Genomic DNA, 243,793 nt, shown 5'->3' with positions numbered 1-243,793 from the left:
ACGCTTCTTTGCTCAGCACACTCAATCCCCCAGTACCACTTCTCTCAGTACAGTGCCCTCTCCCCTCCCACTCTCTTCTATTTGTCCAACAACACATCATGTGCTGTACAATAACAATACTCTGCACTGCTAAAGCATGATACATCACCCCACCTTTGAACCATCAATTAGTAAATCATGCAGTCAAGCAGATGAGAACGACTCTTCAACTCCACTCAGATTTTCATACAGGTAATTTACCATAACATTATTCACAAATCTAACTGATGATCACTTTCACAGTGAAGGAACATTTCCATTTGGTTTATGAGTTGTATTCTCAGTCAAGTTCTTTTAATCACTTCAGACAACAGACAGCAGAGCAGACAGAAATGTCCTTTGCAAAATGTTGCTTATTCAAGTCCACAACAGAGGGATTCATACAAAAAACTAAAACAACAAAACTATGTACAACATTATGTGATCACCTCGGTTTAGTTAGTAGTTTGGATGGTCAAGACTATGGAATTAGTTGTGTGGGCCCTCAGAATAAGGCAGATTGGTAGAAAGTAACAACATTTTCAGCTATATTAACAAACTAGAAAAACAAACAGAAACGAATGTAACATGAACAGTTTTAATGTTTTGTGAGCCATAATTCCATTCATTATCTAAAACTAGAATCTAAGAACAAAGATGTAATGGAAAACTAAATGAAGTGTCAGACAGTATCTTATTGTCTTTACATGATTGTGCATGTTTGCGGCATGTCCATGGCCGTGTCCGAAATGGCACCCTAACCCCTATATTGTGCACTACTTTTGACCAGAGCCCTATGGGCCCTGTTGAAACGTACTGCACTGCACTCTATGGGGAATAGTGTGCCATTCCATGAGTAGGTTATTCCCACTACAAATGGTCATTGTCATCATCTGTTGAGGCTTCAGTATAGTGATTATGCAGCGGAAGCTCATCCAGGTGGACCTCCCGTACTGCCAGGATGCGTGTGAGCATGCTTTCCAGCGCAGGGCCTTCTAGTTGCTGGGCAGAATACCACAGCAGGCTATTTGAGTGACAGGAGAGCTCTGGCTGCAAGTAGAACAGGTGTGGTCTATTCTTCACCGACTCTGAGCTGCAGGTAGAGACAAAGGAAGAGGATTATAGAATTATCGAAAGGCAGCAATTCCAGAAATATTCTCAATTTTTGTTTTTCAGACTGCAAAACATTGAGGCATTAAAACATTGTCAATATCACAAACAAGTCATATAGCTCCAGTAAAATTAGAGTGGAATATAACAGAAATAAAGATGTACTATGTAATCTCACCATTTGGAGAGGTAGAACTCGTAGAGTCTGACAGGGCAGCGTAGTGGGTTCTCAGTATTCTCAGGCATCTCCATGTCACCTTCCTCTTCATCCAGCCTTCTCTTGGCAGGCAAAGCTAGCAGATCTGGATATGCACACAAAAGAGAAAACAACTCACAACCCACAACGCATTATGGAACTCGTGGAGGATGTTATTGCTTGTGATATGGCAATGCCTTTCTTAATTGCGCCTAATGGGATAAAGAAAGTAGAATAAAATAAAATAGAATGTGATAGCCTTGAACACCATTGAGGTTGGAACTCAACTCACCGGGGGTGTCTGACATATCCTGACCAGGCCTAAACCTCAGGAAGGAGCTCTTGCCGTTCTTGGTGACCCTGGTACAGCGGGTGAAGTTGGTGAAGGACAGACGTCTGTGTTGGCCCATGGTCTTGAACTGGAACAGCTTGGTGCCAAAGAAGAGCAAGGTGTTGAGCAGCACGATGGGGGAGTAGGATCCCAGCTGTTTACAGTCCCACAGGTACTCCTCCTCCACACGGGAATGCAGGTAGCCTAAAGAGAAACAGTGGAAGGACAGAGGGATGTGTCATCATTGTGTATGCGTTTCAAATGGTCCAACGATATTAAAGGGATAGGACAGGCGTAGAAGAGAAGAAGGCTAGAAACATTCTTACCGCTGGGCAGCAGGGTAGGACTCCAGTAATGTAGCATCATAGTAATCTCCATGCTGAACTTATGATAGAGCATATCAGTGAAGATATTCTCTAGCCTTCCATTCTCAAATAGATACTGTTGAGACAAATGAGAGATGGTGAGGGAGAGAGGCATTAGGTACTGTATATTATAGTTGGCAGAGGGGCAAATACAATAGATGTCCCTGGGGCAGTAGTTACTATAGCAAAAGTGCAGATAATACTGATGTTACTAGTAGGGGTGTGAACATTTAAAACTTGGATCCTTAACGTTAAGAAAAATTCATAACCGAAAAATGGTGTTTGTTATGTAGACGCAGAAAGTAAACTGCATAGTGGGTCAATTTCCTCAACAACCAAAAGCTTTGAAGCGCAAGGCTCAACTTCTCCGCTGTTTTGGTGCCCTGGCTACCAAGCTGCGAACAACCTGTGCAACACTGGGCAAAGTGTTGCATCTCGCTCATCTCAATATCCTAGCCTATTCATTGATGATAGGTCCTGCTTTACTGAAGTTGAGACATTGCAACGCAAGAAATTGCGATATACAGCTTTTGATTGCCGATATATTTTTATTTACTTATTTAACTAGGCAAGTCAGTTAAGAACAAATTCTTATTTACAATGATGGCCTACTCCGGCCAAATCCGGACGACGGTGGGCCAATTGTGCGCCGCCCTATGGGACTCCCAATCACAGCCGGATGTGATACAGCCTGGATTCGAACCAGGTACTTTAGTGACGCCTCTTGCACTGAGATGCAGTGCCTTAGACCGCTGCGCCACTCAGGAGCCCCATTTATAGGCCTAGTGCACGGTTCTGCCTGCCTGCCTGGAGGCCGAACTGCCTATACTGTGCCCCTGCCCCCCCTCCGTCCGTTGATAGATCGCTATGGAAGATGCAAGTGTTTGTGTTGTCGGAAGTATAGCAACTAATCAGTCTCCTCCGTTCCAATAATATTGAATCTTGACACTCAGAAATTGGAGTCGAGAAATCAATTATTTTGGAGTCGACTCTCCACCACCTTCATTAACAGTTGGAAAAATGGGAGAGAAAGGCAAGCGACAGCAGCAAATACCTGTATGGCAATACTTTGAGAAGTTAAATGAGAAGGAAATGCAAATGTTTGCGAAGTGGAATTGAGCCCCAGTAAGGGCAGTGCAGGTAAGAGGTTTGCGTGGGACTGATTTCTTCATCCCACCCCCGCAGCTTTTCATACCGCATCTGCTGGTTCTGTCCCGACTACAACGCTCTACATCAAGAACTGGTCTGACTTAACAGCTATTTTAGGAGTATGTGACACAGCTCACCTACCAGCCATGGTTCCAGACAATTTTGCGCCCTATAGGCAATATTAAAATGCACAAAAAATAACCTAAGAAATAGATTCTATTAAGCTATCGTATTACTGGGCTAAATCAGCCAATAAGCTAGCTTGAAGAGAGCCAAGTTAGAGACATGCACTTTCTATTTAGACATTTTTTTTCTGCCTACCTATTAGGAGTGGGATGATTTTGGTTGGGAGATCAATATTTATTTCTAGGCAATGAAGTAAACAATAGCCTAATTATATTTAGCAAGTACATTTCATTGGAAAGATAACTGGCAATGATTGGCCACCCATGAATACTATTTCAGAGAAACCACACATACAGTGCATTCCGAAATTCAGACCCTTCCCCTTTTCCACATTTTGTTACTTTACAGCCTTATTCTAAAATGGATTAAATAGAAACATTTCCTCATCAATCTACGCACAATACCCCATAATGACAAAGCATAAAACAGGTCTTTCAAAATGTTTGCAGATTCATAGAAAAACAAAAATACCTTATTTACATAAGTATTCAGAACCTTTGATACGAGTCGAAATTGCGCTCAGGTGCACCCTATTTCCATTGATCATCCTTGAGATGTTTCTACAACTTGATTGGAGTCCACTTGGAAAGGCACACACCTGTCTATATAAGGTCCTACAGTTGACAGTGCATGTCAGAGCAAAAACCAAACCATGAGGTCAAAGGAATTGTCCGTAAAGCTCCAAGACAGGATTGTGCCGAGGCACAGAACTGGGGAAAGGTATCAAAACATTTCTGCAGCATTGAAGGTCCACAAGAACACAGTGGCCTCCATCATTCTTAATTGGAAGACATTTGGAACCATCATGAATCTACCTAGAGCTGGACACCTAGCCAAACAAGCAATCAGGGCAATCAGGGGAGAAGGGCCTTGGTCAGGGAGGTGATGGTCACTCTGACAGAGCTCCAGAGTTCGTCTGTGGAGATGGGAGAAGCTTCCTCAACCATCTCTGCAGCACTCCACCAAATCGGGTCTTTATGGTAGAGTGGCCAGACGGAAACCTCTCCTCAGTAAAAAGGCACAACAGCCCGCTTGGAGTTTGCCAAAGGGCACCTAAAGGACTCTCAAACCATGAGAAACAAGATTCTCTGGCCTGATGAAACCAATAACTGCCAAGCATCATGTCTGGAGGAAACCTGGCACCATCCCTACTGTGAAGCATGGTGGCAGCATCATGCTGTGGGGATGTTTTTCAGCGGCAGGGGCTGGGGGACTAGTTAGGATTGAGGGAAAGATGAACGGAGCAAAGTACAGAGAGATCCGTGATGAAAACCTGCTCCAGAGTGCTCAGGACCTCAGACTGGGGCGAAGGTTCACCTTCTTAGGGTCAATTTCCTGTTGGGACACAGCCAAGACAACGTAGGAGTGGCTTTGCGACAAGTCTATGAATGTTCTTGAGGGGCCCAGCCAGAGCCCCGACTTGAACCCGATCTAACATCTCCGGAGAGACATGAAAAAAGCTGTGCAGCAACGCTTCCGATCCAACCTGACTGAGTTGGAGAGGATTTGCAAAGAAGAACGGGAGAAACTCCCCAAATCCAGGTGTGCCAAGCTTGTAGCGTCATACCAAAGAAGACTCGAGGCTGTAATTGTGCCAAATTTGCTTCAAAAAAGTACTGAGTAAAGGGTCTGACATTTTTTCTAAAAACAGTTTTTTTTGCAATATGGGGTATTGTGTGTAGATTGATGATGAAAAAAATTAACTATTCAATCAATTTTAGAATGAGGTTGTAACGTAACAAAATGTGGGAAAAGTCAAGGGGCCTGAATACTTTCCGAATGCACTGTACAATAGGCACACTTGATCTGACACGCCCAAGTAGAAGAGGAGAGGTAGGCTACTGAAGATGAAGCAGCAAATTCTGAGTGTTTGAATAATGCGACAAAGATGTGCTTTCAATACAATAGGTAGGCTAGTATATACGACCGTTTCCAAATAATCGGCGGGACAAAAAAATATTTTTATCCTAAAGTCGTCTGTCTGACCGACCGCGCCACAATGATCTGTCGGGACCCACAGAGTACAGGTGCAATGCTTAACCCTCTGAAAAGGTGAAACAAAAAAACATAGCTGGCAGCAGTGCAGCTACATTGTGAATTCACATGGAATTCTATACATTTTTCTTATTGTTTTCAAGCAAAATCAAAGAGAACAAAAATTGCTGTTTAAACATTAAGAAAAATTGTCAATTTGTCACATCACACATACAGTATTAGCAAACAGTATTAGCTGCCATCACGTCACTATAACCAGTATGGCCACTGACAGACAGAAAAGGTGGTACCTTAGCAGATAACATAGTACGGAATAAGGTATAAGGATTAACTGGAAGTATCTTGGATAAAGTATTGAATAAAAATAAAATACTAGGGAGTAACGTGGAGGCTCAATACCTGCTGTATGCCCAGACAAAGGTAGAAGATGCTGTCAGCAGGGTAGGCCTGGCCGTTGGGGCGACGGACCTCACTGATGAAATGACAGAGGCCGTAACTAAGCTCAGAGGAGTTACACTGCAACACGTTCTCCTTCACAACCATAGATTTAGCTGCTGTAAGAGTGACACATGGACACAGAAAACCAGATCAGGGAACCATGGATTTAGCTGCCATAGGGAGAAAGATGGACACAATTTACATGATAAGCAAACATCTAAAAATGGTCTGTGCAGTTAGGTTGGACTCACAGGCATCTTTGGAAAATTCACAGTCAATCTGTTTGTTCCTCTGCAGGACCCAATTCTTCCAGGCTTTCACCCCGTACTTGTGATGAAGTTTTGATCTGGCAGGAGGGAGTGAAACAGTGTGCTCCACCATGTCAATAGTCCCACTTCGCTTACAACTCTGCAATACAGAAAGCGCCCACAGAAAGGGAAAGGGAAAAACAGTTGGACCAAAAACGTAGTAGGAGTAGAAACCACTTACTTTTACTGTATAACATCTTTGGTTTAATTATCTAATAATACAACCCTATTGCAGTCAAAAGTAATAATGACGCTGATGTGACAGGGGCCATACTACCTAACTAACTAGTTCTGTTACCATTACATTACTATACTGTATGACTACTTTATTACAAGTGTTATATTACTATATTACTTTTGCCAGCAGCATACCACCCTGCATACCACTGCTGGCTTGCTTCTGAAGCTAAGCAGGGTTGGTCCTGATCAGTTCCTGGATGGGAGACCAGATGCTGCTGGAATTGGTGTTGAAGGGCCAGTAGGAGGCACTCTTCCCTCTGGTCTAAAAAAATATCCCAATGCCCCAGGGCAGTGATTGGGGACACTGCCCTGTGTAGGGTGCCGTCTTTCGGATGGGACGTTAAATGGGTGTCCTGACTCTCTGAGGTCATTAAAGATCCTATGGCACTTATCGTAAGAGTAGGGGTGTTAACCCCGGTGTCCTGGCTAAATTATGCTAGGTAAAGCTCCGCCTTATCTCAGTTCACTGGTCACGATGGCAGCACGTGCTCCAGAAGGTGTATCTCACTGATCATCCCTAAAGCCAACACCTCATTTGGCTGCCTTTCCTTCCAGTTCTCTGCTGCCTGTGACTGGAACGAATTGCAAAAATCGCTGAAGTTGGAGACTTTTATCTCCCTCACCAACTTTAAACATCTGCTATCTGAGCAGCTAACCGATCGCTGCAGCTGTACATAGTCCATCGGTAAATAGCCCACCCAATTTACCTACCTCATCCCCATACTGTTTTTATTTATGTACTTTTCAGCTCTTTTGCACACCAGTATCTCTACCTGCACATAACCATCTGATCATTTCACTCCAGTGTTAATCTGCTAAATTGTAATTATTCGCCTACCTCCTCATGCCTTTTGCACACAATGTATATATACTCTTTTTTTTCTACTGTGTTATTGACTTGTTAATTGTTTACTCCATGTGTAACTCTGTGTTGTTGTCTGTTCACACTGCTATGCTTTATCTTGGCCAGGTCACAGTTGTAAATGAGAACTTGTTCTCAACTAGCCTAATCTGGCCCTCAAACCATCACGGTCACCTAATAATCCCCAGTTTACAATTGGCTGATCCATCCCCCTCCTCTCCCCTGTAACTATTCCCCAGGTCGTTGCTGCAAATGAGAATGTGTTCTCAGTCAACTTACCTGGTAAAATAACAGATAAATAAAACTATCACCTAGCCCATGTGACCAGTAGACTATGTTGCACTCAAATGACACCCTATTCCCTTTATAGAACACTACTGTTAGTCAAAAACTAGTGCACTATAAAAAGGAAATAGGGTTCCATTTGGGACGTACCCTATATCATTGACATACCCGTTTACTGGGAGGGAAGATGTCTCTGGGTCTCTTTCGTCTTCTAATCTTTACAGTCAGTCTCTGCCCCTTCACTGCAGCAGGATCAAATGAATCTGAAATAGCATGGAATACACATTTAAGTGATAATGCCCGAGAAGCCGATGTTTGGAGGATATATAGGTACGGGTGTTGTTAGGCCCGAAACGAAGTCGAGGGCCAGCAAACCGTGCAAATATATCCTCCAAACACTGGCTTTGAGTGCATTATCACTTTCATGCAGGTTACCAACATGCTCAAATAATAACTGACATATTTGAATTTAAAACGTTATATTTAGATTAATTTAGTCACACTAGTTCATCCTTCCCCGAGATATAGCACAGACACACATCTAGGGTTGCTACCCAACCTGGCTGGTTGTTCGTTCTATCGGTCCGGTTATCCCTTGCTTGCTAGCTAGCCAACTACGGCTAACTTACAGTCACGTCGAACAGTGCAGCCAGAATAACAGTAAAGTAAGCGCATTTGTATTTGTTTGGAAACTTCCATAACAATGAGCTAATGATGCGCGATTTCTCTTGGCATAGAAAATGTGCTCTCTCATCAGGACACTGTTGTTCTGAGGAGCTAGCCAACAACACAGCTAACACAATCACTTCAATCTGATGCTGGAAAGACAGCAAACTAGCTGCATTTAGTTTCATTTGACCTGTTTTCTATTGACATGGCTTTGTATATTATATCCATAAAAATTACTCCGATTCATGATTTCGACTGGCTGAGAAAAGCTGCCTGCCTGTCTCGTCCTAACCACTACACGTTCATTACAATTGGACAGTTGGAGAACGAATTTCAATATTGAAACAATGTTGCCATGGTCAGAGACAGCAAGGTTTATACAAATCCCCTCTATTGAAAACCAAATGCTAGTCTAAAAGAAAATATCTAGATGCCTTTTACAGTTGAGATCAAGCTTTAGCCGTGGTAACTTGTGGAATAGACCGTCTGGAAAGCGGTTTTAACCAATCAGCATCCAGAATTAGACCTACCCGTTGTATAATTATGCAATATACCACGGCTAAAGCCTGGTCTTGGATACAGATATCCCAAACCCCCATTTATCACAACCCCCCGAGGAGCCTTATTGCTATTATAAACTGCTTAACAATGTAATTAGAACATTAAAAGAGAAATGTTCTGTCAAACCCTTGGTATACGGTCTGATATACCACGGCTGTCAGCCAATCAGTATTCAGGGCTCAAACCACCCAGTTTATAAGGACACTTATACAGATGACACAGATGTGATATGTGGGATATGTGTATGTCATCATTGCAAATAAGAATTTGTTCTTAACTGACTTAACTGTATAAATAATGTCTGGGAACATAAATGCATGATGACTTTCTCAGAGCCTTTCTCACCAGGGGGATAGTCAGCCTCCAGGTCCAAAAGTTGAGGGGAGGAGGGAGCTGTGCTGGGGTGCTCGGAAGGCTTCTCTGCCCCTCTCTGGGGGTTGGATGTGGAGGTGGACTCGTCCTCTCCACCCCAGCTGTGGGGGGTGGACACGGCCTCCGACTCCAGGTCCCCACTGTAGGCGCTGCCTTGATCTGTGGAAAAACACCACAGACAGACAGACAACATGCTATGTAAGCAATCAGTAAGAGCCGCCACCACAGAGAGATTTTCATTTAAAAAGTTGCTTTTCAAACACAATGCCTATCTATTAATACAGGTTAATCTCATTATGGAGGTAACATGTATTTTGCAAGAGAGACCTGTTCAAGCTGGTGTGCCAAGCAACAATAAAGATACAGTAACGTTCTCATACACGATACATAGCTCAGAGTAAAAACTATTCTCTTCACCTCCATGGGAGACAGGTTTGTCTTTCTCCTCCTCCTCGGCCATGGTCTGAGATGGAACATTGTCTTTTCTGTCCTTGAGCTCTGAACGGCTTAACGAGGGAGGTATTACCATGGGCACTGGCACCTGGACAGAGGGCACAAAGAACAGAACAATATGGTTTAACCAGCCAAGTTAACAGACCATTAAAAGAATGCACCATGAAACATGGGGGGTTCTCAGAAGTATATCAATCCAAGACATGAGGGTGTCTGTGGGGGGCTGTGATTGTTAAGGACATCAGGGATGGGTACTTCCCGGTAATTCCCGTTGAAAAATAGAAAATAAAGTATCTACTCTGAGGCATATAAAGAGAAAGTGGATGTGGGCATGAGGAGAGGACACAGAGCAGACGTACAGGCACAGGGATACCCATGGGCACAGGAGTGTACTGGCTGTACAAGCTCATAGGCACTGGGATGAAGACTGGCACAGGAACAGGCATCACAATCACCCGCACTTTCTCCCCGTTCTCTGTGTACGTGAACCCAGTCTCTGCGAACCCTAAAACAACAATAACATCAACAACAACGAGAGAGAGGATGATGAACAGATGTCAATACTAAACCTTTAAACCCACTATGTACATGTAGTGCAAGGTATGATTTACAAATTCAGCGGCAGGGCGAGGCCAAAGAAATATAATGAATACATTATTAGAACTTCATGGACGGGGCTGGTTTGTTGTGAAAAATAAAAGTATATATATATACACACACACACACACACACACACACACACACACACACACACGACTACCTGGTTTTGTATATATATATATATATATGTATGTTTTTAAAAAGTTGCAAATGATTAGAATTGCATGGTGTTTTTTGTACCCGTTAATGTCATGGATTTCTCTGTGGTCTGCGTCTGAATCTGGCAGCTGGTCTGCTGGTCCAGCATGAGGGGTTTACAGATGATGGCCTTGTTCTTCATGATCCTCCGGCGGGCTGAGATCCTCATGGCTTCCGTCTGGGTGCTCGCATCGCCCAGGCTCTTGCCATGAGAGTTAGACGTCGGAAGAGCTCCTGCAAGCAAAACAAAAAACAGTCTTATCTCCAAAGCGTATATTACTAGACCTCATCTTAACCATGCTTGGTGTTCCACAGTGTTCTAGATGAGTTTGCTAGCTACCAGTCAAGGCAGTGGCAGCCGTAGTATGGGGCTGGTCAGCAGGAGAGGTGGCCAACGATACAACATCAGCAATGACAGGAGCTGGCTTGGAGAAGGGGAATGGAGTTTGGGATGGACCTTTAGCGGGAGAAAGAGAAAGAAGGGCAGGGATGAGAGACATGTTGAGTAGTATGCCTAAATCCGTCATTAAAAAGGAAATGTAGCAATACGTCAGACAACAAGGTAGTCGTTTTCAAGAGGAATTTAATTGAGTAAATAATTTAGTAGTACCCTGTGTAGCAGTGGTGCCATTGCTAGTCCAAGGGTGCTGTTGGAAGGTCTGATAGCAGTACTGAATGACACACTCCAAGGTACAGAACAGCTTCACAGCCCCAAAACACTTCAGTTGCTCTTTCATCTTCCCTTGACGTCTGCAGCACTCACACTTAGCCATCTGGGAGGGAATGACAACAAACAGGTCAGCAATTCAAAGGACTTCAACCATTTGTGGACTAAATAGACAGCTCCCAGTTATCAAACCAGGAAGTGGTTGTGAGGTAATCAAATCAAGAGAGTGAGAGACCAGGGCCTGAATTTAGAAAACATCTCAGAGTAGGAGTGCTAATCTAGGATCAGGTCCCTGCTGTCCATGTAAAACTGATCCTAAATCAGCACTCCTACTCTAAGATGATTGCTACATACAACCCAGAGGTCAACATGCATAAAGATGATTTTAGCTCTGACCTCATAGAAAAGAACAGTGTAATTTGACATGCACGCCTCACTGCAGAACTCCTGCATCTTGCCCCCAAAGTGGTTGTGGATCATATTGGGGCTGATGTTGGCACAGTAGGCACACATCCGCCATGGCCCCTTCATGTCGTGCTTGAAGAGCAGATTACAGCCTGTTACAGTCACACAGACACACACAAAGAGATACATATGATGAGGTTAGTTGGTGTACGTGATGAGAGAAAAGGACTACGTGAAAGACGGGTTGAAAATAAATAAATCCAATGACTGAAACTTAAGTCGATATCAGAATGGATGGTCTGGGGCCACGTTAACCTCCCCTTTCATGTAAGAAAGTCATGATCATCATGATTTTAGGGAAAGAGGACTATTTTGTCCATGCATTAAACTGTGAATTTGACCAACTCCAGTCCCCTTGCTTAGGGGGTGTGGGGTCCTGGATACATCTCATTGTTGTAATCATTTTTGAATATTCAATGTGGATTGTTGATGTCAATCGCCTGTATTCCATGGAGAGATGCTACGCTACTTTTACAAACAGAAAACCACATTTTCGTACCCTAGAAAAAGAAGTTGAACTGTATTTTAAGACGGTTAAATGCTCTACTAACAAAAAAGCTGTTAGAATTGTAAGTATATGTATATGTCCCTTAAGGTCCCTGTGTAATTGTAATGTGATATTGTACCCCCTAGCTCGATTGTCCATTGTTTGTAATCTATGTATGCTTGTGTTCCCCCTCATGTGCTTTATGTATTGATTTGTTGTTAATAAAAAATAAATATGCTACGCTACTAGCCTCACACCATGAATATGCATAGCCAACTCCGCAAAAGTGTTTTTCTCAAAGTTGCCGGGATATCACATGTCCTACGTATATTAGTAGACTCGTAACAACTTACGCATTACGAAACTTGCATTTGATCAAATAAAACTCACGTAGCATATAAACCATACATTTTTTGATGTTGACCAAATTTGACACTCCATTAAAAAACTCCTTGCTTGGTGACGGAACGTCGCCACCTGCTGGAGAGAGATATTTTCAACAGAGTTGGGACTCTTCCTCTTCTTCTCTGCCCATGAAAAACCGTAAATCTCAAATATAAAGCATAAAACATTGTCTACCATTGTCAGATTGTGAAATGTGAGTTAAAATATATTTTTATCTGACCAAATTATTATATGGCCTGCAACAAAAAAAGTATGCAAAATTTTATCTGAACCAGAATGAGCCTCTCTCCTAACTATATTGCTCATGTTACGAGGAACTACCATCTTCAGAGAATATTTTTATAATTTATCTGCAGATAATTGATGTCTGCAGCTCAAAAAGCTATAGTAGCTAACAGTATGAAAACCAGGGAGACAAATCGACGGCTTTCACGATTCGGTTCCAGAAGGTTCCAAAAATAACAATTTAAAAAGATGGTTGTTGCGAACGACCAATCATTATCGTTGCGCAGCTGCTCCTAAACCATGCTTGAAACTCCGGTGGTAAAACTGCATTCGTAAAACGATGCCACTCGCGCAATTGAAGGTGTAAAGAAATAAAGTTAGCAATGGAAAACTGGGACCCAACTCTTTTAACAAAGGCCAACACTGCTTTAAAAATAAATTTGCCAAAACTACTTTCAAAAGTGTTTTCCTGTGATTGCATTAAGAATTGTTGTGCACAGACTGCTTGTCAGAATACGTTTCCCTCCCCTACATCATTACATTGCAAAAATAGAAGCACTGGACAGTTGCATCCTAACCTGAGAAATAAAGTAGAGGCTTTGAAGTACTTCGTGAGCAGCTACAGTAGGCTACACACCGCTCTACCGCGGTGTTGTGCATTATAGATGATTTCATTCCCGTCATCTGAACATCGGAGTGTTAGCAACAATCATGCATGTCAGTTCAGTGCACACAGCTTAATATACAATGCATTCGGAAAGTATTCAGACCCCTTGACTTTTTCCAGTTTGTTACGTTACAGCCTTATTCTAAATTTGAAAAAATATTTAATTCTAATATCATTCTACACAAAATACCCCATAATGACAAAGAAAAAACTAGTTTTTAGACATTTTTGCAAATGCATTAAAAATAAATACATTTTAGAATAAGACCGTAATGTGATAAAATGTGGAAAAAGTCAAGGGGTCTGAATACTTTCCAAATGCACCGTATGTATGTATGTATGTATGTATGTATGTATGTATGTATGTATGTATGTGTGTGTGTGTGTGTGTGTGTGTGTGTGTGTGTGTGTGTGTGTGTGTATGTATGTATGTATGTATGTATGTATGTATGTATATTTTGAGAATACATTTATCATCTGTATTATTGCCTGGCTATGTCATGTCCAAACCCCCCCCCAATTAAAAAAAAGCAACATCTGCTCCAGAATCAATATGATGGAAATCTGTCACAGAGATGGAGAACTTTAAACCCTGAAGAGAGAAAAGGACAGGGTGAACGAGGGAAAGGACAGGGTGAACGAGGGAAAGGACAGGGTGAACGAGGGAAAGGACAGGGTGAACGAGGGAAAGGACAGGGTGAACGAGGGAAAGGACAGGGTGAAAGAGGGAAAGGACAGGGTGAACGAGGGAAAGGACAGGGTGAAAGAGGGAAAGGACTGGCTGAACGAGGGAAAGGACTAGCTGAACGAGGGAAAGGACAGGGTGAACGAGGGAAAGGACAGGGTGAAAGAAAGGACTAGCTGAAAAAGGACTAGCTGACTAGCTTAACGAGGGAAAGGACTAGCTTAACGGGGAAAGGACTAGCTGAACGAGGGAAAGGACAGGGTGAATGAGGGAAAGGACTAGCTGAACGGGAAAGGCTGAAAAAGGACTAGCTGAATGAGGGAAAGGACTAGCTGAACGAGGGAAAGGACTAGCTGAACGAGGGAAAGGACTAGCTGAACGAGGGAAAGGACTAGCTGAACGAGGGAAAGGACTAGCTGAACGAGGGAAAGGACTAGCTGAACGAGGGAAAGGACAAGGTGAAAGCGAGGGAGAGAAAGGGGATTCGGTACTCACTCTCGCTGCAGAAGGGCCGATCGATGAAGTCATATTTTATGACTTCTTTGACCAACTTCTCCAGTTTGCAGTATTCACACCTCACTATGACATTACGCTGTTTCTTAAACTCAACACAGCAAGGTTTGGAACAGAACTGCATGGTGCGACCCTGAAGGAACACAACACAAGAGCCCAGGAGGACACAGAGCATTAGACAGATACAACTACAACCACCATCACAAGAGCATTAGACAAAACTACAACCCCCATCACAAGGGCATTAAAAAAAAATCCCCATCACAAAACTAAAGTTAAATTAAGGTTAAACTAAAAATGTATAAAAAAACCCCACAAATTTGACAATCGCCATGACACATCGAAATGAACAACGAGGTTCAGGAACGAGAGGGGGGTACCTACATTGTACTCGTAGAGCTCAGGTTTCCAGCGGAACTGCTGAGGGCACTGATGGCAGGAGAGTTTCACATGCCCCTTGGGGGTGGAGGTAGAGGAGGAGGGGGGGGGCATGGGCAGCCCTGGTTGATGCTGCCCTGCTCCATAGGCCCTAGCCATGTCTGGGGCGGCTCCATAGGGTAGAGGTGGAGCAGAGGTCTGGGCTGGAGCGTATGGGTGGCCAGTAGTGGGGACCCAGGACGGGGGATAAGGACGGAAGTAGCCCTGGGGTGGTGCTGGAGGGGGAGGACCAGTGGACGAGGAGCCGTTCATCTGGCCCTGCTGGGGGGGAGGCTGGCTGCCTTCGGCCTCCTATCAGATTACATCGTAGGAGAGCACATTAAAAGAGCCATATTATGTATTCTGTAAAATCCGTATTCTAAAGGCTGATTGGCATCTTATTTTTATGTATGGTTCTGCATAATGTATATTTATGTAAAATATACCTAAATGAATGCTAGAAAATACATTAAATCCCTCTAAATTCTACCTAACAGAGACCGAACAGTCTTTAATATACACACACAGAAAGCACAGATCATATGTATCAATCCATTTAACCAATAAATCAATGAGCAGCACCCGGTAGGTCTTGACACAGGTGTAGGAGCAGAAGTTGCGGATGGTGCCGTCCACCATGGCCAGGTGGTACTGAGAGACAGCCTTCACTTTGCAGTAGGTACATGGGAATGCCGTTCCTGTGTGTGACAACAGGGGGACGGTTATTATAGAATGGAAACTTTTTACATACTAGTCAGCAAGGTCACAGATGATCAAGCCTACCGTAAGCCATCTTTAAAACAGTCCAGTAATAAACTGTAGATATCTTTAAATAATCAGACTCCATAATAATAAAATTCTCAGTACAATCATGTATACTGAACAAAAATCTAAAGCAACATGCAACAATTTAAATGATTTTGCGGAGTTACAGTTTATATAAGGAAATCAGTCAATTGAAATAAATTCATTCGGCCCTAATCTATGAATTTCACATGACTGGGCAGGGGCGCAGGCACAGCCAATCAGAATGAGTTTTTCCCCACAAAAGGGCTTTATTACAAACAGAAATACTCCTCCGCACCAGATCCCACAGGTGAAGAAGGTCCTGGGCTGGAGTGGTTACACGTGGTCTGCGCTTGTGAGGCAGGTTGCACGTATTGCCTAATTCTCTAAAACAAGGTTGAGGCGGCTTATGGTAGAGAAATTACTTGTTAATACCACTGCAAATACATTTCAATACCAATTTCATGGTGAAATATTGGTTGAAAAGCTAAATTGTTTCCTGGCTTGCGGGGAAATCTGCTGACCGAGCCTAGTCCAGAAGCCATTGCAGGGTTTTTCCACTCTCTGACTAATAATTATTGGACTAAATGGAAATGCCGACTCATCCCAGAAAAAATTCTAGCAGTCAGAAACAGATTTCAGACCTTTCAGACAACATAAGGCCTAAAATATCAATAAATAAAATACATTTGTAGACTTCCGCTTATACCATGGTAAAGTCAATGCTACCTGACAGTTCGTTCTGAGGCCAGCTTTTATTGACACAGATGGAGTTGCAGAAGAGTTCCACCTTGCCCTCCGAGTCGGTGCTCTCCAACATGTCAGACATGAGCCTCAGGTCACGGCAGCGTCCACACGGCATCACCTTGGTGGTTGTCTGTCATACAGAAACAATTGGAAAGAGTGGATAAAACTAGGAGAGATTTGATGATGGCCAAGATGAGACAGGGACTCAGTGAGATAAATGCGCATAATAGCAATCATTTATTCACAGAGAAACATTGAGAGGAACGAGCCTCAGAGGGGAGGCCCATCCTCCGACTACCTGATAGAACAGCGGTTCCCAAACTTTTTCACTCTGGGCCCCCCTTCCAACATTAGGGAACACCCCCTCCCCCCGAGCGCACCCATGCCATGTCTATTTCTATGGGCACAAGCACTGTTCATGACAAACTGTTCAACCCCTCTTGTTGGTGGAGAGAATTTGGGGTTAAAGCTTATTTCCTGCAATTCTACACATTTTGTCATGGGTTGCAAAGCAAATTTAGCAGTTTTAAATCATTTCTTGCAATTGTAAACATTTTGCCACGTCTAATGTGTATTCATGTGCTATTTGAGTGACAAAAAAAGTTACAATAATATATATGGGCTAAAAAAATACTAAATAAAAAAACATTAGCTGACATGGGCTAGTTGTAAACAGCACTCTAAGGTATTCAATAACTAACATGACAAGAGGAACTGATAATGCAGTACCTAATGTGTGTTCCACTATTACAACTTTCAACAGTAAGTTTAAAGCCGAACTGAGTTCCTTTTTTTGGGAACTCAGCCGACCCCGGTGCTCCACAGTTTAGGAACCACTGTGATAGACCATATGACCAAGGCTAGACAGTTTCCAAAGTGGAGTACGGTTTCTATGGAGGACCGTCTGTGTGTACTACTTGACTGTACGTGCTTACCTGCTTATAAGTGCTAATGCAGGTAGGACTACAGAACTTTATGGTGACGCCCTCTACTCGAAGTCTCCGGCAGTTCCTGTCAGCACTGGCGCAGTACTCGCCACAGCTCTCACAGACGTTTATGACCAGGTTGTGGGAGGAGCGGAAGCGCATGAAGCACTCATCACTGCACAGTTTGTGCAAGGAGCCCTGGTGAGTCACCTCGTGCTGAATCTGAGAAAGAGAGGTGGATGGAGAATGATCAAATCAGGCAAAATTATCAAATCAAATAAAACATTTCCTCATGTAACCTCACCTGCGATTGAGTTAGAACTAGAAGTGAACTAGTCAACCAGTGGTTGTCTGTCATGTCCCTTACCGTGTCGCTTTTCTTGCACATACTGCACCTCAGGGTGGCAGGCTCTTGGACAGAAGGCTTGGAGAGAGGCCCTGGTTTCCTCCTGCGGTTGAACACGGAGAGGCAGAACTGGCTACAGAAATCCTTCAGGTTATTGTCTGTAATGACACTGATCACATCTTTGGGGTCCTCGATCTCCCTGAAGATGAGTTATACAGAAGAAATAAATAGTTAGAAACAGCAATAAAGTTAAGAGAATTTTACAGTAATGGGGAAGACAAAAAAATAAAATGTTATTTGGAGCACCACCACAGTTCAGCTGGGACTTGGATGACAGTGGCTGAGTGACTCACTTGAGGCACTGGTAACAGGTTCTCAGTTTGATGGCAGGCAGGGTGAACCCAGTGAGGCAGACGGTGGAGCAGAAGAGCTGGGTGGATCCTTTCCGTTGGAAGGCAGTCTGACCGCGCAGCAGGATCTTAGAGCAGCCTGAGCAGGACACACGCACTGCGTTGGCTGGGTTGGAGCTGCTGGGGGCCTGGGGTTGGGGCTGGGGTGGCTGGGGCACTGGAGCCAGGCTCCTGAGGGTCATTGTTGGCCCCTGTGGAACTACACTTCTTCCTGGTCCAAATATGGAGGTGGTGTTCTGGGAGGCTGCCATAGAGCATGAAGGAGACAGGGCAGAATCAAGCACCTATTTATTTTATTGTGAATATATACAGTACCAGTCAAATGTTTGGACACACCTACTCATTCCAGGGTTTTTCTTTATTTTACTATTTTCTACATTAAAAGTGTAAGTGTTAAACAAATCAAAATGTATTTTATATTTCAGATTCTTCAAAGTAGCCACACTGCTAATGGAAAATTACGGGGATCTTTTATTTTAGCTCATGAAACATGGGACCAACATGTTACGTTTATATTTTTGTTTAGTATAGCTTGTTGAATCAATTTGATCACGAGACATACCTTCCCCTCTTCGACATAGCTCCATTGTCAGCATATAGGGAAGCCCCGATGCTCCAACCACATTCGTAAACACATTGTTAATCATAATGTTGAACAGAATAGGACTGACAGAAATGCCTTGAGGAATACAATTATCAACTCCATAATCAGATAAATTGGATCCTATTTTAACTTGAAAAGAACGGATAAATAAGAAGACCAGAACCCATTCATATAACCCCCCCCCCACCAATACCCTGTCTTTCCATGTTAATCAGTAGGCCTTTTCTCCACATAGTGTTGTATGCCTTTTCAATGTCAAAAAGACAGTAGCCATTACTTCTTTGATGACCAGAGTTTGTTCCCACTTCATTGATCACCTTTATTAATGCCTCCAAGGTAGATCTACCTTTATGAAATCCACTTTGACATTTGTGTTCAAAGAAATAAGACAGTCAGTTGAAAATCTTTTTCATCAGTTTACATAGGTTAAAGGTCAGTGCTATTGGTCTCTAATAAGGTAAACGGCGCGTTTCCATCCAGGAGGTATAACCCCTTCACTCCAGATCTTATTAAATAATCCCAGGAGAATCTTTATGACCCCATCAGGAAGATGCTTAAACACTGCATAACACAATTTATTATGACCGGGGCGGTCCATCCACAGGCTATTAGGGCTAATCGCATCCCATGCAATGTAATCAGCAATCAAAGAGTCAACAACATCCCTCTTCTTATAGACATTAATATGAGCGTCATAATCTCACGACTGTGTTCAAAGTAACTCCACTATGTAGTCGTGGGCAAAAATTTTGAGAATGAAACAAATATGAATTTCCACAAAGTGTGCTGCTTCAGTGTGTTTAGATATTTTTGACAGATGTTACTATGGAATACTGAAGTATAATTACAAGCATTTCATAAGCATCAAAGGCTTTTATTGACAATTACATGAAGTTGATGCAAAGAGTCAATATTTGCAGTGTTGACCCTCCTTTTTCAAGACCTCTGCAATCCGCCCTGGCATGCTATCAATTAACTTCTGGGCCACATCCTGACTGAAGAATGCAGCCCATTCTTGCATCATCAATGCTTTGAGTTTGTCAGCATTTGTGGGTTTTTGTTTGTCCCACCCGCATCTTGAGGATTGACCACAAGTTCTCAATGGGATTAAGGTCTGGGGAGTTTCCTGGCCATGGACCCAAAATATCAACGTTTTGTTCCCCGAGCCACTTAGTTAGGTGCTCCATCATGCTGGAACAGGCATTGTTCGTCACCAAAATGTTCCTGGATGGTTGGGAGAAGTTGCTCCGGGAGGATGTGTTGGTACCATTCTTTATTCATGGCTGTGTTCTTAGGCAAAACTGTAAGTGAGCCCAGTCCCTTGGCTGAGAAGCAACCCCACACATGAATGGTCTCAGGATACTTTACTGTTGGCATGACACAGGACTGATGGTAGCGCTCACCTTGTCTTGACACCAGGCCATCCTCCAAGTCTTTGCCTCACTGTGCGTGCAGATGCAATCACACCTGCCTGCTGCCATTCCTGAGCAAGCTCTGTACTGGTGGTGCCCTGATCCCGCAGCTGAATCAACTTTAGGAGACGGTCCTGGTGCTTGCTGGACTTTCTTGGGTGCCCTGAAGCCTTCTTCACAACAATTGAACCGCTCTCCTTGAAGTTCTTGATGATCCGATAAATGGTCGATTTAGGTGCAATCTTACTGGCAGCAATATCCTTGCCTGTGAAGCCCTTTTTATGCAAAGCAATGATGATGGCACGTGTTTCCTTGCAGGTAACCATGGTTGACAGAGGAAGAACAATGATTCCAAGCACCACCCTCCCTTTGAAGCTTTCAGTCTGTTATTCAATCAGCATGACAGAGTGATCTCCAGCCTTGTCCTCGTCAACACTCTCATCCGTGTCAACGAGAGAATCACTGACATGATGTCAGCTGGTCCTTTTGTGGCAGGGCTGAAATGCAGTGGAAATATTTTGGGGGGGATTCATTTCATTTGCATGGCAAAGATGGACTTTGCAATTAATTGCAATTCATCTGATCACTCTTCATAACATTCTGGAGTATATGTAAATTGCCATCATACAACCTGAGGCAGCAGACCTTGTGAAAATTAATATTTGTGTCATTCTCAAAACTTTTGGCCACAACTGTACATTAGCAAATGTCTTCCCCAACAGGTTAGCCTTTTCTTAATCTGATACAGAGATTATCACCATCAACCAATACTGGAATTCGAGTACTTTTGCTTCTTCCAGTCATCTTCTTCAACATGGACCAAACATCTTCCAGCTCCGTACCCCTGCCTATTGTAGAACTTACCCGTCTCCATGCATTTCTCTTGGAAGACTTAACGACCCTATACACCAAAGCTCTCTTCTTTGGAAATTAACCAGATTTTCAGGAGTCAAAATCTTACGTAATACTCTGTAGGCCCTATTTCGTTCCTCAAATAGCCACAGAGCACTCTTCAGTCCACAAAGGAACCACCCTTCTTTCCTTACCCACTTCACTCACTGGTATATATACAGTGCCTTGCGAAAGTATTCGGCCCCCTTGAACTTTGCGACCTTTTGCCACATTTCAGGCTTCAAACATAAAGATATAAAACTGTATTTTTTTGTGAAGAATCAACAACAAGTGGGACACAATCATGAAGTGGAACGACATTTATTGGATATTTCAAACTTTTTTAACAAATCAAAAACTGAAAAATTGGGCGTGCAAAATTATTCAGCCCCCTTAAGTTAATACTTTGTGGTGCCACCTTTTGCTGCGATTACAGCTGTAAGTCGCTTGGGGTATGTCTCTATCAGTTTTGCACATCGAGAGACTGAAATTTTTCCCATTCCTCCTTGCAAAACAGCTCGTGCTCAGTGAGGTTGGATGGAGAGCATTTGTGAACAGCAGTTTTCAGTTCTTTCCACAGATTCTCGATTGGATTCAGGTCTGGACTTTGACTTGGCCATTCTAACACCTGGATATGTTTATTTTTGAACCATTCCATTGTAGATTTTGCTTTATGTTTTGGATCATTGTCTTGTTGGAAGACAAATCTCCGTCCCAGTCTCAGGTCTTTTGCAGACTCCATCAGGTTTTCTTCCAGAATGGTCCTGTATTTGGCTCCATCCATCTTCCCATCAATTTTAACCATCTTCCCTGTCCCTGCTGAAGAAAAGCAGGCCCAAACCATGATGCTGCCACCACCATGTTTGACAGTGGGGATGGTGTGTTCAGGGTGATGAGCTGTGTTGCTTTTACGCCAAACATAACGTTTTGCATTGTTGCCAAAAAGTTCAATTTTGGTTTCATCTGACCAGAGCACCTTCTTCCACATGTTTGGTGTGTCTCCCAGGTGGCTTGTGGCAAACTTTCAACGACACTTTTTATGGATATCTTTAAGAAATGGCTTTCTTCTTGCCACTCTTCCATAAAGGCCAGATTTGTGCAATATATGACTGATTGTTGTCCTATGGACAGAGTCTCCCACCTCAGCTGTAGATCTCTGCAGTTCATCCAGAGTGATCATGGGCCTCTTGGCTGCATCTCTGATCAGTCTTCTCCTTGTATGAGCTGAAAGTTTAGAGGGAAGGCCAGGTCTTGGTATATTTGCAGTGGTCTGATACTCCTTCCATTTCAATATTATCGCTTGCACAGTGCTCCTTGGGATGTTTAAAGCTTGGGAAATCTTTTTGTATCCAAATCCGGCTTTAAACTTCTTCACAACAGTATCTCGGACCTGCCTGGTGTGTTCTTTGTTCTTCATGATGCTCTCTGCGCTTTTAACGGACCTCTGAGACTATCACAGTGCAGGTGCATTTATACGGAGACTTGATTACACACAGGTGGATTGTATTTATCATAATTAGTCATTTAGGTCAACATTGGATCATTCAGAGATCCTCACTGAACTTCTGGAGAGAGTTTGCTGCACTGAAAGGGGCTGAATAATTTTGCACGCCCAATTTTTCAGTTTTTGATTTGTTAAAAAAGTTTGAAATATCCAATAAATGTCGTTCCACTTCATGATTGTGCCCCACTTGTTGTTGATTCTTCACAAAAAAATACAGTTTTATATCTTTATGTTTGAAGCCTGAAATGTGGCAATAGGTCGCAAAGTTCAAGGGGGCCGAATACTTTCGCAAGGCACTGTAAGTTCGCTGCATTCAAAATAAGAGATTGCCTCTAGGCAGCATCAACAGGTCTCTCTAGAGACAACTCTGCAACAGAGTTTAAACAATGTTCTCCAAACGTTTCCCAGTCCGCTTTAGGAAAGCCCCATATTCTGAATGGTGCCTTATCTGGAATAGTGACATCACAATTCATGGTACATCAAACTGGGAAATGGCCACTCCCAACAGTAGAATCATCCATTACACTCACACATTGCTGCAATAGAGTTAGAATCCAGTGTGAGGTCCAGGCAGGATGTAACCCCTCTGACAACATCTATTCTTGTACCACATCCATCGATAAGACATACTAATGCTCTTACTATCCTCATATCTTCGACAATCACACAATTAACATCTGTATGTGTGCTTCCACAAATTAATGTGTATTAAAGTCACCACATCATATCTCTCTAGAACCCAAGCATCCTGATAATTCATCAAGCATCGCTACTGATAGTTGTCAACAAGGACTGTAGAAATTGAAAAGCTTAATATGACTACCTGTACTGTAGACTTCCACCATCACGCATTCATATTCAGGTGGAACAGATACTGTATATTACAATACGCAAGACTAGTTGTTCTATCAAGATCTGATTGAACAATAACCAGGAATAATAAAATAAAGATGTGGTCTAAGCCACGTCTCTTGAAGACATATCACATCAGGTTTAATCTCTAAATCAATTAGCAATAAAGCTTCTAGCATTCCATTGAAGGAAGATGATAAAACACATAATACAACAATTTATTCTGTTCCTGATCATCTGATGTATCAAGGGTACTGAAACTTCAGTAATGTTCAGTATTTCTTGGAATGCCTTCACTACTTTCATTATTTATGCAGTCCTGCTCTTTTTCATATGGCCGATGTTGATTGCTCTACACAAGTAAGCTATGAAGTCTATACGATTTACAACCATGGATTTCTCTGTTACCATGTATTTATGCTCGCGTGTCACATTGACACTAGTCCGAGGTGCCATGGACCCCTTCGGTGCTATAGGCATCCTAGAAGCAGCCACCACTGACTGCTAATGTACTGGAAGCAGAGCTTTTAGATCAAAAGGCTTGTTCATTTTCCAAACAGCCTCCACAAGGGATACATTATTCGTTACCTCTGCGCTTCCATGGCTTGTATTGTACTTCACATCACCAGTATGCTGCACTACGCGCTCACAGTTGCATCATTTAATTTAGTATCAGATCTAAATTTCCGTACACTTCATCCCCACCACACATTGCACATCTAATATAACCTTTGTACACATTAGCAATATGCTCTGTCCTTTGGCATAAAAGCACTGAAGTGGAGCTGGCACATATTCTCTGACACGGTAACTTAGCATTCCTAGCACCGGCTCCGACGCTCGTCGTGGCAAGGCTTGCAAACTATTACGGACTACAAAGGGAAGCACAGCCACGAGCAGCCCAGTGACACGAACCTACCAGACATAAATAACTTCTATGCTTGCATCGAGGGAAGCAAAACTGAAGCATGCATGAGAGCATCAGCTGTTCCGGACGACTGTGTGATCACGCTCTCTGTAGCCGATGTTATTAAGACCTTTAAACAGGTCAACATTCACAAGGCCGCAGGGCCAGATGGATTTAATTAAAAATATATATATTTAACCTTTATTTAACCAGAAAGGGCTCAGTACATCACTTGGGCCAAGCTTCCTGCCCTCCAGGACCTCTATACCAGGCAGTGTCAGAGGAAGGCCCAAAAAACTGTGAAAGCCTCCAGCCATCCTTGTCATAGACTGTTATCTCTGCTACCGCACGGCAAGCAGTAGCAGCTCCTACCCCCAAGCCATAAGACTCCTGAACAGCTAATCAAATGGCTACCCAGACCCCATTTTTACACTACTCTCAGTTTATTATCCATGCATAGTCACTTTACCTCTACCTATGTGTACATATTACCTCGACTAACCGGTGCCACTGCACATTGACGCTGTACCGGTACCCCCTGTATATAGCCTCGCTACTTAATTGTTATTTTTACTTCAGTTTATTTGAGTAAATACTTTAACACTTTTTTCTTAAAACTGCATTAAGGGCTTGTAAGTAAGCATTTCACTGTAAGGTCTCTATACCTGTTGTATTCGGCGCATGTGACAAATAACATTTTATTAGATTTTTTAAATTGAATTTGTACTTCGATTGGCAATATCCCTTCAAAGTTTAACAGTACCGTTGTGGGATACACTCGACTGCCACTTTTTGCTCAACATCCTTTTTGCTTCAGTTACTTTCCCACCTTTCAAGAAAGTCATAACTTCTTCTATGGTTACTGTTAGTGGTATCCCAGCAGTTACCCCCATTTGGCCTTAGCACCGGGATATAGCATTTCACCCGATCCTCGTTAAGGGTCAGAATTTTCTCCTGTATCATTTTACCGTTTGCATAAATCAATAATTTGCCAAATACCAAAACTTTGGTGTCCTTAAACACCCATATCATTCTCTGAATGTTTTAGTTTGATGATTCAGGGAAAAAACATTTTGTAGCGCTCTTCTACAGTATAGTGTCCTGTTCTAGAGCCTAATTTCAACACCACTCAATTCCCCAGCAGTATTCAGACCTCCATCATGATCCCTTCTGTTTCTCTTTTGCTACTTACAACAGCTGTAAAAGGTTGATCCCATCATTATCACAATCAAAATCAATTTCACTACTGCTAACTACATGAAGCACCTGCAATGCTGACCACAGTCACAGCACAGTCATGCTAGACCACAAAAATAAAGAAAACGTCTTCTGTTTGTACCGTCTTATTACACAAAATCAAACGCAAGTAGACCTTGTTCAAGGAAGTCATAACTTCTTCTATGGTTACTGTTAGTGGTATCCCAGCAGTTACCCCCCAGCAGGTTCTCCCATGTCAGCCAAGGAATTATGTAGCTCTGTCAGAGTGTTCATTCAATTATTGGTCACCTCCCTCACCAAGGTCTTTCTTGCCCAGTTTGGTCAGACAGCCAGCTCTTAGCAGAGTCTGGGGGGTTCCACATGATTTCAATTTCCAAATTATGGAGACCACTGTGCACTTGGAAACTTTCAACACTCAAAATTGTTTTAAACCCTTCCCCAGACATATACCTCACCACAATTCTCTCTCTGAGATCAACGGACAGTTCCTTGGACTTCATGGTATAGTTTCTGCTCTGACATGCACTGTCAACTTATATGAACAGGTGTGTTTCTTTCTAAATCATGTCCAAACAATTGAATTGGCCACAGGTGGACGTCAAGTCGTAGTGACATCTCAAGGATGGTCGAAGGAAATTGGATGCACATGAGCTCAATTTAGAGAGTAATAGCAAAAATTCTACAAAAATATATAGTTTTTAATTTGTCATTATGGGGTATTATGTGTAGATAAGTGAGAGAAAAATCTATTTAATCAATTTTGAATTCAGGCTGTATCAACAAAATGTGGAATAAGTCAAGGGGTATGAATACTTTCTAAAGGCACTGTAATATGCTGATTCTCTCACCAGTGGGAGAGCCATAGGAGTTTCCTCCTCCAACAGAAAAGACAGAACTGATTCTCAGCTCCTCCTGTAACATACAACACAGAGCAGTCTGTATAATAATAATAAAAACACAGTATCACAGAACCATCAAATCAAGTGTGTGAAAGCTGGGGCGAAGATTGATTGAAGACAGGGCATGGGAGCATTGGCTGACCTCAGGAGTTGTGTTGTCCAGTTCCTCCTTGATATTCCGTGTTGAGGGTAGAAGGGCACAGTCATATCCTTCATCTATGGGCTCATCCTTGATGTTCATGAGGGGAGAGATGGGGGGGTCTTCTCTGTTCCCCATCGCTGGGTTCTGGAAAACATTCTCTGACCTCTGGAGGTCAGGTAAAAGGGACGAAATGGATAAATGAAGGAGACAAAAAAAATGTAATGTTCATAAAAGCATTTACACTACCTGTATACTTAAGTCATACAGTAACAGACCTCTTGACGGCTGGATCCCCCAGCCGTAGACCGATTCAGACTTCCTTCATCTGACAGAAATGGAGAAAAAGCAATTTAATGGAATCATCATCACAGCTCTAATAGTGTGCATAGCATGTGCATGAAGCGGAAAAACTATCAAATTAATGTTTTTTATTAAAATGAGTTATAACTAGCAGGACAAGGTTGCTTGCAGTCTTACCCAAGCTGTTCTCTGGTAAAGGGGACAGAGAGTGGTTAGTTGAAAGATGACTTTCTCCTTGTATGGTTAGTCTGTACTCAGCAGTTTGACTAGCCTCCTCAGAAGCTGTCAAAAGAATGACTGTTGTTAATCATTGCACAAGAAGTAGGCCTAAGTAGTAAGAAATTTAAAAGTTATGTTGAGAAGTAAGAAATGCTTGAGGAGGTACATCACAGGACAACTCAGGTTAGACATCATGGTTTCATTCTCACTTGTTCTAACTTTGGAAAGTGAAACTGCATCAAGGAATCTGTCAGTCGCATTTTGATCATCATCCTGAGTCTCTACATGTTGTGTGTCAGGTCGTCCGGCTGACTCTCTGTCAGACTCCACATCACCCAGTGCCATCTTGGGCAGGGCTATGTTCCACTCCTCCTCCTCCTCATCTACCCCAAACACAGGAACCCCATCCAGCTCGTCTTCTTGCTCGACCACCCCCAGACCAGCCAGGGAGAAGGTGGCACTGGTAGGGTGAGAGATGTGAGGGAATACATGCCCCTCATCATCACTGCTAAAATCATGGTCGATGTCAGGCCGTCCGACTGGTTCTGGTGCATCAAAGACTGGTCCGGTTGTGATGCTGCTCCAGAGAGATCTGGTTGAGAGGGGAGTGTGCTGCCTCTGGGACTCACCAGCCATGGGGGCTGAGAGCTTCACCGCCTCATCAAAAGCCTTGGACAGCCGGAGTTCATGCTGTGGGGAGGGAGACAACCAGTTTAAGTTACCACTTTGTTCCTATAGTATTAATAGTGCAGCATATTGAGGGGGAATGTTCTGACTGGGGTTTGAACCAGAAACCATATTGCATACATAAGCACACTACTGCCTGTGCCATGAGGGACCATACCTCTGAACAGTTACTGTAGTAGGTACACAGCCGTAGTGGCCCTTGCTTGCAACAGCGACCCTGATCTGCGGTTATGGACTGTCTGTCATAAAGTTTCGGACCTCTTGACATAGACCGTTGTACACTTACACAGTAATACAATCTCATAACGTACTTTTGACAGAACTGTGGGCCCATCTTTGATACGAGGGTTGATTGTTCTACGAGCACTGCTACGTTAGCTAGCTAAATAGTTAGCTAGCTAACGTTAGCTCGACTGTAACGTTTAGCTAGCTACTAATGCAGTTGAAGAGGGACATATATGATGCTGGCTGTAACACGGCTGAACAGAAACAGATGGCTAACTAGTTAATAAGATAATGTCTTAATTATTTGTTTACATATTTTCACCTGAGATTTTTGTTTAGCCTCCTCTGACTCCGCCATGTTTTTGTTGCGCGCTGTTCTTCTCGGGGGAGTTTCCTTTGGCTTTGCCGCTAACGCTAGCTAGCTAGGATGCACTGTTTCACAATGTTATTGTTAGAGACAGTGCAAAAGAGACTTCACACTGTGCACGAGGTAGATGATTATTTGCAGGATGTGTCTGAAATCATTTTCATGGAGGGGGCATTCTAATATGTGTTATTGACTGCTAGCTAGCTTTTCAATGGGAAGTTGCATGCACATCGAACTCTCCCTTTCTGCTGGTATGGCTGTACCGTAAAGCGCCATAGCTTTGCGCATACTCTGTTTATGGTCTGGTAATTTGATTCAATAACGCAATACGTTAAAATGTAACCAATCAGTAGATAAACATGGTACATATTATCTGAATTCGTACTCCATTCTATGGCTAGATAGCCAATCTGGACACCTTATTTCGTTTTCCAAGCTAAAATCCCGCATATTTGGATTAGTCCAGTACCCTACTAGGTAGTTTAGCATTGACGTTGCAGGTCGAAATTAAGTCTAGATTGATGGGTAATATTACAGATAAAACAAGAAGACAGATTTTCACACCGGATATACAAACCTGAAGCATCCGGTTGGAATGTCCACTCCCCAAATATGGTGAAGAGGGGAAGCCAAGTGGCTGGCAGTAATATAGTGATATGGATCTGGGCCGACATTTTCTAATCGAAGAAAACCCCGATCTCAATACAATTTTCTGTTCACACAACTAAAATGTGTTACGAAAAGAGTGCATTAAGCTTTGTAGACGTGACGTTGTTCACAAAGAGTACAAGGGTGAATTTAGTTATTACACACGCGCACTTCACAGAGAAGGCGTTCCCTAACGAAAATATGCAAATAATGCTAGAACTCACCAATAGGATCTAGATAGTTCGTGCCCACCTCCTTGCTTGTTCTGCCCACTATGCTTCATTTTATACCATTGAAAACGACACAGATGAACGATCTTGGGTTAGTTATTGTTCTAGCTAAATCGTTTATTCCCGGCTGCAACGCTCAACGTTTCTCATAGGTCAAATAGTCAACTAAACGTCAACAGGAAGCAGGAAAGGAGACTCGACATTGTTGTTGATTTGTTCTAGCTATCGTCAGCGAACTGGAGATCAATCGCTTGTACAGAGAGGGGGGTATAGATAATTTAGCAAGCAAAAGTCATTCACAAGTTACAACATGGCCATGACGGCGGTGCGGTCAGGGGGAGCGGGAGGACCAGCCTCTTTGTCTCGGTTCCGCGGTGCACTGGTTGCTGCGGTGCTGGGAGACTGCGTTGGTGGAGAATTTGAAGGTGCAGAGGAGGTGCCCATGGACCGTGTATTGCAGCATTTGAACGGATTGGAGGATGAGAGTCGCGGCGATGGTGAGACAAGATCGATCACTATTAATATTGAAAAACAAGAGACTAATGTGTCTTCAGTACAAATACTCACATGTATCACCATGCATCTACCTCAGCCCCCCTCCTCGCTTAATCCTAATCCCTATAAAATATGTGGATTGCTCAATGCAACATTAACCTATATTTAATGGGAAATGGCTACACATTTATAGCAGTCTTCTGTGAATGTGCCTCTAAGCCTAATATCAGACACCCACCACCACACTATCATATCGTCATCATCATCATCTGTGTGTGTCCAGGTATTCTGCAGTACAGTGATGACACTGCCATGACGCGCTGTGTTGTCCAGTCTCTGCTGACCAGGGCAGGGTTCGATGAGCAAGACATGGCACGCAGGTAAAGTAGACAGTTAGGGGTCTGTCTGTGTATTACAGTTTCAGCAGTATTAAGTATCTATAAAATGTAAATATTATGTTGGGGTGCTTTTTCTCTGCAGGTTTGCAAAGGAATACAGCCATTCTCCAGGGCGGGGGTACGGGGCAGGTGTGATCCAGGTGTTGAGGAAGCTTGCATCTCCACACCTTAATGATGTCTTTCAGCCGGCTCGGGCTCAGTTCAGTGGCCACGGCTCCTTTGGGAATGGTGGTGCGATGAGGGCTGCACCTTTTGCGCTGGCTTTCAGTAACCAAGTTGACATTAGGAGGGTTAGTGATAGAATGTGTGGTGGAGGCGAGTGGCTACAATGGCTACCATTACTGGCCGTCCTAGAAAACCAGCTAGAAACTCAACAGATTTGCTGTTTGAGGAGGATATAAGGCTACTGTCACCCTAACAACCATTCCAATTTGACTGTCTTCATTTAGCTGGGCACTGCCATACTTAAATCCTCTCTCTCTTTCTCTGCTCTCGCTCTCTCTGTATCTCCTATTTCTCTCCCTCTCTGCTCCCAGTACTCCAGGCTTGGTGCGATGCTGACCCACTCCTGTTCTCTGGGTTACAATGGAGCAGTGCTCCAGGCCCTCGCGGTCCACCTTTCTTTACAGGGGGGTTTGGAACTGCCACATAGGCCTACGTTTATCAACAAACTCATCTCAGAGATGGAGGCGGTGGAAGCAGAAGATGCTGCTCGCAGTGACTCAAGAGTGTAAGTATTTAAACAGATAGTAAAAAAGATTTTACGTTAATTTACCAAGTGCAAAGGATACAACCAGTGAAAACAGGACAGTGAAATTCTTGCCTTGAGAGCTCTTTCCTAACAATGCAGTGATCGTAGTAGTAATAATAATATACAGTGAGCTCTAAAAGTATTGGGACAGTGACAATTTTTTGTTGTTGTTTTGGCTCTGTACTCCAGCACTTTGGATTTGAAATTATATGATGACTGAGGTTAAAGTGCAGACTGTCAGCTTCAGGGTATTTTCATCCTTATCGGGTAGAACGTTTTAGAAATTACAGCTCTTTTTGTACGAAGTCCCCCCTTTTTTAGGGGTCCAACAGTATTGGGACAAATACACTTACACTAACGTTCAAAAGTTTGAGGTCACTTAGAAATGGCCTTGTTTTTTGAAGGAAGCACATTTTTTTGTCCATTTAAAATAACATCAAATTGATCAGAAATACAGGACATTGTTAATGTTGTAAATGACTATTGTAGCTGGAAACGGCTGATTTTTAATTAGGATCACCACATTATTTTAAGAATGTGAAATGTCAAAATAATAGTAGAGTGATTTATTTCAGCTTTTATTTATTTCGTCACATTCCCAGTGGGTCAGAAGTTTACACACACTCAATTAGTATTTAGTAGCATTGCCTTTAAATTGTTTATCTTAGGTCAAATAAGGCATTGTGTCATTTATGAGTCTCTTATTGTAAATAAGAATACAATATGTTTCAAAACACTTCTACGTTAATGAGGATGCTACCATGATTACGGATAGTTCTGAATTAATTGTGAATAATGATGAGTGATAAAGTTGTAGATGCACAAATATCATACCCCCAAGACGTGTTAACCTCTCACCATTACAATAACGGGAGGTTAGCATTTTTTGGGGGGGTATGATATTTATGCCTTATGCAATGTGTGGTTGAGGTAGGTTTATACATAAAACATGACTGGTAGTAGGATATAAATGTAAACAGGGCTGAAAAGTGACTGGTAGTGGGAATATACACTAGCGGTCAGAAGTTTTAGAACACCTACTCATTTAAGGGTTATTCTTTATTTGTACTATTTTCTACATTGTAGAATAATAGTGAAGACATCAAAACTATTAAATAACACATGGAATCATGTAGTAACCTTTTTTTTTTTTTTTTTTTTACAAATCAAAATATATTCAAATAGCCACCCTTTGCCTTGATGACAGCTTTGCACACTCTTGGCATTCTCTCAACCATAATATGGACTCTGTCTTTTACCAAATAGGGCTATCATATGTATACCAACCCTACCTTGTCACGGCACAACTGATTGGCTCAAACGCATTAAGAAGGAAAGAAATTCCACAAATTTAACTTTTTAAGAAGGCACATGTGTTAATTGACTACCTCATGAAGCTGGTTGAGAGAATTCAAAGAGTGTGCAAAGCTTTCATCAAGGCAAAGGGAGGTTACTTTGAAGAATCTGAAATATAAAACACTTTTTTTGGTTACACATGATTCCATATTTGTTATTTCATAGTTTTGATTTCTTCACTATTATTCTACAATGTAGATAATAGTAAAAAATAAAGAAAAACCCTGGAATGAGTATGTGTGTCCAAACTTTTGACTGGTACTGTACTTGTAAACATGAGTAATAGAGTTATTAGAGAATGATGTTGTGATGTGTGTTTTGTCCTATATTTTTAATCCCAGCCCCCATCCCCGCAGGAGGCCTTTTGGTAGGCCATCATTGTAAATAAGAATTTGTTCTGAACTGATTTGCCTAGTTAAATTAAGGTAAAAAATAAATCCAAATAAATGGTCTTTTTCCATGCCAGGCATGGAAAAAAAATAATTTTGGTATCTCAGAATGTTGGCAAATCTCACATAGAAACTTATTTGGGAGAAAATATGTTTGACATGCTTTTTACATTTGTATCACAGACTATTTTTGAGAATGTCATGATGAAAGTTGCAATTTTAGGCACTTGGTAGACCTATACGTGCCTCCTGTAAGACCCTATGATCTGTGAACTGCACATGCTACATCTTGGTGTCATTATACTGCTTTTTGTGTGCTATAAAAATGGAGTGTCTAAATTATTTATATATATTATACTTTTTTTTTTTACATTCATTTATTCAACAATTAAAAATATTATTAATTCCCCATTTTTTGATTTGGCTTATTTTTAGACATTGTTTGAAACAATAAACAAACACGTCAAATTTCCTGAGTGGACTCTGGGCTATCCTGTCGTGGAATCGCCCAATGATGAATTCAAACATAAGGGTACGCCTTTTCTAGGGTGCTTGAAGAAATAACCGTTGCACGGAGGAGAGTTTTTGGTTCTCAACTTTTCTTTCGTCTTGTTATGTTTTGTATCTCCAGCTTCAGCGAGTCAGAGTTTCCATTCTGTGATCGACTGCACAGAGTCAAGGACCTGATGGAAAGGAACAACAGTGTCAGCATTGAAGAGGTCATATCTGAGTTAGGTCAGTATTGACTTATGGGGTAAATACAATCTACATTCAATGGTGGCATTATCCCTCTAGGATTTTGTTATTCCCTACTGGTCTTGGAATATAATTTATTAGTTTATCACTTATCACTAGCTAGTATGATAGACTAGCAATTTTAGTTCACTCTAAATATGTACTTCTTTCTGTGTTTGTACTCAGGTAATGGCATTGCAGCCCTGCATTCTGTCCCTACTGCCATCTTCTGTGTGCTGCACTGCCTGGAACCCCGGGAGGGTCTGCCTGAGCGCTATGGTGGCCTGGAGAGGACAATGGCGTACAGTCTGGCCTTGGGGGGAGACACAGACACCATTGCCTGCATGGCGGGGGCCATTGCAGGGGCACACTATGGAATCGATGCTATCCCCCAAATCTGGCAGCGGTGTTGTGAAGGGGCAGAGGATGCTGATATAAATGCTGAGCGCCTACACACTCTGTACCACCAGGCACCAGCTGAGGGAGACTCTGGGACCGACAGTCAGCCACACACAGCAGCACATGACCCCCCCAACCAATAAATGACTTTGACAGAGATAAACATACATTGATAGCTATTTCATACATCATCTTATTCTGTGGTCCTCCTGTCATCTGTTGAACAAATTAGTCTGTCATGAAAACCCCCATTATGGATTCAACATGAGTTACTGTATGTCATCTTTTTGATGGAGAAAAGTATTTAATAAACAGTTTTTAATGTCAGAAGCTTTATGATGTATTTGTGTGTGTGTTACTGAGAATGTACTGGGAGGTGCAAGACACTGAAATCCCTTGTAATTCAATACTCTGAGGTAGGTGGCGATATTTTCACTGGCGCTGACAGTCTGTCACAGACCCAGAAGAAGAAATATGCGGAAGTTGACTTTGGAAGAAATTTCAGAAAGCACAAGAGTACTTCAATAAACTAACTTAACTTGAATAGTATAAACCATGGATATACAATAACAATGGAAGGTAAGGCAATAACACCAGTCTTGTGTTAGCGAATGAGGTGGATGGTGTTAACAAATTCAATGTTGATTGATTGGACCACTGCTGAGCGAGCTTCGAACGATGCCCTGGACCGGAGGTAGCAAGCTACTAGGTCTGGGTGATATGGAGAAAATATATCACGGTATTTTTGAATAATACATGTAAAATCAAATTGTATTTGTCACATACACATGGTTAGCAGATGTTAATGCGAGTGAAGCGAAATGCTTGTGCTTCTGGTTCCCGACAGTGCAGTAAAATCTAACAAGTAATCTAACAGTTCCCCAACAACTACCTAATACACACATCTAAAGGGTGAATGAGAATATGTACATATAAATATATGGATGAGCGATGGCCGAGCGGCATAGGCAAGGTGCAATATATGCTATAAAATACAGTATATACATATGAGTAATGTTAGATATGTAAACATTATTAAAGGGGCATTGTTTAAAGGGACTCATGATCCATTTGTTCAAGTGGCCAGTGATTGGGTCTCCATGTAGGCAGCAGCCTCTCTAAGTTAGTGATTGCTGTTAAGCAGTCTGATGGCCTTGAGATAGACTGAAGAAAAGCTTCTCTCGGTCCCAGCTTTGATGCACCTGTACTGACCTCGCCTTCTGGATGGTAGCGGTGTGAACAGGCAGCGGCTCAGGTGGTTGTTGTCCTTGATGATCTTTGTGGCCTTCCTGTGACATCAGGGTGCTGTTGGTGTCTTGGAGGGAAGGTAGTTTGCCCCCGGTGATGCATTGTGCAGACTGCACCACCCTCTGGAGAGCCTTGCGGTTGAGGGCAGAGCAGTTGCCGTACCAGGCTGTGATACAGCCCGACAGGATGCTTTCGATTGTGGATCTATAAAAGTTAGTCAGGATTTTGGATGACAAGCCAAATTTCATCAGCCTCCTGTTGCACCTTCTTCACCACACTGTCTGTGTTGGTGGACCATTTCAGTTTGTCATTGATGTGTACGCTGAAGGACCTTAAAACCCTCCACTTTCTCCACTGCTGTCACTTCGATGTGCATATGGGGGTGCTCCCTCTGCTGTTTCCTGAAGTCCACAGTCATCTCCTTTGTTTTGTTTACGTTGAGTGAGAAGTTGTTTTCCTGACACCACACACCCTCACCTCCTCCCTGTAGGCTGTCTCGTCGTTGTTGGTAATCAAGCCCACTACTGTTGTATCGTCTGCAAACTCTATGATTGAGATGGAGGCGTGCATGGCCATGCAGTTGTGAGTACAGGAGGGGGCTGAGCACGCACCCTTGTGGGGCCCCAGTGTTGAGGGTCAGCGAGGTGGAGATGTTGTTTCCTACTTTCACCACCTGGGGGCGGCCCGTCAGGAAGTCCAGGACCCAATTGCACAGGGCGGGGTTGAGACCCAGGGTCTCCAGCTTGATGATGAGCTTGGAAGGTACTATGGTGTTGAATGCTGAGCTGTAATCAATGAACAGCATTCTTATATAGGTATTCCTCTTGTCCAGATGGGATAGGGCAGTGGAGATTGCATCGTCTGTGGACCTGGTAGTGCGGTATTCAAACTGAAGTGTGTCTAGGGTGGCCAGTAAGGTGGAGGTGATATGATCCTTGACTAGTCTCTCAATGTACTTCATGATGACAGAAGTGGGTGCTACGGGGCGGTAGTCATTTAGTTCAGTTATCTTTGCCTTCTTGGGTACAGGAACAATGGTGGCCATCTTGAAGCATGTGGGGACAGCAGACTGGGATAGGGAGTGATTGAATATGTCCGTAAATACACCAGCCAGCTGGTCTGCACATGCTCTGAAGACACGGCTAGCGATGACGTCTGGGCCAGCAGCCTAGCGAGGGTGAACACTTTTAAATGTTTTACTCATGTCGGCCATAGAGAAGTTCCTGTTTGTGGGCCGCGACGGTGGCACTGTATTATCCTCAAAGCGGGCAAAGAAGGTGTTATGTTTGTCTGGAAGCGTGACGTCAGTGTCTGTGACATGGCTGGTTTTCTTTTTGTAGTCCGGGATTTCCTGTAGACCCTGCCACATACGTCTCGTGTCTGAGCCGTTGAATTGCGACTCCACTTTGTCCCTGTACCGGCATTTCACTTGTTTGATTGTCTTGCGGAGGGAATAACTGCACTGTTTAAATTCAGCCGTATTCCCAGACCTCTTTCGGGGCGGCAGCGTAGCCTAGTGGTTAGAGCGTTGGACTAGTAACCGGAAGGTTGCGCGTTCAAAACCCCCAAGCTGACAAGGTACAAATCTGTCGTTCTGCCCCTGAACAGGCAGTTAACCCACTGTTCCCAGGCTGTCATTGAAAATAAGAATGTGTTCTTAACTGACTTGCCTGGTTAAATAAAGGTAAAATAAAAAATAAAAATAAATTTCCATGGTTAAATGCGGTGGTTCGCGCTTTCAGTTTTGCGCGAATGACGCCATCCATACACGGTTTCTGGTTAGGGTCAGTTTTAATTGTCTCAGTGGGTACAACATCTCCAATGCACTTCCTTATAAATTCACTCACCGGGTCCGTGTATAGGTCAATGTTATTCTCTGAGGCTGGCCTGGAACATATCCCAGTCCGCGTGATCAAAACAATCTTGAGGCATGGATTCTGATTGGTCAGACCAGCATTGAATGGTTCTAGTCAAGGGTACATCCTGTTTGAGTTTCTGCCTATAAGACGGTAGGAGCAAGATGGCATCGTGGTCGGATTTGCCGAAGGGAGGGCGGGGGAGGGCTTTGTATGCATCGCGGAAGTTTGAGTAGCAGTGGTCAAGTGTTTTACACCCACCCGTAGTGCAATCAATATGCTGATAGAATTTAGGTAGCCTTGTTCTCAAATTTGCTTTGTTCAAATCCCCAGCTACAATAAATGCATCCTCAGGATATATGGTTTCCACTTTATATAGAGTCAGTGAAGTTTCTTTAGGGCTGTCTTAGTGTCTGCTTGAGGTGGTATGTACCCAGCTGCGACGATAACTGACGAGAATTCTCTTGGAAGGTAATATGACCGGCATTTGATTGTGAGGAATTCTAGGTCGGGTGAGCAGAAGGACTTGAGTTCCTGTATGTTGTTATGATTACACCGTGAGTCGTTAATCATGAAGCATACACCCCCTCTTCCCAGAGAGGTGTTTATCTCTGTCGGCGCGATGCATGGGGAAGCCCAGTGGCTGAACCGATTCCGACAATGTATCCCGAGAGAGCCATGTTTCTGTGAAACAGAGAATGTTGCAATCTCTGATGTCTCTCTGGAAGGCACCCTTGCTCTAATTTTGTCTGCCTTGTTGTCAAGAGACTGTACATTGGCGAGTAGTATACTTGGAAGCGGTGGGCGATGTGCACGTCTATGGAGCCTGACCAGGCCGCTCCGTCTGCCCCTTCTGCGCCAGCCGTTGTTTTGGGTCGGCTCTGGGATTAGATCCATTGTCCTGGGTGGTGGTCCAAACAGAGGATCCGCTTCGGGAAAGTTGTATTCCTGGTCGTAATGTTGGTAAGTTGACATCCGTCTCATATCCAATAGTTCTTCCTGGTTGTATGTAATAAGACATAAGTTTTTCTGGGATAACAATGTTTGAAATAATACATAAAAAAATGAAATACTACAAAGTACTTGAAGGACTTGCAAGGACTTGAAGCGAGATGACCATCTCTGTCGGTGCCATCTTGTTAAATTTGCTCAGTAGTACGTAACCCTAGGGTGGCAACACCTATATTCTAAGGGATTTCAATGGGTCGTTCTCCATTCTGATACTTTTATACTGTTCAATTGAACTTAAATTAAAAATACTTTAAAGCATTTATCAATTTTTGCATTTCCTGCACTCATTTGAGAGAATTTCCATACTGCCACATAGGGCTGCACGATATGGGCAAATCATCGAGGCCTTATTTTTAACCAAATGTTACAATTGCGATTTGGCTAGTGATTGAGATTAAAACACTTGTGTAAACTGTTGGAATCATGGAAATATAAAAATTATTCTAATTCTATGGTTTGAATATAATAGTTGACACTTTGAATACAGTATTGTTTGACATGACAAGGACTTATAATGCCAGGCAGGAGTTATTGTGACAGGGTAAGAACCAAAGAGTTGTGTTTCCTTGGGGACCCTATAATCGTTGGCTACATTGAAGATTTTCTCTTTGCTACTTCATGCTTTGTATTCCTCTTTGATTTAGAAGATGCTGTTGTACAAACATCATGCTGATTTAGGTCTACACCATCTCTGGTATTATCAGGCTGTAAAGTTAATTATGTGTCCTCTGATTCAGTACATTTATTAGCTAGTTAGCCAGCTAACTAGTGATTAGCATTAGCGGCTAACAAGATTTAGGCCCAACTTGCGAAGAAAAGACAAACAAGCTGTTTGCAGATGTAAGAAACACAAACTAATATTAATTATATAACGCTAGTGGATTTATATTAAGAAGCAAATCGTTGTCATCAACATAGTTGACCACAGTTGACCATGCAGACTGAATGCAAGTGTCTCGTGGTCGAGGAACAACAAATGCTCTCATTGGGTGGCTGGGAGAGAGCGAGTGGAGAGAGATGACTCAAGTAGCGAAGTAAACTATACAAATTGACGTTACACCCGACACGTGTGGCATATCAAGAAGCTGATTAAACAGCAGGATCATTACACAGGTGCACCTTGTGCTGGGGACAATGAAAGGCCACTCTAAAATAAAATCAAACATTATTTGTCACATGCGCCGAATACAAAAGTGTAGACCTTTTCGTGAAATGCTTACTTACAAGCCCAACAGTGCAGTTCAAGAAGAACGAAATAAACTAAAGTAAAAAATCATACAAAGGAACACAGTAAAATAACAATTTTTATTTTATTTTATTTATTTTATTTCACCTTTATTTAACCAGGTAGGCTAGTTGAGAACAAGTTCTCATTTACAACTGCGACCTGGCCAAATAAAGCATAGCAGTGTGAACAGACAACAACACAGAGTTACACATGGAGTAAACAATTAACAAGTCAATAACACAGTATAAAAAAATAAAAAAAGAGTCTCTATATACATTGTGTGCAAAAGGCATGAGGAGGTAGGTGAATAATTACATTTTTGCAGATTAACACTGGAGTGATAAATGATCAGATGGTCATGTGCAGGTAGAGATACTGGTGTGCAAAAGAGCAGAAAAGTAAATAAATAAAAACAGTATGGGGATGAGGTAGGTAAATTGGGTGGGCTATTTACCGATGGACTATGTACAGCTGCAGCGATCGGTTAGCTGCTCAGATAGCAAATGTTTGAAGTTGGTGAGGGAGATAAAAGTCTTGAACTTCAGCGATTTTTGCAATTTGTTCCAGTCACAGGCAGCAGAGAATTGGAATGAAAGGCAGCCAAATGAGGTGTTGGCTTTAGGGATGATCAGTGAGATACACCTGCTGGAGCGCGTGCTACGGGTGGGTGTTGCCATCGTGACTAGTGAACTGAGATAAGGCGGAGCTTTACCTAGCATGGACTTGTAGATGACCTGGAGCCAGTGGGTCTGGCGACGAATATGTAGCGAGGGCCAGCCGACTAGAGCATACAGGTCACAGTGGTGGGTGGTATAAGGTGCTTTAGTAACAAAACGGATGGCACTGTGATAAACTGCATCCAGTTTGCTGAGTAGAGTATTGGAAGCTATTTTGTAGATGACATCGCCAAAGTCAAGGATCGGTAGGATAGTCAGTTCTACTAGGGTAAGTTTGGCGGCGTGAGTGAAGGAGGCTTTGTTGCAGAATAGAAAGCCGACTCTAGATTTGATTTTAGATTGGAGATGTTTGATATGAGTCTGGAAGGAGAGTTTACAGTCTAGCCAGACACCTAGGTACTTATAGATGTCCACATATTCTAGGTCGGAACCATCCAGGGTGGTGATGCTAGTCGGGCGTGCGGGTGCAGGCAGCGAACGGTTGAAAAGCATGCATTTGGTTTTACTAGCGTTTAAGAGCAGTTGGAGGCCACGGAAGGAGTGTTGTATGGCATTGAAGCTCGTTTGGAGGTTAGATAGCACAGTGTCCAAGGAAGGGCCAGAAGTATACAGAATGGTGTTGTCTGCGTAGAGGTGGATCAGTGAATCGCCCGCAGCAAGAGCAACATCATTGAAATATACAGAGAAAAGAGTCGGCCTGAGAATTGAACCATGTGGCTCCCCCATATAGACTGCCAGAGGACCGGACAACATGCCCCCCCGATTTGACACACTGAACTCTGTCTGCAAAGTAGTTGGTGAACCAGGCAAGGCAGTCATTAGAAAAATGCCGATAAAAATATGGTGATTGACAGTGTCGAAAGCCTTGGCCAGGTCGATGAAGACGACTGTACTGTCTTTTATCGATGGCGGTTATGATATCGTTTAGTACCTTGAGTGTGGCTGAGGTGCACCGTGACCGGCTCGGAAACCAAATTGCACAGCGGAGAAGGTACGGTGGGATTCGAGATGGTCAGTGATCTGTTGAGGCTATATACAGGGTGTACCGGTACTGAGTCAATGTACAGGTTAGTCGAGGTAATTTGTTAATGTAGGTAGGGGTAAAGTGAATATGCATAGATAATAAACAGCGAGTAGCAGCAGTGTACAAAACAAATGGAGGGGGGAGGTCAATGTAAATAGTCTGGTGGCCATGATTAATTGATTAATTGTTCAGCAGTCTTATGGCTTGGGGGTAGAAGCTGTTAAGGAGCCTTTTGGGCCTGGACTTGGCGCTCTGGTACCGCTTGCCGTGCAGTGGCAGAGACAACAGTCTATGACTTGGGTGACTGGAGTCTCTGACAATTTTTTTGTGTGTAGTTTTGTCACACAACACCACAGATATCTCAAGTTTTGAGGGATCGTGCTATTGGCATGCAGACTGCAGGAATGTCCACCAGAGCTGTTGCCAGAGAATTGAATATTAATTTCTCTACTCTAAGCTGCCTCCAACGTCATTTTAGAGTATTTGGCAGTATGTCCAACCGGCATCACAACTGCATCCTTAGAATCATAATGGTAGTTAGTAAGAAGCTTTCTTGTGTCAGCTGGTGAATGACTTGCTATGTTTTATTTCATCTTCTATCTATGCAATAAAAATGTATCTAATATACTTATCTACCTATTACCTGGTTGTCAGTAAATTACCTCTTCCCATATCTTTGGCCACACCAAAGACACTAGCAGGCAGGCACACTCTCTTAGGCCACACACAGAAGTGTTTCTGTCTTTTCCCCAGTAGGCCTACAAGGATCAGAGACGACCACTCCTGGCAGAAAGTCCCAGTCTGCAGTGACTGGCAGTGCAAGGAAAGTGAAGGACAACGCAGCAGACTGGCACAATCTGATTCTGAAATGGGACCGACTGAATGATGAAGGATCCACCATGGCAAATAAGATAGTCAATTTAGGATTCAATAAAAGGTAAATCAATCCATGTTCTGCAATGTGTGGTTTCTACCAATGAGGCTGTTGTTGTAAGATTTGTAGTAGGATAATAATACATGTCTAATAATCCATGGATTTATACAGAATTGGTAGGAAAGTCATGCCAATGTGAGAGAGCTCTTAAAGTGCACCCCTCCTTATCCCTGTATTAAAATCAGTTCACAGAAAGAGATGCAAGTCATGATGGCGGGTCAGGACACCTCTGCCAGCTCTAATTCAGAGAATGCATTTGAAAACAGTAGAGAACTAGAAGAGGAGTGTGACAAGTTGCTAAGTGTCGTGGACAAAATGGTGAGTAGATCATTTGTGCCATTACTGAACAGAACCAAAGATTGTGGAAGAATCTGCCAAATCTTGATTGAGGATTGTTCCACCTTCTCTTTTTCTCTCTGGAAACACCAACAATTGTAGCCTGTTTCCAGATCTTTTTGTACTGTCTTGCAAACTCAATGGTCATTGTCACAACACAAGAATATCTGGGACCAGGCTACAATTGTGCTGTCGGTGTCATTACTGACTTTTTTTTTTTTTTCATCAGACTCATATTGTATCAAAAATGGAGAAGTTAGTTTCCTTTGAGAAGGGGATCATCGATCTAGAGACATTCCAGTATGGAACAGGAGGAAGACAAACTCCTTTGTTTCAGACCTGGCCTACGTCACAGTTCGGTGAGACTATTAATCAGTTTTAGATGCCCTGCGCTTTGAAAATACACATTGAACTGGTTTCCCAGGCTACACCAAGTTCTAGACTAGAAAACACTTTGAATGGAGATTCTCAATTGCCTTTTAGTTCTATGGTAGGCTTAATTTGTATCTGGGAAACTAGCCCTCAAGGTGTTTTTAGTATGGCCCATTTGTTTTATGAAATATGTCTCTTTTCATTGCAGCAGACGTCTCCAACAAGCTCTATGAAGCCTACAAGCAAGAACTGACTCTGAAACGGGCTATTCTTCAGGAGCTAGCTCACACAACTAACCCAGACCTTTCAATGGTGTACCTGTCCTGCTGGCTGTATCAGCCGTACACAGATGACAGGGCAAAGTTACTGTTAGAGGGTCTTCTTTTAGAGACAGGGCATAGGCCAATTTAACCACCTTCAGTTGGAACATTCTATTTTGTTTATGGACTTATGGCTACTGTACTAACAAGTCCATAAATAAATGACAACTACTGTATGGCCATTACAAAGGAACTCATGCACAGCAATGCTGCTGGTTTCAACTCCATGAAATAATAGAATGATTTGGTTCTCGCATCCTTTATTAGGAAAATGAGTTCAACTGTACAGCATATGAAATGGTTGTACTGCAACAATGAGTCACAAATGAAACATGGAAATGAATAACCACAATTTCTTAACTTTTGATTTTATTTCCCCTCATTTGCATTCATTTTCAATGGTATTAGAAACCTATTTTTGGAAAATGTTACACCCAAATATATAAAAAGTAATAAAATAGTGCAACATTTTTTGTACTGCTTTGATATTTATCTACATATAAACATATCACAAACTAAGCACTTGTTAAAGGATGAAAACACCAACAAAAAGAACGTTTACAAATTTACAAAGAATACCAGGAATACACTTAAAATCCACCAGATGGAAAAGAGAGATGTGTGCTTGGTGTTGAGGTGGCTGGGTGTGGAGGAACAAAAATCATCACTGCTGTGTTTTCCCCTCAGCCTCAATACCAAGCAGAGCGTGGACTGCTTCCAGAGGGACTCCTTCAGGGGCGCGGATGTGCATAGTGGTGCCATCAGGCCCGTTGACGATGACAATGCGCTCCGAGGCCAATTCGCCCTCCTGGCCCTCTGCTAGGTGCATGGTCAGCCCCTCCGTCTGGATGTAGATCTCCTGGACCTCCTGGCAGCCCTGGGCCTCCTGAACCACCACCTGGCCTAGTCCACTGGAGGTGGAGGCAGCCTGGGTTAGGCCACTCTGCTGGACTGGGGTAGGGTTGGACTGCTGCGTCTGAGTACTCATGGGCTGCTGATCAACTGCGACTGGGTCTGTGGCCAAGGCCTTCTCTAGCTCCTTCATTTGATCTGCTATGTCACTGGTGCTCAGGACCTCAGTAGGTTCTGTACCAGACACACCCTGATCTGTCTCCATGACCTCCTCTCCTACTGAGTCAACGGTCTCTGTCATGCTGTTGGATAAGTGATCCTGGATCAGTTCCATGGGTGTTATGTTCGTCTCAGGGTTAGATGAGACGACCTGTGGTGTGATGGTAGCAGTCTGAGTGACTTGAGGGCCCACGGGACTCTTGGTGACCACCTCAGTATGTGGCGAAATGTACTTCATGCTTGTTGTTGCGGTGTTCTCGACTTTGGCCTCACTAGATTCTGAGAGGATACAGGGAAAAGAAAGCAGAAGATAATGAAAAGTGATCTTCTTTGGACATATAGCAAATATCTATCCACAAATTGTTAGTAGCATCAGGTAAAAAAATACAACATACCTTTTGTGGAAGTCTCAATGCCGTTCTGATGGATCTGAACACCAGCCTGGTTTTCCATTTTAAACCTCTTTGTTGGAGGTAACATTTTAGAATTCTAGGTAGAGAAAGACTTACATCAATCTAACAATTACTCAAATCTGAGCGTCTCATAATTAATTATTATGAAAACAATCCATAATAATACCATAATTCCCTAAGCGTAGAGAAGTGTGCGGTCTAAATTAAATAGTGCTCTCCCTACCTCCATATAGTGGACATTCTTGGTTGCCATGTTGGTGACATTCTGCTGAGTTGGAGGGTTCAGAACTTTGAACTTGTTCACCTCATCGAAGATGCCAAGAGATTTGGCAACCTAAGTGACAGGATGTACAGTATGAAAATTTTACTCCCTACATTTTGATTCCAAGATGGAATAAAAATTTAGTGATTTAGCAGATGACAATTAGTGCATTCATCTTAAGATAGCTGGGTGAGACAACCACATATCACAGTCGTAGGCAAGTACATATTCCCTCAAAATAGTTATTAGCAAAGTCAGTGCTAGCAGGAAAATATTCTGTATTAATTTTTACCTCTACATTGTGGACCTCCAAGGCCATGTGGACACCCTGAGGGTTACTGATGTAGTCTTGGGCCATCTTCTTCACCTGACTGTGGAGCTTCTCAAACTCCCGGTACACATCCGAAAACTGGGTTTTGGGTTGCCGCCCCTTCTCCACCTTAGGTTAAATGGGATACACTTATTCAGTAAACTAAAAACTGAACGTCTTATTCTTTATTTGACTGTTGCTAAAAATATGATAAAAAGATCCACCATTTGTCCAGAGGTAATTAGCTTCCATATCAAGCCTAAAATGTGATCATCCAATTTTCCCACTATATCACCATGCATTCAAACAATGTGCAGCAAAAACCATGTATTAGGTAACTTCTTTTTTATTGCACTGTTTTTCAGGTGGTGACCGTACCTTCATCAGGAGGAACTCCCAGACAGTCATGACCTTAGCCAGACGAGGGAGCACAGTCTCCATTAGTTCTTCATTGTCACATTCGTGTGTCACCTAAACAGGGGACAAGTGACGTAGTAAAGTACTAGTATATACACATTCCTATCCTTTGTCATTAGCACCATTGGTAGGTATGATTTTCAGATGTGATACTCACAGCATCGCTATGTGTTGCATTCTTAGAACAAAATGCTTTTGAGCACATTTTTTATGGTAGTAACGTTTTCTAATCCTGACGCTTAATTTGATGTACCTCTTTGAGCCATGCTTTCCTACTCTGGGTCTGCTGCTCCACGCTGGCTGCTCCCCCTCCTAGCTTTGGAGGTCGCCCCAGTCTCACCGCTGGGTGTGCTTTGGTAGGTGGTCTGCCTCGTCCTCTGGGCCTCCCTGGTCCCCGAGCCTGGACCACAGCCTGCCTGGTAGAAGCTGCTACTCCTTGGGTTGCTGATGTATCCACCTGTGGAGGTACAACAGAATCAGTAAAACACTATGGATCAGTTTCCCAGACACAGATTAAGCCTAGTCCTGAACTAAAGCTATTTCAAGAGATTTTCCATTGTGCATGATTTGTATTTTTAGAACAGGACTAGGCAAAGTCTGTGTCCAAGAAAGGGACACTATAACAGACAGACATAACCATATTAGCTTTAGGCTAAATTAGCTATGGGTTGTAAACATACCAATGGTCATTTTTTGTCAACATTGGTTGAGACGGTAACTTTCTAGGGTCTTACTTTTTGTTGAGTGGTTGACATTGCAGCAGCTGTTTTCTCTGTGGCCTCACTTTTCTCAGGACCTGATGTATTTTTAACACTGCTTGCATTACTTTCTTCAGTCGGCTTCTTATGTTCGGCCCCAGCGTCTGCGCTTTTATCAGGGCTGTCTGTTTTAGAGGTCCCTTCAGGAAGTGACTTCAGTTCACCGTGGGAGGGGTTCAGCCTGTAGTGTCTGGACAGACCTCCATGGCCTATGTAAGCTTTATCGCATGTTTCACATTGAAAGGCCTTCCGCTTGTGACTGTAAATCATAGATGCTGCTCCCTTTTTACCATCCTCACCATCTTCATCTTCCTCCACACTGATTTCAGAGTAGTCGTCAGAATCTGACTGATGGCTCTCGGCCAAGTCCTCTGTCTTGATGAACTTATAGTCCTTCACCTTGTACTTGGGCGGTCTGGACACCCTCCCGGAACGTGTTTTGATTTTCGGTGCCTTTTTCATTCTGGTTTTGACCCTTTTGACTTTTTCCACTGTGGGGACAGAGACAGACGTGGCAGGTTTAATTGCTGTGACTGTTGTGCCATTGACCGGGGCCTTACCTGAAGGCTGCTGGACAGGGGTCTGAACAGGTATGGGCAGTTTGTGCACAACGGGAACCAGGCTCCCAACCACAGGTGTTGAGCTCTGCAGTAGCAGCTGAATAGGAGGGTCTCCAGGGTTCTGCTGTAGGAAGTACTGTTGCTGTCCAACTATGGGTGTGATGTGGATGATCTGGGGGCTGTTGCTCACACTGCCGTTCGTAGACACTTTGACTTGCTGGCCTTGACTGGCCACAGCCAAGTTCTTCTGTTGAGGGATTGATATGGTAGTCTGTGTAGGTCCTTTCCCCTCCTGCTTTCCAGATGGTATCTGGACTTGGATTCTGATGGTTTCCTGCTGGTAAAATATAAACAATATTAATGTCAGTGGCGGTCATAATTGCCAGACAGTAGATTTCATGCAGCTGATTAAAGTGCAATGATCGAATATTAGCTTTTTTCTCAAACAGAATTTGACAATTAAGCATACATATCAGTGAAAGTCACAAGCAATAACTTGGATTACTAACTAAATTATAACATAGAATACATGAACAAATCCCAAACATTGTTACCTTTTTCTGAACCAGGCGTGTACCATTGTGGGACTGAAGTGCCACTTGTTTCGCAACATTCTTCAGCTTCTGTGATGCATTCTGCATAGTGACTAGTGGCTGTGGGCTTGCTACTGCAATCTCTGAAGCTGCTACAGTCGTGAACAAGCCAGTTGTGGGATCCAGTGTGGTCACAACCTGCTCCGATCCCTTGGGTGTCTGGGCCATGAATTGCTGAGATTTGGTAACTTGCTCTATCACTTGTTGCAGTTCGTTGGGAGCCAGTGCTGTACTGGGAATAGTATACGGTATCTGTGACGAAGCAGTAGGGACTGTTTTGATGCCTTGATTTTGTTCAAACAGATGAGCAGCCTCATTCTCAGTCACTGTGATAAGCTGTTGTTTGGCCAACTGCTCCACTAGCTGTTGCTGCTCCTCTTCAGTCAGACCTGATCCCTCAACAAAACTACCATCTGGTTGCACATAAATGATGGTGGTCCCAGGTGCAAGAGCATTTACAAAGTCAGCACTGACTGTAGAATACTCTGCTCCCGTTACAATACCTGGGGTCTCAACAATAGAAGTTATTATGTTCTGTTCAGGTTGTTGTTCATGGTCTTCAGTTTGGCTGACAACCTCCTGGGAGTCCTTTGCAACGAATGTCTCCTCTTTTGTGCAGCTTTGCAGGAAATCTGTCAAGCCCTGCTCTTCGGTGATCTCTGGTGCATTTGCTTCAATGCATTTCTCGCCGACTTGCTTCTGGTTAACTTGCAATCCAGAAACACATGGAACTTGAGATACTGTAACATGATCTGCCCCTGTTGTTGTACTTGACATATTGCTCTCGTTGTCGGCCATTTTGATTGTTGTAGCTAGCTAGCTAGATGTTCATGTGAAATTCTGAACCAATCGATAGGTTAGGTAACTTGAATTTCGATAAATTTTTACAGACCAATACGTTGGTAAAAATATATTTCTACAAAGGTTACTGCAATGGTCCCAATTTTTTGTTGTTGCAATATTGTGAAACGGTGCAATCATTAAACGCTACAGAAGGAAACAGTTCGCGTCGTGAGCTAAGAGACTGCTAGCTGTAGCTATCATATTTTTCTCCAGCGTTGATATGCCGTTTCCGTATCCGTTCTTCGTATTCTATATTATTATAGCGGTCCGCAAACAAATGTTCGAGGTGCATGCCACCGCCTACTGTCCTGGAGTGTGTAGTCAATCACAGTTCACACACTGAATAAAGAAACCAGTAATTAAGATACATTAAACCCTTTTACATAATACGGTAGTACTAAGAAAATAAAAAACGACCCTACTAACTTCTAACAACCTATTCCCAAAATCCCTTTCAACACCCTGATCCCCATCCAACCTCAATAACCATACACGTCAATATTTCTCTCTCTTCCACATACAGTACTTACAACAATACATCAACAAATGCTTCACTGTTTCATAAATTATACACTCTGTACAAAAACCATTTGCATGCTTGCCAACCAGATATAATGCAGATTTCAATGTACAAAGTCCTAGAGGCAACTGAGCAAACACCACCTCTTCCTTCTTAATCTAACCCTTGAATCTTGGTCCACCAACTGTTCTTTGGAGGGCATATAAATGCCGGCCCTTGGGCTTTGAGTCCCACCTCTTCTGCCACACATCTCTACCCAGTGGAGGACAAATATCAATTATATCTAGTTTTAAAGACATTTTGGCTACCTGGTCTACTATTTCACTCCCAGGTGGGCTGGGACCCAGCAGAATCGCACTACTACTCCCAGTCTCTTGATTCTCCATAATAACATTAATGCCTCCAATAGTAGGTCACTCCTATTAGATTTTCCGGATGATAAACTGTTCAATACAGACAGGGAATCTGACCATAGTACATTTCTGACTGGTGGAGCGTCCTCCACCCACTGGAGCACCTACTATTGCCAAAGGTTCAACTAAATATACTGACAGTTAATCTGTTAGTTTCTAAATATCTCTACAACAAATTCAGGGATGTAACCGCCTGCTCCTGTATGACCCAATGATGTACAGTACCAGTCAAAAGTTTGGACACACCTACTCATCCCATGGTTTTTCTTTATTTTTACTATTTTCTACATTGTAGAATAATAGTGAAGACATCAAAATTATGACATAACACTTATGGAATCATTTAGTAACCAAAAAAGTGTTAAACCTGTCAAAATATATATTATATTTGAGATTCTTCAGTTGCCACCCTTTGCCTTGATGACAGTATTGCACACTCTTGGAATTCTCTCAACCAGCTTCATGAGGTAGTCACCTGGAATGCATTTCAGTTAGCAGGTGTGCCTTGTTAAAAGTTAATTTGTGGTAAAAGACCAAGCCAGTATTATGGCACGAACAGCTCAAATAAGCAAAGAGAAATTACAGTCCATCATTACTTTAAGACGTGAAGCTCAGTCAATCTGGAAAATGTCATGAACTTTGAAAGTTTCTTCAAGTGCAGTCGCAAAAACCATCAAGCGCAATGATGAAACTAGCTCCCATGAGGACCGCCAAAGGAAAGGAAGACCCAGAGTTACCTCTGCTGCAGAGGATAAGTTCATTAGAGTTACCAGCCTCAAGCTCTGGATCCAACAAATATTTGCTTTGTCTATCATATTGAAATTTTAATACACATAGCTGGATGCTGCAGGTCACTCACTAGGATTACTGTATGTGTCCATGAATACACAAATGTTGGCCGTAATAACAAGGTGACTGTTTAGTTTGACACACAACAGAGAAAAATAAACAATATTGATAACCTGTAAAAAAATGTTTATGAGAATAAACTTCTCATCTGGCACAGTAGGTGGCAGCCATGCATCATTGTATTCCCGCGAGACTAGGAAGTCGTAGGGTTGTTGACAACCATAGCGCTTGACGTTCTCGAATAATAAATCAGAGAAGGATGCGATAGCAATGTCGCCAGCGCTATCTTTTATACACGAGTTTAGCGTAACGTATGTGTCATCTATATGATAACAGGATATAGGGACATAATATAATGTAAGTCTGTGTAAACACTTGTGTTTTGTATTTGTAGTTAACGATAGCTAGGCTAGTCAACATTATCTAGTTAACGTTAGCTCATGTCAAAATTGCTGATAAACAGCTCTTGGCCTGGCTGTGCTCATTCTAAGCTCGTTAGTTATCCAATATTTTCGGTTGCAGGCAAATTCAATTTTGACCTGCCCAAGTAATGTCACTAGCTGGTAGTTTCAGTTGATGTGGATTGTTGCTAGCTAGGCTAATCGAGCTAGCGCTAACTGAAGGTGTGAAAACCCTGAGGATAACCACTGCAGCAACTAGCAAGCTAGGTACCAAGGCTGGTCCCACACTATGTACTCTAGCCAAGTATTATATTATTCTATGCTATACATGTCATGTCTATCACCATGCGTTCCACACATGTTTGATAGCCGTGCCTAATTTTCTTGTCAACAGAGCAGAGCATTGCCTGTGCACTATGGCAGCCCAAACTCCTCCACAGAGCGCCCTGAGGGAGTTCTGTCCCCTATACTACTTGCTTAATGCAATACCTGCCAAGGTCCAGAAAGGCTTCCGCTCTGTAGTGGTCTACCTGACTGCTCTGGACACCAACAGCGATTACATTGCTGTGGGGAGCAGTATCGGAATGCTCTACCTGTACTGCAGGCGGGTCAGCCAGATGAAGAAATACAGCATAGAGGTGAGTATGCCACTGTTTTAGGCACTGCTTAGTTGATTTAATTATGTTGCATGCACCTTCACCCCAAAGCAAATTTGGTAACAAACATCCAAATATTAGCGATTTACAAAAATTGTAAAATGTAAGTAAATGTTTTTGCCCCAAGTAAGTAGGTATGTCATTCTAAACATGTTATATTTCCAGGGGAAATCCGAAGCTATCACAGCAGTGAAGTTGCTCAGTTGTTTTGATGACTTGGTGGCAGTGGGCACAGTGTTTGGTCGGGTTGCTGTCTTTCAACTGGTGTCTCAACTTCCAGGCAGGAACAAACAGGTATGCCAACAAACCAATCAATCAACTGAACTGTTGATATGACTAAAGATAGTGTTTTTGAGCTGGGTTTTTTTCTATTTTATTCTAGGCTTGGGTAATATACCGTATACCGAGGTGTTTAGAAATACCTACAGTATGATTTTAAAAAATCATACATAGTGGTGGCTAGATGGCAAGATCATGCTTATTGGGTAGAGCAAAGACAATCAATCTTCTTCTGGATCAAGATCCCTGCTGTTTATTTTTTATTTTTTTTGCGTGCAGCAAACTGAGTAGCCTTTTGTGATTGTTGTATAACTTTATGAGCTGGGTTGCAATTAGTTTATGTTCGCTTGCGTATTGTTAGCATTAAGCAAGCATCCGCTATGGGACTTCGCTAGTAATTTGCTAGCTGTATTTATTTATTTTTACATTTAGAAACTATAGTATGTTATGGTACAGGAACAGTATGACGGTATAAACATTCATATACCACCCAACCCTTTTTTATTCCCTTCTAAAATGAACATGTGCAAACAGTACAGATGTAAGTGCTGAGTAAATGTGTCCATTTGTGTAGAAAAACACTGAGGTCCCTCTATTTTCTGTAGCTAAGGCGATTTGATGTGGTTGGTTTGCACAAAAGCACAGTCACTGCCTTGGCCTGGAGTGCTAATGGAATGAAGCTCTTCTCTGGTGATGACAAAGGAAAGGTTGTGTACTCTACCGTGGACCTGGATCAGGTATAGCAGCTTTCATTCTTTCATTTTGGGTCAAGGTCTTTTTTGTGTGAATTTTCAGTAACACTTTAATTAAAGCCTACAGGTATTATGCAGTTATAATAAGCTTCTTTTTTTTACCCCTTTATACTCCCTTATATCCTCCAATAACAGTTATCTATATATCTATCAATCACACTGTGCTGTTTGTTTATTAACTCAATTCTCTCACATGTGTTGTACCTTTGTATCCTCAGGGTGTTTGTAAACCCCCTATCCTCAGGGTGTATGTAAACCCACTATCATCAGGGTCTATGTAACCCAGTATCCTCAGGGTCTATGTAACCCAGAATGCTCAGGGTGTATGTAACCCAGTATTGCGGTTGGAGCTTTGACGTGTGTTGTATGCTCATATCCTTAGGGTGTGTGTAACCCAGTGCTACTGTTTGAGGAGCTCTCAGCCATAGTCCAGCTGGAGTACAGTCAGAAGGTCCTGCTCATCTCCTCTTATCAGAGATCCCTGCTGTTCTACACCCAGGAACAGAACCTGCAGCAGCTGGGCACCAAGCCTAGGAAGAGGTAGCCACTTATTCATTAAAAGTACCACAACTTACACTGAGTATACAAAACATTAAGAACATCTGCTCTTTCCGTGGCATAGACTGACCAGGGGAATCCAGGTGAAAGCTATGATTCCTTATCGATGTCACTTCAATCAGTGTAGATGAAGGGGAGGAGACAGGTTAAAGGATTTTTAAGCCTTGAGACAATTGAGACGTGTATGTGTGCCATTCAGAGGGTGAATGGACAAGACAAGTGGCTTTGAACGGAATATAGTAGGTAGTAGGATAGTAGTAGGTGCCATGTGCACCAGTTTGTGCCAAGAACTGCAATGCTGCTGGGTTTTTCACGCTCAACAGTTCCCCATATGTATCACGAATGGTCCACCACCCAAAGGACATCCAGACAACTGGCCTCACATCCGCAGACCACGTGTAACCACGCCAGCCCAGGACCTCCACAATCGATTTCTTCTCAAACCAGCCACCCGGACAGCTGATGAAACTGGGTTTGCACAATCAAAGAATTTCTGCACAAATGTTCAGAAACCATCTCAGGGAAGATCATCTGCATGCTCATCGTCCTCATCAGGGTCTTGACCTGACTGCAGTTCGGTATCATAACTGACTTCAGTGGGCAAATGCTCACCTTCGAAGGCCACTGGCATGCTGGAGAGGCGTGCTCTTCACGGATGAATCCCGTTTTCAACTGTACCGGGCAGGTGGCAGACAGCGTGTATGGTGTCGTGTGGGCGAGCGGTTTTCTGATGTCAATGTTGTGAATGGAGTGCCACATGTTGGCTTTGGGGTTATGGTATAGGCAGGCATAAAGCTACGGACAACGAACTGAATTGCATTTTATTGATGGCGATTTGAATGCACAGTGATACCGTGATGAGATCCTGATGCCTATTGTCGTGCCATTCATCTTCCGCCATCACCTCATGTTTCAGCACTGCCCCATGTCGTAAGGATCTGTACACAATTCCTGGAAGCTGAAAATGTCCCAGTTCTTCCATGGCCTGCGTATTCACCAGACATGTCACCCATTGAGCATGCTTGCGATGCTCTGGATCGACGTACACGTTGGCGTGTTCAAGTTCCTCCAATATCCAGCAACTTCGCACCGCCATTGAAGAGAAGTGGGACAACATTCTACAGGCCACAATCAACAGCCTGATCAACTCTATGCAAAGGAGATATGTCACGCTGCATGCGGCAAGTGGTGGTCACTAGGGCTGTTACGGTGACCGTATTACCGCCACACCGGCGGTCACAAGTCATGACGACAGTCAAATTCCACGTAACCTATTAGTCACAGGAATTAGGCTTCTCAACTCTGATGCTGCTGATGGTCATTAGCAGCCTACCGAACTTGCTAACTTCCTTGTATTCAGCACTCTATTGTGCCTATAATCACTCACATTAAATGTAATGTAATGCTAATGTAATCGAAAATCTAATGCAACATTTATATAGACTATGCAATTGCGTGAGAAAATGGAGTGATGGCCTCTATTAAAAAGAGGAGGATCCCATCAGCTTTCTATAGGCTAGGCTAGGTCTAGTATATTTATTTCTTAACTTTATTTCTCAACTATTCATCACATTGCTTCTCTTTACCACAGGAGCATAGCCTACCTGGCTGGCGTGAAAATTAACCACAGGAAAAGCGTCCTCCATTCACTATTTAAGTGCATATATGACATATATTTTTTGAGACAGGTGCATGATAATGGTCCATTCTAAATCAAAACAAATTTCACACTTATATTATTTAGAATATATAAAGACTATATATATATATATATATAAAGAATATATAAAGACAAAATAGTCTGATGGGTGACAATATTAGCCTATCACTTGTGAATGATATAACTTGTGAATAATGCCCAGTTTGTGTGCAGTAAGGCAAGAAACAGAGCATGCCTTTTTTTTTTTTTGCAACTTTTTCAAGTCATAGTCACACACATCAAGTAGCCTAGCTCATAGGCCTATATGTTTGGATAAGGTTTGTATCACAACTGAATTGGCCAAATAACTACTTAAAATTAAGCACATTAATCCATTTTACAACAGGTGTAGAGCCTAACTTGCATACATACGCAGCGCGCGTAAGTTTCAAGATTTTCACCATAAAAATTATTTTTAAAAGCATTACATGCATAATCACACTTGCGGTCACTTTTGAGAATGTTTTTTTTCCTGCAAATTGATTGCATTTTGGAACATTTGCCCGTAAGCCTAGTGCCGTGTGCTCATTGCTGCACTTATAATGTGAAGAAATAGCCTAATAATTTATTAACATTTTTAGCTAAATGTTCTGATCTGCTGCGTCATAATTGTTTTTTTGATGATACTAGTCGTTGTATTAATTTGGGATCTATGACATCCCACTACTGTCCCAGACTATGTTTGGAATAATACGAATTGAGAAATCTGAGAAACCCATGTGAGTGAGAGGTGTTTCGGAGCACGCAGACGTGAGAAAGGAATTGTAATTATTATATTCAGCCCAAGGGCACAACGACCACTAGCCGCAACAGGCATGGATTTTTTTGGGGGTGCATTATGGCCACACAAAGGGGATGCCGCTGGGAAATTCTAGGCATTATCAAGTGCTTGTCAAATTGTGAATCAGACTGATGAAGTGTGTACAGCTTGCGCAAAAAAACGAAGCAGAGCTCATGCCTTTTCATGCAACTTTTAAAAAATCATCATTAGTCACCTCATGCAGCCTTAATGTATAAAAAATCCAAACATATAGCCCAACATTTATTTCACAACTAAAGTTACATAAGGAACTCTAAATGACGCATATAGGAGGACCTGTTTCTTTAACAGCTTAACACAGAGTAGCCGTATGTGAGCACTCCCTCAAATCGTTTGGAGAAAATATCCTTTCTATTTTATCCAGCTCTGTTCAATTGTATTCTTCATACTATAAAATAATGCCATGGAATACTAAGTAAATCTTTTTGCTAAATGAACTAGTGTTGCCCGTAGCTAAAAAGCACGACCAGATCAGGCGCTAACAAGGACAACGCAGAGTATGCTATTCTGTTCTTCTGAAATAGATGATCCAAAGGTCTGCATCAGTGTCTTGTAGGCTTTGCGTGGAAGCCAAGAGATGCTAAATGTGTTTGTTAATTAACGTTACGTTATTGTGAGACTGGCAATTATTTGCTTGACAATCACCAGCTGACAAAATGTCATGACCACCACAGCCTTAGTGGTCACACCAGATTCTGACTGGTTTTCTGATCCACGCCCCTACCTTTTTTTTCACAGTCAGTTAACTGACTGTGACCAACAGATGCATATCTCTATTCCCAGTCATGTGAAATCCATAGATTAGGACCTAATTTATTTATTTCAATCGACTGATTTCCTTACATGAACTGTAAAAGAAGTTAAAAAAAAATAATGAAAATCTAGCATGTTGAGTTTAATATTTTTGTTCAGTGTAATATATTTATCTTGCATTGTTGATTTTCCTCAAAGCAATGGGAAGTTTGGTGCGTGCTTCCAGCCAGGCCTGTGTAAGCAGAGTGACCTGCTTGTCTATGCAGCGAGGCCTGGCCTCCGGCTGTGGCGGACGGATGTAAGTGGGCTTGTGGTGGACACACTGGTCCTCAAGCGTCTGTTCAACCAGGAGGTGCCACAGTTTGAGCTGTTTGCCAGGCCGGGCCCCACGGGGGGTTGTCGGCCCCATGAGAGGCAGCTGGGTGTGGTGAGCTGCTTCCTCAGAGAGGGCTGGGTCCTCAGCTGGAACGAGTATAGTGTCTACGTGTTGGACTGCCTCAACCAGGTAAAGATGTCCTCAGGCAGGAATGGATACTTTTTTGTTGTTGAAATATTTTTGTATATATTTTTTTCATAACAAAAGGGTAGACAAGCAGGAACATTTACATCATTCACTTAATACAAATTAATGGATACTTTAAATTGATATCTGGATTAATAGATACATTAATACATGGATTTTAGCTGTCTTATGTATTTCCTCAACCAGGTAATCACTTTTGAATCACTTTTGTCACAAATCATATTTTGATAGAGAAAAAAGTAGTCAGGTAGGTGAATTTAGCCTGTGAGAGTCTTTAAACCGGTGTCCTGTCAGGGTGTCATGTTAGGTCTATCTCTGTATAAAAAAAAAAATGCTGCCTTTCTAGGTGATCATCGGTGCACTGGAGAGCTGTGGGGACATCGTCTCTGTATCAAGCACTGAAAATGAAATCTTCATCCTGAAAGGAGATCGGGACATTGTTCGCATCTCAAATGCTCCTGAGGACTTGGCTTCCAACAGTACGATGTCATACATAGTACATCGTCATGTCATAATATATCAGAAGCACTTTGTTAATTTCAAACCAACCATAGAGAGTTGAGGGAGAATCATGATCTCCAGCTAACACTTTCTTTACTCCTAGACTTTAATATTGAATTCTTGTGTATCTCTATAGTCATTCCCACATTTTTAACAATCTTCTGCTCTTAACTTTCTCCTGCCCAGTTTCTGAGTTGTCCTTCCGTCTGACCTCTCCCCTGACCACTCCTACCATCCTGCTCCCTCCAACCGGCTCCGTGGAGACAGTCCAGACTATCAGGACAATGGCCATCAACACAAAGCAGGGGGAGCGGGAGAGGCTGGTGGATGAGGAGGTGCTGGAGCAGGACCAGCTGAGTAACAGCCCCGAGGCGGGGAAGGCCGGAGCCCTGATGGAGAGGGCTGAGGTGGGGGAGCGACTGGACCACCAGAGAGGGGGCATTGTAGGGGGCACCAGTGATTTTCATAGCCTCAGCAGTTCCATCACGTCCTGCGACAGCGTTCAGGGCATGATGCTCTCCACCAGCACCATGGAGCAGTCAGAGCTCTCCTCCAGCCAATACAGTGCCATCAACCAGGAGGACTTTCAGCATGAGCTGGTGGTCCAGGCCATCAAAGTCAAGAAGAAGGCCAAGAGGAGGAGGCAAGGCGAGTGGCAGTTGTAGTGTTTTAAGATCAAGTGTGTTATGCTGTGGTTGATCAAAAAATGTAAAATAATTGCTGCGAATTGCTTTTTTAACAGATTAAAAAACTAACAGCTTGTCTTATAATTACCTTTCTCTTACGATTCAAGCCACTAATGTTGAAACTTCTTGCTGCTATGTTCTCCCGCTCTCTCTTTTTCTCTCTACAGAAAGTGGAAACCGCATCAGTGAGCAGCACAACAGCTGGTCCGAGAGCATTTACAGTCAGGATGGAGGAGGGTGCAGTGACGGGGGGACCAGCACCTCTATCAGTGAGCCCCCCTCAGCTTCCGACCACACAAGTTTCCCGTGCAGCAGTCTGGACCTACAGAGCAGGAGCAGCGGATCCCCCGACCAGGAGGGCTCCATCAGTGGGGGCTCTCCAGAACTCACTGCCTCTGGAGCTCAGAGCCAGGGTGGTCACCAGAGAGAGGACCCTCTGACTCAGACTCAACCCCCTGGGACTCAGCCTCCCTCCTGCCCCATGTCCCTGCCCTCCCAGTACATGGAGTGCCAGTCCTACCCAAAGAATGGCAACAGTCCCTCCATCACTAACAAAGAGGGGGAGGCTCCCACCCGACACGTAGACCTATTACTGGAGTGCACCTTTGCCTACATGCAGACCTCGAAGGAGCAGGACCCCATGGAGGAGCAGGAGGATGATCTCCTGAGCCCCCTCATTGGGCTGGATGACTTGGACCAGGATGACCCCCACCACCAGCACTGTCTGCTGGATCTGGAGCCTCCTAGCTGTATTGATCAGATGTGTTATTCCCTGGAGACTGAGCAGTGTCCCTCTAGTGACGAGGAGGACATTTACGCTGTCCACGGAGTTCCGTACTCAGCCTCCAGCGCCAGCCTGGGAGACAGACTCAATGCCCTCAACCTCCAGGGGTCCAACATCGGGCAGCAGCACCAAGACAAGACAGTAATAGTTATACTAGTGGTCACAGTTATATCACACACAACATGTGACGTTGCATATTGCACATTCCATTTCAATAGGATACCATGTGGTTAGCAATGTTGCATCAAAATGAAAAGCAACGGATCATTTGATTGTTATTAGTCATTTTATGGCACATTTATAACACACAAACCATTACTGTAGGATGCTGTGTCTGGTTTGAACCTTCTCTCCTCTCCTGTAGTTGGCAGAGAGCTGGATGGGCTACACAGGGCCAGGCTGTGGCATCCTCAACCTGGTTGTGACAGACCAATACATCTGGTGTCTGGACTTTAAAGGAGGCCTGTACTGCAGTGCCCTCCCAGACAAGGGCCTGAGCTGGCAGAAGTTTGAGGACAATGTGCAGCAGGTGGCACTGTCACCTTCAGGTGATGAGGATGTCTGTAATATGGTCATTTAGCAGAAGCTTTTATTTTTTAATTTTTTAAATTTTATTTCACCTTTATTTAACCAGGTAGGCTAGTTGAGAACAAGTTCTCATTTGCAACTGCGACCTGGCCAAGATAAAGCATAGCAGTGTGAACAGACAACACAGAGTTACACATGGAGTAAACAATTAACAAGTCAATAACACAGTAGAAAAAAAAAAGAAAAAAAAGGGGAGTCTATATACATTGTGTGCAAAAGGCATGAGGAGGTAGGCGAATAATTACAATTTTGCAGATTAATAACACTGGAGTGATAAATGATCAGATGGTCATGTACAGGTAGAGATATTGGTGTGCAAAAGAGCAGAAAAGTAAATAAATAAAAACAGTATGGGGATGAGGTAGGTAAAAATGGGTGGGCTATTTACCGATAGACTATGTACAGCTGCAGCGATCGGTTAACTGCTCAGATAGCAGATGTTTGAAGTTGGTGAGGGAGATAAAAGTCTCCAACTTCAGCGATTTTAGCATTTCGTTCCAGTCACAGGCAGCAGAGAACTGGAACGAAAGGCGGCCAAATGAGGTGTTGGCTTTACGGATAATCAGTGAGATACACCTGCTGGAGCGCGTGCTACGGGTGGGTGTTGCCATCGTGAACAGTAAACTGAGATAAGGCGGAGCTTTACCTAGCATGGACTTGTAGATGACCTGGAGCCAGTGGGTCTGGCGACGAATATGTAGCGAGGGCCAGCCGACTAGAGCATACAAGTCGCAGTGATGGGTGGTATAAGGTGCTTTAGTGACAAAACGGATGGCACTGCGATAAACTGCATCCAGTTTGCTGAGTAGAGTGTTGGAAGCAATTTTGTAGATGACATCGCCGAAGTCGAGGATCGGTAGGATAGTCAGTTTTACTAGGGTAAGTTTGGCGGCGTGAGTGAAGGAGGCTTTGTTGCGGAATAGAAAGCCGACTCTTGATTTGATTTTCGATTGGAGATGTTTGATATGAGTCTGGAAGGAGAGTTTACAGTCTAGCCAGACACCTAGGTACTTATAGATGTCCACATATTCAAGGTCGGAACCATCCAGGGTGGTGATGCTGGTCAGGCGTGCGGGTGCAGGCAGCGAACGGTTGAAAAGCATGCATTTGGTTTTACTAGCGTTTAAGAGCAGTTGGAGGCCACGGAAGGAGTGTTGTATGGCATTGAAGCTCGTTTGGAGGTTAGATAGCACAGTGTCCAAGGATTATTATGCTTTTATTTCTAAATCTGCAGTATGTAACCTTTTAGGCGACATGAACAAATTCACATAGAAATGTGAGTTTTTGATATGTCATTATCATTAAAAGCAAGTCTAAGAAGTTGTAGATCTGTTCTATATGCACTATTTCTTATGCTTCCCGTTCTTAAGTTGAATTTTTGCGACTTTGACTATCGGTTTTGAACACCAGCTGAAAATACAATATTTTGGGGTATTGAAAAGATGTTCCACTGCGGTTTAGATGGTACAATGATTATCTACACTATTTTTGCCTGTTTTATCATATAAACTGACATTAAGGGAACTAATTAGAATTTAAGCAACCAGGAAATGGCGGGCCATTTCTGCATATTGTCCCTTTAAGCTTTTATTGACCATTTATTCAGTGACTGGGTCTGTTAGGGTCTATCATGTGTATATATTGTGGAAGAGTTGAAAGGCACTGTAGTTGAGGAAGACGGACTGCACCAGCAACCACTATCATCGAGATAGATCTTTACTTCTCGGAGTTGGTTAGTTTGATTACCAAAATGACATCTTTGGATGTACACTACCGTTCAAAAGTTTGGGGTCACTTTGAAATGTCCTTATTTTTCATTTGTGGGTTTGATTACAGGCTCAAAATGGCCAGAAACAAAGAACTTTCTTCTGAAACTCATCAGTCTAATCTTATTCTGAGAAATGAAGGCTATTACATTTGAGAAGTTGCCAAGAAACTAAAGATCTCATACAACGCTATGTACTACTCCCTTCACAGGACAGTTAAACTGTCTCTAACCACAATAGAAAGAGGAGTGGGAGGCCTCGGTGTACAACTGAGCAAGAGGACAAGTACATTAGAGTGTCTAGTTTGAGAAACGGACGCCTCACAAGCCGTGAACTGGCAGCTTCATTAAATAGTACCCGCAAACACCAGCCTCAACATCAACAGTAAAGAGGCAACTCCGGGATGCTGGCCTTCTATGCAGAGTTCCTCTGTCCAGTGTCTGTTCTTTTGCCCATCTTCATCTTTTATTTTTATTGGCCAGTCTGAGATATGGATTTTTCTTTGCAACTCACTGTTGACGTTGAGACTGGTGATTTGCGGGTTTAATAAGCTGCCAGTTGAGGACTTGTGAGTCGTCTGTTTCTCAAACTAGACACACTAATGTACTTGTCCTCTTGCTCAGTTGTGCCCCGGGGCCTGACACTCCTCTTTCTATTCTGGTTAGAAACAGTTTAACTGTCCTGTGAAGGGAGTAGTACATAGCGTTGTACGAGATCTTTAGTTTCTTTGCAACTTCTCAAATGTAATAGCCTTCATTTCTCAGAACAAGGTTAGACTGATGAGTTTCAGAAGAAAGTTCTTTGTTTCTGGCCAATTTGAGCCTGTAATCAAACCCACAAATGACATAAACAATGTCTACACTGTATTTCTGATCATTTTGATGTTATTTCAATGGACAACATTTTTTTGCTTTTCTTTAAAAAACAAGGACATTTCTAAGTGACCCCAAACATTTGAACGGTAGTGTACATATTAGTAGATGCATTAAAGTTTCATTTTATTTTAGGGTCCCTGCTATGGAAGGTGGAACAGAAGACCATGACAGCGTATGCATGTGGTAAAGTCACCATCAAAGGAAAGAGGCACTGGTACAAGGCCCTGGAGGATTCTGCCTTTGTGGCGCTTGGTGAAGACACAGCATGGATCATCCGAACCAGCGGGGACCTCTACATGCAGACAGGTAAGCTACTGGTGACTATTCAGTACTGTATGTCACTTTTACTATTAATGGAGTATAGATGAACAGACCTGATTAGATCAAACACATTTAGACAAATTCATGTTAAAAAAATATATGTTTCTTCAAGATTTTGATGGCACATTATTTGAATGCTTCTTTAATGTAAGTATTGTTAATGTACTTTTTGCACAACTTGATTCACTCTTTTAAACAAGACATTGTGATTTTAGCCCCAGGTGGCCTCAGAGTATTAAGAATAGTATATCACAATCCTGTTTATTGGCAAAGTCTGAACTCTCAATTCAGCAAATCAGTTCCTGAGATTAACCATTCTCCATTAGATGGTGCTGTTCAGGCCCATAGTAAATAGTATCATCAGTCACTGGCTAAATCTTCTGAGGTAATCATAATTCTGTACGGATGGCATATTAAGGATCAAAATAATGAAGCCTAGTAAATCCAAAACATGCTTTTAGAAAGTAATATTTAACCTTTGGTGTTGTGATGGATTGTTAACACACTCGCTGGCCCTGCCCTGCTGGTCATGACAAGTATTATATTATTATACTATGGGTGGGTTTAATCCTGTTTGCTGATTGATTAAAACCACATTCCAGCCGATGTCTATTCCACTAGTTACCACCGGCTAAAGCTATGATGTTGAAATGCCGATTTACTCTGTTTCATCTCACTGCGCAATCCACCGTCTCAACAGCCCAGCCAGGCAATTTATAAACTTGATCTCCTCTGTAAAAAGCATCTTGACATTATCTCCCACTTCTTTTAGACAAGCGTTTGATTTTCAGCAGGGGAGATTTGTATAAACCTTGTCTGTCTCTCTGACATTTACAACAATGTTTTTCTATACTGAAATCCAATCTCCAGCTGTCCCATAATTTTGAACGTGTCCGACGGGAGTAGGGAAGAGACAGACAGGCAGGCAGCTTTTGTCAGCCAGTCGAAATCATGAATCAGCTGGCATCATTTTTATGGATATATGCAAAGAAATTTCAGTAGAAAACAGGTCAAATGAAACTAAATGCAGCTAGTTTGCTGTCTTTCCAGCTTCAGATTGAAGTGATTGTGTTAGCTGTGTTGTTGGCTAGCTCCCCAGAACAACAGTGTCCTGATGAGAAAGCACATTTTCTGTATCAGGCAAAATTGTGCATCATTAGAGCAAATCAAATGTATTTATATAGCCCTTCGTACATCAGCTGATATCTCAAAGTGCTGTACAGAAACCCAGCCTAAAATCCCAAACAGCAAGCAATGCAGGTGTAGAAGCACGGTGGCTAGGAAAAACTCCCTAGAAAGGCCAAAAGCTAGGAAGAAACCTCGAGAGGAACCAGGCTATGTGGGGTGGCCAGTCCTCTTCTGGCTGTGCCGGGTGGAGATTATAACAGAACATGGCCAAGATGTTCAAATGTTCATAAATGACCAGCATGGTCCAATAATAATAAGGCAGAACAGTTGAAACTGGAGCAGCACCACGGCCAGGTGGACTGGGGACAGCAAGGAGTCATCATGTCAGGTAGTCCTGAGGCATGGTCCTAGGGCTCAGGTCCTCTGAGAGAGAAAGAAAGAGAGAAAGAGAGAATTAGAGAGAGCACACTTAAATTCACACAGAACACTGAATAGGACAGGAGAAGTACTCCAGATATAACAAACTGACCCTAGCCCCCCGACACATAAACTACTGCAGCATAAATACTGGAGGCTGAGACAGGAGGGGTCAGGAGACACTGTGGCCCCATCCGAGGACACCTGCGGACAGGGCCAAACAGGAAGGATATAATAAGATACTTTGCTGCATTAGGAGATACTTTGCTGTTATTCTGTCTGCACTGTTTGACGTGACTGTAACTTAGCCGTAGTTGTCTAGCTAGCAAGCAAGGGATAAGAACATTGCCAGTCATTATGGCAATTGAACATTTAGATCGAACCACTGGGTTGCTCGTGTCCATAGATACAGAACAAAAAGACTGAACGACTGGGTCGCGTCTCTGGCAACAGAACCAATGGAACGAACGACCAGCCGGCTTGGGTAGCAACTTTAGATTTGTGTCGGGACTATGTCTCGTGGAAGAAGGAAATGGTATGAATAAATTAATCAAAATAACGTTTCTAATGAACGTTTGTCAATCATTATTTTTACAATTGAAGTAGGAAGTTTACATACACCTTAGCCAAATACATTTAAACTCAGTTTTTCACAATTCCTGACATTTAATCCCAGTAAAAAATCCCTGTCTTAGGTCAGTTAATATCACTACTTTATTTCAAGAATGTGAATGTCAGAATAATAGTAGAGAATTATTTATTTCAGCTTTTATTTCTTTCATCACATTCCCAGTGGATCAGAAGTTCACATACACTCAATTAGTATTTGGTAGCATTGCCTTTAAATTGCTTAACTTGGGTCAAACATTTCGGGTAGCCTTCCACAAGCTTCCCACAATAAGTTGTGTGAATTTTGGCCCATTCCTCCTGATAGAGCTGGTGTAACTGAGTCAGGTTTGGAGGCCTCCTTGCTCGCACATGCTTTTTCAGTTCTGCCCACACATTTTCTATAGGATTGAGGTCAGGGCTTTGTGATGGCCACTCCAATACCTTGACTTTGTTGTCCTTAAGCCATTTTGCCATAACTTTGAAAGTATGCTTGGGGTCATTGTCCATTTGGAAGACCCATTTGCGACCAAGATTTAACTTCCTGACTGATGTCTTGAGATGTTGCTTCAATATATCCACATGATTTTCGTTCCTCATGATGCCATCTATTTTGTGAAGTGCACCAGTCCCTGCTGCAGCAAAGCAGCCCCACAACATGATGCTGCCAACCCCGTGCTTCACGGTTGGGATGGTGTTCTTTGGCTTGCAAGCATCCCCCTTTTTCCTCTAACATAACGATGGTCATTATGGCCCGAACAGTTCTATTTTTTTTTTAATCAGCCCAGAGGACATTTCTCCAAAAAGTACGATCTTTGTCCCTATGTGCAGTTGCAAACCGTAGTCTGTATTTTTTTTATGCCGGTTTTGGCTTCTTCCTTGCTGAGCGGCCTTTCAGGTTTTGTCGATATAGGACTCGTTTTACTGTGGATATCGATACTTTTGTACCTGTTTCCTCCAGCATCTTCACATGGTCCTTTGCTGCTGTTCTGGGATTAATTTACACTTTTCGCACCAAAGTACATTCATCTCTAGGAGACAGAACGTGTCTTCTTCCTGAGCAGTATAACTGCTGCGTGGTCCCATGGTGTTTATACTTGTGTGCTATTGTTTGTACAGATGAATGTGGTACCTTCAGGCTTTTGGAAATTGCTCCCAAGGATGAACCAGACTTGTGGAGGTCTACAATTTTTTTTTCTGAGGTCTTGGCTGATTGATTTTCCCATGATGTCAAGCAAAGAGGCACTGAGTTTGAAGGTAGGCCTTGAAATACATCCACAGGTACACCTCCAATTGACTCAAATTATGTCAATTATCCTATCCGAAGCTTCTAAAGCCATGACATATTTTCTGGAATTTTCCAAGCTGTTTAATGGCACAGTCAACTTAGGGTATGTAAACTTCTGACCCACTGGAATTGTGATACAGTGAATTATAAGTGAAATAATCTGTCTGTAAACAATTGTTGGAAAAATGACTTGTCATGCACAAAGTAGATGTCCTAACCGACTTGCCAAAAATATAGTTTGTTAACAAGACATTTGTGTAGTGGTTGAAAAACGAGTTTTAATGACTCCAACCGAAGTGTATGTAAACCTCCGACTTCAACTGTATATATTGGTAAACTGTGAAAGTGATAATGCCCTCAAAACCGGTGTTTGGAGGATATACAGTTCATTCCGAAATTATTCTGACGCCTTGAATTTTTCCATATTTTGTTATGTTACTGCCTTATTCTAAATGGATTCGTTTTTTTCGCTTGTCAATCTACACAAGATACCACCCTGGACAAAGCAAAGCAGGTTTTTAGCCTTTTTTTAAATGTATTAAAAATACAAAAACATATCACATTTACATAAGTATTCAGACTCTTTACTTAGTACTTTGTTGAAGCACCTTTGGCAACGATTACATCCTCAAGTGTTCTTGTGTATGATGCTACAATCTTGGCACACCTGTATTTGAGGAGTTTCTCCCATTCTTCTCTGCAGATCCACTCAAGCTCTGTTAGGTTGTATGGGGAGCATCGCTGCACAGGTATTTTCAGGTCTCTCCAGAAATCTTTGATCGGGTTCAAGTCCGGGCTCTGGCTGGGCCACTCAAGGACATTCAGAGACCTGTCCCGAAGCTACTCCTACGTTGTCTTGGCTGTTTTCTTAGGGTCGTTGTCCTGTTGGAAGGTGAACATTCACTCCAGTCTGAGGTCCTGAGCACTCTGGTGCAGGTTTTCATCAATAATCTCTCTGTACTTTTCTCCTTTCATCTTTGCCTTGATCCTGACTAGTCTCCCAATCCCAGCCGCTGAAATACATCCCCACAGCACGATTCTGCCACTACGATGCATAAGACTAGGGATGGTGCAAGTTTTCTTCCAGAAGTGATGCTTTGCATTCAGGGTATTCATCAGACCAGAGAATCTTGTTGTCATGGTCTGATAGTCTCCAAGCGGACTGTCATATGCCTTTTACTGAAGAGTGGTTTCCGTCTGGCCACTCACTCTACCATAAATGCCTGATTGGTGGAGTCCTGCGGAGATGGTTGTCCTTCTGGAAGGTTTTCCCATCTCCACAGAGGAACTCTGGAGCTCTTGTCAGAGTGACCATCAGGTTCTTGGTCACCTCCTTGACCAAGGCCCTTCTTCCCCGATTGCTCAGTTTAGCCAGGCGACCAGCTCTAGGAAGAGTCTTGGTGGTTCCAAATTTCTTCCGTTTAATGATGATGGCCATTGTGTTCTTGGGGACCTTCAATGCTGCAGACAGTTTTTGGTACCCTTCCCCAGATCTGTGCTTCGACACAATCCTGTCTCGGAGCTCTACGGACAATTCCTTCAACCTCACGGCTTGGTTTTTGCTCTGACATGCACTTTGAACTGTGAAACCTTATATAGACAGGTCTGTGCCTTTCCAAATCATGTCCAATCAATTGAATTTACCACAAGTGGACTCCAATCAAGTTGTAGAAACATCTCAAGGATCATTAATGGAAACAGGATTCACCTGAGCTCAATTTTTAGTCTCATAGCAAAGGGTCTGAATACTTACGTAAATAAGGTATTTGTTTTTAATACCTTTGCACAAATTTCAAAACCTGTTTTCGCTCTGTCATTATGGGGTATTGTGTGTGGATTAATGAGTGGGGAAAAGAACTAAATTTGGGAAAGGTCAAAGGGTCTGAATTCTTTCCGAATGCACTGTATGTATATGGGATATATACATTTAATTTGAATTCGATATGATTAACTAAGAAACTAATGTGAGACTGCTATACTGTTAATAGTTTAGCATGATTAACATTCTGTTACATATAGACATTCCCGGCCCTTCACTAACTCACAAAAACAACAAATACAACAAATGCCTGAAACTTGACTGTGTGGTTGTGATCCCGTTCTGCAGGTTTGAGTGTGGACCGTCCGTGTGCACGAGCTGTGAAGGTGGACTGCCCATGTCCTATGGCCCAGATCGCAGCGCGTGGTGGGGTGGTGTGGGCCCTCAGCCAACACAGGGCCGTCTTCTACAGAGATGGCGATGGCCTCGGCAGCTCCTGCTCTGAGGGGGAAATGTGGAAGTATGACAAAATCAGGTAGGACCTTTTCTGAAAAAGAGAACCTGCGTGTCGTAGGCCCCAGTAACAGTGATAGTGGAGTTAGCTCTGGTCGGTTCTTGTGACACCCCTGTGGGTTGTGGTGTGGTCATTCCAGATAATTGTAATTCAACTGTGATTCTTTCACCTTTTTTGAAAAGAGGAAGGAAGACGTGTGTCATAGAGACCTAGTAGCAGTGAACGTTTAGTTAGTATGACCGACCAGGGTTCAAATCCAGATCTCCAGGCCGCCACAGGACTGTGTTAACCTGCTGAGCTAAATCCTCCTAGGCATTAGCTTGGGGAGCTAATGCAAGTCTTCAGGACTCAGGCAATGTTAGCTTTCTTTGCTGATCATTACATATTTCTGTGAATGTGTTTTTCCTCCTCCCAAAGTGAGAGTCAGAGTCTGGAGCCCATCTGTATAGCCCTGGGAGAGAGCAACACGGTTTGGGCTCTGGACACCAGCGGCAGTCTGTGGTTCAGGACTGGAGTCACTGCCAGGAAGCCCCAGGGGGAAGATGACCACTGGTGGCAGGTTGGTATCCTACAGACTGTGTTCAATGTTTTCCATACGTCGTCTATCTTGCACTATGATAATTTTTTAAGAGCATGTATTATTAAAGTCAAATTTAGGATGGTTTGCATTACAGACTTCATCCTGGGATGAGTATGGGTCTGGTGTCGACAGATATGGTCGCCTCGCTTCGAGTCCTTAGGAAACTATGCAGTATTTATTTATATATTTTTTTAATGTATTATTTCTTACATTATTACCCTAGGAAATCTTAAGTCTTATTACATACAGCCGGGAAGAACTATTGGATATAAGAGCGACGTCAACTTACCAACTTTACGATCAGGAATACGACTTTCCCAAAGCGGATCCTTTGTTCAGACCACAACCTAGGGCAACGTCGGCGCAGAAGAGACTGATGGAGCGGCCTCCTAGTCAGGCTCTGTAGGCGTGCAACACTGCCCCCCACTTCCGAATATACTACTCGCCCATGTCCAGTCTCTTGACAACAAGGTAGAGGAAATTAGGACAAGGGTTGCCTTACAGAGAGACATCAGAGATTGCAACATTCTCTGTTTCACCGTAACATGGCTCTCTGGAGACGTTGTCGAAATCGGTTCAGCCACTGGGCTTCTCCATGCATCACGCCAACCGAGATAAACACCTCTCTGGGAAGAAGAACCCTAACCAGAAACCATGGATGGATGGCAGCATTCATGCAAAACTGAAAGTGTTAACCACTACATTTAACCATGGAAAGAGGACTGGCAATATGTCCAAATATTAACGGTGTAGTTATTCCCTCCGCAAGGCAATCAAACCTGTGAAATGCCGGTACAGGGACAAAGTGGAGTCGCAATTCAAGGGCTCAGACACAAGACGTATGTGGCAGATTCTACAGGAAATCACGGACTACAAAAAGATAACCAGCCACGTCACAGACACCGACGTCACGCTTCCACATAAACTAAAAACCTTCTTTGCCCGCATTGAGGATAATACAGTGCCACTGTCGTGGCCCGCTAACAAGGTCTGCGGCCCCCCTATCCCTACAGGAAACAGCAGAGGGAGCACCTCCCCTATCCACATCGAATGGACAGTAGTGGAGAAGGTGGGAAGCTTCAAGTTTCTCAGCGTACACATCACAGACAAACTGAAATGGTCCACCCACACAAACAGTGTGGTGAAGAAAGTGCAACAGTGCCTCTTAAACCTCAGGAGGCTGATGGAATTTGGCTTGTCACTCAGAACCCTGACTAACTTTTACAGATGCTCAATCGAAAGCATCCTGTTGGGCTGTATCACCGTCTGGTACAGCAACTGCGCCACCTTCAACCGCAAGGTTCTCCAGAGGGTGGTGCGGTCTGCACAACGCATCACCGGGGGCAAACTACCTGCAGTCCAAGACACCAACAGCACCCTGATGTCACAGGAAGGCCAAAAAGATCATCAAGGACAACAACCACCTGAGCCACTGCCTGTTCACCCCACTACCATCCAGAAGGCGAGGTCAGTACAGGTGTATCAAAACTGGGACAGAGAGACCGAAAAACAGCTTTTTTTTCTCAAGGCCATCAGACCGCTAAACAGCAATCACTAACTCAGAGTGGCTGCTGCCTACATTGACACCCAATAAATGGATCACAAGTCACTTTAAACAATGCCACTTTAACATTGTTTACATATCTTACATTACTCGTCTCATATGTATATACTGTACCTTATACCATCTATTGCACCTTGCCTATGCCGCTCGGCCATCGCTCATCCACATATCTATATGTACATATTCTTATTCCATCCCTTTAGATTTGTGTGTATTAGGTAGTTGTTGGGAAATTATTCGATTACTTGTTAGATATTACTGCACTGTCGGAACCAGAAGCACAAGCTTTTCACTACACTCGCATTAACATCTATTAACCATGGCACAACTTCTAATGCTTATGCATTTCTGGCCTTTTGTTCCCTCCTCTTCCTCACCCACCCTCAGGTGAGCATCACAGACTATGTAGTGTTTGATCAGGGAAGTCTGTTCCAGACTCTGATCCAGGCCACTCAGAACATGGCCACAGCCACCAAGGCCCCGGTGGAGCGGGTTGCAGAGTGCCTCCGCATGGCCTTCCTGTCCCAGCAGTTCCAGTGCCAGCCCAGCCTGGTCTCCTCCAACACCAGCGGCGTCTGGATTGCATCCGGCAGGAACAACTTCCATGTCGCCAAGGGCAGCCTCAGCGGTATGAATTTATGAAACCTCAATACTTGCATTAGCTTTCCAAGCTAATGCCTAGGCTTTAGCTCAGTGGGTTAACACAGATGCTCAGTCATGGGGAATTTTTGTTTTCTGCATTGGAATGCAATTTATGGAATGCACTTTCTGACATGACTACACTTCACAGAACTTAATCAGCTAAGCATTTGGGGCGGCAGCGTAGCCTAGTGGTTAGAGCGTTGGACTAGTAACCGAAAGGTTGCAAGGTCAAATCCCCGAGCTGACAAGGTACAAATCTGTCGTTCTGCCTCTGAACAGGCAGTTAACCTACTGTTCCTAGGCCGTCATTGAAAATAAGAATTTGTTCTTAACTGACTTGCCTAGTAAAATAAAGGTTAAAAAAAAATAAAAAATAAAAAAAAAGCATTGCTTTATTGGCACCTTCTCTGTTTTAAGTCAGTGTGGTGGACAGGGACTTTTGTGTGAATACTGCAGTGTGTTCAGTGTGACAGTGATGTGTTGTGACCCCACAGGTACATTCTGGCAGGGTGTGGTACCCAGAGGAACCGTCTCAGCCACTAAGTGGGCATTCGTCTATTCCTCGGCTGTACTCAGTAAAGAAGGTAATACACAAAACACAATATTGTAATACAAACATAACACGCACTACCCACCCTCCACCTGATGGCAACAACCCATCTCAAATACAGTGGTGAGAACAAGTATTTGATACACTGCCGATTTTGCAGGTTTTCCTACTTACAAAGCATGTAGAGGTCTGTAATTTTTATCATAGGTACACTTTAACTGTGAGAGACTGAATCTAAAACAAAAATCCAGAAAATCACATTGTATGATTTTTAAGTAATTCATTTGCATTATTGCATGACATATGTATTTGATCACCTGCCAACCAGTTAGAATGCCGGCTCTCACAGACCTGTTAGTTTTTCTTTAAGAAGCCCTCCTGTTCTCCACTCATTACCTCTATTAACTGCACCTGTTTGAACTCGTTACCTGTATAAAAGACACCTGTCCACACACTCAATCAAACAGACTCCAACCTCTCCACAATGGCCAAGACCAGGGATAAAAGGACATCAGGGATAAAATTGTAGACCTGCACAAGGCTGGGATGGGCTACAGGACAATAGGCAAGCAGCTTGGTGAGAAGGCAACAACTGTTGGCGCAATTATTAGAAAATGGAAGAAGTTCAAGATGACGGTCAATCACCCTCGGTCTGGGGCTCCATGCAAGATCTCACCTCGGGGGGCATCAATGATCATGAGGAAGGTGAGGGATCAGCCCAGAACTACATGGCAGGACCTGGTCAATGACCTGAAGAGAGCTGGGACCACAGTCTCAAAGAAAACCATTAGTAACACACTACGGCGTCATGGATTAAAATCCTGCAGCGCACGCAAGATCCCCCTGCTCAAGCCAGCGCATTTCCAGGCCCGTCTGAAGTTTGCCTTTGACCATCTGGATGAACCAGACGAGGAATGGGAGAAGGTCTGATGAGACAAAAATAGAGCTTTTTGGTTTAAAATCCACTTGCCGTGTTTGGAGAAAGAAGAAGGATGAGTACAACCCCAAGAACACCATCCCAACCGTGAAGCATGGAAGTTCTGCTTTTCTGATGTATCAAATACTTATGTCATGCAATAAAATGCAAATTAATTACTTAAAAATCATACAATGTGATTTTCTGGATTTTTGTTTTAGATTCCGTCTCTCACAGTTGAAGTGTACCTATGATAAAAATTACAGACCTACCTAAGTAGGAAAACCTGCAAAATCGGCAGTGTATCAAATACTTGTTCTCCCCACTGTATATTAACAGAAATAAGGAAGACCACATTTACATTCCATACTGTCCCCTGTTATCTGTGTCTCTCTGAGTAGTGACATCTGTCGCTGTTATCTGTGTCTGTGTTGTACATCACCAATATGTGACTGACTGTCTCTGTGTCTCTGCAGGGAGCTTCCTGTGGCTGGGCCAGAGCAGGAAAGACCTGTTCTGTGTTTGGGACCAGGATGGTCAGATGCACCCCACCACAGTCCAACTGCCCCAGGACACAGAGATGGTCCAGCTCTCTGCCTGCCGCGATGCCCTGTGGGGATTGGACCAACAGGGCCGCGCCCACATCCGCACCCTCTCCACTAGCTGCCCCACCGGCATGCACTGGAACCTACTGGACCTCAGCCAGCTCGGTAAGGCCACCCTCTTCACATTTAGAAATAACACTGGGCAGATGACAAGCTAGGGTAGCTAAGTATAGACTAGATGGCTCTGCTAGATGCTCAATGCAGAAATCATTTTGTTTGGCGCATTGGTGATTGTGTTCCCTCACAGGGAGGTTGATTGCAGTATTTCTGTGGTGTTTCCTCTGTTTTGTGGGAAAACAAAATGTTTGCCACATTTCATTATACTGCAGTAACTCATTAATTTGGTCTGCAGATATTAAAGGAACAGTTAGTTGTGTATATATTGGCAATAGGTGTTATTTTTTACAGCCATTACATAACTGATCAGGCTAGGACATCTGTTCCTAGTCTCACATGCTTATCTAGTAGATGTTGTATCTAGCACATGTTGTATGTCAAGTCTGTCAAATGTCAGCCTGTCTTTTGGTGTCAGTTGCATGTAGCTGCATACTTTCACACGGCCATCTTAGTGTCCCCACCAGCTCCGGTTGTGTCCCCCGGTCGGCTACGATTCTGACGACTCCTATCTGCCGACCGTCTGACTCTGACCTAATTCACGTCTCTATAGACCCTTTTCCAGTACACGACATACCGACGTCACACACAGATTCGCGCCACTCTTGGCGGCAGTAAGAAAGCCATTGCCATCTGCGCACATTCAACAAACAAGCATTATATTAAGCAGGACATTCATATAAGCCTTAAAATCCAATTATAATCCAAATGTAGTGTGAAATGCACCCGTAACATGTAAAGAGAGACGTTTTTTGCTGGCCTTCTGTAAGATCTTCCCCTTGTTCTGCCACCAACTTGTGCACATCGCCCTCTTGCGACAGTGTTTGTAAACACAGAAAGGGGTCTATATGAGGTTGTCTTTCTAGTCCTAGTCACATCCTTTGGCAATGCAGGGAGATAAATAAACTAGCAGGATCTGGACTTTAAAGGTAAGAGCCAGGTAGGTAGAAAGACTGTCTTACAACAGTGTATGAAGACCTGTTTTGTCCTCCTCTTGATTGGCCACGGACACAGGTTCTACAGGCTGTTGTCAGATATCACTCGCTTCCCCACTTTTACGTTGGAGGTGTTTATTTTCTTGGTATTGGCAGCTGGTACTTACATAAGACTTGTTTTGTATTAAGGTCCTCCTTGAGCAAGGTGTCAAAGTTCAGGCTAGGTATGGAAATTATCAAGTCAAGGGTACAATCACTGAGACTGACCTGTCAATACTCCATGCTGAAGGAATGTCAGATAAGTTCACCAAAGAAAAATACCTAATCTGCTTTTATGTTGAAGTGTTGTTTATATGGCCTTTAGTTTGTTTGCACCACATCTCAAGCAGTAAGCTGACATGTCTGCAGAGAACACATGATCCTAAACAGATATTGGACCGATGTGTTACTCTCATTTGGCAGACGGCCTAATCTTTAACAACTCAGTCCCTACTAGGCTTGATAATATTGAGTATCAGTGATATTTGACATTGACGATATATGGTTAAGATATTGTGATATGCAAGACGATACTATATTTGAACTTTACAAATCAAAAGGGTGCAGTTTTATTAGTTATGCTGTATCAATGTTCATAGTCTAATACATTTTCTATTTTTATGTATTTATTTATGAGAAGGCAACTAAGGTCACAAATTAGCAAAAATTGCACAGTCTGGAATGATTTACTACTCATTAACAGCGCAAAACGATATTGGATACCAGTGATATGTGGAAGTAGCATTACCTTGGAATAGGTCTACCCAAATTTTGCCCAACCAACCCTCCATTCTTAGAGTTCAGTGTTAGCTTACTTTCCATGGATTTGAAATGATCTAATAGCACATAGGTTTCTACCCATGGCTAGATCCACCAGGGTCTTGGTAGAAGCTTCAGTATTTGTTGAAGAGGTTCAGGTTGTATATGTTCTGCTGCTGGAAAGTGGCGGGTGCAAATTGACGGCCATGTGACGACAGCAGACAGCTGTAGCCAGGTCCTATTGGGCTCTGTGTGCATCACGATGTAACATGAGCGGGGAAGGAGCTGAGAGTGCACTCACTTTTAGCCCTGTTCTGTTAGTGTCATTGACCACATGATCTAAGTCTCCATACTAGAACGCTGCACAGGGACATAGTGTTTTTGACACCTTTCACAGTTCAGTATAGTTCATGAAGGGTAGTTTAGAAAGTGATGCCATATTGACATTTGCAAGTGTAGCTTCTTTTACGTAAGATGTTCATTGGGTGTAAAACATTTTTTATTATTTTTATTATAAAAGGTTGATTTCCATTTTATAGAGGTCAGAGTTGAAAGGGTGATGTCCAAGGTTATGAATGTCTAGAAAACATTAGTCCTTGACCTGAGCTTTGAAGACCACTCTGAGCAGCCAAGCATAGAAGCTGCAACCCGATATACACTTCAGAAAGATACAAAGACATGTTTAGGCTTTGCCCTGAGACATGGCTGAAGACCATGTGTCTATAGTCTTGACTCAGGGAACGTTTAGGACTAATCTTTTCTGAGAATGGATTCTGCCCAGAAGTTCCAAGAGTATTTCTATAGGTTATCCATGATTAACATATGAGGTCTTCCTGGGTTATCTGTATTTGGAAAGGTGGAAATCCTGATCTTCTGACAGCCTGGTTAAGTATGATATTAGCACGGGTTATGATGGTTAAAGAAGTCCCAGCAGATATGACAGCTACCTATCTACAGTTTAGAAGTTGCCCCCTGCCCCAGTCTCTCCCCACACAGACCTTTGTTACAGAATGTCAAATAGCTTAATCAAATAGTGATAATGTGATACATGGAAAGAGCAATGACTCACCTCTGGAAGGGTTGTCCATTAACCATTCCACAAAATAACTAAAGACAAGCAACTTTGATGCCTCTGTCTCCATAGCCTACTTCACAAATGAATTCACTTAATTTGAGTCCACAACCTTACCTGAAGATGAAAATACAATGTTTTTAAGGGATGAAGCCATTTTATGTTCAGTTGAAATAATTTGGCTTATTTGCCTTGGTTAAAACCCCTTGGCCTTCACCCAGTACCCTTCCCTGAACTTAGTCACTTGCCGGCTATTACCCGGTTACTCAACCCTGCACATTAGAGGCTGTTGCCCTATGTACTGGTCACTTTAATAATGGAACACTGGTCACTTTAATATTGTTTACATACTGTATTCTGGTCAAGGCCATCCTATTAAACTATTGCTATACATATACTATTCTATCCTACCTATTCTACCGATATGCTACATATTCTAACCACATACTGTCCATAATGTCTATACATCCCATCACATATACACAGTTGAAGTTGGAAGTTTACATACACCTTAACCAAATGCATTTAAACTCAGTTTTTCACAATTCCTGACATTTAATCCTAGTAAAAATCCCCTGTCTTAGGTCAGTTAGGATAACCACTTTATTTTAAGAATGTGAAATGTTAGAATAAAAGTAGAGAGAATTATTTATTTCAGCTTATTTCTTTCATCACATTGCCTTAAACAATTTCAACTTGGGTCAAACATTTCGGGTAGCCTTCCACAAGCTTCCCACAATAAGTTGTGTGAATTTTGGCCCATTCCCCCTGACAGAGCTGATGTAACAGAGTCAGGTTTGTGCGTCACCTTGCTCGCACATGCTTTTTCAGTTCTGCCCTCAAATTTTCTATAGGATTGAGGTCAGGGCTTTGTGATGGCCACTCCAATACCTTGACTTTGTTGTCCTTAAGCCATTTTGCCACAACTTTGGAAGTATGCTTGGGGTTATTGTCCATTTGGAAGACCCGTTTGCGTCCAAGCTTTAACTTCCAGACGAATGTTGCTTCAATATATCCACATAATTTTTGTTCCTCATGACGCCATCTATATTGTGAAGTGCACCAGTCCCTCCTGCAGCAAAGCACCCCCACAACATCATGCTTCCACCCCTGTGCTTCACGGTTGGGATGGTGTTCTTCGGCTTGCAAGCGTCCCCCTTTTTCCTCCAAACATAATGGTCCTTATGGCCAAACAGTTCTATTTTTGTTTCATCAGACCAGAGGACATTTCTCCAAAAGTACAATCTTTGTCCCCATGTGCAGTTGCAAACCGTAGTCTGGCTTTTTTATGGCGGTTTTGGAGCAGTGGCTTCTTCCTTTCTGAGCGGCCTTTCAGGTTTTGTCGATATAGGACTTGTTTTACTGTGCATATAGATACTTTTGTACCTGTTTCCTCCAGCATCTTCACAAGGTCCTTTGCTGCTGTTCTGGGATTGATTTGCACATTTCGCACTATAGTAGGTTCATCTCTAGGAGACAGAATGCATCTCCTTCCTGAGCGGTATGACGGCTGCGTGGTCCCTTAGTGTTTGTACTTGTGTACTATTGTTTGTACAGATGAACGTGGTACCTTCAGGCTTTTGGAAATGGCTCCCAAGGATGAACCAGACTTGTGGGGGTCTACAATTTTTTTCTGAGGCTGATTTCATTTGATTTTCCCATGATGTCAAGCAAAGAGGCACTGGGTTTGAAGGTAGGCCTTGAAATACATCCACAGGTACACCTCCAATTGACTCAAATAGTGTAAATTAGCTTCTAAAGCCATGACAATTTCATGGGGTTTCCAAGCTGTTTAAGGCACAGTCAACTTCTGACCCACTGGAATTGTGATACAGTGAATAAATAATGTGTCTGTAAACAATTGTTGGAAAAATGACTTGTGTCATGCACAAAGTAGATGTCCAAACCGATTTGCCAAAACTATAGTTTGTTAACAAGACATTTGTGGAGTGGTTGAAAAACGAGTTTTAATGACGCCAACCTAAGTGTATGTAGACTGTATATACACACACACACACAGTACCAGTCAAAAGTTTGGACACACCTACTCATTCAAGGGTTTTTATTTTTACTATTTTCTACAGTTTAGAATAATAGTGAAGACAGCAAAACTATGAAATAACCTGTAGCACTCACGTCTTTAACCCTGAAATGCTTTGAAAGGCTGGTCATGGCTCACATCAACACCATTATCCCAGAAACCCTAGACCCACTCAATTTGTATACCGCACCAACAGATCTACAGATGATGCAATCCCTATTGCACTCCACACTGCCCTTTCCCACCTGGACATAAAGAACACCTACGTGAGAATGCTATTCATTGACTACAGCTCAGCGTTCAACACCATAGTACCCTCAGCTCATCAATAAGCTAAGGACCCTGGGACTAAACACCTCCCTCTACAAATAGATCCTAGACTTCCTGGTGGTAAGGGTAGGTAACAACACATCCGCCACACTGATCCTCAACACGGGGGGGCCCTCAGGGGTGCATGCTCAGTCCCCTCCTGTACTCCCTGTTCACTCATGGCTGCACGGCCAGGCACGACTCCAACACCATCATTAAGTGTGCCGATGACACAACAGTGGTAGGTCTGATCACTGACAATGATGAGACAGCCTATAGGGAGGATGTCAGAGACCTGACCGTGTGGTGCCAGGACAACAACCTCTCCCTCAATGTGATCAAGACAAAGGAGATGCATGTGGACTCCAGGAAAAGGATGACCGAGCACACCCCCATTATCACGACAAGGGCTGTAGTGGAGCAGATTGGGAGCTTCAAGTTCCTTGACGTCCACATCACTCCCATTTCAGATAACTCTTTCAAGTGTTTGCATCATCAACATGCCTCCTCCTGTTCTAAGCGATGTGTTTAGATTAAAAGGACTGCCCAACAGATGTCATCAATATGATTGTATATCATAGAGGAGCATCAAGGTTAGTATGACAATTTAATAAACCAGTTAAATTAATCAATTTCCTTCCCCAGAGGTGTCTGTGAGGACATCCAGCATGTTGACCTCCTCTCTGTGTTGCCTGCCTATGTTCATATTCTCTTTGCAACATCACATGCCCTATTAAGTTTGGGAAAGGTAAATCATATCACACTTCTCCACTGGCTGTTTTATGCAAATGTGAGCTATTAAAAATTATTGGTAAGAGAGAAACCCTGTTTGTGAGTTTATTTATATTTACAGAGGAAAAATAGACCAAGGAACGACTTCCAGGAGTTATTCTGCTTGGCTGTGCTCTAAGAATGGTCCAGTGACAGGTCTTGACCTATACATTTGTCACATACATTTCAAGGCCTGCAATGGCAGCACAATGTACTTCACTCACTGAATGTTTAAAGTAGACGTAGCTTGGTCATTGTTTGTTTAGAGGTCGCTCATCCCAATAGTCAGATTCTGTAATCTGTGCGAGATTACTGTGACATAATAGTGTTTTGTCACATGGGCTTAGTGTGCTGTGTTGTGCTTCAATAAGCAATAGCCATGGCTGTGGTTGCTGTGTTAGGCTGCTTACTAAACAATAGTAATAGAGACTTCTACATACTCTATATTACTCCCAGTTAAAATTAGCCTATTATCAAAGCTGGTTACATCATTTTGTAAAATATCTCTGCTATTATTAGATGTCTGAACCAATGTTTCTGCACAGTAGTGCCGCCTTCAGCTTCTTGGAAGTCTTTCTTCATGACATTGAAGAACTGACTTTGGTTTGCTTTGTCTTGCAGATCAGGTAAGGCTGGTCAGCGTATCGTGTGGCAGTCAGAACGTGTGGGCGTGTGATGGCAATGGGATGGTCTATTTCCGCGTCGGTACGCAACCCCTCAACCCCAGCATGATGCTTCCTGCCTGGATCTGTATCCAACCACCAGAGCAGGTAAAGCCAGTCTAACCACAGTGCATAGGGTCTTACATGGGTCTTTCTATGAACTAGGACACCAGTGAGCATTTATTTGATTGGACAACTGTTTGGAGCTTTTACAAAGTCATTAATAAATAAATCAAATGTATGTGAATGCATTAAGATATAAAGGATGAACATGCAAACATTCAATATAATTCATAAATTGAATTAAAACATGTTTAAACTCTTTTTCATGCTTAGTCTTCACAGATATGGCAATATGTTATATAGTAAGCTCTTAACAATCAAATTACACTTTGACCCTGATCCTGTGAAATTGCTGTTTTTGTATGGAGATCTCGGAAGTGTACTGTAACCTGGTATCATTTCGTATCTCTATGTTATGGTGTGAAAACAGTTTATGGGCACACATATCCAAAATGATGTATGTGATTGCAAAATCCAATGCTTCAAACAGAAAGAGTTACTTTAATATGATTAATAAAGCAAAAATCGATACTGTCATTGACAGGGTTCTTCAGTAATTACATAATAGTTATTTGATGCACGTTTGCTATCTAGCTGTTTAGTTACATGGGGACATTATCATGCAACATCAGCTGATTCAGGATGTTCTGAATGACAGTTGTGGAAAAGAGCTTGTGTGATACTGCATGTGATTTAACAACTGCCAAGGTGCGGGAATTAATGTTTATTTCAAGGATTGACAGAACATTTTTGTGTCTGTTGTTATGGTGGTCAATATAATTAGCCTAATTCTTGGACAACATTAAGTCAAGATACCGGAGTTAAGATTACGGTCCATGTACATTTTGATCTCTTGTTTTCCATAGTTAAATGGAGCAATCGGGAATGTGTGTAACGTTCTGAGTGTAGTGGGTGAGAAGTCAGGCGCAGGAAGCAGAGAGTTCAGGGTAGTGCTACTTTAATGCACAAAACGGCGAACATAAGCCAACCCCACGAAACACAGGGCGTATAATAAAACAAACGCCCCAAACATGGGGACTTAAAATGTCCATCAAAACCCACGAAATGGGAAAACACGTAACCCACAGACGTGCACACAAGTTACACAAAACAGAAGGTCACAATAATTAATCCCGCACAAAGAACCAGGCGGGCCGGCTGACTAATAAAGCCTCACTAATTATACCCAACTCAAAACAGGTGTACTCAATAAACACATAAGGAGGGGGAGGAAAGAATCAGTGGCAGCTAGTAGGCCGGCGACGCCGAGCGCCACCCGAACGGGAAGGGGAGCCACCTTCGGTCGGAGTCGTGACAATGTGAAAACGGCTGTTTATTAGGTTTTGAATGGAAATCAAAATAAAAATGTATATTTTTTGCTTATAAACCTCAAAAACAACTTGCTATTTTGATGTTCAAAATTGGTTGGAGTTTAATGTAGAATGCCTGGTCAAGTGCACAGCCAACACTTTATGTGCTTTCAAAGTAGGTCACCCTTCTACCTTCTGTGAATCAATTCATTCATTAATTAATAGCTGCCCATACCGTGCCACAATGGCAAGATAAAGTAAGATTTCTCCGTTCCTGCATACGATTTAGTGTGTATTGACTTATTAATGAACTGATGTTACTGTAAATGGTTAGCGTACTGATATATCCTAGCTAACCATTGATTATCTTATTAAATGATGCTATGGGGCCAAAACAATAGTATCTGTTGCTAGACTAGAGATATACCCCTAGCTATAGTTAGTATTTGGTTGCACATCTAACTAGCTGGAAAGAAGCAAGGGTGTAAATATATCCTATCACTGTTTAAAGCTGGTCTCCAGCTACCCAGACCTGTCTGATCAGCCTGGTAGGGTGCTGTGGGTGTGTCCAGCTACCCAGACCTGTCTGATCAGCCTGGTAGGGTGCTGTGGGTGTGTCCAGCTACCCAGACCTGTCTGATCAGCCTGGTAGGGTGCTGCGCGTGTGTCCAGCTTACACCTGTGCAAATCCGTATGCATAACAATGGAATTAAACATCCAACCAATGCCTCAGGAGTTGTGCTGTAGATCCACCATACACGCAGAGGGTTGTGTGGGGTTCTGTCCAGAAACAACCCCTAGCCGCTGAGAATTGGACAGGTGTAAGCTATACCATCAAAATTACACCAAGCCTATCGAAGGGTAGGTGGAGCTCTCACTATGCCACCACCCATCAATCCCTCTCAGATCTCCACAAGTGTCTAGACTCTGGGCAGTAGGGACTATGGGTTGTTTCTGGACAGGCCATGGGTGTTATGGTAGCTCAGTCAGTCTGGCACTGTCAAAAAAATGTAATAACTGTCAAATACTTGAGAGAGTGGGGGGTGAGTGATGCAGCAGTTTTTTTATTTTGTTTTTATTTAACCTTTATTTAACTGGGAAAGTCAGTTAAGAATAAATTCTTATTTACAATGATGACCTACTCGGGCCAAACCCGGATGATGCTGGGCCAATTGTGCACCGCCCTATGGGACTCCCAATCACGGCCGGTTGTGATACAGCCTGGAATCGAACCAGGGTCTGTAGTGATGCCTCTAGCTCTGAGATGCAGTGCATTAGACCACTGTGCCACTCATGTTAGAGAGTGATGGGTGAGGGATGTGTCCTCCGTTCCTCACCTTCCTCTCAAAGCACATTGGGGTAGACGAAGGAAGGTTCTTCCTCTTAGGCTTCAATGCACTTTCAAGGAGAGACAAGAAGTGGAGGGGATAAGGATAGAGGAAGCAAGAATGCGATGTCTAGTTTTCACACACTTCTTGAAGAGTTTACTAATTATAATGATTTAATTATTGGCTATTATTATTGTCAATTATGTTATTTACAGAACCCACTGTATTATATTATTACATTGACTATTAGAAAATAGAGATGCTGTTGATCTTTTTCATTCTAATGGAAGGTTAAGCATGGCTATAAATGATAGAGAAGTTCACTAAAGCACAAACAGACCTGGCTACTAGGCATGACAAAAAAAACATGCAGTATCAATGTTAGATGTGACATTTGAATTACATGTAGATGTTTTGTTGTTGCTAGGAGTTATGGTCTCATTGTGCCTTTTATACACTCATATTCCTTTTACATGTGAAGCTGCAAGAAAATCATATTTAAATGTATATCAAACCATTTTGAAGTGTTGACCCTGATGTCACAAATTGGCCCCTTTTATTTATAGAAAGACCAATATGATTGCCTACATTGTACATCTGCCTGCATTTGATTAATACAGTGATGGTTGCTTATGTATTTTATGTTTAAGTCAATCCTCATATCTTCAGACTGTTAAAGAAAATTGTCTTAGCATTTTACTATAGATATTGATGATAAAGTCATTCTGGAGACATACCAGACAAAAATATTTGACCCTCACACTGAGTTTATAGTTCAGCCCATGATATCTCCTGTTGTGCTGTGTTGTTGACACCGTCATGGTTTTCTGCTCCATCAGCCACTAGGAGTGCATTTTATTAGAATCCACACCAGTCCCAATGACAGCATGCTGTGGGCCATGGACAACAGAGGGAATGTACATGTCCGCACTGGAATCACGGACGAGATGCCTATCGGCACAGACTGGGAACACATTCCAGGTGAATGACCTGAAGATTGACCAACTAGTCAGACATCCAACGATAATTAATAACACCTTTTGTCCGACTCCAAAGACTATGTAATCTACATATTCATAAGTGGAAGATCAGACACCCATTCATAAAACCTTTGTCCAAAGACTAGATCATAATTTTTCCTTTCATTTATCCAAATTATTCCCAGGCTTGCAGGCCAGTCAGCTGGTGCTGAGTGTGAAGACTGTTTGGGTGCGCTGCCCCAACGGGGAGGTGGCGAGGCGCTATGGTATCACTGAAAAGAACCCAGCAGGGGACTACTGGAAGAAGATACCAGGCCTGGTCAACTGGCTGACAGGTGAGTGATGAGAGAGAGGTGAGTGATGAGAGAGAGGTGAGTGATGAGAGAGAGGTGAGTGATGAGAGAGAGGTGAGTGATGAGAGAGAGGTGAGTGATGAGGAGAGGTGAGTGATGAGAGAGAGGTGAGTGATGAGGGAGGGAGAGAGAGGTGAGTGATGAGGGAGAGAGAGGTGAGTGATGAGGGAGAGAGAGAGAGAGAGAGAGGTGATGAGAGAGAGAGAGAGAGAGAGAGTGAGTGATGAGAGAGAGAGAGAGAGGTGAGTGATGAGGGAGGGAGAGAGAGGTGAGTGATGAGAGAGAGAGGTGAGTGATGAGGGAGGGAGAGAGAGGTGAGTGATGAGGGAGGGAGGGAGAGAGAGGTGAGGGAGGGAGGGAGGGAGGGAGTGGTGAGTGATGAGGCTGAGTGAGTGATGAGGCTGAGTGAGTAATGAGTCACCACCATCCATAGCATGACGAGACCCAGTCTCATCTACACCACCATCCATAGCATGACTAGGCCCAGCCTCATCTACACTACCATCCATGAGAGAGAGTGCACCAGAGGTGGGTGGGTGAGTGAGAGAGAGCGCGCCAGAGGTGGGTGGGTGAGGGAGAGAGAGATGGAGAGGGAGCGAGCGCGAGAAACAGAGTGCGAGAGAGCCAGAGCCAGAGCGAGAGCGAGCGCGACAGAGGTGAGTGAGAGAGAGCACGCCAGAGGTGAGAGAGAGAGCTGAGTGAGTGAGGGAGAGCGCCAGAGGTGAGTGAGTGAGTAAGGGAGAGCGCGCCAGAGGTGAGTGAGTGAGTGAGGGAGAGAGAGCGCGCCAGAGGTGAGTGAGTGAGTGAGGGAGAGAGAGCGCGCCAGAGGTGAGTGAGTGAGTGAGGGAGAGAGCGCGCGCCAGAGGTGAGTGAGTGAGGGAGAGAGAGCGCGCCAGAGGTGAGTGAGTGAGGGAGAGAGAGCGCGCCAGAGGTGAGTGAGTGAGGGAGAGAGAGCGCGCCAGAGGTGAGTGAGTGAGGGAGAGAGAGCGCGCCAGAGGTGAGGGAGTGAGGGAGAGAGAGCGCGCCAGAGGTGAGTGAGTGAGGGAGAGAGCCGCCAGAGGTGAGGAAGTGAGGAAGTGAGAGAGGGAGCGCGCCAGAGGTGAGGGAGAGCGCGCCAGAGGTGAGGAAGTGAGGGAGTGCGCGCCAGAGGTGAGGAAGTGAGGGAGAGCGCGCCAGAGGTGAGTGAGTGAGGGAGAGCGCGCCAGAGGTGAGTGAGTGAGGGAGAGCGCGCCAGAGGTGAGTGAGTGAGGGAGAGCGCGCCAGAGGTGAGTGAGTGAGGGAGAGCGCGCCAGAGGTGAGTGAGTGAGTGAGGGAGAGCGCGCCAGAGGTGAGTGAGTGAGTGAGGGAGAGCGCGCCAGAGGTGAGTGAGTGAGTGAGTGAGTGAGGGAGAGCGCGCCAGAGGTGAGTGAGTGAGTGAGGAGAGCGCGCCAGAGGTGAGGGAGAGCGCGCCAGAGGTGAGGGAGAGCCAGAGGTGAGGGAGAGCGCGCCAGAGGGAGAGCGCGCCAGAGGTGAGGGAGAGCGCGCCAGAGGTGAGGGAGAGCGCGCCAGAGGTGAGGGAGAGCGCGCCAGAGGTGAGGGAGAGCGCGCCAGAGGTGAGGGAGAGCGCGCCAGAGGTGAGGGAGAGCGCGCCAGAGGTGAGGGAGAGCGCGCCAGAGGTGAGGGAGAGCGCGCCAGAGGTGAGGGAGAGCGCCAGAGGTGAGGGAGAGCGCGCCAGAGGTGAGGGAGAGCGCGCCAGAGGTGAGTGAGTGAGTGAGGGAGAGTGCGCCAGAGGTGAGGGAGAGCGCGCCAGAGGTGAGGGAGAGCGCGCCAGAGGTGAGGGAGAGCGCGCCAGAGGTGAGGGAGAGCGCGCCAGAGGTGAGGGAGTGAGGAGTGAGGGAGAGCGCGCCAGAGGTGAGGGAGTGAGTGAGTGAGGGAGAGCGCGCCAGAGGTGAGTGAGTGAGTGAGGGAGAGCGCGCCAGAGGTGAGTGAGTGAGGGAGTGAGTGAGTGAGTGAGTGAGTGAGGGAGAGCGCGCCAGAGGTGAGTGAGTGAGGGAGAGCGCGCCAGAGGTGAGAGAGAGAGAGTTAATGAATGGCTTGCTCTTCCATTGTGCACATTTGAGATCTACTACATTGCAGTCACAATACTGATCTACAAGTCATCCCAAATAACTCCTTGTTAGGGGATCAACATTAGAAAATTGTGTGCCTCTGCTTCGCCTTGCTCAAACTGATCACCTCCAACATGCTGATTGTCCCACAGTGACACCCATGGACGAGCTGTGGGCTGTGAGTGTGTCTGGAGGTCTGAGGCACCGGCTCACCGAGACCCTGGTGCACAACACCATCAATTCCCATGTCAACACAGGCTCCCTGAGAGGAGAGGACCTGGAGGAGGAGTGGGAGGTCATCTAAAGAAGACTGAAATTGTGTAATATTCCCTATATAGTGCACTACATTTGACTAGGGACCATAGTGCATAGGGCTCTGGTCAAGTCGTGGACTATGAAGGGAATAGGGTACTATTTCTTACGTTTCTCCCCAACTGAAACAACCACTCTTTATTAATATTCACTTTCACTACTGAAATGGGCTGCATTGGATTTATTGGTGGGCACTTTACCTACTGTATGTCTTTTTAATGTTATCATCCTATGTACATAATAGATTCTAAGGCAACTGCTAGGTGCTTATGAATCAGTACGGATTGCACAATGGCTCTGTGTACAGACAGGATGGGATAATTGGTGTTACCAAGGGAACGGGGTGTCTCCCAGACCACCTCATGCTGTGTACAACCAGTGTTTACTTTTAACTTAACCCAACCAATCCCTATTGAATTTAATTTAAGGAATGAATTGTTATATTAGTTTAAAAAAGTAATTATTGGTGACATTTTAGGAAGGCAATATTTTTCTTCATTTTAGTTAGCTTGCACTTTAATTGAAGTGGGAAGGTAACTGCACTCCCAGTACACAGCACTAGTCAAGACTTGCTACCCTGAGACCGTACACAGCATTAGTCTAGACTTTATACCCTAAGACAGTCTGTTGTTTTCTTACAAAACATCCTCTCCCAAAGGAACTTACTTGTATTGTTTTTTACATATCGATTTATTCCGATGAATACGGTACGTACCACAACACACTTAGAGCCTTCCAATAGGGTATCTTCAATTAAATATTTAGATCTGTCATACCTCTAGTCCAGTTGAACCACTATCACAGGAGTTATATAGGGCCATGGTCTTTGAATTATGTTTTCATGTTGTTTTAAAGGAAACTACGATGGTAGTATGAAGGAGATCCATTTTTTTTTTTACTGTTTATAATAACACAGATGGAACGTGACTGTAAGTACTTGAATGGAGAAATGTATCATGTTAGTCACAGTGCAAGGGTACCATATAAGTGTAGGTGCTTACTGTGCACATATTGATTGATGCTTCCTTTTTTACTGTGGAATACTGTGCTCACTAAGGAAGGGATATTTGCAGGAATTTATAACACGTGTATTTTGTATAACTACCAGAAAGGGAAACGAACCAAATAATTTATTCCGTCTTAATACAGCTACTGAATAATTAAGGGAGTCATGCATTTAATGGTATCATATTGTTGCTTCTGAATACTGTACTCTAGTGCTATTTAATCCTTAGGAGTTTGCCAGTTCAATTCAGATTGACAAAGTCCGGGCCAGAAGTAGTGCACAATATAGATGAATAGGGTGCCATTCGAGATGTAAAATCAGATTTAATGACAGATGTTTTACACTAGACAGGAAAACCCAAAGATCGAGTTGAAGTATCCCCTCTGCGTGTGTCTATATGGGATACACAGCACTGCAAGTCCACTGAATCCTGTTGTATGAATCCATGCCTCTCCTCAGTATGAATGAACTTCCTTAATAAAGGTGTTTACAGAGACTGCCTGATGGTGCTGTATGACCACCATAGATATAGCAGTGTTTCTCAACTCCATAGAACTGCACATTTTTACTCTAGCCCATCACTAACACAGTGCTGATCTGGAACAAAATTGTGGGGGCCTAGGACAGGACTGGAGCTGAGAATGTTTTCCTTCTGACCATGAGCCGTGCAATCATCAGCAGAGAAAACAACCATGAATGTGTGCAAAAAGCACATTCAATCCATTGTGCCATGTTATGGGTGATACCATGCTGTGAAACGTTCATAGTTTTGGACCTAGTCTATTGTTTATGTAGGTCTGTAACACAACACTTCTCAGTTGCCTGTGTAGTTACTATAGTAATAACGTTCTCTGCCCTGCTTCACTCCACAACCGCCAGATAATGGCCAAGTATATTCTGGTTGAAAGAAAACTGCAACGGGTTCTCTCGTGTACACAACTCTTATTTACATTGCAACATTCAAGTCCAGATGTGTATTCTATAGTGCATTGTTTTTAAACATCAAAATGAAATAACCTTTTGAGTTGTTGTTCCTATTTACAAAGCTGCATACTGCATTTTATTCACACTATTAAATCGTTCACACCATAGCCAAAAATAAACCTGTCGAGTAGTTTCATCTGGTATACCGGTGTAGCCTGAAGTCCAGTGGTTTCAGAAAGTCTGGCAGAGAGTCCAACTGTTTAACAGGTTTAGACTGGGTCATCTTATGCATAGCCTGAACAAAGAGAGAGGGAGGAGATAGTTCTAAGAGCCACTGGAACGCCTGCTCTCCAATAAGACTCTGCCACAGCCCTGGATTCTTCTGCAACTGTCCCTTCATTTGAAAATTGAATTTTGGCATGAAGAGAATGAGGTAACCAAGGCAGACGTGCTTGCTACGCATGTCAGGCTCGCCCTGACGTATCTGATTTAGGAGGCAGTCCAAGGGGGTGTTCCCATCTCGGTCTGTGACATAAGGACATGCACCGTGTCCTAGTAACATAATCAAACACTCAGGGCGCACCAGTTCGCACGCCAGATGCAATGCGGCTTTGCCTCCTTGCATGTGAAAACATCCACGGGTGTTCAAGTAGCTCTGGCGCTCACTATCAGAGAAGTCTTTTAGGGAGTCCATGATCATTTTCAGGATAGTAATACGATTATAGCGAACAGCTACTGTGAGATGCGGTGTTGCTGATGCTTGGCAGCAGCAGAAGCTTTGACTGGGCATCTCCAGTGCACCAACAGAGTATCTGTTGAGGAGGAAATTGGCGTATTGTTGATGGTCATGAACAAGTGCATACAGAAAAGCCTCGGGTGGAGTAAAAGAGCATGCCCGCCCTTCTTCTTCCCAATGAAACACTTCCATAGTCCGCATGTCCTCGAGCACCCATACTGGTAACAGGTCCCGCACTGCTTGGTAGAAGGCAAAGGAGGTTCTTTGGCACTGTTTCTCTGATTTATAATCGGCCCGGCTGTCAAACACACCTAGATCGTAAGGCATTGCTACTGTGTTCGGCAGATTCCTTTAACTTCTGAATATACCTTTTTTTGCAAGGTATAGCCTAGCACCTCTGTGCCAGCTCTGTTAACATCAACACAGGATGTCAGATGTGATTTAGAAGAAAACAGTTATAAATATATAAAATAATCAATAGCTGAATTTATGGAACTTGCATAACACACGGCAAAAAGTTTTTCAAATAAAAATTAAAGCCTATAGCAAACGTAACGGCTCTTCTGTTTCGCTGCTCTTGGAGTCTGTGTTCAGTATGTTTCGGCTGTTATTGACTTGCTTCAAACCTTCTTCAGACTCCATCGGCAGTTTATATACCCTTGCTGGTGGCAATAGGCAATAGTGGAACTCCTTCACGACTGCCCTCGTTGGTCGCTCACTGCGTCAACAAATATCCCCATTGGCTGTTTGATGACGACTCCAAGGTGAGATTAAATGTGACGTCCTAAATTCCAAGTGCCGTTAACTTTAAAGTATGTGTTTAGTGCGCCATGTGAGCGATTTGTTTGGGCAACGCGCTATCGCCCCCCTATCGAATGTCCCCAGTGCATACAGAACCGTCCGGTTGTGGTTCAGCAGTGCATTATGTAATTGAGCGTCTGGTGCAACGCGCCACCTCGGGTTTCATAATTTCAAGGAATTTACATCTTGTTTAGATCGTGTTGTGTCGTCAGGATTAGGTTACACCTATCGACTGTAGACCTATTAAACAAGATATACCACAGCAATAACATGGACTACAGGTCTCGACAGGCAACAATATAGGTATTTGAAAGTATTTTTTAAACGTTGACATTCAAATGAACCTCAAATTGTGTAACAGCTTGTAGGTTCGTTCAAAAGTCAAATGTATGTGTTATTTAACGTATTAGTTTTAGTAGCTTCAATTTAGGACAGACAATTATAGGCGTATTTTCGATAGTCCACCACGCCATCTGTCTGGTGAATACGTGTAATTACATGTCATAAATAACCTTGAATTGACAAAGTAGCATATGCTCATCTTCATCATCTTCACCTTCATCACCCATTTAAATTCATTTGAAAACATACAGCTTACAATATGTCCACACATCATGGTATGATCAAATCTGACCTGTTGACATTATTTATTATGAGTCATGCAGAAGTGTAAATGCAATTTAAAATGCGTTATGAAGTGGGAAATCAGTGTAAAATTGGTTCTGAATCAGCTAATTAAAATGTGTAGTAAAATAAAACATATATTATTATAGTATCCTTTCTGTTACTGGCCCAATGCTGTAGCCCCTATGCTACCTTTCGCCCATACTGGTGTGGAGTTGTATGGGCTTCTACTGTTCTCCATATTCTACTTGAGCATGGTTTTGAGTAATAACAATCTTAATTTCCCAGTGACTATATCCCAGTGACGATGCAAACAGGCACAGTGATGTTCCATAGTCATAAACCCCAACCCTACTAACATGACATTATGGCATGGGTAATCTGTGTAGCCTATGTAATGAGAAATTGAAGATCACTAAAGATAATATTTAGATTTACTGTATAGATGTGAGCATGACTGCTGCAGCTAGATAGGGCTGGGCTATACTGTATAAAATAGACCACGTTACAGTTCAGAAGAAGCATGATGGATGAGTTTTTGATTAAATTAATGTTAAGTGGAGAATGAAATACATCACAATCTGTTATCACCACATCTGTGTGGGAATAACAATGGAAAAAGCATAAGAGCAGAGGGAGAAAAAAAAATGTTGTATCTTATTCATGTATCTGCACAGATACAGTGCCTTCTAGAAGTACTTGGCCAGTGAAGTAAAAAAAAAAGAGATAAATTAATATCAGGTAAAAAATGAGCCTATAGAAAGTATTTCCTATACCTATCGGAGGACCCCCATTTAGCAAGATATGAGTCTAGCTCAAGTAGGCTATTGAGCTCCCCAAATATTGTTTGACTTCCCTGGCGAGATATTTTTGGAGGGCATAGTTTGCAACTGCATTGCCACATTGCTATGAATACATGCACATACTATTTTTGAGTACCCTTTTCAAGGAGACCAGAAGTAGCTTGATTGTGACAATGTGAATGCAAGACATTGCTCCTTTATAGGGCTTCTGAGGATGGGGACCAGGGGCTCATGACAGATTGAGGTTAATGAGCTAATATAGGTTTAAGCATAATTTGGTCTCTGGCATATAAACAAAAACGAAAATAAATGCAGTCCTTTAAAATAAAATAAAAGGACTGAAATTCATATGATTTGATTAATGTATTCACTGTTTTCAGTGAGATTATTTTAAATAGCCTTGGATTTTTATTAATTGCATAAATTGGCTGTATTTGCAGAACTAATTTTGTTTCGTTGCGTAAATTCCCAATTAAATAATTACTTAATTAATCGTAGCCTCTAGTTTCCAGGTAAGAAGAGAATTGGTCCTCATCATTAGTTTGAGGGGTCTCTCTTCAGGGCAAGGCTTGAAAAATTCGGAGTTCCATTTGATGCAGTCGTGCACTTTATCAAGACCCCGTGGAGTGTGAACTAGCAACCGACCTACCTGGCAAGATTCTCGACACCTCTTAGTAACGACTATAATGGACAAAAGTAGCCAGCTAACTAGTCAAAGTCTGTAGAATATAGTCGACAAATGCTGGTGTTAAAGCCACGTAGCTATGCTAATGTATTTCAAAAATCAAGCTTGCTAGTTGCAACCGCAACTTTTATCCAAGTAGTAGCAAGCTAGCAGTGAAGCACCCCTCGCTAACTTGGGTATTTCTTGCTAGCTAGCTTTCTGGGTGGCTGGTTAATATTCAAGAGCCACACAACAGCTTTTTGGTCACCCGTCATATTTTTTGGAGCAAGCTAGCTATCTGAACTAATTTAATAATAAAGCAGTCTTTAGCTGGTTAGTTGACCAATTTAATCAGTTGGTCATCATAGTTTCGTCCAGCTAGCCAGCAGCTTAGCTAGCCAACTCGCTAACGTTACTTTGTTCGCTAGCTAGCAAACTAGCAAGGTGCTGCTGACGATAGCCAGACAGTAGCTAGCCGAAATTCAAATAGTTTTGTTGCTCTTTCTCCATTTGAAAAATGCCTGCAATGATGGAAAAGAGTGGTTCAGAAATGTCTGGGAAAAGAAGGGGTAGGAATGCAGTGAATAATCCAAACAAAAGTTTTTCTACAAATGGAAATAGCAACAATTCATGGGAAGAAGGAAGTTCGGGCTGTTCCAGTGATGATGAGCATGGTAGGTCAACACGACAGTGGTAGCCTCGGTCACACTAAACTACTTCATACAATTGTACACTGATTCAAAATGTTAATCCTGTGTTTATTTCATGTTCAGGTAGTGGTGGTATGAGAGTTGGGACTCAGTATCAAGCTCTTGTGCCAGACTATGATCCAGGTGAGTCATTTTACCGTTCAGACAGTCGTAAAGCTAGAACACGTTACCAGACGTGATAGCCTCGAACAATTCCTGGTTGTGGATTCCACGAACCTTTACTAACCTATTCCACGAACCTTGACTAAACTGTCTTGTTACTGCTAATCTTGATTCTTCTGACATTCCAACTCCTGTACATGGCTACATTTTGTTTAATGTTTGAATGGATTTAACAACACAACGCAATCACTGATGTTAAAATATATCCAATATATTTCAGCATTTTTAGCTGCTGAATTAAAACATTTTTGAGATGAGATGGCTAATTTAAAAAGTTTATTTTACACCAGTCATAGCTAGGCCCTAATTGTTGGGTGAACAACATTATTTATTGAGAGAGAGAAATATTGTTTAGATATGATTGCTACCCAATGAAGCATTATGAAATTGATTGTGTAGCTGCTTTTACTTTATGATTGTAAGTCCTGACTGCTCTTGGTCCATATTTGTTTTAAATTGTATAAATTATCTCTCTGTGAGATGATTGATTGGCTTGTGATGCCAATTTCACCAGTTGAATTGTTTTTTTTTTTTTTAAGATAAAGGCAGAGTAGTTTAAGAGTAATGAAGTCACTGGTAATCATTTAATCCCATTATTCCCCTATGTCAGAGATTGCCAAAGTGGCCGAGGAGAGGGACAACTTGGGCATGCGGGTGTGGATCCCCAGTCGGAACCTGGCCGAAGCTAAATGTAAGGAACATTCAAGCCATTTTCTCATTATATACTAAATGTAAAATAGTTGCTTTTACAAATCTGAAGATTACCTGAAGCAAAATATTAACTTAATGATTTAACTGTACAATAATAGCAGAAATGGGTAGATGAGTGTTATTTCAGTCTTTTGTCTCTCTTTCTGTCTCTCTTTCTGTCTCTCTCTCTCTGTGTGCCCTTGACTTTTTCCACATTTTGGATTCGGCTTTTTCAGCCACACCCGTTGCTGACAGGCATTTAAAATTGAGCACACAGCCATGCAATCTCCATAGACAAACACTGGCAGTAGAATGGCCTTACTGAATAGCTCAGTGACTTAACTTGGCACTGTCATAGGATGCCACCTTTCCAACAAGTCAGTTCCTCAAATGTCTGCCCTGCTAGAGATGCCCTGGTCAACTGTAAGTGCTGTTAAGTGGAAACGTCTAGGAGTTACAACTGCTCAGCCGCAAAGTAGTAAGCCACACACAGAATGGGACAGCCGAGTGCTATAGCACGTAAAAATCGTCTGTCCTCGGTTGCCGGACACAAGCTTAAGATCACTTAATGCAATGCCAAGCGTCAGCTGGATTGGTATAAAGCTCACTGCCATTGGACTCTGGAGCAGTGGAAATGCATTCTCTGGACTGATGAATCACGCTTCACCAGCTGGCAGTCCGACAGATGCTACCTACCTCAATGCATAGTGCCAACTGTAAAGTTTGGTGGAGGAATAATAATGGTCTGGGGCTCTTCATGGTTAGGACTAGACCCTTTAGTTCCAGTGAAGGGAAATCTTAATGCTACTGCATACAATGACATTCTAGACAATTCTGTGCTTCTAACTTTGTGGCAACAGTTTGGGGGGGGGTCCTTTCCTGTTTCACCATGACAATGCCCCTGTGCACAATCCGAAGACCATAAAGAAATGGTTTGTTGAGATCGGTGTGGAAGAACTTGACTGACTTGCACAGAGACCTGACCTTAACCCCATCGGACACCTTTGGGATGAATTGGAATGCCGACTGCAAGCCTGGCCTAATCGCCTGACCTCACTAATGCTCTTGTGGCTGAATGGATGCAAATCCAGCAACAATGTTCCAAAATCTAGTGGAAAGCCTTCCCAGAAGAGTGGAGTCTGCAAAGGGGGGACCAACTCCACATTAATGCCCATGATTTTGCAATGAGATGTTAAATGAGCCGGTGTCCACATACTTTTGGTCATGTAGTGTATGTTAAGCTTAAATAAGTTCAGGATGCAAATTTTGGTTAAGAAGCCACAGTTACATGGACTGTGTGCAATACATAATAGTGTTTAACATGATTCTTGATTGACCTCCTATTATATGTACCACACACATACAATTATCTGTAAGGGGCCCTCAGTCGAGCAGTGAGTTTCGAACACAGATTCAACCATCTTTGCTGGCCATGGCAGAATACTTGACATTCCTGTCCTGCGGAAATCACGCAGAGAACGAGCCGTATGGCTGGTGGCATTTTCATGCTGGAGGGTCATGTCAGGATGAGCCTGCAGGAAGGGTACCACATGAGGGAGGAGGATGTCTTCCCTGTAACGCACAGAGTTGAGATTGCCTGCAATGACAACAAGCTCAGTCCGATGATGCTGTGACACATCGCCCCAGACCATAACAGATCCTCCACCTCCAAATCGATCCCGCTCCAGAGTACAGGCCTTGGTGTAACGCTAATTCCTTCGACGATAAACGGGAATCTGACCATCACCCCTGGTGAGACAAAACCATGACTCGTGAGTGAAGAGCACTTTTTGCCAGTCCTGTCTGGTCCAGTGACTGTGGGTTTGTGCCCATAGGTGACGTTGTTGACGGTGATGTCTGGTGAGGACCTGCCTTACAACAGGCCTACAAGCCCTCAGTCCAGCCTCTCTGAGCCTATTGTGGACAGTGAGCACTGATGGAGGGATTGTGCGTTCCTGGTGTAACTCGGGGCAGTTGTTGTTGCCATCCTGTACCTGTCCAGCAGGTGTGATGTTCGGATGTACCGATCCTGTGCAGGTGTTACACGTGGTCTGCCACTGTGAGGACGATCAGCTGTCCGTCCTGTCTCCCCATAATCACAAAGTGAAAACCAGTTTTTAGAAATGTTTGCAAAGTTATAAAAAAACAAATACCTTTTTATTTATATAAGTATTCAGACCCTTTTGCTACGAGACTTGAAATTGAGTAGGTGCATCCTGTTTCCATTGATCATCCTTGAGATGTTTCTACAACTTGATTGGAGTCCACCTGATGTAAATTAAATTGGGGCGGCAGGGTAGCCTAGTGGTTAGAGCGTTGGACTAGTAACCGACAGCCACATGACAGCCAACTTAGATTTTCCAAACTGCAAGTTCAAACCCCCGAGCTGACAAGGTACAAATCTGTCGTTCTGCCCCTGAACAGGCAGTTAACCCACTGTTCCTAGGCTGTCATTGAAAATAAGAATTTGTTCTTAACTGATCTTGCCTAGTTAAATAAAGGTAAAATAAAATAAAAAAATAACATTTGGAAAGACACACCTGTTTATATAAGGTCCCACTGTTGACAGTGCATGTCAACGCAAAAAGAACAAGCCATGAGGTCAAAGGAATTGTCTGTAGAGCACTGAGCACTTGATTGTGTCGAGGCACAGATCTGGGGAAGGGTGCCAAAAAATGTCTGCAACATTGGTCTCCAAGAACACAGTGCCCTCCATAATTCTTAAATGGAAGAAGTTTGTAAGCTCCAGATTTCCTCTGTGGAGATGGGAGAACCTTCCAGAAGGACAACCATCTCTGCAGCACTCCACCAATCAGACCTTTATGGTAGAGTGGCCAGACTGAATCCACTCCTCAGTAAAAGGCTCATGACAGCCCGTTTGGAGTTTGTCAAAAGGCACCTTTTTGACAAACCTCTTTTTGAAGGCACCTCTGACCATGAGAAACAAGATTGAACTCTTTGGCCTGAATGCCAAGTGTCATGACTGGAAGAAACCTGGCACCATCCCTACGGGGATGCATGGTGGTGGCAGCATCATGTGGTGTGTGTGTTTTTCAGCTGCAGGGACTGGGAGACTTGTCAGGATCGAGGGAAGGATGAACAGAGCAAAGTACAGAGAGATCGTTGATGAAAACCTGCTCCAGAGTGCTCAGGACCTCGGACTAGGGCGAAGGTTCACCTTCCAGCAGGACAACAACCCTAAACGCACAGCCAAGAAAATGCAGGAGTGGCTTCAGGACAACTCTCTGAATGTCCTTGAGTGGCCAACCCACAGTTTGGACTTGATCCCGATCAAACATATCTGGAAAGACCTGAAAATAGCTGTGCAGCGACTCTCCCTATCCAACCTGGCAGAGCATGAGAGGATCTGCAGAGAAGAATGGGCGAAACTCCCCAAATACAGGTGTGCCAAGCTTGTAGCTTCATACCCAAGAAGACTCGTCAGTAATCGCTGCCAGAGCTGCTTCAACAAAGTACTGAGCAAAAGTTCTGAATACGTATGTAAATGTGATATTTATTTGATACATTTGCTAACATTTCTAAACCTGTTTTTGCTTTGTCATTATGAGGTATTGTTTGTAGATTGAATAGGAGGGGAACAATTTTTAATACATTTTTAAACTTTCCGAATGCACTGTACATACATTCCCTGTGGGGACGACGTCGTCGATGCACTTATTAATGAAGCCGGGTTAACTGATGTGGTTAACAATGCTATCGGAAAAGTCCCGGAACATATTCCAGTCTGTGCTAGCGAAACAGTCCTGTAGCTTAGCATCAGCTTCATTGGACCACTTCTGTATTTTAGTTTTTGCTTGTAAGCAGCAATCAGGAGGATAGTTATGGTGAAATTTTCCAAATGTATGGAGAGCTTTGTGCACGTGTCTGTGTGTGGAATAAAGGTGAACTCAATTTCTTTTTGCCTGTAGTTACACAGGTGGCATGCTGGTAGAACTTAGATAAAACGTATTTCAGTTCTCCTGCGTTAACCAGCTACTAGGAGCACCACATGCGTGAGCATTTTCTTGTTTGTGTATGGCCCTTTACAGCTTGTTGAGTGCAGTCTTTGTGCCAGCATCGGTTTGTGGTGGTAAAAAGACAGCTAGGAAAAATATAAACTCTCCTGGTGAATATTATAGTCTACAGCTTATCATAAGGGGCGGCAGGGTAGCCTAGTGGTTAGTGCGTTGGACTAGTAACCGGAAGGTTGCAAGTTCAAATCCCTGCTGACAACTGTCGTTCTGCCCCTGAACAGGCAGTTAACCCACTGTTCTTAGGCCGTCATCGAAAATAAGAATTGGTTCTTAACTTACTTGCCTAGTTAAATAAAGGTACAAATAAAATACAGTATTCTAACTTAGGTGAGTAGAACCTCAAGACTAACCTAGTATTAGAGGTTGCGCACCAGCTGTTTACAAAGACACTCCCTCCCCTGAGCATTCCCAAAACGGTCGGTCGGTCGGTCCTGCTAGATTTTTAAAAATGTTCACGTCCTTGTTTAGCCATGACTCTTGGAAAAATAGGTTATTACAGTTTTTTTTTAGATCATGTTGATAGGATCATCTCTAACGGCGCTTGTCCAGTTTATTCTCCAGTGATTGCATGTTTGTCAATAGAACAGAGGGTAGGGGGTTTATCCACTTGCAGACGTAGTCCCTTCAGGTATCCCGCACGTCTGTCTCTATAGCGCCGCCACCGCCTCCTTCTCAGAGGGAGTCTGGGATTTGGGTCTTGTATAATCAATATGTTCTCCACCTCTGACTCATTGAAGTAGAAGTCCTCACCCAAATCGAGGTTAGTGATAGCTGTTCTGATGTCCAGAAGCTCTTTTCAGTCATGGGAAATTATGGTGGAAACATGAAACCAACCCCAAAATGTTTTTAAATCCACAGTTTAAAAAAATATGCAAAATACCACAATTGATCAGGAGCTTTCTAACTCTGCATTGTTGGCAAAGTAAGCATTTCACGGTAAAGTCTACACCTGTTGTATTTCTCACATACGCCAAATACATCTTAATTTGATTTTTCATTTTATTTGAGCCCGTAAAACGGCTGCCAAAAAAAACTATTTGAATATCCCTTTGAGCTTGGTGAAGTTATTAATTACATATTGGATGGTGTACGGCATCAATATACCCAGTCACTACAAAGATACAGGCATCCTTCTGAACTGTTGCTAGAGAGGAAGGAATACGCTCAGGGATTTTACTATGAGGCCAATGGTGACTTTAAAACAGATAGGAGAAAACTGAGGATGGATCAACAACATTGTAGTTACTCCGCAATACTAACCTAATTGAAAGAGTAAAAAGAACTGTGCTTATAAATTAAAAAGTATTACGAAACATGCATCCTGTTTGCAATAAGGTACTAAAGTAATACTGCAAAAAATGTCCTGAATACAAAGTGTTCAGGGGCAAATCCAATAAAACATGTTACTGAGTACCACTCTCCATATTTCCAAGCATAGCTGTGGCTGCATCATTTTATGGGTATGCTTGTAACCCCCAAAATAAATAAATGGAATGGAACTAAGCACAGGCAAAATTCTAGAGCAAAGCATGGTTCAGACTGCTTTCCACCAGACACTAGGAAATGCATTAACCTTTTTAGCAGGACAGTAACCTGAAACACAAGGCCAAATCTTTAATGGAATTGTTTACCAAGAAGACAGTGAATATTCCTGAATGGCCGAGTTAGATTTTCAAGTAGATTTAAGTCAAAACTCTATGGCAAGCTTGAATTTAAAAAAAATAATAATACTAATAATGTGCAAATGTTGCACATTCCAGGTGTGGAAAGCTTTTAGAAACTTACCCAGAAAGACTCACAGCTATAATCGCTGCTTCCACAAAGTATTGACTCGGTGTGAATACTTATTTAAATTAGATTTCTGTATTTGCAATAATGTATAAAACCTGTTTTAACTTTGTCATTAGAGGGTATTGTGTGTAGACGGGTGAGAAAATAAATGCATGTCATCCATTTTTAATTCAGGCTGTAACAAAACGCAATGTGGAATAAGTCAATGGGGTATAGTATATACTTATTGAAGGCACTAAATACTATTTTTATTTTTTACAGTGGATGAATACATTGCAATTACCAAAGAGAAGCATGGGTACAACATGGAGCAGGCACTGGGGATGCTTTTCTGGCACAAGCACAACATTGAGAAGTCCCTGGCAGATTTGCCCAACTTCACACCTTTCCCGGATGAGTGGTCAGTGGAGGACAAGGTCCTGTTTGAACAGGGTTTTAGCTTCCACGGAAAAACTTTCCACCGTATACAGCAGATGGTGAGAGACTAAACATTTTTTAAATTTGTAGTTTTTTAAAATCTGTTTAAAACCGAATACTTCATTGACAAACATTGTAACACATAGTTGACCATGGCACATGAGACACTAAATACTAATTTGGGGTGCCCATTGTGTGATGTCTCTAAACAACAAATCATGTAGAAAAATGTGTTTTCCTTGATTGATAAAGTCTTCTTGTGCTAGTTGCCTGACAAGTCCATTGCCAGCTTAGTTAGATTTTACTACTCCTGGAAGAAGACACGGAGCAAAACCAGTGTCATGGATCGCCATGCACGCAAGCAGAAGAGGGAACGAGAAGAGAGGTATGAAAAGTGTGTGCTTTTGTTTAAAATGCATGAACCATATTCTCTCTTCCTTTTGGAAACTTAAATTGTTTAGAAAAACATTGTAATCTTGGAAAGTCAGACCAAGAATACATTTTTCTATGTATAAATATTTTGCTTTGTCTTTTTAGTGAGAATGAGGCTGAGGAGACCAATGGTAACACTCCAAGGGATGTAGTGTACGAACCAAATAAGGACGAGAAGAAAGAGGTGGGTCTGTTCAGAGGCTCTTGTAACTTAATACACAAAATAGATGCTGTTTTATTGAACCAACTAACATGTCGATTTTCTGTTTCAGCTGGGTACTGCACCTGAGAAACAGGAGATAAAACCAGTACCAGTGGTACAGAGGGTAGCTTCTAAATATTTACATTACCATTTGAATAGAAACATGCATAATTCATGTTAAATTCTCCCTAGTTTTGATACTTTGGCCATTTTAACCCAAATGTATTCCTTTACGTCTAGCCGAATACTAGTATGGCAGAGAAGCTGACCCAAGTCAAGAAAGAACCCCAGGGTCCTCCAGGGAAGAACCAGCATCGTGCTAAAAAGAAGCCTCCTAAAGGAATGCACCTGAGCCAGGGAGACGTAGCTGCTATGTCCACCAGCCCCCCTGCTGCAGTCGGTGTGCTGAGGCAAATCGACATGGAGCTGGTTGCCATCAAACGGCAGGTTAGTGTTAATCTTAACATCAATACATTAATCTTCTCTGTGCTAGGATTTTCTTCTCTGATGAGAGTAAGTTTTGCGTCAATCATGTATTGATGTTAATGGGAGATTTGTGTGAAAATTAAGAACAGGACCTAAAGTATCTTTAGTATTCTCCTGTGTCCGGGTGAGAGATGAGTTAACCTAGAAATGTTTCCTGAATGAGTTTTATCCCTTTTCTAGATCCAGAGCATCAAACAGAATAACAGTGCTCTGAAGGACAAGCTTGACGTGGGAGTGGACCACTTCAGAGTACCTGAGGTAAAGCTATTGCTTAGCTAGAGTTCTGACCATCTAATTTGGTCTCTTTCTCCATAGAATGAATGTTACTCTTGTGGCTTGTAACCAGGGGTTGGAACAAAAATGATTTTCCAATTGTTCCGTTCTGAACAAAAACATTTTTTGTTTCGCTGAAGTTCTGAACAGGCTTGAACTAAAAATCTATATCTATAGTTCCTTTTTTCTATAGTTCCGTTCCTTTTTTTAAAACATTTGGCTCCATATTTTAAATTCTTTCACTAATCCGACTGAAATTTTTAGGGAAAGAGCGAGAGATGAAGTTGGCTTGATGCCCTGGGCATCTTGTTATGACATACATTATCTGAATTAAGATCCACAGAATTATACCTATGGAGGAGCGGTTTCTATGAACAAGCTTGAATGTCTTTGAACTTCCGAGATTTGGCTTAACGTTGTACCAGAGCTTGCTAACAGGCTTGTGAATGCAGAGTGGCACCAGAATTAAAATTAAAAACACATCTTACCATTTTGTAGTTAATAAAACGTAGTGAACTGAAGAAAAATAAACGCAACATTTTACTGAGTTACAGTTCATGTAAGGAAGGAAGTCAGTCAATTGAAATAAATTCATTATTCCCTAATGACTGGGAATAAAGATAAACATCTGTCACAGATACCTTTAAAAAAAGGGCTGGGGCGTGGATCAGAAAACCAGTCAGTATCTCGTGTGACCTCCATTTGCCTCATGTAGTACGACATATCTCTTTCGCATAGAGTTGATTAGGCTGTTGATTGTGGAATGTTGTCCCACTCTTCAATGGCTGTGCGAAGTTGCTTGATTGTGGCGGAAACTGGAACATACTGTCGTACACATTGATCCAGAGCATCGCCAACATGCTCAATGGATGACACGTCGGAGTATGCAGGCCATGGAAGAACTGGGACATTTTCAGCTTCCAGGAATTGTGTACAGATCCTTGTGACATGGAGCTGTGCGTTATCATGCTGAAACATGAGGTGATGGCGGTGGCTGAATGGCACGACAATGGTCCTCGGAATCTCTTCCCAGTATCTCTGAGCATTCAAATTGCCATTGATAAAATGCAATTGTGTTTGTCCGTAGATTATGTCTGCCCATACTATAACCCTACGTCCACCACGGGGAACTCTGTTCACAAAGTTGACATCAGCAAACCGCTCACCCACACAACGCCATACATGCTGTCTGCCACCTGCCCGGTACAGTTGAAACCGGCATTCATCTGTGAAGAGCACACCTTTCGAGCATGCCAGTGGCAATCGAAGGTGAGATTTGCCCATTGAAGTTGGTTATGACGCCGAACTGCAGTCAGGTCAAGACCCTGGTGAGGATGAGAAGCACACAGATCTTCCCTGAGATGGTTTCTGACAGTTTGTGCAGAAATACTTCAGATGTTTCATGAGATATCCGGGTGGCTGGTCTCAGTTTATCCTGCAGGTGAAGAAGCTGGATGTGGAGGTTCTGGGCTGGCGTGGTTACACATGGTTGTGAGGCACGTTGAACGTACTGCCAAATTCTCTTAAACAACGTTACAGGTGGGTTATGTTAGAGAAATTAACATTTAAATTATCTGGCAACAGCTCTGGTAGACATTTCTGCAGTCAGCATGCCAAATTGCACGCTTCAACTTGAGACATCTGGGGCATTGTGTTGTGACAAATCTGCACATTTTAGTGGCCATTTATTGTCCCCAACACAAGATTCACCTGTGTAATGATCATGCTTTAATCAGCTTCTTGATATGCCATAGCTGTCAGGTGGATGGATTATTTTGGCAAAGGAGAAATGCTCACAAACACTAATGTAAACAAATTTGTTCACACAATTTGAACGAAATAAGCTTTTTGTGCATATGGAATATTTCTGGGATCTTATATTTCAGCTCATGAAACATATTTCCTTACACTTTACATGTTGCATTTTTGTTCAGCATAAATAGTATCCTTAACTAGCATTGAAAAAGTGAATCCATTCTTCTATAGTAAAAAATCTCTCCCTAATTTCTGAATACGCTCAAACACACTGGCAAATATTTTCAGGTGGCATGCAGACACTGAAATACATTTGAGTGACAGTGAGGACTTTGCGTAGTTGCTTTGTTGCAGATTTTTTTTGTGGGACTGAAAACAAATGCCCGGAACGTAAAAGAACGTTACTAACTAGTTCCCATGCTTTTTAAAAGCGGTTATGGTTCGGAACAGTATAGATCACTTTCGTTCCCGATTCTGTTCCTAGAAAAACATTTTTTTTTGCAGTTTTTCTGTTCTGTTCCCTGAACTGGTTCCAACCCCTGCTTTTAACTCATTATGACCTGTGGTGTATGTCATGTTTGTGTGCCAGTGATAACATGACCATTCATGTCTCAGGTGACCCAGAAGTTCAACACTCGCTGGACAACAGAGGAGCAACTGCTTGCTGTACAAGGTAATTGATTGCAATTGCAACAGGTGTGTAGGGATTAGAGAAAGGGAGGAGGTAGAAAGGAAATGTAACCAACTGAAATGGGGCTCATGTGAAAAGTCATGGTATAAAGAATTCCATCTTAAGTTGTTTTGCTGGGGGGGCATGGCACATAATCTACATTTGTATAAAATGTTTGTTCCCTCCATTGTAATATCTTCCAGCCATCAGAAAATATGGGCGGGACTTCCAGGCTATCTCGGACGTGATTGGCAACAAGTCAGTGGTGCAGGTGAAGAACTTCTTTGTTAACTACCGCCGACGCTTCAACCTGGATGAGGTGCTGCAGGAATGGGAGGCTGAGCACGGGATGGAGGGAGCAGCCAAGGGAGGAGAGGAGGAGAAAATGGACATATCTTCTACTGAGGATGGAGCCACCACCCCTGTGGTGCCAGAGGATCAAAAAGAGGTCTGACTGACCAATTTAATTGCATTCCATGATGGATTTCTTATTTCTCTTTTTATGTAAATGATTTAATTGGCTAAACTCAGTTATCAATTTCAGTATGAAATGAGACACAATTTGCACTGTGCCCTACTATTTTAGTGGTCCACTTTTTATTTGCACCAGTATAGTAATTCAGAGGGATTTACAAAACTCCAGTCTTTAATTTCAGTTTGATTTGCCAGATGTATTAATTGCAAATACTCCCCATTGTCCCTTTACAGGAATCATCGCCAGTGGCGGCAAAACAACCTCTGGCATCCTGAGTGGTCGGCCATCTTGGATTGTTCTGTTGGCGGAACTCCTCCCTCTGAGATTTTACTTTTGTGCTGAAGAGGCGATGATTAATCTGCACAGGTTACATCCTGTCTGTGTGTGCTTCTTCAAGAAGGTCATTCCTGTTACCTCTTCCCTTATTCAAGAATGTTTTGCAGCTGCCCACCAATTAACTCAAGCGCCATTCTTCAGCCGGTCTGACAGTCAAAGTAACCAGGATTATCTGACTGCACTTTATCCCATCACGGTTTTTGTCACCTTGGTGAGAAGGAAAACTTCTGTATCAAATTGAACTTGTTTTTGTATCTGGCCTCTCTTACCCTGTCACTCAACATTACAGATGATCCCTGTGATCTAGACCACAATACACATTTTTAATTTTATCCTTCTGTAACCCTCTTTACTTTGTAAAGACTGGTTTTGGTTGTGTAGTATTTAATCACAATAGGTCTCATTATGAAATGACCCTGTGGATTACTATTCTGTGTGCTTGACGAAGATGTCTTTGTACACCAGGCAGACATAAAGAAAAAACACCCCAATAAATACCATCGCAGTGTTGGAGATAGGGTGAGTCAGGCGAGTTGTACCCCGACACAGGGCGTAGAATGAGAGGATGGCATTTCCACAGGAACATTTCATATTGAGACCCAGTGCAAGTTGATACTACACAACCATTTCTATTTGTCTTCTTCCTCCCTAACCTTTTGTCTGTGACCCTAGTGCATATTTATAAATAATGCATTAGTTGTTGTAATTAATGTAAGGAACTTTAAATAGGAGCTGTTAAACATTGTGAGGATGTCCATTTTCAGTTTACTAGTAACCTCAGGACAATCGGGTCAACACAATTTTGTTATGAATGATTTTCAGTTGAAAGGACCGTTGAATGAGAATTTAAGTAGATGAATGAGAGAATTTTGACATTTTAATTTAAACATTGAGTTTGAAATGTGTTATTTGTCAGTTCAAACCTTGTCCCTTTCGCAGCAACCTGCCTATGCTATTCAACTGTTTTTAATGTACTGATACCATGATTTAGCGTACTGTTTTGAAACTTTTTTTATATGTATTTGTGAAGAAATTGTGAATGCCTGAGGTGGGGTTTTAATGTGTGTACATTTTATTGCTGTCATTTACCATTGTATTCAGTTTGCTCATTTAATTAACCATAAATAAATTTGAAGGATTTATAGGGACATTTAAAAGATTTCACTGGATGCTCTTTTGTCTTTTCCTGCTATTTGCTTTTAGCCTGGTCCCAGACCTGTTTGCTCTTGTCAACTCCATTCCTTATTGTCAGTCACAACATGGCACAAACAGTTTGGCACTCAGGCTCATTTGTTCTGTCTTTCAGCACGACTTGTCATATTTAGGTCAACTCTATGTTAGGAAGGTGTTCCAAATGTTTGGTACACTAAGTGTATATAAAACCTTGAGTGATGAGCAGTTCAAGGGATGATGCCTTTTCTGAAGAAGGATCATGAACTATTGTTTCAGAACAGATTGCACAACTATAAATGTTTTTACTAGGATAGGAAGACATTTTTCAATTAGAGTATGTGATGGGTACCGAGTGTACAGACCATTGCACATTTCTCTGTCTGACAGCAATTCCCGTAGTACAGTTCACAGTTGATGACACTGCCATCTAGAGGAAATCCGATACTAAACATCATTGCCTGTCACTGGCTGACTACAATGTTTTTTTCTTCATGACGGGGATTTCCTGGGGAAGAAATACCGAAGGGGGGCTTTCCAACTGAGACATCAACAGCCAGAAGAATGAGCGGCGGCTCCATTTTGCTATGTTCCCATCTCGATTTAAAAAAACATTTACTTTAATATTGTTTTTACGATGTCAGCTACCGATAAAATACTCTAGCTGCCTATTTTAAAAACGGAGTTCGGTCGTTTTCATTGTAAGCGGTTACATTGTGGCGTTCGCCTTCATGAACGTGCCATTCACCGACGCTCCATTTATAACATAGTAGCTCCTGAAAAACGACGTTGCATTTGTCAACGTTACAGATCTGATTCATGTAAGTATTGTTTCTAGCTAGGAAAGTTAATATCGTCCATGTTACAATGTGGAAACACAGCATGTAGCTATGTTTGTAAAAACATGTTGAGTAGCCATACAGTGGTGAACCAAAGCGGGGAGCTAGGGAGGCTTCGAATTGGGGAATGAGGTAATTTCAAATATCAATTTCGGTGTACTGAATTGCCTGCGAGATTTAGCCATCTAAACAATTGTGAAAATATTCTAAAAATGGATTATTCTATATAATCACCTTGACATGTCTCATTGTATTATATATTCAGTATTACGCCAATGCTTGTGTAATACATTCATTGCAGTTATGACAAATTAGTTGTCTAGTCAGTACATCAAAGTCATTTGCATAAATTATTATTTGAGTACGGTGAACAGGCTCACACAAGGTACACAGTTAGTGTATTGGCCTATTGGGTGAATATTGGTTGCAAAATACATTTATCTAAATTCAAATTATATGCTTAACATATGTCAATAATGCCTTTGAATCATGCTAAACAGTATGCCTGTATGCATATGAAACATTGAAAATGTTTTTTTTACGGAATCTGTTTAATTTTTTATTGACCAGATCTAAGATCACTGTGAAAAAGCATGATTCTCTATTCTCGTAAGATTCAGCTGTTTGGATGTCTGTTCACACAGTTGAAACATGTTCTATTGCTTTCAGGTTAAAGGCAGGCTATAGAATTACACGTGGGCAATTCCATGTAACAAAATTCTGCTGAGACTCAAATTTTTCACTTCAAAATGTATTCCAAGCCAAAACATTGACTTCAAATTACAGTGAAAAATGTTCAATGGAAATAGTAGTTTACAAAAACATATTTACAGGAAGAACTGTGCAGATACAAAGTAACAGATTAAAACTTAGGGAGATTTTACAGTAATTCTGTTACCAAACTTTGCATCTGTACAGTTTTTCCACTATGATTATTTACTAAGTTGTTCAAAGTAGCCATTGTGCATATACTTGTATTGTTTGTTAAACATTGAAATCAATAGTTTTTGTTTTTCATACATTTTAAAGTGAAAAAAGTGAGTCTCAGCGTAATTCCGTTACTGTGGAATTGCCCATGTACAATGACAGGTCAGTCATAGAATTCCCCTACATGTTACATTTTTTTTTTGTGATGTCATGATACTCTAGCAGCATTCAAGACTTGGTTACATCTGTATGATTGGAGTGGAGAAACTGACCTCTGCACCAATAATGTCTGTGTAGAATAGATAGCTGGTGCATTGCATGGCCATATAAGGCTTCTAAACAGCTTCTACCCCCAAGGCATAAGACTCCTGAACACCTAATCAAATGGCTACCCAGACTATTTGCATTGCCCCCCCCCCTTTTACACCGCTCCTACTCTCTATTGTTGTCATCTATGCATACTCATAGTCACTTTAAATACTCTACCTACATGTACATATTACCTCGATTGATTTGTGCCCCCACACATTGACTCTGTATCGGTACCCCCTGTATGTAGTCTCGCTATTGTTATTTTACTGCTGCTCTTTAATTATCCATATTTTTTAAACTGCATTGTTGGTTAAGGGCCTGTAAGTAAGCATTTCACTGTAAGGTCTACACCTGTTGTATTCAGCGCATGTGACTAATTACATTTGATTTGATTTGAAGATGATCGCACTTGAGAAGCTATAACATGTAACAAATTTCCCTCTACTTTTCTCCATCCAGTCATTCTTACATACAATTTGACCTGTCAACATCAAGCATATGACCAGGTTTTAAGATGAGAATATTGGGCCTATTTCTCAAAAGATCTTGTTCATTCTCCATGTAAATCAGTGAGTGTATTTAACAGGGGAAATACCCTTTTATACATAATGCTCTGCGTTTCATCAAACTGATTTCCCGTAGAGGAAGAGAGACCTGATTAATCTCATTCCCGGCCCAAATGTACCCAAGACGATCTCAACTGTACAATATGCTTTGGATTAGATATATAGCCTAGCCAATCTACATTTCAAACTTTTGCTGGCAGCTTCGATTCAGCTGGGTCTAGGGTTTGTGTAGGCCTACACCTGTGTGTGTGTGTTTGTGCAGTCAGTCAGTCAGTGATGATAGACAGCGGTGAAGCAGCATGTGGAAAAGCCCCTTCACTATCCCAGGAAGTCCCCTGAGAACCACAGGAACTGGTCAGCCAATAGCCTAGGCTTAACCCACTTGCTCATCCAGTGATGATGGGCTGATGTACTTTCAACGTTGAGGGAAAATTGAAGGCAAACCTGTAGAAGTGGCCAGTCTTGATATCCTAACTAGTGTGAATCTGAATTGTTTAATTTGTATGAATGAGCCAGTTGAACCTTGTGAGACAGGATGTAGAGCTGAAGGTTCAGTCATTTGGTCCGTGTTCATCTATAGTTTCATGGAATTCTTCCTTTGAACAATACACATGCATGATGGAAGAATGTTCCACATACAGTGCATTCAGAATGTGTTCAGACCCCTTTACTTTTTCCACATGTTGTTACAGCCATATTCTAAAATGGATGAAATAGTTTCCCCCCCTTATCAATCTACACACAATACCCCATAATGACAAAGCAAAGACAGGTTGAACATTTTTTTTTTATGTATACAAACGGAAATATCACACTTACTTAAGTATTCAGACCATTTACTCAGTACTTTGTTGAGGCTTCTTTGGCAGAGATTACAGCCTTGTCTTCTTGGGTATGATGCTACAAACTTGGCACACCTGTATTTGGGGCGTTTCCCCCATTCTTCCCTGCAGATCCTCTCAAGCTCTGTCAGGTTGGATGCGGAGCGTCGCTGCACAGGTTTCAGGTTTTTCTAGAGATGTTCGATCGGGTTCAATTCCGTGTTCTCGCTGGGCCACTCAAGGACATTCGGACACTTGTCCCGAAGCCACTCCTGTGTTGTCTTGGCTGTGTACTTAGGGTCGTTGTCCTGTTGGAAGATGAACCTTCGCCCCAGTGTGAGGTTCTGAGTGCTCTGGAGCAGGTTTTCATGAAGGATCTCTCCGTACGTAGCTCCGTTCATATTTCCCTCCATCCTGACTAGTCTCCCAGTACCTGTTGCTGAAAAACATACCCACAGCATGACACTGCCACCACCATGCTTCTCTGTAGGGATGGTGCCAGGTTTCCTCCTGAAATGACCCTTGGCATTCAGGCCAAAGAGTGAAATCTTGGTTTCATCAGACCAGAGAACCTTGTTTGTCATGGTCTGAGAGTCTTTAGATGCCTTTTGGCAAACTCCTAGTGGGCTGTCATGTGCCTTTTTAACGAGGAGTGGCTTCTGTCTGGCCACTACCATAAAGGCTGGGTGGTGGAGTGCTGCAAAGATGGTTGTCCTTCTGGAAGGTTCTCTCATCTCCACAGAGAAACTATGGAGCTCTGTCACAGTGACCATCCGGTTCTTGGTCACCTCCTTGACCAAGGCCCTTCTCCCCCGATTTCTCAGTTTGACCGGGCGGCCAGCTCTAGGAAGAGTCTTGGTGGTTCCAAACTTCTTCCATTTAAGAATGATGGAGGCCACTGTGTTCTTGGGGACCTTCAATGCTACAGAAATGTTTTGGTACCCTTCCCCAGATCTGTGCCTCTACACAATCCTGTCTCTGAGCTCTACGGACAATTCCTTCGACCTCATGTCTTGGTTTTTGCTCTGACATGCACTGTCAACTGTGAGACCTTATATAGACAGGTGTGTGCCTTTCCAAATCATGTCCATTCCATTGAATTTACCACAGGAGGACTCCAATTAAGTTGTAGAAACATCTCAAGGATGATCATTGGAAACAGAATGCACCTGAACTCAATTTTGATTCTTATAACAAAGGGTCTGAATACTTATATGAATAAGGTGTTTCTGTTTGTTATTTTTAGTACATTTGCACAAATGTCAAAAAAACTGTTTTCGCTTTGTCATTATGGGGTATTGTGTGTAGATGGATGAGGAAAATAATGTAATTAATCCATTTTAGCCTGTATCATAACAAAAAATGTTAAAAAAGGGTCTGAATACTTTCTGAAGGCACTGTTGGAAGAATGTTCCACATACTTGTTGGAAGAATGTTCCACATTTATTTTGATTTTATTTTTTTATTTAGCCTTTATTTAGCTAAAAGCAAGTCAGTTAAGAACAAATTCTTATTGACAATGACGGCCTACCAAAAGGCAAAAGGACAATGATGGAAGACCAGCTAAATATTTAGTAGAACCTTACATATGTTTTGATCAGTTTGAGGTTGGATGTTCAGTGGATGATGCTGTCTTTTAGGATGGTGTATGCTGTGATTTGGGTTGGATGTTCAAGCCTAGATTGCTTGCCCTCCTGTTGCTTGCCCTCGGAAAATGAATAATGTGTTGGCAACTCTATAATAAAGGCTTGTGTCAGTTTAGATTAAGCTGTCCTGTCCTCCATTAGAGCAGGGCCATATGGACAAAAGCCGTATTGCGATAAATTGCCTGAATTGATGCAATAACAATAAATACATAGGATGATACGTTTATAACAATGTGCACCACCGCAGTTGCTTTTGATCCTTTTGAGCTACTACTTCTACTATAGTTTGATTGTAGCCATCAACAGTCCTTTTAACAATCACCCATATTAGTAAACTTATTTAATTTCAACTTCACATTTATGTAGTATAGGCTACTTATCGTAGTAAACGATCTCAGCAAAATGCCTGTGGTAAGTGATCTGTATGGTTGGTGTTGATAACTTTCACTTTATCCTCCCAGCTCTACTCCATCTACTTTTGGATATGCTCTATTCCAGTCCCAAGCCGGGCCTTCCTGCTTGTGCACCGCACCCCCCCCCTAGTCAGAGCAGAGATAACATTAGCCCCAGTTAACTATGTCTGTTATGAAGGGGTTTCCCAAGGTTTCAGGGCTGTTGATGTGGCAATGAATGCTCAGCATTAACACACTCACACACACATCCTCAGCTCAAACACCATTGTCCCACTCCAAGACCATGTAACATAAGACGATTGTATACTCCTTTTTTATGAAATGCGTGTTTGTCCTGTATGTTGTAACTGTCGGGTGCATTTTTATTAAACATCTCTTCCCTCCTGTCTTTCTGTGTGTGTGTGTGTGTGTGTGTGTCCGTGTCCGTGCCCTCGCCAGGTCATGTCAGCAGGGCGGAATGCGGACGTGCGGGAGCTGCAGATCCCCCTCCAGCATCGCTCTCCCTCCCTGGCTGCTCTCTCTCTGGCCCAGCGTCCCTGGCCCAGCGACCCCGAGGCAGGCTTCTTACCCCAGCACGGGGGCTTCTGGGACCACTTCATAGCCACCCCAGAGCCCAAATACTGCTGTGAGGCCTGCAGGCTAGTGCTCTGCAACCCCAGGCAGACAGAGTGTGGACACCGCTTCTGTGAAACCTGCATCTCCGAGCAGCTAAGGTGAGGCCTGAGGACAAGAGATTTCAGTTTCATGATGAGTGTGAGAGTGAAGGGGCATGTTTTTTTTTGAGGAAATGATAGTTGAGAAATGACAAATGTCTTCTTGTCAGTGTGTTTGATATGTCAGCTGTCTTCTGGTAATGGGGGTTGTCATAATTGTTTAGTGATCGTGTGATGATTATGATTGAGAAATAATGATGTAATTTGCCACATGTTGCTAAAAGGAGGATTTGATTGGACATTAGTTAATTAAGCATTGAGCCCCAAGGGGGTGTGATATATGGCTAATATACCACGGCTAAGGGCTGTTCTTTATTATAAACTGGTTACCAACTTAACTAGAACAGTAAAAATAAATGTTTTGTCATACCCTGATATACCACGGCTGTCAGCCAAGCAGCATTCAGGGCTCGAACCACCCAGTGTATAATGATAGATTTCTCACTCCGCGTTAATCATCATCGTATTAATGTACCTAAATGTCTTGTCGTCTTTACAGCAAACCAAATCCAGTATGTCCAGCCGATATGGAGCCTCTGTTCAAAGACAAGGTAAGACTATGTGAATGATTTGCATCACTGTCATCATCCTTATGATACCCATGCTAAACAGCCCTATGCCCTTTCTAAATGGCCTCGTACATAATCACAGCGTGTCTCCTCACAGTAGCCGTTGTGTTTTCTGTCAGATCTTCCGTGATGTGTGCTGCCATAGAGAGATCATGGCTTTGAGAGTGTACTGCAGGAGTGAGAAGAATGGCTGTAAGGAGCAGATGAGTCTACATCAGGTCATGGTAAGTATCTGACTGACTCAGGGAAATGGAAAAATTCCCATTGTCACGCACAGTCATTATTCAAACTCTAGAAAAGTGTTTATCTACAATTCTCGTTGATTTCAGTCACATTGGTTGAACGTTTCCTGTTGAAACTGTAATGACTACAACCCAAATGCGATCTTATTTATAGCACTTCATAATAGGCTACATTTTCTTTACACCAAATCCTTTTGATTCCTTTTCCTCCTTTTTTCCCAGGATCATTTGAATGTGTGTCCGTATTTTGAGGTGCCATGCCCTTTAGGAAAGTGCAAAGAGAAGATGATGCGCAAAGACATTCCTGAGCACTTGAGTTGGAAATGTAAACACAGAGAGACCACCTGTGAATTCTGCATGCACAAGATGGCCATGACTGAATTACAGGTAACTAGAATAACTACTTGAGTTGGGCCGGTGCTCACCGAACCTGTACCTCTTATAGAATATTGTGACCGGCACCCAAAATTAGTACTGGCACATATTTTAGTCCACCTTAAAGGGCAATTCCGACACTTTTCAACCATATATTCATTTTCTCCAGCACCATACCGGTGTGTCACCGCAAATCTCATAGGGTGTTTCTCAATATGCATACTACCGTGCTCCACACTCCCAAGTGCCGAGTGCATTCTCCCACAACGTTCTCTTGAGTACGTTCTTGTGAAGATGAGAGTGTGGAGAACGCATAAAACATTACATTTCAGAAGCACTTGCACTCCCCCTACTGTATTGCCTCACGCTGCACCTCCCCATTCACTGAACCTTCTTCCAGCCAGGACAAAGGCAACAATAGACGGAATAAGATATGCACACAGCAAACGTTTAACTTCATAATTATGCTATTTGAGAAACACCCAGTGTTTGAAAATGACTGTTTTTAAAATGTTTAAACTTTTGATGACGTCATCGGGTCTTTTTTACTTTATATTTTTTTATACAAAACGTAGAAATGTTAAGTTTTCACATATGTAGACACTGGTATTGTGCTGGAGATAAAGAAATTAAGTTAAAAAGTTGTGGAATTGCCTTTTAAGCACTGACTACAACAACACTGAATATCTGCTACCGCATGGCAAGCAGTATCGGAGCACCAAGTCTCGGTCCAAGAGGCTTCTAAACAACTTTTTCTCCCAAGCCATAAGACTCCTGAACATCTAATCAAATGGCTACCCAGACTATTTGCATTGCCCCCCCTTTACACTGCTGTTACTCTCTGTTTATTATCCATGCATAGTCACTTTAATAATTTTAACTACATGTACATATTACCTCGACTAACCGGTGCCCCCGCACATGGACTCTGTACCGGTACCACCTGTGTATAGTCTCGGTATTGTTATTTTACTGCTACTCTTTAATTATTTGTTACTTTTATTTCTTATTCTTATTTACATTTTTCAGAAACACAAAGAAACCGTTTGTCCTTCATTTCCGGTGGCCTGCCCCAATCATTGTACTTTTCCCTCCATCTTACGGAGCGAGGTAAGGAGTGTATTTTAATGTTTGTCGTATAAAATGTATTCATGCAAGGCAGTATGGGCATCTTTTCTCTTACCATCAGATGGCGGCAGGGTAGCCTAGTGGTTAGAGCGTGTGACTAGTAACCGGAAGGTTGCGAGTTCAAACCCCCGAGCTGACAAGGTACAAATCTGTCGTTCTGCCCCTGAACAGGCAGTTAACCCACTGTTCCTAGGCCGTCATTGAAAATAAGAATTTGTTCTTAACTGACTTGCCTGGTTAAATAAAGGTAAAAATTTAAAAAATGGAGTAACATAGTTATTGATGCTGTGATACGGTTGCCCATTTAAATGAGACCACATTGTAATGCAAATGCTTGGTATAGAAGGACATGATTGAACCTAAATGTGTTTCTACTCTTAGCTGACAAGTCATCAGCATGTGTGCCCCAAGGCTCATGTCACCTGCTCCTTTATCCGCTTTGGATGCAATTTCAAGGTCAGTCTTCATGTTACTATGATTGTTAAAAGTGCTATTAATAATAATATGCTTAATATAAGTTGTAAGATTATGGCCACTATGAACTCCTCATGATGTCTCTTCTACTCTGTTGTCTGGCTATTGTCCCACTGAACTACAATGCATTTAAGAGAACATACAGTAGTTTTAAGCTGGTATGTTACTGATATGATATTTTCCCTGATATTCCTCTGTAGGGTCTCAACCAAGACATGAGGGATCATGAATCAAGCTTTGCCTCTGAACACCTGCGGCTGATGGCAACCAGGAACACTACGCTGGAGGCCAAGGTAATCAACTCTACTTTGTTCTTTAGAACAATTTGTCCTGTGTACCATTAAAGGAAAAATGTATAAAGTCAACATAATGAAAATTCACCAGCATCATGACCAACTTCTATTTCATTCCATATGCAAGGCATACAGTGTATAAATATGTTGCCTTGTATCTATCTGCATTACCTGTCATACTTGTTTTGACTCATGATCTAATCACAAATTTGAGTATGTGCTCTTACATGTTACAAATAACACATACATTCTAACCAAATGTATTTTGACAAGTACCCAAAAATAATACATTGGGAGAAATTAAACTGAATATTCAACCACAACTAACTTGTTAACAACCAACTAATCACAGGGCTGAATGGTTACGTAGTTCAGGGTAATGAAAGCAGTATTAAGACAGAATCTTTCCCACCCATCTAGATGGAGGATGTTAAAGGAGAGCTTCTGGAGCGGTACAAGGTTCTGCCAGGCCTAAGCAGCCGTCTGTCTGAAACAGAGTCTCAGTACGAGGAGATGAGGGAGAATAACAGACAGCTGGAGCAGAAGCTCACTACCATGCAGGTAAATGAAAAGGTCGAAGTACACTGAGTGTACAAAACATGTGAGTTGCACCCCCTTTTGGCCATCAGAACAGCCTCAATTTGTCGGGGTATGGACTCTACAAGGTGTCGAAAGCGTTCCACAGGGATGCTGACCCATGTTGACTCCAATGCTTCCCACAGTTGTCAAGTTGGCTGGATGTCCTTTGGGTGGTTGACCCTTCTTGATACACACAGGAAACTGTTGAATGTGAAATACTCAGCAGCGTTGCAGTTCTCAATACAGTCAAACCGGTGCGTCTGGCACTTACCACCATACCCCGTTCAAAGTCACTTCAATCTTTTCTTCTCCCCATTCAACCTCTGAATGGCACACATGCACAATCCATGTCTTAACTGTGACCAGGTGAGTCCTTCTTTAACCTGTTTCCTCCCCTTCATCTACACTGATTGAAGTGGACTTAACAAGTGACATCAATAAGGGATCAAAATGTTCACCTGGATTCACCTGGTCATTCTGTCATGGAAAGAACATGTGTTTATGTTTTGTACACTGTCATTATAAAACCTCTCTAAAGATGTAATACTAGTCTTTGACATACATAATAATACTTGTCTTGTCCCACAGTCCCATTTACTGATTTCTCAGTTGGAGGTAAAGTCCTGTCATGTATGGAACTTACATTCGAAGTCATTTAGCAGACGTTCTCATCCAGAGTGACTTACAGGAGCAATTAGGGTTATCGACAGATTTTTCAGCTAGTCGGCCCAACGCTCTTTCAGCTTACTGGCCCAATGCTCTTAACCGCTAGGCTACCTACCCCCTAGGCTACATGAAGTGTGTGTAACTGTATGTATGTGTTTGTGGACATTTTCTCCATGTAGAACTTGATGAGTTCCCACTCTGAGAAGCTTTTGGAGATGGAGCTGGAGCTGAGGTCTCTGAGGACCATCCGAGAGGAGGTGGAAACACTACGAGGCACCGTGGAGAGCATTCGTTCCAGGGTTGCAACGCTAGAGGGAGGAAGGGGCGGGGCCATCCCAGCCACACACACACTAGGTGAGTTACCCTGAATGCTCTCTCACTCTTTCTGTTTCTGTCTCGCTCTCTCTCTGTCTTCCTTTGTCTCGCTCTCTCTCTCTGTCTCGCTCTCTAGTCTCTCCCTCAGTGTCTCTGTCTCTCTCAACACTTGTCTTGGGAATTCTGTTATTCTTTGCTACTTCACTGTCGCTAAAACCTGTGTAACTCTTTTAGGAGTTGCTCAGAATGAGTGTAGTGTGATATTGGACCGATTTTGATATGTTCAAAGTCTGAAGCTACATTATGAGCAAAGCAGTGATTGGAAAAAAACAGTGCTTTAGGGCCTCCCAAGCATCGCAGTGCTAGCTGTGCCACTAGAGATTCTGGGTTCGAGTCCAGGCTCTGTCACAGCTGGCTGCGAATAGGAGACTCATGGGGCGGTGCACAATTGGCCCAGTGTTGTCCGGGTTAGGGGAGGGTTTGACCGGCAGGGATGTCCTTGTCCCATCGCGCACTAGCGACTCCTGTGGCGGGCCAGGCGCAGTGCACACTGACAAAGTTGCCAGGTGTACAGTGTTTCCTCCGACACATTGGTGCGGCTGGCTTCCGGGTTAAGTGGGCATTATGTCAAGAAGTAGTACGGCTTGGTTGGGTCGTGTTTCGGATGACGCACGGCTCTCGACCTTTGCCGCTCCCGAGTCCGTACACGAGTTGCAGCGATGAGACAAGACTAACTACCAATTGAATTCCACGATTCCAATTGGGGAGAAAAAGGGGTTAAAAAAAATATATATAAAAACCAGTACAGAGTGGTACAAACATACAGGAGGACTCTTATTCCATTGGCTTTCTATTGTTTCTCTGCAGGTTCTTTAGAGACACAGCTCTCCCGTCAGGACGACATGCTGAGTGTCCACGAGATCCGCTTGGCCGACATGGACCTGCGCTTCCAGGTCCTAGAGACGGCCTCCTTCAATGGGACGCTCATCTGGAAGATCCGTGACTACAAGCGGCGGAAACAAGAAGCCGTGGCGTCAAAGACCCTGTCTCTCTACAGCCAGCCTTTCTACACTGGATACTTTGGCTACAAGATGTGTGCCCGGGTCTACCTGAACGGAGACGGCATGGGGAAAGGAACCCACCTGTCTCTGTTTTTTGTGGTGATGCGTGGCGAGTACGATGCCCTGCTGCTCTGGCCCTTTAAGCAGAAGGTGACTCTGATGCTGATGGACCAGGGCCCAGCCAGGAAGCATCTAGGGGATGCCTTCAAACCAGACCCCAACAGCAGCAGCTTCAGACGACCCACGGCAGAGATGAACATAGCCTCGGGCTGCCCGCTGTTCGTGGCCCAGACTGTGCTGGAGAACGGTACTTACATCAAGGATGATACCATCTTCATTAAGGTCACAGTGGACACATCTGACCTCCCTGATCCTTGACCCCTGGTCTGTAGAGAACAGCAGATGTATCTGGATCAGGGTGCTCTTATGTGAGAGAGATTGCAAAAGATGGAATGGAGAGAGCAGAAAGAAGGATGGAGAACAAGAAAAGAACAGAAGTTAGAATAAGAGTAAGGTTTCTTTGCAGATCTCAAGGTGCAGCCTAAGCCTGCAGAAAGAGCTGGGTGGACCTCAGAGCAGTTGCCTTTGGTGCCTGTGTTGCTCACCAGATAGGTGAGAGAAGGAAATTGTTATTTTTCAACCAGGCTGAATGTTAAAAAGTCTAAGGAATGCCTATATTACTCACGGCAGGGAGAGGTATAAATGGCAATGGATAGTGGATCATTCTAACCCAAGTTATCAGGATGCAACCATCATCAAACTACATGGACCCAGTATGTATGTGTGTATGTATGTATGTGTGTGTGTATGTATGGATGGATGGATGGATGGCAATCTACCAGAACTAAAAATCATATAGAATGGAGATAGTGAATATATTTCAGTAGACATTAATCATTTCTGCCTTGAAGAACATGGGACAGTGCATCATCCAACACAAGTCGAGGTGTGGAGATAGTTGGGCACGGGACAACTATCTTCTGTAATAGCAAATATCTGTGAGAACTCATTACTTGACGTTGATGAAACATGTCTACATTAAAGGCAGAAGATACAATCCCACATGACATGTTGAATAAGGAGATACAATGCAATATGTGGTTGTGTATGTTGTTTGCATTGCTGGTGAAGTTTGGTTGTATTATTGCATTGTTAAAGTACAGAATGTAACATACAGTATGTATGTTTCTAGTCTTGTGATTGTGTTGGAGAAAGTTGTTGATTGACAAGCTTTTATTAACAGGTGGTGTGTGAGCAGTAGGGTGTGTCTTGTGTGCAGGCTCTTATTTCAGATTTGGTTTTAGTGGACCTGGTCTGCATCTGAAATGTCATTCTGCTACCTATATTGTGCACTACTGTTGTCCAGAGCTGTACAAAAGTAGTGCACTATATAGGGATCTGTGTGCCATTTCAGACACAGACAAAGATGGCACAAAGGAATGGATACACACCGGTACAGCAATGCCACTGTCTCGCGGAGTTAAGAATAAGACTAGCCTTTCAGTTTGAAGATCTATGAAGATCTGTAAATTACTTCTATACTGCTTTTTGTAACTTACACATTGTTTTGTAATGTTCAGAACAGATGCTGTGCATCATATTTTTTTTGTAACAGTTGGGAAAACAAAATGCCTCATTAAAACTCCAACCATGTTGATTGAGCTGAGACAAAGTGACAGTGACTTGTTTTCATGATGGTTGATGGAGAATGTTATTTGCACAAGTTATGTTTGAATGTGTATTAATAAAATTGTTCAACAAAACTTGAATGTGCTTTGATGTTTGATTTCTGTGGAGGAAATCAGGAGAAGATGGGGAGGGATTGGCCACACCCTCTGAAAGCCCTCCTACATCACCAGTCAAGCTCTATCCTGGAACCCACAAGGGAGACAGAAAAGAAGGCACCAGAGAAACACCTGGAGGCTGGAGCTTGAAGCAGACACCAAAAGATCAGGCATGGGATGGAACAAGATTGAGAAGACAGAACAGAGTGTAATAGAGATGAGTCGTTGATGGCCTATGCTCCCTGGGTAGCAATGGACCTAAGTAAATTTGAGTGAGAGGTTATCTTGAATTAATTTTTAAGGCATAGGAAATGGGAGCTACACCTTTTCCTATTTTGAATCAAGGAAAATATACAGTGATCACAAGTTGGTTAATTTAAGTCTTGATGATACGTTTATTTACGGTTGGTTGTGGTGGGTCCGCTTGGACAAAAAAGTCTGTGCAGACTGTAGGGGACCACTGCTTCATGGGAAACAGTCCAAAAACAAATATGGGGAACCCTCCGTGGTGCGGGTGTATCTTCTCCTTCCACTAGATGTCAGGATAGTACAGAATGTTATTCTACATTATATTTTCCACCACAGGTAGGCTACAGCTACAAAGTGACATTTCAGGAGAATCTGGCAGTGTATCCATCAGTGAGTGAACTGTTGCAGACAGAGATGTTATGTAGAGCTAACACAATTCCACATTCTGTATGACAGTTCTGATCAGGGTACATTCAGGTCATGTATATTCTCCATGATAAATGTGCATTCTAGTATTTTTGTAAAGTTGCTCCCACCTGGCAACTATTAAATAATTAGCCAAGGTTTTCACGTACATACATATAAACCATGTGGTTATGTGAAGGCATTGTAGGATTCCACATTTTTCTTTCTGACATCTGTGTCTAAGCAACATGCATGTTGCTAGGTGCCTACATACAATATGTAATGCAGTACATGTATTCTCATTGTCACTTAATATGGATTCCATGGCGTCTGTAAAAATTTGACAATATAAAAGTCCTGTCCTCCTTCAACATTATTATGAGCGAATTTAAGTTTTCCAAGTTTTCCAAACTTGTATTGTCCATTCAAGTTTGCAGTATAGAGTAAGAAAACTTTACTTCCCTTATGACAATGTCACGTCATTGAAATGTATAAATGGGCTTGGGGTAGACTCAGTATTTTTCCCTCTGGAATATTCAGTCTCATGTCACTAGGTCATTCATAGGGAAGGGCGGTGCTGTTAAGGTAATGCAAATCATAGAGGGAGAGGCGAAGCGAGAGTATTTACTCTCTGTCTGCGTGAGATAAGCCCTTTTTGTAATGAGGTCAATGAGAGTGTAAAATTATGTGAGGCTTATTTAATCGAATATAGGTTTCATAATGTTTAGGCTGTTACAAATTTACTGATATAAGTTGATGTACGAGGCATTCCGGCAACCTTGATAAAAACAACTTGGTTGTGTCTGTTGTTCACACGCGTAGCCTATCTGCACTCTCATTGGCTAGAATGGTCCCTTCTGATCTCGCCTGCCTTCCATCGTTGAGGACATGTATTTCCATTGTTAGAGCTGTCACCCGAATATCTTGTTAACATAATACTTCATCTTCGCACAGGCACCACTGTGGCGTGAACCACTGCAACGCTGTGAACTACTGCGCCGCACAGAGGAGCTACTGTAGAGAGCAGCCATCAAGCAGTGTTGGGAAAACAACCGTAGATTCTAGATGCCACGTTTTTCAGTTGCCAAAGAACATATTTGATTCAAAGTAACAGTGCCCATTTTTGTAAGATATTCGGATACAAAGTAGCCTCGTTGCGCAAACTTTGAAAGCTGTGGAAAATAAGGAAGTAAAACGTTAGTTCTTGATTTGGGAACTTAGAAGAGGAGCATCATCATCATGTTCAGTTGGGTGAATAAGGAACAAGGAGGCAGAAACAAGGACGGCGAGATGTACCAAACTGTGACGGAGGGTCTTCAACAACTGTACTCAAAAAAATTATTTCCATTGGAAGAAACCTATCTTTTCCATGATTTCCACTCACCTGCGTTGGAGGCAGCGGATTTTCAGAGCAAGCCAATGGTTCTACTGGTTGGACAGTATTCTACGGGGAAGACGACGTTCATAAGGTAACGTTAGTACATCCAGAAATCAGCAACAGTTATGCATTCTCATTGTGTTAACTTTATTTTACCTACAGGGCTCTCTGCCTGTCAGAAATAATTGAGTTGTTGAATAACCCCTAAGCAATAGCCTACTTTGACAGTTGTGAGCTGTCAAAATTGAGGTTAATTGTTGTCAAAATGTAAATGAGGGGGGGACACTGTTGGAACAGGTTGTTGCCCCCTGCAACCTAATGTAAACACAACTGTCTAGTGTTGGGAATGGGTTAGCATTATGTTAAGATTGTAAACAGCTTGTTTCTAGTTTACCAATATTCCATATTCCAATTCAATACAACATGAAACATCATCAACATGCCACACCACCTGCTACATAGAATGTTTTTTAATGTTACGATTATAAACTGGGTGGTTCGAGCCCTGAATGCTGATTGGCTGACAACCGTGGTGTATATATAAGCAATAAGGCCCGAGGAGGTGTGGTATATGGCCAATATACCACAGAGAAGTGCTGTTCTTAAGCACGACGCAACACGGAGTGCCTGGACACAGTCCTTAGCAACTGTATACTGGCCATATATCACAAACCCCCGAGGTGCCTTATGGCTATTATAGACTAGTAATCAATGTAGTTAGAGAAGTAATATACCAAATACCACGGCTGTCAGCCAATCAGCATTCAGGGCTCGAACCACCCAGTTTATAACAGACCATATACCACGGGTATGACAAAACATGTATTTTTACTGCTCTAATTACGTTGATAACCAGTTTATAATAGTAATAAGGCACCTCAGGGGTTTGTGGTATATGGCCAATATACCATGGCTAACGGATGTTCTTAGCCGTAGTATATTGGCCATATACCTTAACCAATTGTGCCTTATTGCTTTAGTATAGAAGCAGAGTAGTATTAACTATCCAGTTTCCACCAACTGCTTTCCAGTTTCCAACATAAATATCAATGAGACATGTCTGGTGACCTGGGCCTTTTGTGCTCCCCTGGAGCCTCTGAACAACCAACCATTATATGAGAGAAAGAATAGAACCATTACAGAATGGGTAAAACTGTCTAAAAATCTCTGAATTTATTACCATTTTAAGATCTTTCTCTCTGAATCATCAGGACAGGCGCAAACTACGTCAGTTTCATAACTTGTTGATCTGCAGGTTCTGCAGCAAGAGAGGACATGCAGCTAGCTTCACTATCTTTAGGGAAGGTGCCTTTGGTAAGCTACAGTACTCCAGTCTGGTAGCTGCTGAAAGTATGTACACAATACTGAGAATTAGGTCAACATGCACCTTTTTGTTGTACGGGTAACATCTCACCTTGCAGATCATGTGTACAGAAAGAAATATGGTTTCAATTGAATCAAATGTTTTTTTACTTGACCTTTAAAAAAAATTTTTTTTTTAAACGATCAACGTTAGTGAAAACATTTCTTATCTTAAGTAGACAACATGGTCACTTACTGTTAAATTGTATTGCTCATTCACAACACCTGATTTGATTCTTGCAGAGCTTGCAGAGTTACTTCATATAGGGATCCCACCCAATTCTAAGGAATTTAATAATGAATCATGGGAGTTGATCATAGCCTGATCCCAGATCTATTTGTGCTGTCTTGCCAACTCCTATGGTCATTGTCATGCCGAGTGTGACGTGTTTGACAGCACAAACAGATTTGGACCTAAACAAGGCTAGGGAGTTTAGGCCATTAATAGTCATCCTAAAGACATGTCTTTTCCTCTGAGTGGATGTGGCCATTGCAAGCTGGCATTCCTCTGTTTGAAGACCTTTGACACAGTGCCATCCTCTCACAGGAAGGACTGATGACCTATTGCATGGTCTGAACTCAACAACATGTGTAGCTGTTTTTTTGGGGTCTTGAGGGGCACATATCAAGCACTCTGCCAGCCTGTAAAGGGTCTAGTGTTGGCACTTGAAAATGTGAGCATGTGCCATCTAGTTAGGCAGATGGCCAAGCTCTCCCATAGTAGCATATTATGTGGTATTACTCATATGTGGTATTCACATTTATTTTCATATGAAAGTATTTTTTAGTCTTTCAGCTTGAAAAATGCAAAATCATAGAATGTATACAGAGGCCTCGCACTAGTAGGCGCTGGCCTGGTGTGTACAGATGTTTCAGTTAATACTGTGTTCTGCAAGAGAGCTTTGTAATCATGTTGAAGCCAGGTGATAGATATTGCTGTTGTTTTATTACCTCACTTTCATCAACCATCATGCAAAGACCTATGGTCCATTGTAAAACATTATTTGAAGTGTCGTGTTGTATTGATATGGTGTATCTAGTGTCCGGATGTATTGATATGGTGTATCTAGTGTCCGTATGTATTGATATGGTGTATCTAGTGTCCGTATGTATTGATATGGTGTATCTAGTAGACGTCAACCGATTATGATTTTTCAACGCCGATACCGATTATTGGAGGACCCCCAAAAAAAGCTGATACCGATTAATCTGATGATTTTTATTTATTTATTTGTAATAATGACAATTACAACAATACTGAATGAACACTTATTTTAACTTAATATAACACATCAATAAAAATCAATTTAGCCTTGAATAAATAATGAAACATGTTTAATTTGGTTTAAATAATGCAAAAACAAAGTATTGGAGAAGAAAGTAAAAGTGCAAAATGTGCCATGTAAGAAAGCTAATGTTTAAGTTCCTTGCTCAGAACATGAGAACACATGAAAGCTGGTGGTTCCTTTTAACATGAGACTTCAATATTCCAAGGTAAGAGGTTTTAGGTTGTAGTTATAGTATTTTTAGGACTATTTCTCTCTATACCATTTGCATTTCATATACCTTTGACTATTGGATTTTCTTATAGGCACTTTAGTATTGCCAGTGTAACAGTATAGCTTCCGTCCCTCTCCTCGCCCCTACCTGGGCTCGAACCAGGAACACATCGGCAACAGCCACCCTCGAAGCAGCGTTACCCATGCAGAGCAAGGGGAACAACCACTCCAAGTCTCAGAGCGAGTGACGATTGAAACGCTATTAGTACGCACCCCGCTAACTAGCTAGCCATTTCACATCGGTTACACCAGCCTAATCTCGGGAGTTAATAGGCTTGAAGTCATAAACAGCGCAATGCTTGATGCACATGGAAGAGCTGCTGGCAAAATGCAGGAAAGTGCTGTTTGAATGAATGCTTACGAGCCAGCTGCTGCATACCACCGCTCAGTCAGACTGCTCTATCAAATATCAAATTATAGACTTAATTATAACATAATAACACACAGAAATACGAGCCTTTCGTCATTAATATGGTCGAATCTGGAAACTATCATTTCGAAAACAAAACGTTTATTATTTCAGTGAAATACGGAACTGTTCCGTATTTTATCTAACCGGTGGCATCCATAAGTCTAAATATTGCTGTCACATTGCACCACCTTCAATGTTATGTCATAATTACGTAAAATTCTGGCAAATTAGTTCGCAATGAGCCAGGCGGTCCAAACTGTTGCATATACCCTGACTCTGCGTGCAATGAACGCAAGAGAAGTGACACAATTTCACCTGGTTAATATTGCCTTCTAACCTGGATTTCTTTTAGCTAAATATGCAGGTTTAAAAATATATACTTCTGTGTATTGATTTTAAGAAAGGCATTGGTGTTTATGGTTAGGTACAGTCGGTAATGGGAATTTGTTCTTAACTGACTTGCCTAGTTAAATAAAGGTAAAATAAAAAATAATAATAATTGACGCAATGCAGGGAGATGATTTAACAAAAGTGAATTTTTGAAAAAAGCGAGGAAAAAGCGAGAAAATTCACTTTTGTTAAATCATCTCCCTGCATTGCGTCAATTATTATTATTTTTTATTTTACCTTTATTTAACTAGGCAAGTCAGTTAAGAACAAATTCTTATTACCGACTGTACCTAACCATAAACACCAATGCCTTTCTTAAAATCAATACACAGAAGTATATATTTTTAAACCTGCATATTTAGCTAAAAGAAATCCAGGTTAGCAGGCAATATTAACCAGGTGAAATTGTGTCACTTCTCTTGCGTTCATTGCACGCAGAGTAGGTACAATAATTGTGCTTTTTTCAAAAATTCACTTTTGTTAAATCATCTCCCTGCATTGCGTCAATTATTATTATTTTTTATTTAACCTTTATTTAACTAGGCAAGTCAGTTAAGAACAAATTCTTATTTTCAATGACAGCCTAGGAACAGTGGGTCAACTGCCTGTTCAGGGGCAGAACGACAGATTTGTACTTTGTCAGCTCAGGGATTTGAACTTGCAACCTTCCGGTCACTAGTCCAACACTCTAACCACTAGGCTACCCTGACACAGGACATGCTAGATAAACTAGTAATATCATCAACCATTTGTAGTTAACTAGTGATTATTATTATTTTTTTTTTTTTTAACCTTTATTTTACTAGGCAAGTCAGTTAAGAACAAATTCTTATTTTCAATGACGGCCTAGGAACAGTGGGTTAACTGCCTGTTCAAGGGCAGAACGACTGATTGATTGATTGTTTTTTATAAGATAGGTTTAATGCTAGCTAGCAACTTACCTTGGCTTCTTACTGCATTCGCGTAACAGGCAGGCTCCTCGTGGAGTGCAATGAGAGGCAGGTGGTTAGAGCGTTGGACTAGTTAACTGTAAGGTTGCAAGATTGAATCCCTGAGCTGACAAGGTAAAAATCTGTCATTCTGCCCCTGAACAGGCAGTTAACCCATTGTTCCTAGGCCGTCATTGAAAATAAGAATGTGTTCTTAACTAACTTGCCTAGTTAAATAAAGATTAAATAAAGGTGTAAAAAAAATGGCCAAATCGGTGTCCAAAAATACAGATTTCCGATTGTTATGAAAACTTGAAATCGGCCCTAATTAATCGGCCATTCCGATTAATCGGTCGACCTCTAGTATCCGGATGTATTGATATGGTGTGTCTGGATGTATTGATATGGTGTATCTGGTGTCCGGATGTATTTATATGGTGTATCTAGTGTTCGGATGTATTGATTAGAGGTTGACCGATTAATCGGCATGGTCGATTAATTAGGGACGATTTCAAGTTTTCATAACAATCGATAATTGCCATTTTTGGACGCTGATTACATTGCACTCCACGAGGAGACTGTGTGGCAGGCTGACCACCTGTTATGCGAGTGCAGCAAGTTGCCAAGGTAAGTTGCTAGCTAGCATTAAACTTATCTTATAAAAAACAATCAACCTTAACATTGTGTCACTTCTCTTGCGTTCAGTGCAAGCAGAGTCAGGGTACATGCAGCAGTTTGGGCCACCTGGCTCGTTGCGAACTGTGTGAAGATTATTTCTTCCTAACAAAGACCGTAATTTATTTGCCAGAATTTTATATAATTATGACATAACATTAAAGGTTGTGCAATGTAACAGCAATATTTAGACTTATGGATGCCACCCGTTCGATAAAATATGGAAAGAATAAACATTTTGTTTTTGAAATGATAGTTTCCGGATTTGACCATATTAATGACCTAAGGCTCATATTTCTGTGTGTTTATTATATTATAATTAAGTCTATGATTTGATATTTGATAGAGCAGTCTGACTGAGCAGTGGTAGGCAGCAGCAGGCTCGTAATCATTCATTCAAACAGCACTTTCCTGCGTTGCCAGGAGCTCTTCACAATGCTTGATTCACAGCGCTGTTTATGACTTCAAGCCTATCAACTCCTGAGATTAGGCTGGCAATACTATAGTACCTATAAGGACATCCAATAGTCAAAAGGTATATTGAATACAAATGGTATAGAGAGAAATAGTCCTATAATTCCTAAAATAACTACAACCTAAAACTTCTTAACTGGGAATATTGAAGACTAATGTTAAAAGGAACGACCAGCTTCCATATGTTCTCATGTTCTGAACAAGGAACTTTTTTACGTGGCACATATTGAACTTTTACTTTCTTCTCCAACACTGTGTTTTTGCATTATTTAAACCAAATTGAACATGTTTCATTATTTATTTGAGTCTAAATAGATTTTTATTTATGTGTTAAAATAAGTCTTCATTCAGTATTGTTGTAATTGTCATTATTACAAATATATATATATATATATATAAATAAAAACGGCCGATTAATCGGCATCTGTTTTTTTTTTGGGGTCCTCCAATAATCGGTATCGGCGTTGAAAAATCATCATCGGTCGACCTCTACTATTGATATGGTGTATCTGGTGTCTGGATGTATTGATATGGTGTATCTGGTGTTTGGATGTATTGATATGGTGTATCTGGTGTCTGGATGTATTGATATGGTGTATCTGGTGTCTGGATGTATTGATATGGTGTATCTGGTGTCTGGATGTATTGATATGGTGTATCTGGTGTCTGGATGTATTGATATGGTGTATCTGGTGTCTGGATGTATTGATATGGTGTATCTGGTGTCTGGATGTATTGATATGGTGTATCTGGATGTGTTGATGTATTGCCGTAATGTGCAATAAAGGTATTGTATCACAAAACTCTTACTCTGTTCTGTTCCAGGTACCTGCTGGAGCAGGACTTCCCAGGCATGCGGATTGGCCCAGAGCCCACAACGGATGGCTTCATCGCTGTCATGTACGGGGAGAACGAGGGGATTGTCCCTGGTAACGCTCTGGTGGTCGACCCCAAGAAACCCTTCCGTAAACTCAACGCTTTTGGAAACGCTTTCCTCAACAGGTAAAGTGGACAATTTTTGTTTATTACTGGTAACACTTTACATGAAGTTGCTCTTACAAAGCTGTTACTACATTATGTAACAACAATATTGTAACCCTAGTAATTGCAGTATTACTACACAGGTATAAGCCTAAAATTACATTACACAATTTAAAGGATCTCTGTGGGTGTAAGATCTTAATATCAAGGGTTACCCACATGGTGGTGTCATTTAAAAAAAATTGCTGTGGCATGTGGAATTTTCCATCACATGAGAAGGCATTGGTAAAGGCTTTAGCAGAGATATGTTGAATTGTTCAGCTGGTAACTCAAGGTTAAGACATTTTCTTAGATTTGAGTATTGATTGATGACAACCAGACACCACCTCCCACTGCCCCTGTCATGTATTATGGGTTCATATTATCGTTTACCTTACCTACATTTACCTCCCTCTCTCACTTTGTCCTAATAAATCTGATATTAGTGACACGGGGGCCCTGTTCATTATAACAGCTGTAATAAGTAATTATTCTTGTGAAGTGAGAACACATATTTGAAATTACATTTTTGTTTCACATTGTAGGCATTGTTTTGTTGAGGACATTCATCCAAGCATGCATTCCTGCATGCAGTGCAAAATAACACGTGCTTTTTCCTCCCTGTAGTTACAAGGTTTGTTGATTTGTCCCCTATGTTCCCGAGAGTGATTTACAAAGCAGATCCAGTTGGTTTATGTAATCATGATTTTTTTAAACTTAGGGAGGTTAGGGATAGTTTTGGTAGTTTTGTCCCATTGCTTCCTGTCAGCCCAGCGTTTGACATAGCTGTCATTTTCTTCCACAAACAGTTAGGAGGAAGCAGTGACTTTGTCACCTTTCGTTAGTTGTAGTGCACACTATCTGTTGTTGGCTTGGCTGTCTGTTGTTGGCTTGGCTGTCTGTTGTGGGCTCAGTCAAGAGTCTCTTGTAGATATAATTTTAGCCAAACAACACTTGGCCGAAGCAAGTTTCCTTTTTCCAGATATTTATAATCCAGGGGAAATGGGTAAGTACTTCTATGACCGTTGCCCAAGTTAAGGTCAAAGACATTCCTGACAGAACAGTGGACGTCTCCTCCTTTCCAGAGAACCTCCGACAAAGCTCATTGTTTCCCGGGCACGTTAATGTGCGTCACACAAGATATCACTTGGAGTATGTCCCCCCCCCACCCCCCAACACCCAACTGAAGTTATTTTACATGGATGAATTCATAGCCTTTAAATTGGAGCCACACCACGTACAGTACCAGTCACAAGTTTGGACACACCTACTCATCCAAGGATTTTTCTTTATTTTTACTATTTTGTACATTGTAGAATAATAGTGAAGACATAAACTATGAAATAACACATATGGAATCATGTAGTAACCAAAAAAGTGTTAAACAAATCAAAATATATTTTTTATTTGAGATTCTTCAAAGTAGCGTACACCTTTGCCTTGATGACAGCTTTGCACACTCTTGGCATTCTCTCAACCAGCTTCACCCAAAATGCTTTTCCAACAGTCTTAAAGGAGTTCCCACATAATCTGAGCACTTGTTGGCTGCTTTTCCATCACTCTGCGGTCCAACTCATCCCAAACCTTCTCAATTGGGTTGAGGTCAGGTGATTGTGGAGGCCAGGTCATCTGATACAGCACTGCTTCACTTTAATTATTGATCAAATAGCACTTACACAGCCTGAACGTGTGTTGAGTCATTGTCCTGTTGAAAAGCAAATGATAGTCCCACTAAGCGCAAACCAGATGGGATGGCGGATCGCTGCAGAATGCTGTGGTAGCCATGCTGGTTAACCTCTCTAGGATCGTTCAGGACGCTAGCATCCCACCTCGCCAACAGCCAGTGAAATTGCAGGGCGCCAAATTCAAAACAACAGAAATCTCATAATTAAAATTCCTCAACCATACAAGTATTTTAAACCATTTTAAAGATACGCTTCTCGTTAACCTCTAGCGACGAGCAATCCCGTATCCGGGAGCGTAATCATAGCCTCAAGCTCATTACCATAACACAACGTTTCCTATTCATGAAAATCGCAAATGAAATGAAATAAATATATTCAAACACAAACTTAGCCTTTTGTGAACAACACTGTCATCTCAGATTTTCAAAATATGCTTTTCAACCAAAGCTACACAAGCATTTGTGTAAGAGTATTGATAGCCTAGCATAGCATTAAGCCTAGCATTCAGCAGGCAACAACGGTTTTCTTTAGGTGAAGTAGAGGCAGACCAAAATGCAGCGTGATTGTTATTCATGATTTTTAATGAAGAAAACTATACATGAATAAACTAACAAAAACAATAAATGTGAGAAAACCTAAACAGCCTATCTGGTGACAACAAACACAAAGACAGAAACAATCACCCACAAAACACTCAAAGAATATGGCTGCCTAAATATGGTTCCCAATCAGAGACAACGATAAACACCTGCCTCTGATTGAGAACCACTCCAGACAGCCATGACTTACCTAGAAAACCCCACTAAGCCACAATCCCAATGGACAAAACACACCACATACAAAACCCATGACACCCTGGCCTGACCAAATTAATAAAGAAAACACAAAATACTGTGATCTGGAAGATCCTGGCTGGTGAGGGTCCGGGTGGGCGGACGGTGGCCCCGGCTGGGACGTGGACCCCACTGTCTTTGTCCCTTTGCCTTGCGTCCTTAGATCTGGACCTTGGCCTAATAGATGGACTGAGGGGCAGCTGGCTTGCTCGGGACTGAGAAGAAGCGGACTGAGGGGAAGCTCGGGACTGAGGGGTAGCTCGGGACTGGGGGAAGCTCAGCACTGAGGGGAAGCTCAACACTGAGGGGAAGCTCAGCACTGAGGGGAAGCTCAGCACTGAGGGGAAGCCCAGTACTGAGAGGAAGCCTAGTACCGAGAGGAAGCCCAGTACTGAGAGGAAGATCCTGGCAGATCCTGGCTAGCTGGTGGTTCTGGCAGATCCTGGCTTACTGGCGGTTCCGGCAGATCCTGGCTGACTGGCGGATCTGGAAGATCCTGGCTGACTGGCGGACCCTGGCTGACTGGCGGATCTGGAAGATCCTGGCTGACTGGCGGATCCTGGCTGAATGGCGGATCTGGAAGATCCTGGCTGACTGGCGGATCTGGAAGATCCTGGCTCACTGGCGGATCCTGGCTGACTGGCGGATCTGGAAGATCCTGGCTGACTGGCGGATCCTGGCTGAATGGCGGATCTGGAAGATCCTGGCTGACTGGCGGATCCTGGTTGACTGGCGGATCTGGAAGATCCTGGCTGACTGGCGGATCCTGGCTGACTGGCGGATCTGGAAGATCCTGGCTGACTGGCGGATCTGGAAGATCATGGCTGACTGGCGGATCTTGGCTGACTGGCGGATCTGGAAGATCATGGCTGACTGGGGGATCCTGGCTGACTGGCGGATCTGGAAGATCCTGGCTGACTGGCGGATCCTGGTTGACTGGCGGATCTGGAAGATCCTGGCTGACTGGCGGATCTGGAAGATCCTGGCTGACTGGCGGATCTGGAAGATCATGGCTGACTGGCGGATCTTGGCTGACTGGCGGATCTGGAAGATCATGGCTGACTGGCGGATCTTGGCTGACTGGCGGATCTGGAAGATCATGGCTGACTGGCGGATCCTGGCTGACTGGCGGATCTGGAAGATCCTGGCTGACTGGCGGATCCTGGCTGAATGGTGGATCTGGAAGATCCTGGCTGACTGGCGGATCCTGGCTGACTGGCGGATCTGGAAGATCCTGGCTGACTGGCGGATCCTGGCTGACTGGCATATCTGGAAGATCCTGGCTGACTGGCGGATCCTAGCTGAATGGCGGATCTGGAAGATCCTGGCTGACTGGCGGATCCTGGTTGACTGGCGGATCTGGAAGATCCTGGCTGACTGGCGGATCTGGAAGATCCTGGCTGACTGGCGGATCCTGGCTGACTGGCGGATCTGGAAGATCATGGCTGACTGGCGGATCTTGGCTGACTGGCGGATCTGGAAGATCATGGCTGACTGGCGGATCCTGGCTGACTGGCGGATCTGGAAGATCATGGCTGACTGGCGGATATGGCTGCTCCATGCATACTGGCAGCTCTGGCTGCTCTGGACTGGCAGCTCTGGCATGCAGACTGGCAGCTCTGGCTGCTCCATGCAGACTGGCAGCTTTGGCTGCTCCATGCAGACTGGCAGCTGGCAGCTCTGGCTGCTCCATGCAGACTGGCAGCTCTGGCTGCTCCATGCAGACTGGCAGCTCTGGCTGCTCCATGCAGACTGGCAGCTCTGGCTGCTCCATGGATCCGGATCTGGCTGACTGGCGGATCTGGAAGATCATGGCTGACTGGCGGATCTTGGCTGACTGGCGGATCTGGAAGATCATGGCTGACTGGCGGATCTTGGCTGACTGGCGGATCTGGAAGATCATGGCTGACTGGCGGATCCTGGCTGACTGGCGGATCTGGAAGATCCTGGCTGACTGGCGGATCCTGGCTGAATGGCGGATCTGGAAGATCCTGGCTGACTGGCGGATCCTGGCTGACTGGCGGATCTGGAAGATCCTGGCTGACTGGCGGATCCTGGCTGACTGGCGTATCTGGAAGATCCTGGCTGACTGGCGGATCCTAGCTGAATGGCGGATCCTGGTTGACTGGCAGATCTGGAAGATCCTGGCTGACTGGCGGATCTGGAAGATCCTGGCTGACTGGCGGATCTGGCGGATCCTGGCTGACTGGCGGATCTGGAAGATCATGGCTGACTGGCGGATCTTGGCTGACTGGCGGATCTGGAAGATCATGGCTGACTGGCGGATCCTGGCTGACTGGCGGATCTGGAAGATCATGGCTGACTGGCGGATATGGCTGCTCCATGCATACTGGCAGCTCTGGCTGCTCCATGCAGACTGGCAGCTCTGGCTGCTCCATGCAGACTGGCTGCTCCATGCAGACTGGCTGCTCCATGCAGACTGGCAGCTCTGGCTGCTCCATGCAGACTGGCAGCTTTGGCTGCTCCATGCAGACTGGCAGCTCTGGCTGCTCCATGCAGACTGGCAGCCTGGCTGCTCCACGCAGACTGGCAGCTCTGGCTGCGCTGAACAGGCAGGAGACTCCGGCAGCGCTGTAGAGGAGGAAGGCTCTGGCAGCGCTAAACAGGTGGGAGACTCCGGCAGCGCTGGAGAGGAGAAAGGCTCTGGCAGCGCTGGACAGGCGAGGTGCACTGAAGGGCTGGTGCGTGGTGCTGGCACTGGGCCGAGAACACGCACAGGAAGCCTGGTGCGGGGAGCTGCCACCGGAGGACTGGTGTGTGGAGGTGGCACAGGATGGACCGGACCGTGAAGGCGTACTGGAGAGCTTGAGAGCAGGACTGGCACAGGACGTGAAAGGCTAGGGAGGTGCACAGGAGGCCTGGTGCGTGAGGCTGGCACAATCTTCACCAGCCGACTAACACGCACCTCAGGACGAGTATGGAGCGCTGACCCAGGTGCCATCAAATCCCCGACACGGTCCGTCGGGTGAATTCCGTACCTAAAGCACCAACACAGCAACTCCCTCATAACTCTCTCCTCCAATTACCCCATTAACTCCTTCACAGTCTCTGCTTCGCTCACCTCCAACACCGGCTCTGGTTCTGGTCTCCTCCTTGGCTCCTCACGATAAACAGGGGGAGTTGGCTCAGGTCTGAACCCTGACTCTGCCACACTCTCCCTGAGCCCCCCCCCCCAAGAAATTTTTGGGGCTGACTCTCGGGCTTCCTTCCGCGCCGCCGTGCTTGTCTCTCCAACTCCATTCTCCTATAACCTTCCACGCACTGCTCCATCGAATCCCAGGCGGGCTCCGACACTCTCCCTGGGTCGACCGCCCACCTGTCTATCTCCTCCCAAGAAGTATAGTCCATACTCTTGCCGTCCAAAACGTCCTCCCATGTCCATTCCTCTTTTCGCTGCTGTTGCTGCCTTTCACCACGCCGCTTGGTCCTGTTTTGGTGGGTGATTCTGTAACGGTTTTCTTTAGGTGAAGTAGAGGCGGACCAAAATGCAGCGTGATTGTTATTCATGATTTTTAATGAAGAAAACTATACATGAATAAACTAACAAAAACAATAAATGTGAGAGAACCTAAACAGCCTATCTGGTGACAACAGACAGAAACAATCACCCACAAAACACTCAAAGAATATGGCTGCCTAAATATGGTTCCCAATCAGAGACAACGATAAACACCTGCCTCTGATTGAGAACCACTCCAGACAGCCATAGACTTACCTAGAAAACCCCACTAAGCCACAATCCCAATACGTACGAAAAAAACCCAAGACAAAACACACCACATACAAAACCCATGTCACACCCTGGCCTGACCAAATTAATAAAGAAAACACAAAATACTAAGACCAGGGCGTGACAATTACGCAATAATTGCGACGGAGGACACCAAGCGACCACCTGGTAGATGTAGTCTCTTATGGTCAATCTTCCAATGATATGCCTACAAATACGTCAGAATGCTGTCGACACCTTGGGGAAGTGACAGAAAGCCTAAACTCATTCGTGGCCCATTCACAGCCATATAAGGAGTCATTGGCATGAGGCAGTTTCAAAAAATGCGGCACTTCCTGATTGGATTTTTATCTGGGTTTTTTCTGTAACATCAGTTCTGTGGCACTCACAGACAATATCTTTGCCGTTTTGGAAACGTCAGAGTGTTTTCTTTCCAAAGCTATATGCATAGTCGAGCATCTTTTCGTGACAAAATATCTTGTTTAAAACGGGAACGTTTTTCATCCAAAAATGTAAATAGCACCCCCTATATCCAAGAAGTTAATCCAACCACAGTGTCCGATTTCAAAAAGGCTTTTCAGTGAAAGCAGAACATATCATTATGTTAGGTCAGCAACTACTCACAGAAAGCATTCAGCCATTTTCCAACCAAAGAGAGGTGCCACAAAAAGCAGAAATATAGATCAAATTAATCACTAACCTTTGACGATCTTCATCAGATGACACTCCCAGGACTCAATGTTACACAATACATGTATGTTTTGTTCGATCAAGTTCATATTTATATCCAAAAACCTCAGTTTACATTGGCGCCATGTTCAGAAATGCCTCCAAAACATCCGGAAAAATTGCAGAGAGCCACATCAAATAACAGAAATACTCATCATAAACATTGATGAAAGATACATGTTTTACATAGAATTAAAGATAAACTTGTTCTTAATGCAACCCCTGTGTCAGTTTTCAAAAAAGCTTTACTGCAAAAGCACAATATTCAATAATCTGAGAACAGCGTTCAGCCACAAAAGAAAGCTATACAGTTACCTGCCAATTTGTGGAGTCAACAAAAGTCATAAATAGCATTATAAATCTTCACTTACCTTTGCTGATCTTCGTCGGAATGCACACCCAGGACTCCCAATTCCACAAGGAATGTTTGTTTTGTTCGATTACGTCCATATTTATGTCCAAACCTCCGTTTTGTTAGCGCGTTTAGTTCACTATTCCAAAGGCACAATGCGCGAGCGCAAAATCCAGACGAAAAGTCAAAAGAGTTCCATTACAGTTTGTAGAAACATGTCAAACAATGTTTACAATCAATCCTTAGGGTCTTTTTATAATAAATCTTCAATAATATTCCAACCGGACAATAGCGTATTCATTACAGACGGCGTGACCGCTCAGTAAACAACTGATTGACCTCAGCCTAATCCACTGGTTGAAACAGCTTTTATTCAACCACCTTCCACAATAGAAGCCTCAAACAACTTTCTAAAGACTGTTGACATCTGCTGGAAGCCTTGGGAAGTGCAATCTGGCCCCATAGACACAGCATATTGGATAGGCAATCACTTAAATGAAACTACAAACCTCAGATTTGTCTCAGGTTTTCACCTGCCATATGAGTTCTGTTATACTCACAGACACCATTCAAACAGTTTTAGAAACTTCAGAGTGTTTTTCATCCAATTGTCACGTTCGTTGAATGGAGAGGACCAAGGCGCAGCGTGATGTGAATATATTCTTCTATTTATTAATGAAGAAACACTAAACAAACTATACAAAACAACAAAATGAACGTGACACTACATATAAACAAGTGCAGACACAGGCAACTAACCATAGACAATAACCCACAAAATACCCAAGGAATATGGCTGCCTAAATATGGTTCCCAATCAGAGACAACGATAAACAACTGCCTCTAATTGAGAACCAATCTAGGCAACCATAGACATACATAACACCTAGACTAGTAAACACCCATACACATACAAAATCCCTAGACAGGAACAAAAACACATACATCACCCATGTCACACCCTGACCTAACCAAAATAATAAAGAAAACAAAGAATACTAAGGTCAGGGCGTGACACCAATACTACTAATAATATGCATATATTAGCATCTGTGACAGAGTAGGAGGAAATTTACTCTGGGCACCTTATTCATCCAAGCTACTCAATAGTGCCCCCCTGTCACCAAGAAGTTAAGTGTCCCTTGAATTCTAATAACTCACAGACAGTGTCACCAGCAAAGCACCCCCACACCATCACACCTCCTCCTCCATGCTTCACAGTGGGAACCACACATGCGGAGATCATCCATTCACCTACTCTGCATCTCACAAAGACACGTTGGTAGGAACCAGAAATCTCAAATTTGGACTCATCAGACCAAAGGACATATTTACACCAGTCTAATGTCCATTGCTCCTGTTTCTTGGCCCAAGCAAGTCTCTTCTTATTATTGTTGTCCTTTAGTAGTGGTTTCTTTGGTTTTTGCGACTGCACTTGAAGAAACTGTCAAAGTCCTTGAAATGTTCCGGATTGACTGACCTTCATGTCTCAAGATAATGATGCACTGTCGTTTCTCTTTCCTTATTTGAGCTGTTTTTGTTTGCCATAATATGGACATGGTATTTTACGAAATAGGGCTATCTTCTGTATACCACCCCTACCCTGTCACAACACAACTGATTGTCTCAAACGCATCCACAATTGAACTTTTAACAAGGCACACCTGTTCATTGAAACACATTCCTCATGAAGCTGGTTGAGTAGAGGTCGACCGATTAATCGGAATGGGCGATTAATTAGGGCCGATTTCAAGTTTTCATAACAATCGGAAATCGGTATTTTTGGATGCCGATTTTGAAGATTTTTTTATTTTTATTAAAACTTTATGTAACGAGGCAAGTCAGTTAAGAACACATTCTTATTTTCAATGATGGCCTAGGAACAGTGGTTTAACTGCCTTGTTTAGGGGCAGAACGACAGATTTTTACCTTGTCAGCTCAGGGATTCAATCTTGCAACCTTACGGTTAACTAGTCCAATGCTCTAACCACCTGCCTCACGAGGAGCCTGCCTGTTACGCGAATGCAGTAAGAAGCCAAGGTAAGTTGCTAGCTAGCATTAAACTTATCTTATAAAAAACAATCAATCAATCAGTCAGTAGTTATAACTACACATGGTTGATGATATTACTTAGTTTATCTAGCGTGTCCTGCGTTGCATATAATCGATGCAGTGTGCATTCGCGAAAAAGGTCTGTCGTTGCTCCAACGTGTACCTAACCATAAACATCAATGCCTTTCTTAAAATCAATACACAGAAGTATATATTTTTAAACCTGCATATTTAGCTAAAAGAAAGGTTAGCAGGCAATATTAACCAGGTGAAATTGTGTCACTTCTCTTGCGTTCATTGCACACAGTGTCGGGGTATATGCAACAGTTTGTGCCGCCTGGCTCATTGCGAACTAATTTGCCAGAATTTTACGTAATTATGACATAACATTGAAGGTTGTGCAATGTGACAACAATATTTAGACTTAGGGATGCCATCCGTTTGTCACACCCTGACCATAGTTTACTTTGTATATTTCTATGTTTTGGCTGGTCAGGGTGTGAGCTGAGTGGGCATTCTATGTTTCATGTCTAGTTTGTCTATTTCTATGTCTGGCCTGATATGGTTCTCAATCAGAGGCAGGTGTTAGTCATTGTCTCTGATTGGGAACCATATTTAGGTAGCCTGGGTTTCACTGTGTGTTTGTGGGTGATTGTTCCTGTCTCTGTGTTTTCACCAGATAGGGCTGTTTCGGTTTTCGTTACGTTTCCACGTTTGTTGTTTTTTGTAGTTTTTGTATTGATTCGTGTTTTACGTTTGTTGATTAAACATGGATCGCAATCTACACGCCGCATTTTGGTCCGACTCTCCTTCACAAAAAGAGAACCGTTACACCGTTAGATAAAATACGTAATCCGTATTTCACTGAAAGAATAAACGTTTTGTTTTTTCAAAATGATAGTTTCCAGATTCGACCATATTAATGACCTAATGCTCGTATTTCTGTGTGTTATTATGTTATAATTAAGTCTATGATTTGATCGAGCAGTCTGACTGAGCGATGGTAGGCACCAGTAGGCTCGTAAGCATTCATTCAAACAGCACTTTCATGCGTTTTGCCAGCAGCTCTTCGCAATGCTTCAGGCATTGCGCTGTTTATGACTGCAAGCCTATCAACTCCCGAGATTAGGCTGGTGTAACCAATGTGAAATGGCTAGCTAGTTAGCGGGGTGCTCGCTAATAGCGTTTCAAATGTCACTCGCTCTGAAACTTGGAGTAGTTGTTCCCCTTGCTCTGCATGGGTAACGCTGCTTCGAGGGTGGCTGTTGTCGATGTGTTCCTGGTTCGAGCCCAGGTAGCGGCGAGGAGAGGGATGGAAGCTATACTGTTACACTGGCAATACTAAAGTGCCTATAAGAACATCCAATAGTCAAAGGTATATGTAATACAAATCGTATAGAGAGAAATGGTCCTATAATTCCTATAATAACTACAACCTAAAACTTCTTACCTGGGAATATTGAAGTCTCATGTTAAAAGGAACCACCAGCTTCCATATGGTCTCATGTTCTGAGCAAGGAACTTAAACGTTAGCTTTCTTACATGGCACATATTGCACTTTTACTTTCTTCTCCAACACTTTTTTTTTGCATTATTTAAACCAAATTGAACATGTTTCATTATTTATTTGAGGCTAAATTGATTTTATTGATGTATTATATTAAGTTAAAATAAGTGTTCATTCAGTATTGTTGTAATTGTCATTATTACAAAATACATTTTAAAAACCGGCCGATTTAATCGGCATCTGCTTTTTTTTTTGGTCCTCCAATAATCGGTATCGGCGTTTAAAAATCATAATCGGTCTGTCACGCCCTGGTCGAAGTATTTTGTGTTTATCTTCATTTATTTGGTCAGGCCAGGGTGTGGCATGGGTTTTTGTATGTGGTGTGTATGTATTGGGATTGTAGCTTAGTGGGGTGTTCTAGTTAAGTCTATGGCTGTCTGAAGTGGTTCTCAAACAGAGGCAGGTGTTTATCGTTGTCTCTGATTGGGAACCATCTTTAGGCAGCCATATTCTTTGAGAGTTTCGTGGGTGATTGTCCTTAGTGTCCTTGTTCCTGTCTCTGTGTTAGTTTACACAAGTATAGGCTGTTTCGGTTTTCGTTACATTCATTACGTTCTTTGTTTTGTAGTGTTTATAATTGATTCGTGTTTTACGTTTGTTTATTAAACATGGATCAAAATCTACACGCTGCATTTTGGTCCGACTCTCCTTCACCACAAGAGAACCGTTACACGGTCGACCTCTAGTTGAGAGCATGCCAAGAGTGTGCAAAGCTGTCATCAAGGCAAAGGGTGTCTACTTTGAAGAATCTGAAATATAAAATATGTTTTGATTTGTTTAACACTTTTTTGGTTACTTCATGATTCCATATGTGTTATTTCATAGTTTTGATGTTTTCACTATTATTCTACAATGTTGAAAATAGTTTTTTTTTATTTTGTATGTTTTTAACTTGAATGAATAGGTGTCCAAACTTTTGGCTGGTACTGTACATGGCTGCATACTACTGTCATGACATTGGCCTGGGGGTAGGTTTATGACAGTCATAAATACCTCTTCCCCCCGTTTTTCCTCTCTCTACCCTACTGATGTTACATTTGCAAAACCCTTGGTTAACATAGAGATTCTGGGACCATCAGAAGGTGGGGGGAAATGAACTATATTCTGGTAATCCGACCAATTGAGCAAAATGCACATGGTGGTTCTTAAAAATACACATGAATATGATAAAATAAAGCTACAGTCATTGTTAGCCACCGGTTTTTAAAATGTCATCTGAGACATTCTCATCAATGATAAAAGATGACATAAACTCTAAAATATAAAACATTGGAAGATGTCTAATCAATACATCAGAGTTATCAGATTCACATGGAATTGTTGTTCAATTTAAATGTTTGAATATGAAATTATTTGTGATGGGATGAAATGTGATATTAGCTTCTAAAATGTGAGATTTGGGCTTTCATAAGGTTAGGGCTATGCTCAATCAGTGGCCCGCCCCTGTGAAGGGACATGGGCTATAAAACTTTTCAAACACGCCCTCCTCTCCATTCCTATATAAAGCCTTGACGAAAATATAACCTCCTGTTCCGAGGATATATGGACGATGGTTCGATGTCAGAATGGTTCAGAACGAAGCCAACATCAGCGGGAGCTTTGGTTGCGAATAGTATGAACTTTGAACTCTTATTCACTACAGAAGTGATACCTCCTAGCCGTTGAGTTAGCAACAGCAGATGCAAACGAGAGTTAGGAAGGAACAGACAGGGTATCTCGTCTATCACACAACGACGTTACTACAACGTATCCAATTGACCACCAGAGACATTTTTCAAAGGACAAAGGACTCGGTTTGGCAACACGGCCTTCCATCTATCACCAACCTACCAAAGCGCAGCTCAGAGTAAATATTTATTGCATTTTCCTTTTCAAATGGGCGGTAATTTAGAATGCATAAGATACTGTATTTATGACAGCACAGCTTCGCCCTTTGTTCCTCAGTCTTCCCGCTCTTTCACTCAAACCCAGCCCTTTTCTTTTGTGTAACAAGCTGTCATATCTGTTCCGCCCGCTAGGGACGTTTTCCTTTATGACGTAATTTGTATTCAAGTTATGATTTAATTATGTGTATGTCTAATTCTGTGTAATTACTTAGGTATTTAGTAAATAAATAATTAAACCCAATTTTGTATTGCTGATTCAACTTGTGAGCCAGGGTTCGTGCAGATAACCAAGAATTTACAACTGAATTAAGATGACGATTAATATTGACTGCTATTGATGTAAAATATTACTAGGTCTTTAAGAGTTTATTCGGAAGATAACAGCTCTATAAATATTATTTCGTGGTGCACTGACTCTCTTGTTAATCACGTTTACATGATTAGCTCAATCAGAAATTATTTTATAGCATAGCATGTCATATCACTTAATCCGGCATAGCCAAAGACATGACATTATATACTACATTCTAAATCCTTCCTGCCAAAAACAATAGACATTCAGACAGGTATGGGCCTTGCTGCCAACCAGACAGATATACAGCTATCATTAACACTATATTTTCATCAGATCTGATTGAATGGTTGAATACTCATCACTGTTTCTCCAAATCAAAAACATACCAAATGTAGAAAAAGCAATGGATGGGGTAGAAAAGAAAACGTCAACATAAGTTCAAATCGGGGTGTTTTCTGTAGCTGGCCTTCGTGTCTATTACGAGTGTTGTGTTTTCTTCTCTATTGTATTTTTAATACTAATGCTACTCTGTTATTTTCTTTGCTCCTGTATTCTTGTAGGTTAATCTGCTCCCAGATGCCTAACCAGGTCCTCCAGGGCATTAGTATAATTGACACACCAGGAATCCTGTCTGGAGAGAAGCAACGCGTTAGTCGAGGTCAGTAGCTAGCTATCAAGCTGAGATGTGACATTGATACAGGAGGATGGACTACACTGCCAAAATACTTTAAGAGGTAGACTTCAGCCACTCAATGTTGCTTTTATTAACATCAACCACCCTTTTAAAACTATAAATCATCAAACTACCCAACTTGGAGAGCTATGGTGGTACTTTTCTTTAAGAAAGAATAGTCATTTTGTTTGTGGTGGATCATGTATCAAGTCTATCCTTGTTTTTATACATTTTACAGATGCACATGTTCCACATACTGATATTTTTGTATTCTACAGTGCAGTAAGGGCAAATGGGTAGCTATCAAGTGTGTTTCAAGTGTCAGAGCATGGGTTGGAGAGCTTTATTAAGTGTTTTGTGTAATTCACCAGATAGATAAGCAGCATGTTCATGCTCTCAATATGTACAGGATGTCACTGTAAGCCAGCTGTGTGTCATAATTGTACAAATATTACATTGAATAATATCATCACCATGAAGCACCAATGGTACAGCATGATGAAACACCTCCAGGGCTCTAGCTATGTTTTCTCCCGAATTGGAATCCAACAATGGCTTTCTAAGCCTCCACTGGAAACCCTGAGATATGAAGTCATACCGTAGGACTTGTTAGCAGCCCCACTCAAGTTTCCTCCATGTTGAGAAAATGATGGTAACCTCAACCCTATTTTAGATATTAGGGTAATCATGTGCTGCCCTGTTCTCACTTTCTTTTCCTCTTTTTGAAAAACCACAAGGTTTCTGATATGAAAAGCTGTAAAGAAAAACGATACTTATAAGACAGAAACATTGGGTGCAATTACAGAAGTGTTAGGGCCATTTGGGACGTATACCATGGAGAAATGGGCATTCTTCTACATCTGTTCCTGCTTTTCTCTCTGTGTACAGCTGAGGTTGCAGCCATTTCAACATGATTTTAATGGTTCATAGCATCATGACATCAGTAGTTTTCATGTTGAGTTATATTATACATTTTTACACAGAGTAGGCCTTTAATATGATCAATAACGTCATGGCCAAGTGATATAATTCATGACCACTGGACTTGATGAACTCAGAGTAGTTGTCATCAAAATAAAACGGGTGTTGATATCTTTCCAAGTTCCAATGATTCAAATTAGTCATGCAGAGGAAGTTTGTTTCATGAGTGTCCTTCAGGCTACTATACCGATGTCCGCTGTCTCTCACGTCATTACAGCATTGACTGTTTCCACACTCTCCTCTCTCTCAGAGCTCCTCCTAGCTAAATGACTTGGCCCAGTCTGGCTGCTTGCATTCTTTATAGCCTTGTAACCCCTGTCATTGTCTGTGATTATGAAAATAGAGCTGGAATGGATAGTTGCCATTTTACAGGCTCCTGACTAATTTGAGTGTTGTTATTTTGCGACGATCTTAACTTTTTTGGACGTAATATATATATATTTTTACCTTTATTTATACAGGTTCTTTCTAATTGAGATAATATCTCTTTTCCAAGGTAGACCTGGTCCAATAGCAGCAGGGGGAACAACGTTTCAGAAAAAACAACTTACATACACTAACACAACATTAAACAAAACTATAAACACACATACAGTACAACAATTACATATTACATTAAAAACACAAACATCTTGACTAAAAACAGCTGGCCTAAAAACAATTACACTCTTCTATGATATATACATCGATCAAGTGTTTAAACTCCACCAACGAAACTAGATCATCACAGTTTAAAATGTTCAGGAGAGAATTCCAGGACCACGGTGCTAAGTAACTATAACTATTTCTACCAAGACCTGTTCTAATTTTTGGTACTGTTAGAAGCAAATCAGAATGGGACCGTAATTGATATTTATTTACTGACCTGACTAAAAAAGAACAGAGATAAAATGGCATTTTACCCATTTTGTCCTTATAAATCAGTGTATACCAGTGTTTAAGCCTACGCAATGTTTCCACCGTCGTTTCCTATGACTGAAAAGAAAACGTATAGAAATCAGAACAGTGATCACCAACCTCGATTTGGATGAAGATTTCTACTTCAACGAGTCAGGGGTGCAGGACATACTGCTCACCCCGGACCAGGCCCTAAGAGAGGCCGACGTGCGGGCGCCCTGACACAGCTACTATACGTCGGCGAGTACATAAACCACCTCTACCCTCCGTTCTATTGGCGAGTGTACAATCACTGGAGACCAAATTGGATGAGCAGTAGACCATACTATTTACCAAGAGAGTTTTCATCAATGTTTTTCTATTTATCACCACAAACCGATGCTGGCACTAAGACCGCACTCGACGAGCTGTATAGGGCCATAAGCAAACAAGAAAATGCTCATCCAGAGGAGGCGCTCCTAGTGGCCGGTGATTTTAATGCAGAAAAACTGAAATCCGTCTTACCTAATTTCACCTGTGTAACTAGAGGCGAAAAAACTCTAGATCACCTTTACTCCACACACAGAGATGCATACTAAGCTCTCCTTCGCCCTCTATTTGGCAAATCTGACCATAACTGTCACGTCTTGATCTGTTTCACCTGTTCCTGTTATTGTCTAGACCCCCTCCAGGTGTCGCTTATTTTCTCCAGTGTATTTATCCCTGTGTTTCCTGTCTCTGTGCCAGTTCGTCTTATATGTTTCCAAGTTAACCAGCGTTTTTCCCGTTCTCCTGGTTTTTGCATTCTCCTTTTTCTAGTCCTGCCAGTTTTGACCTTTTTTGCCTGTTTCTGGACTTTGTACCCGCCTGCCTGACCATTCTGCCTGCCTTGACCACGAGCCTGTCTGCCACTCTGTACCTCCTGGACTCTGATCTGGTTTTGACCTTTTTGCCTGTCCATGACCATTCTCTTGCCTACCCCTTTGGATTAATAAACATGCATTTGGGTCTCGCCTTGTGCCTTGATATTAACTCTATCCTCCTGATTCTTTCTTACAAGCTGAAAAGCTCAAACAGGACTGTTTCGCTAGCACAGACTGGACTATGTTACGGGATTCATCCAATCGCATTGAGGAGGAGTTTACCACATCAGTCACCGGCTTCATTAACCTTTGACTGCAGTGGGATAATTCAGGGTCGCACAAAGTGATTCTTGGTAGCGTTAAACAAATCTACTTTGAAACAAAAGTATACACCTCACACACATGGTTATGGGTGTAAAAAAAGACCTGTACCATGCCAGATGTAGAGTTGAAATGTATACACTTTTGAGTTTGCCTCCCAAATGTGCACTTTATATACGTCACAGAAGACGGGAATATAACAAAACTGTTTATCAGATGTGGCAGGTCTTGCAAACGATCACGGATTACAAAGGGAAACCCAGAAGCGAGCTTCCCAGCGATGCAAGCCTACCAGATGAGCTAAATACCTTCTATACTCGCTTCGAGGCAAGCAACACTGAACCATGCATGAGAGCACCAGCTGTTCCGAATGACTGTGTGATCACGCGCTTCGTAGCCGATGTGAGTAAGACCTTTAAACAGGTTAACATTCACAAGGCCGTAGATTACCAGGACGCATACTCAGAGCATTCGCTGACCAGCTGGTAAGTGTCTTCACTGACTCTTTCAATCTCTCCCCGACCCAGTCTGTAGTACCTACATGTTTCATGCAGACCACTATAGTCCCTGTGCCCTTGAACGCCTAGGTAACCTGTCTAAATGACTATCACCCTTTGAAAGGCTGGTCATGGCTCACATCTATCAGGAATCAAGGTAAGACCCAGATGCAAACACGTCGAGTTGACAATGGTTTAATATTCCAACAGGGGCAGGCAAAAGACAGGTCAAGGCAGGCAAAGTAAACCAGTGGTGGGGCAACGGTACCGGATGGCAGGCAGGGTCAGAGTAGACAGAAGTCAACAATCCAGAGGTTGAGCAAAGGTACAGGTCGGCAGGCAGGCTCAAGGTCAGGGTCAGGCAGAGTGGTCAGGCAGGCGGGCTCAGAGAGTCAGGACAGGCAAGGGTCAAACCCAGGATGGCGAGAAAAAGAGTGAACAGAGAACATAGGTATACATGCACAGGGGATAATGGGTAAGCTGGGCGACACCTGGAGAGGGGTGGAGATAATCACAAAGACTGGTGAAACTGATCAGGGTGTGTCAATATCATCTCAGACAACTTGGACCCACTCCAATTCACATACCGCCCCAACAGATCCACAGATAATGCAATTATCTGATAATGACTCACTACATCACCGCTTGGTATGGCCACTGCTTGGCATCTGGCCGCAAGGTGCTACAGAGGGTAGTGCATATGGCCCAGGACCTCTATACCAGGCGGTATCAGAGGAAGGTCCTAAAAATTGTCAAAGACTCCAGCCACCCAAGTCTTAGACTGCTCTCTCTGCTAACGCACAGCAAGTGGTACCGATGCACCAAGTCTGGAACCAACAGGAACCTGAACAGACTCTACCCCAAGCCATAAGACTGCTACAGTGCCTTCAGAAAGTATTCATACCCTTATTACACATTTTGTTGTGTTACAGTCTGAATTCAAAATGGATTACATTTTTAAAAATTCACCCATCTACACACAATACCCTCTATTAAAGTGAAAATGAAATACATATGTCATTTACATAAGTATTATCACCCCTGAGTTAATACTTTGTAGAAGTGCCTTTGGCGGCAATCACAGCTTTGAGTCGCCTTGGGTATGTCTGTATCAGCTTTGCATATCTGGATTTGGGGATTTTCTCCCATTTTTCCTTGCAGATTTTCTCAAGCTCTGAGATGGGGAGTGGCTGTGAACAGCAACCTTCATGTCTTTCCACAGATTTTCAATGGGATTCAGGTCTGGGCTTTGGCAGGGCTTTCACATTCTTTGGAGCTTTGGAAGGACTTTCACATTCTTGTTCTGCAGCCATTCCAGCATTGCTTTGGCTGTATGCTTGGGGTCATTGTCCTGCTAGAACGTAAATCTTCGCCCCAAGTCTAAGGCCATTTGCACTTTGAAGCAGGTTCTCATCAAGGATTTACCTGTATTTGTCTCCATTCATTGGTCCCTCTATCCTTACCAGTCTCCCAGTCACTGCTGCTGAAAGCATCCCCATAACATGATGCTGCCATCACTATGCTTTACGGTAGGCATGGTGTTAGACGGGTGATGAGCTGTGCCTGGTAGCTCTTTATATTCAGGAAAAATAGTTACATTTTTGACTCATCAGACTGCAGAATATTTTGCTTTATGCTCTTTCATGGGCCTTTTTGCAAACTCTAGGCTTGATGTCATGTGCATTTTTGTTAGGAATGGTTTCCATCTGGCCACTCTCCTATAAAGCCCAGATTGGTGAAGTGCTGTAAGTGCTGTTTTCCTTCTGGCAGAATCTCCCATCTCAGCCAAGGAACTGTAGATCTGTCAGAGGGGTCATTGGGTTCACCCCCTGACCAAGGTCCTTCTTACCTGGTTGCTCAGTCTGGTCGGACGTCCAGCTCTAGGCAGAGTCTGGGTAGTTTCATATTTTCTCCATTCCCCAATGATGGAGACCACTGTGTTCTCTGAGATTTTTGCCTTGACATGCACTGTCAACTGTGGGACCTTCTCTATAGTGTTGTGTCTTTTGGCATCATTAAACTGAAGACTGTTAGTTTATCAAATCAATTCTCTGTCATTATTATTACATGATTAACTAATCAGGTAAATGTAATTTACTAGGAAGTTGGGGCACCAAGGAAAATATTCAGATTACAAAGTTATAATTTTCCTATTATAACTTTCAGATATTTTAATATCTGATCAATTAGTCTTCTAATTAATTAATTATTATTTACCTCACGTTAGTCTCATTCCAAACGTCGTAAATTGTTGGTTATCTGCACCAACCCAGTCTTCACTAAGAATCATCCATACATCAATTGTCTCAATCATTTATTTATTAACTAACTAAATAATCACAGAAATGCACACACAAACAAACAAAGTAGATATGGTTACAGGGAAATGATAGGGGATGTGCCCTGGTGGGATAAACCGGTATCGTGGCTTGGTAGACAAAGTGACTGAGAAGGGCGCGAAAGATAAAACACTACAAAGTTGATAATTATAACCATTGAAATGCTAATCCTTTGCACATGAACGCTCACTCATTCGGGAATAATTGCAATCAATATATATATTTACGCTCAGTGTGTTGTCATGATCTCTGTTGGAAGTTCATCCACCCCTCTCTCTGCGTCCCTGGAGTCTTTTGGTTAGAATGGCTACTTCAGAGTAACATTCAGAAATGTTGTTATAGAATAGATGTTTCGGCGGTTGTCGGCCTTCGCATTCAATGGTATAGAATTCCTAGCTGCAGACTAGTAATTAGTATCAAAGATTTTCTCTTATTCTGTCGGATTGATAGTCTCAGAGTTTAACCACGAGGTATGGTTAAAACTCTTTTGGGATAGGGGGCAGAATTTTCACTTTTGGATTAATAGCGTGCCCAGCGTGAACTACCTCCTACTCTGTCCCAGATGCTTATATATGCATATTATTATTAGTATTGGATAGAAAACACTCTGAAGTTTCTAAAACTGTTTGAATGATGTCTGTGAGTATAACATAACTCATACGGCAGGCGAAAACCTGAGAATAATCCAACCAGGAAGTGTGACATCTGAGGTTTGTAGTTTTTCAAAGCATGGCCTACCGAATACACAATTGGATATGGATAAGGTTGCACTTTCTACGGCTTCCACAAGATGTCAACCGTCTTTAGAAACTTGAATGAGGATTCTACTATAAAGGAGGGGCTCATGAGACCTGTTTGAGTCAGTGGTCTGGCATAGTGCCTTGGTCTCATGACGCGCGCTCCCGAGAGTTACCTCTCGTTCCAGTGCTTTTCTTCAGACATAGGAATTCTTTGGTTGGAACATTATTGATGTTTTATGTTAAAAATATCCTAAAGATTGATTCCATACATCATTTGACATGTTTCTAAAGGACTGTAACGGAACTTTTCGAGATTTTGTCTGGACGAAGTGCCTGCGGCTCATGAAGATGGATTACTGGGCTGAACACGCTAACAAAAAGTGGCTATTTGGACATAAATTATGGACTTTATGGAACAAATCAGTCATTTATTGTCGAACTGGGATTCCTGGGAGTGCCTTCTGATGAAGATCATCAAAGGTAAGTGAATATTTATGGTGTTATTTCTAACTTCTGTTGACTCCAAAATGGCACATATTTCTCTGGCTGGATTGGGCTCTGAGCGCCGTTCTCAGATTATGCTTTTTCCGTAAAGTTTTTTTTTAAATCTGACACAGCGGTTGCATTAAGGAGAAGTCTATCTTTAATTCTGTGAATGACAGTTGTATCTTTTATCAATGTGCATTATGAGTATTTTTGCAGAATCACCGGATGTTTTGGAATCAAAACATTACTGCACGTAAAGCGCCAATTGGATATAAATATGCGCATTATCGAACAAAACATACATGTATTGTGTATCATGATGTCCTATGAGTGTCATCTGATGAAGATCATCAAAGGTTAGTGATTAGTTTTATCTATATTTCTGCTTTTTGTGACTGCTATCTTTGGCTGGAATGGAATGGCTGTGTGTTTTGTTGACTTGGCTATGACCTAACATAATCATATGTAGTGCTTTCGCTGTAAACAATTTTTGAAATTGGACACGATGGGTAGATTAACAAGATGTTTATCTTTCATTTGCTGTATTGGAATTGTTAATGAGTGAAAGTTACATATTTCTACAAAATATTTTTGAATTTGGCGCGCTGCATTTTCAGCGGAATGTTGTTGAGGGGTTCCGCTAGCGGAACGCCTGCCCTATAAAGTTTAAAAGATTCAGCAATCTACTCAAACCTTAGTCCTCTCATGGTAATCGAGGTAAGCTGGCCTAATAAGAAATCCTTTAGGAGGGGGTTATATTCGTAACAGTAGAAAGGGGCTGTCCCATGACGCCAGATCAATGTCTGTGCTCATGGGGCGGGCCATTGATTTAGTTAAACTCCAAAGGGAATTGGAGTTTCTTTCATTAAACAGTTTAAAATCATATTACATAATTTCACAAATAGTTTCGTCTTTACTCATTCATTTTATAAAACAATTAGATGGAAGCCTCACAACTGAGACTCTTGTATAAACAGAGTTATGGTAATGTGGCTGTATTGTCTCTCATGAGTTTCACAAAATTGTACAAAACGGACTAGTTCGTAGCTGGATTCTACCCCGGCCATGTACATGTTCTCCAAAACATGGAGATTGTTCAGTTCTCAAGTTATGTGATGTGGAAGAGGTTCCTTTGTTCTCCTGTGAACCTCACTCTGTCTATACTCTGGCCATGCGGAGAGAAACTCCTCTAGGAATTTATGACCTGCCTAACAGAGCCTGGGTGTAGGCGGAAGAGAGAGAGGTGGTGAGAGGGGGATGGTGCTTGCTGTACCCAAAGAGGGCCACGTCATGACAATAGGCAGTTGTGTTTCTTTCTAAATCATGTCTGAACAGTTGAGTTGGCCACAGGTGGACTCCAATCAAGTTGTAGTGACATCTCAAGGATGATCAAAGGAAATGGGATGCACCTGAGCTCAATTTGGAGTGTCATAGCAAAGGGGTGTGAATACTTATGTAAATCAGATATTTCTTTATTTCATTTTCAACATAAAAAACATTTTAAAAATTTTAAAAACGTTTTCACTTTTTCATTATGGGTTATTGTGTGTAGATGGGTGAGAGAAAAATCTATATTTAATACATTTTGAATTCAGGCTGTAACACTTCAAAATGTGGAATAAGTCAAGCGGTATGGATACTTTCTGAAGGCGACTGTAAATAGTTCGTCCGGGTAACTATTTGATTAACTATTTAACTATCTGCATTAACGCTTTTTACACAAACATTTTTGACTCACATACGCTACTGTTAATTATCGGTCACTATTCCTCGTAATATGTACATATTAGGGATGCACCAATATGACATTTTTGGCCGATACCAATATCCAATATTTTCTTTGCCAAAAAAACTTGATACAGATACCGATAACCAATATTAAAAAATGTTGCGGCCTTTTATGCATTCTAGTACAGTTAAATAGTTTAAACAAAGTGTCATATGTTCATGTGTTCAGTTAGGAACAGATTGTTTAATAATCTGTAAATGAGAAAAATGACAAATCCATTAATTTTATCACAACACAGACATTCATGACACAAATTTTAGCTGCCACGTATTACAAAGATGGTTAATTTGTTGGTGGATCTTCTTACTATCCAATCTTGACTGTATGGAGAAACTTAAAATGCTTTGAAAGAAATATTGGATTAAACTAAAATGCAGTTAATAATTTTAGCTGACTCTAGGCTGTCATAAACTGCTATAAATGGCACAACTTAAAGTTTTCAAATGTGCTCAACTGACTTGACTAGTAAAATGCGAGCAAATTTACAACACATCTCATCTTTCATTTAGGAAATAGAAAAATAAACAAAAGAACAAAACTGCTTTGTTTTAAATTAAATCACTCTTGACCTATACGAGCCATGAATAAACAGCAGAAAAGCCATAGGACTTAGTCAATTTCTTTCCAGTGACTAGATGTCTGGGTTACAGTATGACTGTCTAATTACAATTGTAACATTTGGGGAAGTTATTTTTAACAAAGAGGACCCGCTCGGCTTTGTCGCAAGAGAGTCTTTCTTTTTTTGTCTACAATGTGTGAAGCTGCACTGAAAAGGTGCTCACTGTCCACACTAGTACAGGGAGCATCAAGATACTTGCGAGCAGCTTTAGTTAGGAAGGAAAACGGTGCTTGTTACTTCTCCAGTATCCAAATGCATCTTCTTTCCTGGGAATAAATCAAATCAAATCAAATCAAATTTTATTTGTCACATACACATGGTTAGCAGATGTTAATGCGAGTGTAGCGAAATGCTTGTGCTTCTAGTTCCGACAATGCAGTAATAACGAGCAAGTAATCTAACTAACAATTCCAAAAAAACTACTGTCATACACCGTGTAAGGGGATAAAGAATATGTACATAAGGATATATGAATGAGTGATGGTACAGAGCAGCATAGGCAAGATACAGTAGATGATATCGAGTACAGTATATACATATGAGATAAGTATGTAAACCAAGTGGCATAGTTAAAGTGGCTAGTGATACATGTATTACATAAGGATGCAGTCGATGATATAGAGTACAGTATCAACGTATGCATATGAGATGAACAATGTAGGGTAAGTAACATTATATAAGGTAGCATTGTTTAAAGTGGCTAGTGATATATTTACATCATTTCCCATCAATTCCCATGATTAAAGTGGCTGGAGTAGAGTCAGTGTCATTGACAGTGTGTTGGCAGTAGCCACTCAATGTTAGTGATGGCTGTTTAACAGTCTGATGGCCTTGAGATAGAAGCTGTTTTTCAGTCTCTCGGTCCCAGCTTTGATGCACCTGTACTGACCTCGCCTTCTGGATGGCAGCGGGGTGAACAGGCAGTGGCTCGGGTGGTTGATGTCCTTGATGATCTTTATGGCCTTCCTGTAGCATCGGGTGGTGTAGGTGTCCTGGAGGGCAGGTAGTTTGCCCCGGTGATGCGTTGTGCAGACCTCACTACCCTCTGGAGAGCCTTACGGTTGAGGGCGGTGCAGTTGCCATACCAGGCGGTGATACAGCCCGCCAGGATGCTCTCGATTGTGCATCTGTAGAAGTTTGTGAGTGCTTTTGGTGACAAGCCAAATTTCTTCAGCCTCCTGAGGTTGAAGAGGCGCTGCTGCGCCTTCCTCACGATGCTGTCTGTGTGAGTGGACCAATTCAGTTTGTCTGTGATGTGTATGCCGAGGAACTTAAAACTTGCTACCCTCTCCACTACTGTTCCATCGATGTGGATGGGGGTGTTCCCTCTGCTGTTTCCTGAAGTCCACAATCATCTCCTTAGTTTTGTTGACGTTGAGTGTGAGGTTATTTTCCTGACACCACACTCCGAGGGCCCTCACCTCCTCCCTGTAGGCCGTCTCGTGCGTTGTTGGTAATCAAGCCTACCACTGTTGTGTCGTCCGCAAACTTGATGATTGAGTTGGAGGCGTGCATGGCCACGCAGTCGTGGGTGAACAGGGAGTACAGGAGAGGGCTCAGAACGCACCCTTGTGGGGCCCCAGTGTTGAGGATCAGCGGGGAGGAGATGTTGTTGCCTACCCTCACCACCTGGGGGCGGCCCGTCAGGAAGTCCAGTACCCAGTTGCACAGGGCGGGGTCGAGACCCAGGGTCTCGAGCTTGATGACGAGCTTGGAGGGTACTATGGTGTTGAATGCCGAGCTGTAGTCGATGAACAGCATTCTCACATAGGTATTCCTCTTGTCCAGATGGGGAATAGTAGGTTCTGTCAAGTATGATAGTATCTGCAAATAATGGGGGGGTTAGTACATTTAATACAACATATTGCATTATTCCTGCATTCCAAAGTATCATTAGGCATAGATCAACATTGGCTAATGTTGGCTGATGTAGTAACAGAAAATAAAAATTCAATGCGTCTCTCTCTCACAGAGATGCACGCACACACACACACAAACACACGTATGTCCCCATTACCAGTAAAACATAATCAAAACCTATGGGTCTCCCGGTCGCGGCCAGCTGCGACAGAGCCTGGACTGGAACCCAGAATCTCTAGTGGCACAGCTAGCACTGAGATGCAGTGCCTAACCCCAAGGTCTGTGTCGGCAGTTTGTTGAGCAGGCGTTTCAATGCCATGACAGAGGGTATCACGTCTGCTGCAGACATAGTTGATGAGCTTATTTCTCCAGTCAGTTGTTCTAATGGAGCTAGGAGTGTATTCATTCATGTTTTCAATGAGAGTCCACTGGTTTGTACTGATTGTTGCAGGTAACTCATAGCTAGCTACATACACACCAAGTACTAATTTCTGTTCCAGCTGGCTCTCCATCATGTAAAAAGTACTCTTCCATCTGGTGGAAACGTCTTGTTTAAGTCTTTTTGTTTTCACTCCAAGCTGCTCCTGTAAAGCTTGCAGGCGGCTGTATGCTAGCTGAGTGTTTAACATAACCCACTATCTTCCTACCTGTTGCCACTGTCAGATGTGTGGGCCAAAACACCTTCGTTCACAGCCAGTTGCAGCGTGCGTGCCATGCATGGCACACTAACGACTCCGCATTCTTCCAAAGCCTTTGTCATGTTACGTGCATCATCACGTAGCACAGCGTGTACTTTGTTCTTGGGGATTTTCCAAGTTTCAAACATGTTCTCAAATGCCATTGAAATGGCAGCAGCGGTATGAGAACCAGAACATTCTTGAGCATGCAATACGGCTTTCCTCAGTACGGAATCCTTGTCGACCCACTGTGCTGTCAGTCTCAGCATGCTCATTTTATTGAAATTACATGAAGTTGATGCAAAGAGTCAATATTTGCAGAGTTGACCCTTCTTTTTCAAGATCTCTGCAATCTGCCCTGGCATGCTGTCAATTAACTTCTGGGCCACATCCTGACTGATGGCAGTCCATTCTTGCATCATCAATGCTTTGAGTTTGTCAGAATTTGTGGGTTTTTGTTTGTCCACCCGCCTCTTGAGGATTGACCACAAGTTCTCAATGGGATTAAGGTCTGGGGAGTTTTTTGGCCATGGACCCAAAATATCGATGTTTTGTTCCCCGAGTTCCTGAGTTATCACTTTTGCATTATGGCAAGGTGCTCCATCATGCTGGAAAATGCATTGTTCGTCACCAAACTGTTCCTGGGTGGTTGGGAGAAGTTGCTCTGTGAGGATTTGTTGGTACCATTCTTATTCATGGCTGTTGGCATGACACAGGACTGATGGTAGCGCTCACTTTGTCTTCTCCGGACAAGCTTTTTCCAGATGCCCCAAACAATCGGAAAGGGAATTCATCAGAGAAAATGACTTTATCCCAGTCCTCAGCAGTCCAATCCCTGTACCTTTTGTAGAATATAAGTCTGTCCCTGATGTTTTTCCTGGAGAGAAGTGCCTTCTTTGCTGCCCTTATTGACACCAGGCCATCCTCCAAAAGTCTTTGCTTCACTGTGCTTGCAGATGCACTCACACCTGCCTGCTGCCATTCCTGAGCAAGCTCTGTACTGGTGGTGCCCCGATCCCGCAGCTGAATCAACTTTAGGAGATGGTCCTGGTGCTTGCGGTCTTTTTTGGGCGCCCTAAAGCCTTCTTCACAACAATTGAACTGCTTCTTGAAGTTATTGATGATCTGATAAATGGTTGATTTAGGTACAATCTTACTGGCAGCAATATCCTTGCCTGTGAGGCCCTTTTTGTGCAAAGCAATGATGACAGCATGTGTTTCCTTGCAGGTAACCATGGTTGACAGAGGAAGAACAATGATTCCAAGCACAACCCTCCTTTTGGAGCTTTCAGTCTGTTATTCAATCAGCATGACAGAGTGATCTCCAGCCTTGTCCTCGTCAACACTCACACCTGTGTTAACGAGAGAATCACTAACATGATCTCAACTGGTCCTTTGTGAAAATTAATATTTGTATCATTCTCAATTTTTGGCCACGACTGTACATAGAGCCGATGCCGATGTTGGCATTTTTAACTAATATCGTCCGATTCTGATATGCTTACCGATATATCGTGCATCCCTACTACATACAGTTGAAGTCGGAGGTGTACAAACACTTAGGATAGAGGCCACTCCACAAATTTCTTGTTAACAAACTATAGTTTTGGCAAGTCGGGTAGGACATCTACTTTGTGCATGACACAAGTAATTTTTCCAACAATTGCTTATAGACAGATGATTTCAGTTATAATTCACTGTATCACAATTCCAGTGGGTCAGAAGTTTACATACACTAAGTTGACTGTGCCTTTAATCTGATGGGTAAGGTGTTCCACTAGCGAAACCCCACGACAACATTCCGCTGAAAAGGCGGTGCACGAAATTCAAAAATATTTTTGGGAAATATGTAACTTTAACACATTAACAAGTCCAATACAGCAAATGAAAGATAAACATCTTGTTAATCTACCCATGGTGTCCGATTTCAAAAATGATTTACATCGAAAGCACAACATATAATTATGTTAGCTCATAGCCAAGTCAAAAAAACACAGCTATTTTTTCAGCCAAAGATAGCAGTCACAAAAAGCAGAAATATAGATAAAATGAATCACTAACATTTGATGATCTTCATCAGATGACACTCATAGGACATCATGTTACACAATACATGTATGTTTTGTTCGATAATGTGCATATTTATATCCAAATATCTCAGTTTACATTGGCTCGTTACGTGCAGTAATGTTTTGAATGGTTTTCAAAACATTTGGTGATTTTCCCAGAAATACTCATAATAAACATTGATAAAAGATGCAAGTGTTATTCACAGAATTAAAGATACATTTATCCTCTATGCAACCGCTGTGTCAGATTTCTTTTAAACGGAAAAAGCATAATCTGAGAATGGCGCTCAGTACCCAAAAACAGCCAAGGACAACTCCGCCATCTTGGAGTCAACATTCGTTAAAGAAAACACTAGAAATATTCACTTACCTTTGATGAGCTTCATCAGAAATAACTCCCAGGAATCCCAGTTCGACAATAAATGACTGATTTGTTCCATAAAGTTCCATAAAGCCCATCATTTAGCCACTTGTTGTTAGCGTGTTCAGCCCAGTAATCCATCTTCATGAGGCGCGACCTTTTCCTCCATGACAAAAACTCAAAAGGTTCCGTTACAGGTCGTAGAAACAAGTCAAAACATGTCTGCAATCAATCTTTAGGATGTTTAACATATATCATCAATAAGGTTCCAACCGGAGAATTTCATTGTCTGAAGAAAAATTGGAACGGGAGCTAACTCTCTCGGGAGCGCGCGTCATGAGACCGAGGCTCTCTGCCAGACCACTCACTCAAATAGCTCCTATGAGCCCCTCCTTTATAGTAGAATCCTCAAAACAGGTTCTAAAGATGTTGACATCTAGTGGAAGCCCTAGGAAGTGCAAGCACATCCATAAATAACAGGGATTTGAATAGGCATTGTTTTGAAAATCGACTTCTCACTTCCTGTTTGGATTTCTTCTCAGGGGTTTGCCTGACATATGAGTTCTGTTTTACTCACAGACATCATTCAAACAATTTTAGAAACTTCAGAGTGTTTTCTATCCAATACTAATAATATGCATATATTAGCATCTGGGACAGAGTAGTTTGGGCACGCAATCCAAAAGTGAAAATGCTGCCCCCTACCCCAAAAGGTTAACTTCTTATGGCTTAGATCCCGGGATCGATATGACTACAGCCAGTGAAAGTGCAGGGCGCCAAGTTCAAAACAACAGAAATCTCATAATTAAAATTCATAAAATTAAAGGTATTTTACATCATTTTAAAGATAAACTTGTTGTTAATCCCACCAGTGTCCGATTTCAAAAAGGCTTTACGACAAAAGCACACCAAACGATTATGTTAGGTCTGCACCTAGTCACAGAAAAACACAGCCATTTTTCCAGCCACAGAGAAGAGTCACAAAAAGCAGAAATAGAGATAAAATGAATCACTAACCTTTGATGATCTTCATCAGATGACACTCATAGGACTTCATGTTACACAATACATGTATGTTTTGTTCGATAAAGTTCATATTTATATCCAAAAATCTCAGTTTACATTGGCGTGTTACATTCAGTAATGTTTTGCTTCCAAAACATCCAGTGATTTTGCAGAGTTGATGAAAATACAAGTGTTATGCATGGAACGTTAGATAAAATTCTCCTTAATGCAACCGCTATGTCAGATTTCATAAAAGAGTTCTGTTATACTCACAGACATCATTCAAACAGTTTTAGAAACTTCAGAGTGTGTTCTATCCAAATATATATCCTAATCTAATAATATGCATATATTAGCAACTGGGCCTGAGTAGCAGGCAGTTTACTCTCGTCACCTTATTCATCCAAGCTACTCAATACTGCCCCCAGCCATAAGAAGTTTTAAACAGTTTATAAAATTCCCAAAAATGATGTCAAGGCTTTAGAAGCTTCTGATAGGCTAACTGGCATAATTTGAGTCAATTGTAGGTGTACCTGTGGATGTATTTCAAGACCTACCTTTAAACTCAATGCCTCTTTGCTTGACATCATGGGAAAATCAAATGAGAAATCAGCCAAGACCTCAATTTCCAAACACTTGAAGGTATCATGTTCATCTGTACAAACAATAGTACGCAAGTATAAACACCATGGGACCACGCAGCTGTCATACCGCTCAGGAAGGAGATGCGTTCTGTCTCCTAGAGATGACTTTGGTGCGAAAAGTGCAAATCAATCCCAGAACAACAGCAAAGGACCTTGTGAAGATGCTGGAGGAAACAGGTACAAAAGTATCTATGTCCACAGTAAAACGAGTCCTATGTAGGCATAACCTGAAAGGCCGCTCAGCAAGAAAGAAGCCCCTGCTCCCAAACCACCATAAAACAGACAGACTACGGTTTGCGACTGCACATGGGGACAAAGATCAAACTTTTGGAGAAATGTCCTCTGGTCTGATGAAACAAAAATAGAACTGTTTGGCCATAACGACCATCATTATGTTTGGAGGAAAAAGAGGGAGGCTTGCAAGCCGAAGAACACCATCCCAACCGTGATGCACGGGGGTGGAAGCATCATGTTGTGGGGGTGCTTTGCTGTAGGAGGGACTGGTGCACTTCACAAAATAGATGGCATCATGAGGGAGGAAAATTATGTGGATATATTGAAGCAACATCTCAAGACATCAGTCAGGAAGTTAATGCTTGATCGCAAATGGGTCTTCCAAATGGACAATGACCCTAAGCATACTTCCAAAGTTGTTGCAAAACTATTGGAGTGGCCATCACAAAGCACTGACCTCAATCCCATAGAACATTTGTGGGCAGAACTGAAAAGCATGTATGAGCAAGGAGGCCTACAAACCTGACTCAGTTACATCAGCTCTGTCAGGAGGAATGGGCCAGAACTCACCCAACTTATTGTGGGAAGCTTGTGGAAGGCTACCCCAAACATTTGACCCAAGTTAAACAATTTAAAGGCAATGCTACCAAATACTAATTGAGTGTATGTAAACTTCTGACCCACTGGGAATGTGATCAAAGTAATAAAAGCTGAAATAAATCATTCTCCCTACTATTATTCTGACATTTCACATTCTTAAAATAAAATAAAGTGGTTACCATACCTGACCTAAAACAGGGAACTTTTACTTAGATTAAATGTCAGGAATTGTGAAAAACTGAGTTTAAATGTACAGTGGGGAGAACAAGTATATGATACACTGCCGATTTTGCAGGTTTTCCTACTTACAAAGCATGTAGAGGTCTGTAATTCTTTTCATAGGTACACTTCAACTGTGAGAGACGGAATCTAAAACAAAAATCCAGAAGATCACATTGTATAATTTTTAAGTAATTCATTTGCATTTTATTGCATGACATAAGTATTTGATCACCTACCAACCAGTAAGAATTCTGGCTCTCACAGACCTGTTAGTTTTTCTTTAAGAATCCCTCCTGTTCTCCACTCATTGTATTACCTGCACCTGTTTGAACTCGTTACCTGTATAAAAGACACCTGTCCACACACTCAATCACACAGACTTCAACCTCTCCACAATGGCCAAGACCAGAGAGCTGTGTAAGGACATCAGGGTTAAAATTGTAGCCCTGCACAAGGCTGGGATGGGCTACAGGACAATAGGCAAGCAGCTTGGTGAGAAGGCAACAACTGTTGGCGCAATTATTAGAAAATGGAAGAAGTTCAAGATGACGGTCAATCACCCTCGGTCTGGGGCTCCATGCAAGATCTCACCTCGTGGGGCATCAATGATCATGAGGAAGGTGAGGGATCAGCCCAGAACTCCACGGCAGGACCTGGTCAAGGACCTGAAGAGAGCTGGGACCACAGTCTCAAAGAAAACCATTAGGAACACACTACGCCGTCATGGATTCAAATCCTGCAGCGCACGCAAGGTCCCCCTGCTCAAGCCAGTGCATGTCCAGGCCCGTCTGAAGTTTGCCAATGACCATCTGGATGATCCAGATGAAGAATGGGAGAAGATCATGTGGTCTGATGAGACAAAAGTAGTGCTTTTTGGTCTAAACTCCACTCGCCGTGTTTGGAGGAAGAAGAAGGATGAGTACAACCCCAAGAACACCATCCCAACCGTGAAGCATGGAGGTGGAAACATCATTCTTTGGGGATGCTTTTCTGCAAAGGGGACAGGACGAGTGCACCGTGTTGAGGGGAGGATGGATTGGGCCATGTATCATGAGGTCTTGGCCAACAACCTCCTTCCCTCAGTGAGAGCATTGAAGATGGGTCGTGGCTGGGTCTTCCAGCATGACAACGACCCGAAACACACAGCCAGGGCAACTAAGGAGTGGCTCCATAAGAAGCACCTCAAGGTCCTGGAGTGGCCTAGCCAGTCTCCAGACCTGAACCCAATAGAAAATCTTTGGAGGGAGACCTTCTAAAATACAGGTACTTGTCAATGAGCCAAACATATATATATATTTTTTAAGGAGTGCCACAGCTGCCACGTGCACATGATTTAACCTGTATCTGTAGGCTAGTGTATGTGTACCTTGGTGTGTATTTTGTCTACAAGTAGGTAAACATTCATTCTATTGGGTAAACACTCATTCTATTAGGTAAACACTCATTCTGTTTCAGGATGCCCATAGTTTAGTCATTTTCAAAGATGCTGGTTGGCTGTTGTATAAACACTAGTGGTGACTTTTAGATAGTTCTTTCACCCTTGGGCCGCTGTAGCGCTCTTAGTTAGAGGACATATAAACATCTAGTGTTTGATTTGTGGCTGATATTTGTTTGCGTTACATCTTTCTTATCAAGTCCAGGAAATCATTGCACTCTAATAGATTGTAAATCAAATGTTCTGCAGACAAAAGGCTACAAACAATAGCGGAACAGATGAATATCGGTAATTGTTTTTAATACAACAATGATACTACTTCAGTGTTGGCTGAGCGTCATGATTGTAATATTGTTTGTTTTTCCCGCTCAACAGGCTATGATTTCTCTGAGGTGCTGCGATGGTTCGGAGAGCGGGTGGACCGCATCATCCTGCTCTTCGACGCCCACAAACTGGACATCTCAGACGAGTTCTCTGAGGCCATCAAGGCTTTCCGTGGCCAGGATGACAAGATCCGCGTGGTGCTGAACAAGGCTGACCAGGTGGACAGCCAGCAGCTGATGAGGGTCTACGGAGCTCTGATGTGGTCCCTTGGGAAAGTCATCAACACACCCGAGGTGGTGAGGGTCTACCTGGGCTCTTTCTGGGCCAAGCCCCTGCAGAACACGGAGAACCGGAGGCTCTTTGAGGCAGAGGCCCAGGACCTCTTCAAGGACATCCAGGGCCTGCCCCGGAACGCTGCCCTACGCAAACTCAATGACCTCATCAAACGAGCTCGACTTGCTAAGGTAAGGTGTTACTGTAACTGTACTCCCCCAGTACCTACTCTGCCCTGCCCATTCTTATGCTGTCCCTGGAGGCCAATAGTCCTAATAAGACCCATGTCTCTATTAGTGATTGGGGGGGGGGGATTATACAGTTACATATCGCAATATTGTTTTGGACAATATTATATATACTTTGACTCGATTTGAAAATATTTTAAATTTTTTGCTCAGCTAGCGCTAGCCGGCTGTACGGAACCTTTGCAAAAATGTTTCATCCTTGTTCTCTATCTTTTTAATTAGTGAGCCAACATGTTTTCAGCACCATTCATTTCCATGACTGATCAAAACTAATTTTACAATGCAATCTCATCTCTCTTCAGGAGACATAGTGTGCAATATGTTTGGAACATCAAATCGCAGTAGAACCGCAGTATCAAATTGCAATAAATATAGAATCATAAGAATCGCTATACATATTGTATCGACACTTAAGTGTGCTTAAGATCCCGGACTACAACTTTAAGTCTGACCATGTGGTCTTACACCTGTGTTTTTTTTGGCCTGTTGTGCAACATGAACACTTCCTCTGGGATCCCTGGTTTACAGTATTTCCATTCAGACTGGTACTTAAGTCTCCCTGCAGCACACAAAGCAATTTATCCAGAACAGAGGAGGGCCATTCCTCAGAGTGTACCCTTATCTCTTCCGCAATATTTTCCAACTGGCCAGACAAACAGAAATCCAGCAGCTCTCCACATTACTTCCTGCTATGCTGAGAGTGTGTGAAACCATGTGAGGTAGTAAAGCACTCCAGGTTGGCCCTGCCGGTCTCGGTCACCCCCCACCCCTGGTCAGAGAGGAATGTATGAAGTCCTAAAAAAAAACAAGGCCCATATTTACCCACCCTCTGAACCTCTTCCTGCCTGCCTGCTTGTAAGCACTGGCACTCCAGCCTCCAGCACCATAGTGTTCACGCCAACCCTGTCTGTCTCTGTCCGTCCGTCTGTTTGCCCATCCCACACTGCCTGCCTGCTTCCAAGAGGAATAAACATTCTCATATTCTCTGGAAACTAAAAGGCACAACCTTACTTTATTCCCAGGAGCGAACTTCCTCCCAAACCTACTTTATTGAGGAAATGATTGTGTAAACACCGGTGTTGTTGAATGTTCCCCCTGGTAAGGACATTTACAAGGTGGAGTCGCACTTGCAAACATGAGGAACATATTGATAACCCTGCGGGTCCAACAATGCTTGGAGGTTGAAGGAACCTGGTGAATTAATGCAATCAGCTTCTATCTGATGTATTCTGTTTTAACCCACCTTATCATTTCCCCTTATACAATTTCAGTTCACAAATACACTGTACAAGTCTCATCAACAGGGTCGTCTGTTGATAATGGCTGTCCCTGGCCGTGACCCCATTCTCTGAGGGTGTCTCCGGGGGAGTTGAGACATGTGAAAAACACATTTCCAATTCACACATGCGTATACACACTTGTAGATGTGTGAAATAGGACAAATGTAATCACCCACCAAATCATTATTATTATTATTATTATTATTATTATTATGAAACCAGATGAAAATATCAAGCATGTAGAAGGAAGAATACCACAAAGATGTAGACAAAAGTTGTATCAAAAGCAGCATGACCTCATACATACAGTGTAATAGAACTTTATTTGAATATGTGGAAAGCTGAAATCTGGAAATTACATAAATAGACAAGTGGCTCAGTCTTGACCATACTAATACTCTCTCTCTACATCTCTCCCATAGGTGCATGCCTACATCATCAGCTACCTGAAGAAAGAGATGCCGTCGTTGTTTGGGAAGGAGAAGAAGAAAGAGGAACTGATCATGAGACTTTCTGAGATCTACACCATACTGCAGAGAGAGCACCACATCTCCCCTGGAGACTTTCCCAATGTCGTCAAGATGCAGGTCCGCTGGGTTACCATGCCCCCCAAATTCAGAATAATTCATATGGTTACTTCCCAAATGGCCATATTCCCCTGCACTACTTTTGACCAGAGCCCTGGTCAAAGTTAGTGCACAAAAAAAAAAATAGGGTGCCATTTGGGACACTAGGCAGGTTGCAAGATCAAATCCCTGAGCTGACAATGTAAAAATCTGTCGTTGTGCCCCTGAAGGCAGTTAACTCACTGTTCCTAGGCCGTCATTGAAAATAAGAATTTGTTCTTAACTGACTTGCCTAGTTAAATAAAAACATCATAGATTTTTATCTGGGTGCAACTCAGTGGCTCATCTGAAATGCAGAGTATTATCAAATACCGTATGTACCCATAGTCATTTCAGTCATCTTGCATACCTCAACATGAGTAGTGAAACAGTACTTGCAGATACAAGTAAAGGGGTAGATGGAGGGTGCAGATCTCAAACATGAACAGTTAATCAAAACTTCATCATTGGGCATGGTTTAGCACTGCTGGACGTTGCCATCCAGTTGAAAGCGAGAGATGGCCACACCTCTGGCACCTCCCCAGCTCTGTGTGAAAGCAGCTGTTTTCTGTCAGCTACAGAGAGTAGAGCGAGCTAGGCGTCAGAGGCAGACTGAGCCTGGCTTTGGATTAGGAAGGGAAAAGCTCAACTCGTTGAACATAGAGAATCACCACAGCTGGTTGTGAGACATTGTCTTGAGAGAATGCTCCACCATTGATCAGTGTAGTGTGTACTGGTCCCTGAGGAGGACTGTAATTCCCTGTCCTGTTATTGTGTGTTGAGGAGAGGGACCACCTGCCATAGTCTCAAATTTCTCTGCTTTTTAGTCATGGGTGTTTACTTAACAAAATGTTCAACACAGCACCGCCGAGACCTGAGACCTTAAGCCAATGTAACCGTTACATATCCTTTGGTCATCCCACCCTAATCCTAGCCCTGATATGACTGTAGGGTCCATTAGACACCACAATAATGGAGTCATATCAGGGAAAGCCTAATCCCTCCTTTACAGATGTGGCCTAGAAGTTTCCTCATATAAACGACAATGGACAGCTCATGGCCACCCAAGTCAGTCAGGATCAATATACACTACATGACAGCAAGTATGTTGACACCTGCTCGTCGAACATCTCATTCCAAAATCATGGTAATTAATATGGAGTTGGTTCAGATTTGCTGCTATAATGGCCTCCACTCTTCTCGGAAGGCTTTCCACTAGATGTTGAAACATTGCTGCAGGGACTTGCAAATACAAGCCACAAGAGCATTCGTGAGGTCGGGCACTGGTGTTGGGCGATTAGGCCAGGCTCGCAGTCGGCGTTCCAATTCATCCCAAAGGTGTTCGATGGGGTTGATGTCAGGGCTCTGGGCAGGCTAGTCAAGTTCTTCCACACCGATCTCAACAAACTATTTCTGGATGGACCTCGATTTCTGCACGGGGGCATTGTCATGCTGAAACAGAAAAGGGCCTTCTGTTGCCACAGAATGGAAGCACAGAATTGTCTAGAATGTCATTGTATGCTGTAGTGTTAACATTTCACTTCACTGGATCTAAGGGGCCTAACGCAAACCATGAAAAACAGCCCCAGACCATTATTTCTCCTCCACCTAACTTTACAATTGGCATTATGCATTGGGGCAGGTAGTGTTATCCTGGCATCCGCCAAACCCAGATTCGTCTGTCGGACTGCCAGATGCTGAAGCGTGATTCATCACTTCAGAGAACGCATTTCCACTGCTCCAAAATCCAATGGCGGCGAGCTTTACACCACTCCAGCTTACGCTTGGCATTGCGCATGGTGACTTTAGGCTTTATTATTATCAAATCAAATGTTATTTGTCACATGCAAGTCGGCGCATTTCTGTCAAATTCTTACTTGACAAGCCCTTAACCAACAATGCAGAGGTTTTTTTTAAGTAAGAAAATATTTAATTTAAAAAAAAATAAAAAGTAGAATAAACCAAAGTTTTTAATCTATTTTTATTTCACCTTTATTTATTTAGTTGAGGACAAGTTCTCATTTCCAACTGCGACCTGGCCAAGATAAAGCAAAGCAGCTTGACACATACAACAACACAGAGTTACACATGGAATAAACAAACATACAGTCAATAATACAGTAGGAAAAAAGTATATATACAGTATGTGCAAATGAGGTAGGATAAGAAATGTAAGGCAATAAATAGGCCATGGTGGCAAAGTAATTACAATATTGCAATTAAACACTGGAATGGTAGATGTGCAGAAGATGAATGTGCAAGTAGAGATACTGGGGTGCAAAGGAGCAAGATAAATACATAAATATAGTATGGGGATGAGGTAGTTGGATGGGCTATGTACAGGTGCAGGGATCTGTGAGCTGCTCTGACAGCTTGTGCTTAAAGCTAGTGAGGGAGATATGAGTCTCCAGCTTCAGTGATTTTTGCAGTTCGTTCCAGTCATTGGCAGCAGAGAACTGGAAGGAAAGGCGGCCAAAGAAAGAATTTGCTTTGGGGGTGACCAGTGAGCTATACCTGCTGGAGCGCGTGCTACGGGTGGGTCCTGCTATGGTGACCAGTGAGCTGAGATAAGGCGGGGCTTTACCTAGCAGAGACTTGTAGATGACCTGGAGCCAGTGGGTTTGTCGACGAGTATGAAGTGAGGGCCAGCCAACGAGAGCGCACAGGTCGCAGTGGTGGGTAGTATATGGGGTTTTGGTGACAAAACGGATGGCACTGTGATAGACTGCATCCAATTTGTTGAGTAGAGTGTTGGGGGCTATTTTGTAAACGACATCGCCAAAGTCGAGGATTGGTAGGATGGTCAGTTTTACGAGGGTATGTTTGGCAGCATGAGTGAAGGATGCTTTATTGCGAAATAGGAAGCCGATTCTAGATTTAATTTAGGATTGGAGCTGCTTAATGTGAGTCTGGAAGGCGAGTTTACAGTCTAACCAGACACCTCGGTATTTGTAGTTGTCCACATATTCTAAGTCAGAACCGTCCAGAGTAGTGATGGTCGACGGGCGGGCAGGTGCGGGCAGCGAGCAGTTGAAGAGCATGCATTTAGTTTTTCTTGCATTTAAGAGCAGTTGGAGGCCACGGAAAGAGAGTTGTATGGCATTGAAGCTCGTCTGGAGGTTAGTTAACAGTGTCCAAATAAGGGCCAGAGGTATACAGGTGTCGTCTGCGTAGAGATGGATCAGAGAATCACCAGCAGCAAGAGCGACATCATTGATGTATTCAGAGGAGAGAGTCAGCCCGAGAATTGAACCCTGTGGCGCCCCCATAGAGACTGCCAGAGGTCCGGACAACAGGCCCTCCAATTTGTCACACTGAACTCTATCAGAGAAGTAGTTGGTGAACCAGGCGAGGCAATCATTTGAGAATGCAAGGCTGTTGAGTCTGCCGATAAGAATGTGGTGATTGACCCTCACTTGGGGAATGCAATTTGTTTTAGTTAACTTTGCAACAGTATCAAAAATAAATGTTGTATTGTTTTTATTCTCCTCAATCAGGTTGGAAAATAGGCTGATCAGACATCAGTGAGGGCTTTTCGATATTGCACGGTACTGTCTTTCCAAGCTTGTCGGAAGACTTCCATTTTGGTGGAGCGCCATTTCCGTTCCAATTTTCTGGAAGCTTGCATCAGTGCTTGGGTAATTTCTGTATACCAGGGATCTAGTTTCTTGTCAGACCTTCCTTCTTTTTTTTGAGGTGTCATTGCATCTAGTGTATTACAAAGGTTAAGTTTAGATCCTTGGTTAGGTAGTTAACTGATTGTTGTACTCCCAATGTCCTTGGGTAGGTAGAGGGAGCCTGGAAGGGCATCAAGGAATCTTTTGGTTGTCTGAGAATTTATAGCGCAGCTTTTGGAGTTTAAGCAAATTATTTCTTGCCAACGTAAAAAGATGATGATCCGATAGTCCAGAGTTATGAGGAAAAATATTTAAATACAAAATATCTATTCCACAGGACAAAATAAGATCCAGGTTATGATTGTGGCAATCCATAGGTCCTGAGACATGTTGGATAAAACCCACTGAGTAATGGCTCCAAAAGTATTTTGGAGTGGGTCTATAGACTTCTCTATGTGAGTATTGAAGTCACCAAAAATTGGAATACTATCTGCCATGACTACAAGGTTCGAAAGAAATTCAAGGAACTCAGTGAGGAACACTGTATACGGCCCAGGAGGCCTGTTAAACAGTATCTATAAAAAGTGATTGGGTAGTCTGCATAGATGGGAAGCCGTTGTCTTACTGCAGGGTTCTCAAACCCTGTTCCTGGAGAGCTACTGTCCTCGAGAGCTATTGTCACGCCAACCCTAATATAGCACACCTGATTGTAATAAGCTGGTTGATAAGCTGAATCAGGTTAGTTACAAATCGGCTTGGAATGAACCCCTACAGGAGGGTAGCTCTCCAGGAACAGGGTCGGAGAGCTCTGCCTTACTGTAATGTGTTATTTTGTGAAGGAGGACTAGATTACAAATGACATTGATCCCTGTTTCTTAAACTTTCTTGCTGTCTTTGTTTTTCAGGAGCAGCTCCAGCACTATGACTTCAGCAAGTTCCCCTCCCTGAAGATGAAGCTGATTGAGTCTGTGGACAAGATGTTGGCTAACAAGATCTCCGGCCTGATGACCATGATCCGTGACGAGGAGAGCATGGCACCCCCCGCCATGGTGAGCGGCGGGGCCTTTGAGGGCTCCCAAGACGGTCCCTTCGGCCAGGGTTACGGAGAGGGCATCAGCGCCGGGTCTGACTGCGAGGACTGGATCGTAAGCCGTGACAAACACAAGTACGATGAGATTTTCTACTCCATGAACCCCATCAACGGAAAGATCAGTGGAGTCAACGCCAAGAAGGAAATGATGAACTCCAGTCTGCCCAACACAGTCCTGGGGAAGATCTGGAAGCTGGCGGACTGTGATAAAGACGGCATGCTGGATGACGAGGAGTTTGCCCTGGCGCAGCACCTGATCAAGGTGAAGCTGGAGGGGTACGAGCTGCCCACCGAGCTACCTCACCACCTGGTGCCTCCCGCCCACAGGAAGAACGAGGTCGCTGACATCCTCTACAACCATGACGAGAACTAAAGACAAGCCAAAAAACACCAATGGAGAGGACACTCTATTGTGTCCCAATGCCCAAACTTGTGCACTATGTAGTATGGTGTAGAGGTCGACCGATTATGATTTTTCAACACCGATACCGATTTTAAAAACTATTTAAAGTATTTGTAATAATGACAATTACAACAATACTGAATGAACACTTATTTTAACTTAATATAATATATCAATAAAATCAATTTAGCCTCAAATAAATAATGAAACATGTTCAATTTGGTTTAAATAATGCAAAAACAAAGTGTTGGAGAAGTAAAAGTACAATATGTGCCATGTAAAAAAGCTAACGTTTGAGTTCCTTGCTCAGAACATGAGAACATATGAAAGTAGGTGGTTCCTTTTAACATGAGACTTCAATATTCCAAGGTAAGAGGTTTTAGGTTGTAGTTAATATAGTATTTATAGGACTATTTCTCTCTATACCATTTGTATTTCATATACCTTTGACTATTGGATGTTCTTATAGGCACTTTAGTATTGCCAGTGTAACAGTATAGCTTCCGTCCCTCTCCTCGCTCCTCCCTGGGCTCGAACCAAGAACACATCGACAACAGCCACACTTGAAGCAGCGTTACCCATCGCTCCACAAATGCCGCGGTCCTTGCAGAGCAAGCGGAATAACTACTCCAAGTCTCAGAGCGAGTGATGTTTGAAACGCTATTAGCGCGCACCCCGCTAACTAGCTAGCCATTTCACATCGGTTACACCACCATTTGGCTGATAGGCTTGAAGTCATAAACAGCGCTGTGCATGCAAAGAGCTGCTGGCAAAGCGCACGAAAGTGCTGTTTGAATTAATGCTTACGAGCCTGCTGCTGCCTACCATCGCTCAGTCAGACTGCTCTATCAAATATCAAATCATAGACTTAATTCTAACATAATAACACACAGAAAAACAAGCCTTTGGTCATTAATATGGTCGAATCCGGAAACTATCATTTCGAAAACAAAACGTTTATTCTTCCAGTGAAATACGGAACCGTTCGGTATTTTATCTAACGGGTGGCATACCTAAGTCTAAATATTCTTGTTACATTGTACAACCTTCAATGTTATGTCATAATTACGTAAAATTCTGGCAAATTAGTTCACAATGAGCCAGGCGGTCCAAACTGTTGCATATCAAAATCAAATCAAATTTTATTTGTCACATACACATGGTTAGCAGATGTTAATGCGAGTGTAGCGAAATGCTTGTAGAGAGTTAAATAAAGTTCGTTCAGAGCCATCGATGTGTCTGCTTGGGGGGTATATATACGGCTGTGATTATAATCGAAGCGAATTCTCTTGGTAGATAATGCGGTCTACATTTGATTGTGAGGAATTCTAAATCAGGTGAACAGAAGGATTTGAGTTCCTGTATGTTTCTTTCATCACACCATGTCACGTTGGCCATGAGGCATACGCCCCCGCCCCTCTTCTTACCAGAAAGATGTTTGTTTCTGTCGGCGCGATGCGTGGAGAAACCCGCTGGCTGCACCGCTTCGGATAGCGTCTCTCCAGTTAGCCATGTTTCCGTGAAGCATAGAACGTTACAGTCTCTGATGTCCCTCTGGAATGCTACCCTTGCTCGGATTTCATCAACCTTGTTGTCAAGAGACTGGACATTGGCAAGAAGAATGCTAGGGAGTGGTGCACAATGTGCCCGTCTCCGGAGTCTGACCAGAAGACCGCTTCGTTTCCCTCTTTTTCTGAGTCGTTTTTTTTTTGGGTCGCTGCATGTAATCCACTCCGTTGTCCTGGTTGTAAGGCAGAACACAGGATCCGCGTCGCGAAAAACATATTCTTGGTCGTACTGATGGTGAGTTGACGCTGATCTTATATTCAGTAGTTCTTCTCGGCTGTATGTAATGAAACCTAAGATGACCTGGGGTACTAGTGTAAGAAATAACACGTAAAAAAAAAAAAAACTGCATAGTTTCCTAGGAACGCGAAGCGAGGCGGCCATCTCTGTCGGCGCCGGAAGTCTATATATACCCTGACTCTGCATGCAATGAACGCAAGAGAAGTGACACAATTTCACCTGGTTAATATTGCCTGCTAACCTGAATTTCGGTTAGCTAAATATGCAGGTTTAAAAATATATACTTCTGTGTATTGATTTTAAGAAAGGCATTGGTGTTTATGGTTAGGTACAGTCGTGCAATGATTGTGCTTTTTTCGCAAATGCGCTTTTGTTAAATCATCCCCCTGCGTTGCATCGATTATATGCAATGCAGGACACGCTAGATAACTTGTAATATCATCAACCATGTGTAGTTAACTAGTGATTATGATTGATTTATTGATTGTTTTTTATAATATAAGTTTAATGCTAGCTAGCAACTTACCTTGGCTTCTACTGCATTCGCTTAACAGGCAGGCTCCTTGTGGTGTGCAATGAGAGGCAGGTGGTTAGAGCGTTGGACTAGTTAACCATAAGGTTGCAGGATTGAATCCCAGAGCTGACAAGTTAAAAATCTGTCGTTCTGCCCCTGAACAAGGCAGTTAACCCACCGTTCCTAGGCCGTCATTGAAAATAAGAATGTGTTCTTAACTGACTTGCCTAGTTAAATAAAGGTGTAAAAAAAAAAACGTCAAAGACCGATTTCCGATTGTTATGAAAACTTGAAATCGGCCCTAATTAATCGGCCAATCCGATTAATCGGTCAACCTCTAGTATGGTGTGATGTATTGGCATACTAAGTAGTGTGCTAGTTTGGCTTTTGGGACGCTTGTTTTTTTTAGTCAGATTTGACCCCTCCTGTTAGACATTGATCCAGGATCTAGTCTTATGCAGTAATCCTACTAAAGTTGGAATTAAAGGCTTTTTTTTTTCATTATATTTTTGACTTACTTTTTTTTTTAAATGTTAGTTGGTTGGTTAACTGTGTCTTATCAAGTGATACAGAGTCCCTCAGTTGATTTTTTTTTTCTGTTCTTGGCAGTTTCGGGTATACCAACACATTTTCTTAAAGATTTGAAGAATCAGTTTCTCAGATATATTTTTAGATGCATGGCAACTGACTGTTTATGAGCCAAGTCTTATTTTCAACCTTTGTCCAAAGCTTTTAATTGAATCAATGAAGGATTTATTCAAAGTATGGACACGGCACTCAAGTTAAGTGAAAGTTAAGTTGTATATTTATCCAGGAACAGTGGGTACCATGCTGCCACAATGTTTAAAGTAATATTGTAAAATCAATATATTTCAAAATTGTCTTAAATATGTTTAGTATGTAGTCAAAATATAGAGGAAGAAAATATGTGGAAGTGTGTTCCTGAACAAATACATGCTTGGAAAGATTTATGGATGGGAGAGGTTGATGTGATAGACTGGACAAAGGTTAGAGTGCATCTCCTCGTGTTTTAACAGTCAATGACAATGGAAGTGTCATGACCAGTTGACCTACTGGGAAAAACAATTTTTTTCAGAGAGCACAATCTGGTTTTGCTAAATTACTGCCGTTGCTTCAATACTAGATTTTCTGCAATTGTTAAGAAAAAAATATGGGTTACCAAAACATATTTTTTATGTTTGTGTGCTTGTGACAGGAGTGTATTTCTTGAGGACAATGATACTCACAACAAGCATATGATTGTGCCCTGTCCGTATAGTCAAAAAGGCTGCACTGTGTCTTCTTACCTTGCCAGCTTGTAGACTGGATATAGAAAAAATGTCATTCTTAAAAATAATTTCAAACCTTTAACAATTATCTGAATGTAAAAGTTACAATTTTATTTTGGAAGTGTGTTTTTGTAACATTGTTATTTGAATAGTTGAACAATAAGTCCTGTTGTATTTTACTTCATCCAGGTGACTTGATGATCATGGGTCAGAGAGATTTCCGTATTAGTCAGCCACCACCCTATGTTTTCATTATACACCGCCCAGAACAGAAGTGCTCCGTGCGTACAACACTGTTGCTTTTGGGGAATGTGCTTGAGTGTATATACCTACCTGTCAACATTCAGTCTAAAGTGAAAAAAATAAATACATTTAATAGTTATTGCATCATTTCCTCTCTTGGGAGGTGGAGGCTTTTTTTGCTTGTTGTATAAAGTGTTGCATCAATCATAATGATGAATGTTGTGCAGGAGACATCTCTTTTTAAACCTAAACGGTTATATTATATTCCCACTTATGTACAGCCTCAACATTGTACATTACCATTTGTAAGGAATCCTACAATATAGATTCCTTTCTATCGTTCAATGAATGTGAATATATTATAGAATGTGTCAAAAAAAGTGTGTTCATAAATGTTTCTTTTGAATGTATGGAGAATGGGCCTTCGAAATGGACTACCTACAGTTGCACAATTGAAGATTGCATGGAAAGTGTTTACTCACTAATTATTTATTTTTCAGTTCACTTCAATTGATCAAATTAGCTGGAAAAGGAAGCGAGTTCTGAATGCAGAAGGAACTGTATACCATATGGGTTTCTGTTGAGCCATGGGTGATGCATCAAAACCCATCTCAAACCAGAGGAGGCTGGTGGGATGGCCTGTAGAAGGACGCGCTCATTATAATGGCTGGAATGGAATCAATGTAATGATATCAAACACATGGAAACAATATGTTTGACTCCGTTCCATTGAATCCATTCTATCCATTACAATGAGCATGTCCTTCTATAGCTCTCCCCACCAGCCTCCTCTGTCTGAAATATGTTATTTGACAATGACTGATTTATACAACTCTTATCCAAATATCAGGTTTGAAAGGTTACCTCACAGGTGGGAGTTACCTACTGTAAACAACAAACACATTTCTGATTGACTTTTATTGCATTGGGCACTTAACTTTATATCAAATCAGAATCATCATCCATGTCCTTATACCCTCTTTCTGCCATGTAAGTTGCCTATTCATCATATTACTGCCTTCCAAATGAATTATAATGCTAGCCCATACTTTACTGCTTGTGACCACCTCTCAATGTCAACAGTGAAGAGGCGACTCTGGGATGCTGGCCTTCTAGGCAGAGTAGCAAAGAAAACTCCATATCTCAGACTAGCCAAGAAAATATTAAGATGGGCAAAAGAACAGAGACACTGGACAGAGGAACTTTGCCTAGAAGGCCAGCATCCCGGAGTCGCCTCCTCACTGTTGACGTTGAGACTGGTGTTTTGCGGGTGCTATTTAATGAATCTGCCAGTTGAGGACTTGTGAGGCATCTGTTTCTCAAACTAGACACTCTAATGTACTTGTCCTCTTGCTCAGTTGTGCACTGAGGCCTCCCACTCCTCTTTCTATTCTGGTTAGAGCCAGTTTGCGCTGTTCTGTGAAGGGAGTAGTACACAGCGTTGTACGAGAGCTTCAGTTTCTTGGCAAACTCTCATGGAATAGCCTTCATTTCTCAGAACAAGAATAGACTGACGAGTTTCGGAAGAAATTATTTGTTTCTGGCCATTTTGAGCTTGTAATCAAACCCACAAATGCTGACGCTCCAGACACTCAACTAGTCTAAAGAAGGCAGTTGTATTGCTTCTTTAATCAGAACAACAGTTTTCACCTGTGCTAACATAATTTCAAAAGGGTTTTCTAATGGTCAATTAGCCTTTTAAAATTATAAACTTGGATTAGCTAACACAACGTGCCATTGGAACACAGGAGTGATAGTTGCTGATAATGTGCCAATGTACACCTACAGTTGAAGTCGGATGTTTACATACACCTTAGCCACATACATTTAAACTCAGTTTTTCACAATTCCTGACATTTAATCCAAGTAAAAATTCCCTGTTTTAGGTCAGTTAGGATCACCACTTTATTATAAGAATGTGAATAAGAATGTGAATGTCAGAATAATAGTAGAGAGAAATATTTATTTCAGCTTATATTTATTTCATCACATTCCCAGTGGGTCAGAAGTTCACATGCACTCAATTAGTATTTGGTAGTGTTGCATTTAAATTGTTTAACTTGGGTCAAATGTTTAGGGTAGCCTTCCACAAGCTTCCCACAATAAGTTGGGTGAATTTTGGCCCATTCCTCCTGACAGAGCTGGTGTAACTGAGTCAGGTTTGTAGGCCTCCTTGCTCGCACACACTTTTTCAGTTCTGCCCACAAATTTTTATGGGATTGAGGTCAGGGCTTTGTGATGGCCACTCCAATACCTTGAGTTTGTTGTCTTTAAGCCATTTTGCCACAACTTTGGAAGTATGTTTGGGGTCATTGTCCATTTGGAAGTGTTACGACTTCCGCCGAAGTCGGTTCCTCTCCTTGTTCGGGCGGTGGTCGACGTCACCGGCTTTCTAGCCATCGCCGATCCACCTTTCATTTTTCCATTTGTCTTGTCTTGTTTTCCTACACACCTGGTTTCAATTCCCTCAGTATTAGACGTGTATATAACCCTCTGTTCCCCCCCATGTCTGTGTGTGGAATTGTTTGTTGTTTCGTGTATGTGCACGATAGACTGGTTTGCGCTGGGTTATGTCAACCCATATTGTGTTTAGAGTTCTTAGTGCTGCGTGTTTTGTTCGCCGAAATAAAAGGCTCCTTTGGCTACCCAACTTCTGCTCTCCTGGGCCTGACTCCCTTACAGCCAGTTACGCTTTCTTAACAGGAATATCCATTTGCGACCAAGGTTGAACTTCCTGACTGATGTCTTGAAATGTTGCTTCAATATATCCACATAATTTTTGTTTCTCATGATGCCATCTATTTTGTGAAGTGCACCAGTCCCTTCTGCAGAAAAGCACCCCCACAACATGATTCTGCCACCCCCGTGCTTCACGGTTGGGATGGTGTTCTTCGGCTTGCAAGCATCCCCCTTTTTCCTCCAAACATAATGATGGTCATTATGGCCCGAACAGTTCTATTTTTGTTTCATCAGACCAGAGGACATTTCTCCAAAAAGTAGAATCTTTGTCCCCATGTGCAGTTGCAAACCGTGGTCTGGCTTTTTTATGGCGGTTTTGGAGAAGTTGCTTCTTCCTTGCTGAGTGCCTTTCAGGTTATGTTGATATAGGACTTGTTTTACTGTGGACATAGATACTTTTGTACCTGTTTCCTCCAGCATCTTCCCAAGATCCTTTGCTGCAGTTCTGGGATTGATTTGCACTTTTCGAACCCAAGTACATTCATCTCTAGGAGACAGAACACGTCTCCTTCCTGAGCTGCATGAAGGCTGCATGGTCCCATGGTGTTTAAACTTGTGTACTATTGTTTGTACAGATGAACATGGTACCTTCAAGCGTTTTGTTCATCCTTGGGAGCAATATCCAGACTTGTGGAGGTCTACAATTTTTTTCTGAGGTCTTGGCTGATTTCATTTGATTTTCCCATGATGTCAAGCAAAGAGGCACTGCTTTTGGAGGTAGGCTTTGAAATCCATCCACAGGTACACCTCCAATTGACTCACATGATGTCAATTAGCCTATAAGAAGCTTCTAAAGCTATGACATTATTTTCTGGAATTTTCCAAGCTGTTTAAGGCACAGTCAACTTAGTGTATGTAAAATTCTGACCCACTGGAATTGTGTGATACAGTAGTTTATAAGTGAAATAGTCTGTCTGTAAACAATTGTTGGAAAAATGACTTGTGTCATGCACAAAGTAGATGTCCTAACTGACTTGCCAAAACTATAGTTTGTTAACAATAAATTTGTGGAGTGGTTGAAAAATGAGTTTTAGTGACTCCAACCTAAGTGTATGTAAACTTCCGACTTCAACTGTATGTAGATATTCCATTTTTAAAAATCTGCCGTTTCCAGCTATTAATAGCCATTTATAACATGAACTATGTCTACACTGTATTCAATTTGATCAATTTGATGTTATTTTAATTGACATTTCTAAGTGACCCCAAACTTTTGAATGGTAGATTATATATATACACTACCATATCTACAGTGCATTTGGAAAATATACCGACCGCTTTACCTTTTCCACTTTGTTACGTTACAGCCTTATTCTAAAATTGATTCAAAAAAATGTTCCTCATCAATCTACACACAATAACCCATAAGGACATTTTTGCAAATGTATTAAAATTTTAAATCTGAAATATCACATATACATAAGTATTCAGACCCTGTACTAAGTACTTTGTTGCACCTTTGGCAGCAATTACAGCCTTGAGTCTTCTTGGGTATGACGCTAAAAGCTTGGCACACCTGTATTTTGGGAGTTTCTCACATTCTTCTCTGCAGATCCTCTCAAGCTCTGTCAGGTTGGATGGGGAACATCGCTGCACAGCTATTTTCCGGTCTTTTCAGAGATGTTCGATCAGGTTCAAGTCCGGGCTTTGGCTGAGCTACTCAAGGACATTTAGAGACTTGTCCAGAAGCCACTCCTGCGTTTTCTTGGCTGTGTGCTTTGGACGATCAACCTTTGTCCCAGTCTGAGGTCCTAAGCGCTCTGGAGCAGGTTTTCAACAAGGATCTCTGTACTTTGCTCCGATCATCTTTGCCTCGATCCTGACTAGTTTCCCAGTCCCTGCCGCTGAAAAACATTCCCACAGCATGATGCTGTCACTTTAGGTGGCTTTTGGAAAACTCCAAGCAGGCTGTCATGTGCATTTTCCTGTGGAGTGGCTTCCAATTGACCACTCTACCATAAAGGCCTGATTGGTGGAGTGCTGCAAAGATGGTTGTCCTTCTGGAAGGTTCTCCCATCTCCACAGAGGAACTCTGGAGCTCTGTCAGAGTGACCATCGGGGGCCTCATCAGTCTGAGCTGATTGGATAGTGGCGGGCCAATGTGACATGGGCATTTTCCTTTTGTTCTGTTTCTCTGTCTCGTTAGCACATGCAGTGTTCAGTTTCTCTAGAAGCAGCTCATCTGTTGTTTTTGTGTCTAAGAGATATGGCTGCATGTACGTTCTTGTGTTGTCATTTTGTAGACCAGTCAGAACAGTATGCATGAACATGCTCTGGTCCAGTGCTGGGTCATACTTAGGACCAGACTTTGCTGCTGTAAGGCAAATGGGATTTTCTGTATCAGATCTAAGGAACAGATTAGGAAGTTTTGTGGGGTCTATTTGCTGCTCTGCACTTATGATGTGAGTTGGCTATACAGTTCTGTTGCACAGTACTCTCCTCAGTGTGGGTAGAGTCAACTCTGACTTCCCTTCCAGATAGCGCTGCATTTGCAGCCCTTGTGCAATAGCTCTTACCACTGCATCCACTATTTCTATCTCTGGTTACCATTTATTTAGTCAGTTTTTGATTTGGTGAGCAAGGCTGGAGAACGTGAGTCTTTCTTTTTGGCCTGGTTCACATATTTGACCGGATATCTTGAACTCTTTGCGCCCTACTGATGGCGTGTCCCTGCATTTGCACTGTGTTTTTTTGGGGGGGTGGCCTGGTTTGTGTCAGTGTCATTTCCATTTTTGTTAACGAGGCCCTGCATCTCACTTTCTTTTTGTTTAAGTGAAAGCCTTAACTTCTCTAGCTCTGTTTGTAGTTTGAGTTCTTCATTTTAATTAGCTTTGGCCATTGAGATAAGGTCACTAGCCTCCTGCATCTCATTTATCATGTCTTTAAGGTTCAACAGTTCAGACATACCATCATCCTCTAGGTCTTCAAATCAAATCAAAAAAGTTGACAACGCCTACTGATTTTCTTTTACTGAATTGACCTTGCTGCTGCCTGATGTTCACTCTGACCTCAGTGTCTGTCAAACCTCCACCCTAGTCATCTGTCACGCTGTCATCGAGTTGGTTTTGAAGATGGATGTCTTGCTAGCTCGTGGAGACGATCTTACAGGCTGACCACACCGATTGCGTCGCGTGTGTGAGCGTTGCAAAATAAATGTAGAAATATGTTATTCAATTATTTTCAATTATTTTACCCACATAGAAGCAGGTACCCACTTGCCATCTCCTCATTGGTTATACCCACGTGGGTGACTGAAAGACGAACGAGGTCAGTGGCGGTAATGCACGTAATTTATGAAAGTTGCCAATCGCAATATAAAGTCAAGAGAAGAAAAATCCTGGAAGGAAGAGAGATGACTAGAAACGATTCGGTTGACCGTTTTATGTGTGGATTAATTGGCGGAGTAGAGGACCTTGTGAGTTTCAGGTAAAATAACAACTCAATGTTTATATTCCAGGAAAAATTTGCTAGCAACAGCAAGCTAGCTAAATAGGACAAATTAGCTAGCAAATGCAAGCTAACTAGCTAAATTGCCATAAATGTTTTAATGCTTTTCGAACTGTCCCCAAATTAATATAATTGGTTCAGAGTTTGTTTTGATATTTTAACCTGCGTGTCATGATCACGTTTGGTGTGGGGGGATAAAATAGATTTATGCCCGATGGCGCACGTACCCAGCCGGTTTGGGTTCCGTGTTAGGTGCATTCATCTCAGCAGAGCCTCAATACCCCTGAAAGGGGGAAATATATAAATAAATAACTTGTAATGAGCCTTTTCATATCAAATCAACCATTTACATAGGTACAAAATAATGCTTTAGATTACAACAACATTGACATTTCCCAAAACCTTTCCATTGTTCCCACTCACACACAAGACCTGTACACGTGGTCTCTCTCGGGCACGCTCTGATCACGAAGTCACCTCGTGCAAGTGAGCAGCCTTCTAGCAAGCTATCTAGCAAAACAGCTAATGGCTATGAAGTGGTCTAAACATACAACACATTTTTTGTTTTAAACATATTTGCTATTGACTAAATAACACACAGTAACATCTGTAACATTCTAACATGAACAAATACAATCGAAATTGCATTCATACCTGAAAGGGGGAAATATTAAAATATATCACACAGTTAAAATTTTATTTCTAAAAAAAAAAAAGGACCAGAAACATTTAACAGTTAGTATTTTCTTATATATATATTTTTATTTCTATTCGAAAAAGTTGACAACGCCTACTGATTTTCTTTTACTGAATTGACCTTGCTGCTGCCTGATGTTCACTCTGACCTCAGTGTCTGTCAAACCTCCACCCTAGTCATCTGTCACGCTGTCATCGAGTTGGTTTTGAAGATGGATGTCTTGCTAGCTCGTGGAGACGATCTTACAGGCTGACCACACCGATTGCGTCGCGTGTGTGAGCGTTGCAAAATAAATGTAGAAATATGTTATTCAATTATTTTCAATTATTTTACCCACATAGAAGCAGGTACCCACTTGCCATCTCCTCATTGGTTATACCCACGTGGGTGACTGAAAGACGAACGAGGTCAGTGGCGGTAATGCACGTAATTTATGAAAGTTGCCAATCGCAATATAAAGTCAAGAGAAGAAAAATCCTGGAAGGAAGAGAGATGACTAGAAACGATTCGGTTGACCGTTTTATGTGTGGATTAATTGGCGGAGTAGAGGACCTTGTGAGTTTCAGGTAAAATAACAACTCAATGTTTATATTCCAGGAAAAATTTGCTAGCAACAGCAAGCTAGCTAAATAGGACAAATTAGCTAGCAAATGCAAGCTAACTAGCTAAATTGCCATAAATGTTTTAATGCTTTTCAACCTGTCCCCAAATTAATATAATTGGTTCAGAGTTTGTTTTGATATTTTAACCTGCGTGTCATGATCACGTTTGGTGTGGGGGGATAAAATAGATTTATGCCCGATGGCGCACGTACCCAGCCGGTTTGGGTTCCGTGTTAGGTGCATTCATCTCAGCAGAGCCTCAATACCCCTGAAAGGGGGAAATATATAAATAAATAACTTGTAATGAGCCTTTTCATATCAAATCAACCATTTACATAGGTACAAAATAATGCTTTAGATTACAACAACATTGACATTTCCCAAAACCTTTCCATTGTTCCCACTCACACACAAGACCTGTACACGTGGTCTCTCTCGGGCACGCTCTGATCACGAAGTCACCTCGTGCAAGTGAGCAGCCTTCTAGCAAGCTATCTAGCAAAACAGCTAATGGCTATGAAGTGGTCTAAACATACAACACATTTTTTGTTTTAAACATATTTGCTATTGACTAAATAACACACAGTAACATCTGTAACATTCTAACATGAACAAATACAATCGAAATTGCATTCATACCTGAAAGGGGGAAATATTAAAATATATCACACAGTTAAAATTTTATTTCTAAAAAAAAAGGACCAGAAACATTTAACAGTTAGTATTTTCTTATATATATATTTTTATTTCTATTCGAAAAAGTTGACAACGCCTACTGATTTTCTTTTACTGAATTGACCTTGCTGCTGCCTGATGTTCACTCTGACCTCAGTGTCTGTCAAACCTCCACCCTAGTCATCTGTCACGCAGATAAAATAAAATAAAAATAGAAATAAAAATATATATATAAGAAAATACTAACTGTTAAATAGAAATAAAAATATATAAAAAATATATTAAATAGAAATAAAAATATATATATATAAGAAAATACTAACTGTTAAATGTTTCTGGTCCTTTTTTTTGTATGCTGTATATATATGTTGTTTTTGTATCTTGTCGTTTGGAGTCTTCCTGTTTGAAGCTACAGCTTCAAGTCACTATAGGAATTCAAGTGCGCCCCTATAGGAATTCCTAGGTATAACCAATCGAACTCAGATTAGACGTCAATAGAGCACACAGATCGCATAATCAGCATTTAGATAAATGAATAGCATATTACTTACTGGTACACATTATGATTCTGTATTATTATTTTGTTATTATTAATTAAGACACTTTTAATTCAATCACTGTCCAAGATGGTGTAGCAGTCAGACGTCTTGTCGTGTCGTGTCCCTTGTATATATCGTTTTTTAAATTATTTTTTAAACATATTTTTCTTCGCATATCTTTTAAAACATTTTGCTAAACCTCAACATCTAAATACTCTCCTGCAACCCGCCTCACCCAATGTAGCGTGGATCTGCTTTTTTTCTAAAGTATTTATATTTACTTCGGATCCGGAACCCCTCAACTGAAGCTAGCCAGCTAACTACCAGCTATCAGTCAGCAAACCATTGCTAGCGGTCATCAGCTAACCGGTCATCAGCTAACCTTTAGCTCGGAAAGAACAACGCGACTCTAACCAGAGCATAACGGACCTATTATTTTTATCCCCGGATTCCCACCTTAAACGGAACATTTTCAGCTGGATCTTCACAACTAGCTAACTAGCTAACCGCAACCCCGGATGATTACTCCTGGCTAGCGTTTCCATCCACTTAGCTTGAAGCTAGCCCGGCCAGAGCTCCTGTGCTACCACCGAAGCATACTCCTGGGCTACAATATGAAGAGGCATGAAGAGGCATAAACAGACTCACCCCATCTCAACGTCCCCCAAAGGCTAACTTTCTAGCCCTTGCTATCTGCTTGCTTGCTAATTCGGCCTGCTAACTGCTAGCTTGTTTAGCCCCGGCCTACTAACTGTTAGCTTGTTAGCACAGGCCTGCTAACTGTCTGAATCGCCGCGTCCCCAGCCAGCCCAACCACTCACTGGACCCATATTTACTTTCAATCTCTTTTCGATTTTTAATTTGATTATACCTTCCGGTAACCTGTCTCACCCAATGTGATACGGAATCGCTATTATTTTTAATTTTTAGAACACATTCAAGAACCTCCAGAAGCTAACCAGCTAACTAGCTACAAGCTATTTAGTCATTGTTAGCCACTGCTAGCGGCTTTTACCTTCTGCACAGCCAGCCAGTTTTTTTAACCTGGATCATACTCGCCAGTCTAGCTTCCCTGCCCCATCCACCGCTGCCCCCTGGACACTGATCACTTGGCTACATAGCTGATGCATGCTGAACTGTCCATTAATCACGGTACTCCATTCTGCTTGTTTATGTTTTATCTGTCGGCCCCAGCCGCACTCAGGCTCTGTGTGTAGTTAATCCGACCCTCCCTGCCTAGTCAACGCCATTTTACCTGCTGTTGTTGTGCTGGCTGATTAGCTGTTGTTGTCTCACCTACTGTTTTAGCTAGCTCTCCCAATTCAACACCTGTGATTACTGTATGCCTCGCTGTATGTCTCTCTCAAATGTCAATATGCCTTGTATACTGTTGTTCAGGTTAGTTATCATTGTTTTAGTTTACAATGGAGCCCCTAGTTCCACTCTTCATACCCCTGATACCTCCTTTGTCCCACCTCCCACACATGCGGTGACCTCACCCATTACAACCAGCATGTCCAGAGATACAACCTCTCTCATCACCCAGTGCCTGGGCTTACCTCCGCTGTACCCGCACCCCACCATACCCCTGTCTGCGCATTATGCCCTGAATATATTCTACCATGCCCAGAAATCTGCTCCTTTTATTCTCTGTCCCCAACGCTCTAGGCGACCAGTTTTGATAGCCTTTAGCCGCACCCTCATACCTACTCCTCCTCTGTTCTGCGGGTGATGTGGAGGTAAACCCAGGCCCTGCATGTCCCCAGGCACCCTCATTTGTTGACTTCTGTGATCGAAAAAGCCTTGGTTTCATGCATGTCAACATCAGAAGCCTCCTCCCTAAGTTTGTTTTACTCACTGCTTTAGCACACTCTGCTAACCCTGATGTCCTTGCTGTGTCTGAATCCTGGCTCAGGAAGGCCACCAAAAATTCGGAGTTTTCCATACCCAACTATAACATTTTCCGTCAAGATAGAACTGCCAAAGGGGGAGGAGTTGCAGTCTACTGTAGAGAGAGCCTGCAAAGTAATGTCATACTTTCCAGGTCCATACCCAAACAGTTCAAACTACTAATTTTTAAAATTACTCTCTCCAGAAATAAGTCTCTCACTGTTGCCGCCTGCTACCGACCCCCCTCAGCTCCCAGCTGTGCCCTGGACACCATTTGTGAATTGATCACCCCCCATCTAGCTTCAGAGTTTGTTATGTTAGGTAACCTAAACTGGGATATGCTTAACACCCCGGCAGTCCTACAATCTAAGCTAGATGCCCTCAATCTCACACAAATCGTCAAGGAACCCACCAGGTACAACCCTAAATCTGTAAACAAGGGCACCCTCATAGACGTCATCCTGACCAACTGGCCCTCCAAATACACCTCCGCTGTCTTCCACCAGGATCTCAGCGATCACTGCCTCATTGCCTGTATCCGCTACGGAGCCGCAGTCAAACGACCACCCCTCATCACTGTCAAACGCTCCCTAAAACACTTCTGTGAGCAGGCCTTTCTAATCGACCTGGCCCGGGTATCCTGGAAGGACATTGACCTCATCCCGTCAGTTGAGGATGCCTGGTCATTCTTTAAAAGTAACTTCCTCACCATTTTAGATAAGCATGCTCCGTTCAAAAAATGCAGAACTAAGAACAGATACAGTCCTTGGTTCACCCCAGACCTGACTGCCCTCGACCAGCACAAAAACATCCTGTAGCGGACTGCAATAGCATCGAATAGTCCCAGCGATATGCAACTGTTCAGGGAAGTCAGGAACCAATACACGCAGTCAGTCAGGAAAGCTAAGGCCAGCTTCTTCAGGCAGAAATTTGCATCCTGTAACTCCAACTCCAAAAAGTTCTGGGACACTGTGAAGTCCATGGAGAACAAGAGCACCTCCTCCCAGCTGCCCACTGCACTGAGGCTAGGTAACACGGTCACCACCGATAAATCCATGATTATCGAAAACTTCAACAAGCATTTCTCAATGGCTGGCCATGCCTTCCGCCTGGCTACTCCAACCTCGGCCAACAGCTCCGCCCCCCCCCGCAGCTACTCGCCCAAGCCTCTCCAGGTTCTCCTTTACCCAAATCCAGAAAGCAGATGTTCTGAAAGAGCTGCAAAACCTGGACCCGTACAAATCAGCTGGGCTTGACAATCTGGACCCTCTATTTCTGAAACTATCCACCGCCATTGTCGCAACCCCTATTACCAGCCTGTTCAACCGCTCTTTCATATCGTCTGAGATCCCCAAGGATTGGAAAGCTACCGCAGTCACCTCTTCAAAGGGGGAGACACCCTGGACCCAAACTGTTACAGACCTATATCCATCCTGCCCTGCCTATCTAAGGTCTTCGAAAGCCAAGTCAACAAACGGGTCACTGACCATCTCGAATCCCACCGTACCTTCTCCGCTGTGCAATCTGGTTTCCGAGCCGGTCACAGGTGCACCTCAGCCACGCTCAAGGTACTAAACGATATCATAACCGCCATCGATAAAAGACAGTACTGTGCAGCCGTCTTCATCGACCTTGCCAAGGCTTTCGACTCTGTCAATCACCATATTCTTATCGGCAGACTCAGTAGCTTCGGTTTTTCTGATGACTGCCGTGCCTGGTTCACCAACTACTTTGCAGACAGAGTTCAGTGTGTCAAATCGGAGGGCATGCTGTCCGGTCCTCTGGCAGTCTCTATGGGGGTGCCACAGGGTTCAATTCTCGGGCCGACTCTTTTCTCTGTATATATCAATGATGTTGCTCTTGCTGTGGGCGATTCCCTGATCCACCTCTACGCAGACGACACCATTCTATATACTTCCGGCCCGTCCTTGGACACTGTGCTATCTAACCTCCAAACGAGCTTCAATGCCATACAACACTCCTTCCGCGGCCTCCAACTGCTCTTAAACGCTAGTAAAACCAAATGCATGCTTTTCAACCGTTCGCTGCCTGCACCCGCACGCCTGACTAGCATTACCACCCTGGATGGTTCCGACCTTGAATATGTGGACATCTATAAGTACCTAGGTGTCTGGCTAGACTGTAAACTCTCCTTCCAGACTCATATCAAACATCTCCAATCGAAAATCAAATCTAGGGTCGGCTTTCTATTCCGCAACAAAGCCTCCTTCACTCACGCCGCCAAACTTTCCCTGGTAAAACTGACTATCCTACCGATCCTCGACTTCGGTGATGTCATCTACAAAATTGCTTCCAACACTCTACTCAGCAAACTGGATGCAGTTTATCACAGTGCCATCCGTTTTGTCACTAAAGCACCTTATACTACCCACCACTGCGACCTGTATGCTCTAGTCTGCTGGCCCTCGCTACATATTCGTCGCCAGACCCACTGGCTCCAGGTCATCTACAAGTCCATGCTAGGTAAAGCTCAGCCTTATCTCAGTTCACTGGTCACGATGGCAACACCCACCTGTAGCACGCGCTCCAGCAGGTGTATCTCACTGATCATCCCTAAAGCCAACACCTCATTTGGCCGCCTTTCCTTCCAGTTCTCTGCTGCCTGTGACAGGAACGAATTGCAAAAATCGCTGAAGTTGGAGACTTTTATCTCCCTCACCAACTTCAAACATCTGCTATCTGAGCAGCTAACCGATCGCTGCAGCTGTACATAGTCCATCGGTATATAGCCCACCCATTTTTACCTACCTCATCTCCATACTGTTTTTATTTATTTACTTTTCTGCTCTTTTGCACACCAGTATCTCTACCTGTACATGACCATCTAATCATTTATCACTCCAGTGTTAATCTGCAAAATTGTAATTATTCACCTACCTCCTCATGCCTTTTGCACACAATGTATATAGACTCCACTTTTTTTCTACTGTGTTATTGACTTGTTAATTGTTTACTCCATGTGTAACTCTGTGTTGTCTGTTCACACTGCTATGCTTTATCTTGGCCAGGTCGCAGTTGTAAATGAGAACTTGTTCTCAACTAGCCTACCTGGTTAAATAAAGGTGAAAAAAACAACAACAAAAAAACATAGGCTGTGCCTTCTTATCTCAGAAAAGTTAGAGAGGAGATACAGGCCAAAACTGAGGCCTAAAGTACAGTACACTAGCCAAGGGACCTTCATGCTTTATGAAGTCTAGACAGCTAACAGTGCAGAGTCTTGGTCAATATGTAACCTCACTCTGTCATCAATAGCAGGAAGGACACACCACCCTCTGGAGAGAAAGAATAGAACTACCGTAATCCAAGGTCTGACATAAATATTGCACCAGACAGACCCATCAGATACACTGGAAGGGAAGAGACAGGCTGTCTTTTTATAGCATTAATTTTGTTTAATGTTCCATTTCTACAAAAAAAAAGGTGCTATCTACAACCCATAGGAAAACCATTTGAATAATGTTTTTTGTTCCATGTAAAACCCTTTTTTGTTTCAGGTCAAACTATTTTGAATTCCATGTAGAACCCTCTGGGGAAAGGGTTTTACGTAGAACCCAATAGGGTTCTACCTGGAACCAAAAGGGTTCTAACCTTTTTTGCACTGACTCTATGCACACACACTGGAATCTACCCACACACTCACACATACTTAGGTAGCTATGTACCTATAGGTTTTGACTCCTATTGTCACAACATGGCCATAGGAGTTGGCTATACAGCACAAACAGATCTGGGCCCAGGCTGTAGTGCACTGTACTGTACTAATCTACTCAAACCTGAGCCCTGGCCTGGTGCTGGTAGCTACCCCTCCCAACAGCCTTCCAGCAGCCTTCCAGTCCACCACTGTGGTTCCAGAGAGACCAAGGCAGACCAGTCCTGCTTAGGCTCTCCCATAATTACCCAGCTAGCTGGCAAGCAGAGAGGAGAGTCAATCAACAGACCTGGGTTCAAATACTATTTGAAATATGTCAACTATTTGAGTGTTTTCTCTAGCCTGCCTGGAGTGCCAGATGGGCGGGGGTTGCAGTTGTATGGCTATTCTTTTGTTCCATTATACCAGGCAAGCTTAATCAAGCACATATAAAGTATTTGCAATTAGAATAGTGTTTGAATTAGAATAGTGTTTGAATTAGAATAGTGTTTGAACCCAAGTGTGACTGTCAGGAGGTAAAACAATCTGTTCAGAGACATATGATTTCCCCGGGGTCTGGATTAGGGAGTGGCCGTCACACTGGTCGGAAGGGAGAGGAGAGAGTGGGAAAGGCATGGGAGGAAAGCAGAGGAGAGGAGGGTAGAGGAGAGGAAAGGAGAGAAAGAGAGAGAGTGGAGGAGAATATAGGGGGGGGAGATGAAAGTAATGGAAAGAAGAAGAGAGAGTGGAGGAGAAGATAGAGGAGAGGATATGAGAGGAGAGGAAGTCTGAGTGAGGAAGGGAGGGCTGCTTGTCTGAGTCACACTTTAATGGAGAACATTGGCAGCAGACCAAACTAACAGGCCCCAATGTCAGAGCAAAGCCTCAGAGCCCAGGCTGGGTCTGCAGCTGGCTGGCTGGCAGTCTGACTGGGCTGCAACCAGGCTAGCGTTTCCTGCCCCTCCTAACCCAATGTCACAACATTACACAGGTCAGTGAAAATAGACACCCCAGTATGTATTAATTGTATTTTTGCAGAAGTGGCTAAGGTGACGACGAGTTGATCAGAATTTTTCCAACCGATTATTTCACGTATAACTCACTGTATCACAATTCCAGTGGGTCAGAAGTTTACATACACTAAGTTGACTGTGCCTTTAAACAGCTTGGAAAATTCCAGAAAATGATGTCATGGCTTTAGAAGCTTCTGATAGTCAATTGGAGGTGTACCTGTGGATGTATTTCAAGGCCTACCTTCAAACTCCGTGCCTCTTTGCTTGACATCATGGGAAAATCAAAAGAAATCAGCTAAGACCTCAGAAAAAGAAATTATAGACCTCCAGAAATCTGGTTCATCCTTGGGAGCAATTTCCAAACCCCTGAAGGTACCACATTCATCTGTACAAACAATAGTACGCAAGTATAAGCACCATGCGATCACGCATCCGTCATGCTGCTCAGGAAGGAGACGCATGCTGTCTCCTAGAGATGAAGGTACTTTGGTGTGAAAAGTGTGACTCAATCCCAGAACAACAGCAAAGGACCTTGTGGAGATGCTGGAGGAAACAGGTTCAAAAGTATCTATATCCACTTCACAAAATAGATGGCATCACCAGGAAGGAGAATGATGTGGATATATTGAAGCAACATCTCAAGACATCAGTCAGGAAGTTGAAGCTTGGTCGCAAATGGGTCTTCCAAATGGACAATGACCCCAAGCATACTTCCAAAGTTGTGGCAAAATGGCTTAAGGACAACAAAGTCAAGGTATTGGAGTGGCCATCACAAAGCCCGACCTCAATCCTATAGAATTCTATATTCAATCCTATATTGTTGGGCAGAACTTCAGAAAAATGTACAGTGGGGCAAAAAAGTATTTAGTCAGCCACCAATTGTGCAAGTTCTCCCACTTAAAAAGATGAGAGAGGCCTGTAAATTTCATCATAGGTACACTTCAACTATGACAGACAAAATTAGAAAAATAAATCTGGAAAATCACATTGTAGGATTTTTTATGAATTTATTTGCAAATTATGGTGGAAAATAAGTATTTGGTCACCTACAAACAAGCAAGATTTCTGGCTCTCACAGACCTGTAACTTCTTCTTTAAGAGACTCTTCTGTCCTCCACTCGTTACCTGTATTAATGGCACCTGTTTGAATTTGTTATCAGTATAAAAGACACCTGTCCACAACCTCAAACAGTCACACTCCAAACTCCACTATGGCCAAGACCAAAGAGCTGTCAAAGGACACCAGAAACAAAATTGTAGACCTGCACCAGGCTGGGAAGACTGAATCTGCAATAGGTAAGCAGCTTGGTTTGAAGAAATCAACTGTGGGAGCAATTATTAGGAAATGGGAGATATACAAGACCCTGATAATCTCCCTCGATCTGGGGCTCCACGCAAGATCTCACCCCGTGGGGTCAAAATGATCACAAGAACGGTGAGCAAAAATCCCAGAACCACACGGGGGGACCTAGTGAATGACCTGCAGAGAGCTGGGACCAAAGTAACAAAGCCTACCATCAGTAACACACTACGCCGCCAGGGACTCAAATCCTGCAGTGCCAGACGTGTCCCCCTGCTTAACCCAGTACATGTCCAGGCCCGTCTGAAGTTTGCTAGAGAGCATTTGGATGATCCAGAAGAAGATTGGGAGAATGTCATATGGTCAGATGAAACCAAAATATAACTTTTTGGGAAAAACTCAACTCTTCGTGTTTGGAGGACAAAGAATGCTGAGTTGCATCCAAAGAACACCATACCTACTGTGAAGCATGGGGGTGGAAATATCATGCTTTGGGGCTGTTTTTCTGCAAAGGGACCAGGACGACTGACCCGTGTAAAGGAAAGAATGAATGGGGCCATGTATCGTGAGATTTTTTTCAATGCCCTTCCATCAGCAAGGGCATTGAAGATGAAACGTGGCTGGGTCTTTCAGCATGACAATTATCCCAAACACACAAAGGAGTGGCTTCGTAAGAAGCATTTCAAGGTCCTGGAGTGGCCTAGCCCGTCTCCAGATCTCAACCCCATAGAAAATCTTTGGAGGGGGTTGAAAGTCTGTGTTGCCCAGCAACAGCCCCAAAACATCACTGCTCTAGAGGAGATCTGCATGGAGGAATGGGCCAAAATACCAGCAACAGTGTGTGAAAACCTTGTGAAGACTTACAGAAAACATTTGACCTCTGTCATTGCCAACAAAGGGTATATAACAAAGTATTGAGATAAACTTTTGTTATTGACCAAATGCTTATTTTCCACCATAATTTGCAAATAAATTCATTAAAAATCCCACAATGTGATTTTCTGGATTTTTTTCTCATTATGTCTGTCATAGTTGAGGTGTACTTATGATGTAAATTACAGGCCTCTTTCATCTTTTTAAGTGGGAGAACTTGCACAATTGGTGGCTGACTAAATACTTTTTTGCCCCACTGTACCTATCTAGGAATTGTAGTTACCAAACAATACTCCTCACTATTTAAAGAGAATTTCCCCTCTCTGATGCAAAAATTCAAGGCAAACATACAATTTTCGAGAACTCTCCTAATTTCTTTGCTTGGAAAGAATTAATGCCATTAAAATTGTCTTCCTCCCACAACTGCTGTACCTATTCCAGAACATCCCAGTAGTCATACCTTTCATAAACATCTGGACTCAATTATCAATCCATTAATCTGGGATTATAAAACACTCAGGATAGGTAAAAAAAATACTTGCAAATCCAAGATGGAAGGAGGATTGTCTCTCCCAAATGGTATATTTTACTATTGGGATGCTAACCTCCATGCTGTTACATTTTTGCTGGATGATACACTTCTGTCATCCAGTTGGTTTAGTATGGAGTGTCAGGATTGCCGCCCCCTCTCTATTGGCGCTATGATTTTGTCGCCTGTCAATTTGGAGATGCCACTTTATAGTAACAATCCTATTATACATAGCACAGTTCGTATCTGGAAGCAAATTAAAGTCTACTTTGACATTAGACATATATCATTCCTACTCCCTGTTTCCAGGAAATCCTCCTTTGCCCCCTCTAACCTTGATAACACCTTTGAGCGATGGGGAGAACTAGGGATCAATACCATATGGGGTGTATATATAGAAGGGGCCTTTGCCTCCATTGATTTGCTGAGGGAAACCTATAATCTTCCTAGAAGTCACTTTTTTCAGATACCTACAGATTTGACACTATGTTAGAAAACATCTTCCAACATTTGGGAATGCTTAACCTTCCATGTTCGACGGATGCATAAAAATATGCCCAACTCAGGCAAACTGATGTCTTGTCTATATGACACTTTTCAATACGTTACCACACCTTCTACATATGCCATTAAGGCAAAATGGGAGGAAGAGCTAGAGACTGACATTTCTGTGGCAGACTGGGAAGAGAGCTTGGAGTATATCCACACATGCTCCATTAACTCCAGACATCGTCTCATACAATTCAAGGTATTACACAGATTACACTATTCCAAAATTAAGCTTCATACGATATTTCCTGATACATCCCCTATGTGTGATAAATGTCAGGCTGCGCAGGGTACACTACTCCACTGCTTTGCCCTATGCTCTAACTTGTATGGTTATTTGTTTGGAATTTGTATGATCCTCTCTGAAGTTCTGGAGACTTCGGTTGACCCAGTCCCGTTTCTGATCATCCTGGGAGTGTCTGAAACCCTAAACCGATTAACCAACCCCCCAAAACAACTAATCTCTTACTCTCATTTCGGCAACAAAAAAAATCTTGTTGTTTCAGAAAATGAAGGAAGCTCCCTCTACCAAATTATGGCTTAGCGAATTGGCAAACGCTGTACGCTTGGAAAGAATTAGATATATTCTGAACAATAAATTAGCAACATTTAATCAAATCTGGCAGCCTCTCCTCTCTTACTCGGCACTGTGAATTTGTACATTTTAACGCACTCTCAACAGTAATATTTCAATCTACCCTTTGGCGGCATGTGCTTGCCCCAGCACCCAAGCAGTGGTATTATTTACTTTGTACCTAGAACTCTGGGTCTTTTTGTTTCTGTCTGCTCTTTTATGTTTAGGTAAGAATTGCATACTTGTCTTTTCTACAAAATACTTATACAAAAATATGTGTGTCTTCGATAAAAATATTTGAATAAGGAAAGGTTAAAAGTCACTGAGCTCTTCAGTAAGGCATTCTACTGCCAATGTTTGTCTATGGTGATTGCATGGATGTGTGCTCGATTTTACACACCTGTCAGCAACGGGTATAGCTGGAATAGCCGACCCAGTAATTTGAAGGGGTGTCTAAATACTTTTGTATATATAGTTGTCATGATGTGGCCCTCTTTGGGTATAGCGAGCACCATCGCCCTCTCTCTCACCACCTCTCTCTTCCCCCTACACCCAGGCTCTGTTATTGGAGGTCATAAATTCCTAGAGGAGTCTCTCTCCTCATGGCCAGGAGGTGTAGAGAGAGAAGGTTTCAGGAGAACAAAGGAACCTCTTCTCCATCATAGAACTTGAGAACTGAACAATGTCCATGTTTTGGAGAAAGTGTACACGGTCGGGGGAGAATCAAGCTACGACCGGTCCATTTCATTTAATGTTTGTGAAACTCATGAGACAATACAGCCACATTTTTTATCACCTTTATTTAAACAGGTAGGCTAGTTGAGAACAAGTTCTCATTTACAACTGCGACCTTGCCAAGATAAAGCATAGCAGTGTGAACAGGTAGGCTAGTTGAGAACAAGTTCTCATTTACAACTGCGACCTGACCAAGATAAAGCATAGCAGTGTGAACAGACAGCAACACAGAGTTACACATGGAGTAAACAATAAACAAGTCAATAACACAGACATAACACATTACCATAACTCTGTTTATACAAGGCTTGCATCTAATTGTTGTATAAAATGAATAAGTAAAGATGAAACTATTTGTGAAATGATGTAATGTGATTATAAACTGTTTAATGAAGGAAACTCCAATTCCCTTTGGAGTTTAACTAAGTCATAGGCTCGCCCCATGAGCACAGATATTGACCTGGCGTCGTGGGACAGCCCTTTTCTGCTGTTATGAATATAACCCCCACCTGAAGGATTTCCCACCAGACCAGCTTACCTCGATTACCATGAGAGGGCTAAGGTTTGAGTAGAGACCATAAACCTAAGGTTGTAATGTTTGTTGAAACTCTGAGACTATCGATACCGACAGAATAAGAGCAAGTCGTTGATACTAATTATTAGTCTGCAGCTAGGAATTCTATACCATTGAATGCTTCGGCCGACAACCGCCGAAACCTCTATTCTATAAGAATATTTCTGAATGGGACTCTGAAGTACCCATTCTAACACCGAAAGACAGGCTGATGAACTTCCAACAGAAAGAAGGACGATTCCAACAGAGATCACGACACACTGAGCGTAAATATATATATTTATTGCAGTTATTCCCGAATGAGTGTGCGTTCATGTGCGAAGGATTAGCATTTCAATTGTTATAATTATCAACCGCGTAGTGTATTTTGTATTTCGCGCCCTTCTCAGTCCCTTTGTCTACCAAGCCGCCATGCCGGTTTAGACCACTAAGGCACATCCTCTATCATTTCCTTGTAACCATATCTGCTTTGTTTGTTTGTGTGTGCATTTCTGTGATTATTTAGTTAGATAATGAATAAATGATTGAGACAATTGATGTACGGATGATTCATAGTGAAGACTGGGTTGGTGCAGATAACCAACAATTTACTAAGTTTATAATGAGACTAACGTGAGGTAAAGAACAATTAATTAATTAATTGATCAGATATGAAAATATCTGAAATGGTGTATTAGGAAAATTATAACTTTGTATTCTGAATATTTTCCTTGGTGCCCCGACTTTCTAGTTAATTACATTTACATGATTAGAATAATCACGTAATAATAATTACAGAGAATTGATTTGATAAAATAACAGTCTTCATTTGAATGATGCCAAAGACACGATATAGTCTCTATCTCTTTAGTTTTCCCACTCCCTCCCTACTGCTTCCTATGAATTCCATCTGATGTTGTATGCATGTTTAGGCCAGTGCTTGACTTGGACTGAAATATGGTGCCCGTACTAATTTTTTATATTTAGGTGCAGGAACTCTTCAATTATTTTGAGCTAATATTCTAAAGAAGGTGCAGGAACTCAAGCAGAAGAAAATTTGAATTGTCGGTACTCAGTTCTGGTGAGCTCCTGCCGAAGTCAAGTAGGCTACTGTGCTTAAGTAAAAAGGCAAATAATGTCCCGTTTGGAATACTGACAAGTATATTTTTACTCAATCTGATTGGGCGGGCCTGGCTCCCCAGTGGCCCCCCACCCAGGCCAACCCGTGCCTACGCCCCTGATATTGACCCTTACCTCTGACATGACCTTTGACCCTAGATGGCAGTTACTGCCTTCTTACTTGGTACACCCACTGGAATATGTTTCCATGACAAAAAATGTCAACACTAACTTGTGTTTATAGATTTATTTGTATATGGCTTTCAGTTCCATACAGTTTCAGTTACAGCACAACACAATGGAGGAAGGATTTTGCCCACATGATAAAGCATGTATTTAATGTATAAAAAATGTCAGTAACTCCTTTTGGACTAAATGTGAAGTTACTGCTCTTACTGCTGATAACAGATCCTTCTGTTGAGAAAATACACTTTGCCTGTATATGATAGGCGACACACACACGCAGGCACGCACGCACACACAAACATACATACTCACACACAAGGGCATCAACCTGGGATTCAGGCTCCCTCTGCAGGCCGTTGGTCTGAACTGCACTTCTCCTAATCTTGAAGGCCATGCCTTCTGTGACTGTCCTGTGGATTAGGCCAGGGATTTCACTGTGGAGTAATGGGAGGACGGGTGGTGCTAGTGCTAAACTAATCAGATCAGTACAAACACAGATCCTGTAATGCAGAGCAATCACTGTCTGTTGTGTGGAGAAACAGACACTGAGACACACTGTAGCCGGAAGCTAGGAGCACTGAGTGCTGTTTGTTTTGAAGGGACTGAGACTGAGCCAAGCTGGGAGACATTTCATCATCATCCCCAACATGCTGACACATGGAAACAAACCCAGCAGCATGTTTCTGCAGTGCTAAGGTATGGTCATGCAGGTGTATTACAGTACAGTAAATCATCATGAGTGGAAGGTTGCGTGTGGAATAAAGCAGAGGTGAAATTATCATTTACAAAGAGCAGTGGAGCTGACAGGCATAACATGTCCTTCGGTGGCAGTCTGAGTTACCAATAGTTTAGGTGGCAACACAGGAGAGAGTCCACTAGCATTTCTCTAAACCCGCAATAACATTGGCTAAATATGTGTATGTGACCAATGCAATTTGATTTGACTATTAGACCCCAAAATGACCAAGCAGAGCAAGGTGTGTACTGGCCTAGTGTATATGTAGGCCTAGTGCATTTAGGCCTAGTGTATATGTAGGCCTAGTGTATTTAGGCCTAGTGTGTATGTAGACCTAGTGTGTATGTATTTTTACTTAAGCACAGTAACCTACTTGACTTGGGCAGGAGCTCACCAGAACTGTGTACTGGAAACTCACATGTTCTTCTGCTTGAGTTCCTGCACCTCCTTTAGAATATTAGCTCAAAATAATTGAAGAGTTCCTGCACCTAAATATAAATGGTGCCCGTACCCAAAATGAGTACAGGCAGATCCAGTCAAATCACTCAGTGCTCAGTACAGCTCTTTGGTGGCACTTAGTAAGAACAGGTGAGCATGCACACAACCGCTTAGGCCCAAATACAATCAATTGCAGATAACGGAGAACCACATGTTCATTCATAAGACTCTATTTTAACTAAAGGTGTGGTTTTGCCTCAGTAATGATGACATTTGTGAGAGAAACATCTTGCCGGGTGTGTTCGTTTCAGAATGGTTTACACTTCAGATAGAGCATAAACACTCTTTATCTGCAATTGATTGAATTGGTTCTTAGTTTATATTTAATGACAATAGAGGCCTATTAGTACCTGTAGGTCTGTGTAAAATGTGTTACCACAGGAACGGTAACTGTTGATTGAAGTGGGTCTATTGCTGGTTATTGCCTTAATGAATCCACAGGAGGAAAATACTAGAGGGCCAGTTGAAGCTGTTTGAGTTTTTTGACGACTGTGAGGATGTGTGGATTTATGAGAAGTGGCTTCCTCTGTAGTCTGCCAGGCTGGGCAGAGACTTCAGCCAGATCCAGCTGGATTTTCAGAAACAGGTAAGACATTGTCTACGTCACAAATGGCACACTATTCCCCATAGTGTACAACATTTGACCAGGGCCCTGGTGAAAAGTAGTGCACTATCTTGGGAATAGGATGCTATTTGGGTCAGACCTTCTTCAGTCACACAAACATTGATTATTAGCAATCAATAAAAAACGGAAATCCATGGGCATAACAAATAAATAGGCATAGGCCTGTCGAAATACACTGGCATTTACAGTATAAACTGATGAAAAAAAGTAATATCATAATGTGAAACAAACACTCAACTCACACATTTATATGTGTTTGTTGACCTACCGAGGTGCTGTACCATCAGTCTCTGTGCTCGGGAGTCATCAGTAGAGGTCTGGTGATGTGCCGAGGGAAACACCCCAGTTAGAAGGACATCCAGAAGTCGGAAGTCAGTCCTGACCCTCAAAAAGCAGTGGGAACACCTGAAGGACGAAGTGGCCAATTGCAAAAACAGACTGCATGCAACCATTGTCATCAAGCAAGTTACAACCATTAAAAACATGCACAAATAAAAGTGACAGAAATAGAACGTTTGACAGAAGGATTATATGTAGGGAGAATGTATGGAATATGTCTAACCTAGCTAGTACAGTGCCATTATTTTATCCACAGAATTACTGGGCCTTCAGAAAGTATGCAGACCATTTGACTTTTTCTACATTTTGTTTGAGTTAATAAATAAAAAATCTTCAGCAATCTTTACAAAATACCTTCTAATGACAAAGCGAAAACAGGTTTTTAGAAATCTTTGCAAATGTATTTAAAATGAAAAAATGAAATATCACATTTACATAACTATTCAGACCCAAAAATTGGCGACTCAAAATTGAGCTTAGGTGCATCTTGTTTCAATTGATCATCCTTGAGGTGTTTCTACAACTTGATTGCAGTCCACTTGCGGTAGATTCAATTGATTGGACATGATTTGGAAAGGCACACACCTGTCTATATAAGTTCCCACAGTTGACAGTGCATGTCAGAGAAAACAACAAGCCATGAGGTCAAAGGAATTGTCCGTAGAGCTCCGAGACAGGATTGTGTCGAGGCAAAGATCTGGGGACGGGTACCAAAACATTTCTGAAGCATTGAAGGTCCACAAGAACACAGTGGCCTCCATCAATGTGAAATGGAAGAAGTTTGGAACCATCAAGACTCTTCCTAGAGCTGGACACCCAGCCAAACTGAGCAATATGGGGAAAGGGCCTTGGTTAGGGAGGTGACCATGAACCCAATGGTCACTCTGACAGTGCTCTAGAGTTCCTCTGTAGAGATGGGAGAACCTTCCAGAAAGACAACCATCTCTGCAGCACTCCACCAATCAGGCCTTTATGGTAGAGTGGCAAAACAGAAGCCACTCCTCAGTAAAAGACACATGACGGCCTGCTTGTTTTTTGGAGTTTGCCAAAAGGCACCTAAAGACTCTCAGACCATGAGAAACATTCACAAGGCCGCTGGACCAGACGGATTACTAGGACGTGTACTCTGAGCATGCGCTGACCAACTGGCAAGTGTCTTCACTGACATTTTCAACCTGTCCCTGACTGAGTCTATAATACCAACATGTTTCAAGCAGACCACCATAGTCCTTGTGCCCAAGAACACCAAGGTAACCTGCCTAAATGACTACTGATCCGTAGCACTCACGTTTGTAGCCATGAAATGCTTTGAAAGGCTGGTCATGGCTCACATCAACACCATTATCCCAGAAACCCTAGACCCACACCAATTTACATACCGCACCAACAGATCCACAGATGATGCCATCTCTATTGCACTCCACACTGCCCTTTCCCACCTGGACAAAAGGAACACCTATGTGAGAATGCTATTCATTGACTACAGCTCAGCGTTCAACACCATAGTGCCCTCAAAGCTCATCACTGAGCTAAGGACCCTGGGACTAAACACCTTCCTCTGCAACTGTATCCTGGACATCATGACGGGCCACCACCAGGTGGTAAGGGTAGGTAACAACACATCCGCCAAGCTGATCCTCAACACGGGGTCCCCTCAGGGGTGCATGCTCAGTCCCCTCCTGTACTACCTGTTCACTCATGACTGCATGGCCAAGCATGACTCCAACACCATCATTAAGTATGCCAACAACACAACAGTGGTAGGCCTGATCACTGACAACGATGAGACAGCCTATAGGGAGGAGGTCAGAGACCGAGCAGTGTAGTGCCAAGATAACAACCTCTCCCTCAACGTGATCAAGACAAAGGAGATAATTGTGGACTACAGAAAAAGGAGGACCGGGCACGCCCTCATTCTCATCAACAGGGCTGTAGTGGAGCAGGTTGAGATCTTCAAGTTCCTTGGTGTCCACGTCACCAACAAACTATCATGGTCCAAACACACCAAATGGCGAACCAGACTATTTACATTGCCCACCCACCCATCTTTTACGCTGCTGCTACTTTGTTTATAATCGATGCATAGTCACTTTAACTCTACCTACATGTACATATTACCTCAATTACCTCGACTAACTGGTGCCATCGAACATTAACTATTTACCAGTACCCCCTGTATATAGCCTCACTATTGTTATTTTACTGATGCTCTTGAATTATTTGTTACTTTTATTTTTTTATTTTTTAACCTATTTTTCATTAAACTGTATTGTTGTTTTGGGCTTGTAAGTAAGCATTTCACTGTAAGGTACACCTGTTGTATTCAGCGCATGTGATGATTTTTATTTTATTTGATACATTGCCCACAAACTGTTAGCGCCTACATAAAGCTGTCCCAACACCTTACCACTTCTACACCTGGCTATAAGCGGAGCCTTGTCTGGCAGCGAAACAATTAATTCACTAGGCCTTCAATGAGGCATTTACTACCTTTAAAAAAATCATAGCTGATATGGCTGACTTGCTTAAAAGAATGTGGTTTATACTGACAATTGAGATGTACAAGCTATGGCATAAGGGGACGACAAGCAGATAAGAGGCAATCCGTCATTTTGATTAAGACATTAATGAGTGAGCTAGGACGGACGTAGTCAACAGTACTATTTGTTCAGCACGTTTGAAATGTACAGCGACAGAATTCAGAACATTGGCCTTTCCGTCAGTGTTCTCCCTGTACACCAAGTCAGAACCGTATGATAATCCGTATGATAAATAAAAATTTAACACCATAGTACCCTCCAAGCTCGTCATCAAGCTCGAGACCCTGGGTCTCGACCCCGCCCTGTGCAACTGGGTACTGGACTTCCTGACGGGCCGCCCCCAGGTGGTGAGGGTAGGCAACAACATCTCCACCCCGCTGATCCTCAACACTGGGGCCCCACAAGGGTGCGTTCTGAGCCCTCTCCTGTACTCCCTGTTCACCCACGACTGCGTGGCCACTCACGCCTCCAACTCAATCATCAAGTTTGCGGACGACACAACAGTGGTAGGCTTGATTACCAACAACGACGAGACGGCCTACAGGGAGGAGGTGGGGGCCCTCGGAGTGTGGTGTCAGGAAAATAACCTCACACTCAACGTCAACAAAACTAAGGAGATGATTGTGGACTTCAGGAAACAGCAGAGGGAACACCCCCCTATCCACATCGATGGAACAGTAGTGGAGAGGTTTAGTAAGTTTTAAGTTCCTCGGCGTACACATCACAGACAAACTGAATTGGTCTACCCACACAGACAGCATCGTGAAGAAGGCGCAGCAGCGCCTCTTCAACCTCAGGAGGCTGAAGAAATTTGGCTTGTCACCAAAAGCACTCACAAACTTCTACAGATGCACAAACGAGAGCATCCTGGCGGGCTGTATCACCGCCTGGTACGGCAACTGCTCCGCCCTCAACCGTAAGGCTCTCCAGAGGGTAGTGAGGTCTGCACAACGCATCACCGGGGGCAAACTACCTGCCCTCCAGGACACCTACACCACCCGATGTTACAGGAATGCCATAAAGATCATCAAGGACATCAACCACCCGAGCCACTGCCTGTTCACCCCGCTATCATCCAGAAGGCGAGGTCAGTACAGGTGCATCAAAGCTGGGACCGAGAGACTGAAAAACAGCTTCTATCTCAAGGCCATCAGACTGTTAAACAGCCACCACTAACATTGAGTGGCTGCTGCCAACACACTGACTCAACTCCAGCCACTTTAATAATGGGAATTGATGGGAAATGATGTAAAATATATCACTAGCCACTTTAAACAATGCTACCTAATATAATGTTTACATACCCTACATCATTCATCTCATAAGTATACGTATATACTGTACTCTATATCATCTACTGCATCTTTATGTAATACATGTATCACTAGCCACTTTAACTATGCCACTTTGTTTACATACTCATCTCATATGTATATACTGCACTCGATACCATCTACTGTATCTTGCCTATGCCGCTCTGTACCATCACTCATTCATATATCTTTATGTACATATTCTTTATCCCCTTACACTTGTGTCTATAAGGTAGTAGTTTTGGAATTGTTAGCTAGATTACTTGTTGGTTATTACTGCATTGTCAGAACTGGAAGCGCAAGCATTTCGCTACACTCGCATTAACATCTGCTAACCATGTGTATGTGACAAATCAATTTGATTTGATTTGATACACTTAGTATTACTTTCTCAGCTACAGTATACATATCTCCCTGGCATATTCCATAATTTATGCAGGAGCATACAATACATATTTGGATTCAACTTGTTGTGCTGTGCTCACTTGAACAGGAAGGTGGCGCGGCAGTCCTTCGTGGGCAAATTTTGTCATCAAACTTTGTCATCAAAGTCTGGCATTCTCTGGATTTATGGTGCTTTCAAGACAACTGGGAACTTGGAAAAAAAACAAGGTTGAATCATGATGATGTCGGTGATCTTCAGGCCGTACCTCTGGAAGGAGGCCAGAGTTCCCGACCTACAATTCCGAGTTGGATGACCATTCAAAACGTATTTTCTTAGTCGGAGCTTGTTTTTTCCCCGAGTTCCCAGTTGTCTTGAACTCACTGAAATAAGATTTCCCAGTTCCGAGATAACAGTTGTTTTGAGCGTGGCAGAAATCATGCTGGATTGACAGCATGGACAATGTTGAATGTTTATAATTTTTTAAGCTTGGAAAAGAGACCCTTAAATACAGATTTGTTGTTGACTTTGCGATTTCCAACTTGTTGTGTAATGTTTATGTCCGATGATAACCGATACGTTTTATCTATAATTTCTCTTCATTATTTCTCTTCATATGCCAAGGCTTTAAAAGGATTTGCAAGTAGATTGTCGACTTGATTCATGATGATGAGAGCTAGCTAAGATTTTGAAAGTAGGATTTTTACATGATCAGTCCAAATCAAAGCTACTATATAACATGATTTGAAGTAATGTTATCTGTGGCCAATGACCTTGAGCCTTCTTGGATTGGCATTTCTAATGTAACTCTATTGTAGCCCCAAAGGGGCTTGAAATTTTTAGCTCTACCCTTAGATCTGGCGGTGACGTAGTGTCACCATGAGAGACAGAAAACTGAGCCAATCACGGCGCAACTAGAGAACATTACCAACCCCTACACTCCATATTTTCTGCTGGCTGCCCCACCAATACAGAAAGCACTGAGCTAGACTGAAACACCTGCATTTTGGAGTTGCCTTACTCAAGAAAGCAAAAAGGAGACCATGTTTGTATGCAGCTTTACTAATGCTATTATTTTTTAATTCCATTTTTTACATTGTTTGCAAACTGATAAGTGACACGTATTAATGTCAGAATAACATGCAAAACAGACAACCCCCCACAAAATAATTTGGCAAACAACAACAGTAAGTCAATCACAAATTTGAAAGACCAGTATATTACCTGAGTCAACAGCTGCAGCTCCTGTCCGTACAGCAGGCGATAGGGTCGTTGGAGGACTAGACGCTGCTGTTGTGTGCAAAGAGAATTACCTTCAGGTTGTCCTCCCACCATTCCTGGTACCCGTCAAGGGACTTGCCCATGGGAGTTTTGAGGGTCTGGTTTGTCCATTTATCTATTGACAATGTAACATATTGAACTATTTCTGATTATGTACCATGGAAAAACTCAAACAAATTGTAAAAATAATAATAATAATTTTGGTGACAGAATATAAGCTTTAACATCCGTACCTTGATCCAGAGTTCACGACCTCAGTCACTTTTTTTTACCTTTATTTTACTAGTCAAGTCAGTTAAGAACAAATTCTTATTTTCAATGACAGCTTAGGAACAGTGGGTTAACTGCCTGTTCAGGGGCAGAATGACAGATTTGTACCTTGTCAGCTCAGGGGTTTGTACCTTGTCAGCTCCAGTTACTAGTCTAATGCTTTTAACCACTAGGCTACCCTAAGATGACCTCAGGAGAACTGTGGGTGTTGAGGATGTCCATCAATGCCCTGGAGGTGGCCTCGTCAGTGTGGTCCTTGATGGGTATCATACAAAATGAAAATCAAGGTTTGGTTCCAAGCACCCTTTTTAATGGGTTACAGAAGGGAATTTTTGAGTTGAGCACATTCTCTTCCTTTACTGACCTTAATGGGTATTGCCTCCACCCACTTGGTAAAGTAATCAGTTGCTGTTTTAGACACCAGCTGTTGCCATTCCTGGATTTTGTGAAGGGTCTGATGAGGTCCACCCCTAACATTTAAAGTGTTAGAGAGATGATTACTTCCTTCTTAGCACTATCTGCCTTACTGTATGCAGATTAGATTTGCATATTTGTAAGGATACTGACACACACACACACACACATTCTATAATATTAACCTCTGCTGTGGTCAAATGAAGCAACCATTACAAAACAACTTATCAGGGAAAAATTTGAAATGTGACTCTTACTGATCAGGGTCCATGGTGAAACAACTCCAGCGCCACAATCTTCACCCTCTCAAACTTCTGGCAGACTAGACAGGTATTGACCTTTAAGCACAGTGACAAATTGAAACATTGTGTTCTCTCTGATATAACATGAATTGAAATTATAATAATTTCAGATATAATAGAATGTGATTTATAAACAAAAGTTTATTTCACTTTCCCAGCTGTCCACATCCTTGACAATCCCACAACAGAAGAAGCGTAGGTTGATTTTGGCAATCATGTGCTTCACACCGAAATGGCCAGCATGCATCTCGGTCAGCGCGGCCTCCTCCTCAGTGAAAATCACCCTCCTGTGTGGCTGGCCATCCTTCCCCCATAGGTACATGTGATTGCCTAACAAGTTGAAAGACACAAGTTGTTGAAATACTTAAGTCTAAGTAAATTGCACTGCTTTCCTTCTCTCTCTCTCTCTCTCTCTCTCTCTCTCTCTCTCTCTCTCTGTCTTTCACTCTCTTCCCACCACTCTCCCTCTCACATTCATTTTCTTTCTCACTTTCTCCTCCCCTTCTCTCTCTCTGTCTGCCTGTGTCTGTCTAAGAAGACAACTAGTTAAGGTCAGTAGGAATTACTATAATTAGGATCAGGGCTAACTCATAGCTATATATCAGTACCTCAATATGGCCAACATATAACTGTAAATGTATAAATCAAATCTAATTTTATTTGTCACATACACATGGTTAGCAGATGTTAATGCGAGTGTAGCGAAATGCTTGTGCTTCTAGTACCGACAATGCAGTAATAACCAATGAGCAATCTAACCTAACAATTCCACAACTACTACCTTATACACACAAGTGTAAAGGGATAAAGAATATGTACATAAAGATATATGAATGAGTGATGGTACAGAACGGCATAGGCAAGATGCAGTAGATGGTATAGAGTACAGTATATACATATGAGATGAGTAATGTAGGGTATATAAACATAAAGTGGCATAGTTTAAAGTGGCTAGTGATACATGTATTACATAAAGATGGCAAGATGCAGTAGATGATATAACGTACAGTATATACATATACATATGAGATGAGTAATGTAGGGTAAACATTATATTAAGTGGCATTGTTTAAAGTGGCTAGTGATACCTTTTTACATCAATTTCCATTATTAAAGTGAGTCAGTATGTTGGCAGCAGCCACTCAATGTTAGTGGTGGCTGTTTAACAGTCTGATGGCCTTGAGATAGAAGCTGTTTTTCAGTCTCTCGGTCCCTGCTTTGATGCACCTGTACTGACCTCGCCTTCTGGATGATAGCGGGGTGAACAGGCAGTGACTCGGGTGGTTGTTGTCCTTGATGATCTTCATGGCCATCCTGTGACATCGGGTGGTGTAGGAGTCCTGGAGGGCAGGTAGTTTGCCCACTGTGATGCGTTGTGCAGACTTCACTACCCTCTGGAGAGCCTTACGGTTGTTGGCGGAGCAGTTGCCGTACCAGGCGGTGATACAGCCCGACAGGATGCTCTCGATTGTGCATCTGTAGAAGTTTGTGAGGGATTTTGGTGACAAGCCGAATTTCTTCAGCCTCCTGAGGTTGAAGAGGCGCTGCTGCGCCTTCTTCACAACGCTGTCTGTGTGGGTAGACCAATTCAGTTTGTCCGTGATGTGTACGCCGAGGAACTTAAAACTTACTACCCTCTCCACTACTGTCCTGTCGATGTGGATAGGGGGGTGCTCCCTCTGCTGTTTCCTGAAGTCCACAATCATCTCCTTTGTTTTGTTGACATTGAGTGAGAGGTTGTTTTCCTGACACCACACTCTGAGGGCCCTCACCTCCTCCCTGTAGGCCGTCTTGTCGTTGTTGGTAATCAAGCCTACCACTGTAGTATCGTCCGCAAATTTGCGTATAGCTAGCAATGGTTGTTGAAAAATGGTTGTACATAGCTAAATCCTTCCAGTTTTCTAATAGAAGTTAACTACTTAACGTTACCTTGAGTCGTGAATTTCTCTGCCCCCTACTAATGCTGCGCCTCTTGTCAGTGGTGCCTTCATAGTACCTTCATAGTATTTCACCTTGTTGGAAAGATAGAAGAAAATCAATCTCTTCGAGGGATGCCATTGAAGTGCAAGCTAACTTACACTGTATATACAAAAGTATGTGGACACCCCTTCAAATGAGTGTATAAAATCAAGCACAAAGCCATGAAATCTCCATAGATAAAAATTGGCAGTAGAATGGCCTGACTGAAGAGCTCACTGACTTTCAATGTGGCACTGTCATAGGATGCCACCTTTCCAACAAGTCAGTTCATCACATTTATGCCCTGCTAGAGCTGTTCCAGTCAACTGTAAGTACTGTTATTGTGAAGTGGAAACCTCTAGGAGCAACAACGGCTCAGCCGCGAAGTGGTAGGCTACACAAGCTCACAGAACGGGACTGCCGAGTGTTGAAGCGTGTAGCGTGTAAAAATCCCATGACCGAGCAGCCGCACACAAGCCTAAGCTCGCCATGCGCAATGCCAAGCGTCGGCTGGCTAGATAGCGTTAGCTAAATAATACTGTCTGGCTAGCTAGCTGACTAGGGAGGCTGAGCTAAATATACTGAACAAAATTATAAACGCAACATGCAACAATTTCAAAGCTCATAAAAGGAAATCAGTCAATTGAAATAAATAAATTACACCCTAAAATCTAAGGATTTCAGATAACTGGAAATACAGATATGCATTTGTTGGTCACAGATACCATGACAACAACAAAAATCCATGAGCGTGGATCAGAAAACCAGTCAGTATCTGGTGTGACCACCATTTGCCTCATGCAGCGCAACACACCTCCTTTGCTTAGAGTTAATCAGGCTGTTGATTGAGGCCTGTGGAATGTTGTCCCACTCCTCTTCAATGGCTGTGCAAAGTTGCTGGATATTGGCGGGAACTGGAACACTCTGTCGTACACGTCGGTCCAGAGCATCCCAAACATGATCAATGGGTGATATATCTGGTGAGTATGCAGGCCATGGAAGAACTGAGACATTTTCAGTTTCCAGGAATTGTGTACAGATCCTTGCGACATGGGGCCATGCATTATCATGCTGAAACATGAGGTGATGGCGGCGGATGAATGGCACGACAATGGTCCTCAGGATCTCCTCACGGTATCTCTGTGCATTAAAATTGCCATTGATAAAATGCAATTGTGTTCTTTGTCCGTAGATTATGCCTACCCATACCATAAATCCACCACCACCTTGGGGCACTCTGTTCACAATGTTGACATCAGCAAACCGCTTGCCCACATGGCACCATACACGTCGTCTGCGGATGTGAGGCTGATTGTACATACTGCTAAATTCTCTAAAAGAGTGTTGGAGGAGGCTTACAAAAGAGAAATTAACGTTTAATTCTCTGGCAACAGCTCTGGTGGACATTCCTGCTGTCAGCATGCCAATTGTATGCTCCCTCAAAACATGACACATCTTTGGCATTGTGTTGTGTGAATAAACTGCACATTTTAGAGTAGTCTTTTATTGTCCCCAGCACAAGGTGCACCTGTATAATGATCATGCTCTTTAAACAGCTTATTTATATGCCACACCTGTCAAGTGGATGGATTATTTTGGCGAAGGAGAAATGCTCACTAACAGGGATGTAAACAAATTTGTGCACAAAATTTGGTACAAATCTGTCGTTCTGCCCCTGAACAGGCAGTTAACCCACTGTTCCTAGGCCGTCATTGACAATAAGAATTTGTTCTTAACTGTCTTGCCTGGTTAAATAAATGTCAAATTAAATTACTTTTTTTTTTAAACTCCCTGACCATGGCCCTTTTCCCCCAATTGCTCAGTTTGGCCAGGCGGCCAGTCTTGTTGTACCGGTCAGTTACAACTAACTCACCCATTAAATAACTGTATGTGTTTCCAGAGAGACTTGGTGGTCATTGAGGCGGAGGTGTCCTGGACTAAAGAGGAGGGGCAGGGGCTGACCAGGAAGTACCCCCAGGTGCGGGCCAGTCTGAGTGAGAGACCACAGGAAATGGAGGTGCGCTGGGCAAGTCTGCAGGCCAAGGCCATCCAATGCAGGAAGAAACTGGGGCAGGCTGAGGCTGTGCAGAGATATCTCACAGAATGGACAGAACTCATGTAGGTCTACTTATTTTGACTTAATGTAGTTGGGCTTGTTAAGGTGATGCCATAATGTCAACCGATGCTCTAATGTCACATTAATGATGTGCTTATAGATGTGTAATATGCACTTTAGGAACGTATAATTATTGAGGTGTGACCTGACCTGGACCTAATTTGTAATTGAACATATAATTGTAATATACATTTGAGGGCTGTTATGGTTTTGAATCATTAGGTTATTTTAATTTAGCCTTTGTTGCCAAGGACATGGCTAAAAGAGACACTGTCCCTGGGGAGAGGTGAGGAGGGGAGGGCGCTGACCTGGAGCAGCTAATAAAAAGACACGAAGAGTACCACGTTCAGATTGACATGCAGCGCAACAAATCACAGCCCGTGAAAGATGAGGGAAAATACCTTGTGGATGAAGGCAACTACACGGGCCAAGAGATAGCAGCACAGTACTTTACATTCAGTCATGATGTCAAAGCAACCTAAACATCAATATATGTTAAGCATTATTGTACTCATGTTTCTATTATTATGTCTTGTGTCACAATGTTAAATGTCCAATGCAGCCATTTGTATCTTAATATCTAATAATTTTGGGGCAATTAAGTACCTTACTGTGATTGTTTTTGTAGTATGATTTAAAATAAGGACGCGTGACAACGAGGTTCTAGCTCCAGCCTGTTTATTAACCTAACCCTCGCATGTCCTACATAGGTACGGATACCCCCAAGGGACATCCTACTACATCTTCCCCTCTCCCATGACCAAGAACTCAACATGCATAACCACTGAAGCATAACTGAAATGCAATTTGGTAACCAGTATTATTCTCTAACATGCTACTTCCCATCCTGAAACAGTATGAAAGCATTCAATCACACAGTATGAACATTAGGTACAGTCTCTTAGGTACAGTCTCTTTTTGCTGGGTATGTTCCCCAACAGTATGTTTTCTCTTCACGTAACATTGTCTTTCAGCCACTCTGGTAGCTTCACATCCCTTTTTGGGCGCGCTTGTGGCTCTGTGAGCATTCTCTCTCCTTCACCTTCTTTTTGTGCATTTTCTGTGGCCTCAGTCTGTGTGGCTGGTAGATCTGGAAGAGCTCTGAGGTGTGTTTTGTTCCTTCGTACCTCTTCTGAGCCTGTGTCCACCACATAGGAGCATGGGGCATCTGATTTCCTCAGCACTATTGCTGGTGTCTTTGAGTTTGTAATCCACACACGTTGACCTTCGGTCAGCTCTGGCCTCTCCTTAGCACGTTGTCTCCGATTAAAGTCTCCAGTTTGCGTTTGTTTCAGACGTTTGTCCCTCTCAGCGAAGGCCTTCCTGTTAGGCCATCGGGGTTTAAGCTGTGCCGGCGAGATAGGCAATGGGGAACGCAGCCTCCTGCCCATCAGGAGCTCGGCAGGCGACGGCCCATGATGCAGTGGTGTAACTCTGTAAGCTAACCTGTATGGAGAGGACACTTTTCAGCTGTCTGTCGATTAAAGCAAATGCATGAGGTCTCAGAGGAGGTACAGCAGGACAGCATCTTTATGGGATAAGTAAAGGAAAACAATGCTGGCTGGCATTCAGACATTAAACTCAATGGGGAGGTTGTGTCATTTAAACTAGACACTGGGGCAGCAGTGACAGCTATCCCAACTAGGCTGTATAGCTATAGCAGAGATGGCCCTTTGCTCTCTACAAACAAAAAACTGTTCGGGCCCAGTAATAAGATTTTACCAGTGGTAGGGCAGTTGGTGATTAAACTGGAGAGTAAAGACAAAAGTGCCATCCAGCCTGTCTTCGTCATTGACTCTCCAGCCAGACCGTTGCTGGGGCTGCCAGCAATTGAAGCATTGCAACTCATTGAGAGAGTGAGCGAACTGGAGGACCCAGGTGAGGTTTTCAAAAAGAAATTCCCAAAAGTGTTTTCTGGTCTAGGAAGGATAGAAGGTGACTACAAAATCTGCCTGAAAGAGGATGCTGTCCCCTATGCCCTTACCACCCCCAGCCAGGTGCCTATCCCTTTATTGGCCAGAGTAAAGGAAGAGTTGGGGAGGATGGAAGAAATTGGGTCTGTGTCTAAAATAGAGAGACTCACAGACTGGTGTGCATGGATGGTGGTGCTCCCAAAAGCCAATGGGGAAATAATGATCTGTGTGGACATGACTAAATTGAATGAGGCACTCTGCAGAGAGAGACACATCTTACCATCAGTGGAGCAGTCACTGGCTCAGTTGGATGGCTCACAAGTCTTCACAAAGCTGGATGCCCGCTCAGGTTTCTGGCAGATACCGCTGTCATCAGAGAGTAGGGCACTCACAACGTTTATAACACCGTTTGGACGTTAAAGTTTTAATGTTTTGCCATTTGGAATCGCTTCCGGTCCTGAGCATTTCCAAACACGCATGTCCCAGCTGTTGGATGGGCTGAGTGGCGTCATAGTCCACGCAGACTGTCACACCCTGACCATAGAGAGCTGTTTATTCTATATGTTGGTTGGGGTGTGACAGTGACTAGGGTGGGTTATCTAGGTGATTTATGATCTATGTTGGCCTGGTATGGTTCCCAATCAGAGGCAGCTGTTTATCGTCGTCTCTGATTGGGGATCATATTTAGGCAGCCATTTCCCCATTGTGCTTTGTGGGATCTTGTCTAGGTGCCTGCGAGCACTTCATTGAGCTTCACGGTTCGTTTAACACGTTATTTGTTTTTTCTTTTAGTTACTTTTCCTAATAAAGAGGATGGAAACATACCACGCTGCATCTTGGTCCACTCCTTATAACGATCGTAACAGCAGACGTTGTTTATCGTTCTCCCGTGTATATTTTGTATTTTGCATCTTTTTTGTATATATTTCAATGTATTTTCTCTCTTTTTCCATTTTTAAATTAAATATACCTTCTGGCAACCCGCCTCACCCAATGTGATACGGATCTGCTATTTTTAGACCTTATAGCCAGAACCGCCATCAAAAGCTAACCCGCTAATTAGCTACTAGCTATTTAGTCATTGTTTGCCACTGCTAGCGGCCTTTACCTTTAGCACAGTCACCAGTCGCTTTTAGCCTCGATAATACTTGCCAGCCTGCCAGTATCGGACTGTTTTCTCCACTACAACACTGGATTCCTGCCGTAAGCCCTGCACCATTTCCCCTGATCATCACAGCTAGCCACCGAGTGGCCCAGCCCCAAAGCTAGCTTTGAGCCAGGCCCACCTGCTCAGTGATCACTCGGCTACACAGCTGATGCCTCCCGGACTCTTCACTAACACGACTAGAATCCACTGCTCCACCGGATTCTTGCCGTAAGCTCTGGACCTTTGCATCGGATCATCGCTGCTAGCTAGCTGCTACCGAGTGGCTATAGTGGCTAACGCCCTTGTCCCGAAACTAGCACCAGTTAGCCGAGAGCCAGGCGCATCTCCTAGCCAGCAAACTAAATTACTCCAGCTACAATACTTTTGCCAACTGGCCTGGACCCTTTGTCGACACGGAGCCCCGCCGTTCCATCATGACTGGTCTGCCGACGTAATTCCATCCGTTGTGCACTCAACCGGCCTTTGCCGGACGTCGGAGCAGACGTTTCTACTATCCCAGGCCTGCTAACTCTTTTTTTTTAAATTTACGCTGTGTCTCCCGCTTGCTAGCGTAGTAACGACTTCTCAGCGGCTTCCCTGTTTCATCTATTGCTGTTCATTGGACTCTATGATCACTTGGCTACATAGCTGATGCCTGCTGGACTGTTCATTAATCACGGTACTCCATTTTGTTTATTTTTGTTTATCTATTGGTCCCAGCCTCAAACTCAGGCCCTGTGTGTGCGAACTGATCCTCTCTGCCATTCATCGCCCTTTTACCTGTTATTGTTGTCATAGCTGATTAGCTGTTGTCTTACCTGTTGTTGTCTTAGCTAGCTCTCCCAATAAACACCTGTGATTGCTTTATGCCTTGCTTTATATCGCTCACTAATGTCAATATGCCTTGTATACTGTTTAGGATAGTTATCATTGTTTTAGTTTACTGCGAAGCCCCTAGTCCCACTCAACATGCCTCAGATACCTCTTTTGTCCCACCTCCCACACATGTGGTGACCTCACCCAGCATAACTAGTGCGTCCCAGAGATGCAACCTCTCTTATCGTCACTCAATGCCTAGGTTTATCTCCACTGTACCTGCTCCCTACCATACCCTGCGATATGCAACCGACCCTGTCTGTACATTATGCCCTGAATCTATCCTACCTCGCCTAGAAATCTGCTCCTTTTATTCTCTGTCCCCAATGCACTAGACGACCAGTTTTGATATCCTTTAGCCGTACCCTCATCCTACTCCTCCTCTGTTCCTCAGGTGATGTGGAGGTTAACCCAGGCCCTGCATGTCCCCAGGCGCTCTCATTTATTTACTTCTGTAAACGCAAAAGCCTTGGTTTCATGCATGTTAACATCAGAAGCCTCCTCCCTAAGTTTGTTTTACTCACTGCTTTAGCACACTCCGCCAACCCTGATGTCCTTGCCGTATCTGAATCCTGGGTTAGGAAGGCCACCAAAAATTCTGAGATTTCCATCCCTAGCTACAACATTTTCCGTCAAGATAGAACTGCCAATGGGGGAGGAGTTGCAATCTACTGCAGAGATAGCCTGCAAAGTTCTGTCATACTTTCCAGGCCTTTGCCCAAACAGTTTGAGCTTCTAATGTTAAAAATGAATCTCTCCAGAAATAAGTCTCTCACTGTTGTCGCCTGTTACAGCCCCCCCTCAGCTCCTAGCTGTGCCCTGGACACCATATGTGAATTGATTGCCCCCCATCTATCTTCAGAGTTCGTTCTGTTCTGTTTAGGTGACCTAAACTGGGATATGCTTAACACCCTGGCAGTCCTACAATCTAAGATAGATGCCCTCAATCTCACACAAATGATCAAGGAACCCTCCAGGTACAACCCTAAATCCGTAAACATGGGCACCTTCATAGATATTATCCTGTCCAACTTGCCCTCCAAATACACCTCTGCAGTTTTTAATCAGGATCTCAGCGATCACTGCCTCATTGCCTGCATCTGCTATGGATCCGCGGTCAAATGGCCACCCCTCATCACTGTCAAGCTCCCTAAAACACTTCTGCGAGCAGGCCTTTGTAATCGACCTGGCCCGGTTGTCCCGGAAGGATATTAACCTCATCCCGTTGGTAGAGTATGCCTGGTCGTTCTTTAAAAGTGCTTTCCTCACCATCTTAAATAAGCATGCCATTTTTAAAAAAACATGTAGAACTAAGAACAGATATAGTCCTTGGTTCACTCCAGACCTGACTGCCCTCGACCAGCACAAAAACATCCTGTGTCGGACTGCGACAGCATCGAATAGTCCCTGCGATATGCAACTTTTCAAGGAAGTCAGGAACCAATACACGCAGTCAGTCAGGAAAGCAAAGGCTAGCTTTTTCAAACAGAAATTTGCATGCGGGTAATTCCCTGATCCACCTCTACACAGACAACACCATTCTGTGTACATCTGGCCCTTCTTTGGACACTTTGTTAACAAACCTCCAAACAAGATTCAATGCCATACAACAGTCCTGCCGTGGCCTCCAACTGTTCTTAAACGCTAGTAAATCTAACTGCATTGTATCATTTGATTTACACAACACTTTGAAGAAGCAAAATATTTTTTATTGTTAAACAAACAAGAAATAAGACAAAAAAACTGAAAGCTTAAGCATGCATGCGTGCATCAATACTTTGTAGAGCCACCTTTTGCAGCAATTACAGCTGCAAGTCTCTTGGGGTATGTCTCTATAAGCTTGACACGCCTAGCCACTGGGATTTTTGCCCATTCTTCAAGACAAAACTGCTCGAGCTCCTTCAAGTTGGATGGGTTCCAATGGTGTACAGAAATCTTTGTCATACCACAGATTCTCAATTGGAATGAGGTCTGGGCTTTGACTAGGCCATTAAAATACATTTAAATCTTCCCCTTAAACCATTTGAGTGATGCTTTAGCAGTATGCTTAGGGTCATTTTCCTGCTGGAAGGTGAACCTCTGTCCCAGTTTCAAATCTCTGGAAGACTGAAACAGGTTTCCCTCAAGAATTTCCCTGTATTTAGCGCCATCCATCATTCGTTCAATTCTGACCAGTTTTGCAGTCCCTGCCGATGAAAAACATCCCCACAGCATGATGCTGCCATCACCATGCTTCACTGGGGATGGTGTTCTCGGGGTGATGCGAGGGTGATGACCACTCTTCCCTAAAGCCCAGTTCTGTGGAGTGTACGGCTTAACGTGGTCCTATGGACAGATACTCCAATCTCCGCTGTGGAGCTTTGCAGCTCCTTCAGGGTTATCTTTGGTCTCTTTGTTGCCTCTCTGATTAATCCCCTCCTTGCCTGGTCCGTGAGTTTTGGTGGGCGGCCCTCTCTTGGCAGGTTTGTTGTAGTGCTATATTCTATCTTTTTTTATAATGGATTTAATGGTGCTCCGTGGGATGTTCAAAGTTTCAGATATGTTTTAATAACCCAACCCTGATCTGTACTTCTCCACAACTTTGTCCCTGACCTGTTTGGAGAGATTATTGGTCTTCATGGTGCCGCTTGCTTGGTGGTGCCCTTTGATTAGTGGTGTTGCAGACTCTGGGGCCTTTCAGAACAGGTATATATATACTGAGATCATGTGACACTTAGATTGCACACAGGTGGACATTATTTAACTAATTATGTGACTTCTGAAGGTATTTGGTTGCATCAGATCTTATTTAGGGGCTTCATAGCAAAAGGGGTGAATACATATGCTTGCACCACTTTTCCATTAATTAATTTTTTGCATTTTTTGAAACAAGTTACATTTTCATTTCACTTCACCAATTTGGACTATTTTGTGTATGTTCATTTCATGAAATCCATATAAATATCTATTTCAATTACATGTTGTAATGCAACAAAATAGTTAAAACGCCAAGGGGAATGAATACTTTTGCAAGGCACTGTAAATAGCCTCTAAAATATAGGTGAACAGATCATAAATGTCCCAAAAATATATATTGGAAAGCTTTGAGTGCTATAATATGATACGATATCCAGTGCTTGACATGGATTTTTGGTGCCACTACTGTTTATGTTTAGGTGCAGGAGCTCCACAATACCTTTGAGCTAATATTCTAGAAGAGGAACAGGAGTTCAAGCAGTAGAAAATTTGAGGTGCCGGTACTCAGCTCCGGTGAGCTCCTGCTCAAGTCAAGCACTGAAAATATCAGTACTTGTTTTATTTACAACTTGTCTATCATCAACTGATTTCAGCCAGTGTTCCTCTAAAACTGTCTAGCTAGCTAGTTAACAAACATACAGTGCAGATCAATATTTTAAATTAATTATTTTACACAATATCTTATCACAGGACTGACAACCTGGTTGACCAACTCCTTGACCTAAATGGCTGATCTTTATCCCATCATAAGATGGTTCATGTCTATTCTTGTATTCTAATTCCTAATTCTATGTCCCTCTACCTCCTCTTCCTCCATCTGTAAGACCCTGACCACCCAGAGCACAGCTTCTGTGGCCCTGCTAGCCCCCTCTAGATCTCCACACTTCACCCCTCAAGTCAACCCTCCTCCATCCTGTCCATCCTCTCCCACTACAGAAACCTGTAGCCATGCCCGCTACGATTCCAATGAATTATCAGCTAAGGAAGAAGCGTTGCCTCCCACAGAGAGACCAACTATCACCCAAGACATGGCTATCACTCAGAGAGCGAAAGTTAAAAAGGCCTGAGGAGGTGGCTCCAGCCCCAGCCCCAACCTCACCTGAACCAGCCTCACCTCTATCTCCCCCACCCTCACCTATGTTAGTTAGCCAAAGCCTCATCTATGATGTCGGCCCCATCTTGTCTTGGGTCACCTGTGTTGGCTCGATCCCCACCTGTGTCTGCGCTTGTCCCCTCTGAACCTCCGGAGCAGCCAGATGAGGAATCCACCACTCCCCCTGATCTCCCTTCCCCATCGTACATATTTATAGGTCAGAGGTCAAGTGCCTGTCAAAATGGATGGGATGTTGGCGATCAAGTTGAAACAAGGCGGAAACAAAGTAAGACCCTCAGCCTGTTTTAATACCTCATTGTAGAGGACTGAAACACTGACCTGAAACAATTGTTGATGCTGTTGAAGCTAAGTCATCTCTAGTTTTTTAAATAATTAAATAATTATTTATCTACAACTAGCTGAAGCAATAAAAGCAGAAAACTGTGTTGGTTTGCAGGGTTTGGACAACTGGGATACTGTCTATGGAGTACTGGAGAGGGAGACACAAAGACAGGGTTGCTGTTCAAAGACAAGGATGCAGCTACAGGGATATCTTACAATTTAAGTGAATGTATTAGCTATCTTTTCAGGTTTAGGAATTAGGTACAGTATGTTACTTGTTGGTGCCCTTTTGCGGAGGTTTACCTGATGGCCACCGATCAATATAGTATTTAAGGATGACCCAGATTACAGGAGAAATGACCATATCTTCAAACTAATGTGAGTCCTTTACATTACTAAAAGATCATTTATGCTTAAAGTGGCAATCTAAGTACTGTAGCATTGATGCTATGTTAGAAGTTTGAGGACATTGTAATAAAGTATACAGAGACTGATGCACCTCTGACAAAATGTCTGTGACTGTCTGTTTTGCTGCCTGTGAATGTTCTTCAGTCTGGATGATGGCAGTCACTACCTGCCTCCAGAAAATTTTGGAAAGACCTCAGACTCTTAAGATTCTAGATAAGACAACTGTCAAACAGATGGGCCATTCCTTAACACTTTGTTATTATAAATGAATAACACATCTTTTACCAGTGCCTTAAATTTGGCAGCAGGTAGCCTAGCGGTTAAGTGCATTGGGGCCAGTAACTGAAAAGTCGCTGGTTTGAATCCCCGAGCCGACTAGGTGATAAAGCTGTCGATGTGCCCTTGAGCAAGGCACTTAACCATAATTGCTCCTATAATTCGCTCTGCATGGGAGCGTCTACTAAATGACTGAAATGTGAATGTGAAATATTACAAAAACAACTATTGACAACAAAATAAATTCCAGGTGAGACTATACAATTGTTTGCCTCAATTTGACCTATTACACAATGGTTCCAAACAACTATTTAGGCACTGAAAGAAATTAAATACTTCAGCAAATTATTTGGTATGTTCACATTATATTATTTGATATAAAGTACCAGTCAAAAGTTTGGACACACCTAGTCATTCAAGGGTTTATTTGTTTAAACTATTTTCTATATTGTAGAATAATGGTGAAGGCATCAAAACTATGAAATAACACAATTGGAATCATGTAGTAACCAAAAAAGTGTTAAACAAATTATATTCTTCAAAGTAGCCACCCTTTGCTTGATGACAGCTTCACACACTCTTGGAATTCTCTCAACCAGCTTCATGAGGAGTGCTTTTCCAAACATCTCGAAGGAGTTCCCACATATGCTGAGCAATTGCTGGCTGATTTTCCTTCACTCTGCCGTCCAACTCATCCCAAACCATCCCAATTGGATTGAGGTTGGGTGATTGTGGAGGCCATGTCATCTGATGCAGCACTCCATCACTCCCCTTGATCAAATAGCCCTTAAACAGCCTGGATGTGTGTTTTGGGTCATTGCCCTGTGGAAAAACAAATGATAGTCTCACTAAGAGGAAACCAGATGGGATGGCTTATCTCTGCAGAATTCTGTGGTAGCCATGCTGGTTAAGTGTGCATTGAATTCTAAATAAATCACTGACAGTGTCACCAGCAAAGCACCCCCACACATCACACCTCCTCCTCCATGCTTCACGGTGGGAACCACACATGTGGAGATCATCTGTTCACCTACTCTGCATCTCACAAAGACATGGTGGTTGGAACCAAAAATCTCAAATTTGGACTCATCAGACCAAAAGACAGATTTCCACTGGTCTAATGTACATTGCTCGTGTTTCTTGGCCCAAGCAAGTCTCTTCTTATTATTGGTGTCCTTTAGTAGTGGTTTCTTTGCAGCATTTCGACCATGAAGGCCTGATTCACTCAGTCTCCTCTGAACAGTTGATGTTGAGATGAGCCTGTTGAACTCTGTTTATTTATTTGGGCTGCAATCTGAGGCTGGTAACTCTAATGAACTTATCCTCTGCAGTAGAGGTAACTCTGGGTCTTCCTTTCCTGTGGCGGTCCTCATGAGAGCCAGTTTCAAATCAAATCAAATCCAATTGTATTTGTCATATGCGCCGAATACAACAAGTGTAGACCTAACTGTGAAATGCTTACTTACAAGCCCTTAGCCAACAATGCAGTTCAATAAATAGTTAATAAAATATTGACTAAATAAACTAAAGTAAAAAAATCTAATCAATCAAAAAGTAACACAATAAATGTACATAACAATAACGAGGCTGCATACAGGGGGTACCGGTACCGAGTCAGTGTGCAGGGGTATAAGTTATTTAAGGTGATTTGCAAAATGACTATGCATAGATAATAAACAGCATACTGTAGCACTTGGTTTTTGCGACTGCACTTGAAGAAACTTTCAAAGTTCTTGAAATGTTCCGCATTGACTGACCTTCATGTCCTAAGGTAATGATGGACTGTCATTTCTCTTGTCTTATTTGAGCTGTTCCTGACATAATATGGACTTGGTATTTTACCAAATAGGGCTATCTTCTGAATACCAACCCTACCTTGTCACAACAAAACTGATTGGCAAAAATGCATTAAGAAGGAATTAAACAACTGAACAAGGCACATCTGTTAATTGAAATGCATTCCGGGTGACTACCTCATGAAGCTGGTTGAGAAAATGCTAAGAGTGTGCAAAGTTGTCCTGAAGGCAAAGGGGTGCAACTTGAAGAATCTCAAATATAAAATATATTTAGATTTGTTTAACACTTTTTGTTTAACAATTTTGGTTTAACACTGTTTTGGTTACTACATGATTCCATATGTGTTATTTCATAGTTTTGATGTCTTCACTATTATTCTACAAGGTAGAAAACAGTCAAAATAAAGAAAAACCCTTGAATGAGTAGGTGTTTCCAAACGTTTGAATGGTAGTGTACATCAATAACTCCTTATTAAATACTCTGAGATACTTTGAAGCCTATTATAACATAACATCTTCGGAAGATGCTTGTGAAGCTCTAACCTCTAAGATCATTGTGGACTACAGGAAAAGGAGGACCGAGTACACCCCCATTCTCATCGACGGGGCTGTAGTGGAAAAGGTTGAGAACTTCAAGTTCCTTGGTATCCACATCACCACCAAACGGACATGGTCCAAGCACACCAAGACAGTCGTGAAGAGGGCATGACAAAACCTATTCCCCCTCAGGAGACAGAAAAGATTTGGCATTGGTCCTCAGATCCTCAAAAGGTTCTACAGCTGCTCCATCGAGAACAACCTGACTGGTTGCATCACTGCCTTGTATGGCAACTGTTCGGACTCCGACCGCAAGGCACTACAGAGGGTAGTGCGTACGGCCCAGTACATCACTGGGGCCAAGCTTCCTGCCATCCAGGACCTCTATACCAGGCGGTATCACAGGAAGGCCCTAAGAATTCTCAAAGACTCCAGACGCCCAAGTCGTAGACTATTCTCTCTAATACTGCACTGCAAGCGGTACCGGAGCACCAAGTCTAGGTCCAAGAGACTTCTAAACAATTTCTACCCCCAAGCCATAAGACAACTGAACATCTAATCAAATGGCTACCCAGATTATTTGCATTGCCCCCCTCTCATTTATTCTGCTGCTACTCTCTCTTATTATATATCTATGCATAAGTCACTTTGATAACTCTACCCACATGTATATATTACCTTAACTACCTCGACTAACCGTCATACCCCCTGTATATAGCCTCTATTGTTATTTTACTGCTGCTCTTTAATTATTTGTTACTTTTATTTCTTTTTTTGTGTATTTTTCTTAAAATGAGGAAATTAACTGCATTGTTGTTTAAGGGCTTGTAAGTAAACATTTCACTGTAAGGTTGTATTCGCGCATGTGACAAATACAATTTGATTTGATTTTTAAAGTAATTTGGGATATTTCCTGTGAGTGGAGTCTGTCATCTTAACAGTGGATATCTTCATATCATCTTTACAATTGTCAAAATGCCACAATGTTTTTCTGTTGTAAACTATGAGCATTTGTTGATGATATGTTAGCAACAACTGACATGTTAATTTCCTCATTTTGTTGATCTACTTAAGATTTTGCTACGTGATCTTTTCTCATGCCACTGCCTATTAAAAAAGATTCATGTATTTATTCTATTGAAATAATCACTTTCAGTTGGCGTATTTCATTTTGAACAACAGTTCAATCCACAATCATTTTCAAATCACCACTTTTGCTAATTGAAATAGGCCCAATATCTCCGATGTGGAAGCAAATAGATAATCCTTAACTTGCTCAAACGAAATGTTGCGTTAACGATTCATCATGGAATAGCCGATATTGAAATTATACATGTGCATTTTAAGAAGCCTACATTTTTGGTGCATGTGTAATTTTATCGATTAAAGGCCTCCAATCTTGTTATGAAAACTTTAGCATATTTTGAACATCACATTGTGTGAACAGTGTTCATATCGTAACATATTTTAATCAGTACAACTAAATGAGTGGACAGTATCCTTTTCGAAATTCATTTTCATGCCATAATTTAATTTAATCTAATCACAGTGTGATTACGATGGATGCACTTTTACCACTTTTACTTAATAGAAGATGCAATAGTCAGGTTTCGATTCTTTTCGATACAGACTTCAATTAAGAAAAAACGAAAGGACTTATTTAACATTGAGCATGTGTTAGTCGAATGAAGCCTGCATTCAGATAAAATTAGGGGACACACAATTTATCATCTAATATTCCACATTTATTATGATCCCCCCTAGCACTGTCTCACTTTTGATTTAGGCTAGCACTGTCTCAATTTTTGATCATTCAGTTTCTCTGGAATTGAGAAATATGTGGGGAATTATATCACAACATACAGTCGAAGAAGAAGCGTCAGCAAATTACATGCCACAAATAATAGATCTTTCGACGTTTTCGATCCTAGGCCTTTGGTAGGCTACAGTAGCGTACTATGCCTCCTTGAATCAGCAACATTTGCCCCCGCACGGTGGCGACAGAGACAAGGAAAGCAACAAGCCATTGAATTCCTCAAGTCTATTCCTTGTTTTTGTAGTTCAAAGGTGCATTCGAGATGTTGCAATTGGTTTAACATCTTGAGCTGTGTCTATTTGTGAAAGAATTTGTGATTTTTTTTCTTCATAATTGCTGGTGCACATATTTCCGTTATGATGCGTACTATGCCTGGACCTAGACTTTTTGCGATGGAACCCAAAAAGTATAGGTCTGCCTATAGCTTATACCGCACAATCATGTTGTTGAATTTGACACACTTTGGGTAATGCGCCATGATATTTCAGGTCATGCGTTTCATCAAACATTTGTATTGTTAAAAGCATGTAGTCATAGGCGAGACATGTGGGTACACTCTTAGAAAAATAGGTTCTGGAAATAACCAAAAATGGTTCCATGCTTGCTTCATATATGGCACCCCTTAAGGTTCTATATAGAACCGGAATTGGTTTAATTTAGAACCCTATATGGATCCAAGGATTCATATATTTGGTTCAGTGAAGAAGAACCCCTGGAGTTCTGATCAAAGAACCATATAAAAGGGTTCTATATAGAACCTTAAAGGGTCATTTACATGAAGCAAGGGATAGAACCCAAAAAGTGGAGAAGAAAGGGATCAAGGGATTCCATGTAGGCTCAGGTTATTGCCGCAAACACAATGATTGGAATATAGACCTATTAGCAAGCAAGATAATTAGTGTGGACTTGCAAAGCAAAAGTCCTGACTTTAAATATTTGCCAGAGCTGGTGAGGCCTTGTCCAAGTGGCTGCTACACAGAGTGGACGCGGAGAAGTCCAGTGGCTATAAGAGTCAGGCTGGTTCCCAGACTTGCCCATAAAAGAAATGATCATCAGAAGATTCCATCACCATCATCTACCATACTCTGTCCACCTCCCTTCGATCAAGCCATGAACTGACCCCCTCCATCTTCAGAGGATGCAGCTTTCAAAGACTTGGCCTCTATTAAATGACCTGTCATTATAAAGTGTTTGTTCGTAGTTTTCTCTGCTATTCAAATCTGGAATCAGAACATAATTATCTTCTGCGGATGAAATGATTTATCTTTTTTAGTCACATCAACAACTTTTCCTCTTAACTTTTTGAAACAACTGCTGTTTTGACCACTTTACCAGCCCTTTAGATAAAAACTTAGTGAATGCCATATTTGTCCATTTCTCTGCTATTCAAATATACAATCAGATCGAAGATAGATTGTACTGATCCAACGATATAGCTGTTTAAGTAACTGTGTCAACAACTGTTCATCTGAACTTTTACAAACAACTGTCATTAAGTAACTGTGTCAACAACTGTTCATCTGAACTTTTACAAACAACTGCCATTAAGTAACTGTGACAACAACTGTTCATCTGAACTTTTACAAACAACTGCCATTAAGTAACTGTGTCAACAACTGTTCATCTGAACTTTTACAAACAACTGTCATTAAGTAACTGTGTCAACAACTGTTCATCTGAACTTTTACAAATAACTGCCATTAAGTAACTGTGTCAACAACTGTTCATCTGAACTTTTACAAACAACTGCCATTAAGTAACTGTGTCAACAACTGTTCATCTGAACTTTTACAAACAACTGCCATTAAGTAACTGTGTCAACAACTGTTCATCTGAACTTTTACAAACAACTGCCATTTTGACCACTTTCCTAACAAGTTAGACAAAAAGTTGGAGAGTATAACATCTCAGTCTACTTTGCTAGTCAAATCTGGAATCTGAACAGAAATACAGTATATTGTACCGATCTAATGATACACATCAACATTTCGTCAAAATGTTTTCAAACAACTGCTGTTTTGACCACTTTCCCTACACTTTAGACACTTTACGACATTGTGGTACATTTCTTTGCTATTCAAATCTGGAAATGAGAATATAAATATCTACTGCCACATCAACTCATTGTTGAATTAACTTTTCAGAACTTTCAAATTATAACAATGGGTGAGAGCACATTCTAAGCATGAGACAATGAGTAAACACCTTGGACCACTTCTCAGATATTCAATTCTGAAATCAGAACAGCACAACTACCAACCACTAACCCCCCTCCCCCCACACACACACCATCCACACGTCAACCTCCCTTCAACCATGTCTATCCTACAGTTGAAGTCAGAAGTTTACATACACCTTAGCCCAATACACTTAAACTCAGTTTTTCACAATTCCTGACATTTAATCCTAGTAAAAATTCCCTGTCTTAGTTAGGATCACCATTTTATTTTAAGAATGTGAAATGTCAGAATAATAGTAGAGAGATTATTTATTTCAGCTTTTATTTATTTCATCACATTCCCAGTGGGTCAGAAGTTTACATACACTCAATTAGTATTTGGTAGCATTGCCTATAAATTGCTTAACTTGGGTCAAACGTTTTGGGTAGCCTTCCACAAGCTTCCCACAATAAATTGGGTGAATTTTGGCCCATTCCTCCTAACAGAGCTGGTGTAACTGAGTCAGGTTTGTAAGGCCTCCTTTCTCGCACATGCTTTTTCAGTTCTGCCCACACATTTTCTATAGGATTGAGGTCAGGGCTTTGTGATGGCCACTCCAATACCTTGACTTTGTTGTCCTTAAGCCATTTTGCCACAACTTTGGAAGTATGCTTGGGGTCATTGTCCATTTGTGACCAAGATTTAACTTCCTGACTGATGTCTTGAGATGTTGCTTCAATTTATCCACATAATATTTGGTCCTCATGATGCCATCTATTTTGTGAAGCGCACCAGTCCCTCCTGCAGAAAAGCACCCCCACAACATGATGCTGCCACCCCCCGTGCTTCCTGGATGGGATGGTATTCTTCGGCTTGCAAGCCTCCCCCTTTTTCCTCCAAACATAACGATGGTCATTATGGCCAAACAGTTCTATTTTTGTTTCATCAGACCAGAGGACATTTCTCCAAAAAGTTTGATCTTTGTCCCCATGTGCAGTTGCAAACTGTAGTCTGGCTTTTTTATGGCGGTTTTGGAGCAATGGCTTCTTCCTTGCTGAGCTGCCTTTCAGATTATGTCGACATAGGACTTGTTTTACTGTGGATATACTTTTGATACTTTTGTACCAGTTTCCTCCAGCATCTTCACAAGGTCCTTTGCTGATGTTCTGGGATTGATCTGCACCTTTCATACCAAAATACGTTCATCTCTAGGAGACAGAACGCGTCTCCTTCCTGTGCGGTATGACGGCTGCATGGTCCCATGGTGTTGATACTTGCGTACTATTGTTTGTACAGATGAACGTGGTACCTTCAGGCATTTGGAAATTGCTCCCAAGGATGAACCAGATTTGTGGAGGTCTACAATTTTTTTTCTGAGGTCTTGGCTGATTTCATTTGATTTTCCCATGATGACAAGCAAAGAGGCACTGAGTTTGAAGGTAGGCCTTGAAATACATCCACAGGTACACCTCCAATTGACTCAAATGATGTCAATTAGCCTATCAGAACCTTCTAAAGCCATGACATCATTTTCTGGAATTTTCCAAGCTGTTTAAAGGCACAGTCAACTTAGCTTATGTAAACTTCTGACCCACTGGAATTGTGATACAGTTAATTATAAGTGAAATAATCTGTCTGTAAACAATTGTTGGAAAAATTACTTGTGTCATGCACAAAGTAGATGTCCTAACTGACTTGCCAAAACTGTAGTTTGTTAACAAGAAATTTGTGGAGTGGATGAAAAGGGAGTTTTAATGACTCCAACCTAAGTGTATGTAAACCTCCGACTTCAACTGTATGTATTTATCTATCCAGTCATAACTTTCTTTTAACAGCTTTATCATTTCATTAAGAAATTAATCTCAGGGTTAAATTTTCAATATAAAATAGTTTACTTATTTATTTATTTTAAACTTCAGCAACGCCTCCTTGTCTTCTGTACTCTATTATTACAGTTGTCATATACTTTGGAATTCTATAATGTGGTATTCTATGCTTTGGTATTCTAGTAGGATTGTGCACAAGTGTAGTAGGCTAGTCTGAGTGTATTTATTTGTGATGATCCAACTGCCCCACAATCCAAAGTAATAAGGTTGATATTGTAGTCTATCAAAATAATCAGACCAATTATTTTGCTAAATTTAACTATGAGTATTTTTAACTGCTTGGCTTAATTAAAACATGTTCAATTTATTCCGCTACTTTTAAAGAGTTAAAGCAAGTCCCACCATTTTTTCTTCATGAAAAATAACCATCTAGTTTATTTTGGGTCATTTCTTTTTCACTATTTCTGTGTGTTGGTTAATATTTATAGTAGTTATATTTATGACATTTGCATTAGTTTGAGGTTTTCTAGTAATTACAGGACATCATGTTTTGAACATCGATTACGTTGTGTTTGAATTGTGATTGAAAAGCAACAGAAAAATCAACATCCTAATTGTTTAATAATACATTTTAAACGGAACAACATGTTCCAGATATAAAGCCTTACCCTTTATAATGTTTACACGGATTCTATAGAAATCATTCATAAGCAAATGTCATCATCTGCCTTGCTACAAGCTGGCAAAGGGCTTATTTGTCAGATTACCAGATATAGCTCTGCATATTCTGTTTAATTGAATATATATGCCTGTCTTTCTTGTTTTACAAAATCACACCATTATTCGGCTTGCTTGTAAAACATTTAATTGTGAACTACACTGAGTGTAAAAAAGTTAAAGAACACCTAATATAGAGTTGCACCTACCCCCACCTCCCTTTGCCCTCAGAACAGCCCCCATTATTCAGGGAATGGACTCTACAAGGTGTCGAAAGCGTTCTACAGGGATGCTGGCCCATGTTGACTCCAATGCTTCCCACAGCTGCGTCAAGTTGGCTGGATGTCCTTTGGGGGGTGGACCATTCTTGATACACACGGGAAACTGTTGAGCGTGTTAAACCCAGCAGTGTTGCAGTTCTTGACACATTCAAACCCGTGCGCCTGGCACCTACTGCCATACCCCGTTCAAAGGCACTTTGAATGTTGCACAAACACAATCCACGTCTCAATTGTCTCATGGCTTAAAAATACTTATTTAACCTGTCTCCTCCCCTTTATCTACACTTATTGAAGTGGATTTAACAAATGACATCAATAAGGTATCATAGCTTTCACCTGGATTCCCATGGTCAGTCTATGTCATAGAAAGAGCAGGTGTTCCTATTGTTTTGAACACTCAGTGGCCCCAAGCCTATAGAATTGTCTTCATTCGATAGGTTATTCGTTATTCCGATCACGCGCCTCCTAAAGCTGCTGCTGCAGCTGATTAAATCAATCACCACACAGCTCAAAGATTTAACAATGTTGGTCTCGGCCAGTAAAATCAGTTAAGAAAATGTAAATACATTTTCCTTGATAAACTAATTATAAAACTCCCAAAATGACGAGATTGCAATAGCGACAAATATCTCTGTTCCACAATTTTTTATTTATTACTTCAATTGACCTAACCACAAAAGAGAAAAAAAACTTCCTGCTGTGTATGAACATTGGCTTGAAATTTAGCATCTTTCCGATTTTTTGCAGGAGAACATACACACCTTCAATTGAGCTCTCCCTTTATGGTTGACCAATAAATGAATATAGCCTGCTACGCACATTAGAGGAAGACGAAATGCAAACACCCTTTTCAACTGTGCAGCTATCCCACACATGGCTATCGACTACGGAACATAACGGTCGAAATACTGCAGGCTTGTCTGTTATAAATGAATACAGATTTACAATACAGTAATACAGCACCTCTAAACAAAATCGCAATTAAAAAGTTCGCCGTTAGGTTAGGTCCCAAAAAAGTTATCCACGGCCAGACCAATTTTATAATCAAAATGTATGATCAAATAATTAGGCCTACGTCGAATAATTATTAATTATTATTTGTCAAGGTCTATAAATCAATATAAACGGTTTGCTGTGATAAGAGTTGTAGAGATAATTTATCTCTGTACCTAAATTATGCAAAATGTGTTATAAACTGAAGTAGTAACTTGTGTTTCTGTTAGCCATTACAACACATGCATAGAATAGTTTCATTTCAATTCCAGAGCAAACATTGTATTTTCATTTTATCAATTGAATCAAAATTATTTTCTCCAATACCCCCAAGCCATAAGACTCCTGAACAGCGAATCAAATGTCTACCCAGACTATTTGCATTGTTACCCCCATCCCCTCTTTTACGCTGCTGCTACTCTACTCTTGATCTATGTATAGTCACTTTAACTCTACCTACATGTACATATTACCTCGACTAACCGGTGCCCCCGAACATTGACTCTGTACCGGTACCTCCCGTATACAGCATCGCTATTGTTATTTTACTGCTGATGTTTAATTATTTTTTTTACTTATCTATTTTTTACTTATTTTTCTTAACTCTATTGTTGGTTAAGGGCTTGTAAGTAAGCATTTCACTGTAAGGTCTACACTTGTTATATTCGACACATGTGACAATAACATTTGTTTCTGCATTGCTTGCTGTTTGGGGTTTTAGGCTGGGTTTCTGTATAGTATTTTATGACATCAGCTGATATAAAAAGGTCTTTATAAATACTTTTGATTGATTGATTGATTCAACAGACTTAGATTTCCCCTCTGCAATACATCAGCTTTGTATACCGCTAGGGGGATCTCTGCTCTCATATGTGTGCCAGTATCGTTCAGTTTAATAACGGAGTTTTGCTGTCTGTGCTTGCCTATCGTCTCATGACCACATAACACTATTTGTGCCCGAAAGTGAATAATAACTGTTTAGATTAACGGCGTGTTTATAAATATGTTGCAGTAGGCCTACCTGTTGACATTGTAATCAAAACAAATCCATGCCTATACACGGATTAAGCTAATACTTTCAATATATATTTTTACCTTTATTTTACTAGGCAAGTCAGTTAAGAACAAATTCGTATTTACAATGATGGCCTACCTCGGACGACGCTGGGCCAATTGTGCGCCACCCTATAGGATTCCCAATCAAGGCCGGATGTGATACGGCCTGGATTCGAACCAGGGACTGTAGTGACGCCTCTTGCGCTGAGATGCAGTGCCTTAGACAGCTGCGTCACTCGGGAGCCCAACTAAATTGTGCTTGTTAGTCTGAGAGATTAAATTGTAAGCCTTTGTTTTTGGTGTGGAACATAACATAGTTGGAATTTTATTTTTAGAATTATACTTTTATGGCCGGAACTTCGTTCTAAACCATTATAGGCTACCATTAATTTACTTTAGGTTCCCTTACGGAAACATGCAGTTTAAATAACTTTTTATGTAAGGTAGACATTTACTTTTGGAAATAAGACAATAATCTAATTATTTTGTTGTGCAATAATCGCAACAAATAGACCTACTGATCTCCTACTCTTCGCTATTAATCCTCAATATTGATGTGCTGTGCATCAGGCCTGTGCATCAGTTCGTGTAGTTGGCTAGGTTAATTACCTTATACCGACACCTTAGGATTCAGATAATGTCATAATCGGTGGCTGAGGTAGCAGAGTCTCCAAATATGTGTTATTAAAACAAGCACATGCATTAACATAGCCGTCACAAAACAAACGATGCGGCACAGCATTTGCAGGGTGTATCAAGTAGATGAATGTGATTTGTGATGATATCGGTTGCATATGCGTCCTCACTCACTGGCGCAACACAGGCCTAGGCCATAATTGTCTTTCATGCAGTTTTCAAATGTAGCCTATTTTAATTATTGGTTATTGCTGGTATTTTTTTTACTCGTAGAACCGACATTTATTCGTTAAATATATTAAATTATGTATTGATGGTTTGCAAACTAATTTGCTATAACAAAATAGACGATATAGGTTGCAGAGATAATACCACACACTTTAGAAAGGACGTGCTCATGGCCTTGTTTGTTTACTCCCGCTGGTTTCCAGAGCTGAAAGAAAGTGTTGACAACCAGTCCGTTCCTTAAGTGATGCGATATGGCTGCTCAGGAGTATCACATTCTCTGTACAACAGCTATAGTCTCCGGGAAAGTTGGACTCATCACCACCATCAGAATGCAAGATTATTATTTTTTTGTACATGTACAATTTAGCAGACACTTTTCCAGAGCGACTTACATGAGCAAATAGGGTGAAGTGCCTTACTCAAGGGCACATCAACAGATTTTCACCTAGTCAGCTCGGGGATTCTAACCAGAGACCTTTCGGTTACTGGTCCATCGCTATTAACCGATACCTGCCACCCATCATATTGCGCATAGATTAGATATTTGCGTTGCTGGTGCTTATAGGCCTACACAGTTTACCTTTCTTAATTTTTGCAAACCTGAAATGAAATTACACGAGTTTTTAAACTATTTGCACTTGGCAATGATATACCAAACGTATTGTTGAAATGTAACTTATCGAACATATTTGGACTATAGGCCTACTAAAAAAAACTTTCATCGTGCTTTGTCCCACTCCCCCCTCCCCTCACTTCAGAAATGGGATAAAAATGAAGTGCGTTACTATAACAGCACAACATATTATTATTATTATTATTATTGTTGTTATTGCTATTATATCGGCTTTATTGTTTTGATTAGATGTTAATAATAGCAGGCAAAAGTATTAAGAAAAATCCGAGGTAGCCAATCGTCATAGCACTATTTTAAATCATCAATGACTAATCACCAAACAACATACTGGATATCATACCAACATCATGACAGGACCAAAATATCGAAAAGAACATGATTTGTTTAATTGTGTTATTATAGGACAACTGCAACTGTTATAGGCCCGACAACTCCGTTATTTTTGGATATCTTTGTGTAATCTCTATTAAATTTTTTCTTCAAACACATGATGTTGGCTTGACATTTCTAACGAATGCCACTAATATTTACATGAATGTGCATCAACAGTAAGTCTAGCCAACAAAAGTCACCTTGTGGGAATTCACGAGGCTCTCAGTTTCCACCACTTCTTTCGCTCTGTTGCGCTCGCTTTTTGGTGAATTTGTCTCGGCGTACGTGCACCTTCGTTCATGTGTGTGTGTGTGTGTGTCCCATATGAGTTTACCTAAATATACAAATACAAATACACAAATAGACAAGCTCTCTAAGCTGGTTTGACCTGGAACTGGTCTGAGCTGAGCACTGTGAGAACCATATATCATGTCCAAAATTTAGGCTACTCGTTCTCGCAATACTTTTACGCATCTTGACTAAAGTAATACATTTGAGTTTGAATTTCAGATTTCAGATTAAGTCAATGGAAGATTGGTGAAAACGATGCTTTATTCGACTCCAAGGTGCACCCTTTGTTCTTGTAGAGTTATGACCATATTTGTATTTATTAAAGATCTCCATTAGGCAGCAGTTCTTCCTGGGCTCCAGCAACATTAAGGCAGTTATATACAATTAAAGATATGACAAAACATTACATTTCATGACACTTTTCACAACACATTAACTGTGTGCCCTCAGGCAACTACCCCCCCCATGTGAACCTTGTTACCCGTCAGAGGGATTTACTAGTAGGACGAAAATTATTATTAAAGGTCTACTGTACGCTTTGATATGTGGTTAAAGTAGTAGACTTTAATAATAATACTATTAATACAAGGTCACTGAACTAGGCCTACTACTACTAATCGTAGGCTAGCCTACTACTAGGCTGATAATGGTAGGCCTAATACTAATAGTTATGATATGTTTGTGATGTTTGCAACGCCACATATCCTATAAATAAAATATAAGGGGTACTTCTTGAAACGATATGTCGAAACCATTACGCACGAGCCAAAGATGGAGATCTCGCTCTCCAAGTAGCTGACCGCCGGGGCTTGGATTTATTTGAACTCTAAAAAGATGGAGGGGAAACAAACAGAATTAAATATGAATTAAGTATAATATTTGAATGCTGCCTGAACATTTAATAAGGACCATGAACATAGGCTTCATGCCGTTTAGCTACGGTGGAGACAGGTAACCTAAATCTTCCTCCATATAAAAATGTCACAGTCATGTCCATTTTTCAAACATAAGATGTCTAATATCCACATTTGAATAGAAGGCTACTTATGCTTGAGACATAAAGTAGTACCTTTCTTCGGCCGCTACATTTCTGTGATCCTCTTGTGTTTTTTTCCAACGAAATGTAAACAAACTTTAAAGACGGAGAGATATGTTGAATCAGCAATCTGGAAATTTCAAGAGCAGTGAAATGGATTAAGGTTATGTGATCCATTTTCTTGGTATGATTTTGGTCCGAAAAATAAATCCTTTGTTGATAAGGATGAGCCCATTCTGCGTTGCATTGGTGAACGTGTGTATCCTTGCGCACTTAAGCAACTGCTAAGAACTACTCTGTGATTGGCTGGAAGAAGGGAGGACGCGTTAATACTTATGGTGCTGTGGTTGGCTGTAGTCCGTAAAGGTTCAACCAATTTTTTTTTTACAGCGTAGTGTCTGTGGCTCCATAATTAATTGTAGCTATCTGTCTCCTATCGATGTGTTGTAAAGAACATGAAATAGTTTTTATTAGCAGAGTTGCCGGTGTAAGATATTGAGATATAACTGTGCTGCTGCTTATTGCCATTTGACCTTGCGTGTGATGTTGGATATGGGAGAACGGAAAGAAGTGAAAATGATTCCTAAATCATCTTTCAGTATAAACAGTCTGGTGCCTGAAGCCGTCCAAAGTGACAACCACCACAGAACCGTGTCAGAAGAAGAGGGGAAGATCCCTTTACCTTCTATAGTGCAAGATGCAAAGTCAGAGAACATTTGCACCAAAAGTGACAATTCGTCCAATGAAACCACTTGCATGGACGAAAAGGAAAAACAGGAAGAGAAGAAGGATAGCAAAGAGGGAGAGAGCGGTGGGAAAGACGGTGAAAAGAAAAACGGCAAGTACGAGAAACCACCATTCAGCTATAATGCTTTAATTATGATGGCTATTCGGCAGAGTCCGGAGAAACGACTAACTCTGAACGGTATTTACGAATTCATTATGAAGAATTTCCCCTATTACCGGGAGAACAAGCAGGGTTGGCAGAATTCCATCAGGCATAACCTTAGCCTAAACAAATGTTTTGTTAAAGTCCCGAGGCACTATGATGACCCGGGTAAGGGGAACTACTGGATGCTTGACCCCTCGAGTGACGATGTGTTTATCGGTGGGACAACAGGCAAACTTCGCCGGAGGTCGACCACATCCAGGGCAAAGTTGGCTTTCAAGCGGGGTGCTCGTCTTACTTCCTCTGGGTTGACCTTTATGGATAGAGCCGGCTCTCTATATTGGCCAATGTCACCATTTCTTTCGCTTCACCATCCGAGGGCCAGCAGCGCATTGAGCTACAATGGGACATCATCGGCTTACCCTAGTCATCCTATGTCCTACAGTACAATGTTGACTCAAAACAGTTTGGGGAACAACCATTCTTTCCCTTCTTCCAATGGCCTAAGTGTTGACAGACTTGTGAATGGAGACATTCCCTATGCCACTCATCACCTAACGGCGGCGGCATTGGCGGCCTCTGTGCCATGTGGTCTATCAGTGCCCTGCTCCGGGACATACTCTTTAAACCCATGTTCGTCCATAAACCTCCTTGCAGGACAGACAAGTTACTTTTTCCCCCATGTCCCGCATCCATCAATGACCTCCCAGAGCAGCGCTTCGATGGCGGCCAGGGTTGCATCCTCCTCCTCCTCCCCGCAGGCGCCCTCATCTCTTCCCTGTGAGTCTTTAAGGTCTTCGCTACCAAGTTTCTCTTCAGGACTTTCTGGAGGACTTTCTGATTACTTCACACATCATAATCAAGGGTCAACTTCAAATCCACTTATACACTAACAAAACATCCCTCGGGAGCAAGACTGTAAGTGAACATTTTACACCCGTTTACATTCTAAAACATATAAAGAAAAGATAAAGTAAACAAAGAGAAAAACAAAATGAAAGCAGCCAGAACTGAAGACCAGGTATTTTTTAGTAATATTCTGCATTTATTTCTGTGTACGTAGGCATATGTCATGTTTCGGGGAGTTGTTTATTATTCCACCGTCAGCAACGTGCAATGTGATAACAAAAAAATAAGAGTAAATGTAGGTTTTGGACTGAGAGGCATTACCTTAGAATGTGTATTTAAATAGTCTGCAGATTTGCCTAATTTTAATATTAAGAATATCTAATACCATCACATCAACCACCAGTCTCCATGTTTGCAGTATTATCACGTATCATGAGTGCACTGGTGGAATGATTTTTGCAACAAACAAAAAAATAACACTAATTTGTATTATTTTTCCTTTTGAAATAAATGTGTTTTTAAAATGCAGAATAACCATACCAACCCATGGCTCTTTGTTATTTTGTCCTCTCCCATAATTAACAAATTAGGCTAGTACTTTACTAGTACTTTGACATTCATTTATATATTACATTTTCACAATACTGTTATACTTTATAGACCAAAGAATGGGTTTAGAAAAAATACTTGAGAATTTCAGTATTCAGCACCAGAACAGATTCAGAAGGGGACAAAATGAATGAATGCCTTTAGCTTGTGTTGTGCATATTTTACTGAATGTGGTCACCACCAGACCACATCCTTTTGTACTTAGTGAACTGTCAATACCTATTGTAATTATAGGTTAACTTTGCGAACGTGTAACCCGTGTTGAGCAAACGCCTCATGCAAATATGGAGTGATTGTTTATGTTGTCTTTAAATTTCATGGTTGTGATATTGTGGTCTTATTCCCGTGTTTTGTCGCTAAAACTGTCAATCGAACAAAATAAAATAATAGGTTACGTCCATATCTGATGAAAAGTTTTGTCTTTTTTGTCATTCCGAATATTAGTACCTTTCGGTAGGTTGTTATGTTGCATGTGGTTGTTTATTGGACTACTGTGCAGGCAACACTGTGCGTGGAGGACCTAGGCCTTGACCGTGAAAGGCCTCCTCGGTTCAGCGTTTGGCTTTGAGAACCAACTGACAAAAAAATGTTTACCCTTTCTTTGTCTCCCTTATTTTCACCACTTGGTACATAGTATGTGTTTGTTAAAGACAAACCAGGCCTACCCATGTTAAATAAACTGCAATCACACATTAGCAATCGTGTGGCAAAGGGATGGATAAGATGAAACATCTATTAGTAGGCAGAATGCACGTGACTGACTATTCATGGTCTCGTGCAGGCTGTTTTTGATTCGGTTTAGCGCTTTAGCACTTATTAACAGTAACCGCTGGTGTTTGTGTGGTTGTGTATTTGTCCTTCATCTCCCTCATATCCTCTATATGATGAGTATTGATTGATTCGCTTCGGGGGCATTACATTGTTCAAACTCAGACCAGGCCATATAGGTCTACATGCGTTCCTAAAGCATTTCTATGTAATGGTAGGCTAAATGAATAATAAGGACATTCATGACTATTTAAATGCCTGTGCAGCTATAACCTGTAGAATACGTTTTACTTAATTGTTTATTTTATTGTATTTCTCTTCATCCGAAGTGGTAGTAGGGCATACATAGTACAAATAAAACACAACAGAAGCGTACATAGCCTACCTTTCAACGCTGTGCGGTCAGTAATTTGTTCATTTCCTAAAGAGGCCTCGTGTTAAATGAGTATGCAACTGTAATGCAATAACCTTACTGCTTTTCACAATAGACTAGTGCAACTCAATATCTCCTCGCTAGATGTTATCGTTCAAATGTTAAATGGGGTGACCACTCAAAAGGCAATGAGGTCGGGTTATATCTTGAAGAAATATATCTTCTTAAACTATGGAAATACATACAGTGTACGTGCTCCAAGAAACAATATGATACATTTGAAGCAGAAATGTTGTTTCCCACACAAAATATCAGATAATATTTACATTTATTCACAGTTTGATAATAAATGAAAGAAATTCTAAACGGTGGACATATCATATTGTTAGGCTATTTAAAATGTAGGCTACGCCAATAGGCGTATACAGAATACGAAGAATCAAATAAAAGGCCTAACAATATGGAAATGTGCTTGCACTTTTAGCCACAACAATTATCAATTAATATGCCTGAACCACAGAGAGGAAAGCATTAACTAAAGGATTGCGTGCCAAGCGTTGGTCTTTACAACTGGGTTGCTTTACCCTATACTGCATGGGTGATGTAACCGCTAATCGAGGCGGAAATATGTACGCTACTGTCTGACAGCACGATAATAGATATTTTTAAACCTATAAGTGAGGAATTTCAAGTTCTCGTATTTTCGGTGTCTCATGTATCATGAAGACTATAATCTGTGTATGCCATTTTAAATATGGATTGGGTAAGGGCGTGGTTGTACCTCAAAGCGACAGCAGAGCGATTTGAGGACATCCTCCAGTCCAGCCTAAGACTCAATCCAGACACCAGCTACTCAAGAGACTGGACTCGCCAACCGGAAGTGAAAACTCTATGACACATTTAGACCAAAATCTAGACCTGTAGGCTATCAGTGTTACATCTATATTTTGAAGTTAAACATAGACGTATTCCCAATCGACAAATGCAAATCTATGAATGAATGAAAACACCAATTTTAGAATAGCACCATACTCGATTCTCTGGTAATATCTTGGTTAAGTTAAGGTGCACAAAGTCTGTACTGTAGTAGGAAATTACATAGACCCCAAGAGAAACCAGCCGATTAAGGTAATTGACTAACAGACATGTGTATGAATGAATGTATGTCGACACGAATGTATGTCGACGCAGACAGATAGGATAACAACTGACCTTTATGCACGTTTACACACGGATGGGAATAGTGGGGATATCCTATGTATTTGGTGTCCAATGAGTAGGCCTGTGCACCAAATCCTGCTTTCTGCACAGAACTAGCATAACAGCTGTATGGTAGGGCACGTGCAGGGGCTTCAGTATAAACGTATAGCATAGCAACAATCCTGAGGCTCAGCTCGCATGGGTCTAAACACACAAATATCTGACCACAAACATCATCAACAAGAACAACAACAGCAGCTAAAAACAATTGGTGCTGATGCCTCAGCAATAATAGGCCTGGGTCAATCCACGAAAATAATTACATTTGCATACCTTATCCCTTTGCTATTTGAAGTAGAAATTGTGCACAAATAGGCCTACTGAATATTAAATGCCTGCTATAGTCAATTAAGCGCCCTTTAATATAGACCGCATTAACATTTCTATAGATCTGATTTGTTAATATGATTAAAGACTTGCTAAGGTGCCAAAATGCAGTATTTTGACATGCCCCTCTATGCCACCTCTGTGACTTCTAGGATGATTTTAACCCACTTAACCCCAACATTTCTCCAAGATGGCACCATTATTGTAAAGACTTAGTTATTCTGTTCCTTTGACAAAGTCATTTGTGAAGGTTATTGGGTTATTTATTTAATGTGATTAGTGATTCATTTTAAGGTAAAAGAAACCCCTTCCCTCATTTTAAGGTCAACCCTCTTACCGAACGGAACTCTCGTTTTAATATGGTGAAACTATTCCTATAAAAAATATATATTTTCTAAAGAAACATTGAACATCTAATAGTCAATTTAATGTAGAATCAGGTGCGCTGGTTCTACCATTTTTTTTGTGAAGCTTGCATTCAATTGTCACTCCCTGTTACAGCTTCTATTCCCCCTGTCACATGGGATTCATGGCTGTTTTAAGATTAAATCGTCAACCCTGTTAGGGTCAACCCTGTTACTTTATTTGGCACACTTACTATAGTATTTTTTTTTTTACCTCTTGAGATGGGAAAACGAATTTATTTTATGAAGTTGAAGATTTGCTCTTTATGACAGAATGTTAAAATGAGGTGAAACCAAACTTTTCTTGGGACCAAATCAAAAGGCACGGATTTGAATAATACTAAAAATATGAATAATATTATTAATACGAATAAGAATATTTCTACTACTGCTACTCTAATACTACTACTAGTATTACTACTACTACGAATACCCTAATAAAAAAGAAGCGAATGATACGATTGCATAGTCCTACATTTTTTTCTGAATAGTAGTCATGTACTTTAAAAAAATGGTAATATCCTTTATTCATTTATGACCAAAAAGGTGGAAGTATTAATCAAAATACTTGTCTTTTTGTCATTCCTTGCCTGTGTGTGTACAAAAAGCTTGCATCGGCCATTATCTTGTAGGTCTACGCCTCGCAGATTGAGGGCGCTAGAATCTTTTAGAAGGCTACGTAATATCATGATAACCACCTTAACCCTACATGGCTAACATTGAAAATGCGCGCAGAGATGTGGAGATTAGCGTTAGGATTATGATATGGCAGCGTAAGGCTTGTCAAAGTGCAGGCAGAGATATTTTCAGTTATTTATTATTCAGTCCCAGTAATAAACAATGTAGGTGATGGTCACTGGTCAGAGGCGTTGATGTAAAAAGTCTAAATTTGAAGTAAAAATCTGTCCGTTATGTGTATTACATATTTACACATAGATAAAGTAATTCATTGTAATAATAATAACAGGCCTGATAATGATAATAAAAATAAACAATAATAATAAACAATTAAACGTGTAAGTGTAAAATTATACAAGCGTGTGTGTGCGCGTGTGGGTGTGTGCGTGTGTGTGTACGAGCGCGTTCTGTTGTGTGTGTGTTAGGTGTCACTATTTTATTCAAGTATGTCATGTCCAGGCCACACCACACCACACCAACAGCGATTAAATATGTCTCGAATGCTGGTTAAACAATACTTATTTTGCGGTAGTCTGTCAAACCTGTCCCTAGTTTGTGAGACGCAACAGGCTATCCAACATCTAGCCCGTACACGCAATAATAACATTTTTGTTGCAGTCTCTGACTGTATTACTTTGCTAGAGGTTCGTGTGAACGAACTAGAAAACATTCGACAGATCGTGAATAATCGTTTTAATGAGTGTGTAAAGCGTGCGACTTGTTCCACCGAGCTGTCGGGTTAAACAAACAACCCATACCCTGACGAAATCCGATTGTTTAAGTGCAAAGTCGTGTCATTTCAATTTACTTCTACTTCCCGTGAAACTACAGATCAAATACACAGGGGCCCAATCCTCCCAATCATATGACATATCAATATTTTCTTAAGCCGAGTGTGCTCTATTTTGGGTTATTTCTAGCCTCATGCTCGAGCGCTTTCTTTCAATAATTTATAGATTACAGAAAGGAGTAGGCTAGCCGGTCTAGACGAAGGGCTACTGGGTCTATTTGTTTTGATAATGCATTTAATCACCACTATTCTTATGTTCTGTGAGAGTGCATCTCTCCCTAAAAATATAGTTATGTTTTAAAACTTTTTTTTTATTCGCTTTTTTTTGTTGATAAGAGGATGAATTCTTACATAGTAACTAAATAATGGGCCGTTGCTTTGGTTATGAATGATTTCATTTTCTCCCCCAGTCCTTTAGTTAGTTATATGCTATGTCAAAATACATAAATGGCGCTGGATCTTTAAAATAATGGGCCGTTGCTTTGGTAATGAATGATTTCATATATATTTCACCTTTATTTAACCAGGTAGGCCAGTTGAGAACAAGTTATCATTTACAACTGCGACCTGGCCAAGATAAAGCAGAGCAGGGCGACTAAAACAACAACACAGAGTTACACGTGGAATAAACAAACGTCAGTGTAAAGTTAGTGTAAAGCTGACAAAATAAATGATCGTGTGTGTGTGCGGTTTTGGTTGTTGTAAAGTAATTATCTACATATAGCCTATAGTGCATAATAGCCTATAGTGCTATTATAGCCGTGTCTTTTTATTGTCACTGAGCAAATATTTCGGATTGAACTATTATGATTTCAGATGCTTAAAATAATGCACAAAAAAAGTATTAAGGATAGGCCTGTTGATAGGCGACAGAAAACCTCAACACTGTGTGTGTGTGTGTGTGTGTGTGTGTGTGTGTGTGTGTGTGTGTGTGTGTGTGTGTGTGTGTGTGTGTGTGTGTGTGTCTGATGTTCGCCGCCGGCAGGTTAGTATCCTGTGACCAATATGTTTGTATGTTTGAGTAATCGCCTGTATGGGTATGCCCATTGGGGAACATAATGCGGTTGCGTACAACACCGTTTGATGAGTTGGTCAACAAGCAGATTCATCCACAAACACGGAAGTATTGTTTTACTTCTGTCTTGAGGAAATTAGAACAATGGGAGGATCCGTCTTTTGGCTATTACTGTAAAAAAAAAAAAACGTCAAAATTAAAATTAAAATAAACATATATTAAGTAACTGGATCGATATACTTTTCGGTCCAAGTGTTACCTGAACAAAACAAAATAATTGTTGGCCTAAACTTAGCTCCAATTTGAGAAAACTTCAGTCAATTTAAAATGTGTTTGCTCAAGTTGATCACACTTACACAGTACTTTTAACATATAATGTTTTCCACTTACATTTTTGACACACGTTGACATACATGATTACATTGTGCATGTTCATTTATAGAGTAATTATTATTCAACGTGTCCTCACCTGGGATTTGAACTGACAACCTCTTGGTTCATGGCACACCAGGTCCAGTGTGGCTAAATTGGTAGAGTATGGCTCTTACAACGCCAGGGTTTTTAGGTTCAATTCGGAGGACAAGTATGAAAATGTATGCTCTACTGTAAGTCTTTCTGCATAAGAGCTTCTACTAAATCACAAATAAAAAAATCCTGCTTCGTCCCTTAGTAATATTAGGTTGAGACAGTGTATATGTATCCTAAATCAAGCTTGACACTTAGCCTATAGGGCCTAATTTACTTATTCATAAAGTACCAAAATGGCTGATTTTATGGTTCGTTTAGGCCCATAGACGAATTTACTACAAGTTGATGCATTGTTGAGGACTGTGAGTTTTGATATTGAGACGTTATTCATGTAATTTGATTGATTAAGCTGCGCGCTCACCTGAGACAACTTGTCACGCACAACCTCATGGTGCTGGTGCTCAACGTTTATTGTTTGCTCAAATTTGATGTAGTACGTGCATCATAGCAACTTTTTATATATTAAGCTGCACTAACGTTCACTGTTGCTGTTGTTTATAACGCTGTCCTATATCTAGACTACCTAAATCTAAAACATTTAGCAGTGCGACCAAATTATAACCATAATCTTTGAAAAATCCCCAACTGCGCCTAGAACTCCCCAACTGACTGCGAATAAAATGATGGACAGACTTGAAGAACAATTAAGCCTATGAAGCGTGAGAGCTATTTTGGAGAACTATTCTACAATTTACCAACGCTTGACGCATAGGGCTATACATGGCCAGGCCCGTTGACATAACCCCGCAGAGTTGTATTTATTCAATAGAGGCCCAAAGCCTATTTCAGAGAGTTTTCTTTCTACAGACGGCATGGTTTAAACCAACGTTTGTCCAACGTTTGTCTGGTGGAGGTGATCACAGAAGGGGACACCACCTGGGTGAAGACAACCCAAATCTATTTTCTATAGCTGATGATTGTGTATATTAATACTAAAAAAATGATTTAAAAAAACATTTTTGTAATGAACAATAATAATTACCAAATGTATTTTAATGTATGTATTATTCGGCTATCGTCCAATAGAATGGTGTATTATTATTACTCCACAACTAAATATAATAGTAATAGTTCTACCCATCAGACACCTGGGTATATAGCCTACCCATCAGACATCTGGGTATATAGCCTACTCATCATACACCTGGGTATATAGCCTACCCATCAGACACCTGGGTATATAGCCTACCCATCAGACACCTGGGTATATAGCCTACCCATCAGACACCTGGGTATATAGCCTACCCATCAGTACTACAGCATATTCAAGCCACGGCTTGGATTCACTCATTTGAAGGTTTCATGTATCTAGTTACCCTCGGAGCCACAAAGCATTGTGGTGAACATTTATATTTTCAAGAATGTAGGCTACAGAAAAACATAGGCTAAAGAATATTGTCGATTTATTGAAGACATAGGCATTGCGATATTAGCTAAAGTCATTCAATGTGTAGTTTTAATTTCAGTATCTTATATTTCAATATGGAGGCCTATTTTATAATTTTGGTTTGTCAACGCGTGTGAGATAGAGCATGATTTGCTTTTTTGTTGTTGCAATGTTTATTTTCTGGTGACTTTTAACATGAACATTTGATTGTATTAGTGAAATCTAATAATATAACAACAATGTGAATTATGTCGATGATGATGATGATGATGCAGTAGCTTAATTTGATCATCCTGTTGTACTGCATTCAATGTTTAAAAAGGCTGCTAAAGTTTGTCATTTCATTTTAAAAATATCAGACCTGATTTGCCCTAACGAAAATGTATCACCCCCTACAAAAAAATGTCCGCATAATAATTCACATTTCCTCTTGCTGTAGGATTATTTTCCTGCTGTAGCAAACTGGGTCAAATTAAGATCCTACATCTGTAGTAGTTGGCTAGTAGTATAGTGCGCCAGTACTTGTGTTACTGGTATAGTTTTGCCGCAGCTTGATAGTAGCAGTTGTTGTCGATGAAGTGCTCTCTAGCACGTTGTCTGGTGTTAGATCATCATGCGCTGTAAGATGATATTTGGAAAAGAATAGCAACTAAACCGGTTTATATGCTACCCCAACCGCCAGACAGGCCTGCCTACAATTTACGGTCATTTACGTCTATGCATTCTTATAAATGCTCAGTACAACCACACCTTTACGCAACACAAAAACTATTGTCTTAACCTTCTCACTGAGAACAAGAGTTCCAATAAGTCAATATGCTGCCGGAGGGTAAATCTGCAACAGGCATAGGCCTACTTTGAACAAATATTACATTTTTTTTACCTTCAAATGGTGTTATAAATATATACTGTTTGTATCACTACATAGTTATTTGGTATGTGAAAAGCATAGCCTACTGACTGCACCTTTAATGGGGTAGCGGTGTCGGTCTCATATGCGGAACAACTAAAATCATGAATAATCTTGATCAGCTAGCCTAGTCGCAGTGATGGGCCAGTCGCAATAGTTAAAGTAGGTGTAATAGACTATAGGCATTTTATAGTGTCATATTGCCAATGAATGGCCCATCATTAAGCCGAGTTGTCAATAGGCCTATATAATTTCCCTGGTCATCAACTGTGGCTAGTGCCGGGATTATGTCAGATCTATTAAACAAATGACTTTAAAGAGCAAATCATTGAGACACTCAACTTTAAACCTGTGCCTAGAGAGTGAGTGATGCTTTGATGCATTCTCCATAATCTCTATAAACCAGAAGTAAAACCTCGCGTAATTTGGTCAACTGCTACACGCAGAATCTGCCCACGGGAGATTACATTCGCAATGAAAATGAGAATTTTGATATCAAGAGAGGACATCAAATCAAATCAAATGTATTTATATAGCCCTTCGTACATCAGCAGATATCTCAAAGTGCTGTACAGAAACCCAGCCTAAAAGCCCAAACAGCAAGCAATGCAGGTTTAGAAGCACCGTGACTAGGAAAAACTCCCTAGAAATGAGGAAACATGAGATTTTTGCTCTCCCATCATCGATATGCAAGCAAAATCAATAAGTACTGCTACTCCTGTGGCCTATGTGTGTTCAAATAGATGTAATCTGTTAAACACTTCCATGATTTGTTGGACATTTAAACAACGTGTCATACGATTATATAGGATTACATTATAGGCCCTTGCATTCGCACTTTTTTTTGTTCAGCTCGCTTGTGATAATTAGTTGGAAATTAGATTGCATACAATTATTCATATACCGGTTCCACATGTGCAGCGCTGCCTAATTTCTTCACTTGTTGCGTGTAGAGAGATAATGGAATGGATTATTCTCCCCTGACGAAACAGTCTGCTCTAGTGGGGTAAAGCCGAAAACAACAAACAAACATCATTAGATTGCTGTTGTATTCAATTCTAAAATGTTTTTCAGATATTGGACTCAGTTCTCAGCTCATCCACTTTTCTTTTCACCCCTGAAAAAGAATGGAGACGTATTTTTTATTCCGTCTTTTGGGTTGTGAGGCAGGTTGTCTGTCAGTGAGGTGTGGCGACAGTCTGTCTACAAACCGTAAACTGATATGGAAAGTGCTGGAGGAAAACGGGCAAGAATCCGGACTTGCAAGCCGAGATATCGATCTACCTCAAGCACCTTAACAAAGACTCACCTGTTTGCCTTGTTCATACTTTATTTTATGCGGTCGAATGCTTGTTTTGTTTCACTTTTCTTTTATTTCCATGGATCTGAGCTTTGATACACTTTTGAGAGTACATAAACACCATGTTGTACCTGGACATCCCTATCTCCCGTGGAGCTCCGGTGGTTGAAAGTCAAGACCACTCCTCTCCCTCCCGCCTCACCCACTCATACTTCGAAACAGAAAATTACTCTTCGTTGTATTTCGAATCAGGCCAGGCATAAAAATAGGCTTATTCATTCAGCCGACCAGTGTCCAATAACATCCAACGTGAGATACAACTAATTACTCCATTATGGCCCCAGTTAAGGCTTTATAAATAGGATCCACTAAAATGTAGTTTACTATTTATCAAACTTCTTCTTGAGCTATTTGATAAACATATCAATATTCGTTTCTTTGGCTTGTAAAGTCCTATGTATTCGGGCCTAATAGGGGCGCGCAGATCCTTGCAGATCCTTCCATTCATAGCCAGCACTCGGTTTGAACAATTATAATATTACAGTATTTTCTGCTGTGTTGTGTTATGTGTTGTGGTGTTGTTGTTCTGAATATCCTTTGTAAATAAATCATAATTTTAAGGACAACAGTCAGGGACACGCCACACAGCGGCGGCAGGTAGTCTAGTTGTTAGAGCGCTGGGCTAGTAGTAATCGAAGGGTTGCTTGAACGAATCCGCAAATCGACAAGTTAAAAATCTGTCGTTCTGCCCCTGATCAAGGCAGTTAACCCACTGTTCCTGGGCTCTCATTGTAAATAAAAATGTGTTCTTAACTTACTTTACATTTGGCAACACATCTTCAACCTTCTTATGACAAACTTTGTCGGCCCTATTTGCATGATAGGTTGAATTAATCCGTGTATTACGGAGACCTAACATATCCTGTTGACATTTTGCTCTCACACTCCGGAGTAATAGCTGCCTAACTAATTTATTTAGCTACTGTGTTAACAGGTTTGGGCTTTGAATGCTCTGGTGACCTATAAGCCAACAGAATAGATCCGTAAAGTGGCTATCTCATGTAGCCTATGAGTGCTAATGATGAGGGTAATACATCTAACCTTAGAATGAGGTAAAACCCTCTTCACCAAACATACTAAATTATGATTTTGTAGCAGTTTTTGAACTCTAATTCATCTTCTCATCAATAGACAGTTTGCAGTGTTGTGATGGCTGTATCTCATAAAGAAGTGTTCACTATAGGTAGAGTTATAGTGTGTGTGTGTGTGTGTCTGTGTGTGTGTAAGAGCTGATGTTCTGTGATCATGGGTTTTGTTATGTGGAAACAGTTGTGTTTGGGGTGCCCTCTTGCTGACTTTAGCCCTTGGCCCTCTAATAGTCTGATCATGAGCCTGTGACTCTCTGAATAGTTTTCACTACTCATCCCTGCCTGCCTGTCTGCCTGCCAGTGTGTGTGTGTGTGTGTGTGTGTGTGTGTGTGTATGTGCTTGGGTGTGTGCTTGCCTGTGTCTGTGTGTGTACGTGCATACATTTAAGGTGTTTAATCAAAACAAGTCCATTCACTCAGCATTTAGTTGTTCATTTTAATAGGAATTTTATTTGTATGTATGCACAAACATTAAGCAGCTTGTTGTTGTAACCCTGTTATGATGATAATACTGATCAACAATGCCTTAGGGAGCTTATAGCACAAACACATGCAGCAGGTTCAGTTGTATTATATATACAGCCATATACACTAAATCTGGGTTGCATCACTGCCTGGTATGGCAACTGCTTGGCCTCCGACCGCAAGGCACTACAGAGGGTAGTGTTTACTGACCAGTACATCACTGGGGCCAAGCTTCCTACCATCCAGGACCTCTATACCAGCCTGTGTCAGAAGAAGGCCTAAAAATGGTCAAAGACTCCAGCCTCCCTCGTCAGACTGTTCTCTCTGCTACTGCACGGCAAGCGGTACCGGAGCGCCAAGTCTAGGTCAAGTCTAGGTCTAAGAGGCGTCTAAACAGCTTCTTCCCCCAAGCCATAAGACTCCTGAACATCTAATCAAATGGCTACCGAGACTATTTGCACTGCCCCCCCCTTTACGCTGCTGATTCTCTCTGTTATTAGTCACTTTAATAACTCTAACTACATGTACATAATACCTCAATTACCTCAACTAACCAGTGCCCTGAACATTGACTCTGTACCCCCTGTATATAGCCTCTATTGTTATTTTACTGCTGCTCTTCAATTATTTGTTACTTTTTAATTTTAATTTTATTTTTGAAAGTATTTTTCTTAAAACTGCATTGTTGGTTTGGGCGTGTAAGTAAGCATTTCACTGTAAGGTTTACACCTGTTGTATTCGGCGCATGTGACTAATAACACTTGATTTGATTTGATCCCCAATTGTAGAGCTCCTGTCCTATTGAGGGTCTGTATGCCTAGTTGGTCGTCTGCCTTATCTGTTGTCTTGGGAATCAGAAGAATATGTTGGCATCCACTGCATCTCTCCGACAGTCCAATCTGGCGAGACATGTTTTGCCAATAGTTTAGCCAATGCTGCTAGCCATAAATGTATGTTTGTTAATAACATTAAAACATTCTCTTCAAATGAAAAGTAGGTTTGTATAGCATCAGTATGCTGTTAGAATGTTAGCCTACATGCCTTGTATGGATAGTATGTTCTTCTTCTATGCCAACAGAATAGTTGCCCTGTGCTCTAACAATGGAATCCCCCTGAGACTTGTTAAAATGTCACCTTCTCCCCCGTCAATCAGGCTAGTCACTAACTAGATCTGCGCTGTTGGGAAAACTACACCAATCCCACAGATGTGCAGGTTGTG

The 243,793-nt window shown here is 42.2% G+C and overlaps 10 protein-coding genes across 18 annotated transcripts; 7 read left to right on the top strand and 3 right to left on the bottom strand.

The window, feature by feature from the left end:
• Positions 1-316: 316 nt before the first annotated feature.
• si:ch211-266o15.1 (zinc finger MYM-type protein 4) lies at positions 317-28,910 on the bottom strand. Of its 5 annotated transcripts, none has more exons than XM_024430343.2 (27): positions 28,887-28,910; positions 27,240-27,720; positions 26,989-27,093; positions 26,787-26,836; positions 26,512-26,676; positions 26,319-26,382; positions 18,026-18,326; positions 17,694-17,871; positions 17,336-17,548; positions 16,383-16,530; positions 15,450-15,565; positions 14,835-15,179; positions 14,433-14,583; positions 11,400-11,560; positions 10,947-11,109; positions 10,677-10,793; positions 10,379-10,570; positions 9,898-10,043; positions 9,503-9,626; positions 9,059-9,244; positions 7,652-7,746; positions 6,040-6,196; positions 5,750-5,904; positions 1,982-2,096; positions 1,617-1,859; positions 1,307-1,430; positions 317-1,111 (listed from the first exon to the last, which is right to left on the bottom strand). In XM_024430343.2, the coding sequence occupies exons 1-27, from the start codon at positions 28,893-28,895 to the stop codon at positions 889-891; spliced, it is 4,527 nt and encodes a 1,508-aa protein (XP_024286111.1). In that variant the 5' UTR covers positions 28,896-28,910; the 3' UTR covers positions 317-888. The 5 variants fall into 5 exon arrangements, with proteins under 5 accessions (XP_024286111.1, XP_024286110.1, XP_024286109.1 ...); XM_024430342.2 differs by lacking the exon at positions 28,887-28,910 and adding an exon at positions 28,265-28,802 and having other exon boundaries at positions 5,750-5,901; XM_024430341.2 differs by lacking the exon at positions 28,887-28,910 and adding an exon at positions 28,265-28,800.
• Positions 28,911-29,261: 351 nt separating this feature from the next.
• Positions 29,262-34,037, top strand: adprs (ADP-ribosylserine hydrolase). The gene is made up of 6 exons (XM_024430348.2): positions 29,262-29,684; positions 29,966-30,062; positions 30,163-30,370; positions 30,617-30,810; positions 33,208-33,311; positions 33,498-34,037. The coding sequence occupies exons 1-6, from the start codon at positions 29,498-29,500 to the stop codon at positions 33,851-33,853; spliced, it is 1,146 nt and encodes a 381-aa protein (XP_024286116.1). The 5' UTR covers positions 29,262-29,497; the 3' UTR covers positions 33,854-34,037.
• A 105-nt stretch (positions 34,038-34,142) lies between these two features.
• On the top strand, positions 34,143-43,187 carry LOC112256823 (cyclin-dependent kinase 2 interacting protein). 3 transcript variants are annotated; one of them, XM_024430353.2, is made up of 5 exons: positions 34,143-34,289; positions 41,508-41,691; positions 41,874-42,006; positions 42,254-42,383; positions 42,608-43,187. In XM_024430353.2, the coding sequence occupies exons 1-5, from the start codon at positions 34,283-34,285 to the stop codon at positions 42,805-42,807; spliced, it is 654 nt and encodes a 217-aa protein (XP_024286121.1). In that variant the 5' UTR covers positions 34,143-34,282; the 3' UTR covers positions 42,808-43,187. The 3 variants fall into 3 exon arrangements, with proteins under 3 accessions (XP_024286121.1, XP_024286119.1, XP_024286120.1); XM_024430351.2 differs by having other exon boundaries at positions 42,605-43,187; XM_024430352.2 differs by having other exon boundaries at positions 34,152-34,289; positions 41,511-41,691; positions 42,605-43,187.
• On the bottom strand, positions 43,069-48,177 carry znf839 (zinc finger protein 839). 2 transcript variants are annotated; one of them, XM_024430349.2, is made up of 8 exons: positions 47,062-48,177; positions 45,924-46,844; positions 45,443-45,646; positions 45,151-45,243; positions 44,755-44,901; positions 44,424-44,534; positions 44,183-44,276; positions 43,069-44,066 (listed from the first exon to the last, which is right to left on the bottom strand). In XM_024430349.2, the coding sequence occupies exons 1-8, from the start codon at positions 47,896-47,898 to the stop codon at positions 43,381-43,383; spliced, it is 3,093 nt and encodes a 1,030-aa protein (XP_024286117.1). In that variant the 5' UTR covers positions 47,899-48,177; the 3' UTR covers positions 43,069-43,380. The 2 variants fall into 2 exon arrangements, with proteins under 2 accessions (XP_024286117.1, XP_024286118.1); XM_024430350.2 differs by having other exon boundaries at positions 45,924-46,841.
• Positions 48,178-49,916: 1,739 nt separating this feature from the next.
• LOC112256824 (tectonin beta-propeller repeat-containing protein 2) lies at positions 49,917-86,893 on the top strand. The gene is made up of 20 exons (XM_024430354.2): positions 49,917-50,082; positions 50,521-50,764; positions 50,948-51,076; positions 51,667-51,798; positions 52,196-52,353; positions 55,842-56,148; positions 56,513-56,645; positions 56,854-57,315; positions 57,521-58,278; positions 58,502-58,685; positions 61,499-61,672; positions 67,234-67,420; positions 67,817-67,958; positions 69,931-70,171; positions 70,680-70,769; positions 72,128-72,361; positions 78,918-79,066; positions 82,499-82,640; positions 82,825-82,974; positions 85,232-86,893. The coding sequence occupies exons 2-20, from the start codon at positions 50,543-50,545 to the stop codon at positions 85,381-85,383; spliced, it is 4,146 nt and encodes a 1,381-aa protein (XP_024286122.1). The 5' UTR covers positions 49,917-50,082; positions 50,521-50,542; the 3' UTR covers positions 85,384-86,893.
• Positions 86,894-87,327: 434 nt separating this feature from the next.
• On the bottom strand, positions 87,328-88,966 carry LOC112256826 (ankyrin repeat domain-containing protein 9). The gene has a single exon (XM_024430358.2). It carries the CDS (start codon positions 88,382-88,384, stop codon positions 87,515-87,517), a length of 870 nt encoding a protein of 289 aa, XP_024286126.1. The 5' UTR covers positions 88,385-88,966; the 3' UTR covers positions 87,328-87,514.
• A 1,754-nt stretch (positions 88,967-90,720) lies between these two features.
• Positions 90,721-104,546, top strand: LOC112256825 (REST corepressor 1). 2 transcript variants are annotated; one of them, XM_024430356.2, is made up of 12 exons: positions 90,721-91,623; positions 91,723-91,782; positions 92,432-92,512; positions 98,598-98,812; positions 99,020-99,147; positions 99,291-99,369; positions 99,458-99,511; positions 99,628-99,834; positions 100,054-100,131; positions 102,517-102,574; positions 102,775-103,019; positions 103,280-104,546. In XM_024430356.2, the coding sequence occupies exons 1-12, from the start codon at positions 91,467-91,469 to the stop codon at positions 103,319-103,321; spliced, it is 1,404 nt and encodes a 467-aa protein (XP_024286124.1). In that variant the 5' UTR covers positions 90,721-91,466; the 3' UTR covers positions 103,322-104,546. The 2 variants fall into 2 exon arrangements, with proteins under 2 accessions (XP_024286124.1, XP_024286125.1); XM_024430357.2 differs by having other exon boundaries at positions 90,728-91,623; positions 99,020-99,138.
• A 516-nt stretch (positions 104,547-105,062) lies between these two features.
• LOC112256827 (TNF receptor-associated factor 3-like) lies at positions 105,063-118,260 on the top strand. Its single transcript, XM_024430359.2, has 11 exons — positions 105,063-105,373; positions 110,515-110,789; positions 111,289-111,340; positions 111,478-111,582; positions 111,823-111,987; positions 113,005-113,085; positions 113,485-113,559; positions 113,778-113,870; positions 114,291-114,431; positions 115,295-115,469; positions 116,298-118,260. The coding sequence occupies exons 2-11, from the start codon at positions 110,518-110,520 to the stop codon at positions 116,867-116,869; spliced, it is 1,731 nt and encodes a 576-aa protein (XP_024286127.2). The 5' UTR covers positions 105,063-105,373; positions 110,515-110,517; the 3' UTR covers positions 116,870-118,260.
• A 1,580-nt stretch (positions 118,261-119,840) lies between these two features.
• On the top strand, positions 119,841-167,564 carry LOC112256828 (EH domain-containing protein 4). The gene is made up of 6 exons (XM_024430360.2): positions 119,841-120,398; positions 126,934-127,110; positions 140,839-140,936; positions 159,945-160,357; positions 162,117-162,281; positions 166,822-167,564. The coding sequence occupies exons 1-6, from the start codon at positions 120,169-120,171 to the stop codon at positions 167,377-167,379; spliced, it is 1,641 nt and encodes a 546-aa protein (XP_024286128.1). The 5' UTR covers positions 119,841-120,168; the 3' UTR covers positions 167,380-167,564.
• Positions 167,565-229,258: 61,694 nt separating this feature from the next.
• LOC112256829 (forkhead box protein G1-like) lies at positions 229,259-231,621 on the top strand. Its single transcript, XM_024430361.1, has one exon. The coding sequence runs from the start codon at positions 229,418-229,420 to the stop codon at positions 230,654-230,656; it is 1,239 nt and encodes a 412-aa protein (XP_024286129.1). The 5' UTR covers positions 229,259-229,417; the 3' UTR covers positions 230,657-231,621.
• Positions 231,622-243,793: the final 12,172 nt, after the last annotated feature.

The sequence above is a fragment of the Oncorhynchus tshawytscha genome, linkage group LG08, assembly GCF_018296145.1.
Source record: "Oncorhynchus tshawytscha isolate Ot180627B linkage group LG08, Otsh_v2.0, whole genome shotgun sequence".
NCBI classification, from domain to species: Eukaryota; Metazoa; Chordata; class Actinopteri; order Salmoniformes; family Salmonidae; genus Oncorhynchus; species Oncorhynchus tshawytscha.
Note: the sequence above shows the minus strand (reverse complement) of the source record. Positions and strands in the feature narration are given on the sequence as shown.

Excerpts from the sequence above, each read along its gene's own strand:
- si:ch211-266o15.1 (XM_024430341.2), bottom strand. The coding sequence starts at position 28,300 with ATGGCGGAGTCAGAGGAGGCTAAACAAAAATCTCAG. Across the intron at positions 26,837-26,988 it reads TTTACCAGAGAACAGCTTGG|ATGAAGGAAGTCTGAATCGG; the intron begins GTAAGACTGCAA and ends CATTTCTGTCAG. Across the intron at positions 1,860-1,981 it reads TCCTACCCTGCTGCCCAGCG|GCTACCTGCATTCCCGTGTG; the intron begins GTAAGAATGTTT and ends GTTTCTCTTTAG.
- adprs (XM_024430348.2), top strand. The coding sequence starts at position 29,498 with ATGGCCATGACGGCGGTGCGGTCAGGGGGAGCGGGAGGACCAGCCTCT. Across the intron at positions 30,063-30,162 it reads GAGCAAGACATGGCACGCAG|GTTTGCAAAGGAATACAGCC; the intron begins GTAAAGTAGACA and ends TTTTCTCTGCAG. Across the intron at positions 30,371-30,616 it reads ACCAAGTTGACATTAGGAGG|TACTCCAGGCTTGGTGCGAT; the intron begins GTTAGTGATAGA and ends CTCTGCTCCCAG.
- LOC112256823 (XM_024430351.2), top strand. Across the intron at positions 42,007-42,253 it reads TAAGTGTCGTGGACAAAATG|ACTCATATTGTATCAAAAAT; the intron begins GTGAGTAGATCA and ends TTTTTTCATCAG. Across the intron at positions 42,384-42,604 it reads CTGGCCTACGTCACAGTTCG|CAGACGTCTCCAACAAGCTC; the intron begins GTGAGACTATTA and ends TTTTCATTGCAG.
- znf839 (XM_024430349.2), bottom strand. The coding sequence starts at position 47,898 with ATGGCCGACAACGAGAGCAATATGTCAAGTACAACAACAGGGGCAGAT. Across the intron at positions 45,244-45,442 it reads GGAAAGCATGGCTCAAAGAG|GTGACACACGAATGTGACAA; the intron begins GTACATCAAATT and ends TCCCCTGTTTAG. Across the intron at positions 44,277-44,423 it reads AGAATGTCCACTATATGGAG|AATTCTAAAATGTTACCTCC; the intron begins GTAGGGAGAGCA and ends TTCTCTACCTAG.
- LOC112256824 (XM_024430354.2), top strand. The coding sequence starts at position 50,543 with ATGGCAGCCCAAACTCCTCCACAGAGCGCCCTGAGGGAGTTCTGTCCC. Across the intron at positions 67,959-69,930 it reads AAGATGACCACTGGTGGCAG|GTGAGCATCACAGACTATGT; the intron begins GTTGGTATCCTA and ends ACCCACCCTCAG. Across the intron at positions 82,641-82,824 it reads AGACTGGGAACACATTCCAG|GCTTGCAGGCCAGTCAGCTG; the intron begins GTGAATGACCTG and ends AATTATTCCCAG.
- LOC112256826 (XM_024430358.2), bottom strand. The coding sequence starts at position 88,384 with ATGCCTTACGATCTAGGTGTGTTTGACAGCCGGGCCGATTATAAATCA.
- LOC112256825 (XM_024430356.2), top strand. The coding sequence starts at position 91,467 with ATGCCTGCAATGATGGAAAAGAGTGGTTCAGAAATGTCTGGGAAAAGA. Across the intron at positions 99,370-99,457 it reads ATAAGGACGAGAAGAAAGAG|CTGGGTACTGCACCTGAGAA; the intron begins GTGGGTCTGTTC and ends TTTCTGTTTCAG. Across the intron at positions 100,132-102,516 it reads ACCACTTCAGAGTACCTGAG|GTGACCCAGAAGTTCAACAC; the intron begins GTAAAGCTATTG and ends TTCATGTCTCAG.
- LOC112256827 (XM_024430359.2), top strand. The coding sequence starts at position 110,518 with ATGTCAGCAGGGCGGAATGCGGACGTGCGGGAGCTGCAGATCCCCCTC. Across the intron at positions 110,790-111,288 it reads TGCATCTCCGAGCAGCTAAG|CAAACCAAATCCAGTATGTC; the intron begins GTGAGGCCTGAG and ends TCGTCTTTACAG. Across the intron at positions 114,432-115,294 it reads AGAAGCTCACTACCATGCAG|AACTTGATGAGTTCCCACTC; the intron begins GTAAATGAAAAG and ends TTCTCCATGTAG.
- LOC112256828 (XM_024430360.2), top strand. The coding sequence starts at position 120,169 with ATGTTCAGTTGGGTGAATAAGGAACAAGGAGGCAGAAACAAGGACGGC. Across the intron at positions 120,399-126,933 it reads GGGAAGACGACGTTCATAAG|GTACCTGCTGGAGCAGGACT; the intron begins GTAACGTTAGTA and ends GTTCTGTTCCAG. Across the intron at positions 127,111-140,838 it reads GGAAACGCTTTCCTCAACAG|GTTAATCTGCTCCCAGATGC; the intron begins GTAAAGTGGACA and ends GTATTCTTGTAG.
- LOC112256829 (XM_024430361.1), top strand. The coding sequence starts at position 229,418 with ATGTTGGATATGGGAGAACGGAAAGAAGTGAAAATGATTCCTAAATCA.